This window comes from Dromiciops gliroides, chromosome 2, assembly GCF_019393635.1.
Source record: "Dromiciops gliroides isolate mDroGli1 chromosome 2, mDroGli1.pri, whole genome shotgun sequence".
Classification (NCBI taxonomy): Eukaryota; Metazoa; Chordata; class Mammalia; order Microbiotheria; family Microbiotheriidae; genus Dromiciops; species Dromiciops gliroides.
In genome coordinates, this window is record NC_057862.1 from 35,782,095 (window position 1) to 36,070,452 (window position 288,358).

Below are 288,358 nucleotides of genomic sequence, written 5' to 3' on the forward strand. Positions count from 1 at the left end.
AACAGGTCAGAGATCAGCAGCAAGGCTTCCAGCATCTGGAATTGAAGGAGGAGGGGGTCACTGAGTAGGGGGCTATTTATCTTCTAAATGACTTAAACCATGGAGCATACACAGAGTTATAACACACAGCTATTGCCTTTATAGAGTTCATAGCATATGTCATCAAGAGGACAAGGTATGTTCATGGGATCATAAGACTATAGCTCCTAGAATGTCACTGTGAACTGGGGTCCAACCATTGCGGAAAGCAATTTGGAAATGGGCTATGAAATGACTCGTGTCCACACTGTATCTTCAGCTCAGACATCCCACTCCCCGGCATCTATCCCAAGAAGGTCAAAACCAAAACGAGATCCCATCCACACCCAATTATTCCTAGCAGCACATCTGGTGATAGCACAGAAATGGATACAAAGTCGATTAACCAGGGAATGGATACGCAAGTTGCAGCTATTAATGTGATGGAACATTACCACTCCGTTAGAAACTATGAATACGAAGAATTCAGACAAAGAAAATGCCAGGTTCTTGTTTCCTGAGCAGCTGATGCTGTGATGAGACCCATAAATGGCTTATCAGGCTGTTATTTAAAAATAATAGCCCCCAAACAAAATGAACTGTGAAGCACAGAGCAAGGGGAGAGACAGCTGGTCTGGCACTCTCTAAATGCACTACCAATGTGCAAACCTGCTGTCTAGTGATCCTGGGACAAGGGGAACTTAGTTTGTGGCTTAGAGAAATTGTTTCTGACTCTCTGAGGACAAAAGTTTGGTTGTTATTTTAAGTTCCAGTGACAATTTGTCTGCTGCGTGTACACTTTTTACATTTTCTGGCCAAGCTTACGTTAACTTGCTTCGACCAGCCCTAATGACGACCCTCATGCCCAAATCACAGTTCAGACTTCTTATGTTCACTTTTCTATTCATCCTCGAAACACCTGACTCTTAGCTCTGGGCCAACAGCTACTTTTTTTGTACAGGTGGGAAAACTGAGACCCCCCCAGAGGAAATATAATTCACCCAGGTTCACACAATGGCTTAGCAGCTGAACTAGGTCTCCTGGCTTTCAGGATTGAGCTCTTTTGCTACTCAACATCTTTATTAGACACCTCCTATGAACAAATCCAAGGGCTGAGGGAAGATACAAAGTTTAAATAAGATTCCTGTCTTCATGGAGCTTATGGTCTAGTAAGGGGATAAAATATAGACACAAATCAGTGTGTAAGGGAAATTTATCAGGAATGTGCATGTATGGGTGGGGTGGCTTATCTGGGAAGTCCCTCTTCCACTGCCACCCCCTTACCACAGTAATGAATAAGATGATGGGATAAGTAAAGAATGGAGAATCATCTATGTGAGGTCCAAGGGAGAAGTTCATTACCCACTGAGAAGGTCAGGGAAGGCCTGAAGTCACATGACAGTAATTGAGTCATGAATGCCCACTGTACTCAGGTGGCAGTAACGTTAGTTTTCCTCATAGATCTACCCAAATTCCAGGGCTTTAGGACCATGAGGGTGTTGGTAGATACCACAACCAAGCTGGCTCACTTAACTTCTTCCCCTGTGCCAGGCCTTCTGTCATGACCAGGGCCACCTGCCTATTCCTGAGGGAAATCTTCTTATCTGTAAGAAAAGGGGGTAGCAGGGGCAGTTAGGTGGCACAGTGGATAGAGCACCGGCCCTGGATTCAGGAGGACCTGAGTTCAAATATGACCTCAGACACTTAACACTTACTAGCTCTGTGATCCTGGGCAAGTCACTTAACCCCAATTGCCTCACCAAAAATAAAACAAAAGAAAGAAAAGGGGGTAGCAAAAAGAGAAAAAGACCCATTTGCATGAAAATATTTATAGCAGCTCTTTTTGTGGTGGCAAGAAATGGAAATCAAAGGAATGCCCATCAGTTGGGGACTGGCTAAACAAACTGTGGTATATGATTGTGATAGAATATTATTGTGCTATAAGAAATCACAAGCAGGATGATTTCAGAAAGACCTGGAAAGACTTGTATGAACTGACATATAGTGAAGAGAACATTGTTCACAGACAGCAATATTGTTTGATGAAGAATTGTAAATGACTTAACTATTCTCAGCAATACAATGATCCAAGACAATCCCAAAGGACTAATGATGAAACATATTATCCACTTTCCTTTCCCCCCACAAATCAAACAATTTTATTATTACTTTGCAAAACTTTTTTATTGTCATTCAGTTATTTTTCAGTTGTGTCCAATTCTTAGTGACCCCGTTCACGGCAAACAGGGTTAAGTGACTTGCCTAGGGTCACATCACTAGTAAATGTGTGACACTAGATCTGAACTCAGGAAGATGAGTCTTCTCGACTCCAAACCTGGTACTCTATCTACTGTGCCACCTAGCTGCCTGAGAGAAGATGAACAGCTCTATTAATAAATAGGCACAGCTTATGGAAACGAATGTAATCAGGGGGATGGAGTGTCAAGTTCAGAGATTAGCTAGTGGTGCAGTTTGTCTGGGATGCAGTGTGAGGGGTACATTCACAGAACAACCTTTCTCACGAGACTTGTAGTTAAAAGAACATTTCTTTTTTGAAAAATTTAAAATTTTTTTCTTTCTCCCTTTCCTCCCCCCTCCACAAGACATCAACCAGGTTATATGTGTACAATCCACAAGTGCTATTTTTATCAGTTCTTTCTATGGGGGTGGATCATACTATCCACCTGCAAAGAAAGAACTGATATTGTTTGAATGTAGACTGAAGCATGCTATTTGTCATTTTCTTTCATTTTTTCCTTTTATTCGAGTTTTCTTATAGAAAATAACTAATATGGAAATGTTATACATAATTGCACATGCATAGCTTATATCTGTTGCTTATGGCTTGAGGGCGGGGAAAAGAGGGAGGGAGGGAGAGAGGGATAGAATTTGGAATTCAAAACATTAAATTAAAATGTTAAAAAAATTTAAATCTTAAGGGAAGAACTCAAGAGAGAGAGAGAGAGAGAACGGTGGGAGAAAAGAAGAAAGGAAGGAAGGAAGAGAAAGAAAAGAAGGGAAGGAAGAAGCATCGATGAAATTTTTTAAAAATACACAGAAGGGAATTCTTGATACTATTATTTTAAATTCAATAGGTACTTTAAAATATGTCACAGAGATGAGTAGTTTCGAATACAATCAATCTTTTCTGAGCTTTGTATATTAACATATTCATGTTTGTTGATGTTAAAGGTCATAATAAAATACAAGATAATGGAGTTGGAGTAAATGACCTCTAAGGTAGCTCTAAATATGTGATCCTATGATGTAGGTGGTTCCCTCCTGTGGAAGCAGCAGGCCACAGTGGGAGGCAGTATGGTATAACAAGCAGAGTTAAGAAGCCCTGAGTTCAAATCCAGTTCTGCTCCTTACCACCTTGATTAAGATGAGGCACTTCAGGGCAGCTAGGTGGCGCAGTGGATAAAGTACCGGCCTTGGATTCAGGAGGACCTGAGTTCAAATACGGCCTCAGACACTTGACACTTACTAGCTGTGTGACCCTGGGCAAGTCACTTAACCCCCATTGCCCTGTTTAAAAAAAAAAAAAAGATATGGCATTTCTTTGAACTTCAGTTTCTTGTAAGTAAAATGGGGCTAAGAAAATGATCTCCGTTACAGGCTCATTGTAAGCAATGTGCTTTGCAAATTTTTAACATGAGTTCTTACTGTGATTTCTTTCTGCACTTACTATTCTGCTGCTGTTTTCACTGCCAAGGAGGAGAAAGGGTGAGGGGTGCAGGTTGCTCTGGCTGACTTGCTGCGAATGTACCTGATGAACAGCCAAAGCCGTACACAATGGGACAGATGGCCTTTGCATCCGCAGGGCTCCCTGGAGCACAGGGGACCAAGCCCGGATGTCCCCTTCAATCCCTGTACCTTCAGACTATTTTTTGGAAGCAAAAAGGGCTGTAGGCTTCTTGAATCAGTCAATCCATACGCATCTATTAAGTGCCTGCCTCTGTGGAGGCATTGGAGGTACAAACACAAAATGAAACAGTTCCTGTCCCCAAGAAATGCATATTCCATCAGAGGAGATGAGGTGTGAGTCAGTATATCAATCTCCACAGAATAAATACAAAATCAGCAGAGGCAGTTTGGAGAGGGGAAGCACTTGTCGCTGAGGAAACCAGGAGAGGTTTCTTGTCAAAGGTGGTGCTTGGGGGCAGCTGCATGGCGCAGTGGATAGAACACCGGCCCTGGAGTCAGGAGTACCTGAGTTCAAATCCAGCCTCAGACACTTGACACTTACTAGCTGTGTGACCCTGGGCAAGTCACTTGACCCTCATTGCCCCACAAAAAAAAATAATGCATCCAGCATCCCCTCCCATTTTTATCATGACAGTTTCACCTCAGTTCCCAACCTAAACCCTCAAGGTCCTCACCTGCCACTGTTAATGATGGATGGAGAAGAAGGATTGATTGTTCAAGATATCCTCAATTCACAGAGGTGAGAGAATCAGCTCCAATCAACTGACTGGCATTGTCAGTCAACAAGCTTTTATTCAACGAGGAGGCCAGCAGGCAATGTGCAGGACTCCAAACTGAAAGAGGTCACTCCACCAAGAAATGGCTTTGGTGTCTCAGGAGGTATTGGGGAGTGGATGTGGCCCAAGGAGGGATGGTTTACCAGCCTACAGCCGGTATCCTCTCCATTAATGGTACCGCTGATGACATCTGTGTAGCACTTTATTGCTTGCAAAAGACAAGAATTTATTAAGCACTGACTATTGCAAGTCAAGGCAGCTTGTGTGATCCTGGGCAAATCACTTAACCCTGTTTGCCTCAGTTTCATCATCTATAAAATGAACTGGAGAAGGAAATAGGAAATGATTCCAGTATCTTTGTCAAGAAAATCCTGGGGCAGCTAGGTGGTACAGTGGATAATGCGCCGGCCCTGGATTCAAGAGGACCTGAGTTCAAATCCAGCCTCAGACACTTGACACTAACTAGCCATGTGACCCTGGGCAAGTCACTTAACCCCAATTGCCTCACCCAAAATAAATAAATAAACAAACAAAAAAGAAAGAAAACCGCAATGGGGTTATAGAGAGTCAGACATGACTGAAATGACTCAACAACTATAGCCACAACATGTGCAGGGCACTATGCAAAATGCTAGAATTACCCAACACTTGACATACATTATCTCGTGTGGTCCTTGCAACAACCCCATGAATTCAGTGCTCTATGGATAATTATTCCCATTTAAGAAAACCAAGGCAGAGAGGTTCGGTGACCTGCCAGGAGTCGCACGGCCATGACTGTGTCGATGTGTCAGAGGGTAGATCTGTATTCAAGTTTCTCTGGGCTCCAAGTCCAGAGCTCTTTCCATAATACTGTGCTCTCAACAAGAGGTGAACTGTTTCTTGGGATGTTTTCGCGCCGAATCACTGATTTAGAGCCGAAAGGAAACTCAGAGACCATCGAGTGCAATTGCCTCGTTTGGCAGATGAGGAAATTTAATCCCAAGGAGGTGGTGACTTGGCCAAGGTCACGCAGACAGTATATGGCATAGCCAGGTGCCTTGAATACGAATCCAGTTTTCTACATAAAAATTCGTCTGACTCCAAAGCCAGCAATTTTTCTTTAAAAAAAAATCAGAATGCGGGCAGCTAGATGGCGCAGTGGATGGCGCACTGGCCTTGGAGTCGGGGGTACCTGAGTTCAAATCCGGCCTCATACACTTAACACTTACTAGCTGTGTGACCCTGGGCAGGTCACTTAACCCCAATTGCCTCACTAAAAAAAAAAAAATCAGAATGCACGGGAAGGTAGGCTAGCTGTTCCAAATCTGAAGTTTTACTATAAAACGGCAGTCATCAAAATTATTTGGTACTAGCTAAGAAATAGAGTGGAGGATCAACGGAAGAGGTTAGGCACAGGAGACACAGTAGTAAATGACTTTAGTAATGTACTGTTGTATATACCCAGATTCCAGCTTCTGGTATAGGAACTCAGTATTTGACAAAAACTGCTGAGAAAACTGGAAGATAGTATGGCAGAAACTAGGCATAGACCAACATCTTACACCTTATACTAACATAAGGTCAAAATGGGTACATGATTTATACATAAAAGGTGATACCATAGGTAAATTAGGAGAGGAAGGAATAGTTTACCTCTCAGATTTATGGAAAGGAGAACAGTTTATGACCAAACAAGAGATAGAGAATATGATGAAATGCAAAATGGATGATTTTGATTACATCAAATTAAAAAAGGGTTCATACAAATAGAAGCAATGCATCCAAAATTAGAAGGTAGGCAGAAATCTGGGGAACAATTTTTATAGCCAGTATTTCTTTCTTTCTTTCTTTCTTTCTTTCTTTCTTTCTTTCTTTCTTTCTTTCTTTCTTTCTTTCTTTCTTTCTTTCTTTCTTTCTTTCTTTCTTTCTTTCCTTCCTTCCTTCCTTCCTTCCTTCCTTCCTTCCTTCCTTCCTTCCTTCCTTCCTTCCTTCCTTCCTTCCTCCCTCCCTCCCTCCTTCCTTCCTTCCTTCCTTCCTTCCTTCCTTCCTTCCTTCCTTCCTTCCTTCCTTCTTTCTTTCTTTCTTTCTTTCTTTCTTTCTTTCTTTCTTTCTTTCTTTCTTTCTTTCTTTCTGTAAGGCAATTGGGGTTAAGTGACTCGCCCAACGTCACACAGCTAGTAAGTGTCAAGTGTCTGAGGCTAGATTTGAACTAGGGTCCTCCTGACTCCAGGGCTGGTGCTTTATCCACTGTGCCACTGTAAGAATTTATTGTGATTTGGGGACCCCCACCTTTGGCTAAAATTACAAAACCTTGGGAGCACGCCCCGCCCCCACCCCCATGCAAGCCTCAGGCGTCAAGCCCCGGGCCCTCTGCCCAGTGGGGATAAGTATGGAAAACCTGGGCATACCCTGGGGTCCCTCCATCCATTCAGAGCATGCCCTGCACGGAAGCTCTGTGCCCCAGCCAGCCTTGAGCGTCATCTTTGGGTGCAGCCAACAAATTGGCTTGGGGTACGTGGGCGGTCAGGCCTGGAATACCTGAGAGAGAAGGGTTTTTTAAGAGCAAGAAGGTAGTAGTGAGGGGGTTGGTAGGAGACCACAAGGGGGAACGACAAGATGTAGAGCAGAGGAGGGGACAGGACCGAGTGAGGGGGACATAGAGATTGAGAGAACGACCGAGAAAGGAGACAGCTAGAATGAAGGAGATGCAAGGAGATGCAGGAGAGCTAGAGTGAAGGGCAGGCAAGAGACAAGCAGGGAGATAGGAAGTGGCAGAGTCCATGTACCGAAGTTCACAGGTCGTATTTCTTGCTTTTATAAGTTTATTCCACATCAACAAACCCTGTTTTTTTGTTTATTTGAAAGGAGGCTCTTTAATCTTGTTTCTTGTTGGTCTGGAAGAAGCAGTTGGGTAGGGGGCAGGCCCTTAGAGATTTGGTCTGGTATGGGGCTTAATTAACCTAGGGGATCTTTTAAAGCTTCCCTTACAGATTGGAAGCTCCAGCCATCCAGGAGCTTTCAGATAGGGAGGCAGTAATAGTTTACAAACTGTCGAGGCAGCTAAAAGCTTTCAGATGCAGAGCCAGCCAGATAATTTTTTTTTTCCCCAGGGGAGCCAGATAAAATTTTACACCACCTAGCTGCCCCTATAGCCAGTATTTCTGATAAAGGCCTCATTTCTAAAATATATCAGGAACTAAATCAAATTTATAAGAATCCAAGTCATTCCCCAATTGAGAAATGGTCAAAGGATATGAACAGGCAGCTTTCTGATGAAAAAATCAAAGCTATCTATTGCCATATGACAAAATGCTCTAAATCACTATTGATTAGAGAGATGCAAATTAAAACAACTCTGAGGTACCACCTGACACCTATCAGATTGGCTAATATGACAAAAAAGTAAAATAATAAATGTTGGAGAAGCTGTGGAAAAATTGGAACACTAATGCATTGTTGGTGGAGCTGTGATCTGATCCAACCATTCTGGAGAGCAATTTGGAATTATGTCCAAAGGGCTATAAAGTTGTGCATATACCCTTTGACCCAGCAATACCACTTTTGGGTCTTTTTCCCAAAGAGGTCATAAAAACGGGAAAAGAACCCACATGTACAAAAATATTTATAGCTGCTCTTTTTGTGGTAGCAAGGAATTGGAAATTGAGGGGCTGCCCATCAACTGGGGAATGGCTAAACAAGTTGTGGTATATGAATGTAATGGAATACTATTGTACTATAAGAAATGATAAGCAGGCAGATTTCAGAGAAATCTGGAAGGACTTGCATGAACTGATGGTGAGTGAGATGAGCAGAACCAGGAAAACATTGTACACAGTATCAACAACGTGTGTTGATCAACTGTGATAGACTTGACTCTTCTTAGCAATACAATGTTCCAAGATAGTTCCAAAGGACTCATGATGGAAAATGCTCTCCAATTCCAAAAAAATAAAAAAATAAAAGAACTGTTGAATCTGGATGCAGATCGAACCATACTATTTCTATTGTTTTTGTTGTTTTTCTTTTTTGAGGTTTTTCCTTTTTGCTCTGTTTCTTCTCTCATTACATGACTAATGCAGAAATAATTTTAATGTGATTGTACATACATAACCTATATCAGATTACTTGCTGTCTTGGGGAGGGGGGATGGAGGGGAGGGAGGGAGAAAAATTTGAAACAAGAAATCTTATAAAAACAAATGTTGAAAACTATCTCTACATGTAACTGGAAAATAATAAAATACTTTTATGATTAAATTAAATTAAATTAATAAAACAACCCCCCCAAGCACTTACTATGTGCCCAAAACTGTGCTAGGTGCTAGGGATACAAGTAAAAATAAATACATGATCATTAATTAAAAAAATTAGAAAGCAAGAGCTGGCACATTTGACAACAGCTAGAATGATGTCATGGGAATATATATACACATATATAATGTGAATATAGATATACAGATCTATATCTAGCTATATACATATATATATATATATATGTGTGTGTGTATGTGTGCGCGTGTGACTGTAAAGTGCAGAGGATGGAGCTGTTCCTCATTATAAGCAGCCGGTTCTATCCAAGGACATATGTCCTAACCCAGGGTGCCCTGGACATCAGGGAATTTGGCCCAGGGAAGAAGCGTGTATTTGCTAATATCACAACAGCTCCAAACCTTTCTTTTGGGCCCCAAATTTGATCAATTCGATTGAATTTATTTCAATAAGTATTGAGTGCCCACTGCGTTCAGGCTCCTGTTATGGACACCAGGGATACCACAGGTATGCAATAGAGCCCGCCCTCCAGGAGCTTACAATCTAATAGAAGTATAAGATGTACGAGTATAAGAATAGGAAGTACAGGTACCAGAATGGCCTCAAAGAAACACTCCAAAGTAGAAAGAAGTTCCATGCCAAAGAAGGAGCAATGAGATATTGGGAGGGAGGGGAGCAGAGATCCTTTTCCCTGGGGAATGGGCTCTGGGGAAGGCTTTGTGGAGGAAGTGCCGCTGGAATTGGGCCTGGAAACAAGATGTTGGGGTTGGGTAAGTTCCAATAGCCAGGCAGATGCCTAGGGATGGGAGACACAACCGGAGTACCTCGTGGGGCAGGGAGAGGACACTGCTGCTAAAGCTCTAGTCTGTTACCCACTCCATGGACATCCATGTCCTCAATCTATTAAACTGTTATAAGCACACATGCTGGCTGTGCGAGGGAGGAGGAGAGAAGAAGGAGAGACTGCTCTGTGGAAGAGGAGTACAGCTGTGGGCAGACTGACTATTTGGCCGACTTTTTCCGTGTGTGCGCGCATGTGTGTGCGTGTGCGTGTGTGTGTGTGTGTGTGTTCTTCTGTGTTGTATGTGCCTCCAGAGAGAAATTTGTGAATTGGGTTGCACGCTTTGGTCATGAGCAAAAAGTCGGCCAGAGCCCTGGGTCAGTGTCAGCTGCATCATCAAGGACGCCCTCTGAGACTGCATCCTTCAGACTCTTCCCTATTCTCTTAGTGTGTGCCCAAGTAAGAAGCAAGGGGACCCTGGCTGTCAGGCAGTGGCAGGATCAGATTAAGGAAGAGGAGGAGCTCTGCTTGACTAAAGAGTAGTTAATATGAAGAGGGAAAGAGAAAGGGAGGAGGGAAGGGAGGCTGGAGCCAGTTGTGGCTCTGCCCTCGGGCTTTCTACACATGCCTCTTACATTTGACACCTGAGTTAGGGTGGAGCAGCCTGGGCTTGCTCTGCTAAGCACAAAGGAAGTGCCAGTGACTGGAGATGAGCTGAACCTCTGAGTCCCCTTTCAGTTCTAAATCTCTGATCCCATGATGAAGGATGGCTCCCACCTGTGGAGGAAGCAGGCTACGGTAGGAGGTAGTGAGTGGGTATATCAGGGAGTTAAGGTCCGCAGAGTTGTCTGTTTCACAGACAGGCACCCATCTGCCTCTCGCTCTCATTTTCCTGGAAATTAACCTCTCCCAAACAGCCACAGGATGATCAATGGCCACAAGTGGTTCGGGATGCTGGCCTTGTGTCTCATCAAAACACTGGCACTTCTCATGGCACAGTGCCCCCTGTCACCCTGAGGGGCACTGGCTCAGTCAGGAGCCAGGGATGAGTGCCACGGGCTGACTCACCCACACTTGCTCTGCAGAACCCAGGGGTTCTTGAAGGTCTCCCAACATGGTGCTGTCCCCATGTGACTCTGTCTACATCTGTTGAGAGCAAAGAAAGAGCCAAGGAGCTGCCCCATTTTAGTACAGGGTGAGATGGAAGGATGCTGGCTTAGCTGCTGGTAATTCTTTGAGAAAAGGAGACAAATAGAGAGAGAAGTCAAGTCCAAAGCCTTGACAGTTCACCTTTCATTATTTATAGAAGCTCAGAACTGGAAAGGAATGCTACAGGTCATCTCATCCCTTCTTCAATATCCCCAAACGGTGATAATCCAGCTGCCACTTGAAGGTCTCTGGTGAGCCACAGTTCAATACCCCCCAAGGCAGCTCATTTCACTTTTTGACAGTTCTGATTGTTAAGAAATATTTTTTTCTTATATTGAGTTGGAACCATCCTCTTTTCAGTCTCCACCCATGCAGCTTGTCCTTTCCAGGGCCAAGCAGGACATGTCTAATCCCTCTTCCATGTGACAGATCTTCAGGTACTTGAAGAAGTCTAACATGTCCCTCCTGAGTCTTTTCTTCTCCAGACTTAATACTCCAAGCTCATCGAATTGATTCTCATAAGGCATGATTTCCATTCCCCTCCTCAATCTGGTCACTCTCCACCTTGTCATGTCCTTCCCAAAGCTTGGCACCAGAACGGAGCATAATACTCTAGATGAATTCTGACCAGGGCCAAGGACAACAGGACTATCACCTCTCTTATGCTGTAAACACTTTCTCCTTAGAATAGGCCTTAGAATAGTAAGAGATTAAGTTAGTATCAAAGCAAATGAATTCGGTAGCCTAGTGTTTGACAGACTCAAAGACCTCAGCGACTTGGGGTAAGTTCTCAAAAAATTGCTGACAAAATTGGACAGCATCATGGTAGAAATGAGGGTTAGATCAATAAATACCTCATGCCATTTACCAAGGTAATCTCCAAATGGATAGAGACCTAGACATAAAATCATATCACAAACAAATGAGAGAAACAAGGAAGAAATTACCTTTCATATGTATAGAAAAAGGAAGAGATAATGACCAAACCAGGGAGAGAATCACATGACATAAAACAGGCAATTTTGATTACATAAAATTTAAAAGTTCTTGCACAAACAAATCCAATGAAGCTCAGATTAGAAGGGAAATAGTTAACTGGGGGAAAAAAAAATCTTTGCAGCAAAATTTTCTGATAACAGCCTCATTTCCAACATACATGAGGAACTCATTCAAATTCATAAGAGCAGGAGCCATTTTCCAATTGATAGATGGTCAAAGATATGAACAGGCAGTTCTTAAGGCAAGCTATAAATAGCTCCATGAAAAATAGGCTCCAAATCACTAATAATTAGAGAAATACAAATTAAAACAACTCTGAGTCTCTACCTCATACCACTATGATTGGTAAAGTTGACCAAAAAAGGAAAATGACAAATATTGTAGAAGCTACAGGAAAACAGGAACATTAATGTACTGATGGTGGACCTTTGAATTAATGCATCCATTCTGGAAAGAAATTTGGAACTAGCTTCAAAAAATTACTAAATAGTTTATACATTGGACCCAACAGTCCAACTAGTAGATGCTTATTTATGTCAAGGAGATCAGAGGAAGAGGGAAAAGGTCCTCTAGGTACAGTACAACAATTCTTATATCTTCTCTTTTTGTGGTAACAACAAGACAATAAAAGAATGCCTATCAATTAGCAAACAGTTGAAAAACTTATGGTATATATAGACATATACGTATATTTACATTTCTATACAATATCCCTATAGATACATATGTTTGTATATACAATATCCTTATATATACATGTTTCTGTATACATATATTATATATTCATATTTGTATATGTAAACCTATTTATGTGTGCATTGTATAAAATAAAATACTATTGTGCTGTAAGACAGTTGTATCAAGCTCGAATAGAACTGAGGGGCCACTCATCTGCACATAGGAATCCCTGACAGTAAAGAGGCCAGCAGTTCAACTTAGCAGTGGTTCTTCTACCCCTCCAACTTAGATACCTTGCCCATCATTGAATTTTGTGAGGGCTGAGTCTAAAAAAGAGAAAATACATCAAAGCTTATGATTCCAGAGTTATGAGTTGTCCTATACACATATGTATGTTTCTTATGGTACTTTAAGCTTGTGTACACTCTCCCCCACAGATACTATTTGCCTTGGTGGGGGAGCCTGCCCCAGATTTATTAATGTAATATCATATGTGTATGTGTATGTGTATGTGTTTGTATAGGTATAGGTATAGGTGTAGGTATGGGTATGGGTATGGGTATAAGTTTAGTCATAGGTATAGGTATAGGTATAGGTATAGACACAGACATATGGATGTGTGTGTGTGTGTGTGTGTGTGTACGCATACACACATATATATGCCTTTTGAATAAATTCATTTGTCCAGAGTTAACTTAGTCATCTGATGGATTTCCTAAAGTGAAGCACATGAGTGACAGTAGTAAGAATGTAACCCTTCTGTTCCTAAGAGTTATTTCTAGGACACTGGGAGTAGTCGTAGTAGCCAAAAACTCCAAACTTCCAGTAAGAGTGGAGGTCAGGGGTAAAAGTTCATAATGAGAGGGGCAGTGCCAAGGTGGGGATGGTAGGGCAGGGCACCTACTCTACTAAGATTGGGTTTCTGTTCTCAGAGGTCTTATAATCAAGGATGAGGCAGGGAGAGGGGAGGGGGACCTACAACCGTTCTTAACTGCCTGATGTGACAAGGTAATATCATAATGTGGTACTGTATTTTCTACTTAAATGTATTAGTGACAAAAAGAAGAAATGGAGGCTTTGAGATCATCTACTCCAATAATAATAATGATGATGGTCTGAACTTGCGATTTCATCACTGCAGGAAACTTTCAGAGAGAATACCATCGATGCGGCACTCAATCAATCACCCAACAAGTATTTACAAAGGACCTGTCCTATGCCAGGCACAGAGTCCTAGTGGCTGGGGACAGAGATACAAGAAATGAAATGATCCCCACTTTTGAGGAACCGACAATCTTTTAGGGGAAATATGCACATATATAGACAAGAAAACACTGACTGAACACACCCCAAATAAATGCAAGGTAGGTAGGGGGAGTAGCAATTTATAATCTTAGGGAGTTGCCTGTGGCACCAAGCTCAGGGTCACACAGTCAGTATGTGTCAGAGGCAGGAGTTGAACTTGGGTCTTCCTAACAATGAGGCCTTTCTGAAAATGTCTATAGTACTTTAATGTCTATGAAGTGTTTTCCAAACCTTATCTCATTCGATCCTCACAACAACCCCGAGAGATTATCTTGATTTTACAGATGAGGAAACTGAAGGTGAGAGAAATTAAGCGATTTGCCCAGGGTCAGATAGCTAGTGTGTATCTGAAGTGGGCTTCCAAGTCTTCATTTGATTGGAACTTGGATTAAAAAAACCAACTCATAAAAACAACATGGGCAAGGCATGGCTGGACAGCAGCCCATCTGGAAAAAAGAAATGAGGTCTCAGTGGACTACAAGCTCCATATGGAATAGCTGTGCTATGGCACAGTCTAGGCAGGTGAGAGGACCACTGTCCTCGACTGTGGTCAGAGCACATTTGGAGTGAGGATCCGGTTCCACTTGGGGCACCACAATTTAGGAAATGCATTGATAAGCTGGAGAGCATCTAAAGGGGAGGCCAGCTATAAAGGTGAAGGGCTTCAGTTGGTGGCATTTGAGGAAAGACAGGAGGAATGGGTGGTGTTTCACCCAGAGAAGAGAAGAGATGGTGGGGGAAGTGGGAAGGGCAGCTCGATTCCCTTCAGGGATCTGAAGGGCTGTCATATGGAAGAAGGATCAGACTGGTTCTGCTTGGCCCCAGAGGCCAAAATGAGGAGAAATGGGTGGAATTTGCAGGGAGGCACATCAAGGCTAGATGTAAGGAGAAAACCAGCTAACAATTAGAACTGCCCTCCGATAAAATATCCTGCCTCGAGAAATCCAAACTTCTCCCTTCCCGAAGGAGACCAGCGGGAGTCCAGGGGACACTTGTAGTGTTTGGTTAGAGGTGTAGGTTAGACTGCCTAGGTCCCTTCTGCCTCTGGGACTCTGAGGTCCTGGGACTTGCCAGTCAGAGGGCAGAGAATCCTGGGGAGGCAGGGTTCCAAAAGTGTGGTGAGCTCAGAGAAGGTCACACCTACGAAAATGCTTTGTTCACTATAAAGTCATGTATAAACACATGGGAAGGGGTAGGGGTTTGTTTGTTTGTTTGTTTGTTTTTTTAATAAATGAACATGAGTCGACCTTTCTGTAACACCTCGATGGTGAAGATATCCCAGTGGCTCACGCTCATCAGACTCCAGCATCTTGTTGTAAGCTGAGCCCAAGAGACAGACAAGTTCACGCTCATCCTGCAATTGAGAAGTTAGCCTTGACTTTGTCACCAAACCCAAAGGGTGTCCCTGAGGAGGTCAGATGCTGTTGGCAGCACTCCTAAAGATGAATGTGCAAGGTCATCTCTGTTCCAAAGAAATGATACCGAGGAGCACTTAGTCAGCAACTTTTCTTTCCTCAGAGGCTAGGATTACATTTTTCCACTTAGAGGAAAGTGTGTCCTACAGTGGGCAGACTCATGGGATATACTGAGGATCTCTTAGGAGCAGCCCAGATTGGCAGATCATTCCTGAGATCTGTCCCTGGTTGAAGAATAATAGCATTTCCATATCTTTGGACTTTACAGAGGACTTTCAAGTACAACATCTCATTTATTTTGACAGCCACTCTATGAAGGAAGGAAGGTGGTTCTGACTGAACCCATTTTACAGATTGAGGGACTGAGGCATAGGGAAGTCCAGGGGCTTGCCCAAGGTCACATTCAGCAAAGTCAGCTCAACAAACATTTATTAAATACCTCCTGTGTGCAGAGCAAAGTGCTTGAAGATGGGGAATGGGGGTGGAAATGCAAGATTGGACAATAACAGGGAATATTTACATAATGCTTTAAAGTTTGCAAAGCACTTTCCCTAAATGATCTCATTTGAGCCTCCGAGCAACTGAGAATTGTTGCATATTGCCTTCATTTTACAGAAGAGGAAACTGAAACAAAACCAGAAGAAATTATCTGCTTTAAGGTCACATAACTAATAAGTAATAAGTAGAATTTGAATCCAGGGTTTCCTAACTTCAAGTCCAGCTCTCTGTGCTGGAGGCATCTAGGCGGTAGGGGTGAGGGTAGGGGGATAGTGTAGTGCTATACCTGGAGTCAAGAAGACCTGAGTTCAAATCTCGAGTCAGATCTTGGGCAAGTCTCTTAACTCATATGTATCAGTTTCCTCATCTGTAAAATGGGGATAATAATATCACCTATCTCCCAGGATTGCTATGAAGATAAAATGAGATCTTTGTTAAGCACTTTGCAAACCAGTATACTTTTCTGCTGCTGCTGCTCCACCCCCCCCCCCCACTATACCACACTAATTAGATAAGACATAATTCTTCCTAATGGTACTACCATTCCAACAGCGGGATATGATTTAGATATAGATACCTAGAATACGAAATAACACAGGGTTGGAGAAGGGTAAAAAAAAAACAAACGTAAATAATATCCAGGGTAGGTGTGAATCATGTGGAGAGAAAGTCAATATTCTGGAAGTATCAGAGTTCATTGAGGATATGGCATCTGAGCTAGACTAAGAAATGGGGGAAAACTCAACAAAGAGGGAGAAGAGAGGCATTCCAGGCACAAGTTACAGAGTAAGCAAACATAGAGAGACAGGAAAGCCCATATCACCAACTGAAGCTGGCAAGTAGCACAGTTTGGCTGGAACATTGACTATACAGGGTGTCCCAAAAGTCTTGGTGCCCTTGTAAGCTCTTAGAGCTAAGCACTAAGACTTTTCTGAGACCCTGAAAAGTGCTGGAGAGTACAAAGTGGGGCCAGAAAGATACACAGACAAGTTTCCTAGCAGCATCAAGTTACCCCCAAGTGAAAAGGGGCTGCCCCGGAAGCTTTGGGATTCCCCATCACTGAAGGGCTTCAGAGAGAGGCTGAATGATCACTTGTCAGGAATTGCTCCCTGTGTGACCTCAGGCAGATCACAAAACCTCTCTGAGATGTTAAAGGGGATTGGACCCACTTGCTTCCAGCTCTGAGATTCCACAATGGTCATTTCAAAGGGGAGAACAAGGACTTTCTTGATTCTCATTTATTTATTTATTTATCTAATTATTTATTTATTTATCCATTTATATCATCCATTTATTTATTTGTTCATTCCTTTCTTCATTCATTCATCTATCTATCTATCTATCTATCTATCTATCTATCTATCTATCTATCTATCTATCTATCTATCTATCTACCTACCTACCTATCTATCTATCTTTGCTGGCAATGAGGGTTAAGTGACTTGCCCAGGGTCACACAGCTAGTAAGTGTCAAGTGTCTGAGGCTGGATTTGAACTCAGGTCCTCCTGAATGCAGGGCCGGTGCTTGATCCACTGTGCCACCTAGCTGCCCCCAAGAGACAAAAATTCTAATGTCCTTCTTTGGTAGCCTGCAAACTCTCTATGTTTTCCTAGGCTTAGCTATTCTTTTCTGACTGATTTCCCCATAGCTCTCCACTCTAGTTGTTAATATTCTTTCCCTTTTGAAATTATTTTGAATTACTTTGTATGTGGCACTACCTTGGGGATACTCCCTTAACTGACACTCATATTTGTAAGTTAGGGCTCAGAGGACCCAGCAGTTCCCACAGTTTCTAGGGACAACGGTCTGGGATACTAACATTAGAGTCCATGAGCCCCCACTAGTGTGCTCCTTATTACCAATCAGGCAGCAGACATAGTTAACTCTTAGCAAAGGCATTTACTGAGATGGCACAGTAAAAACAGTAACAATGAAACATTCTTCCTATAAACGTGGAGTACACAAATATGCACGGCATCCATGGAAATAGTGGGCACCAACTTAAAGCACAATGGTGATGGGGCAAACATGCAGGGAACATATGAAAAGTTTACAATCATGGAAGAACTGGGCCTTTCTTTCTTAGTGGAGTCCTCAAAAAGTGGCTCTTGCTGAGTAGGTTGCTCAGCTGGGCTTTCAGGTTTTGCTCCTCACAGGTCCAGCTCTTTTGAGGCCACAGCTAGTTCTCATCTCTACTGCTAGGGATCATGTTTCTTGAAGCTACTTCCAGATGGGAGCAACTACTTCTCTACATCCATGTCTCTCTGGACTGTGTGTCTCTGATCCCTCAATTATGGCTAAAACTATCCAATTACTGTATGAGATTTCTCATACAGTGAATGAGTCATAGTCAAAGAGAGTCAAGGAGAGAAAATGCCCCCTTCCCTTTCCCCCAAGAGGTGGACCTAGATTTTTCCTGACTTCGAATTTTCTATTCAACTCATGAATTTTCAAATTGCCTCTACTGTTTCTCAATATTGAAGGGCCTGACTGTTCAACCTACTAACTTTTAGTCCCACCCAGTAATATACTCATCTTCTGCCAGCCAATGGGAAGCTGCCCTTGTAATTCAACCAAAGGTTTCACATTTTCTAAAGTGTTAACATTATGTTAACACATTAACACCTCATTATCTTAAGATTTCATTCTGGATATTAACCTCATTATCTTGTTATTATATTCACTGGTTGGAAATGCAAATCGAGTGGTCAAAGACCACTCTTTCCTTCTACACATGAAAGATAGATATTGAGCAATGATTACTTACTATGTTTCAGGCACTATGCTCAATGCTTGACATACAAAAATACGAGTAAACAAAATAGTCTCCACCCTCAAGAAGCTTATATTCTTTTTTTAAAACAAATTTTGACATCAATTTTTTATTACTATTATTATTATTATTTTGGTGAGACAATTGGGGTTAAGTGACTTGCCCAGGGTCATACAGCTAGTAGGTGTCAAGTGTCTGAGGCAAGAAGCTTATATTCTAATGAGGGAAAAAAAAACACAAAGGGGGAATGGAATGAATTACACACACACACATACATATACACACATACATATATGTGTGTGTATTATATACACATATATGTATACCTTTTATTTACTTCTTTGTGTACATGTTGTATCCCCTGTGAGGAATGTAGGCTTGTTGAGGACAAGGATAATTCTGTTTTTGTCTGCTTAGAACCCAGCCAGTATCTTGCATGTAGCAAATTCCTCGATAAATATCAAAGAATTGAATTCCAATGTGACATGCTAGCTCATCTCTAGTCATGACTCAATATTTCAAGGAAGGGTTGCTTGAGCATCTTAATAAACAGTGTTCATAGGTTGCAGTGATAAAAAAGAATCCCACCACACACACAAAACCATCCCCTAGTGGCTGGCCTACTTAAGTGACAAGCTTCTCTGAACCTCTTAGCATTTGGGCTCTGCTAGCAAAATGCTTGAGATGCTAGTATAACTAAAGCTGCAGGGAGACTTTAGTGGAGACTGGACACTTAGGGGGCTTTAAGAAATAGAATGGCATGGTGGAGAGAGCACTGAATTTTTTTTTTTTTTTTGGTAAGGCAATTGGGGTTAAGTGACTTGCCCAGGGTCACACAGCTAGTAAGTGTTAAGTGTCTGAGGCCGGATCTGAACTCAGGCACTCCTGCATCCAGGGCCAGTGCTTTATCCACTGTGCCACCTAGCTGCCCCGAGAGCACTGAATTTTAAGTTAAGAAGATTTAGATGAAAATTCTACTTCAGACACTTAGTAGCTGTGTGCCCCTGGGAAAGTGACTTAGCCTCTCTGTGCCTTGATATTCTCACCTGTAAAATGGCAAAAATAGCAACCATCTTGTAGGATTACTTTAAGGCTTAAATGAAATAGCATGTTAGAAACCTTAAATTATTATTAATAATAATAATTAATGGCATTTATATAGTTTGAATTTCAATGTGCTTTACAGATATTATATTATTTTAGATTTACAAGAACTCTGTGAGGTCAGTGTTTTTAATTATTCTCATTTTACAAATGAGGAAACGGAGGCAGACATAAGTAAAGTGACTTGCTTAGGGTCACATAGCTAGGAAGTATCTGAGGATGGATTTGACCTTGGTCTTCCTAACTCCAGGTCTACTGTTCTTTCTACCTCACCCCTTCACTCCTCTAATGTATGGTGGTAGTAGTAGTAGCAGCAGTAGCAACAATAACAATAATAAAAGAGTAGTGTCTGAACCAACGAAGATGGTAATCTTGATGCCCTCTGCACTGGTCAGCCCACAGTTGGAGTGCTGTGTCCAGTTTTGGGCCCCACATTATGAGAGTGAGGTTGATGACTAGAGCTTACCAAGAGGAGGATTGTGAAAGACTGAGGAACCATGTCTTGTGACAAATGAGTGAATATGTTTAACCTGGGAAAGACAAAATCTAGAGGGCACATGATTAGGTGTTGCCAACTATCCAAAGGTTTGTCATATGAAATAAGGATTAGGGTTATTTTTCTTGAACCCACAGGAAAACCAGAATCAATCGATGGAAGGTGCAGGGAGGCAGCTTTGAGCTCGACAAAAGGAAGAATACTGTAACCATTGAAGTTTTTTGAAAATGGGCTGCCTTAAATATAACAAAAAGTGATATATTGGACATTGGAGGGGATGTGGGAAAACTGGGATGCTAATCCACTGTTGGTGAAGTTGTGGAAAGATCCAACCATTCTGGAGAGCAATTTGAACTATACCCAAAGGGCAATAGAACTGTGCATACCCTTCGAATCCCACAGTACCGCTGCTAGGTTTATATACCAAAGACATCCCCCCAAAAAAGAAGAAGACCTATTTGTATAAAAATATTTATAGCAGCTCTTTTTGTGGTGGCTAAGAATTGGAAATCAAAGGAATGCCCATCCATTGGGGAATGGCTAAACAAGCTGTGGTATATGTTTGTGATGGAATATTATTGTGCTATAAGAAATGACAAGCAGGGGGGCAGCTAGGTGATGCAGTGGATAAAGCACCAACCCTGGATTCAGGAGGACCTAAGTTCAAATCTGGCCTCAGACACTAGCTGTGTGAGCCTGGGCAAGTCACTTAACCCTCATTGCCCCGCAAAAAACCTCCCCAAAATCCACAAAAAACAAAAACAAAAAATAACAAGCAGGATGATTTCAGAAAGGCCTGGAAAGACTTGTATGAACTGATGTATAGTGAAGTGAGCAGAACCAAGAGAATGTTGTCCACAGCGACAGCAATATTATCTGATGAAGAACTGTTAATGACTTAACTATTCTCAGCAATACAATGATCGAAGACAGTCCCAAAGGACTAATGGTGAAGCATACTATCCACCTCCAAAGAAAGAACTGATATTGATTGAATGCAGACTAAAGCCTGCTATTTTTCACTTTTTAAATTTTTTCTTTTATTCAAGTTTCCTTGTACAAAATAACTAATATTGTAATGTTTTAGAGACTTACACATGTATAATCCATATCTGATTGCTTACCGCCTCAGGGAGGGGTAAGGGGAAGGAGAGAAGGAGGGATAAAATTTGGAACTTGAAACTATTAATTAAAATGTTTATTATTTTTTTAAAAAGAAAAAAAATCAGCTTCCCTGTGGGTATTGAATTCCCTGTCACTGGAAGTATTCACACAGAGCTTGGATCTCCATTTTACACTGGGAAGGAGATTGGCATAGAATTCCTCTACTCTATTTTCCAGTTCTAAGATTCTGTGGTGCTCAGTATTTACTATGAACCTGTGAGAGAACTGTTAAATGCTAGAGACATCTATTTTGACTTTCCAGAAAGACTGTAAGCTGTTTGAGGGCACACATGGTGTTATGTACTCTCTTGACTTCCCTCATCTCCCTACCCACAGTGCCTGGCACTGGTTAAGCCCTGGGTAAACATCTACTGAAAATCTATGCAAAGTTACTTATAATGATAGACATTTAAATCTTTGGCATCAAAAACTGTGATTTTAGAGATATGAGCATTCCATCCACTAATGCAAATTGCAACCCTTCTGTGGTTCAATAGATGGCATCATGAGCGGCTCTGGATGAAAATAAGACATCACTCAGTGGCCATGTCACTCCCTTATTCAACAACCTCAAATGGCTTCCCATTATTTTTATAATCAGACACAAACTCTTCTGTTTGGCAGATGCAAAATCCTTCATAAAGGGCTTCACACCTGGACTCGGCCTACTTTTTTAGTCTATTTATAGATTACCCTCTTTCTATGATCCACCCATAGTATGCTTGCTGTTTCTCACACATTGAATTCCATCTTTCATCTCTGGGCCTATTCTCTATGCCTGGAATTACCCCCTATTTCCCCTTTTAGAAGATCCAGTCCCACTTCCTCCATTAGACCTTTCTTGATCTACCCAACTGCTAGTGCTCCTCCCACTTAAATTACCATGTATTTTAAAATAGATTTATATATATATATATATGTGTGTGTGTGTGTGTGTGTGTGTGTGCATATGTGAGAAAATACTCAAAGGCTCACCTGGAGATTAATCTAAACTGATTGAATTAAGTGAGAGTGATTGTCTGCTGATTAGCCTACTTCAAGTTAATTAGATTGTAGCCACACCTGGCTGGCCCTTAAGAAGGTGTTGTTCTCAGTAGCTAAAGACTTTGAACTCAACTGGACACCATCTTTACGTCCAGTGAACCAATGGATTTGGATGACACCAACCAATCAGCTTGAAGCAGTGTGTAAGGCCCGCCTCTGCTCCAGACCTATAAAAAGCTTCCACACTCAGTTTGAGGGGAAGTTTGTGATTGAAGCAGGCTCGTGGCAGAAGACTTGAAAAAGGACCAGACCCGGTTGGAACTCTAGGCTAGATAGGCCTTTTCTTAACTCCATGTGTTCTCTTTTTTCAAATACCTGGTATGCTTTAATAAATGCTTAATGCCCAGGTGCTAAAGCTTCTAATTTAAGGCGATCACACATATATATGTATATATACATAGTGTATACTTACATGTGTAATAGAATGTAAGCTCACTGAGGGCATGGAATGCATCAAGTTCTTTGTCTTCTGTCTTTGGAGCCTATCACAGTGCACCTGGACTCGGTAGGTGCTTAAGAATGCTCATTGGTCGATTGATTGATTGATTAGGTGATGAGCCCCTGTGTACTCAGCTAGATTGAGCTCTGTGCTGCAGACACATTTGCCACCTTTCTGGGCAGGTGAGGGCTGACAGGACTTGTGCTCCTCTCTCACACCTCCTAGATCTACACAGGCTATATTGGGGGTCACCTCATCAGGGAAGACACAGGGATCAGACAGGGCTAGGAAAGGCTTCCTGCAGAAGATGGCCTTTTAGCTGAGGTCTGAAAGGAGCCATTCTTCCAGCTAGAGCTGAATAGCTGATTCTCCAAAGAGAAATCCAGGTATGAAGGTAACAGAACCTCCCCCTCCCCCATGCCTTCTGTTCCATTTGACCTTTCATTGGGAGCCAGAGGCTGGTTCTGTACAAGTACAAATAAAGGAAGGCAGTCTTTAAAAAAACCCCAACAACTGAGAGGCAGAAATGAGGAGGGAGAGCACTCCAGACAAGGGGACAGTCAGTGAAAAATTGGCAGCTGGGAGATGGAGGCCAGTGTCAATGGATTACAGAAGAATCCCAGAGAGGGAAGAGGCTTGGGGGGGGTATTAAGTGTAAGAAGACTGTACAGGTAGAAAGGGGGCAAGTTATGAAGGGCTGTAAGAGCCAAACAGAAGATTTTTAGATTTGATCCTGGAAGCGATACGGACTCACTGAACAAGGGGGTGATACAGTCAAGCCTGTGATTTTTTTTTTTTGTGGGGCAATGAAGGTTAAGTGACTTGCCCAGGGTCACACACCTACTAAGAAGCCTGTGATTTAGAAAGATCACTTTAATAGCTCAGAGAGACTTGAGGCAGGGAGGTCAACCAGTAGGCTACTTCAATAATCCAGGGATGAAGAGATGAAGATTTGTACTATGGTGGTGGCAGTGTCTGAGGAAAGAACTGGGGCATATATGAGACAGATTGTAAATTTAATAGATTGGAAATGGGGAGGAAGAGTGAGGAGTTTGGAATCACACCAAGGTGCAAAGCTGAAAGGCTGGGACCATGATGGTGCCCTTAACAAAAATGGCAAAGTTAGGATGAGGAAAGGGCTTGGCAGTTGGAGATTCAAGACAGGAGGTCAAGAGAGAGGTTAAGGCTGGATAAATAGATCTGAGAGAATCATTTGCATAGAGATGATAATTGAATCCATGGGAGCTGATGAGATCACCAAGGGGAACAATACAGAGGGAAAAGAGAAGAGGGACCAGGCCAGAGCTTTGAGGGACACCCAAGGTTAGTAGGTTTGATATCAATGAAGACCCTGCAAAGGAGACAGAAGGAGAGGTCAGGCAGGTAGGAGGGGGACCAGGATAAAGTGGTGTCACACAAAAAAATAGAGGGAAGAGTATGTTTTTTTTGGTTTTTTTTTGCGGGGCAATGAGGGTTAAGTGACTTGCCCAGGGTCACACAGCTAGTAAGTGTCAAGTGTCTGAGGCAGGATTTGAACTCAGGTCCTCCTGAATCTGGGACCAGTGCTTTACTCACTGTGCCACCTAGCTGCCCCCAAGGGAAGAGTATTAAGAGGGAGAGGGTGATTGAGAGTGTCAAAGGCTGCAGGGCGGTTGAAAAGGATAAGGCTTGAGCAAAGGACATTGGATGACAAAGCCTGCATTACCTACCTCTCAGATTGTTGGGAGGATAAAACAAAATGATACATGCAAAGCACTTCTTTTTTTGGTGAGGCCAATTGGGGTTAAGTGACTTGCCCAGGGTCACACAGCTAGTAAGTGTTAAGTGTCTGAGGCTGGATCTGAACTGAGGTCCTCCGGACTCCAGGGTTGGTGCTCTATCCACTGCGCCACCTAGCTGCCCCCAAAGCACTTTTCAAACATCCTGCTGGGAAACCCTGCCCTGCCATTGTTGTCAACACCAATGGATCAGCTGATTGAAGGCAGCTTCCCGTAGAAGAAAGAAGGTCCCGCTAAGGATCAGGGAGATTGGATTCAGGGTTTGAGCGCCATCGGACCCTTCCTAGCTGTCTTGTGGTAAGCAAGTCTCCATTCCCACATCTGTAAAATGGGGATGATTGTACCAACCTAAACAGTTTCATGAAGCCATTTTAAGGACCAGTGGGGACAACATAGAGAAAGCATTTTGTAAAGCAGAAATACCAGCTGCTATGTTTCTGCTGAAGCTTGTTGGATCCCATTGGACAGAATCATTCTCTTTCCAGGTTGGGGAATGTGGTCTGTTACCATCCCCATGCTTGGAGCTGTTCCTGGGTCTGTGTGTTCCATCCTGAGAGAGCTGGGCTCTGCAGGGGGACGTGCTGCCTCCTAGGCTGGAGTCCAGGGACTGGGGAATTACCTCTTTGGCATATGGACCTTTCTGCTCCACCCCAGGGTTCTTCCACCCTCCCCTGTGGGGTTGGGCAGGTTTTACTCGGGATTAGCGAGGGACAGAGAATGGGGAGCTGATGTAATGACTCCAAAGGAAGCTTGTGCATAATTGCAGACACAGCAGGTGGGGAGGAGGCTAGATTAGGGAATAACAACTCACATTTATGTAATAGGTTTGGAGGTTTCCAAAGAACTCTCCCCCAAGAGTCCTGTGAGGTACCTAATACACATACCATCATGCCTATTTAGAGATGAATAAATCGAGGCCCAAGGAGATCAAGGGATTTGCCGCAAGGTCACTCAGGAAGGAAGCATCAGAGCCAGGATATGAATCTTGGACCTTTTCCTCCATAGTCGGCAGTCATTCTATCATCTAAGTCAGTGGAAGAGCTGGAAAGAGAACCCTGGTCTCTTGACTTCAAGTCTTTCCCAAAGCCCAAGCCCTCTTCTGCAAGCCAGGTGCCCATCCCTCAGAAAGTAGATGGAGAAGCAGCTTGGAAGAGAGGTCAATGGCAAGGTCCTGCCCAGCTCTGAAGAAATGATTTTTCCAGCTCTACTGTTCTGTGTTCTAAGCTCCCTGCTGGCTCTGACATTCTATGCTCCATGTTCTATGTTCTAAGGTTTCTGCTACTTCTGAGGCTCTATGTTCTAAGGTAGCTGCTGGCTGTGGCATTCTCTGTTCTAAGGTCCCTATTGACTCTTATAGTCAATGTTCTAAGGTCTCTGCTGGCTCTGAAGTTCTATGTTCTATGTTCTAAGCTCTTTGCTGGCTCTGAGGTTCTGTGTTCCATGTTCTAAACTCCTTACTAGTTCTGGGGTTCTGTGTTCCATGTTCTAAGGTCCCTGATAGCTAGTTTCCAGACATTATACAGAGGTGCACACACACACGCGCGCGCGCACACACACACACACACACACACACACTCTACAATTGAGAGTTGCTGTTATTTGTACAAACATCTGGAAATCCACCACACCTGACTCTGCTTCACCCCAAACAAATCCATCAAAACCCAGCACTGTCCCCATCTTCCCAGGCCAACAAGAAAAGGCTCTATCTAAATTGGAGCGATGCCCCCAGCCCCTGTCACAGATGCAGACACTACCTGTGTGGCATGCAGACAAGTCACTCACTCACCAGACGACCGTGCCTTTGGAAGCATCTTTCATGTTTGTCGGCTGTGTCATTTGATAGTGTGGCGCCTTTTGACACCGAGAGAGCTGCCTACAGGGTCTAATTAAGGGTTTCAGATGTACAAGGTTTTCCTCCTGCCAAATGCTGCTCATCCCGGCTTCACTCTTCCAAGGAACCTGCCTTTAGTATGATTTGTAAATCAAAGCCTGTTTAGCACGGGAATTATTTGGGTCCCTGCTGTTTTAAGGAAGCTAGGAAATATATTCCTGTCGACTTAAAGTGGAATGAACTCTTGGGACTTTGGCATTGTAAGGACCCTCACTGATGGTCTTTTCTACCTCCACCAGAGTGCAAGCAGAGGAGAAAGGGCTGCCTTTGGTGTTGAGAAGATCGGGGTTCAAATACCGCTTACTGTTACGTTAGAAGCTTTGTGATCACAGACAGATCACTTGACTTTTCTGAGTTTTGATTTCCTCGTCTTTAAAAGGGTGGAGAATACATTTAGGACCTACCTTAGAGGCTTGCAGTAAGACTAAAATGAGATCAATGAGGAATGTGTTTCAACACTTAAAAGTTATACAAAGGTCATTTATTAGCATTCCCTGTGACACAGGGAAACTGAGGCTCAGAAATGAAATAATTTGCCCAAGGTCATATAAGGAGTTAGTGGCAGAGTCCAGATTAGAACCTGGGTTGCCTGTCTCCCAGGTCAGTGTTCTTTTTACAATGCCACCTTGAATTCTGGTCCAGTGCTTACTCCAGAAGGTTACCTTGAGGGCAGGGGTCCTCAACCCTCTCCCAAGGAAGAGATGGATCATATTTCCCTGAAGCCTTGAAATCCGGAATCCAGGGTTGTCGATGATGTCCCCAGGCCAGGAGATGAAGGGCATGGGCACTGCAAAAGGTACTGCATACATGTAGGTCCCTCCACTGGAAATGTCAGCAGGCTGTAGCCACAGACTTGCAGGTTACTCCAGCCCAGCCCAGCCCCTAACTGTACAAGCAAGAAACCATATCTCTCTGCGACTCAGTTTCTTCCATCTATAAAATGATGATAGTGGCATAAAAGATCTCTGGGGCAGCTAGATGGCACAGTGGATAAAGCACCCGGCCCTGGATTCAGGAGGACCTGAGTTCAAATCTGGTCCTCAGACACTTAATACTTACTAAGCCGTGTGACCCTGGGCAAGTCACTTAACCCCAATTGCCTCATCAAAAAAAAAAAAAAAGATCTCTAAAGCCCTTTTGAGCTCAGAACTTTCTAAGAGTTTGAGGCTCTGTTCTAGACTATAAGCTCACGCTGAAGACAAAGGCCACAACTTTTGTATCCACACAGCACTGAGAAATGGGTGCTCTGCAATGGTGGTGTGGCAAAATGGATATAGAGTGCTGGGTGTGAATCCTACATCTGACATCTACCAGCTGTGTGACTCAGAGCAAGTTAATAAATCTCTCTGAGCCTCTGTTTCCTCATATGTAAACTGGGCTAAAAATTGCACATGCCAGGGCAGCTAGGTGGTGCAGTGAATAGAGCACTGGCCCTGGATTCAGGAGGACCTGAGTTCGAATCTGTCATCAGACCCTTGACACTTACTAGTTGTTTGACCCTGGGCCAAGTCACTTAACCCCAGTTGCCTCACAAAAAAACCAAACAAACAAAAATAGCACATGCCTCTCAGGGTTGTTGTGAAGAACCAAAAAGATAAGGTATGTAAAGACCTTACAACCCTAAAGCAATTCCCAAATGTGAACTACTATGATTATCTCTGGGGGCAACCAGTGGTGTAGTGGACCGAGCAGTAGGTCTGGAGTCCGGAAGACCTAAGATCAAATCCAGCCTCAGACACTTAGCTGATGTGACCCTGGGCAAGTCACTCACTGAGGACATTTAAATGAGTCAAATAAGGTGTGTCACTAAAGCTGGTCCTCTCCCAGGGGAAGGCAGGCAGCGTGTATCCCTGCCACTTTTAGCTGCTCTGGGCCTGTCTGCTTTCTCTACTTTGACTGCTGTAAGGGACAGGTGACCATTTGCGGCAGGGAGGCCTATAGGCATCGAGCATCTTCTGGCTTAGGTTTCAAGGCAGCTCCTATCCCCCTCTAATGCGGGTGAGGCAACAAATGCTCCTAAAGGTTAAATGATTAGTCTAAGTCACTGACCTGGCAAGTTCCAGGACTTGGCTGCTGTTTGAGGAAGGTCACTCTGGCATCGAGGTGCAGGAGGGACTAGAAATGGGGAAAGCAGCTGAGAGAATGGGGCAATAATTTGGGGGTGATGAATGCCTGGCCTGGAGCCCCTAGATAGGGCCTCTCATGCACCATATGTCTTAGGTAAGAAACCTAAACTCTCGGCAACTCAGTTTCCATAATCTCTCAAATGAGGAGAGGATGAGATTTTCAAAGAAGAGGGAAGAGAAGAGCAAAGAGAAGAAGACAAGGACTGAACCTTGGAAACAAGGAGGGGGGACCAGAAAGAAGAATCCATGAAAGGCAAAAAGAGACAGCCAGGGAGGCAGGAGGACAACCAGGATACCAGGCACAAACACCAAGGGAGAGCATTGTTTGAAGAAAGAAGGATGACCTAGCATCAAATATTGAAGGGAGACAAGAGGAAACGAAAGTGGGAAAAGACCATTGAATAAATTGGTATACTGAACAATTTGCTCATGGGGAGGTCATGGGGTGACACTTTGAGGTACAATTTCAGTTGTGTGGAGGGAGGGAGGTGAAGCTAGATTGTAGGAATAAAGAGAATAGAAATAGAAGCCCAGATATCGACCACTCCTTTGAGTAAGCTGGGAAGAAAAGAAAGGAGAGAGATTTTCCTGCTCTCCCTCCTCTCTGTCTCCTCTGTCTCTGAAGTCTCTCTCTATATTTATATATGTATGTGTAATATATATACATGCGCATACATAATGTATATTATAGATCAATCATACAAAATTAAGAAAAAAATTTTGGTGAGGCAATTGGGTTAAGTGACTTGCCTAGGGTCACACAGCTAGTAAGTGTTAAGTGTCTGAGGCAGGATTTGAACTCAGGTCCTCCTGAGTCCAGGGCCGGCGCTCTATCCACTACACCACATAGCTGCCCACAAAACATTTTTTAAAAGGGGATGGGTGTCAGTTTTATCAGAACCGATGAGTAATCAAATGAGTTTTAGTGATCACCAAAGAAATTGCTCAGTGTTTAAACACACCCCAAATTAAGGCATGGTGAGGTTAAAAGATCTCTATTTCCACGAAAAAGAAATGTGAAGGAGAAGGGTAACTAACATTCATTTTATCTGTTGATTATAGATGGAACCTGGGGCCAAAAACAAAGATCGTGTATTTGGGGAAACTATTCAAAACGTTTATTTATTATGTGCCTAATATGTGGAAAGGGGCACCAAAGTGGCTCAGTGGAGAGAGCACTGGGCTTGAAGTCAGGAAGTCAAATCTAGCCTCAGGAACTTCCTAGCTATGTGACCTTGGGCAAGTCACTTAACCCTGTTTGCCTCAGTTCCCTCATCTGTAAAATGAGTTAGAGAAGAAAATGCCAAAACCACTCCAGTGTCTTTGCTAAGGAAAACCCCGAATGGGGTCAGGAAGAATCAGACACAACTGAAAATCTGAGAACAACAATATGTTGAAAGCCCCTGTACCTTTCCAAAATGCTCTTCTTCCTCTCCCCTCTTGAGCCCCTAATACCTTTGCAGGCTCAAGGACCTCTAGGTCCTACAAAAGGCTTTTCCTGATCACCCCAAGTGACAATACATCCCACTTCCAAAATTGTCTTATATTTTATATTTATTTTTTTTATCTGTACATGGTATTTCCTTTCAAAGAGGAATCACAGATTTTTGTAGCTATATAGTCCAACCCCTTCATTTTATAGTTAAAGAAACTGAGGCCCAGACAGGCTTAGGGACTCAGGTCACATAGAAACAAGTAACAAAGGGTTTGAACCCCACCCCCATAACTCTAGAGCCAAGTCAAGTCAATGCCCCTAATATGTGCCAGGCATTGGGATAAGTTCTAGGACACTTTCCACTATATCAAACTGAAGCCAATCTTTTTTCTTTTTTCTTTGGTGGGGCACTGAGGGTTAAGTGCTTGCCCAGGGTCACACAGTTTAGTAAGTGTCAAGTGTCTGAAGCCGGATTTGAAACTCAGGTCCTCCTGAATCCAGGGCTAGTGCTTTATCCACTGCGCCACCTCAGCTGCCCCATGACCTACCTTCAAGGGATTTGCGATATAATAGGGGAGAGAAGATTGAGGTGCACAAGAGACCCCCTGACAAAGTGTTAAGAAACTCTAAAGGAATAGGTTTCTGAGAATGAAAGGGAAAACTTCTTGGTGTCACTGAAGCTAGTCCTGAAGGGGCAGGTAAGATATGACAAGGTAGACAAACACAAGGTGTATTTGAGAACGAATGAGTGAACCCCTTTGGCTGGAGCATCAAGCATTATGGAGAGGGGTATTGGAGTTGAGCCACAGAAATCTTTGAATATCAGGCTAAAGAGTTTAGACTTCATTCAGGAGGCAAGGGCATCCCCTGGAGGGGTTTGAACAAGATGGTGATTTGATCAGAGATTGACTTTAAGAAGATTAATACTGACATGTGCATGGATGGGCTGGAGGCACAGGAGAGACTGGTTAAGAGGCCATGGAAGAAGTAGAGAGGTATTCAGAAGCAGGAATTGAAGGAGAGATCACCCAGGTATGTCACTACCAGGCATCTACTCCAAAGAGTTTAAAGACAGAGGAAAGGACCCTTTTGTACAAAAATATTTACAGCAGCACAGAAGCAAAGAACAGGAATTGGGGGATGACTGAATAAATTATGGTATACCAAGGTCTTCATTAATACCAATGCCTTCCCTTTATGATTATCTCCAATTTATCATGTTTATATCAGTTGTTTGCTATTGTCTCCTCATTAGAGGCAGCTAGGTGGCGCAGTAGATATAGCGCTGGGCCTGGAGTCAGGAAGACCTGAGTTCAAATCCAGCTGCAGACACTTACTGGCTATGTGACCCTGGGCAAGTTATTTAACCTCGGTTTGCCTCCATTTCCTTAATTGCAAAATGGGAATAACAATAGTAGCTATCTCAATTTCATAGGGTTGTTTTAAGAATTAAATGAAATACTTGTAAAGTGCTTAGCATAGTGCCTGACACATAGTAGGTGCTCTCTCTCAATATGTATATGTATATATATGTATGTATATGAGTATGTGTATGTGTATATGTATATGCACATGTACATATATACAGGCATACATATGTTTGGACTATGTGTGTGTGTGTATGTGTGTATATATATATATATATATATATATAGAGAGAGAGAGAGAGAGAGAGAGAGAGAGAGATTTATTCCCATTAAACTGTGGGCTCCTTGAAGATGGAAACTGTCTTTTGCCTTTCTTTGTATCCCTTGCACTTAATATAATTCAGTCATTTCAGTCTAGACTGACTCTTTGTAACCCTACCTGATACATAGGAGGTGCATAATAAATGCTTGTTACTTGTTTTAACTTATTTCTTTTTAATAAATATTTTTATTTAAAGTTTGAGTTCCAAATTTTATCCCTCCTTCCCTCCCTCCCCTCCCCACTCCTTGAAGCAGTAAGCAATCAGATATAGGGTATACATGTGCAATTATGGAAAACATCACCATATCAGTCATTTTGTATAAGAAAACTTGAATAAAAGAAAAAAAAGAAAAGAAAGTGAAAAATAGCACACTCCAGTCTGTATTCAGTCAATATCAGTTCTGTCTTTGTAGGTCGATAGAGTGCTTCATTTGTCTTTTGGGATTGTCTTGGATCATTGTATTGCTGAGAATACTTAAGTCTTCATCAGACAACAAAACAAACAAAAAAAAACTCTGTGCACAGTGTTCTCTTGGTTCTGCTCACTTCACAATATATCAGTTCATACAAGTCTTTCCAGGCCTTTCTGAAATCATCCTGCTTGTCATTTCTTATAGCACAATAATATTCCATCACAATCATATACTACAGCTTGTTTAGCCATTCCCCCATGGATGGGCATCCCTTTGATTTACAATTCTTAGCCATCACAAAAAGAGCTGCTATAAATATTTTGTACAAATAGGTCTTTTACTCTTTGGGATATGAACCTAGCAGTGGTATTGCTGGATCAAAGGGTATACATAGTTCTATAGCCCTTTGGACAGAATTCCAAATTGCTCTCCAGAATGCTTGGATCTGTTCACAACTCTAGGAAAGCAGAGCCACCTAGTATAGATGGCTTTGTGTGTGTGTGTGAGTGTGTGTGTGTGTGTGTGTCTGTTTTGTTGGGTTTTTTTACAGGGCAATGAGGGTTAAGTTGACTTGCCCAGGGTCACGCAGCTAGGTAAGTGTCAAGTGTCTGATGCCGGAGATTTGAACCTCAGGTCCTCTGAATGCGGGCCGGGCTGTTTCACAACTCTACCAACAGTGGATGTGTTCCAGTTTTCCCACATCCCACCCAATATCCAATATTTCCTTTTTTGGTTATATTTGCCACTCTGATAGGTGTGAGGCAATACCTCAGAGTTGTTTTAATTTGTATTTCTCTGATCAGTAGTGGTCTAGAGAATTTTTATATGGACTACTTAGCTTTTTTTGGTGAGGCAATTGGGGTTAAGTGACTTGCCTAGATTCACACAGCTAGTAAGTGTTAAGTGTCTGAGGCCGGATTTGAACTCAGGTCCTCCTGATTCCAGGGCCAGTGCTTTATCTACTGTGCCAGCTATCTGCCCCCACATAGCTTTTTTTTATTTAATTTTTTTTTTATTTTAGTGAGGCAATTGGGGTTAAGTGACTTGCCCAAGGTCACACAGCTAGTAAGTGTTAAGTGTCTGAGGCTGGATTTGAACTCAGGTCCTCCTGATTCCAGGGCCGGTGCTCTATCCACTGCGCCACCTAGCTACATAGCTTTTTACAACTTGTTTCACAGTAAGAAATGATGAAAAAGATGGCTTCAGAAAAATTCAGCAAGAGTTATATGAATTTATGCAGAATGAGGTGAGCAGAACAAAGAGAACAATTTATGACTACCATATTGTAAAGGGCAGCTAGGTAGTATAGTGGATAGTGCACTGGGATGGGAATTGGAAAGACTCAGCTGGTTGAGTTCAAATCCAGCCTCAGAGCTGGATATGGCTGAATGACTGAACAACAAGACCACATTGTAAAGAAAAACAACTTTGAGAGACTAAAGAATTCTGATCAACACAATGTCCAGCCATGATTCCAAAAATTAATGATAAATCCTGCTGCACAACTGCTAACAGAGATGGGATTGATCCAGGTCCAGAATGATAATATGGTTTTAGACATATCCAATGTGGAAAATGTTTTTTTTTTTCTTGACTATGCTCATCTGTTAGAAAGGAGGCTTTTTACATGTGGGTAGTAATTTATTGTTTCATCGTTTTCATTCATGTCTAACTCTTCATGACTCCTTTCAAAGTTTTCTTGGCAAAGATCCTGGAGTAGTTGGCCATTTCCTTCTTCAGCTCATTTTACAGATGAATAAACTGAGGCAAACAGTTAATTGACTTGCCCAGCATCACACAGCTAGTAAGTGTCTATTGCTGGATTTGAATTCAGGTCTTCTTGATTTTAGACCTGTCACTCTATCCATTTAGCCACCTACATGTCCCCTTGGGCAGTAATAGTGATGCAAAAAAGAAAAGATAAAAAAGAGCACCAATGAAATATATTTTAAAGTAGGCAGAAGAGAGAAGAATGAAGTTCAGAAAGAACTTATTCCTCAACTTATTTAACTCTCGTATTAAGTTCAGTATCTACTATTAAAATACTATTTTCTACATAATAGAGATTTGTGGTTTCACCTACAATCATCTTTTTCTGTATTTTGTATATGGAAATGCTGACATGTTAATTTTTGATAAATTTATAATAAAACCAGAAAGTTGAAAGAGAGATAGAGATAGAGAGACACACATATATGTATGTATGTATGTATGTGTGTGTATATATGTTTATACACACACACACACATATATATAGATAGATAGAGAGAAAGAGAGAGAGAGAGAGAGAGAGAGAGAGAGAGAGAGAGAGAGAGAGAGAGAAGAAAGGAGGGCAGAGAGGTGAGAGTTCTTGTGCAAGTTAGGGCACCTGCAGGAGGCTTGTGTTAGGGCTGGACTTGGAGATTGAAAATACACATATGAGCTGTCAGATCTCAGAACTCAGACTTATGCCAGAAGGGAGAGAGGCTATTCCAAGACCAAAAATAGTCCTGGAAGTGCTTTGCTTTAATGAGATCTGGGGGCTGGGGTTTGCCCCAGTTCTTTCCCCACTTTTTGCTCAATTTCCAATAAAAATCAAAGACGGTTTTAGAAAGGGGTCATTCCCCTTCTGAAAAGCAACAGACAAGTTAATAAAGAGAGATAAATATGTCATGATGGCTAAGAGCTGGCCTTGCAGTCAGGAAGAACTGGGTTCACGGTCTGCCTTGGATACATACTGGCCATATCTCTTAGTACGCTGGGGTTAAGAATCATCAGAATCACCCTACTCCCTACCCCTAGTTTGACCTTGATGCAAAACTACTTCCTGAAATCAACGGATGAATGGAATGTGTTCGGGAGTCTGGGGCCATTTTGATTGAAAGAGCTCACTTCAGTCACCCCAGGCCTGTACCTCTGCCTGTGAATATTTAACATTGACCACTTCTTGACCATTAATATAAAGCATGATTAGCTTCTATGGAAGCTACTTTGTAAGCATACTTGGCATTCAGTTGAATTCCGATGCCAGCTATCAAGAAATGAAGACATCAACATTGAATTGTTCCCATCTAAAAGGTGCAGCACATTGGGACTGGTGGTGTGGAGCTGGGACAGACTGCCAGACACTACTGAGAACTTCCAGAGGTGTTCTCTTATTTTCCTTCCTGGTGAGATAATGGCTGGAGTTGTTGACTTCTCCTATGGAGGCTTTTGGGAACACTATCAACGACCTGTTTGAGATGAGTTGGATAGAATTCTGCCTGAGATAATGGCTAACATTTACATGTGTCAGGTACCATGCTAAGCACTTTACAATTATCTTGTAAAAAGCATCAATCCTCACAACAACCCTGGGAGGAGATGCTATTTTTAATCCCCATTTTACAGATGAGGAAAGAGAGTCAAACAGAAACTTGTCCAGGGTCACATAGCTAGTGAAGCTGGATTCAAACTCATATCTTTCTGGCTTCAGGACTGACACTCCCTCTACTGCAGAAAGAGGGGGCAAAGATAGGACAATCTTTCCGATTTGATCCAAGGCCATGATTTTTTCCAATTAAAGAAGGTGGCTGTGCTGCTACAAATCTCCACCCACTCTCTGAAAATAAAGGAAGAAAGAGCCTCTCTGCTTCAAATGAATAAATCAACAATTTTTTTTTTTTGGTTTTGGTTTTTAAAAACATTGTGTGTAGAGCTCTGGACTAGGAGAGCTACAAAGTTTAAATATTATATAGTCCTTGCTTTCCCCGAGCCTACAGTCTAGGAGGGGAATAAGACTTAAACTTCAGTGCTTCAATGATTTTGCTCTGATTTTGTTGGTGTAGACACTCCTAGTAACTGTAAGGGCTTTACGATTCAGTAGGTTCTCAAGAATGAGCTGGGATAAAAAAATTCATTATCTTGTTGCCATCCTGCATATGGCTAGTGCAGCACAAAGAATACAGGTTCTAGGGGGCAGTTAGGTGGCGCAGTGGATAAAGCACCGGCCCTGGATTCAGGAGGACCTGAGTTCAAATCCGGCTTCAGACACTTGACACTTACTAGCTGTGTGACCCTGGGAAAGTCACTTAACCCTCATTGCCCCACCAAAAAAAAAAAAAAAAGAATACAGGTTCTAGAATCAAGGACCTGGGTTCAAATCCCACCTCTGACACTAGTACTTCCAAGTCACTTCCCCATCTTGGGCCTCTGTTTCCTCATCTGTAAAATGGATGGGTTGGGGGGCAGCTAGGTGGTGCAGTGGATAGAGTACTGGCCCTGGATTCAGGAGGACCTGAGTTCAAATCTGGACTCAGACACTTAACACTTACTAGCTGTGTGACCCTAGGCAAGTCACTTAACCCCAATTGCCTCACCAAAAAAAAAAAAAAAAAATGGGTGGGTTGGATCCCATGGCTTCTGAGGTCCTTCCAGCTGACCTGATGGCCCTCTCCAAATTTGGCCAGACTGGTCTCTGTTTGACCGACTGAGTCCGTGCAGCTTCTGCTTCTGAGGGATGGCATAGAATGGAGAAGAACAGGACAGAGACACAATCACTACAGCACAAAATCATGCCCAGGAATTTCCTGAGAAAGACACCAGCAGAGAGCATGGCCAGGTCTGAAGATGGCGGGTGAGGGAGGGCTTCATGGAGGAGGGGGTGTTTGAGTCGTGTTCTAAAGGACAGACAGATAGAAAAGTGGTGGGAATAGGGCATCCCAAGCACCAGGAGTGGCTTAAACAAAGGTGTGGAGGTAGGAGGCATGTCAAATGTGACTAGATCAAAGAGTCCATGGAGGGAGCATATGGTCCCTTGGAAAAAGCCTTGGCTCCAGACCCAGAGGTCTTGGGTTTGAATTCTATCTCTGATACATTATGCTCGTGTGACTCTGGGCCAGTCCCTTTACCCTCAGCCTCTTTTTTCTTGTCAGTAAAATGATGGCTTTGACCTGGATGGTCATTAAGGTCTCAGGGCTCCCTTCCAGGCTGTATCTATAACCCTAGGGGAGGCAGAGGGCACCAGACTGAGGAAGGTCCTAAAGGATGGGGAGGGGTTTGACCTTTGGTTAGCTGGCCATGGAGAGGCACTGAACAGTGTGGGGCAGGGGAGTGATGGGAGCAACCTGTGCCTAAGGAAAACCGGTCTGCCAGAGATGTGGAGGGCAGGTAAGAGATGGAAGATGAAGGGGGACCAGCAGTGGGAAGGCATTTGGGGAGCCTGTTGTAATAGCTCAGGATGGTGGCAATGAAGATTCAGACTAGCAGTGGGAATGAAGAGGAAGGGACTGGAGAGAGAGGGAGACAGAGAGACAGAGACAGAGAGAGGGAGACAGAGGAGGAAGAGATGGAGGGAGAAAGAGGGGGGAGGGAGAGAGAAAAAGAGATGGAGTGACTGACAGAGACAGAGAGGGAGGCAGAGAGAGGGGAAGAGAGGGAAGTAGGGAGGGAGAAAGAAGAGAGAAGGATAGGGAGAGGGGTGAGAGGGGGAGAGACAGACAAAAACAAAGAGACAGGGACAGAAACAAAGAGGGAGAGAGAAAGAGATAGAGGGGGTGAGGAAGAAAAAGAAAAAAGAACAAGAACAGGAAGAAGAGAGAGGGAAGAGGAAAGTGAGGAAGGGAAGAAAGAGAGGTATAAGATAATAATACTATAGTTTTAATCATGAGAGGAAGGTGAATGGCATTGCCACTGACAGAGTGACATTGGAAGGAGAAGGTTTTAGGGGAGAGAGAATAAACTTCCTTTTGGGTTGCTGTGCTGGTGGAGCATCCACATGGAGATGCCCTAGAGGTATCTGGGAATTGAAGCAGCATGGTGTATTGGGGGGGGGGTGCTATCCTTGGACTCAGGAGAGACATGAGTTCAAACCCTGCCTCTAACAGTCATTGAGTGACCATGTGCAAGTTACTTAAACTGTTTCCTAAACTGCAAAGTCAGGATGAGGAAGAGGGAGAGGATGAGGATTACCTGCAGTGCCCCGCTACCAGGGTCACTGTCAGGATAAAATAAAATAAGGGCTGCAGAGCCAGCCTTAGAGTATGACATCACCGTCAGTTATCGTCATCATCGTTATTATCGGTGTCTCACGTCAGGAGCTTGTGAGAGAGGTCAAAAGAGAAACTATAAATCTGGGAGTTCTTTTTGTGGAGGTGATAGTAACAGCACAAGACTGAATACTAGTGCCAAGGACAGAGTGTCAGTCAGTCAATCTGCCAACAAGCATTTATTTATCACTTACTGTGTGCCAAACTCTGTGCTAAATGACAAAACGTGGTCGAATGGGGCTCACAGTCTGATGAGGGCAACACCATGCAAATAACATGAACACACAAGAGATATGTAGTGTAGAAGGGTGATAGCATCAGAGGGAGGGCACTAGCCATGGAGGCCACTGAGAAAGGTCTCTTGAGGAAGGTGGGATTTGAGCTAAACTTTGAAAGAAGCCAGGGAAGCCCGTAGTTGGAGTGGGTGGGAAAAGCATTTCAGGCATGGGGGGGCACTGCCAGTGAAAATATAGGGAGTGGGGACATGGTGTGCTCTGCACCAGGAACAGAAAGGCCAGCACTGTTGGACTATAGAGCTGTGGGGTCAAACTCAAATCGAAACAGGGCATTAAACTGCACAGGAGGATCCTTTGAGTGCATATTGGCTTAGAAAACCACAAATTAACATTATCTATGTTTTATTTTTTTTGTTAAATACTTCCCAATTACATTTTTGTTTTTGTTTTTATGGGGCAATGAGGGTTAAGTGACTTGCCCAGGGTCACACAGCTAGTAAGTGTCAAGTATCTGAGGCTATATTTGAACTCAGGTCCTCCTGAATCCAGGGCTGGTGCTTTATCCACTGTGCCACCTAGCTGCCCCCCAATTAGATTTTTGTTTTGTTTTGTTTTGTTTTGCAGGGCAATGAGGGTTAAGTGACTTGCCCAGGGTCACACAGCTAGTAAGTGTTGTGTCTGAAGCCGGATTTGAACTCAGGTCCTCCTGAATCCAGGGCCGGTACTCTATCCACTGTGCCACCTAGCTGCTCCCCCTCCCCCAATTAAATTTTTTTTTTACGGGGCAATGGGGTTAAGTGACTTGCCCAGGGTCACACAGCTAATAAGTCTTAAGTGTCTGAGGCCGGATTTGAACTCAGGAACTCCTGAATCTAGGGCCGGTGCTTTATCCACTGCGCCACCTAGCCGCCCCCCCCCCAATTACATTTTAATCCTGTTTGGGCTACACTTCGGAAGGGGGCTGGCCTCTGGCTCTGTCTTAGAGGATGTGGAGGGGAGTCAAGTGTAAGAAGCCCAGGAAGGTTGAAAGGGGAGGTTGTGAAGGATTTAAAGTGGGAAACAGGATTTTATATTTATCCTGAAGGCAATAGGGAGCCACAAGAGTTCAATGAGTAGGAGGAGAGGGTGTATGTGACATGATCATATGTGCATTTTGGGGAAATCATTTTGGCAACTGAATGGAGGATGAATTGGAGCCACTTGGTGATATGAGATGAACTCAGGAGAGAGGTTAGGGTTGGATATATAGATTTGGAAATCATTTGCATTGAGCTTATGAGATTACCAAGTGAGGTCATATAAAGGGAGAAGAGAAAAATACTACCCATGACAGATCTTTGGGATACACTCATAGTTATTGGGCATGACCTGGATGAAGATCCAGCAAAAGAGAGTGTGGAGGGCTAGCTAGGTGATGCAGTGGATAAAGCACCAGCCCTGTATTCAGGAGGACCTGAGTTCAAATACAGCCTCAGACACTTGACACTTACTAGCTGTGTGACCCTGGGCAAGTCACTTAATCCTCATTGCCCTGCAAAAAAAGAAAAGAAAAGAGAGTGTGGAGCAGTCAGAGAGGAGAAGAACCAGGACAGCAGGGATAGGAATGGAACCTTGAGGAACACCTATCTTAAGGGACTGAGAAGGATCACATAAGAGTATTGTTTCTGATTTAGAAAGAAATACCGGTCAAGAAAGGAGAGGAGGAGACAGAGAAGACATCATGCAAAAAGGCAGAAGGAAAACCAAGATCATGTGGTTTGTAGCAAGTCGTGGAAGGCTTGGATACAAAAGGAGATCAACCATACTCATCACTGCAGAGAAACCAAGGAAAATATAAGTAAGGGAGGGGGGAAATCTTTTGGATATGGTAATGAGGGTGCCATTAGTGATCTTGGAAAACACAGTGTGTCCCTCTAAGGTAATGTATGTTCCTTGAGGGTTAAGACCACTTCATTTTTTGCCTGTATCCCTACACCTAGCATAGTGCCGAATACAGAGAGTGCTTGATCAATGCTTGTTGATTGGCTAATTGAAGGAAGCAGTTTCAGGGGAGTGTTGAAGTAGAAGACAGGATGGAAAAAAAACCAGTGAGAAAGTGTAGACAAATTTTCAAGGAGTCTGGTTGGGAAAGGGAAGAGTCAGGGGGAGACTGTGACTGGGCGGAGCGGGAGGGTGGGGGGAGGTCTTTTTAGGACTAAGGGTGCTTCTTCAACTATTCCCAATGGCATAAATTTTCTAACTAGAGTTTAGCTGACAACAGAATGAGGGGAAAAAGCCACAGAGGAGAAAAGAATTCATCTCAGCCTGTCCAGACTGGTTAGGGAATGTACTCTTTCCAGACATCCCGGGATTGGTTTAAGTGACTTAAAATTGCCCTACAAATAGCTTTTCTGTCTACGAGACCAGCCAGGACAGCACCAGAAAGTGATGCCTAATATTCCAAAGCTGCAAAGTCTCCCTTGGACTATTACAATAGTCTCCTAATTGGGGTCCCTGTTTCAAGTCTCTACCTACTCCCTCCCATCTAAAAGTCATGAATTTTACTATGTGACTCTCTCCCCTTCTTAATAAACTGCAATATCTCCCTATGATCTCTAGAACAAAAACCAAACTTCTCTCTTTGGCATTTAAAGCCCTTCATGATCTGCCTTCTCCATACCTTCTGACTTTTTTGGGGGGGGGAGCAGGGAAATGAGGGTTAAGTGACTTTCCCAGGGTCACACAGCTAGTAAGTGTCAAGTGTCTGAGGCTGTATTTGAACTCAGGTCCTTCTGAATCCAGGGCTGGTGCACCACCTAGCTGCCCCCTTCCCCATCCCTTCTTAACCTCATTATATATTCCTTCCCCTTAGGCACACTACTATGGTCCTTCCAACTCAATCTTTCTGATCCTTTCTGATCCAGGACATTACTGTCTTCCATCTCTGTAGCTTAGCAATCATTGTCCTCCTGTGCCTAGTGTGCTCTCCTTTGCACATCCTCCTCCTAGAACCTCTAGCCCCCTTAGGGCTCACCTCGAGCACTATGTTCTACATATTTCCAGATTCCTGTTCCCTGCATGGTATAATAACGGGAACACTAGGTCAGGAGTCGCTGTTTCCAAGCAGAGATAGACTGTAGCAACATACCTGCTGGATAAAGTGTGACCTGGGTGATAGCAAGCTTAGATGGATTTGGAACTCGTTTGAATGACCAGACTCAGGGAATGGTCATTCATGCATCAGTATCAACTTGCAGGTAGTTTTCTACTGGAGTGGCCTTAGGCCTATTCTGTTCCCCATTTTTATCACTGACTTGGATTAAGGCACCCATCAAATGTGTGGATAAGGCACAGCTAACATCCTGAATGACCGAGTCATGATCCAGAAAGATACTAACATGCTAGAATGAGATGAATCTCATAAGATGAAATTCAATTGGGGCAGCTAGGTGGCGCAGTGGATGGAGCACCAGCCCTGAATTCAGGAGAAATTGAATTCAAATATGGCCTCAGACACTTGACACTTACTAGCTGTGTGACACTGGGCAAGTCACTTAACCCCAATTGCCTCACAAAAAAAAAGATGAAATTAAATTGAAGTATAGCATTTCCTCTGGGACCACTCCCCAAAGTCAAATTTGTACTTGTGGTTTGGAAACCCCGGACTTGCTTGACTATTCCTGATTCTAGATTCTAGGTGTAACCCTGAGGGGCTGTGTTTTTAATTCTAGCACTCCTGAGTCCCCACTGGTGCACTTCCCATTAACAATCAGCCAATTAACTATCAGCAATGTTAAGTATAAAGATGGCATAGTAAGGACGATTGGCACAAAATATTTCCCTTAAAAAAGCTTGGGGCACATTCTCCCACTCGCCTATAAATGTATATGTGTCCATGAGAAGGGAGGGCTCAGACTTAAAGTATTTTGATAAGGCACATATATATGTATATATGTATACATTTATAATGCACACACACATATGTATGTATATGTAATGTATAAATACACACCCACACATATATACATACATACATATATACATCTATCTATCTATCATTTATGGATTGAGAAACACATGTAGCAAAGGGGTAACTCTCAACCTGTAAATCCCTTGAGTCCATAACTGGCGTTTTCTCTGGTGTGGATAGAGGTCATACTCCTTGAAGCTGCCTCCCTTTTCAGAAGACTTTCATTTCACATATGTTTGTCCTTACTGTGTCACAGCCAGTCCAGTTTCTGTGATCCCAGCTGGATGCGTTGTCTGCTGCCAGTCTAATCTCTCTAACAACAATGGTCAAGATAGTATAGGGAGTAGGGGCAGAGGGAAGAAGAAATGAGAGAGAATCTTCCTCCTTCCCCTAAGAGTGCTTCCTTCTTAGGACTCTGACTCTAAAATCCTAGACTCCAGAACTTGGAATCCTCTCCTAAAGACTGGTCTACCCTTGCATAGGTCCAGAGGTATGATTAATTCTTTCAAACAACAACTGCAACAAGAATTAGCATTCATACAATGCTTTAAAGTTTGTAAATCACTTCACAGGTGTTATGACATTTTATGTTTCCTGTGTGTTATCATCTCTCCTCATCCAATGTCCAAAACCTTTCTATTCTCTCAAGTTAATTAATGACTGATTCACACATCATGATAGGCATATAAGAAAATCTCTTGTCTTTTTTTTTTAACTATTGATTAATTGAATACATTGAAATGCCTGGTACTTTTGTGATTAACATTAATTAAGGTAAAGGTAGAAATCCCAACCCTCACCTTGATTAAATGTAAAATCCCACACTTGGATTCAAAGAATCAACTGCACAAGTTTAAGACAGAAGAGACATGGCTAGGTAATAGTTAATGTGAAAAAGACCTGGGGTTTTAAGTACACTCCAAGCTCAAAATGAGTGAATAGTGTGATGTAAAGGTCAATGCAATCTTAGACTACATAAATAGAAGTATGGTGCCCAGAATAAGGAGGGCTGACAGTACCAATCCAATTCAACAAGCACTTATGAAGCACCTGCTATCTGCATAGCATTGTGCTAAGTGTTGATAATAGAAAAACAAAACAGAAAACAGTTCCAGTCCTCAAGGAGTTTACATTCTACTAGGGGATACAACAAGTAAACAGATAAGTATTCCACCATCGTCAGGTCTTTCAGTCAGTCAATCACTAAGTATTTCTTAAGCAGCAAGCTCTGAATCAAGCACTGGACCACAGCCATAGTATTTTGGCCACATGAAAATCAAGGGATTAGAACTATGAACCTAGAGAAGGGAAAACTAAGAGGGGAGGTGAAGACAGCAATGGGGGTGGGGTAGGATTAGAGTTGTTTTGATTTGCCCGGTAGTACTGAGCTGTGAACAGGGGATGAAGGTGGTAGAGAGGCAGATTTTAACACTTTTATTGGGAAAATCTTCCTGAGCAGAGTTGTCCAGCCACCTCCTCCCTGCCCCCACCTCCCAGCTTTCCCAATCTCTTTTGTGTGTTGTTTTCTTCTGTAAGAGGAAACTCCTCAAGTGCAGGATCTCTTTTTCTGTATCCCCAGCATTTAGCCCAATGCCTGGCACACAGCAAGGGCTTAATAAAAGTTGGTTGACTTGACAAGTGGGCGGCTTTAGAAAGCAGCGAGCTTGCCACCCCTGAATGTGTTTGAGTAGAGCAATGAGAATGAATTATCCACTGTGTGCTGTACACATTATTAGGCACTGGGGATACAAAGACAAAAGTGAGATAGTCCCCGCCCTCAAGAAGCTCACATTCTATCAAGGAAAACATGCACAAATATAATTAAATAAAAAATACAGTTTTAAAAATAAACGTAACTTTGGGACAGCTAGGTGGTGCAGTGGATAGAGCGCCAGCCCTGGAGTCAGGAGGACCTGAGTTCAAATCTGACCTCAGACACTTGACACTTACTAGCTGTGTGACCTTGGGCAAGTCACTTAACCCCAATTGCCTTACCAAAATAAAATAACAAAGAAAACAAAACAAAAAAATAAACGTAACTTTGAGGTGGGGATTAAGGGGGTATGTGTGCTTGTGACTGGGAATATCTGGAAAGACTTCAGGGCAAAGGTAATACCTGACTGAGCCTTCCAGAAAACCAGGGGTTCTAAGGCAGAGGTGAGAAGGCATGTATTCCAGGTATAGGGGATAACCAGTCCAAAGGCAAGGAGATGGGAGGTGGGATAAGGAACAGTAAAAAGACCAGTTGGATAATAACGTATAATTAGCTGGAAAGATAGATTAGGGTTGGGTTATGAAGGGGGATAAGGGAAAGGAAAAAGCATTTGTATAGTACCTACTAGATTCCAGGCACTGTGCTAAGCACCTTACAAATTTTCTCATCTGATGCTCTTATTTTCTCAATTTTACAACTGAGGAAACTGAAGCAAACAGAGATGAAGTGACTTGCCCAGGGTCACAGAGCTAATGAGGATCTGAGGCTGGATTTGAACTCAGGTCTTCTAGTTCTCTGTGCACTTCGGCATCACACAGTTTCCCTAGGGCTTTAAATACTGAGTAACCATTTTGACAGGGAATTCCTGTTCTGGGATACGTTCAAGTCAATGACCTCTTGGGTCCCTTCCCTCTCTGGTTCTGTGATTCTCTGAAGAAAAGATTATAGGAGTATAAGAGCACAATGGAATATGGAATATAGGAGCACAACTCAACACCTAAATTACAAGTCGTCTGGGAAAAGATAGAAACGTCTCCCTCTCTTAGCTGAATATGTCAAGTATAAAGGTTGCACATGAATGACTTGCTATGCCCCATGACAAACTGCATTATGGTTAAAGGCTACGATATGGGTTGGGTTTTATTTTCCTCCTTTGATAATGCCTTCAGCACAGAGCAGTTCATGAGAGGCAGCCCTGCACTTATGTGCACCTCCGAGGACCCGGAAGGGAGAGAAGTGGTCTGGGAAGACTGAGGGGCTCTTAAAGGAAAGGAGTGGATGATTCATTTGGTGCCATCTCTCTCGATTTCTTACCTGATATCTGGGACGCTTAACTGGGGACAGGGGGAATCAAATTACTTCTGAAACAGGCAGACTTAATTACTTGTTGGAGGAAGTTCAGTTGAAGCATAGCTTATGCCCCATTTTGGGAAAACACAGAGGGGTAACACAGATCCCATGCTCGCCCATTTTCACTTGCCGGAAATCAGTGGCGTGGGTGTTTCAGGCTTTCTGACACTTAGTCTATGTGTCTTGGGGCAAGGCCCGTGGTCTCTTGGGTGCTAAGTTTTTCTATCTGGAAAGTGGGGGTTGCGGTAGAAATACCTGTGGCAAGTTGTGAAGCTAACTGAAAATTTAAAGAATGAGGCAATCGAATACTAGCCTAGGAATTAAAGGACTTGACATGAACAGTTTTGTATAACCTCAGGCAAGTCACTTAATTCCCCCAGCCTCAGTTTTCATTTGTAAAATGAGGGAGCTGGATTGGCCTCTTCTAGTTCTAGACCTAGGATACTCTGTCTCAGCCCCACCACTTTGTAGTTGTGCAACCATAGGCAGGTCACTTCTTACTAATTCTCAGTTTCTTCATCCATGAAATGGGGACCTGAAAGATCTGAATATGTCAGTGTGATCATTCTATTTACCAAGGCAGATTGCAAACCCTGCTCACCTTAGTTAAGATTCTTCATGAAGGGTTTACCAAATAGTGAAATAAAGTCTTTTGAGAAGGAAGTCACTAGCATTTGAGGGAGGGGGGATGACAGAAAATAGTACATGAAGAAGGTTCCCAAGTTGTGTCCAGAAGGAAGAAAGGGGAATTCTATGAGGCAGAGAGGTGAGGAGGGAGGGCATTACAGGCATGTGAGACAGTAAGTGCAAAGGCATAGAGATGAGAGATGAGTATTGTGTGTGAGAAACAGAGAAAAGACCCGCTTGGCTGGATCATGTCCAGTGAGATTGAAAAGATAGGTTGGGGCAATCTTGTGCAGGGCTTTATATTTTCCCCTGGAGGCAATAGATAAGCCATAGGAATTGATTAAGCAGGGAAATGACATAGTCAGATTTTCATCTAAAGAAAAGTATTTTGGTAGCAGTGTGCTGGATGGTCTAGAATACGGGAGGCTTGAGGTAGGCAAACCAATTAGGAGAATGTTGTAATAATCCAAATGAGAGGTGATAAGGGCCGGAACTAAGATGGTAGCTGTGAGTGGAGAGGAGGTGGGTGCTAAAAATGTTGTGATGGTAGAAAGGATAAAATTTGGCAACTGATTAAATATGTTGGGTAAGGGAGAGGGAGGGGCTGAGGACAATGCCGGGGCCACAAAACCAGGAGACTAGAAGGATGGTGGTCTGTTTGATAAGAATAGCAAGTTTGGGAGAGTCGGAAGAAAGAATTTTTTCCATTTTGGACATGTTGATTTTAAGATGTCTCTGGCCATCCAAATTGAAATGTCCAATAGGCATTTGGTGATGTGAGTTTAAGGCTTGGAGAGAGACTGGAGCTTATTGTATAGATCTGGTAGTCATCTGCATAGAGCTGATAGTTAAATCCATGGGAGGATACCAGGAAAGAGTGTGAAGAGAGAAGAACAGAGGGCTGAGCACCAACCAAACCCTTCTGAGACGGTTAGGGGCCTTGGTCAGGACAATGAGCTAAGAAAGGGAACTCAAAAAAGAGAGCATTTGGCCAGGCAGGAGGCAAAGCATGAAAGAACAGCACCATGAAAACTCAGAGATGAAAGAGTATCCAGGAGAGGGGTAGATAACGTCCCATGGATCAGCTAGGTAGGAAAAGATGAAGACCGAGAAGCAACCAGCAGATCTGGCCATTGTGCTACCATTGCTAACTTTGGAGAGAACTCTGTCCATAACTTTGGAAGCCAAACTGCAAGGGGTTGGGAAGTAAGAGAGGAAGTGGAGGCAGTGAGTGTAGACAGCCTTTACAAGGTGTTTGGCTGAGAAAGGGAAGAGAGATAAAGGAAGCTCCCTCGATGCGATGGTAGGGTCTAGTGAAGGATTTTTTGTTTGTTTTGATTTTTTTTTTTTTTAGGGATGGAGAGACTTGGATATGTTTGAAGTCAGCAGGGAAGGCAGCCACGGATGGGTTTGAATGTCCCCATTTTCCTTGCCCAGATCCTCATGGGGCATGCTAGTCACCCCTCAGAATGCTCCCTGGCTGCCAATTGATGAGAACGTACACATCTCGGTGGGACCTGCCAGATTTCACTTCTCTGGTACAGCCTCTGAGATTACAGGCTCCCCTCTACAATATGGAGAGTGGGAAAGGCAGCATAAGATCAGAGATTTCGAAGCTAGAAGTGACTTTGGAGGCCGTGTAGTCCAACCTCCTTATCTGACAGACAAGAAACAGCAGCCTAGAGAAATTAAGTGCTTTGCCCAAGGTCAGAAAGGGAGTGAGAGCAGCAGAATTTGAACCCAAGGTCTCCGACTCCAGCCTCACCTTGGCCCTGCTTTTTTGCCATTCAATGACAGTTCTATGAGCTATGCTCTGAAAATCTTATAAGAAAATGGTATAAAAATCCACAGGGGCATGCTCTGAGAGTTTCCAATTAGCATTCCAGGCTATTTCCCTTACCATCATTTGCAACCACGAAACTATGGAAAAGAGAGAGAACTGTGTTGTTGTTTTTAAAGGATAAGCAGTTGCTGACATTCCTCTCCTCCTCCCAAACCTTCCAAACTGTTGCTTGTATGTAGCATCAGGAAAATGAGGAAGCCAGGGCCTTATAAAGAAGACTATAGGGCTGTTCAATGTGACATCATTGATATACTGGGATCCAGTGCAAGGAGAACTTCAATGCCATTATCCCAGAGGATCCCCAACCAGATGGATTTCATTCAAGAGAACGCTGCCCAGCCCTGCTACCGGGGCAGGTCCCGGGAATCCCCTCAGTCTCTCTAAGGTGGGCAGGGATGAGCTGGATTACAGAATCTGGGGTTGGATTTCCAACAGGTGGAATCTTAGTCATCGCCAGGATGCAAAACCCTCTAATGAGTTTCTGAGTATTTATTTCCCCACAGAAAGTCTCAATGATTTTGTTCAAGGCCTCTCCTAAGCCAAAATGGAAAACAATTTTTCTAGGTCGAAGGTTCCTTGACATACCCGAGATTGGGGAGAAACATTTGTCTTTGCCTACACCTGGAAACTGAATTGGACTCGGGCCTGACTGGGGGGAAGCCCTCCATCCTTCACTCCCACACACATATCGCAATAGCGGGTCATAGTATTTCTGTCGCTTTCCCATTTCTCAAACAAAAAGGGGAAGTGGTCATCACAGACCCGATCTCAGAACCAAACCAAACCGCAGATCCCAAGTACAGGGGATTTCAACTTCACCACCACATTTGAGGATAGAAAACACGAGCCCATCTGCTGCTGGGGCTGCTGCTACTGTTGGGAGGATGCACCGCAATGGGATTTCCCAAAGCCCCCCTCCTCCTCTCCCCCACTCTACTTTGCATGTTTTATTAATAAATGCAAGATGGCACAGGGTGGCAAATAATGGAAGGGAAGGCATCTGCAGCTGGACCCCGAGCACAACCGATGCAAAGAAAGAAAGATGCAGGCGAGAAAGAGCAGGTGCCCAGCCGGCCGGCTGGCCGCCCGAGTGGATGCCCTGAGCGCTGCCTCAACCCCCCACCCCCAGCTCCCCACCCGGCCCCGCAGAGATGAAGGTCAGCGCTAAGAGCCCACCACTGCCCTGCACGCTCCTTGCCCACCCTCACCGCCCCCTGGCCAAGGGGCCCGGGCCGGGCGGGCAGGGAAGCCCGGGACGCCCAGGGCTTGCGGCCGGGTTTAAAGGGACAGACATACCTGCTGCTGATAGAGATGCTGAGGCAATTGAGGATGCTGGGGGATGCTGAAGCTGGGGATGCTGGCCAGGGTGCTGGTTCTCCAGCCCGGGTCTGCAGCGATGACAACGACAGCCAGCCAGCAGCGGCTCGGGCTCGGGCTCCCGGGGCTCCCCTCTCCCCCGCCCCCCTCCCCCCGGGGGCACTCGTCCCTCCGCCCACTTCGCGCGTGGCACAGGCACGCTCGCAAGCTCGCTCCTCCACGGGGCCGCGCCGGGAGGGCTCGGGGGCGCGCGCGCGGGGGGAGGGGCTCGGGTGGGCGCGGGCACAGCGGTGGCGGGGGAGGGGGCGCCCGGGCCCGGCTGGACAGTGGAGCGTGGGCGGGGGGAGGGCACATCACGTGCTGGGGAGGCCTCTGACGTGTAACGACGATGAGAATCACATTAATAAGAAGAGCAGCAGGGACCCAAGGCAGGCCCCCTGCCTATTTCACAGATGAGAACACTGAGGTTCGGAGGGGGTAAGTGTGACTTCATAACGACTCGCTTTTTCTATAGCTCGTTAAGCGTTCCAGAGCGCTTCCTTCCAAACCCCCTGTGAGACAGAGAGTATAAATAGTATGATCCGTTTTTAACAAATAAAGAAACTGAGGCTCAGAGAGGAGAATTGACCTAACAACGACTTACAATTCTATAGCTCTCGGGGGTTTCCTCGGAACCAATCCTCTATAGCCGCCAAGGTTGTCCGGTGGCCGTACACCTCCTATAGCCAATGGAGATTTAAGCTTCCATTTTGATGCTCTAGGGAAGCCTATGTGCCCAGCAGAGTAGAAATACGTAGACGGAAACCCTAGGCCAGTCTGTGAAGTGGGCGTTTGGTGTTTTCTCACCCTCCCTTTCTGCATCTTTCCCTTCGTGACCTAATCAGAGGTTGGGAACTGCCCCTACCCCACGGTCGTCTCTCTGAACAGAATCTGGGCTCTGTTCCTCTTTATGAAGTTCCAGTCTTTTTCTTGTCTTGTCTTGTCTTTCTTTTCTTTTCTTTTCTTTTTTGGAGGTTGGGGGTGGGGAAAGGAAGGCTGGAAAGTCCTAGTGTGAAAATTCCTTCCTCTGATGTAGATCAGCAGCTCCTGACTAAGATCCTTAGAGATCAGCCAGCTGGTATATATCACAAGGCGGCACTTGTACTCCAGTCTAACTAATATGCCAGGCTTCCTCCCTGTTTTGTTGTTGTTCAGTTGGGTCCCACTCTTTGGGATCCCATTTGGGGTTTTCTTGGCAAAGATATTGGAATGGTTTGCCATTTCCTTCTCTGGCTTATTTTACAGATGAGGAAACTGAGGCAAACAGGGTTAAGTGACTTGCCCAGAGTCACACAGCTAGTAAGTGTTTGAACTCAGGAAGATGAGTCTTCCTGACTCCAGGCCTGGTGGTCGCTCTATCCAGTGCATCACTTTGCTGCCCCAGGGTTTCTCACTTAGCAGTCATAAGACTGAACAGGCATTTATTAAGCACTTCTTTTTTGTTTCCAATCTTTAAAGTATTTTATTTTTTTTCCAGTTGCATGTAAAGATAGTTTTCAATATTTGTTTTTATAACATTTTGAGTTCCAAATTTTTCTCCCTCCCTTGCTTCTCCCCTCCCCAAGACAGAAAGAAATCTGACATAGGTTATGTATGTACAACCTCATTAAACATGTTTCTGCATTAGTCATGTCGTTAAAGAAGAATCAGAACAAAAGTGAAAAACCTCAAAAAAGAAGAAAAAAAAAGTAGAAATGGTTCAATCTGTATTCAGATTCCACAGTTCTTTTTTCTGGACGTGGAGAGCACTTTCAATCACGAGTTCTTTGGAGTTGTCTTGGATCATTGTATTGCTGAGAAGAGCTAAGTCTATCATAGTTGATCATTGCACAATGTTGCTGTTACTGTGTACAGTGTCCTCCTGATGCTGCTCACGTCACTCAGCATCAGTCCACTTAAGTCTTTCCAAGTTTTCTGAAATCTGCCTGCTCATTTCTTATAGCACAATAGTATTCCATTACATTCATATACCACAACTTGTTCAGCCATTCCCCAATTGATGGTCATCTCCTTAATTTCCAATTCTTTGTCACCACAAAGAGAGCTGCTATAAATATTTTTGTACATGTAGGTCCTTTTCCCTTTTTTACGATCACTTTGGGATACAGACCTAGTAGTGGTATTACTGGGTCAGAGGTTAAGCACTTCTTAATGCCAAGAATTTAGGCTTTGGAGATTCAAAGAGAAAATTCCCTTGCCCTCCAGGAGTTTACAATCTACACTCTTACAGATTGGGAATACCTAATATATACAGAGTAATTGAGTTCAGGGAGTGGGTAGGAGAACTATCAATTAACAAGGGAATCAGGAAAGACTTCTTGTAGGATGTTGGATTTGAGCTGATGTTTGAAGGGAGTTAGGCACTAAAAGACCCATAGTTGAACAAGTTATGAGTCTCTGATGGTTGAATTTAAGCATCAATTTCAAGATGTAGGGATGTCCAATGCACAAAGGAACACTTATAACAAGTAATAATGAGCAACATTTTCGTAGTGCTATGAGTACCACAGGTGTCGTCCCCGCTTTTTCAGAAAAAGAAAAAGATGGGAGCAGCTAGGTGGTGCAGTGGATAAAGCACCTGCCCTAGATTCAGAAGGACCTGAGTTCAAATCCAGCCTCAAACACTTGACACTCACTAGCTGTGTGACCCTGGGCAAGCCTCTTAACACTCATTGCACTGCAAAAAAAGAAAAAGAAAAAAGAAAAGAAAAAGGAACCAGATACTGAGAGAGGTGGGGGACTTGTTCAGGGACACACAGCTAGTAAGTGTTAAAAGAAGGAATGGAATTTAATTTCTAACTTTTTTACTTCAAGTCCAGTGGGCTCCCCCCTACCCCACACTGCCTCTCACTTTATTACATGTACCAATTTTGAATCAATGAGTGGTAATCATTTATTTATTTACGTATTTATTTTTGTTTTGTTTTGTTTTTGGTTTGGGCAATAAAGGTTAAGTGACTTGCCCAGGGTCACACAGCTAGTAAGGTGTCAAGTTTCTGAGGCCATATTTGAACTCAGGTACTTCTGAATCCAGGACCAGTGTTTTATCCACTGCACCACCTAGAGCCCCAGTAATCATTTATTAAAAGCTTACTATGTACAAAACAGTGTGATAAATTCTAGGGATACAAACAGAAAAACAAGACAATTCCTAATTTCAAGGTGCTCACATTTAAAAATAGGTTTTTTCCTGCAAGTCAGATGGAAAGGCCCAAAGCAGATGATAATGTACCTTTAAATGTGTTGTTTCCGTTGAAAAAACCCACCAGTTTCTGATGTTCAGCAACAACATTTATTAAATGCCTCCAGTGTGCCAGGCATTGTATTGTGGTCTATACCAGCGGTCCTCGGTCTGTGTGGGGGATGGTGTGTGCAGGGAGCTAGAATACTGCTCTATGAATAGTTTGATTAAAACAAACTCCCCATATCTTCCTGTTGGCACGAGAAGCAGCGTAAGATAGACGAATGCTTAAGGGCTCTGGGATCAGAGGACCTGGGTTCAAATCCCAGCTTTTTGAAGTGGAGCAAATTCCTTCTCCTCCCTGGGCCTTAGTTTCTTCTCTCTAAAATAAGAGGGCTGGATTCGGTGACCTCTAGGTTTCCTGCAGTTCCGAATCTCTGATCCTAGTTGGAGGCTAACCTGAGTGGGGTAAGGATGTCCTGGAATCTGCCGAGGGAGGGGGATTGGTATCACATCCATTCACTTTGATATCGCTGTAGTCCTCTGTTTGGACTGAAGGGAAATCCCGTTTTTCCCAGGAACCACCTTGCAAAGATGAAATTGAAAATTGCAAAAATGCGGGGAATACAGTTCGTGTGGATTGCAGTCAGGACAGTTCATCCAATCAGAGGATTGGTTTCTTTCGCCTGCCTTTTAAAGGATGGTACTTTTTAATATCATGGAGATTTTAGGTACAACGATTACATAGAGGGGGCTTAAAGACTCAACAGGATGAAGACAGAGCATTTATTAAGCGCTCGTTGTATACTGGACACTGTCCTTGGGTGAAAGTCCTCAGAGGTGTATAATGTGTGGAGTATGGAGCAGCTGGTGGTATCAGACTCCACAGCACACATTGCCACCCCACCCTCCCCATCTCCCATTAAAATCCTCCCCACCCCCACCACTTTCCTAAAGGTGTGGAATGCTATCCAAGAGCCCCCACACTGGGGGAGAGGGGGATGAGCATCAACAGTGAAGAGTCTCACTCTCAGATACCCCAGTCCCCTCAATCCAGAAGCAACGCAGACCCCAAATACACACAACAACAACCACCACCACCACCATCATCACTTTGCAGCCAGACTCCAAATTTAGCCTTGGAAGCAATGCAGCTGGTCCAGAGGAGCAAAAATCACCTCTTTAGCCCTGGTGTAGGGCTATAAATAGTCCAGGTGCTGCCTCAACAGGCAGCAGGTGACTGATTCCAAAGCGTCCTAGTGGGTGAATGAGATAAAGCCACAGGGTAATGTAAATTAAAAAAAAAAAAAAGGAACGCAATAATGCCTGGATTCAGGCTTTAGGTTCTCTGCTCTTCTTCCACTGGTCAGGATCCTAGTGTGGCTGCTCCGGGTCTAGTCTCCCAAACGGAAAAGTCCTTTGTTGGTGAGGTTGTTTTCTTCTTAAATTGTTATGAGCACTGACTTTTCCCATGCTTATTTAATAAGAGAATCCATGCATGTGTGCTAGCTGCAAGATTAGGGGACGGCAGATGAGAGATTATGTTTGTCTGCATCCTGTCTTGAAAAGATTACACCATCAAAGCTAAAGAATACCCATTTTCTAGGGGGTAAACTCTTGGTGTAAATAGAATAAATGAATCTGGTGAAACCTGACGGGTGAAAGCTAAAATAACATTTAAAACCTGCATGAAACTGATTGAAATAAGCTATTTTTAACTCTTTTCATGATGTGCTTATATTGCTGGGGGCTCTCCAAACAGTAAATTATGAGGGTTGGTGAATTGTAGTGAATACGGAGCTGGCCTGGCAGCTGGGAGGACCTGAGTTCAAGTCCTACCAATAACAATAAGATTAGTTCAAGTGAAAGCACTGTGATAAATGCTTTATAATTATTCTCTCATTTGTTTCTCACAACCACACTTGGAGCTTGGTGCGGTTATACAGGTACCATTTTACAGATAGGAAAATGGAGGCAGACAGTCACTTCCACAGATGGTGTCTGAGGTCATATTTGAACTCATGACTTGAGGGGCAGCTAGGTGCCACAGTGAATACAGTGTAGGTCCTGGAGTCAGGAAGAATACTCTTCCTCAGATACTTACTAGCTGTGTAACCCTGGGCAAGTCATTTAACTTTGTCTGCCTCAGTTTCCTTATCTGTAAAATGATCTAGAAAAGGAAAGGCAAACCACTCTAGTATCTTCACCAACAAAACCCAAATGAGATCATGGAGAGTCCGCCGTGACTGAATACCAACGCCTTTCTGACTCTACACCACTTAATCTCTTAGTACTCTGGGCAATTCTCAAAGATTATAAAAGGGCAGACAAGGGGCATGATCTGCCTTAGTAGGTAGAGCAGGCTTCCTCCCCAGTGAGTTCCATCTGCCGGTGAAATCAGCTCCAACTCTTATCCTTACCCCTCTGAACAGGGAATTAGCATGAAATTTCATTGTTCGACGCCAGTCTGAGTTAAGGAAAAATTTGAAACCGAGACAATTAAAAAAAAAAAATGCCATTTTCTTAGGCGAGGTTATACACGTCTTTGCAATAATTGTATCGATTCAAATGTTCCTAAGGAGCAGTTTTATCGAACTTGCCTTAATGAATTTGTAATTAGAAGAAATCATTTTCATACAATAGCTGAGACACAAATGGAACTCAGGGAGCCCAGTTCCTTAGTCTCAATAAATATTTGTGGATTTGTTGGGCTAAAGTCCTTAAGAACAATTTATCTTCCTAAGTGGGTGAAAGTACTTCCTGCTCTCTTGTTTACACTCTAGTGGCAAATCCTTCAGCATTCATACAACAAACTCTTTTCTTTCTTTCTTTTTTGCAGGGCAGTGAGGGTTAAGTGACTTGCCCAGGGTCACACAGCTAGTAAGTGTCATGTGTCTGAGGACGGATTTGAACTCAGGTCCTCCTGAATCCAGGGCTGGTTCTCTATCCACTGTGCCACCTAGCTGCCCCCATATAACAAACTCTTATAGAGGGCCACTAGGCCCTAAGGGGAGGACATACAAAGGTGGAGATTTTTTCTTCCACTTGGGTCAAATTATCACAAATTCTGAATGATTTCCATAGGACTTTCCCTGCAGAGCCCCAGTGGATTCTCACTTCAGCCCTTTTAGGGAGGTGGTTATTGTGGTGATAGTTGTGGTGGTTGTGGTTGTTGATCCATTGTTTTCAAAGAGGACCAATGACATCACTGGTGATGTATTGAGTTGCATGTGAATTGAATTTAAGTGAGGGAGAGGGGTTTTTGTTTGTTTGTTTGTTTGTTTTTTAGTGAGGCAATTGGGGTTAAGTGACTTGCCCAGGGTCACACAGCTAGTAAGTGTTAAGTGTCTGAGGCTGGATTTGAACTCAGGTACTCCTGAATCCAGGGCCGTGCTTTATCCACTGCGCCACCTAGCTGCCCCAGGGAGAGTTTTACAGAGTCCTCATCCTCACTCTTTCCTCCAGAGTCATCTAAGTAAACTGGTGAGAGCAAAGACCACTGGAGATAGCCCAGGATGCACTGGATTGCCTTGGCGTCTTCCATGCCTGACCAAGTTCTCATGCAGTTGAGGAAAGGAAGACCCATGATTTGTACCTGGCCACACTACTGGTGTCAGAGGAAGGATACAAACCCAGCCCTTTCCTAAGGCAGAGTCCAACACTCTTTCCATCCCACCAGGCTTGCACTCATGTTCATCAAGAAAAGTAGGAGAAATCATGCTTCGAATGAAATCATCAGTGTGATTTCAGAATCTCAACTGTCACTAGACTATCTTCCAACCTAAAACAAACTTCTCCAGGAGGTTAGTAAAATACTAGTTTTACTCAGGCATATCTTTGGGAATATATTCATTAAAGAAAAAGAAAGCATGATTCCCGCCCCCCCCCTTTAAACAAACTAAAGAATGTTTAGGCATGAAGTGGATGGAAGATTGATACCTTTGAATATGCTGTCATTTCAAAATGAGGGAGAAGTAAATATTACCTACTTATGGCTTTGCTGTTGTTCAGGTCATTTTTTCAGTTTTGTCTAAGCTCTACCCCCATTTTGTGTTTTCTTTCTTTCTTTTTTTTGACAAAGATACTGGAGTGGTTTATCATTTCCTTCTCTAGCTCATTTTACAGATGAGGAAACTGAGGCTCACTTGGTTAAGTGACTTGCTCAGGGTCACACAGCTAGAAGTTCTGAGCCAGATTGAACGCAGGAAGTAGTCTTCCCGACTCCAGGTCCAGTACCCTATTGCAGGGGGGGGGGGGGGGGGGGGCATTGTGCCAATATGAACTATGAAAAGGCATAGAATTTTTGAGAAATCAATTCCTTTAGTAAAATAGTCAGGTAGATAGAAATATGCACAACAACAGCTTTTCAATGGGCAGTACTTTTTATATGGGGCATCGTGTAGTATAAAAGCTTTCAGCTTATTTTTTTTAATTTATCCGGCACGTAGAGACTTTTGGGACACCTCTTATACCAGAAGACTCCTGAGCTATTGTCTGGATCTTCTTTATCGGGCTTATCACCTTTTATAATCTGTTTAATTTCCTTCTCAAACCTTTTAACCAAGGGTTTACATATTTTAAAGAATCTCAGTTCAATTAAATTCAGCAATCATTTATTAAGCATTTACAATGTGTGTGTGTGTGTGTAAGGTATATTAGGGCTATAAAAGAAAAAATAACCAACCCTGCCCTCAAGGATCTTACATCCTACTGGGGAGGAGGGGAGGCAGTATAGCATTGCACACATGAAAAAATATATAAGATGCACATGCCTTATTACAAAAGTGTATCAAGGGGTAGTTAGGTGGCACAGTGGATAGAGCACCGGCCCTGGAGTCAGGAGGACCTGAGTTCAAATGTGACCTTAGACACTTAACACTTACTAGCTGTGTGACCCTGGGCAAGTCACTTAACCCCAATTGCCTCACCCCCCAAAAAATTAGAAAAATAAAATAAACAAAAGCATATCAAAAGGGAGAGGTCCCTTGGGGCAGGGGGCACATGAGCTGTCCTTGGAAGCAGCTGGGTGACTAGGGGAATAGAGCACCCCAACCTGGAGTCAGGAAGACCTGAATTCAAACCCAGCTTTAGACACTTCCTGGTAGTGTGACCCTGGGCAAGTCATGTAAACCTAACTTGCCTCAGTTTCCTCATCTGTAAAAGAGAGATAACAGTATCAACCTCCCAACGTTGTTTCGAGGATCAAATGAGATAACATCTGTAAAGCACTTAACCCAGTACCCAGCACATAGTACAGGCTTTATAAACGCTTATTTCCTCCCCCCTGCCTCAGAAGATTCTAAGGGTTAGAGGGGAAGAGCAAGTATATTCCAAACATTAGTGGTCTGCCTCTGCAAAGACACGGAAGTAGGAAGATGGAATATCAAATATAGCCAATCACTTGTAGACTAGGTTGATGGGAACCAATAAGGTGTGAAAGGGATTGTGGTGTGAAATAAGAAGGGAATGGTGGGAACCAGTTTGGAGTGGGCTTTAAATGCTGGGATGAGGATTTATTTTATTCTAGAGTTAATGGTTGGCTGCGGCTCAGTGTATGTGAGATGAGAGATGAGAATCTTCTGTTCCCTCATAGTTAATCTCCATTTCTCCAGTAACCCTTAGAGCGTGAACATCAGCTAGGGCTGGTTTTGATCCTAGGCTCCCCTCTTCATCATATCCATAAACGATTCATTCTGCTTGGGCTGATCCAACTAGCTGGACCACACTCTTCCCTTTGACATCCTTGGATCTTCTCTTGCTTCCTGGCCAAGAAATGGTTATAAGGTGGTATTATCAAACCCTCTAATATAATCATATTCTGTATGAAGCCCTTTCAAAAGTCGTTCTCCCTTAATTATTGTGGTGTGGGTTTTTTTTTTTCCACCAGTGAGTTGTTTTTACCTATTTTTGTTTTCTACTGAGGTGGATGTCCTGGTTCTTGCCTCTTTACTGATCCAATAGCTAAGCTAAGAGTAATGAAAAATAATTTGCATTCATTGTTTCCAGTAACAGACCATCTTAGATACATCTTCTTTCTGACAGTAGTCCTGCCTTCTTGTAAAGCTACCCTATGTGCCTTTCCGGATATAACTGTTTTAAAGAAACTGTCCTAATCTTATGGTGATTTAAAGAATTTTCTAGGGTAGAGTTTTTGTCTCTATGCAATTGTTTATCTTCCTTTTCCACTGTTTTTATAACCTAACCCCTGGGTAGGGAGTGAGACGTGACTTGATTCTCATTTGTAATCTGTAGAGGGGCGAGATGGTGTAGCCTCCCCTAAAAGGCTTGTTCGTACTTAGCCCAGCATGTTTGGGTGGCATCCTGTTACTTCTAAACTGAATGGGCTGGGCCTTATAGTTATAGGTGTGAGCCAAATAGAGTCGTTCTAAGCTTAACAGGAAAAGCAGCACCAGGTTTTTAAGAAGGGAAGGAAAATAAGCTCAGTAATACAACTTAAGCTTCTGGATTTAAAAAAAAAATCCCCCCAGGAATTCTTCTCAATTATAAATTCTTAATCCATTGGGTAAAATAAACATTCGTTTGGAATTTATGAACAGGTATCATTGGAAACATTTACATTCTTCCTCATTCTGGATCACAAAAATCGCTACACAAAATATTTTCTATTAAGTTTCCCTTTATGGGAGCAGTGCTTGCCATTAAAGTTTTTTAAAAATTGTGAGAAACACAAAGAGCTTTACTCTCTGCAGAAGAACTCTCACCTGCCAAAATATAATTTAAGTCGGTAAGTATTCTTTGCTTTTGCCTTTATAATTTGGGGAGACATAGGAGTAGCCCTATTTGGCATTAATCTTAGTCTAGTGTAACAAAGGATCTATAACCAGGAGGGTCTTCATTTTCCTCAGCCCTAGGGCTTAATTCTAATGTCATCAAATAATATAAACAATGAATGAATGAAAAGGCATTTGAAAACACATTCCCTCTGACATTTGCAGAGGAGTGGTAGCCAGGGAAGGGAGTTTTTGACTGAGAAGTCATAGGTATGATGAATGGAACCAAAGGGAACTTGATTTTTCTCTCAGCTCCAGGCATTTTCGCTGGCTGTCCCCCATGCCTTCCTCTGCTCTGACTACTGACCTCCCTGGCTTCCTTTTAGTTCAAACTAAATACCACATTCCACTGGAAGCCTTCTCTAACCGCTCTTGATTCCAGTACCTTCTCTCTTTTAATTATTTCTTATTTATCCCATATATGGCTTCCTTTGTATATATTTGTTTGCGTGTTTCAACCATTAGAATATAAGCTCCTTGAGGGAAGGTTCTGGGCTTTTTTTCCCCTCTCTTTGTATCCTCAGCACTTAGCACAGTGCCTAGTACATAGCAGGTGTTTCATGCATGTTTATGGATCCATTGAAGTACTGGATATGTTTGTTTGATTGTTGTTCTCAGAGCAAGAGATGGAAAGAGGAGATGGTGCAGATGTCGAGATGTCTAAGATGTTTGGGGAACTGGTAAAGTCACAGAACCTGAGCAAGCTGGATATAGTACATTAGATGAGTTTGCTCCTCAGTTTGTTTGCTCATCACTCACTCTTCAGTTGAGCTCAGCCTCAGGGCGGATTTCCAATGCTGAGTGATTGGGTTAACTCACCTGGAGAGGGAAGATGCTGTTCCAGGTTGAGATGGGGTGGTGCCAGGGTTCTGGAGTAGGCCAATGCCAAGTCAAATGACACGAAGTCCTAATACATCAGGGTGGATGGATGACTACACAATGACTACAATAAGTGGGAAGAATGGCAACAAAAATAGAAACTTGAATGCTGTGTAGTTATGAGGACCTCACTTGGCACAGAAGAAGAGCTATAAGAATGCACCCCATCCTTTCTTTGCAGGGGTAGGGGTTACAGGTCTAAAACCATGTATGATTGGCTTCCTCATCTGCCTTTTTCCTCCTTCGTCCTAAGGGATGTTTCTCTGGATGTGACAGAGGACAGAAGCATATTTGGAAATGAAGAAGACATAAAAACAAAAGATTATCAACAATTAAAAAAATTTGAATGTTGTTCTTGAGGTCGTGCTAGTGGTACTATTCCATATTATAACAACAGCAACAACAAAAAAGGCAGATATTTCTATGACATGCGAGAACCACAAAGTGCACTACTTAACACTGCAGAAAACGAGCCAGTTCTACAAGAAGGTAATGTCTAACTTTGGGTTTTGCCAAACCAAGCAACATGGAAATTTGGGAAGAATTTAGAAGAGGACTTCTTGTTGTTGGTCCTTCATTCTCAAAGAGGACCACAACAGTGGGTGATGTCATGACTTGCACAGAATTGGATTTAAGTGAGGGAGGGCTGTGTAAAGTCACCAACCTCACTCTCTCCTCCAGAGCCATCTGGGTTTAGTGGTATATATATTTACACACACACGCACATATATACATACATACATCAGGATGACTGGAGATGACCCCGGATGCTTTAAGGCAATCAGGATTAAGTGACTTGCCCAGGGTCACACAGCTGGTAAGTGTCTGAGGTGAGATTTGAACTCAGGTTCTCCCAACTTCAGGGCTCTATCCACTTTGCCCCTAGAAAAGGACTAACAAAGGCAGGAATAATCAATAGGACCTGGGATGAAATATTAAGGAACTGAGATTATCTGGTTTAGAAAAAAGAAGGCTGAAAGGCTATAGTAATGGCTTTCAAGTAGTTCAGTTGTACTTATACTGAAACTGGTCAACACCTCTGTTCCCACATTCAGAAGGGGAACTGAAGAAGAAGAAATGTATTTATATCACTTTTTTTTTTTTTTGCAGGGCAGTGGGGGTTAAGTGACTTGCCCAGGGTCACACAGCTAGTAAGTGTCAAGTGTCTGAAGCCAGATTTGAACTCAGGTACTCCTGAATCCAGGGCCTGTGCTTTATCCACTGCGCCACCTAGCCGCCCCCAGAAGAAATGTATTTAAATGGTAACCTGAGAGATTTCTATCAGAAAGATAGTATCAGTGTAAGTGATTTTCTTTGTAATTCTGAGTATTTTCTTTTAAGCATTTCTCATCCTGAGAAGGGATCTCTAGGCTTCACAAACGAACTGACCTAGGGGCCATGACATTTAAAAAAAAAGTGAAGAGCCTCTGTTCTAAAAGGTTCTCAAATTCTCTTGGCATCTCAAATATTCCAGTGGAATACTACAGCTACCCACTTGTCATCCCTTGCCCATCCCCTGTTACTGCCACCCCATCTTCTTTTTCTATCTTTTATTCCTGTACTTCTTAGAAGTTCCCCATTTCCTATATGTTACAGCTGGAGAATTGAAAGTTTAATCAGTCCATATTTATGGTCTCCTTATGAATGTGTTGCTGTGTAAGATACAGAAATATTAAAACATAATTCCTCTTCTCCAATTTACAATATAGTTGGGGATGGAGAAGCAAGTAGTGCAGAGTATTTGTATATAATTGGATGTTTAATGATGATTGCCTAAAGTATGGTATAAAGGTAGATGGGCAGTCCATGGAGTTCATTGTCGGGCATGTGCTAGGAGCAGACGAGAGCAGATAATGTACAATACACAGGTTTTGAATAAGGGGAGAGGGTTGGGCTGGCTCACATTTAGAAAGCTACACAGAACTTTTGATTGCTGCTTCAAACCCTGGTGCCAGAAGGTAGAAGGATTGCTATGTGAATCAGAATTTGTTAATAATAGAACAAGAATTCCATCAAAGGAAAAGGGATGATCCAAGGAATATCAAGAATGGGACAGATGAGGCAGTCATTGGGAGGAGATTGTGGGGAGAATAGCAGAAGAAAGACATTTTCACTTAGGCAGGTATTAGGCTTTCCCAAAAGAGTTGTTGTTGTTCAGTTGTGTCTGACTCTTTGTGACCCCATTTGCGGTATTCTCAGCGGAGATACTGGAGTGGTTTGCCATTTCCTTCTGGAACTCATTTTTCATTTGAGGAACTGAGGCAAACAGGATTAGGTGACTAGCCCAGGGTTATACAGCTAGTAAGTGTCTGAGGCCAGGTTTGAACTTATGAACATGAATCTTCCTGATTCCAAGTCTAGTGTTCTGTCCACTGTGCCACCAGGCTGCCTTTCTAAAAGAGAATTTAGCCATAAAATCTCAACATTTATTAATAAAGTATGCAAAAACCAATGTTAAAAGTACCATTTTACTCACTAGGATTTTCTAATTTCATCCCCAAAGAAAATGCCTTACCTCTGGTTTTCCTAACTATGAACCTAAGTATATGGATACTAGCTAGCTAGCTGCTTTCTGAGTATGTGTTCCTAAATCAACAAGAATGGTTCGATACAATGGGGTCTAAATGGAAAAAGCTGAGGTCTAGAAGGCAGGAGATCTTGACTCTCACTTTGTTCTGACATTCTCTAATTTTGTGACCTTGGATAAGTCATTTAATCTTGTCTCATCTATAAAATAAGAATACTTCATATCCTATCCACCTTATAGGCTCACTGCAAAGATGGGACTTTGATACTTAGGGGAATCTAATTGAGTCTATTTGGGTGCTCTTCCCATGCCTTCTCCTGCTGTACCATTCTTATTTATGTTTTCCTATAAATCCTACACCTGAGATCGGCCAATGCTGGACAAGTCCTTTTTCTTGTGTTTTCAGCGTCTCAGGAGGATCAGTTTATCACTTGAGCTGTCTGTCTTCTTGTAGTTACATATTCTTGGCACATTACCAACCTGTCTCCTCCAATCATCTACCTCCTTGCATCAAAGTTTTACTTACCTTGTACCTTTGCGTCCCCCTTTGGATCACTCGTAATTTAATTCTTCCAAGTTCATGGTGTTCTATGATTCACAGTCATTTAACATCACAGGGGGAATGTTGGTGTTTAAGAGATGAGCTTTCTCAGCACTGAACTGGGCAGGATTGTTAGAAGCTTTATGCAGTTTTGCCAAGGCAGGCCAGCCAGATCTCCTCCTACAGTATTCTATTTTTTTGGTCTAGAGCCTTTAGGGGCAAAATCAGCCCAACCTAGGGTAAGTTGGTGTTCCTAAGGTTCCTACTTTCCTATACAAGAATATGCTCATAAATGTTTTAAGACCCGAGTTCCCCCACCCTCAATATATACCTGTTTAATCTGCATACATTTAACTTGCATTACGAACACTTTCCCTATCACTTTCTTGAGTCTACACAATCAACAAGACAATAAATCAATCCCTGATTTTTAGCGTTTGCCAATTTTTGAGGTATAAATGCTCATAGTAAACATTTAACAATCAGCTCTTGTGAACTAGAACAAATCGGCTCCAGCACACTGGTTGCTCTATGGAGAATGTTTCTGCCCTTGTGTTGCCATCCTGGCAAATGTGGAGATGGAGTAGAGAATCACACAGTAAATTGTATTTTTAAAAACATTGTAAGTAATTTATTTTTATGACTCCCAAGTGTCCATTTACTTCCAATCTTGATTTTGAATCACTACAATGACCTAAGCTATGCCTGGCTCAGAATAAAAATGAACTTATTTAGTATGATTGGGATATGCACAAATAAGAGGTCAAAAACAGGAAGGAAAGGACGTGTGGTGAGGTGATCTCATGATCCTCTTATCTGAACAGACAAAAGATTATTGAACCCCACCCCCACAATTACCCCCCTCCCCAACACATACACAGAATTTGTTGTAAAAAGGCATAAAACACCAAAGAAAGAAGTAGGAACAGGGAAAAGAAAGAAAGGGATTTAAGAAGGAGGGCAGATTTGAAGAGTGAATAATCACAAGTAGAACAAATGTCAGCTTCAGAGAGCCAATTGTAAAATGGACACAAAAGCCTAGTAGTATCAGAGTTCTAACTATATTACAAGGCAGTAATCATCAAAACATTTGGTTTAAAAAATAGAAAATTTGATCGGTAGAACAGATTAAGAACACAAAAGCAATTGAACACATTAGCATTGTGTTTGATAAACTTAATGGCTTCAGCTACTGTGGTAAGGACTCACTATTAGACAAAAACTGTGGAGAGAATTAGAAAGCAGTCTGGCAGAAATTGGGTTCAGACCAACATGTCACACCATATGCATACTTGTAATGATAGAAAAAGAAGAACTGTTTTTTAAAAAGAGAATTAACAAAACATTTTTAAAACACACAGAAGAAAACAGAAGGGAGTTCAGGAGACAAAAACAAGCAGGGCAGTATTGGAAATACTATGTTAAAATTTACATATACTTAAAGTAACAATTAGCTAGCATAATAGCCTTTCATAGGATAGTATACAAAACTCTTTTTCTGTCCTTTTTAGGGGGAAATATTCATTTTGTAGGTGTTTGTCAGGTTCAGAATAATACAAAAGAAAATTTAAATTAAGACAAAAATAACAGAAATCTGTCATTTCTACTTTGAACCTTTATTGCTTAAAGGAACAATATAAATTTCAAAGGATGAGGAACAAAAGAAACATCTTTCCTTTGGAGAATTTAGAATGAATAATGAAGTAGCTTTTTCTCCACCGAAGTCCTTCTTTCACAATCCATTGTGACCCTGAAAATCGGACGTCTCTGCCAGAGAGTCTGAGGAATTTCATTCTGTATCAGTGCAGGGAATAATCACACCTGGGGTGGTTGCTCCAGTGAGGGTGGGGAGGGAATTGGGATGGAGGAGACAACCTTTCTAAGAACATAACTAGTAAGCTGAAGGTGATGAACAAGTTGGGGGAAGTGGGAGAAAGATCCCTGCCCAAGTGCCACACTCCCAAATTACATTAAGGGCTAGAGAAGAAAATGCCAGTGGACTGAGAATAGAAGTAGAATTCAATAGCAAGACAAAGAAGAAGACAGTTACATAGATATTAGGGAGTGCACATGAATACCCTGGTCATCAAGTACCAGGATTCATTGGAAGAAGCTCTTTAACTTGTATCACCTCTTGCCTAGATGATTGCAACATCCTCCCAGGGTGTCGTTATGCATGTTGAAGATGCTCGGGGGCTGCTTCTGGAAGCCTAGAGGACGGGGCATGCATGGACATTCTGTGTTGGCTTCCCAGGTGGTTGGAGGAAGCCATTTCCATTGGCTGGGCAGCTAGAACTGTCAGCATCTTAAAAGGCTCTGAGTTGGCATCGTTGTTTAGGGCTGCAAGGTGGCTTCTTCATGAAGAGCCTGTGAACACATAAAGTGCAGGAAGTGGAATCTCCAACCCTGGGAGTTTCAAAGGCCAAGGAGTACAGGCTACAGCTAGCCCAGGTGTTGTAGCCAGCCCAGCACTGAGGCCTTAAATAACAAGGGGTCATCTGGAGTTACCTTTAGAACTCCCACCCAGCAGAAGCTGGCAGCAAATGCTGCTTTTATGTGAACTTGCTGGGACAGGTGCTATGTAGGAACTGAGCTAAATTATGGGTCAAATCTCTCTCTCTTCCCCACTGAGGTAACATAGGGGGAATTATGCCCTCAAGATAGTGTAGGAAATGTTTACACATTTGTCCCTGATATATTTTTGAAGTATGTATTTCTTTGTAAAAGCTATCCAAGTATTAAGCTATATACGTTAGGGGTTAAATGAGATTGGGTGCTAGTCGCTGGGCTCCTAAAATGTGGGAAACATAGCTGGTGGGGGTCAGAACCTATGACAGAGGAAAAAAAAGTCATCCCAAACTGAATGCTGGGATGGGGGAGTGGTGGTGATGTAACAGATCTGGCCCTAATAGAGGGGAACCGGGAGTTGCTCCTACCATTTAAAAGATAGCACTTGACCTTGAAAGAAGGAAGACCTGAGTTCAAATCTCTCCTCAAATTTATTAGTTGTATTAGCTTTGGCAAGTTCCCTCTTTTAATCTCAGGTTTCTTTTCATTAGAATGAGAATGATACTAGCACCTACCTCTTAAGGTTGTTTTAAGTGTAACCTTTGGTTCAAAGGGCCAATTTTAGGGGACTCTCCTCATTAATGAGATTTATGACTCAGTGCCTCATGGGGGACTGGCAAAATTGGTGAGAGTTGGAGAGAAGACAAATCCTGGCTCTTCTGGCTTCCAGATTCAGGGGAGAAGATTCATCATTCTTGCCTCTCTTCAAGCCCCTGAAGGGAATGAAAGACACTGGGAAGAAGCCAAAATAGAGTGTGGCAATCTTTATCATATCTCCATCCCCAGCTTGCTCCACTACAGACTTTTGGGAATCTGGGACTCTGTTAGTGGAGCTTAATTGTCTCATTTGATCTGAATTGTGTGGTCTATATTGTCTTCTGGATACTTTCTCTGATTCCTCTTTTGCTATCAACTTGGATAAATGAGTTTATTTGCTATATACGTTCATTGTGGCATCTGGTGGGAAGTGAGTCAAGCTTTCTTTGGATATAGAGCTTCCCTCACTAACCTTTCCTATTAAGGAGCAGTGATAAGGAGTTCAGCTTGAACCTAAAAGTGACTTCTCCTAGACTAATAACATCTAAGGTGGCAGATGTCAGATAAGATTCTATCCTGGTACCCTTGTCTCTGAGGAGAGAACAGCCAGCCTCTGGCCCCCAACCTCCTGCTTTTTCTCCTGGCAGGAATCGGTCTCCCTTGGAGAAGTGTGAGGGAGGAGGTGCTAGAGATTGGCTCCCTGCAAACCACATCTGGGCGTACATAATCTACATGAGCAAAAGCAACAACATGGTGCCCACCACACCCTTACACAAGAATCAAAGGAGATATTTAAAGCATTTTCAAGTATTACCTAAATGCTACTGTGAGGAGGCAAAATTTCATTCTTTTACTTGTTTGCTGAGCTGCTTTATATATACCTATCGATTGATTAACTTTTGTGAGGAGATGTGACTCCAGTCTTGCCTTGACTTTTGTTAACCTTTTTAATCTATTGACTATAAATAGCTTAATTCTTTTCTGGATCTGTCATTGTGGGACTTGGGTTCAAATCCTGCTTCTGCTGCTTAGTAGCTGTGTGACCTTGGCCAAGTCACATCTCTTCCCTGGTCCTATTTTCCTTATCTGTAAAATGAGACTGTTGGAGTAGATGCCCTCTGAGCTCTGACTTTCCAGCTCTGAGACTTTGATCCTACTATCCTCCTTTTGAGCAAATCTCTTTTAAATCACCCAAGAGGTTTGAGAATAATTATTTGATTAGTTGGGAAGAGAGGAGATAAGTGGGCAATCCCCCTTGCAAGAAATCTGGAACTTAGGAAATTCCAATTGGGGGGAGCAGTTGCAGCCAGGAACCTGAAGGGGGCACCAATGACCTGACACCTGAATTTTCAAAGGGAAAGGGGGTGGGGGGGATGGTATCCTTATGAGATATAGATCATATTCCATGTTACCACAACTCCTTTGCATCATTACTTCAGGGAAGACACTAAGTCTTTTTTTGGGGGGGGGGGGTGAGGCAATTGGGGTTAAGTGATTTGCCCAGGGTCACACAGCTAGTAAGTGTCAAGTGTCTGAGGCCGGATTTGAACTCAGGTCCTCCTGACTCCAGGGCCAGTGCTCTATCCACTGAGCCACCTAGCTGCCCGACACTAAGTTTTAGAGATTGTCTTTAACCTTCTTGGCCCCTAGCCCAGTGTTCTGTTTCTAGCTGTTCAGTAAATGCTTGATAAATTAGATTGTGAGGTCCTTGAGGGCAGGGGCTCTCGTTTGCCTCTTTTTGCATCCCCAGTACTCAGCACAGTGCCTGGCATATAGTAGGAGCTTAACAAATGTTTATTGATTGATTGGAAGGCACGAATGAATGTGTGGGTGAAGAAATAAAAGTAGCAAAAATATATTCTTTGTTATTTTATTAGAGAGTCAGGATGACATCAGGGATAGAGACAGAAAGACCTGGGTTCAAATCCTGCTTCTGCTGCTTACTAGCTGTGTGACCTTGGCCAAGTCACATCTCTTCCCTGGTCCTATTCCTTATCTGTAAAATGAGACTGTTGGAGTAGATGCCCTCTGAGCTCTGACTTTCCAGCTCTGAGACTTTGATCCTACTATCTTCCTTTTGAGCAAATCTCCTTTAAATCACCCAAGAGGTTTGAGAATAATTATTTGATTATTTGGGAAGAGAGGAGATAAGTGGGCAATCCCCCTTGCAAGAAATCTGGAACTTAGGAAATTCCAATTGGGGAGAGCAGTTGTTCTGACCACTTCGTACACTACTCATGTGATCTTTGGAAGGTCACTAAACCCAGGGTCACACAGCTAGTAAGTGTCAAGTGTCCTAGGCCGGATTTGAACTCAGGTACTCCTGAATCCAGGGCCGGTGCTTTATCCACTGCGCCACCTAGCTGCCCCCAGACTTAATGCTTTTTGAGGCTTTAATTTTGAGATCATATGAACTCTATAAGTCACAGAACCAAGCTGACCTGTATAGGTAGAAATATTCCCTACACCAGTGAAATCACATTTTTGGTGTATCCTTCCTAAGCTCTCCTCTTTATTGTTTTACATGATCATCTTCCTCAGTAATAACAATGTTCCAGTATTTATAGTATTTAGACAATTCTGCTGGTGTCTTGCTTTCTGTATAGTATTAGCCCTGTTGCTTAGTAATGCTTATTGATCACTCCTTCACCAAGGCAGATCACAGCCCCCTAGTTAACTCAGCGTTTGATCTGATTGCCACTATGACTGAAAACTCATCAGACTTCAGCCAACCGGCTATGAACCTCTTTACAGGTGCCACATATGAAGGTAAATCTATTTATCTTGGCACCATGATCTTAAAAACCTTTAAGTAAGGGGCAGCTAGGTGGCGCAGTGGATAAAGCACCAGCCCTGGATTCAGGAGTACCTGAGTTCAAATGCGGCCTCAGACACTTGACACTTATTAGCTGTGCGACCCTGGGCAAGTCACTTAACCCCCATAGCCCTGAAAAAAACAAACAAAAATAATTAAAAAAAAAAACAACCTTTAAGTAAGAACTTTTATGTGGCTGAACATGAGTTCATGCTTGACTGTATCTTCTAGAAGCCTTGAGTTGGAAACAATGTCCACAGCCAAATCTGTTCAAGTAAATCTGTCAATATAAATGAAGCACTAAAGAGTGGAAAGCCATGATTGACTTTAGTGAAAAGATAGGCCTACCTTTGTCTTGTGGCATGTAGACAGGGGTCGAAAGGGGGCCTGTGTGGTTTCCTGTGTTTCAAAGAGTTGAGTGAATTTTTGCTCCCCTTAGTAAAAGAGGAAGATGATTAAGTAATTGTCAAGGCTGAACTACCAAAAAATTATCAAATATGTAGACTTAAAATGTTAAGAATATAGTGTTTACAGTCTCATCAACATTGAGTGTTGATCTACTGTGATGGACTATATTCTTCTCACCAATGCAATGGTACAGAAGAGTTCCAGGGAACTCATGATAGAAGAGGATCTCCAAATCCGAGAAAAAAAAAAAAGAACTGTGGAATATAGATGCTGAATGAACCATACTATTTCTTTTGTTTTTGGTGCTGTTGTTTTTTCTATTTTGAAGTTTTTCATCATTGCTCTGATTTTTCTCTTATAACATGACTAATGCAGAAATGTGATTAATGTTATTATGTACACACACACACACACACACACACACACATATATATATATATATATATATATATATATATATAAAACCTATATCAGATTACCTGCTGCCTAGGGGAGGGGGGAGGGAAGGGAGGGAGGGAGAAAAATCTGAAATTGGAAAGCTTGTATAAACAAAAGTTGAGAACTATCTTTACATGTAACGGGAAAAAATTAAAATACTTTATTAATAAAAAAAAGAATATAATGTTTAAATGAAAGTCAGCCAAAGAATAGGGATGTGCAGGTAAATGTTTAATAACCAGCTCTTCATGGGGTGTGGGGGAATATACACAGGACCTTTAAGCTTTCCCTGCATTATTACCATTTTTGCTATTACTTTTTTTGGGGGGGGCAGGGCAATGCGGGTTAAGTGACTTGCCCAAGGTCACACAGCTAGTAGGTGTCAAGTGTCTGAGGCTGGATTTGAACTCAGATTCTCCTGAATCGAGGGCTGGTGCTTTATCCACTGTGCCACCTAGCTGCCCCCTGCTATCACTTTCTTAAGTCTAGATAATCAACAAAACAATAAATAAAACCCGGATTTGCTACTTTTAGAGATGTAAATGCTCACTCTGGGAATTTTAACAATCAGCTTTTCTGAGCTGCTAGGAGATAACTCCAGCTCACCACTGCCAAGGAGGGACTACTGAATCTAGAAATTTCTAAGACAGTAGAAGAAAGAGAAGGAAGTATTCAGTGAAAGTTAAAAAGGTCAGGAATGACACTCTAACCTCCAGGAAGAGGATTTTCTAGAGGAGCAAAAGAAGTAAAATACATTTTTTGACTCATTTTCATTGCCTGTTGTTGCTGCTCACGTATGCAATAGGAATAATTGTAGAATTTATTACCTTCCCTCTGTTGTTTATCTTCAATTTATCCTATGTATGTCTCATTTGTTCATAGTTGTTTGCACGTTATCTCTCCCATTAGATTGTGCACTTCTTGAGGGCAGAAAATATCTTTGCCTTTTTTCTGTATGCAGTGACTGGCAAACCACAGCTGCTTAATAAATGCTTGTTGGTTTAACTATTTTGCTGACTTAAGTTCTGATTTTTAATAGCTCTTGGTACAATGAGAATTGGGAAAATTTTATTTTAAAAATCTTTGTTATGAAGGATGGTTTACTGACTAGGGAAGAGGGGAGGGATATGTTTGGATATGAAGATGATGTAAGCCCAGAAGATATCAATCGAAGGTTTAAAAGGTGGCTGGAAAAAAAAAAAAGAATCTGTTGTAGTTGTTGTTTGTCCTTAGTTCTTGAAGAGAACCATGATATGTGGAGATGATGTCATGATTTACAATGAATTGAACTTAAGTAAGGAAGGATTGTGCAAACTCACCAGCCTCACTCTTTCCTGCAGAGCCATCTCGGTCCAGTGGCAAGATACTCATCAGGACAACTGGGGTTGGCCCCAGGTGGAGTGGGAAAGGCCTTTCACAGGTCTCAGTCTGTCCAAGGCAATACCCATTCAGTGGTTAATGGGACTACTATTTTACAAATACTGCTCTAAGCTCCCCGGTGCCTAGCCTAAGTAGGTTACGAAGTAGGCTTTTCATAAATGTTTGTTGAGGGGCACAGTGGATAAAGCACTGGCCTTAGATTCAGGAGGACCTGAGTTCGAATCCGGCCTCAGACACTTGACACTTACTAGCTGTGTGACCTTGGGCAAGTCACTTAACGCTCATTGCCCCACCAAAAAAAAAATGTTTGTTGAGTAGAAGGATGAATGATAGTGACAAAGGTAACATTATACCATGGATCCTATAAACTGTCCTTATGAAGTGGCTTTTGTGGTAGTTACCTGAAAGGCAAATTCATTTGTTGCCTCACTGAATATTCCTGGGTGTTTGGGGTAAAATTATTGGTTTCAGAGCTTCCTCCATTATTTTGTCACTAATGCTCCTCCCACCTTCTTTACTGTGCTTCTGACTTTCCAGGCTTCAACCCCATGAGTCAGCTGCCTCTCACCCTGTTACTGCCGTTTGTGCCCAGGACTTGCCGCTGGAGCATCCCTCCACGATAACAACGCCCTTCTCCCCTTGGTGAGTCCCTTGGGGAAGGGAGGGGGCTTGATTTGGGGAATGGGCCCAGACCAGATGTGCCTCTTCACCGGCTGGCCCCCATGCCTCTCCCCTTACCTCTGTTTCTTGGCTTCCTCAGCTTGCTTCAGATCTCTGCAGGAAGTCCTTCTTGGTCTCCCTATCAGCTAGAGCTTCCCTCTGAGATGACCTCCCGTTTACACCACAAATATCTTGTCTACATAGCTGTTTGCATGTTGTCCCTCCCATTAGATTTTTAGCTCCATGGGGGAATGAGGGGCTGTGGTTTTGCCTTTTTTTTTATTCCTAGTACCTTGCACATAGAAAGCACTTAAAATGCTTTTTGATTAACTGCCTCCCTGTCTTATTACAAAAAGCAGGAATAACGCTGGGAAGCTATTTGGGGTAAACACTCAGAGACTAGGCAGACCTAGTTATATCCTCTGTCCCCTAAATACCCCACCTCTCATTGCCTGAATGCCTACCCCCTTTATTCTTGTGATTATTTGGAAATTCCACCAATTAGAGCTTGCTTTGGACAGCTAAGCTTTTTCCTCTAAAATTTAGTACTTTAAGCTATTTACATAGTAGTATAAATTAATTCCTAATATCTACCAGAAAACATCTGTGCTAAGAGAATGGCAAGTTTTATGGAGGAGGGGATGAAAGGTAATTTTGGAGCATGGAATATTTTCAGAGGTATGATATGGGTGGGGGGGTAGGTTTGTCCGGTAAAGGACTAAGTAGACTTGAACACCTGGGGTTCTAAGGAAAGGAAGGCAGGGCAGAGAAGAGGTTATAGGAGGAAGATAAAGACAAATATCCTATTTAATAATTTTGCCCCGGCTGGGCCCTTTAACTAGGAAAGGAGGAAGAAATTCACAGCTTTCCCTTTTTTTAATCTTCTGAACAGTTTGATCTGAGATTTGTACCATTGATATGGTCATTCAGCTTCAAGAAAGGTCAAAAAGACTTTAGTGGGCCAGCCTATGACATCAAGCATCATTGTTTCGAGTTCCAAAAACCTGATTTGCCAACAAACTTTTGGAATAACCTGTTCATAAGTTGGAGATTGCCTATACATGTTTTCTTGCCCATGAGGTTGTTTGGCAGCTATGAGAGTTGTTTGCGTGTTGTCTTTCCCATTAGACTTTTAGCTTCATGGGGTGGGGGTGGGGGAATAGGGGACTGTATTTTTGCCTTTCTTTGTATACTTAGTATCTTGCCTATAGAAAGCACTTAATAAATGCTTTTTGACTAACTGCCCACCTGTCTTACCATGAAAAGCAGGAATGGCTTTGGGAAGCCACCAGATCTAATCCATGGCCTGCTCTAAACTAAGCAATAGACATCCAGCCTCATTTGCAGACTTCCAATTAAGTGTGGTTGCCATCTTAATGCTTTACTCCCCAGCTTATCGATGTCTTTCTTAAACTGGGGTAGTGAGAGCTGAAGATGCTAATCTAGATGTTGTTTGATTAGGTCCAAGGGAAGAACTACTCTTGACTCATGGTGTCAGTCCGCCAAAAACAACCCAGTTCCTTTTCACAGAAACTGCTGCCTCCCCCATCTTGTACTCATAAAGCTGATTTGGGAACCCAAGTGTAAGACTTTTAAAAATTCCTGTTGAATTTAGATTCTTCCTAATGCTCTATAGTCGAGATGCTTTTGGATACTGATTCTATCATCTGTGATTCTATCTTCCTTCCCAGCTCTGTGTCATTCTCAGTTTTGGTGAATAGGCCATCACTTTCTTTAATTAAGTCATTGACAAGAACGTTCTCTTAAACAGCTCAGGGCCAACCGCAGATTCTTGGGGCACTCTCCTGGAGATCTCCTGCCATGTTCGTACCAAATCATTGATGATTACTCTTTGATTCTGGCTGTTCAACAAGTTTTGAATCTATTTCATTGCATTAGTGTCTGGTTCACATCTCTCAATCTTTTCTATCAATTAATCATTTGTTAAGCACCCACTTTGTGCCAGGCAAATAGTCAACAAGAAGAGTATGAAACACTTTTTCAAATGTTTTTTTAAAATCTAAGTTAATGTGATAGACTTAACTCTTCTCAGCAATACAATGATCCAAGACAATATCAAAAGTCTTATGGTGGAAAATGCTCTCCACATTCAGAAAAAGAACTGAATGCAGATTGAAGCATACCATTTTCACTTTTGTTGTTGCTTTGTTTTTTTTTCTTGCATTTTTTTCTTTGATTCTTCTCTTACTAATGTGGAAATATGTTTAAAAAAATAAAATCTAAGTTAGTTACATCCATAGCATTCATATTCCAGTTTTAATAAGCATGTCAAAAAAGAAGATAAAGCTAACCTTGCATGTCCTGTCCTGGATGGAGCCCCCCTCCTTTAAAAAAAAAGTAATAAACATTTTCATTTATAGTTTTGGGTTCCGGTTTTTATCCCTCCTTCCCTCTCTGAGGTGGTAAACGATCAGATATGTGTTATACATGTACAATTATGTAAAACATTACTATATTAGTCATTTTGTACAAGAAAACTTGAATAAAAGAAGAAAATGAAAGAAAGTGAAAAATAGCATGCTTCAGTCTGTGTTCCATCAATATCAGTTCTGATAGATAGTATGTTTCATCAATAGTCCTTTGGAATTGTCTTAGATCATTGTATTGTTGAGAATAGCTGTCATTCACAATTCTTCATCAGACAATATTGCTGTCTCTGGGGGCCAGCTAGGTGGCACAGTGGATAAAGCACTCACTGGTACTTGATTCAGGAGAACCTAAGCTCAAGTCTGGCCTCAGACACTTGACACTTACTAAGCTGTGTGACTCTGGGCAAGTCACTTAACCCTCATTGCCTCGCCCCCCAAAACTATTGTTGCCTCCGCACAAAGTTCTCTTGGTTCTGCTCACTTCACTATACACAAGTTCATACAAGTCTTTTTAAAATTTCATTTAATTTTTTTAGTTCATACAAGTCTTGATCTAGCCCCTTTTAAATCAATACTGTCTTTGTTAGTTTACTGCTCATCTCTTTAGTGATCTGTCATAGAATTTTCCTATAAATCAAAGTCAAGCTCGTTGGACTATAATTTTAAGACTCTATTCTCTTCCATTAAAAAAATTAGGACACTTGCCTTCTCTGGTCCTGGTATAGTATATTCCTATACCATAATTTGTTCAGCCACGTTCTTTCAAATATCATTGGTAGCTTGGTGACTCAACAATCATGTACTTCAATTTTCTCAGTACTTGAGGTTGTAGTTAGTCTAGGCTTTAATTAATCAAGGCAAAGTAGGTGCTTTTCTCCCCCTATGACCCTCTTTAAGTTTGGTATTAATCTCTCAGTCATTTTTTTATTCTACCATTTCCAATGCCATGGTCATTCTCTTTGGCAGAGAAAACAGAAAAAAAAATGTGAAGTTTGCATCTCTGACCCTTCTCTTTTGTTAGGTATCGTCATCTCTTCCATCCCAAGCATCATCCATTTTTTGAACGTCTTCTTTCCAAAAAAAATTTCTTTAAAAATTAAGCCTTTTGTTGTCCTCAGTTTCCCTTTTCCAGTCTCAGCTCATTCTGAACAGTAGAATTTGACACTGTTTTGACAAGACCCTAACATATGTCTATATTCATTCTCTGTTACTTCCTCTTGCTACAATGAATCCTTTTATATCTCTTTAAAATCTAAGTTGGTTAGAGAGTTCCCTATGCACCCACATTGGACTCTTTAGGCAATTTTCATTTTCCCACCTTACAAATGGAATTCTTTCTTGGAGCTGATTTCCCCTGTAGAATTTTAGCCCATTGTATCTTGTCTTTCCTCTGAATCCTTTTGAAACCTGCCTTCCTAAAATGTAGACTTTATATCAGATTCTGCCTGGCTTTCTTCTTCTCGGTTACAAACTATAGGAGGTTATGGGTCATTCTCCCCCAAAGTTCACATCATTTCTACTCCAGTGACAACGTCCTACCTGTCAGTGAAAATCCAGTGTAGAATCTCCCCTTAATGATTCCTCTACTATCCAGGGATGAAATTAAAACAAGTCTAGAGAGTTTAGCTGCTCTGATTATGGCCAAAAAGCACACCAACAAATATCTGGATAACTGAAGTCCTCTATCAGTATTATATCATGTCTCTGTGCCGGGCATTTCATTTATTTCTCAAACTCCTCACTTGTTTCCTGTTTCTGTCCAGGGTTCTCCCCTTCCCTTTCCTTTTATCCTTAGTGCATAGCACAATGCCTGGCACATGGCAGGAACTTAATATATGCTTGACTTAATAAATGATTGTCAACTTGGTCTGCAATATAATATTGACAGATTGCTTCTTTTTCTCTCTTCATTAATCTTCATCCAAATTTAAAGATGAAGAAACTGAGGCAAACACAGTGAAGTGACTTGCCCAGGGTCTCACAGCTATAGGTGTCTGAGTCTAGATTTGAACTCAGGAAGATGAGTCTTCCTGACTGCAGGCCTGGTGCTCTGTGCACTATGGTGCTCCCCTAGCTGCATCTCCTTCCTAGATTTCCTCAAACAAGCATGCCTTTTTCCTATGTATTGCTACTTCATCCCCCTCTTTACTAGAGAGCCTGCTTATTTATTTGTTTTTAGTTTGGAAGAATATCTGGCGGGGGTGGGGGAGTAACTGTGGTCTAGCCCTCGAATGACTACTTTGTGGAAGACTTGTTTCACTTGATCCCAGAAGGCAGAACTAGGATCAGTGGGTGTAAGTGTCAAAGAGGCTTCATGTCAGTAAAATTTTTGAAATAGTCTGGACTAGCCACAAGGATGAGGGATGGGGTGCCTGGGAGAGAACAGAGCTCCTCTCCATGGGGGTCTTCAAACAGAGGCTGAACACCTTTGGGGCAGGTCTGTTGTCACGGAGGGCATTTCTTGAGTGTGGATTAGATGATGTGGCAATTGAAGTCGCTTCACACCCTCAAATTCTGCCATAATTCCTGTAGTAGCTACCCCTTAGGGTTGTTGTAAGTAGGGACATACTGGTGAATGGGGAACAACCATCTATCCAGAAAGAAAAAAAGAAAGAAAAGACATAGAATACACTTTGGAGTTTAAGTTGCATTATTCACATTCTCTCCATGCCTTTCTCCGGTCTAGATCATTGACAAAACAATAAACCGAGCTCTTTGCCAGCTTCGAGGTATAAATGCTCACATTAAAAATTTAACAATGAATTCTTGGAGTCCGGGTTCTTGCAAGGTTCATGCATGCCATCAAATATGTAAAGTGCTTGGCAAAGAAAGTGTGACCTAAATGTCAGCTTGGATTCTCTTGATAAACATTAGCTCAGGTTCTCTAAACTTTCCTCAAAGCCACACACCATTCTTTGGATCAAGAACCCACCTTGATGCGCGCTTATAGTCTGTGTGGTCCCACTAAGTGATGGTGCATAGCTGTGGAGATACTACCTGATTCTGGCACAGCTGCTGCCTCCCCTGGGTATTTTCAAGCTTGGAAAATTGGCTTTATTTTGTGAGGACTCTCACTGTTGCTGTCACTTCTGTGGACGGCTTAGGCAAGCTTTCAAAAAGTTTATGATTTTGGAATCTTGGCCATGGAATCAAAACTTTGGATCCTTCATAGAGGAGGCTCCTCAGTAAAAACTATTGTGAGGGGCAGGTAGATGGTACAGTGGATAGAGCACTGGCCCCAGGGTCAGGAGGATCTGAGTTAAAATCTAGCCTCAGATACTTACTAGCTGTGTGACCCTGGGCAAATCACTTAACCCTCACTGCCAAAAAAAAAAAAAGTAATGACTATTGAGTGTAGTGTTTGTTTACTGTGACTCAGAAGTCCCTCTGGGAACATCAGAATCTGGCTCCTGTTGGTTCTCACCTGGTGGGATTCAGTTTTCTTTGGGTAGGGAACCAGGGCCATCAAGGTTTGTGAACTTCATGTAAAGCCTGCATGGAATGAGGAAGGGAATGGCTAGAGTTAGTCCCCTTCTCGCTGGCTCCCTTTGCCCCAGAGAGAGCCGCCTTTATCTTGGCTCCTGACCATTTGCCGCCAACCTGGTCATCCCCTCTTTTTCAGCTCCTGGTCTGCGACAGGCACTCCTGGGCCCTTGTTTTCCATCTCCTTTATCCGGCATGCCTACGATTCTGTCCATCCACTTGGCCTATTACCCAGTTGTCTGTGCTCAGCCCTTTGGGGCATGTACTCTCAAAAAGCATCATGGTGACAGTAGTGAGAGGTACAGTGGATAAGTAGTCAGTAAGCCCCGACTTCAAATTCCATCTCTGACAATTGATCCTGGCCTGGTCACTTAAGCTGAGGCCCAGTTTCTTCATCTGTAAAATGGGAAAGATAATACCTGTAGCTTCTGTGTCATCGGGGTGTTGTGAGATTCCACTGGATACCAGAAAATGCTTTGTAACCATTAAAAACAATGCAAATGTCAGTTATCTTCATCACCACCACCACCATCATCATCATGGGAAAGTGGGCTAGCTTGGCTCTTCTTCTGGCCGGTATAGTCAGAGAGGGAGAAGCTGGCCTGAACTTATATCCTTTGTGAAATCATGCACTACAGTTCTAATAATCAAAATGAATGCATCGACTAGCATTTATTAAGTGCCGACTGCATGTCAGCTCCTGTGCTGGAATAAAATAAATTTCATTTGATTTGATTTAGAAAGCAAGTACAGACTCTGATGGGGCAACTAGGAGGTGCAGTGGATAGAGTGCTGGGTTTGGAGTAAGGAAGACCTGAGTTCAAATCCTTCCTCAGATAATTACTAGGGGTATGACCCAGGAAAGTCACTTAGCCTCTGTCTTCTGAAGTCTGTAATAATGGCAGTGGTATTACCTCCCAATGTTGTTGTGAAGATGAAATGAGACAATCCTTATAAAGTGCTTTGCAAACCCTAAAGTGCTTCATAAATGCTGGCTGTTATGATTACAGTGTGTTTGCATCTCATTGTAATCTTGCAGTGTTAGGGACGCTTTTCTTCAGTATCAGGTGAAAATGTATCTAGCAGCTGGCACATAACGCTTGTGTCCGATGAAGAAAAGAAAGAGAGAGACAGAGACAGAGACAGAGAGAGACAGAGAGAGAAAGAAAGAAAATATAAAAAAGAATATGAGAGAAAATGAGAGACAGAGAATAAGAATGAAAAATAACAAGAGAGAATAAGAAAGAGAGAGAATGAGAGAGAAAATATAAAAGAAAGAATATGAGAGAAAATGATAGAATAGACAATGAAAAAGAACAAGAGAGAGAATGTAAGAGAGAATAAGAATGAGAGAGAGACAGAGAGAGACACTGAAAGATACAGCCCTGTCCTTGACAGGCTTCCTGTTGGCTGGCATTTCCTCAGGACCTGGCCCAGTTCACTCTTTGGCACAGATCATCAGCATGGCTCAGTATTGCATTTCTAATATAATCACCCAACACCTTCTAAAATGGGTTTCCCATGCTCTGCTTTACAGAAGGCAATATTCAGACTTGTTGCCACCAAATAAAAAGGGCTTCAGCTCAAATCTGCTGACTCCAGTGGAATTGGTTCAATACTCAGTCTCTGAGTTGGTACAGAACAATCTTTTAGCTCAGCCTTCTTGAGAGAGAGTAGGTTCGTATTAGCCTCAGAGTTATGGTTCACTCTCGGTGTGCCGAGTGCTGCCTTCTCCCAACCATGTTGCTTTGTCCTCTAGTTGTCATTCTAAATGCTTTTGTTCCTTTCATCAAACATCCTTTATCCCATGTTATTGGTTAAAAACTGAGAGAAAATCATTTCTTTGCTTCCTGGAAATCTGCATGTGGCAGTAGTGATGGCCTGCAGACCCAGCAATTTATACCATCCAGAAATTCTTGATTACCACCTAAGGACAGGTATGGAGTTATAAAATGTCAATATATTTCTCTGGATCAATTTTGGAGAAAATTGTACTTAATGTTTTTTAAGGTGACCTTTTTATACATTCATGCCTTGCACACAAGCTCCCTTTCTTTCTTGGTCTCTTATACTCCATGTTCATTCTAATTAAAACCTGACTTTCTTTCTCATGGAGACACATCTCTTGGCTCCTTCTCTGGAGCTTCCCACTCCCCTCATGTCTCTACACATAAAACCTGGAAGAGGATTCACCCGACTTCTTACTGACTTGATACTTTCAGACCCTCTCTTTGTCACCACCTCCCAACCACAGCTCTTCCTTGGAGGTTCATGCTATCTGACCAGACCTCCTTGTCCAGATTCTGGCTGCTTTTGTTTACTGACTTCCAGGCATTTTTCCCTTCTTCCTCGATAACTTTGACCAATCTGTCTTCTCCAATCCCTGTCACCATCTTTGCTGATTTGCTTGTTCATGGTAATGACCTGGGCTTTCCAAAGCATCAACTGTGTCCAATGCCATGACCTCCTGCAGCCAACTTGGGGATGGTTCTCTACAGACTTATGGTTTGGCAGAACTAGGAGCAGGCGGTTGAGATTGCAGAAAGGCAGATTTGAGCTTCATATTGGGAAATATGAAGAGAGAGTAGGTTCGTATTAGCCTCAGAGTTATGGTTCACTCTCAGTGAACCCAGCAGTTAAAGCTTCCCAGCAGTTAAAGCTATCCACAAGTGAAGTAGATGAACCCAGTTCCCCTTTATTGGAGATTGTCAAGCAGAGGGAAGGATAACTGGGGGATTTTCAGTGATATTGCAGTAGTATGACTTGTCTGTGGAAACTGGACTAAATAGTCACTTGGCTTCCTTCTCATTCGGAGACTTCATGAAAAGTGATCACCATAAAAAAAATCAAAACTGAACAATGCAATTATTTTGATGAAGGTTGGCTCCAAAGAATAGATATGAGAAGAAACACACCCTTTGAAGAGGCTGGGGACAATGTGTGTAGAACACTCCAGATGTCAGACTTTTTTGATGTGTAGGTTGGTTTTGCTGGACTTTTAAAAAATTCTTTGTTATAGGAAATGGGAAAAGGGGCAGGTAGGTGAAGTATGAAAAAGATACCAAAAGAAATTTATTAAATCTTTTAAAAAGATGAGCACTGTAGATCCACTGTAGTCTATGACAGGGATAAATTAAGGTAATAGTGAGAATGAATTCCTCTCAAAAAAAACCTTTTATTTTAAAAAATTTAGTCCAAACCATTTTGGGGGGATGGATTGATATCAAAATATTACACTATTGTCCGTGAACTCCATAGAAGATCTATCCAAAGAGACAGAGCCCATCCCTCCCTCCCTTTAGATCATTTTCCACTGCCTGGGTACTAGTACACCCCATTGGTCATAGCCAGTCCATTCATTAGTTATCCATACGGTGTTATCATCCAATAGTCCTTTCTTCCTTGGGCATGATGGACTCACTATTAAATTCAACAAACTTTGGATTTATTCTTAGGACATTGTAGAATATTTGACTTTATTATAGAATGTTATAATGGCTTCTTCATTGTGTATAATGGACTTAGAATTAATTGTTGTCATGGCCATGGTCACGAATCCTTTAGATTCTATGAGCCTCAGTTTCCCCTTCTGTAAGATGAAAGTTTTGGATTAGATGATTCCTGAAGTCTCTTCCAACTCCAACATTCTATGATTACATGGATCAACTCAACACTAATGTTGAGTTACTCTTCATTTATGTGCTGCCATAGCAAATCACTTACTATGAAATTTTAAATTGTAGACTTTTGTTTGACTTTTCAAATTCCTAATATTTAGCTATATAGTGTACATAATTGCCCACCCAAAGTGGCATAAAAATTATCATCCAGGAAGTGTATGATTGGACAACGAAGCAGGCTGAGCACATGGGGGAATGAGGGATAAGAAATGGGCTAGCCATGGTACTCATGAAATGTTAAACAACCTTGAGGGATCTTTTGGCACTTTGGGTATATCCTCTATAAAAGACAGAGTGTTGGGTCTGGAGTCAGGAAGCCCTGGCTTTGTATTTAGTGACTTCGGATGTATTTATATTTATTCTACAAATACTTATCAATGCCCTTATTATCTCCCCAGTTAGGATGTAAACCCCTTGTAGGTAGGGGCTATTCATTCATTGTATCCCCAGAACCCAGCTTAGTACCCACTGCAAGCATTTCACAAGTACCCTTTTTTTTTTTTTTGGCAGGGCAATGAGGGTTAAGTGACTTGCCCGGGGTCACACAGCTAGTAAGTGTCAAGTGTCTGAGGTCGGATTTGAACTCAGGTCCTCCTGAATCCAAGGCTGGTGCTTTAGCCACTGCACCACCCAGCTGCCCCCACACAAGTACTCTTGATGGGTCAGTGAAAGAAGACTCTTCTCCTTCTCCCAGACCACCTTGCCACCCTAGAGAAGCTTTCACCCTAGGGCTCATGCTGTCTTGATTGGGGCCTGTCTCTCCCAGAGGAACAGCTCCAGCCATGTGTCTTCCTGGATAGACTTTTCTCCACTTCTTTTCCTGCAGTTCCAGACATGATAAGTTAAGTCTGCCTTTGTACTTGAGTGTAGGGGAGTCCCTGCTCACTATTTCCCACTGATGAAATCATAGGTTCTTTAAGGAATGTTTTGAAATGCTGATTTTCAGGTATAAATTAAAAATATCAATAAAACAAAATAAAAATAATAATGTTCTGAAGTCCAGAGTCTATTAGATGCTTTTAAAGGGTGTCCATTAATTTGTGTCTCCTCCATCACCCCTAAATCTCATCCCAGGGTTCTAGATCACAAACAATACCCATCAAAGAAAGCATTCCACAGCCTCAAAATTAGAAGTGAACATCAGTCAGGGGTGATGCTCTGTTAAAGTAACAGCCCTCCATTTGATCTGGTATTTTTTTTTTTAATAGAACTCTATCAGCTAGTTTGTCCTTTGTCCCTTCGGAGCAGCCAGAAATAATGAGAAGAAATTTGTTTCTCCAAATCCTAAAAACTGAACTCGTTTTGAATGTGTTCAAATAGAAAATGAATAGAATCACGTGTGAAAATTCTTTACATTCTAGAAAATTATAGATTATATGATTATAGATTAAATGATCGGTCATGATTACCACCATTCTAACATTATGTAGAATAGTTTAGTAAAATTAAAATTATCAAGCAGACATGGTGGGTGTAATATTGAAAGGAAAAATACCATCCATATTACCTGTTTCTAGGGGGAAAAATAAGGTAGGAAACATCACTCTGCTGTGTTCATGAGACAAATTTTAAGAGCTGCTAAAATTAGCACACTCCTGTTTCAGATAATATTCTCACACAAATAGCAAGCCGTATGAATTACCTGAGGATTCTCTCTGCCTCACTCACATTTTGCAATTTCAATATTGCTGCATATCATCAATCAATGAATCAAAGACGTTTATTAAGCACCTACTATGTTCTAGGCATTAGGCTAAATAAATGTGGGCCCTTCTGTTATGCCGAAGCATCACTTTAAGGAATTTTAGGCTGTCTCCTGGGGGACCACCTTGTAAATTATACTTGGGTCTTTTGAATGAGATCCAAGATAGAATCACGTGATACCAAATTTTGCTTCATAGTAAATAAAGTGATAGTGAGGTCATGGTTATTGAGAACTGTGTTTTCAGAAAGATGATCTCAGATTGAAGTATTAAACAGGAAGATGGGTATTCACTTAAGGTGTTTGCCACTGCCTTGGAGCGATGAGAGCTTACTGCCTTTCCTCTGCCGTCTTGGTCCCCTGTTGCTGCTTCTGTCATCAGCACTTCTTGCATTGGCTTGGAGAGAAGCCTCTGTAAAGTGGAAACAAATGAAGAACCACCTTTGTCCCCTCCTGGTTTTGCTTCTTACCCTTTGGACTTTGCCTCTGTGCCTCCGTTGCCATCTTAGCTTAGAACATCCCTGCACATACTAGCCTTCCATTTTCACTGGTGAATTCCTCCCAGGCCAGGTTGGCGATCCTTCACTCCCCCCTCAGCTCTGTTTCAGACTTTTTGGACTTCTAGACCATGCCTCAATGTTGATTCTGTCCAGAGGTGAGGGTCTGAGTTGTGCTAGAGACAGCTTGTCCTGGCTAGAGAAAGCCAATTGTTAAATTTCCAGTATGATTCTTTACATCTTTGAAATCTGGAAACACTACACATAGGTACTCAATTTATTTTTTGTTATTGTTGTTGATTGTTAAGACACAAGAAAGCAAGGGAGAAAAATGTTAATTCCGAAAATTAAACTTAAGTGAGTTGTACATGTATCCCCTCACAAAAAGCTGGTTGTTAAATATTTACCAGAACACTTCAGATACCTCCCTTCCCCTCCTTCTTTCAGTTCCCTCTTCTATGTTGTCTTTCCTCATTAGAATGTGAGTTCTTTGTGGACAGAGACTGTCTTTTTTTGGGGGGGAGCTTGTATTTGTATCCCCAGCATTTAACACAACACCTGGGACATAGTAAACCCTTAATAAATGCTTTTTGTCTTGTTAGATTGCCTAGTGATGGAGAGGTTCTCTAAAAACTCTTATTCCCAGGTAATATACTGCCAATTTCATCACACCTTAGGAACCTATAAAGCTCTGACAGTGCAGATGATGTGCAGTGATTGTTCTAACTAGACACACTCCATCAGCATCTACATCTTTGACAGATACTTCAGTGCTCTGTACAAAGCAGCTGCTTGGTAAATGTTTGTTTAATGTTGTTATTGATTAATTAAGGGACAGTTATCTGGACAATCACAGATCTACAGTGCCAAAAGATCTCATAGCACCTTGTACTTCTAGGTTTTTATATTCTGATTTGTTATTTATCATTCTGTCTGCCTGTCTGTCCATCTATCTGTGTCTGTCTATCCATCCATAAATCTATCTGTTCATCCATCCATAGATCTATCCATCTGTCTGCCTATCTATCTATCCATCCCATGCCTCTCCACTAGAGTATAAGCTCTCTGAAAACAATAACTCTATCTCATTTATCCTTATATTTCCCTAGTGTTTAGTGCAGTCTGTGGCACATAGTCTTGAAGAGGACCATTACCTCGGGAGATGATGTCATGACTTGCAGTGAATTGGATTTAAGTGAGGGAAGGCTATGCAAAGTCACCAGGCTCACTCTTCCAGAGCCATTTAGATCCAGTGGCAATGTGTGTGTGTGTGTGTGTGTGTGTGTGTAAATACACACACATATAGTTTGAGCCAATTGGGTTAAGTGACTTGCCCAGGGTCACATAGCATTTAAGTGTCTGAGATGAGATTTGAACTCAGGTCTTCCCAACTTCAGGGCCAGTGCTCTATGCACTGTGCTATCTAGATGCCCCCAAGTGTCTAATGAATATTTATAGGATTGAATTGTATAATTGGAAAATGTGTCTTCAGTATTGTCATCATCATATTGTGACATATACACAGAGCTAAGGGAAAAGAGAGGAGGACTTTTTTTTTTTTTTGCGGGGCAATGGGGCTTAAGTGACTTGCCCAAGGTCACACAGCTAGTAAGTGTCAAGTGTCTGAGGCCAGATTTGAACTCAGGAACTCCTGAATCCAGGACCAGTGCTTTATCCACTGCGCCACCTAGCCGCCCCAAGAGGAGGACTTCTTAAAAATGGAACTTCAAGATGGAGGACATCAAGAAGACAATCTCTGTGCTTTGGTGGAGAATGTTTTGTTTTGTTTTTAATCTCTTCTTGGGCCTGCCTTTGATTCATTCATTGAATAAGTGCTTACTATATTCCCAGCACTGTGCTAAATGCCAGGGGGCATGAATACATCCCAGAACTCTGAGAATTGTAGACAGAATGAAGGGACACTGAAGGACCACCATGGAGGCCCAGAAGGACCTCAATCTTCCCAGGATTGAAATGGGTGGGAATTCTCACTGATCTTCTTAGCCAGTCTCTCCTAGATTTGAATTGAGTTTTCCCAAAGTCTTTCTTACCGACATTTATCTCTATTGAATATGGGAAGAGGCAAGGGTATAGCTCTCCCTTGCAATATGAGGCTCCAGAAAGGTTTCTCTTGCTGAACTTTACCCTTTTGACATAAGATATAAGATTGGTAGCAGCCAGCACGAACCAGAAGAACCTGCGATACCTGTACAAGGGAGGCTGAGAGGAGTGTCAGTGACCGACATTTTCTCCTGTGGGTTCTTCCTGTTCATTCTATACAAGATTTTTAAACATTTGTATGAGGCATGAAACCATCCTTTTAATTTAGCAGATGCTTAGGAAAGCTTGTGCTAAATTAAAAAAAATACCTTATTGGGATTTTTTAAAGGGTCACTTATACTTAGGGAGCTGTGTGGTGATGATCCTTACACTTTGCCCTTGATTAATTCACAAATGAAATGAAAATGTATGGAAATAGGGGCAATTCTTTTTTTTTTTAAAGCAAAATGTCCTTGACAGTCATGCAAGGGCTCCTGCTTATAATGAAACAGAAATGGACATACCCAACAGGTTCAGGCATTGATCAGCCAGTATTGGAAACAGAAACTGGATTCGGAGGCAACTGACATGGATCTGGGTCCATGCTCTGATTCTCTGCAGCTGCCCCAGGGGCAAGTCTCTGGTCTTAGGCTACCAGCTGCCTAAGAGGGATGGCAGTTTTCCCCACTTCCCACCTCTCAGGACTGTTGTAAAGAAAATGGTTTGCAAACCTTAAAGTCCTATATAAGAATGGGTTATGATTGTCCTTACTGAGCACCTACTCTGTGCTTGAGGTTGGCAGGTAGAAGGAGTATAAGACGTTCTCTGGAGCTTATGCTCAAGAATCCTTGAGATATGGACCTGAGGAAGAGCCATGGAAATGACTAACCTTGGGACTGGCAAGGTATGGAGGTCTGCAAACTGTGATGCTGTTTATGGCAGCCCATGCCTTCCCCCTCTCAGGCTGCCTCATGATTATAGATCTATCATCCCTCAATATATGGACGAGGAAAAAGAGTCAGAGAGATAGGTGGAGAATGTCAGAGGTGGGATTGGACCAGGTTCCCTAGCTCCAGAGGCAAATGTTTTCCCCACTGTACCATGTTGTTTCTTTTGGTGGTATTGGGATATGCAGACAGGTTATATCTCATCCTTGCTTAGTATTAAAGGAATGGAAATGCAGAGGGAGAGGGAGAGGGAAGGAGGAAGAGGGAGACAATTCTTTAGGAATTTAAGGCATCCCCTACCCAGAAAGAGCTGAGATTTGGAATGCAGTTGTCAAGTCAGAAGAAGAAATGAAAATGCCTGATCATCAGACTATAATTATGCCACATTAGTTTTCTCTGCTACATTGGTTCATCTGCATGAACCACTGGGGCAACTTTGTGCAAGTGTGACGTCTAGACACTATACAAGTCATAGCTGCCTATTTGGTTTTGAAATCATTTAGGTTAATTGAGTTGACAATACATATGGAAGACCAAGGAGAACAATTAGATTGGAGCATAAGTGTTCAGCATCATAAAAAATGAATGTTGGGGCAGCTAGGTGGGGCAGTGGATAAAGCACCGACCCTGGATTCAGGAGGACCTGAGGTCAAATATGACCTCAGACACTTGACACTTACTAGCTGTGTGACCCTGGGCAAGTCACTTAACCCCAATTGCCTCACTAAAAAAACAAACAAACAAAAAAATAAAAACCAAAAAAAAAAGAATGTCTTCACTTATCTGATGGTGGTTCCCTTCCCTCATGTCCAGCTTCCTTCCTTCTTTCCTTCATTCGTTCCCTTCCTCCCCTCCCTCTCTTTCTTTCTCTCACACACATTCTTTCTCTACTTTCAATCTGTCTCTTACTTTCTCAATATCTTTCTCCATCTCTATTACTTTCTTTATCAATCTTTTACTTTCTCCCTCAATCTCCTTTTCTCTTTCCCAATCTGTTACTCTCATTCTCTCATTTTCTCAATCTCTTAATTTCTCTTTCTCAATCTCTTACTTTCCCTCTTTCTCTTAAACTCTCTTACTTTCTATTACCCCCAATCTCTCTTATTTTCTCTCTGTGTTTCTCTCAATCTCTCTAAATTTCTCAATTTCTTATTTTACTGTCTCCATCTCTCTCAATATCTCTTACTTTCTCTTCATTTCTCTTACTTTCTCTCAATCTCTCTGTGTCTGTCTGTCTCTCTCAGAGGTACTTAGCTAGATGATTAAAATTTAACATTTTTTATCTTAGATAATTAAGCTCACATTTCAGTGGCACTTTACAGTTTCCAAAGCAATTCCCTCACCACCACCCTGTAAGGTAGGTTATGAAAGTATTACTAACCCTGATTTTATAGAGGAAGGAACTGAGGTTGAGGGACGAAATGTGATCATTTGACTGTTCTTGTGTGTTGAAACAGCCTGACTGCGTCAGTTATATGCTCACTGCATCAGCAATTGGAATGATAGGTCATTTCATCTCTCATTCTGAGCCAACGAACATGCCAGCAAGTAATATTCACTTGCTCTTGGATCCAGTTGACTTTTTATTGGGCAACCTTAACATCTAGGAACACTGTGCTACTTATGTTAACAGCAGTGCTGCAGGCTTCCAGCCCTAGAACAATTGACAATTCCAGAGAATAGCCCAAGACAGATTAAGCATTGTGAATATCAAGGCACATTAGGGTGATCCCAGTGGGAGAATAGAGTGTTGAAAAAAAAGAGAGGGGGTTTATGTAAAAATAAACAGGATCTGAAGAGGTTGAGGGGAGTCACTGACTTGTGGAGCGTGGAAGAACATGATCCAAAATAGAAAGGGAAAAGGATGCCTCCCTGAGCACTTGGACCTAGATAACAATTATGAGGTCCTTTCTGGAGAGGAGAGAGCTGGACCCTCCAAGAAAGAAGCAGGTGCAGTTGTACTGAGGAGTAATGATAGGAAGTGAGCTTCTCAACATTAGAGATTGTTCGGCTATTTTTGTCTTTGTGTCTCCTTAGCTTAGCACAATGCCTGGCACACACAAGATGTTTAATAAGTTGTTTGTTGGTCATCAATAGCTGCCATCAGGTACATTCAGTAAGAAGAGATGCATTGGGGACAGCTAGGTGGCGCAGTGGATAAAGCACTGGCTCTGGATTCAGGAGGACCTGAGTTCAAATCCGACCTCAGACACTTGACACTAGCTGTGTGACCCTGGGCAAGTCACTTAACCCTCATTGTCTCACGAAAAAAACGAACAAACCAACAAAACCCAAGAAGAGATGCATTGTGGGCCTTGGTGACTTCTGACTGAGGGGTAGTGAGGAAGCTTTTTGTCAAGCTGATAATAATAGAGAGGTATGCTTGCTGTCTTCCCAAGGAATGTGGCTGGAACCAGACAGAGAATCTCAAAAGACTTGTCAGAATGGTTGGTGATAAACATGGGCATCAATAATATGACCAGAAGGAATCTAGAAAGCATTGCTTAGACCAGAAAACCGAAGACCTTAATTGCATAGGGAGTGCTTCTTTTAACACTAACACTGACAGAAGCCAAGGCCTTCAGAAGGGACAGGCAGGTTTGGGAAGTGAGCAGCTAATTAGGAAGATGGTATCTGAGAACAAAATTTTGATTTCTGGACTATGATCTAAAATATAGAAACAATAAGTTTCTGGCCAGGGATGGATTGTACCCAGCAAGATTTGTTAAGGCTTTCCCAACCTCTCTTAATTGTACTGGCTTCTCATTGTTAATGATTTCCTATTTATCCTGTCTATAGCTAATTTGTATGCATGTGTATGCCTGTGGTCTTTCCCATTTGATTGGGAATTCCCTGAGGGCAGGAACTGTCTTTTTCCTATTTTTGTATCCCAAGCACTTAGCACATGGCTAGGCACATAATAGGTGTTTAATAAATGTTTATCAAGTGATTGGTAAGATGGATTGCCAGAACTAGAAACAAGTAGTTTTCCATTAACTAGGGAACAGCTAAATACATTGTGATCTATAAATGCATGAAACATTTCTGTGCCCTAAGGAATAATGGAGAATTAAGAGAAGTATAGAGAACACATACCAATTGATGCAGAGTAAACAAGGAAGAACCAAGGAAATAATACATAAAATGACAACAACAATGGAAATAGAAAGTACAAAAAAGTGAAACTTAAAGCTGTATGATTGTAATAACCTCACTTAGCCCCCCAAATGCCCCCCAAATGCATCTTCCTCCCCTTCCACCCCCAAGAGGTGAAGAAACATGGGTGTGAAACATTGCAGGTCTAAAGCATTGGTTCGTTTTGCAGAAAAGCTTCCCCCCTATTTTTTTATTCATTATTTTAAGGGATGGTTCACTGACTTAGAAAGAAGAGGGAAAGATATATTTGGAAATGAAGGTGATGTAAAAACCAAATATGTCAGTAAGAACTTTTAATGGATTTGCCTGGAATCTTGCAGATCTAATTAAATGGGTAAAAGAACACAATCGAGAAGGGGGAAAAACTGCCTGCTGTGTGCATATTCTCCAAGTCAGATACCATGGAGAGTAGCTAAAATGTAAGAAGAATAACTCTGGAGAGCTATCCATCCAGAAATGTAAAAGAGACAGAATCTGAGAAAGGAGCTAACAATAAAGCTCATGGCCTAAGATGTCTGTGTATAAATAGGTAGCAGGAAAGAATAAACTAGAGTTTGTAACAGCATCACTTAGACTTGGTAGGGTAAGACCCAGTATTGGAATATGGATCTGGGATGACCTAATTCAAAGGAACAAGATAAGTGAAGATAGTGTGGCAGAGTAGTATTATGTACATGTAAAAAAAAAAAAAAGATATACAAGTGTGAAGGGATTCAGGAACCAGAGTGGGAAGGTATGCTGAAGGGCATTTGAATGAAGAGTATCAGAAGAAGACCATGTAGCCTGGAGATTATGTATACAAAGAACAAAACAACAGTGTCATCAGCTTATGCTACAGTCAACCTGGTCCAAAAAGAGGAACTAGCCTGTCAAGTGAAAGACAACAATAAAGATATTTTGTTGTTGGGCTTTGTGGGTTTTTTTAAGCTATGTTGGAAAAAAGGAGGAGGATCAAAGAAAGGGATGGGACCAAATCTCAGGGTAGATGGGACGCCCATTACAAGAACCACAGGGAAATACATCTGCTTTATTGTTGATAACCAATGTAAGTACAGAATTCACAAGAGAGCACTTAGCTGCCCTTGATGAGTCTAAGTGACTAGGTCTACATAAACTATAAAGATCCTAAAGACCTGAAAGAATTGGTGAGCCCTTGTTGGTGATCTTCAAAGATCTTAGACAATAGGAGAGGTACTGTGAGACCGGAGAAGGACAAATGTCTTTTTTTTCCAGGGCAACGAGGATTAAGTGACTTGCCCAGGATCACACAGCTAGTAAGTGTCAAGTGTTTGAGGCTAGATTTGAACTCAGGTTCTCCTGAATCCACTGCAGCACCACCTAGCTACCCCTGACAAATGTCTTATTTTCAAGAAAAAGAAGAGAATTTGTTGCCTTTTCTCTGTCCTCATCCTTATTATCCCCTCGGCAGCATTTGAAACTCCTAACCACCCCTCCTAGTGGTTTCCTTCTCCTTCTGGAGTTCTCCTTTTACCTGTCTGTTATCTCTTAATTGGAATCTTGGCTGGATCATCATGATTTCCTGGATCTTCTTCTTTACACCTTCTCTCTCTGGGCGAACTCATCAGAGTCTGTAGATGACTCCCTAACCTACATCCCTAACTTTACTATCTCGCCTGAGCTCCCATCCTTTATTTTATTATTTTTTTTGGTGTGTGTGTTTTTTTTTTTTTTGCAGGCAATAGGGGTTAAGTGACTTGCCCAGGGTCACACAGCTAGTAAGTGTCAAGTGTCTGAGGCCAGATTTGAACTCAGGTACTCCTGAATCCAGGGCTGGTGCTTTAACCACTGCGCCATCTAGCTGCCCCAAGCTCCCATCCTTTATTAAAACTGCCAGACAGATATCTTCAGTGAGACGTCCTGCAGGCATCATAAACATGATCTGTCCAGAACAGAACTCATAATCTTTCCTCCACAACTCTGTCAAGGACACCACCATGTTTCTAGTTATGCAGGTGCTCACCCTTCCTGTCATCTTCATCTCTTCATTTTCCTTAACCTCACCCATCTGCATCTTGTAGTTTCTACCTGCATGACATCTCTCAAAGCAGATCCATTCTGCCTCCTCATATACCCACTACCTTCATTCTGGTTCTGATCATCTCTTGCTTGAACTACTGCAAACCTCCCCAGTGGTCTCCCTTCTTCAATCCATCCACCAGACAAATGCTGCCATGATCTTTCTACAGTCCAGGTCCAGGCCATTTCCTTCTCAGTAAATCCCAGTGGTTTCTTTAGCACCAATGCTCAAATACAAATTCCTTTGTTTGGCATCTAAAGTCCTTATAACCTGGCTCCAACCTACCTTTGCAGCCTTATTATACAACCCCCCCCCCTTGCCCAGCCCCCACCATACTAGTACAGGATCCCATCACCTTTTAAATATATTCATATTTTCCTCCTCTTCCTCGATGCTTACTTTTCCATTGAAATCACTTATTGTTAAAGTAATGTATGTTGACTTAATTTAGAGGATCTTATTGGGTCCTTATAGAATTTTTCTACCTCCTCACTTTTTGCAACAGATTTTGGTACAGGAGCTGCAATTATCTCCATGGTAATCTTTTTTCAAGTGCTTATCATGAACACAACAGAATGAGAAAACCACGTGGTCTGTGTAATTATGTTTCTTATTGCCTTTGAACACATGATAAATCGTATTCATTCAACATGCATTTATTATTAGAGGCAGCTAGGTCATCGTAGTGGATTGGACATGGAGTGAGGAAGACCTGAGTTCCAATCCTGCCTCAGACATTTATTAACTGTGTACTCTTGGGCAAGTCGCTTAATGATTTTAGCTTCAATTTCCTCTTCTCTAAACTGGGGGGTGATGATGGTCCCTCCCCTACAGGGTAGTTGTGAGATAACATCTGTAAAGCCCTTTGCAGAATATTATGTAAATGTCAGCTACCACCACCACCATCATCGCTATTATTATTATAATTATTTTTCTGTAAGGTACCTTTACCTAGCAGCCAAAGTTAATTGCCTAGAGGAAAAAAATAAGCATATGACTATAATGGTTCTTTTATTAAATCTTGAACATCAATAAATTAAATATAACAACCCATCCAGGTAGGCTTGGCCAGTTCACTGAGGTAGTGTGCTAGGAGATGTGACTTCAGCCTGGTGGAGTGATTTGGGAAAAAGAGAATCCGAGTTCAAGGAGACTGGCATGAGGGGAAAGTTGGTACCCCGGGATAAACCTCTATTCCCAGCACCCCCCAGAGACTTCTGAGAGAGGACTTCTCAGGTGAGATTATTCTCTCCTTGGTTGAGTTGAGATTCCATCTTGTTCCTGAGTCACAGAGTTCCCCAACTCTTGTGTATTTTGTTGTCTGATGTAAACTGCGTAACTTTCTCAATTTCCATTGATAAATGTTTGTTTGTTCTCCATGACTATCTTTTGTGGAATAGATCTGGTGAGAAAGACACTAAGATGACCCAGAGTAAGGGAACTGTTATCCTTCCAATCTTGGGTGGGGCTATTTTCCTCCCAGAGGATGAAGTAAAGCAGATTTTATTCTGACCTTCACAAAAAGAGGATCATACTGCAAGACTGCAAGGATCTGGTATGTAGTGGATAGATATTATTTTGGCTCAATTACCCTCTCATAGATAAAGAGAGTGAAGGAGAGAGAACCCTCCCTGGGTTTCCTCTTGCTCCCCATGAAGGTGGAAGCTGCAGTCTCCCTGAGAGACAGGGTGGGCTGATCCTAGATCATATCTATCCAAATCTGGAGTTATCAAACTTCATTCTCAGGACCCCTTTATATCTCTATCTCTATCTCTTTCTATATATTTTTTGCAGGGCAATGGGGGTTAAGTGACTTGCCCAGGGTCACACAGGTAGTAAGTGTCTAGTGTCTGAGGCCGGATTTGAACTCAGGTCCTCCTGAATCCAGGGCCGGTGCTCTATCCATAGAGGGAGGCAGCTAGGTGGCACAGTGGATAGAGCACCGGCCCTGGATTCAGGAGGACCTGAGTTCAAATCCGGCCTCAGACACTAGACACTTACTACCTGTGTGACCCTGGGCAAGTCACTTAACCCCAATTGCCTCACCAAAAAAAAAAAAAAGATTGAGGATGACCCAAAAGCTTTTGTTTAAATGGGATGTGTGTGTATATATGTGTATGTATACACAAACATATGTATGTGTATACTTATCATATTAGAAATTAAGACATCCAAGTATTATTATGAAAACAGTTTTGACTTCATAGACCCCTAGAAATGGTCTCAGGGACCCTCAGGCATCTGCAGACCATACTTTGAGAACTACTGATCTACATACTTGCCACATTCAGGTCTTCTAAGTTAGAGAGAAAACAATTTCCACATGTTTCTTACTTTCTCTTACATCACTTGAAGTGGTTGCTATAGAGGAGAGGCTGCCTGGAGTCAGTAAAAGGGAATTTGAGTTCAGAAGACCTGGACTTGTATCCCAGGTGACACTTAGTAGCTATGTGACCTTGAGAATATTGCTTCACTTCTCTTGAGTGTCCTTATCCTCATTTGTAAAACGAGACCAGTTATATTGCAGGACACACATCACAGAATTATTGTGAGAAAAATGTCGCTAACCCTTATTACCTATAGAAATATAAGCTACTATTATGTAAACTGTGCACATGCATCTTCATTAATTTCCTTTACAGGATTGTTATCTTTATCCTGCCCATTTGTGGGTATGCCCAAAGGCTCTCTCCTAGGTCCTCTTCTAGATTTTCTTCATTCATTCATTCTCTTTTTTCTTACTCTCTCCTCTCCTCTCCCCCCTCTCTCTTTTCTCTTTCCCTCGCTTCTCTCTCCCTTTTCTGTTTCTCTCTCCTCTCCTCTCTCCTCTTCCCTTTTTTCCTCCCTCTCTCCTTCCTTTTTCTTCCTCTCTCTATTTCTTTGTTTTCCACCCCCACCTCACTCTCTCATTTCATTAACCACAATGAGTTCAACTATACGGACTCAATCTATCTATTGACTTATCTCCAAGCCCACATCACCAACAGCTACTTGATATAGTTCTCCCTGGATCTCTTACAGGCATCTTAACTGCTACATGCCCAGACAGATTTCATCCCCTCTTCTTAACTTCTCTCTTGTTGAAGGCACCATCATATTCGCAATCACTTAGGTTCAAACTCATTCATCTTTTACTCATTCCTTTTCCTCCCCCATCATCCCTAATCAGTTACCAAGTCTTATCTTGGTTCTCCCACCATTTCTCACATCTGTCTATTCTCTCCATTCCCATGGCTATCACCCCAGTTGTGACTCTCTTTCTTCCTGCCCTATTGGAGTAGCCTCCCATCAAAGGTCTCCCTAGGGGGATCCAGTCTCCCTCCCCTCCAATGACTCTTCTACACACCTACCAAATTCACCTTCTTAAAGTACAAATCTGATCCCAATGACTTCCATTTGCCTCTAGGTTGACAGGCAGATTCTTGTTTGGCCTTTGAAGTCCTTTACAACCTGGCTGCAGCTAGCCTGTTCAGGCTTATTACCCACCACCCTCCGTCATGTACTCTATGTTCTGGCCAAACTGGCCCACATTCTCTTCCGGGTACATGGTGTTTCATGTGATACTGCTGTTCCTTTGTCTCCCCTTCTTGGAATGCGCTCCCTCAGCACCTTCCCCTCTTGTAATCCCCAGCTTTCTTTAAAGCTCAACTCAAGTGCCCTCTCCTCTGGGAAGCTCCTCCAAACCCCTACCCCAATTTCTGATACCCTCACCTAGGAAATAATGTTTTAATATATGTTGTATTTAATTTTCTATGTAAATGTCACCACTACCACTTGCCACCACTCGCTTGACTCTGCCATCACCACCACCACCACCACCACCACCTCCTCACCTCCCAGTAGAATGTCTTCTTCTTGAGAACAGGGACCTTTTCCTTTTTACTTTGTTGTCTTTATATGCTCAATCCCTAGAGCATAACCAGCACATAGTAGGTACTTAATAAATGACTGTATAATTGGATTAAATAGCAGGCATTTATGTAGCACTTTCAAGTTTGCAAAGCTCTCCATTATCACTTTGTTTTGTTTTGTTTTGGTGAGGCAATTGGGGTTAAGTGACTTGCCCAGGGTCTCACAGCTAGTAAGTGTCAAGTGTCTGGGGCCGGATTTGAACTCAGGTCCTCCTGACTCCAGGGTTGGTGCTCTATCTACTGTGCCACCTAGCTGCCTCCATGATCACTTTTGATCCATAGAACAACCCTGTGAGATAAGTACAATGCCTGGCACACAGTAGGTGCTTAATAAATGTTTATTGATTGATTGATAAATTTGCTTCCAGTTTACAGATGATGAATGGAATCCTATCATGGAACTAGTTCTGGAAAGGATTTAGAAGCTATGTAGTCCAATCCCTTCATTTTATAGAGGAAGATCTAAAGTTCAGAGGTCAGGTGACTTGCCTAAGGTCACACTGGTAGCAAATAGCAGAGTGAGGATTTGAACTCAAGTCTCTCCTGGCATCAAGTCCAGCACTTTTTCCTCCATTCAGTTATGCATGTGGATAATTAAACATACAACTACATAATGTGTCCCCAAAGTCTTGCTGTCACTTTAAGCTTTACTACTGATGCTTCAATAAGTACCAACATGAATAATTCAGTAAGTTTTAATCACTTAAAGCTGCACCAAGATTTTTGGGACACCCAGTCTTATTGTAAGATGCCCTGTGTGGAGTTCTCTGATCTGCTCTATATGACCTCATTAAAATAACACCACCAACACCCAAGCTGTTATCGTTAATGCACAGATTGGAAGGCTTTACAAGACAAAGAGCATCCTTTGTTGTCTTGCAAAGTCTTGGAATTTTTGGAAGCCAGGCTGCTAAGCAGGGTCCAAATGAGCTTCTCTGCAGGTATGTGGTAGCCTTGGTTTTACAGCAGTCAGTTGTGCTGGTTTTAGAAGAGATAGCCATCAGGATGCTTTGCATACCTGACCTGATTATGGGAGGGAAAACCCCTCTGTCTCCCTATTGCCAGACCAGCCAGAGTTCAAGTGGAATGTTCAGGATTCCTTCCAAATGCCTCCTTTCATGCACAGGCTGCAACAATCTGACACATCAGAGCATTGTCCACAGGTAAGGCAGAGCCATCCACTTTAGCAGAGTTCAGTGGACTCAAACATGAAGTGTTTGTTGTTCAGTTGTTTCCGTCGTATCTGACTCTTTATGACCCCATTTGAGGTTTTCTTGGCAGAGATACAGGAGCGGTTTGCCATTTCCTTCTGCAGCTCATTTTACAGATGGGGAAACTGAGGCAAACAGGGTGAAGTGACTCACCCCGGGCACACAGCTTGTAAGTGTCAGAGGCCAAATTTGAACTCCGATCTTCCTGACTCCAGTCCTGGTGCTCTATGCACTGTGTTATCTAGCTTCCTAGCATGAAAGAAGTTGTGCAAATATTTGTCGTTGTCTACCTTTTCCCTAGTTTCATTCATTCTTTTAATTTACGATTGCATAATTAACACTCTGCACAAATAGAAAAGGCAAGTGAGTAAAGTGCTTATCTCAGCTTCCTCTCACACTGATAAGTTGGGCTCCCACCCCCACTCCAGAGCAAGGCTGGATGTAGGTATTTTTCAGGGGTGTCCCCAAGGGGTTGGGCTGCGGTGTCTTCCTAATGCTATCAAGCTGGAATCCTTATTTCAGTGTGTTCTTCATGTAGTTATAGTTAGTTACTCCTCTATTTCACTGTTTAACCAATGAATATCAATTAGCTTTTGAAAAAGAGATATTTACTGAGAAAATATAGCAAGAACAGAAATACAAACATGCCCCCTTAGCTCCAACCCCACTCTCTTCTACAGTACCTTAGTCCTGGGAGGGTAGGGGAAAACTTCCTTGATTTTTTTTTAAAGGGCATTTGGGGTTAAGTGACTTGCCCAGGGTCTCACAGTTAGTGTCTGAGGTAGGATTGGAACTCAAGTTCTCCTGATTTCAGGGCTAGTGCTCTAGCCACTGTGCCACCTAGTTGCCCCAGGTGGACTCAAACTTAAAATGAGTTTCTACACAGCATTCTTTTCCTCTTCACCAAGGTGACATCTGAATATGGCATAGTTGATGGGCAAAGTTTCCCCCTTGTTTGTAGAAACAAATAGATTCATTGGAGCATTGGTCCGAGCTATAGCGGCAGAAAACTAGGGTATGGACTTGTTGTAGCCCAGCTGATTTTGTCCTCAATACAGCCCCCTCTCTCCCGCCTAGAGATTGACAAAAGTCCCTTCCTCAATCACCGTCAGGGAACATATACACACTCAGCCCAAGCGCATGGGACCCAGAGAAGTCACTCAGGCGAAAAGTATTTATGAGAACTTTATCATGTGATGACCTCACTGTGATGGACACTAGGAATAGAGAGAAGGACAAAAACCCAGTCCCTGACCTCAAGGAACTCAATTCTAATGGGGGAGACAATACACAAACTATTTTGTACACCCAAGATATAGATGCAGTGTGAATGCGAAGCAGTCTCAGAGGGAAGGGCTGAACAGCGAGGGCAACTGGGACGACGCTCTTGCAGAAGGAGACTTTAGCTGACTCCTAGAATAGCTGTATATGTTCCACAGGCATTGTATATACCGCCAAAGAGGATCACCAAGTAACCATGCTCTCTCAGGAATGGGCCCTCATTAGCCAGGCTCCTGTTGGACAAATAAACAAATAAGCCAATAAAATCTAGAATGGGTTTCCAAATAAAATTAAAATAATAAAAATTCTGTAAAGATTCAAAATAAAGTATAAAATTTAAAATTCTATCAAATTCCATTTGCTTTCTGATTAGAATTGCCAAATGATATCAATTTTAACACTATGATAACTGTAATTATTGATTTTTTTCCTTCCAAATCCATCAGGGTTCTTTCAAAATGTCGTTGCCTTTTTCAATATTTTTATTATTTTCCTTTGAATGCTGTTCTTGCCACATGTGTTGTTTTTTCGAGGCATGCATCACTGCAAGACTTTTGATATCCCTTTGTATTTCTGTCTCTGACCCTAAGCACAGTCTATCCCCCACTCCCTAGACGTCTCCAGTCACCCCTGCCTGCTCTAATGCCCGGCTTCTTTCAAAGCTCCACCTTTTCTTGGCTGCCCCTCCCCCAAGCTCCAAGTACCTCTTTCCAAAATGACCCTGTATTTATTTTCCTTATATCTTATGTATAATAAGTGCTGGTGATGTTTCCCCTTATAGAAAGTAAGCCCCTTGAAGACAGGGACTATTTATTTGTATCACAGTGTCCTAGCACAATGTTAGACACATAAAAGGTACTTAAGGAATGCTTGCTTAATTCCCATTTGTCCATTTTAAGGACACAGTAGCCTCTGATACACTGTAGTTTATGAGGTCATTCCTCCTTAGGTTGGCCACTTAACCTTCCTGAGCCTCAGCTGTAAAATTTGTAAAAAAAATAAATTGTAAAGCTAAGAGACATGGTAGATATAGTCGCTTGTTGCCGTCCCCCCATTAAAATGTGGGGTTCTTTAGAACAGGGACTGTCTTTTGCTTTATTTTTTGTTTCCCGGGCACCTACTGCAGTGCCTGGCACATAGTAGGCAGTTAATAAATGTTTACTAACTGACTGTTGGACTTGGTGTTGGGAAGACCTGGCTCTAATCCTGCCTCAAACACTTTACTAGCTGTGTGACCCTGGGCAAGTCACCTCTGGGGGCCTCAGTTTCCTCATCTGTAAAATAAGGGGGTTGGACTTAATGGCTTCGAAGGTCCCTTTCAGCACTAAAACTGTGATCTGGCCTCTGACCCCATCCAGATCGATGATCCTGTAACTGATGTTCTGTTTTTCTCCCCACACTTTTTTTTTTCTGTTAGAAACAAACAACCATGTCTCATTTAATCATCTTCTTCATTTCATTTAGGGGCCACATCTGTAATTTGTATAGATCTGCCTTTTTTTTTAAGAACCTGTGGAAATGAGCAGCATCTGGCCCTTAGTCCTTTTGCATTTCTCTGCAACCCCACCCCATGCCCGTATTACCCAGACAGAGACTCCCAGAAATGCAAGGTCACTGGCGGCCAGCGATCATGCAAACATTGACCAGCAGCCTCTGGGGGAGTCCCGGGAAGCGAACATTCTTTCCAGAAGATGACTCTGGTCCTTTGGCAATACTGACCACGTGGACAGAAAATGGGGGCGTTTCCTTCCCGGCCTGTGGCCGACCTCTGCGCACACCTCCACCTTCAGCTTTTCAGCCTCGCCCACACCGAACTGTGCAACCATGAGAGTCAGCTCTTCGACATCAGTTACAAAATGCAAGCCACGGCTGTCCGAGTCTCCAGTCTTTGGAAACCTCTGAACCCTTGCCTCCTGCAGCAAGTTTCTTTTGTGCCTGAGGTAAGCTGTTTGAGCCAAAACCTCTCCTGGACTGTCAGCAGTTTACTCTCTGGAATGGTTTTATGTTCAGAGCGTGCCTGTTTGGGACAGGAAGCCTGCCTTTGGGTGGAGACCTTGGAAATCCACCTGTGTCAGGACTGGGGCTGTTGACTCAGAGTTTCTTAAGCCCTAGCAAGGAACACGGAGACGGGAACCCCCCACCCTTTACTAAGTAGAACTGACCGCTAATATTTCTACTGTGTAAGTACTAACCGTCATTTCAAATGTGCTTCTCAGTGACCCGGTTTGTGTGCAAGCCTGTCCTGCCTGGGCTTTCTCCTTAGGAACTTTGCTTTGTTAGACACCAGAAAAGTTTTAAAAGAAAGCATGTGTGTGGGCTGGTGAAATATACCCTGCTGCCTGCCTTAGTTTTGATGGGGATTTTCATAGTACTTTATTGGAATCATAAGACCCGAGTCTTAAGTGGGCTGTGAAAAGTTTACTTTGCAGTAAAGTAGAAAAGTTGAGAAACATATTTTAAAAATAAAAAATGGACCATTTTAGCAGAATATAGAAAGTCCATAAGAAAGCAAAGAGCCTCTCAACCCTTGGATTTTAGCAATGAAAGCACACCGTTGGTATAATTCCATATGGTTTTGCTGTTCAAGTGCTAAATACTTTCTGGGTTCTCTTCAAAGAGGAATTCTCAATGCCTTTAGATAAGTAAGGGTTAAACTCATCAAGTCAGTAGAATTAGTCCATAAATGTACATTTCTGTTAGTTTTCCTTTTGTTTCCCTATTCAGATGAGCTGCTTTGCTTCGTACTTAATATATGCTATTCAATCCACCTAATTATTTATGACATTATGGATACAAATGGGCTAGTTATTTGCATGAATTAGCTTTTAAGGAGTGATTTTAATGCACTGTCCATCCTTTCAACTCAAGGAAAGAAGGTGCTGAAATTTAAACATTTTTCAGGTGCTGTTTTTCAACCCTAACCTTCTGACCAGGAATGATACCACTTTCAAAATAAGATGCCAACAGGTAATTTCTTGTAAGTTTCTGTTTTTTAAATCAAATGTGTAAAATGTTTCTATAAGCATTTGCTATGTTTATAAGACTAAAATGTTTTCTTGAAACAAAAATCTGCAATAATTGGAAGTCGGTTTGAATAGCTGGAATGTATAAGGTTTACAAAATAATCATAGGCATAATAGGAATATATGAAACTTAGGTGTTTTATTGAGTTTACTCATAAAAGTAACTTCTAATTTATTCTATCTCTGATACCAGCTTTCTAATCAACAGACTAATGAAATTAGAACAAAAATAGATTCAGAGATAGTGATTCAGGTTAGATCAGTTTTCTTTGTCGGGAAAATATTCGGTGTTCAGACATGTCTGCTTGTGATCTAGGAAAAACAAGGACAAAGATTTTGGCTGAGAAGTTATATATAGTTATGCTCCACCCTCAGTGAAATACTTGAAGGACTTGGCTCCTAGAATTCTAAATTAATGTTACCTCTACTATGCAATTTTTCAGTTTCCTATTTGGATTATTAAAAACATTCAATTGAGAATTTGTTTAAGAGAATATGATATCTTTGTTTCAAAGTAAACTCGCTCATTTATCTTCTATCTTCTGGCTCTTAAATTTTTTTGGTAACTTTGACCAGGCAACACATACATTGTTTGTGGAATTGCTTAATTGATTTCTATTTTCTCCTTATATTTTTATCCCCTTTGCATTCATAATATAATACACCAGATTCTCCTCAGTGTCCAAGTCTAGGACTTTTTTTTTTTAATTCGATTTTTAATTAAATGTTCCACCAGAATGTCATCTACTTTTCAAAACCTGGAATAATAATTATAATTTCCCCTGAATAATAATTATAATGTACTCATCAATAAGTAGTTATTCAGTACTATTATTCACCGGGTGCTGGGTTAGGCACTGAAGATACAAACCCCAAAGTGAAAGGAGCTTCCATGGTATCAGGAGAGACAATAGATACACCAATAAGTACCTACAAAATAAACTCAAGGTGATTTCAGGGGGAGATGGGAAAAAGCCTCATGTAGGAAGAAGAAAGTGTTGTTTGAGCTGAGCTTTGAAAGAAGCTACAGATTCTTAAGAGGCAAAGCCATGCATTCTATGCACGGGCATAAGGATGGGGGATGGAGTGTCAAATGGAAAGAACAGAAAGACCAGCTGGACTATAGAAGATATAACATATGGGATGTTCTCAAAGCCTTAGAGCAGTTTTATTAGTAAAGTTTAAAGATTCACTAAGACTTTGGGGACACCTAATATGATAAGCCTGCAAAAAATATGTTGTAACCATATCATAAAGGGCTTTAAACGGCAAAGAAATTGGTATGTTATCCCAGAGGTAATAGGAAGTCACTGGTATTTATCAAGTAGGGAAGTGATATGGTAAAAATGTACTTTAGGGATATAACTTTGGTATCTGTGTGAACAATGGATTGGGAAGGGAGAGACTTGAGGCAGGGACAAAGATTAGGTAGTAAGGCTATTGCAACAGTCTCTGTGAGAGGTAATAGGGTTTGAATTAGGATAGCAGTCTTAAGGGAAGAGAAGGCAATGGATGGGAGATATGTTGTCAGCGTAAACCTGACAAGGCTTAGCAACAGATTGGATATATGTGGTGAGGGGGAGTGAGATTTCCAAGATTACAAACCTGGGAAACTAGAAGGATCGTGGTGCCTTGAGAAATAGGGAAATTCAGATTGGGGTTGGTTTGTGGGGGCTAGGGAGAGTTAATGAATTCTGTTTCCTATTTCAGTCATGTTGAGTTTGAAATGCCTACAGGACATCCGATTCAAAATGTCCATTAGGCAATTGGTGATATGGGATGGAGCTACAGGGAGAGAGGAATGCTGGAAATATAGATCTGGGAGTCATCGGTGTAGAGGTAATTGACTGGGGAGCTGATAAGGTCCCTAAGACAGAAACTGTAGAGAGAAAAGAGAAGGGGGCCCAGGGCAGAACCCACAGTTTAGGGAGTGCAGTATGGAGAATAAACTAGGAGGTAGGAGAACCAAGAGAGAAATGTTATGACATTCTAGAGAAAAGAGGATATCCAGGCATAAAGAGGAGTTCACAGAAACAGATGCTGCAGAGAGGTTAAGAAATGTAGGAGAGAGACCATCAGATTTGGAAACTGAGAGATCAGGGGCAACTTGAGAGAGAAACATTTCAGTTGAGTGCTGAGGCTAGAAGTCAGTTTACACAGCGTTGAGAGGTAAGCATGAGGAGAAGAAATGAAACAAGCTATGACCCAATGTTCCTCCTTCCTTTTCTAGACAACTCCTAGAAGCCATGTACAGATAGCTTCTCCTCTCACTCACTCCTCAGTCTGGCTTCCTACCTCATTGGCCAACTGAAACTGTTCTCTCCAAAATTGCCACTGATCCCAGTCACCAAATCTTGTGGCCTTCTTGTCCTCTGTTGGTTATGACACTGTTAATCTCACCTTCTGAATGCTCCCTCCTATCTGGGTTTTCATGACACTACTCTCTCTTGGCTCTCCTCCTACCTGCATGACCACTCCTCTCAGTTTCCTTTGCTGGGTCATCATCCATTTCATAGACGCTATTTTCTCTTCTCTTTAGGCTTCTTTCTTAGTCACCTTATTAACTTCCATAGGTTCTGTAATCATCTTTATGCAGATGACTCTTAAATCTATATGCCCCTTGTCAGTTTCCTGGGCTACAGTCCCATATCACCTGCATCCTATTGGACATCTTCAACTGGATGTCCCATGGACATCTCATATATGACATATTCAAAACAAAGCTCATTTCCCCTCAAACAGTTCCCTTTTCCTTATTTCTCTTAAGCATACCCTCAAATTCACAACCCTGTACCTCTCCCCAACTCCTTATTCTCCTTCACTGTAGAAATTTGATCGGTTGTCAATTGTACTTCCACAACATGCCTCACATCTGTCCCTTTCTCTCAGCTCACTCTTTCTCCTGACAGAATGTAAGCTTCTTGAAGGCAAGGACTGGCTCATTTTTGTCTTGGTATACCCCAGTGCCTAGCACAATACCTGATGCATAGCAGGCTCTTAATAAATGCTTGTTGATAAGTTAAATGCTTAAATCTAAGAAATGGGTTGCTTTTTTTTTTACCATTGTGTTAAGAAAAAAATAATTCTCTTTCTATCTATCCAAAATGTATTAATTGCCTCTCTGTATTCTGTATATGTTTCTTTCCTAGATCATGAAGAGCCCTGTGGCCCCAGTCACAGGTCATTTTGCCTGAATGGGGGGATTTGTTATGTGATACCCACAGTTCCCAGCCCATTTTGTAGGTGAGTGAAAGGTATTTTTGGAGTGCATTTTGTAACACTTTTTTAAAAGCAACTTGAACAGTTGGAAATGTGACTAGGAATAATAATGGGCATTTAGATACTAATTGAAAGTTTGCACCCTAAACATTATCTTATTTGATCCTCACAACAATCCTGTGGGGGTAGATGTTATTATAACCATTTGAAAGATGAGGTGACTGAACCACAGGGTTAAGTGACTGCCCAGGATCATATAGTTAGTGAGTATCTTGGGGAGGACTTGAAACCAGGTCTTTTTGACTTAAGTTCAGTGTTCTGCTATGCCAAATGTGCCAAAGAGAAAGAGCTTTGGATTTGAAATCAGGGGGCCTGAGTTCAAATCCAAAGCTCTTTCTCTTTGGCACATTTGGCATCAGGCATCAGGGGGCCTGAGTTCAAATCCCAGCTCTGATATTTACTAGCTTTTGCGACCTTGGCCAAGTTGTTTCACTCCTTTGAACCTTAGTTTCTTCATCTGTAAAACAGGGATAGCAATACTTTCAGTACTTGCCTAAAAGGGTTATGATAAGAAAACTTTCAGCAAATCATGAAGCACCATGAACATGGGAACTCTCATTTCTAGTAACAAAACAAAGGCCAAGAAGGAAAAGTACAAGGGGTTACTTATGGTATTTCTTTAGAACAGAATGGGTTGGGGTTTTTTTTGGAGGGGGGAAATCACAATTATTTCCACTTTGTTATCACATGCTCTTTGAAAACTGGTGGTGGAAAATTACCAGTACTATCAAATTGTTTTATCATCAGTTACAGTGAAATCTCTGTAGATTTTGGCAGTTTCCAAAAGCCACACTATTTTGGGCATTCATGATTTTCCCATGAGAGAATTCAGCAGTGCAGACAAGCCCAGAGTGAGTAATTTTCCCATATGTTTAGTATTCATCAGTGCAAGTGCCCTCTGGTGGTCACTATTTATCAATACAGAAAGAAAGTCTTTCAGAAAGAAAATGAATTGAGGGGAAAAGTAACTGCATCTCTGATTGTCAGCAATGTGGAAAGCAGGCTGGTGCCTCAAAAACTAATGTGTTTTTAAACAATAGACTTTTCTTTGGGAATTTACTTTTTCAAGGAATGGAGGGAGGCACAAACTACAAAATATGGAAGGGCTTTCTGCAAATGTTGTAGAAACAGGTTTAAGACTTATTGTTGACTAGATAATATGATTCAGCGATGTAACACTGTTGTTTAAAAAAAGGCGAATGAAATACAGCAGAGTATAAATAAGATGATAGCAGCAGAGCACCCCCAGGTTTGTTATATTGGCGGCAGACAAGTGCTTACTCGCAAATATTCTGTTTAGGTTTACGTTCCTCTACTCAGGGGAGCTCTAGAGGCTTTGGTGTGGGTCCAGAAGATTATAATAAAAACTTTTTTTTAAAAAGTAAAACATGAATAGTTAAAGAAAGTGGCATTATTTAGACTAGAGGGGGGGGGAAGCAGAGAAATCATCTCATCATTATCTCAATAATAGTTTAGGGTCTATCCTATGGATAATAGTGTCCTGTATTTCTTTTTTAAAAAGATAGAACTACAAAGAATTTTAATTGCATCTCCTTAGGTTTGATATTAAAAAGTACTTAAGGGGGTTGTTAAGTGAAATCTCATGGAGGAAGTTGTCTAACCTCCTTCTTTGAAGGCTTTATTAAAAATAGGAGAGAAGCGCATCTGCCCAGAACGGTTTAATTACTCTACAAAGGCAGAGTGACTTCCTAAGATTTCTCCCAGCCCTTTGATTCTCTCAATTTAAGTGTCTCTTTATTCTTAACTACTCTCATTCTAGTAAGTGTTTCGGTTTATTTTTAGCAGCTACTTTAATTGAGGCTTCTTGGAGAGGTAGAGAAATATTGATGAAAACCATTTGGCCAATCCCCTCAAGAAAGATTCAGAATTAGAATAATGTAGTCATTACCACAATCAGGGAGGCAGATGAGATCAGCATGAGGGTGGGAAGGCAACAGCTGCTGCCGCCAATGACCTCAGTGAGGGCATCGGCCTCTCCCACTCTCTGGCTGCCCGTAGACAGTAGGAAAAAAGCAGAGAGAGGTTCGGCTTCTTGGCTGGTATTCCTTAAACTGGCCCTTTATAGGTACACCGTGACTATAGAGATAATGATGGTGGAAGAAAGGAGATAAAGAGGACTGGGTAAGATCTTGGGGCAAAACACCGCAGCTCGGTAGAATCTGGCTACAGGGGTGGCGTTCCCTTCATGTTCATATGTCTGCTCCCTGGTGATATATGTGTCTGTACAGAAAGTGCTGTGCATTGGACACTACACATTGCTATATCTGCTATATCAGGTCAGCCACCACTGCATCCTTGACAATACCATACGACCCCTTTCCTATTCATCTTCTTCACTTTTTTTTTTCCGGGGCAGTGAGGGTTAAGTGACTTGCCCAGGGTCACACAGCTAGAATGTGTCAAGTGTCTGAGACCAGATTTGAACTCAGGTCCTTCTAAATCAAGGGCCAGTGTTTTATCCACTGCACCACCTAGCTGCCCCCTTTTTATAATATCTTTGAAGTAAATATTGCCTGGTAAAAGCTAATTGGTGCTAATTGGTGACTATCACCTACCATTGGTAGGAACACAGCTGGGATAGGGTCTCAAACCAATGGCAGTAGGGAAAAGATACTTAGACCCCTAAGGGTTACTCCTAGATCCGTAAAGGGGGGGTGTAACTGACCTGACTTGGGAGAGCAAGCCTAAAGAGCCTGCTCACAACATAAAGCTCTGATGAGTCATAACTTCTTTGTGATTCCTGTCTGTTTGTTGATTGCATGAAGACAGGCTGGGATGGAGGAAGCCAGACAACAGATTGTGATACTGACATAAGAGGACAGAGACAATAAACATTCTCATCTGGCTATCAGGATCTTTTCCATCCCGTAAGCTCTGCCCAGTGGGGGCCGAGCCAATTGAGAGAGAAGTCACCAGTGCTGCTATATATTAGTGAGATGTGGGGACAGCTTCTGAAGAGTTAAAATGAGCATCTCACAGAAGGCAGTGGAGAGGTGCATGGTGGGTATGAGCAGGTTGCAGCATGTAACCATTGGATAACTGTGAAGAACAGGGGTGATAGATTCCATCACTGCATTACATGACAGGAAGGAAAGATAGAGCACTGGGCTGATTGGGGTCAAGAAGACTCATCTTTGTGAATTCAAATCTGACCTCAGACATTTACTAGCCGTGTGTCCCTGGGCAAGTCACTTAACCTTGTGTGCTTCTATTTTTTCCCACATATCTCATTTGATCCTATGGTGATCATGGGAAGCTAGTGCTAGAATGACCCCCATTTTACAGTTGAGGAAACTAAGGCAGAGGTTAAGTGACTTGCCTAAGCTCATACAACTAGAAAGCATCTGAGGCTAGAGGTCTATGAGTGCTCTATCCATGGTACCACCTAGCTGCTTCGTCTGAATAGAATGGTGGATAGAGTACTAGACTTATATTCCAGAAGACCCAGGTTCTAATATTGCCTCTGATAATTATAAGCTGTGAGGTATTTGCCACGTCATTTAACTTATCTAAGTTTCTGGCTATCGTGAGCTAATGATGTTTTGTTTGTTGAATCTTCAAGGATGTTTGGGGTTTGTATTTGTAGTATTTAGATGTGGCACCTACTGGTTTATAAAGGACAGTAAAGAGGGGCAGCTAGGTGGCGCAGTGGATAAAGCACTGGCCTTGGATTCAGAAGGACCTGAGTTCAAATCCAGCCTCAGACACTTGACACTTAACTAGCTGTGAGACCCTGGGCAAGTCACTTAACCCTCATTGCCCTGCAAAAAAATAAATAAAGTAAGTAAGTTTAGAGTGGATAATTCCAGCCACCTGATGGTGTCTTCCAAGGTATCTAGTAGGCACTAAATTTCTGCAACATGTAGTAGTATGTTCTACCACGTCATTCCCCGATGTACAATAATCAATGAGGCTGGGTGCCTTTGGGGATGACTCTTTTCTGTAATTTCTGGTGGCAATGACCTGCCCCTGAAAAGAAATCATACACTCCTCTATTTCTACAAATAAATCCCCATGACTCAGCCATTTGTCTGATGTTCTTTTGTAAATGTATTGTTGGTTCTGTTAATGATGACATCACCTGCAAAGTGTCTTTTCTGCTTGGCTTTTAGCTAGCTATTGCATAGGCTCTATCTAGAAAGAAGCAATTTGGGGCCTTGTTCAACCAACCCACTGCTGTAGAGCTGTTGTCAGCCTTTACCGTGGCTTTTGAAATGAGGTCTATCTATCCCAAATGTATTTCTCCACATTTTCAACCTATTTATCACACACTATGGGAACATCTATTAATCTTCTTTTTGATGAACGTGTTATTTCTACAGAAGCTGCCTTGTGGGGATGAGCCTTGTGTTTTCATGAGCTCTGAACAGGTTGGAAGGAGGCCTTATGAAGAAGGGCACAAGTGGCCAGAGAGATGGGGAAAGGTCTCCTCCCAGAGATGGGGCTTGAGCTGGGTTTTAAAGGAAGCCAGAGGGGCAGCTAGGTGGCACAGTGGATAAAGCACCGGCCCTGGATTCAGGAGGACCTGAGTTCAAATCCAGATTCAGATACGTGACGTATACTAGCTGTGTGACCTTGGGCAAGTCACTTAACTCTCACTGCCCTGCAAAATAAAATAAAATAAAAGGAAGCCAGGGGTTCTAAACATCAAAGGTTGGGAAAGACAGCATTCCAGGCATGAGGAAGAGCCAGAAGCACAGAGATGGGATGTCACAGTAATTAGACCAGTGTGGCTGACAATAAAATGCATAGAGGGGAGGAATTTGTTAAGACTGGAAAGATGGAAAGGAGCAGCTTGGGAAGAGCTTTAATCGCCCGTCAGGAGTTTATACTTGATCAGACATAACATGGAGGCAATGTCGTTGTACGAGGCAACATGGTCAGATCTAGCCTTTGGAAAATCACCTCAGCAGCTCTGTTGAGGAATGAGAGACTTGAGGCAGGGGGACAAATTAGAACTTGAGGCAGGGGGACAAATTAGAAGGCTATTTTACTAGTCCAGGTGACAAGTAATAAGACCATGAACTACAGAGGTGGCTGTGTGAGTGGAGAGAATGGGACATGTGTGAGAAATGCTGCAGAGAAAGAAATGACCAGATTTGGCAACTGCTGGGTAACATGGAGTGAGTAAGAGTGAGGAGCCAGGGATGATGCCAAGGCTGCAAAGCTGGGTCACTGGAAAGATAATGGTACCCTCAATAGTAATAGGGAAGTTATTATTATCATTGTATTCTTTGCAGGGCAATGAGGGTTAAGTGACTTGCCCAGGGTCACACAGCTAGTGTCAAGTGTCTGAGGCCAGATTTGAACTCAGGTCCTCCTGACTACAGGGCCGGTGCTCTATCCACTGCTTCATCTAGCTGCCCCCTATCATTATTTTCTTAATAGAGAGTATTTAGAATCCTAGAATCATACAAACATTAAGTGTCAGTGGTATAAAACTCGAATTCTATCTTCCTTTTCAAGTGGTTTGTGTGTTCTATCCAAGGGTTAAGTTATTCTCCTGCATAACTGAGTCAGAACTTTTGACCTTCATTAAGAATCATTCGGTGTATTCTGCCCAAATTGGTCTAAAATAACCAGATATGATGTAGATAAATACTCCCCACACATTCCTGGAGTCCTCAAAAGAATGTTTGAAATTAATAAGCTGGGTAAGCCAGTTAACAATTATCCTTTGAGTACAATTATTCTAAAGAATACTTTCTATAATGATACAATACACCAAACATTAAATAGTGATATACGTTAAACTATGAATAGATGTATGTATACAAATACTGTGTATTTATATATGTGTGTAGATATATGTGTATACACACACATTCACTTCCTTCTTTTTTTAAGTACAGCTTTTTATTTAATGTTTCAAAAAATATATTTAGTCAAACAGACCAAAGCCCATGTCATCATCAGACTTCTTGGACTCTTCTTTTTTTGCTTCCTCTTTCTTCTTCTCCTCAGCTGGGGCAGCTGTGCTAGCAGGAGCAGCACCACCAGCTGCTGGGGCAGGTCCACCAACTCCCACATTGCAGATGAGACTTGCAATGTTTATATTGTTCAGGGCCTTTGCAAATAATCCAGGCCAGAACGGTTCAACATTTACACCTGCTGCTTTAATGAGGGCATTCATTTTATCCTCCGTGACTGTAACCTCATCGTCGTGAAGGATGAGAGCAGAGTAGATGCAAACAAGCTCTGAGATGGCCATTTCAGGAGATGGATGAGGAGAGACTTCGCCAGCTGAAGTCAGGATTCACCCCAATGCAGCCTTAGCTTCCGAAAAAGAACCGAGCACCTTACAGACAACTGAAGAGAAAGTTCACTTCCTTCTTTGCTGACCAACAGGTTTTGTCCTCCTGCCCCACTCCTTGATGCCTTGGAATTTGCTATAGGAGATGGAGCCGTGGTTTTTACATGGTTGGGTGGATCACATTGGGTTCTCAATAATCAATATCAGCGACTCTTCAAGAAATGTCAGAATTGATTTCACTAATTTTCATCTTTGAATAAGCCATCTCCTATGTCTCCAAGTAATGTCCCATAGCGCTAATATACTCATAATGAATAGAAAATTATTTAGGAAAATCTTAGATTTAAAATGGTAGAAATAGGAATTTTCCTAATTCAAACTGAGTTCAGACAGATCCTGTATATGTTATTGGATCAGTCAAAGCCATCATGTGAGAGCCTGGATCATACCCCGAGGACTTTGTATAAAAGGGAAAAGCTGTCTCAGAATCAGGAAAGAAGAACTCCCGAGCATCTTGATTCATGAGGTTGGAACAAAGAGAAGACTGAGCTGTGGCTCAGAAGAAGGTAGATATCAAGGAGAGTCCTTGGCACCCCCCCGGGCCTCACAGACAAGAGAATCCAGCCCCAAGGAAGGGAAGGCCTCTTTCTCCAACCTCTCTCTTGTTGCCTGGACATTCGCAGACCCTGTAATATTATCTGCTGTTTTGTTACCCAAATGTTTCAAGTAAACTGAATTTTGCCTCAACCACCAAGAGACCAGGGGTTAACTTGAGACAGACATAAATGTAAAGAGAACTCGACAATTTTTCCTAACTGGAGGCTCAAAGTGATTGTGAATGAACTCAGAACTTTTCATCTAAAATAAAATTCCTTCAAGCTGAAGAGAAGGAAAGCTTAGGGGACATTTATTGTCCCCTTGGCTTAAAACGAGCTAGTTATTAGAACAGGGTGTTGCTGTGTTATATGTGGCATTTTAGAGAAAGCCCAGAAGAGGAATGAAGACATGGTTGGCTTGGGTGTCCACCCTAAAATTGAGGGTCCAGGAGGAGTCAGTCAGAGGGAGAGGCCAGGAGGGCAGAGGGTACCTTCAATGAGTGAAGTTCAGGGCAGGATCCAAAGTCCAGACTGACTTGTGTCAGGGAGAATCAGGAATGCAGGTGGGAGAGGAACAAAGTCTCTTCAGGTTGGTTTGAAGGTTGTTCATAAAACTTGCAACAGATCTAGGAGTATAAGTGTCAGCCTTTCAGCTTGTGTTCACGTTGATTATGAGTGCCAAGAGATAAGAAACTCCTCAAACTTGTCTTTGTTTTATGGATGGTGGTGACCAAAGAATTTGTCTCATGGCCAACCTGCTGGCAAATGAGCTGCCTCTACTAATGTCTTATTAATCAGGCCAGTCTGTTACACAGTGCTGTGTGTCTTTTTTCTTTCCAGAATTTAAAGCGTAAGATTATCAGATGGTCTGCTGTAGTTATCTGTGTTTGGGTCTTTTTCCCTTGCTAGATTCCAAGTAGCTTTTTTTATTATAAAAGACTTTATTTTCCAGTTACATGTAGAGTTTTCAACATTTGTTTCTATAAGATTTCTAATTTCAAATTTTTCTCTTTCCCTCCCCAAGACAGCAGGTAATCTGATATAGGTTCTATATGTACAATAACATTAAACATATTTCTGCATTAGTCATGTTATAAGAGAAGAAATCAGAGAAAAAAGGAAAAACCTCAAAAAAGAAAAACAACAGCAGCAAAAAAAAGAAATAATATGGTTCAGTCTGCATCCATATTCCACAGTTCTTTTTTTTCTGGATTTGGAAAGCCTTTTCCATCATGAGTCCTTTGGAACTTTCTAGTACCGTTGTATTGATGAGAAGAATCAAGTCTATCACAGTTGATCAACACATAATGTTGATGATACTGTGTACAATGTTCTTCTGGTTCTGCTTATCTCACTCATCATCAGTTCATGCAAGTCCTTCCAGGTTTCTCTGAACTCCTCCTGCTCATCGTTTCTTACAGCACAATAGAATTCCATCACATTCATATACCACAACTTGTTCAGCCATTCCCCAATTGATGGGCAGCCCCTCAATTTCCAATTCCCTGCCACCACAAAAAGAGCAGCTATAAATATTTTTGTACATGTGGGTTCTTTTCCCTTTTTTATGATCTCTTTGGGAAAAAGACCCAAAAGTGGTATTTCTGGGTCAAAGGGTATATGCACAGCTTTATAGCCCTTTGGGCATAATTCCAAATTGCTCTCCAGAATGGTTAGATCAGTTCACAGCTCCACCAACAATGCATTAGTATTCCAATTTTTCCACAGCTTCTCCAATATTTATTATTTTCCTTTTTTGTCATATTAGCCAATCTGATAGGTGTCAGGTGGTACCTCAGAGTTGTTTTAATTTGCATTTCTCTAATCAATAGTGATTTAGAGCATTTTTTTCATATGGCAATAGATAGCTTTGATTTCTTCATCAGAAAACTGCCTGTTCATATCCTTTGACCACTTCTCAATTGTGGAATGACTTGGATTCTTATAAATTTGATTTAGTTCCTGATACATTTTAGAAATGAGGCCTTTATCAGAATTACTGGCCATAAAAATTGTTCCCCAGCTTTCTGCCTCCCTTCTAATTTTGGATGCATTGCTTCTGTTTGTACAAAACTTTTTAATTTAATATAACCAAAATCATCCATTTTGCATTTCATAACATTATCTCTTGTCTGGTCATAATCTGTTCTCCTTTCCAAAGATCTGAAAGGTAAACTATTCCTTCCTCTCCTAATTTACCTATGGTATCACCTTTTAGGTCTAAATCATATACCCATTTTGACCTTATTTTAGTATAAGGTATAAGATGTTGGTCTATGCCTAATTTCTGCCATACTATCTTCCAGTTTTCCCAGCAGTTTTTGTCAAATACTGAGTTCCTATCCCAGAAACTGGAGTCTTTGGGTTTATCAAACAGTACATTACTAAAGTAATTTACTACTGAGTCTTCTGTGCCTAGCTTATTCCATTGATCCTTCACTCTATTTCTTAGCCAGTACCAAATAGTTTTGATGACTGCCGCTTTATAGTAAAGCTTCAGATTTGGTACATCTAACCCACCTTCCTGTGCATTTTTTTCATTATTTCCCTTGATATTCTTGACCTTTTGTTTTTCCATATGAATTTTGTTATTATTTTTTCTAGCTCTATAAAATAATTTTTAGGTAGTCTGATTGGTATGGCACTGAATAAGTAAATTAATTTAGGTAGAATTGTCATTTTTATTATATTAGCTTGGCCTATCCATGAGCAATTGATATTTTTCCAATTATTTACATCTGATTTTATTTGTGTGAAAAGTTTTTTGTAATTGTGTTCATAGAGTTCCTGGTTTTGTCTTGGAAAAGACTCCCAAGTATTTTATATTGTCTACCATTACTTTAAATGGAATTTCTCTTTCTATCTCTTGCTGGCTGAGGTGGTTTTTGAACTCTTTGTTTTCTTAGACTGACATGTATCTGTTAAACTTCTTTAGTAAATGTTAATAGTGATGTCGATTCTGTTCTTTTACCCATTTTCCATTTTCAAATAGGCCAGGTTGGATTTTCCTCAATTATATGCTATCTCTCAAATTTTCTTCTTTCTTTTACACATACAAGGATTTATTACTCATTTTTCATTTGACAAAAAATGGCCACATCTACTTAGTGTAAATTGGGGCATATGTAAAATATGAAAAGGGCCCCACTTCCAAGATTTTATAATCTAGAATTAAACAAACAGTAAACCAGTAAATAGTAGAGCAAATTGTGATCATTACTCTTTGTCTGTTAGCAGAAATTTCTATTAACCTCACAAAGAAATAGGCTTAAACAGTCACTGGAAGGAGAGAGAAACACACACACACACACACACACACACACACACACACACACACAGAGCTTTCCCCCAAAATTGAGAGGATGATAAAAAGCATGGCAGAGACACGTGTGGAACTGGACTGAAAAACTATTACAAAATTTGGCCTGATTACAAGAGAACAATCACTTTACCCCCAACTTTATATTAGGGATCTAAGATTTTATGTAATCACAGAGATGTGTTTCATAATAGTCTAGCTGTAAAGGCCCAGTGGGATTTTCTCTGAATTTCATTGGCTGACGTGCTGGTTCAATATCTGATTAGCAACTAGCTCTTTTTAAATTCAAGCAAAAACCTGGCCCTGATTAAATACAGTAATGTGATTTGAAAAAAATTCCATAATGCTTAATTACAAGTTAACCCAGATGTATACTTGAAAAGCATTAAGCCATTAGAAAACTTCTTAAAGGGTGCAAGTTAAGCCGTTGAGCATAAAACCAAGATTTCCTGGTGATTTTGCTGGTGTTGCAGCAGGCCTGGCCTGGTTATATTACAGGAATGATAAGGACCAATCCTAAGCCAAATTGTGAAGTGGGCCAAGCTTGTCTTTCACACTCTTTCATCATTCTGTTCAGGGCCTTTTGCCACCCTGATGTATTTTAGCCAGGAGGGTGCTAGGAAATGCTTAAAAAGCAGCTCCCGGGAGGAAAAAAAAATGCACACCTGGCACACCTTTAAGGTTAATCTGCTTTATTAACTTTTTCCCATCACTTTCTTAAGCAGGCATCCACAGAACAATCAATCAGACCCTGATTTGTAGCATTTGCTGATTTTCAAGGAGGAAAATACTCAAACTGAACATTTAACGATTGATTCTCAGAGAGATGCTGGATGGAGCTGGCTCTAGCACATCCAGCCCTGATCCTAGCACAGCCTCGTACTCTTTATTGCATTATTGTTCACACTGAAAATTTAATGGTTGGCTTTGGGGAGTGAATCTGAGCTGGCTCCAGTATAGATAGTCAACTCATAGTGTTGGTCTATCACCATCTCTCTTTCCTTCTCTCTGTCTCTGTCTCTTTCCCCCTCCCTCCCTTCTTCCATCTCATACAAAATTGTTTTATTAATTCTTCCTTCATAGTAAAATTTGATATATGTTACTCATAGACTTCTTTCCCACTTTGGTTTTTTTCTTTCTTAATCTATTCATCTATCTATACATCTATCCCTGTCTATATCTATCTCTATCGATCTCTGTCCCTGTCTTTGGCTATCTATCTAATTTATCTATGGAACTATATATGGGAAATGAGTTGAATCCAGAATTGAACAGGAGAAAAAAAGTAAGCTGGATTGTGTTTGAAATTACAGAGCTCTTTCAACAATCCCCAAACCTTCTCCCCCAAACAAAGGCCCATCTTTTTAAACAGTATTCTTACAGTGATACTTCATGGACCCAAGTCACAAAATCCTACAGTCTCCAGAGAACTGAAGTGTAGGGTCACCCAAAGTCAAGGGTATATGGCAGCCTGAGTAGGCTGAAATACATGATCAGTGAAGAGGTGCACAAAAGCAGCATCATGTTTTTAGAGACGTTTGACCAGTAAAAGAAGGCAAATTCGTCATGTGATACCACATATAGTAGAAATCCCAGATGTTGGCTCCACTGAGCCTCCTGTTCATTCCTTAGGGTGCCAAGATGCTGGATAGTGTGTGGCCACAATGCTCTGGCTAGCACTCTCCCCAAGGATGGCAAGGCATGGTTCTGGACTCAGTAATCCCTGCCAAGACCCTCACCTCCTTGAGGAGGGGTATGCTCTTAAAACCTTGATCTTGGCCAGAGTGGGCCTTGTCAGAGAAGCCACTCAGAGAAAGACTTTTTTCCATGACCTTAGAAACAAAGGAAACTCTCTGGCTCCAGCCTGGTTAGACCTGTGTATACTGGATGAAATAACGTGTCCCCACCAGGATGTTGGTCTTGTTCTTATCTCCTTTCAGAGCTAAAAGCCTGTTAGTGCCTAATCTCTTCAGATAAGCAATGTGAGTCAGTAGTACTTTCTTTGAACCCATTGGGCACAAGTCTTCCATTTCCTACAGATGTCCATTGCCATTTTGAGAGAGTAAAAAGGTATGACCAGTTCTGCAGAGCTCTCTTGGCCAAAGCGTCTGATTTATCATGTACTTCTTTCATGAATATGCCTTGCCCAGTACCAGTTGCTTCCTTATACCTTAGTATGGTCTGATAGAGTACCCTGCCACATGTCTTTAGCTTTTCTCACTTTCTCACCAGTGATAGATGTCCTCTCAGGAGCAAAGCTTGAGTTCTCTGAAGTCACATTCATTCCTTGACCTTTGTTAGTTTTCATAGACTTGCTGCATGAAGTTGTTCCTGCTGCCAGTCATTGAAAGACAAGCAGGTTAGGGAGGAGTGGCCTGAAGCTCCAGAATTTAAGGTCACGGATGGCACACCCTGAAGGAGAAACATCAACTTTCTGCTACAGGTTCATGCAGCTCAGTGACCATGTCACACTCTTCCCTTCTAGAGTTGTCACCTTGGCTTCAGCCAAAAAGCACCTAGAGGAGAGGATATCCTTCCATGCTTAACTTCCTTGAGATGCAATAAATAATGGACTCATGGCTGTCTGCTGCTGCTATCCATCTCAAGAAAACACTGACCAAGGCTTGTCACAATATGTTGATAGAGTGTCAATCCAAATTTGAAGTCACATATATAAATAATCTAGGAGCTCATCTGGGATGGCCCATTTCAAACCAAAGTGGAATCACAAGTCTCGATGACAGTAGCTTTCTGGTGGCTTAAAACTCCAGCTGCAGAGAAAACATCATCCAGAGAATGTTGGTGTTAAAATGTCTATGGGAAAGGGAATAGGATGGAAGGGAAACAGTTAACAATAATAATCATGAAAAAGAGAAAAGGGGGAAAATTGTACAAAAAATATTTATAGCAACCCTTGGTGGAGGCTAAGAATTGAGAATCAAGGGAATGTCCATCAATTGAGGAATGATGGAAAAATCTGTGCTATATGATTGTGGTGGAATGATCTTGTGCTATAGGAAATGACAAACAGGATGATCCCAGGAAAACCTGGAAAGACTAATGAACATTGATGTATAGTGAAGTGAGCAGAGCTGAGAGGACATTGTGCATAGTGACAGCAGTATTGTTCAATAAGCAATTGTGAATGACTTAACTACTCTCAGCAATGCAATGATCCAAGACAATCCCAAGGAACTAATGAGGAAGCTTACTATGCACCCCTATAGAAAGAACTGATAAAAAGAGCACTTGTGGATTGTACATATATAACCTGATTGCGATCTTGTGGAGGTGGGAGGAAAGGGAGGGAGGGAGAAAAAATTGGAACTCTAAATCTTATGAAAATGAATGTTGAAAACTACCCTTACATGTAACTGGAAAAAAATAAAATAAATGTTTGTTCCTAAAAAAAAATAGAAAAATAGAAAAAGAAAAAGAAAAAACAAGAGAAAAAAATGTCATAGTGGGGTTCTTTTGTGGAAGCAGCCAAAGGGCCGTGCAATTTATTTTTTCTTTTTTTTTTTTTTTTAGGCTTTTAAGCATTTATTAAGGAGAATAAGAATTTGGTCCGTGCAATTTCTAAAGTAGAAGGCAGGTGGATCCTCTCATCTTCTTCCTTACATTCAATTCTGGACTTGGTCAATTGAATCAAAGATCTGTGTGGTTTAGTGAGTAGAGAGAGAGCCCTGGACTTGAAATCAAGAAAACCTTGTTCTAGATTCCACTTCGGACACTGGCTGTGGGAACTTAGGCAAGTCTTTCTAACTCTCACTTTCCCCATCTGTAAAATGAGGGGGTTGGACTTGATGGGCTCTAAGACCCCTTCCAGATCTCATCCTATCATGCTATGATCATTGTCCACCTGGAGCACTTGTATATGGATGGTAGATGGATGTGTTGCTAGGCTAGGGCCATGGGCTCCTGTTCAGCTATGTGTTGTAATCTGGACCACAGATGTTTGTGGAGTGAGGTTAATAGCCAGCCTGAGTTTTGTAGTGGTACCTATAAAATATTAAAAGAATCAGAGGAGGGCCTCCAGTGATTGTCTATGGAAGATTTATGGAAACACAGAGATACTACTATTCCTGAATGAGAAGATACCATTAGTTGTGAATTGTACCAGTCAGGGAAGTACCCTTACTGGTTAGAACATGGATCCTTCCAATTATTTGAGATCATTTCCCCCAAAATGACTGTACTAACCTGCTTTGAGTTAAACCATGCTGTTATAATTAAAGAGGATGTATCCTCTTTTGAAGTTAATTCTGGGTATTAGCATGATTAAAACCTGGAGAATTCAATGGTAAAGAATTCATTTTGCACTCAACAGCTTGATCCAGCGTTTGAGTGTGATTCTTGTTTCGCTCTAGTTCAGTTTTGTTCTTTAACTGGATTTGGCAGATACTTTGGGAAACCCTCAATATATGTCTTTTTAAACTTGCTTCCAAAAGGAGTAGCTGCCAGGTTCCCTTGGAGGATGTTTTCCTTCCTTGCTGAGAATCACAGCACTGTCTCTCTTGGGGGTTGCAGGATGAGAGGGACAGGAAGCCATCTTGACTCCCCCTTCTTTGCCAGTTAAGTTATAGGTTCGTGACTTTAAATGGAGACCAGATACTGAGGTTGAAGGGAAAGTCCAAAGTTCAGAATCTTGGCATGAGGTCAAGTAGGTTGAAGGATGTCACTTGATGTACTTGGAATTTTGGATTCTGTTGTATGGGCTTTGTTTCTTTGGCATGATCTGTAGTGATTCTGAGGATGAAAACAGCAGAACTCAAACAGATCTTTACTTTTTCCTTGTCATAAAAATGTTTCAGTCTTGAAGGCTGTGATAGTTTCAATGACACACCTCGCAAGCTAACTCTCCATTTAGCTGTGAGGTGTGATAGCACATATCCTCTCTTCTCAGGTTATGCTTAATTAGAACAAGCCTCGGTGAAGATGGAACTTGAAGAAGGTTTTGTATTTTGCCCATATCGACATTCTATTCCCCAACTATGTTGTAATAATAGCCTGATATTGTGAAGAACAATGAAGACCAAACACTGGCTGCTCATCCATCCACCGAGTCTCAGGCTTATGGGTTTGACTGGTGTGTCTTAGAGTTCTGGGGGTAAATCTGGAGCCACTGGTCTCTATGTTCAAGTAATAGAGTAGGATCAGAAAGAACCACACTTCAGGGGATCCATCTTCTTTCTCTGCCTGCAAACCAAGAGGCTTAATCAGCATCTGCTTTTGCATCTGGCGATTGGCTTCCAATTTAGACAGTCACTAACCAACCTCAGGGCTACACTGCTCCACTCTGGTCTTTGAAAGGGGAGGGCAGAATCTTCCACGGTCTCACACTTAATGCTTGTTTCCACTACAGGAAAAGCGTGCAGTGAGAACTGTGACTTGTCCAGCTCTAATGCTTAAACTTCTTTTGTCAGGAAGTGAACTGATGCTGGCTTCTCTTTGTCTTATTCCAAGCTGGGGCATGAGGTTTTCCCTGCATTAGAAGGTTGTTGAGACGTGAAGCCTGGGAAGGTAAGATGCCAGCCTCAATGTTCTCTCCAATTGGGTATCTGTGCGGTGACTTGTTGACAAGCTTAAATCGCTGTTCACAGATGAGCAGTCTTGGTCAGCCCTTTGGGCTTTACTAAAGAGTGGAAAGGGGACACACCTGTATTTGGATGATTCAGAAAATATCATTTTATATTTATTAAAAATCTGGGAATGGAAATTATAACTAAAAAGGAAAGATGAAACAACAGGGGGCCCCTTTTCCCCTCACTTGCAGCAACCTTTTGCTACCTCTCTCTAGCCTTTCATTCTTGTCAAATTCAAAAGAGCTATCTGAATTCATAAGTCTTGGTCATTTACCCCCCTAAAAAAATGGCTGCTTTGACTCTGCAAATTGCAGCAGATTCTATAATGTCTTTACCAAGAACATTATATGGAGTCATGGTGTTGGAAGAGACATAAGTGTTACCCTTGGACAACTTTTGTAGGAAGTATTAATCACCTTGAGAGCATCCCAGAAAAGTGACCATCCAGCCTTTCCTCAAATACAGCCTGTGATAGCGACCCACTGTCTGCAAAGCAATGTAATGATGCAGTGCAAAGGCAATGATCTCTATGCTGGGATAACTTTGATTGTTAGAAAGCTTTCTCACATGTTGGGATGAAAGCCATCTTCCTGGAAACTTTGCCCCCTCTTCTCTGTTCTCCCTTATGGAGACAAGAAGAATAAAGAGTCCCTAATTTTAAAAAAATAGGATTGAGAAATAGATTAGACCCAGGTCATCAAAGGTTTTCATCTCCTGTTTCAAGTTTTACATTACATACTTTTACAAATGCTTAGGATATAACATATAATTTGCTTGATTAGAGGAAGATAGGAGATTTTTTTTTAAATGTGAGTTGGATTTTTAGAAAGTCGATTTCAAAGAGTTCAGACAAAGGCAAGATAGAATCTCATAAAGTAATATTCTCCAGGGAAGCTGAGGAAGAAAGAAAAGCTGTCAAGAATGAAATTTGGGGGACAGCTAGGTGGTGCAGTGGATAGAGCACCAGCCCTCGATTCAGGAGGAACTAAGTTCAAATCCGGCCTCAGACATTTGACACTTACTAGCTGTGTAAACCTGGGCAAGTCACTTAACCCCAATTGCCTCATCAAAAAACCAACCAAACAAACAAGAAAGAAATTTGGATGAAATAAGAACAACAGTAATAATAATAATAATAATAATAATAACAGTAACAGTAGCTGGCACGTGTGTGATGCTTTATAGGTTTGCAGAGCACCTTACTTGTATTATCTCGTTTGATCTTCATAACTACCCTGGGGAAGTAGGAACTGTTACTATCTCCTGCTAAGTCTCCTTCTAAGCCAAGACTGATGATGAATATTAAGAGGAATAAAAAGTGGTTTTTAGCCATACATACAGGTGCTATCATTGTTCCCACTTTATAGATGCAGAAACTGAGGCAGACAGAGGTTAAGGGTCCCACAGCTAGTAAGCACCAGAGGCCACATTTGAATTCAGGGCTCCCTGACTCCAAACCCAGGGCTCTGTGCACGATGTCACCACCTTGCAGCCTCTGACACAAGAAGCCTCGTAGCCCAGTTTCCCTCGACGAGTTCAATTCACCAGACCCAGATGTGCTACAGGCTGGGATACTGAGGGAATCAACAGATGTGATTGGCGAGAACCTTCCAGGGATCTTTGGAAAACTGCAGACAATGTGGGAAAGGCTGCAAAAAAGGACCGAAGTTGTCCTGATTTTTAAAAAGGGAAGAAAATGGAGTCTGCAAACTACAGTTCAGTGAACTTGACGCTGATTCTACCAGGCATAGTTTTGAATGATTATTAAAGGTCAGTGAACATCTAGAAGAGAAATCAGTGACCTCCCAGAGCCAGCCAGCACTGCTTTATCAAGAACACGCCGAGTTAACTTCGTTTCCCTTTTTGACAAAGCTGCTCTTTCCCTACTACTACCTTGCCAGACTGACAAGTCTGGGGAACGTTGTGTGTATCTAGCAAAGATTTTCATGCTATTCTAGAAAATATGGAAAGCTATTGTAGGCTCACAAGTACTACTGATAGGAGACTTTAGAATGTTAAACAACTGGATCCTAAAAAGAGTCAATAATGGTTCACCAACTCACACCTCTTTAGTAATATTTTGTCCTGGTTTTCAAAAAAAAAGGGAAGCAAACAGAGCCTGAAGCCTATAGGCCAGTGAGCTTTGACTTTGCTTTGGGGAATTCTAGACCAGGTCATTAGAGCAACGGTTGGTGTACATCTGGAAATGGAAGCAAGGATTACAGACAGCCCCCCTCCAGGCTTCAGCAAGAGCCGGTGATGCCAGAAGGACCCCATTTCCTTCTTTGACTGCATTACTCAAATGATAGATGAGGGGGATGGTGTGACTATTGTATGTCTAGGTTTTAGCAAGACCTTTGTTACAGCATTCCATCCTTTTCTTGTGAAGAATTAGAAGAGGGTTCAATTAGATCAGTTGAAAACTAGTTGAGACTCATTTTAGAAAGTAAAATCTATAGGTAATTAACCAGTGTCAAGCTTTCCTGGCATAATGGTTTAACAGGGACAGCTAGGTTGTGCAGTAGATAAAGCATCAGCCTAGGATTTAGGAGGACCTGAGTTCAAATCCGGCCTCAGACACTTGACACTTACTAGCTTGTGTGACCCTGGGCAAGTCACTTAATCCTCATTGCCCTGCAGACAAAACAAAACAAAAAACCCATAATATTTAACAAACTGTAGCTTTTAAAGAGCCTGACCCCAACTGCTGCTAGGGCTATTCAGCTCTTAAAGTCACCATGCCTTCTTGTCCGTCGGTACCACACATGGGACATCTCCTTATGGACTCCAAAGAGTGACTTAATTTTGCTCTCAGGCTCAAAGGTTGTGATGGTCCCACATTGCTCTCAGCATCAAGAACAGGAGGCTAGTGTCTTTGAGCTCCAAAGCCCAGGATACCAATCAATTCTCAAATTCCTGTACTATAGAAAGGGTACCCACTATATACCATCAGGGAGGATGGTAGGGGATGGTTGGAGCTAAGGAGATCAAGAGGACCTTAGTGGAGGAGGAGGCAGCACTTGAGTTGGGTTTTAGATGATAGATAGGGTTTCTACAAGTAGAGTTTTAAAGACGTAGGAAAAGGAAATACCGGACACAGGGAACAGACCGAGCAGAGATGTGTACACAGGGAGAAAACTGGACGTTTCCAGTTTGAGTGGAGGGAGCATTTATATGAAGGGGAAAATCATCAATAAGAAAGCTGCAAAATTAAGTGCCTTGATCCATGGAAATCAAAACAACCAACACATAATCTTGTCTTCGTCGGCAACCCTGCTAATACAAGCAGTGGCTTTTGTGTGTCTCTTTACATCCTTTGATGGGAAGGGCTTTCACTTAATAAAGGTCTTGTTTACACTTGTCTCACCAACTTTCACAAATGGCTTGTCAGCCTTCCTACAGTTCTCCAGTATTATCTATTGGCAATATAAAGGATGCTAATATTTTCAAACTTCGACTAATATATTTACATTTTGAAGCACTACATAAGCATAGCTTACATGTTCACAGTTTCATATGAACACATAATCAAGGAATAAGATCTTATTTATGCTAACAAATGATTCTCCTTCACAATAGAACTACCAAAGAATCCTAATTAATGAATGTCATGCTTATCCTGTCTTGTTATTACATTCTTTAATGTGTTTATGTACATGTTAAAAGTCCAAACTTCCAACTAAGTCAATATTTGGAGGACGTACGCAAGTCTTAAGAAAGCAAACCTGGATTTCTGCTCATTGGCTGTGTGGGTAATACCTTGTTAATAATTTCTGGGATTTAATGGTACTAATTTAGGAATTTGTATTGGTTTAAATCTTCCCTCCAGTGGCACATGCCTTAATAAATGGTTTCCTTACTTTCTATGGTGAGAACATTCATTTCTAAGCCAAACTTCTGGTGATGAACCTCTATGAAGTTAGCTAGCTTTGTATTTGGATGCCTTTCCAGCTCAATGGGGCTTGACAGGGCCTACATTCCATTAACATAGCCTTCAAGAATGCAGGATCACACCTGTATCGTGAAGAGGCATCAGACCAAAAGAAAAACTTACCCCAAAAGATGACAGGGTGGGACTTTAGTGGGAGACTTCAATAATGCTCTTAAGATTTAACATTAACCATACTTCTAAGGTTACTGTTAACACTATCTGATTAATGCTAATCTTTTTTTGGGGGGGGCAGCAGTGAAGGTTAAGTGACTTGCCCAGGGTCACACAGCTAGTAAGTGTCAATATCTGAGGCTGCATTTGAACTCAGGTCCTCCTGATTCCAGGAAGAGTGCTTTATTCACTGCGCCACCTTGCTGCCCCATCTCAGTCTTATAGGTAGGACTTGAGCAGATTAGCACAGCAACAGCAGCAAGTTGACAAATTAACTAATTGATAAGCATTTATCAAGCCCTTACTATGCACTAGGACCTGTGTTCAAAACTGAGGATACAAAGAAAAACAGAATCCATTTCTTACCTTCAAAGAGTTTACGTTCTAATGAAGAAAGCAAATAGGTACATGCAAGATACATGCAGAGTGGATACAAAGGAATTGTAGAGGAGAAGGCATGAGCTGGGGGTGGGGAGGGAGAGATGGGAAAGTCACTCTTTTCTCCCTTGAATTCTAGGAGAATATAAATTAGGAAGAGTGACTTATCACATGGGATCTAGGCTGCATGGACAGTATCTTGTACTATGACCTTGGAAGAATTCTGCATCTCTGTGGCTTGAGTAGTACAAGAAAAGGAGCTAGCCAAACATGGTGGTACTTCACACACTCCTGTCAGTTGGGGAATCAGAAACAAAACAACGATTATTTACGTGGCCATCTTCAAATTTATAGAGGGCAGTCCAGAATGCCGTTATCAGAGCTCCTTCTGTAATTTAAATATTAGTTCAGGCCTTTGAAAGGGAAATCATTGCTAGATGCCATCAATATGTATAGCCCTTTTTTGAGTTAGAAATTGAACTTGGATATGTAGTCATATAAATCAAACGTTAAAAAAGGATTATTTACAAATAACTGTGACAGTTATTTGTAAATAATCCTTTTTTTAACGAATGATTTTCCATCACATCCGCTACTGCATGTTTCATATCATCTTTGTTCTCTTAAAACCACCCAGGGGGGCAGCTAGGTGGCGCAGTGGATAGAGCACTGGCCCTGGAGTCAGGAGGACCTGAGTTCAAATCTGGCCTCAGACACTTAACACTTACTAGCTGTGTGACCCTGGGCAAGTCACTTAACCCCAATTGCCTCACTAAATTAAAAAAACAAAAACAAAAACAAAAAACCACCTAGGGCACCACCACCCCTCTTCCCATCAGTTGAGGACCTCGCCTCAGTTTTGATGGAGAAGAGTGGGTGCTCTCCAATTCTATACTTCAAATCCCCCCTTGCTTCAGTTTCAGATGACAAGATGGCCCTTTTCCTTGCCACTATTAACCTCTAAACTTGTGCCCTTGATTCTACTTCCTCCTACTTTTTCCAGAAGCTTGCTGCCTGGACCATTCCCCCCTCCCCATCTCCCTAATCTCTAGTCTCTCTTTATCCATTGGCTCCTTCTCTGTTGCTTCTAAACACCCAGATATTCCCATCCTTAAAAAAAAAAAAAACTTTCGCTTGACCCTGAGAACTACTTACAGCCTTTTTCCTTTACACCCATTGTCTCCACTTTCTTCCCTCCCACTCATCCCCCCCCCCTCCTCTTGCGGGCTGACATCCGGCTCTTCCACTCCAGTTAATCTGCTCTCTCCCAGGTTACCACCAATCCCTTCATTGCTGTATCTCATGGCTTTCTTTCTTGTCTTCTCTGTAGTACATGGCACTGTTGAGCATCCCAATCTCTGAATAGTCTCCTTCCTTGGTTTCCATGACACTGTTCTCTGCTGGTTTTCCTCCTATGATTCTGAACACTCCTCAGTGTCTTTTGATCAATAATTATCCCCTGCCCTATGTGTGGGTATACTTCTTCTCCTTTCTATATTCTCTCAATGTTATTAGCAGATCTTAAGAGTTCAGCTATCATCTCTATGCAGATGACTCCCAAATCTAAATAACCAGCCTTCATCTTTCTCCTGAGCTCCTGTCTCATATCACCAAACCCCTGTTACACATGTCCCCTGAGATATCCCACAAACTAAACATGTCCCAAATCTAATTATATTCCCCCTTGAACCTAACTTCCCTATTTTCTGTTGAGGTCACCCAGGTCAGGAGAATCTAAAAGGATCAGGAGGCTCAAGTAGGATTAGGGAATAGAACCTCAAGAGATACTCAAAAAGAGAAGAAGGTAGTTGGTAAAAACAAGGCAAGGTTAGAAAAGGTAAGTGGAATAATCAGAGGAGAAAAGAACTTCACAGACTGGATTGGTGGGTGGGCCAAACTGGTGAAACAGAAGTTGGCTCAAAGTGAGGGAGGTATAGCTTTGGAAGTGTTGAGACTAAGAAAGGGAAGTTGATTTGGGTGGTTATGGTTTGATAATTCATTCTAAAAGGATTAATTAGGTATTTATAGAGGTACAAGCACCCACAAATAGTTAGAAAAATATGGCTGGAAAGATCAACCCTTATGGTAAAAAGGAAAACATGTTCAGTGACTTGAAAGTAAGTGACAAGTTTTTTTCTCATAGAAGGGACTATTATATATGTTCCATGTGTATGTAGGCTGAATTCCTTCCAGCTCATTCAGGACAATGAAAGGTTCCTGAAGGAAATGAAAGTAAGATGTCAATGGGGACAGAGAGATTGGAAGTGGGAAAAGGAAGATTTGGTCTTTGGTCGGAGGCTGCAGAGTAGAAGATGGTTGTGCACTGAGGAGGAAGTGAAGGGAACGGGAAGAAATATAACTGGAGCTCAAAGACACATTTGGGGCCCTTCCTGAGGAAAAGGGAGGTCTTCCAAAAAATGATGAGCAGAGCCATGTATACTCTATCAGGGGAGAGGAAAGGAAGAAGGGTAATAGTAGTTGGTGGTTCCCTTCCCTGGGGTACTGAGGCCAGTGTATATTGATCTGATAACAATAATAGAAGTCCATTAGCTTCCACTAGTATTGAAGACATAACAAAGACTCCCAAACTTTATTAAAGTGGATGACAACTACCCACTCCTTGTGATTCACAGGGAGCAGAGAAGATGGTAGAAGGAACCTAAAAAGCCTTGTCAATGATCATGGAGTCTTGAGCAAGAAAAAAGACCATAGAGAACTGGGTTGTGTTTTCCTCCCTGTTGTTTATTGAAGGCAGGGAATGCAAAAGAGAAAAATGAATTTGGGAAATGACAAGGTAGATAAGAAGGGTGTTTGGATTTCTGGACCATGGCTTAAAATAGGAGTTTGACAGATCCCTGGCCAGAGATGGAGTACACCTAACTAAGGTTAATAAGAATGTACTTTCCTGGGTATTTGCAAATTTAATCAAAAGGGCTGTGTGGGGGAAAGAGAAAATTGCCTACCCACATCCCCAAAGTCAGATACCATTTAGAGTAGCTACATAGAGGGCAGCTGAGACATCTGCAAGTTCATAGGAAACAAATCCAAGAGAAGCCAAAAATAAAACCCATGGCCTCAAATGTCTATATATAAATATCTAAAGCTCAGGCAACAAACAAGAGGAACCAAAAGATTTAACGTAAAGGAGCAACTGTGACCTTAAAAGTATGTATCCCTGAGACTTGGTGGGATGAAACCTATGGCTGTACTCTGATTCTGGGTAAGTATACCTTATTCAAAAAAACTGAAAAGGCAAGGTGGGTAGAAAGGAGGAGAAGAATAGCACCGTATTGTAAAGAAGCTCTTTACATGTGAGGAAATCCAGCAACCAGGGGAGGGAAATATTTGGGTGAAAGAAAATATTTGGGTTAAAGTCAACAGAAGGAGAAACAGAAGAATTTTTGTCATTAGAGTACACTACAGACCACTCGGGCAGAAAAAGGAAATAAATGAGGAATTTTAGGAACAGATCATAAACCTAGCACAGAGGCATGGTTGTAGTGAGAAGGAACTTCAATTATGCAATTTCTGCTGGGGCTCACTCTCTGATAACTTTTTGGATTGCTTTAGTGATAATTTCATCCCTCAAAAGGTAGAGAAACCAAGAAGGAGAAATTCTATTTTGGATCTGGTTCTCACTAACAAGGAGGAATTTGTTTCTGGGGTGGAAACTATGGGAACCCTTGGTGGGGGAAAATGACTACTCCCTCTAAAGTTTTTGATAGAGGAAAAGAAACCTGGGCATAGACTGGTGTACCCTAGACTTTGGGGTGCGGGGGAGAAAGATGTTCAAAGGAAAGACAGGTAGAATTTCATGGAAAAAAATATTAAAGGGAAGTCAGCCCAGGAGGTATGGGAGATGTTCAAAATAAAATTCTGATGAGACAAATGAAAATAATTACAATGAGGAGGAAAAAGCGAGTTTTGTCTGCAGTAATGTGGATGCACAGGCAATTCACCAACCAACATAGATGATAAAAAGGCATGAACAAAAGATGAAATAGATAATGAGTATGAGTGTGATGCAGTCCTATAAAAATAGCATCAGGAATGCTAAAACTAAGAATGAGCAGAGGCTGGCAAGGGAAACTAAGGACAACACAGAGGCTTATTTAGCTATATTGGGAGAAAAAGAGTATCTGAGTTGGGATAGGACCTTGCTTGGGATGTCTGAAGCAATTACTTACAAGAGAGAGAAGGTGTTGTTCCTTCATTTTTATGGTGTTTCTGTTTTCTCTGGGGAGGTTTCTGGTGACAGAACAAAAATGTCTAACAGAGAGTTGATGCCTGAGGTAAGTAAGGAGATTAGCAAGAAAGCACCCAGCTGCCCTGCATGAATTCAAACCACTTGATCCAAATGAACTACACCCTTAGGTTCTGAAAGAATTGGCTGCTGTGATTTTTTTAAAGATACTCTTAGTGGTATCTGAAGGATCAGGAGAAACAAGAGAGGTACCACAAGATTAGAAAAGAGCAAATGACCCAATTTTCAAAAAAGGGAAAGAGAACAGAGTCTGCAGACTGCTGGCCAATGAGCTTGATGTCAATCCTTGAGGAAATTCTAGAACAGATCATTAAAGAGATGGCAGGCAAACATCTAGAAAGGGAGGTGGTTATTGCAAAGAGCCAGCATGGCTTTCTCAAGAAGAGGTCATGCCACACTAACCCCATTTCCTTTTTTGCACAGGACTACTAAACTGGTAGATGAGGAAAAGGCTATGGATGCAATTTACCTAGATTTTTGTTGCAGTATCTCAAAATATTTTTATGGAAGAGATGGAGACATATGGACTAAACAAAAATTCAGTTAAATAGATTCAGAATTAATTAGATGGCCAGACTAAAAGAGATGCTTAAAATGGTTCCCTGTTAGTGGTGCAGGAAGTCTACATTAGAGTATTACAGGATGACATAGTGGGGAGGGTTCCATAGAGGCTTAAAAATATACAGAGCTCTGTGTATGTTAGATGTTTATACGACACCTTGTCTTTCAGTGCCTGACCCCACCTAGCATTATCAGGCTTAACCAGCACTTAACTCTCTCTGATTTCCAAAATGTAGTAAATTAACTGTGAGCTGTCTCAAGTTTTGTATTTCTGTGGCAGCTGAACTCACAGTCTGTGAACCGGGGTTAGAAAAGCTGAATGCATGGTTAATATCCTCAATTAACCATGTTTACTTATTACTTTGATACCTTATCTGAGGTCTGCACCACTGACATGGAACCATTTCAAGCTTCTCTTTGAGTCTGGCCATCTAACCAATTCTGAATCTATCTAACTGCATTTTTGTTTAATCCATATGTCTCCATCTGCTCAACAAGAATATTTTGAGATACCTTAATAAAAGTTTTACTAAAATCTGGATAAAACGCATGTTTCATTTTGATTATTAATCATATCTCTGGGCCAGCAGGTATTGGATATTTTGGAATCTGTGGTTTCTTTTCTTTGTGTCTTGGTGGAGTTGACTAAAACAGCAGGGACTGCTTTTTTCATATCTTGACTTTTGCTTATTTTAACTTTTCTTAGTTGGCTTCCTTCTTCTGGACAAAGAGCAGACATAACATTTCTATTTGCTTTTGCACCATCTGAAATGAGAGAACACCCTATTCCTCATTGGTTCTCTTTATGTGCCTTTGAATATTTGATCAATTCTTGTTCTGACTACATGGTTTATTTGCCTTCCATTCCCTTGATTCCTTCTAGTGTTTTTCTTCTTTGTTGAACATTACTTACCAATAATTGCATCAGCTAGTTAGAGTTTGGTTGTTGTTGGGGTTTTTTTGTTTGTTTGTTTGTTTGGCATGAGGTCATGTGTCTGCAGTTCCTTCAGATCTTTCCTAGACTTGATCAGATATAAGAATTCAATGTCATACATTTCCTTGTATATGTTGTAAGTCTCTTTCTCCATTGGAGCCTTACTTAAGCTGTTTTTAAGAACTTTCTCATTATTAAGAACAACAAAAGTAACAACAATATTGGTTCCTCAATATTGATAATCATGTTATCTTAGTTGCCTTTTCAGTTTTGAAAATCAGTCTTTCATTTTAATCTTCATTTTAAAACTCTTAAATTTTTAATCTGAAGTAGGATTTTGTTTCAGTGGTTAACATATTTCTTTTAAAAGCCCTTGGAAGTATAAATAAATTATAACATTTATATCTTACTTGCCCAAGGCTGCTGTTTCTCCAATAATTGTGGGAAGTTGGAGGGATTACTTCTCAATTTTTGTTTTTTAGAGATAAACTTAGGAGTTTGTTCTTTGACTAAGTTGAAAACCCATTTCCTTCTTATTTGTTTTGTGGTGATAATAAGTGGCCTTTGAGGTCCCTTGAAACTCTGTGATTCTGTGCCAGATATTCATTTTGTGACTATCTCCATGTTGACTGATGGAATCTTTAATTTTTGTCTTTCCCCCCTGGGATGTTTGACTCACTTAAGCTGGTTTGTTTGTTTTTTAAACAAATTTCTCATTCACATATTCTTGTTTAACTCACCCAAACTTATGCATCTCTCAGTAAGTTACAGTAGATGCTTTTATTTTTAGAATTTATTTCTAGATGTGAATGAATGGAAAAAGCATTTATTGAGTGTTTATGATGTGCAAAGCACTGTGTTGGGGATGGTTCTCAGCAGCATTCTAAAGGAGACAATATGTATGGAAGGTTTCGTTTGTAAGTCAGGTTGAAAAGTCCCATGGTCTTTTTGGGTGCAGCAGCAGCAAAGCAGATGGTCACGGCTTTTTTTTTTTTTTTTTTTTTTTTTTGGTGAGGCAATTGGGGTTAAGTGACTTGCCCAGGGTCACACAGCTAGTAAGTGTCAAGTGTCTGAGGCCGGATTTGAAGTCAGGTCTTCCTGAATCCAGGGTGCTTTAGCTACTGCGCCACCTAGCTGCTCCCGCCCCCAATTGCTTCTACTAGTAGACTTCATCTCCAGTTATGGGGTTTGTATTTGCACCAGATTGTCTAGCTTGCTCCAGCCCACTGCTTAGCAATGCCTATTTATTCCTTCCCTTTCATTAACCTCATTTGCCAGCTTTACCAAGGTCACTGTCACTCTAGGAAAGTGTTTCATGTGAAAATAGGATTAGCCATAGAGAGCTGGGAGTCCAGCTTTTCCCCCACCCCTTCCACAGATGAGGAGACTGAGGCTGGGTGACTTGCCTGTTAATATAAAATCTGATCCACCACAGGGCATGTCACAGACCCTTGTGAAGCCCAGTTCAACTCTGCTACAAGATCCCTAAAGGTGATGGATGATACCCTGCAGGGTCAGTTCTTAGCCTAGATCACAGTTGGAGTGATTTCTGGGACTCTGCTACTGAATGTAGGAATGCAGGGTGCCTGGTGTTGCCTCCCCAAAGCCATGTACATACACCAAGGCAAGTGGTAGATGGTTGGAGATGATTTTATTTTCCCAGCTCCCTTGGCTATCCATTGGTCTTCTGTCTCCCTCAGGATTGGGTGTATGCATCCTTCTGCATTGCTGCCCCTTTAGTCCTGAGGTGAAGTCCATTGGGTCCCCCAAACTACCAGATAGAAGTACCTCCACCAGAGTCTCCCTGAAGGCATGAGGCACCCCTTGTTCAGTGGCTGAGTCTTCTTCCCATCTGTGGGTTCCCTCTTTCCAGATGCCAGTCCATGCCATGGGGGCATTCTCTCTGGTCATGAATGACCTTGGCTGGGTGGGACCCCATGTAACCTGTCTGTATTGAGCTTTCATCCTCAAAATGCCAGATTTTAATCAGTTCATCCCCATGTTTTCTTTATCACAGGCAACTTCACAAGGATTTATTCAGGGAGGCCCAATGAAATGCCTCAGGAGGTAGAGGGGGGACTTCCTCGGGGTGTTTAGTGGTGGCAGCACAGGACAAGGGCATAGCCTGCACAACATTGCTCATGAAACCAATGCACTGCACAATTGTCACCCACTCTTTTTTTTTTTTAATGAGGCAATGAGGGTTAAGTGACTTGCCCAAGGTCACACAGCTAGTAAGTGTTAAGTGTCTGAGGCCGGATTTGAACTCAGGTCTTCCTGAATCCAGGGCTGGTGCTCTATCCACTGAACCACCTAGCTGCCCCCTGTCACCCACTCTTAATGTCCTCAGACCCTCATTGTTCATCCAGTGAATATCTCAGATTGAAATGAGGTGCTTGGTGACAATCAGAGGTGATCACATCCCATTCATTCCTTCATTCCACAAACATTTTATTTGGCATCCACTATGTAAAGTAACATCATGTAGTGGCTAGAGAGCGAATCTCAAAGTCAAGAAGATCTGGGTTCAGATTCTGCCTCTGACACATACTGGCTGTGTGACCTTGGGAAAGGTCACTCTGGGTAACTATAAGACTTTTAATTGAGCAGAAAGTGCCAACCTGCACCAGGAGGAAGAGTTTCCTCACCTGGAAGTTCCTTATATAAATGAAATCAAAGGCCCATTCCTTCTCTCCGTTGACTGACTGCGAGCAGGATGCTACACTATTCACTGTCCAAGGAACCAATAAATGACAGGCGGGGGAATGACTTGTTCCATGTCAAAGGCCTTGCTATGAATTAATGATTAATGAGATCAATTCTACAAGCAAAACAATAGAGCCCTTTCTTATTAAGTCAGAACTCATTCTTTCAGAGGTGGACACTTCCTCCACAGAATCATGGGAGCTGAATGGGACCTTCGAGGTCGAACTCCCCTTATTTACAGATGGGGAAACTGAAAGCCAGAGATGTTTAGTGATTTGTCCAAACTTATACAGGTAGTATCATAGCAGAGCAGGATTTGAACCTGGGTCCTCTGAGTCCAAATCCAGTGCTTTGTCTATATCACTTTATTTTCTTAGATTGTTTCATGATTCCCCAGGCTTCAGTCTTTGGGTGATCAGCCTCTTTGACTGGGCTGGTTTTCAGTTGCCCCCCACCCCCCTGCTATTTTTTTTTGGTCTAGACTTGTGATCTCATTTGTATGGGGAGCTGAATAAAGCAGTAGAGGCCCCCCCAGTCTGAGGGAGCTTCCTGGGGCCCTCTGAGGTCCCTTCGGACTCAACTTCCATGATCCTGAATCAGAGAGGGTCCCACAGCCAGTATGTATGTGTCAAAGACAGGATTTGAACCCAGGTCATCCAAACTCCGAGGCTAAACCTCTCTCCACAATCCTGCCTCTTCCTGGCCTTAAAAAAGTAAAACCCCTTGCCTCGGACACCCCTCCCTCTCCTGGGAAGCTGAAGATCTGCGGGTGTGAGGGAGAGGTGCCTCCTGTCTCCGGCAGCTCAGAACATGCGCCTTCTCTTGCGCTCCAGGGGAGCGGCCCTTTGCTCTCCTTGGAGCTGCTGGACCAGGAGAGGTAATGAGTCTGTCCCGCTTCATTTCACAGATGTGTTGAGAATTACACCGGAGCCCGGTGCGAAGAGGTTTTCCTCCCTAGTACCAAGACCCAGAGTGAGAATGAACTGTTCGCCGCTTTCTTGACGGTAGCTCTGCTCCTGGGAGTGCTGACCCTCGGGGCCGTCTACTTCCTTTGCAGGTAAACCTCGCTTCTGCTTCCCGGGGAGGACAGCAGGAGCCCAGGCTGAGCCCAGATGGCCAAACTGCTCTGCCCTTTGTGCCAGGGAAGGGAGTGACGAGATGCGCTGGCCATGCCCCAAGCGCCTTCCTCCTCCTGTCCCAGCTATCTCTGTCGTTCTTTGTAAAGTTTCTGTTATTTCCATTGGTGACGAGGGATGTGGGATGCTGTGTTACCCTTTGTCCTTTCTGCAGTTGGGGAATCCCGTGTCATTCATTCAGCTACCAAGACAGTTTGGGCCCAGGGCGGACTATCCAGACTGAGTGGATTCACTTCCCCAGAGTGTGTGTGTGTGTGTGTGTGTGTGTGTGTGTGTGTGTGTGTGTGTGTGTGTGTGTGTGTGTGTGTGTGTGTAAGACAGAGACAGGGAGAGACAGGGAGAGAAAGGGGGAGAGAGAAAGAGAGACACAGAGGAGGGAGACAGAGACAAAGAGACAGACAGATGGAGAAAGAAGAAGAAAGAGGGAGTAGGAAAGAGACACAGAAGAGGGAGCAAAGGGAAGAGAGAGAGAGAGAGAGAGAGAGAGAGAGAGAGAGAGAGAGAGGAGTAAGAGAATGAAAACAAAGCTCTGTTCATCCCCACTCATCTCACTAGCCCCAGACCACACTGCTCATGGCATCCACCAGGAATTGGGGACTTACCCAGTGCCTCTGTGCTGCTGCTTCTCTCCACCAGGAACCCAAACCCTCCAAGATCAGTCTCCAGGCTTTCCTGGTGAAGAACTAGGGGTGGGGGTGGGAGGACCACAGCTGCTACTTCAGATAACATCGAGATATGAAGGTCAAATGTACTTGGTGCCCTTGAAACATCCTTTTTTTTCTATTGGGTTTTCTCCCCCACACCTGTGATTTCATTCGTATGAGGACCTCCCTATGAAGAAACACTTTAGGGGCAGCTAGGTGGCACAGTGGATGAAGCACCAACCCTGGATTCAGGAGGACCTGACTTCAAATCCAGCCTCAGACAATTGACACTTACTATCTGTGTGACCCTGGGCAAGTCACTTAACCACCATTGCCCGCCAAAAAAAAAAAAGAAGAAGAAGAAAAGAAAAGAAAAAGAAAGAAACAACTTAGAGGCTTGTTGAGAGCCCAGAGAAGTGAGGCAATTTGTCTAGGGTCACGCAGCTAGGATGTCAGAGGTGAAACTTGAACCCAGGTCTTCCCAACCCTAAGGCTGGTTCTGTGCTCATTATTCTACCATGCTGCCTTCCTCATCTTTGAAGTTACCACATGTTCATGTTATAGCAGAGCTCAGGCTAATAGAATGTTTGTTTTTTTTTTTTTTTTTTTTTGCAGGGCAATGGAGGTCAAGTGACTTGCCCAGGGTCACACAGCCAGCAAGTGTCAAGTGTCTGAGGCCGGATTTGAACTCAGGGAGTCCTGAATCCAGGGCCGGTGCCTTATCCACTGTGCCACCTAGCCGTCCAGGCTAATAGAATGTTACAGTCAGGAAACACCATAGGGTGGAAGGCCCTCATTTAGTTCAAGGTTCTCTTTTTTTTTTTTTTTTTTTTAGTGAGGCAGTTGGGGTTAAGCGACTTGCCCAAGGTCGCACAGCTAGTAAGTGTTAAGTGTCTGAGGTCGGATTTGAACTCAAGCCCTCCTGAATCCAGGGCCGGTGCTCTATCCAATGCGCCACCTAGCTGCCCCTCAAGGTTCTCTTTTGACAGAGGACAACCTGAGGGTCTGAGAGGTTCAGGGACTTGACATGAAGTCATGTAGTTAGTAAGGCAGAAAGCCAGAAACAGGACCTGAGAGGCGGGCCACTGCCATGCTGCACAGTCTCCCACCAAAGACGTTGAGCTGAATGTAAATATTTAAGAAGGCTGACAAGTTACGTTATGTTTTAAAAATTGAAGCATGAACTGGCCATATCCATGCTCAAAATAATTCTAAGAATATACCCCAAGATTAAAGTTATTTACATATATTAAAACTATGCACAAAAATTATAATCAGTCTTCCCTTTTTAGTATTTTTTTTTAAATAGTCATCACTAGGGGCAGCTAGATGGCGCAGTGGATAAAGCACTGGCCCTGGAGTCAGGAGTACCTGAGTTCAAATCCAACCTCATACACTTGACACTTACTAGTTGTATGACCCTGGGTAAGTCACTTAACCCCAATTGCCTCACCAAAAAAAAAAAAAAAGTCACCACTAGTATTTGTATAGTGCTTTAAGGTGTGCAAACTGCTTTACAGATATTATCTCATTTGACCCTCACAACAACCCTCGGAGTCAGGTGTTATTATCATTCCCATTTTGCAGATGAGGAAATTGAGACCGTCAGAGGTTAAGTGACTTGTCCAGGGTCACACATCTGGGAAGTGTCAGAGGCAGCATTTGAACCCAGGTTTTCAGATCCAGCACTCTATCTACCGTACACCTACATAGTATAAAATATTTGAATATGGAAAAGCAGATTTTTTTTACAAGTCATGAGTATTGGCAATCTAATGTAATAAAAACCTTTGGACTTGGACTTAGCCTGGGGTTCAAGTCCCAACCAAATCCATTGCTTATTAGCTTTGGGACCCCTGGAAAATTCACCTCACCCACCCAAACCTCAGTTTCCTAATCTGTAAAATGAGACTAATACTTGTGTGATCTTCATCACTGCATTGGTGGGTGAGAATCAAATAAGAAAATGTTATATGAGAATATTTAGCAGTGTACCCCATCATTCGAATGAGGGAAGAGTATGTGCTTAGCTTATCTTGGCATCTCTAGCAGCACACAGCTCAGTGAAGAGCCTCAGGTCCTTAATAAAATGTGTCTAGTGAACGCATCACCATCACCTAAAAGGTATTCTATGTTCTCGTTCACCCTGTGATAAGCACCTAAGAAAAAACTCAATCAAGAAAGAGTTTCAGCTTTGAGTTTATATTCTGAGGAAGAGGATACCTGCATCCTGTAAAAAAAAAAAATAACAGGAGAGTTAGCTAGCAAGAGCGAGTGGCCTTTAGACCACAAGGAAGACACAGGTCGCTGCTGACAGCTTTTTTTTTTTTTTTTTTTTTTTTTTTTTGGTGAGGCAATTGGGGTTAAGTGACTTGCCCAGGGTCACACAGCTAGTAAGTGTTAAGTGTCTGAGGCAGGATTTGAACTCAGGTACTCCTGGGTCCAGGGCTGGTGCTTTATCCACTGCGCCATCTAGCTGCCCCTGCTGATGGCTTTTTAAAATACGTGGCTACAGAAATGTCTTCATCAAATATTTAAGCCAGTATGTTGTGTCGGTCATGATTTTTCTCATCTTCTGGAGTTCTGAGAGAATGTTTTTGCAGTAGGATGTTTTAAGAATTCAATTTACTCCTGACTTGAAATATTATAAAAGAAGATACTATACCTTACCTACCATTATTCTTTGTTCTTTGTCTAAAGGAAAGAATGGAGGGAGGTGGACTTGGATGCATAAGGAGTTAGTTGAATCAGTGGACCTGCTGGTGCTGGTTAATGAAATGATGTCAACTTGGAAGGAGTCTCTAGTGGAAAAAGGGTCTGGACCTTGGTCCTCTTCTGTCCAGGTTTTTGTCAGTGAATTTAAGGAGAATGCAGGATAGCATCCTTCCAAGTTTTGGGTGATGAGCTTGGAGAGAGATCTAACACAATGGATGAGAGAATTGGGTTGCAAAGAGATCTGAACGCTCTAGAACCATAGGCCAAATATCATAAGAAAAACAATACAGATAGAAGTAAAACTGTGCATTCAAAAATCAAATTGGGGGGCAGCTAGGTGGTGCAGTGGATAGAGCACTGGCCCTGGAGTCAGGAGTACTTGAGTTCAAATCCAGCCTCAGACACTTAACACTTACTAGCTATGTGACCCTGGGCAAGTCACTTAACCCCAATTGCCTCACTAAAAATAAATAAATAAATAAATCAAATTGGGGGGCCAGCTAGATGGTGCAGTGGATAGAGCACTGATCCTGGATTCAGGAGTACCTGAGTTCAAATCCTGCCTCAGACACTTGATACTTACTAGCTGTGTGACCCTGGGCAAGTCATTTAACCCCAATTGCCTCACTAAAAAAAAATCAGGGGCGGCTAGGTGGCGCAGTGGATAGAGCACCGGCCCTGGATTCAGGAGTGCCTGAGTTCAAATCCTGCCTCAGACACTTAACACTTACTAGCTATGTGACCCTGGGCAAGTCACTTAACCCCAATTGCCTCACTAAAAATAAATAAATAAATAAATAAATAAATAAATAAATAAATAAATAAATAAATAAATAAATAAATAAATAAATAAATGAATGAATGAATGAATAAATAAATAAATAAATAAAATGGGGGGGGCAGCTAGGTGGTGCAGTGGATAGAGCACTGGTCCTGGATTCAGGAGGACCTGAGTTCAAATCCTGCCTCAGACACTTGATACTTACTAGCTGTGTGACCCTGGGCAAGTCACTTAACCCCCATTGCCTGCCCCCCCCAAAAAAAATCAAATTAAGTCTAATAAGCCCATGGATCACAGATTCAGACCTTAACGATTTTCCAGTCCAACCCCCTCATCTCACAGATAAAGGGAGGTGAAGTCACAGGGTGAGATTTGAACCCAGGTCCTCTGATTTAAAAGCCAGTGCTTTTTTTCACAGTATCATGAGCCATGGCTAGATGACAAGCTGTGTGTCAGGGTGACCTGAGAAGCTAATGTCATTATAAACAGCAGCTGCATTGATAAAAGCTTCATGACCAGAAAAAAGGAAAGGACAGAGCTATTGTCCTTGGCCCTGGTTGGCCCACACCATGCATGAGTGCCAACCTATAGGGAAGAGAAGGCCACACGTAATGAAGCCAAAATTCTGTTAAAGGATCTGGAGCTCTTCAGCCTGGAGGAGAAAGGACTTTGGGGGTCACAGACTGATGGATCTAGAGGTGGAAGGGGCTGCATCCAATGCCCTCATCTTTTTTTTTTTTTTTTTGCGGGGCAATGGGGGTTAAGTGACTTGCCCAGGGTCACACAACTATAAAGTGTCAAGTGTCTGAGGCTGGCTTTGAACTCAGGTACTCCTGAATCCAGGGCCAGTGCTTTATCCACTGCACCACCTAGCTCTCCCCCAATGCCCTCATCTTACAAATGGGGAAACTGAGGCCTAGAGAGGTTAAGGGACTTCCAAGGTCATGCAGGAAGTACATGTTGGAGGCATGGGTCCTGTTCTGCGTAGCCCCAGACAGGCTAATGTACCTGCAGGTTCTGGGCTTAGCCTAAAACAAAAACACAAATAAAAAAGCTTCTTCCTGACTCTTATTACCAAATGGGATGGGCGGCCTTGGGCAGATGGACAGGGCTCCGGTCACTGGGACTGTTTAAGTGGACGCTGGGTGACCTTTTGTCAGGAGTGGCTTCTGAGTTCCCTTATAGTTTCTGAGGTCCTGTGATCCCAAAGTCCTGTGTGCTAATTAACCAAATATCTAAGTTCCTCCTGAATGTCCCAGTTTATTTATCGAGAAGACAACAACAGTGCCCCTTGCAGGTGTTTGCTAGTAAACATTCCAGCTGTTATCACAGGGATTTTAAGGTAACCCAATATTTACACATCCAGATAATGATTAGAATGTTTAAATTCTTGGCGCTTGGGTGTTACTCTTTCTTCTTTGATTTGGAACCTTTCCCACCCCATTCTTCAGGGCCAGGAGGCTTGTGCTTTTTGTTATCTAGGTGGTTATGCACCATTGGTGCCTTTGGGAAACGTCTTTGTCTTCCCCTCACTAGGTCTCCATTACTCATCTCTAGAATGAGGGTGTTGAACCTTCAGTGTGGAATCTTTCATCCTTTTTGTCCTGGATCAAAGCACCAATGTCGGGAGTAGGAAGGAGGGTGTCTGACCAGGATTTATTTGAGAGTCTCTAAGTCACTCCAAGGAGGTGTAGGGTAGTTAGAATAAAAATGAGAGATGGTGGTGGTAGGGAATGTAGAAAGAAGGGCTGAGGAGGGGGCAGCTAGGTGGCGCAGTGGATAAAGCATTGGCCCTAGATTCGGGAGGACCTGAGTTCAAATCTGGCCTCAGACACTTGACACTTACTAGCTGTGTGACCTTGGGCAAGTCACTTAACCCTCATTGCCTCAGAAAAAAGAAAAAAAAAAGAAAAAGGGCTGAGGGAAGAGGAAACACATGAGAAAGTAGAGTTGAAACCCTGTGCTGGCAGGCCTCTCTAGAGCTGGGACACTCGCCCTGTTTCTGCCCCTCTCCAGGTGCAGCCTCCCTGACTCTAGAATCAGAGAACACCAGCCTGGATGGAGCCTCAGAAGCCACCTGGGACACGGCTCCCCAACACCTGATCTCTGTGGGAAGAGCTCCATGAGGGGAGCTCACTCTACCCCAGGCAGCCCTGACTGTTCATGATCTTTGTTGTTGTTCAGTCACTTTTCAGTCGTCTCTGACTCTCTGTGACCCCATTTGGGGTTTGCTCGGCAGAGATACAGGAATGGCTTGCCATTTCCTTCTCCAGCTCATTTTACAGAGGAGGAAACTGAGGCAAACAGGGTAAAGTGACCAGCTCAGGATCACACAGCTAGTGAGTGTCTGAGGGTGGATTTGAACCCAGGAAGATAAGCCTTCCTGAGGCCAGACCTGGCACCTCTGTGCAGTGCAGTGCCACCTAGCTGCCCCAAATCTTTCTTTGCCTTAAGCCTAAATCTGCCTTTCTGTAACTTCTCCCCATTGTTCTTGGTCCTGCCTTTTAACCCCTCTTTCACGCCACAGCCCTTTGAATGCTTAAAAACAGCTCTGTGTCCCACCACCCTCTCCCCCTGACAAGTTGTTTCCCAACTGCTTTCCCCAGTTCTTTAAACCGGTCCCGTGAGGATTGCATTCTTTTGGGACCGTCACACCGCATCCCTCCTAGACCATAGTATCTAGAACCAAGCACACTAGAGGCAGTGGGGAAAATAAGGAAATACCCTAGACACAGAACTCGTTTTCCAATGCTCTGCTGAAACCTGCGACTTCCATGATATTCCATGATTTACATGATGCTACCCTAAGACAGGCTCAGAAATAGCAGTATGACCAGATCCCAAAGGAGGCACAAGTGGGATGGTGTCCACTTGGACACAAGTCCCCAGCGAAGTGCTCCCAGGGTCTGTGCACATGAATGTCCCAGAGGGACACAGGGCACAGTACAGATGTGCCCTGAGGGTAGGGGATTTTTATTTTGTCCTTGTATCTGTAGGACCGAAAACAGTGCCTTGTAGTAGGTATTTGATGAGTAATTATTGAATGAATGAATGAATGTGAGGAATTGAGGAAGATGTCATGGTTATGAGCCTGGGACGATGGTGGTGCTTTCAACTAGGAAGGTTAGGAGGAACCTAAGTTTGGGGAGGATGAGACTTGGTTTTCCTACTTGGGGCATGTTAAATTTGATTTGCCAATTGTTAGAAACAGATAAACTGAGGCACAACTCCCGGTCTGGTGCAAAGAGGGAAGGCCATTTTATTACAATCTTGCAAGAAAGGGCATGCACTCTAGAAGAATGGTGTGCTTTGCCACAGCAAACTTCCCTTTTTTATCCTAGATCTAATGCAAAGTCCCTCCCCTGTCCGGATTCACATTCTTCGAACTTCTAAACATGTAGGACCCCCACCCCCCACCGTGGGACAACCAGACCCTGAGATAACTCAGCAGGAAAAGGATTTGGGGAGGGGGAGATAAGCCCCCTGGACTTGAATAATGTATGTAATCTGCTTTTATCTGAGGGGAGCATCCTCTCCTGGTTAACTGTTAACAGCAAGAAAAGGAAGGAATGGTGGGGGAAGAGGAAGAAACCCCTTTGAACTATGCAGAGAACACCCCGGATTCTCTCCCAATGGAACATGAAAGTGAGGATGGCCATCAAGCACTGGTGATGTGGGACTGCAGCTCAAGAGGGAGATCCAGGACCTAGGCATGATTGTTGAATGCACAGGAACCGATTATGATCACCAATAGAAAAGACAGAGGTTATCTTCATATCTCCTCATTACCTCATTAAAGTTCGATGTACTTATTAACATTTACTCATTCAATAGAACTTATCAAAGGTGATATATATATATTGAGGAAACTAATGAGTCAGGGTAAAAAAAAAGGGGGCTATTTAAAATAGCAACACACCCCCCCCCCCCCGCCGCCCACCATGGCATCATTCCATTGGTCCGTCTTTTGCCAGTTGAGAAATGAGACCTGTGGCTAGAAACCATTTGGAGATTCTTACTACAGGTGAACAATAAAAATGTCTGAGGAATGTTTTGTCATGCGTAGGGCAAGCAGGACAGATAGCAGATCTGTAAGGGCATTTCTCTGGATAGAGAGGATCAACAGTGTGTTTCTGCAAGGATCAGTGTTGGACACTTACAAGTTAGCAGGAAGAGGGTAGACAGACTCAGAATGAGGGGACTGAGGGGTAGTGAACTTCACTGTGCTGAGTACAGGAGGAGACACCCAGCAGGCCCCGGGCACCTTCCCCATTGCTCTTCCTCTACTCAGAAGTTCTAGGTCCTGGCTTTCTGGTGCCCTCTCCTGTTTCCTAGCTGTCACTACCTGTCCTTTCCCTACCCCAACATCCATCCTCATAACAAAGAACACAGATCGACCTGGTGACTCTGAAGCAGGCCCGGGAAGGGCTGATCTACACTGGTTGATGGAGTTTCTTCAGTGAGAGTTCCTTATGTCAAGGAAATGACAGGTCCACCACAAAAGAAAAGAGGGGGGACAGGTGCTGAGTGCTACAGAGAAACATAGTGAGTGTAACAAACCAAAGAGAAAGGTTTATGGAGATGATTTCAGTCTTCCTCTTACATGCTCATTTACAAGGATGTCTGTCTTGTCAAACTGGCCTCTATCCTTTGAGGTCTCATCCTTGTATTCCAAGGAAAAGACCTAGAAAAAGAATTAGAGAAGGAGCACTATATTTGGACCCAGGTTCAAATCCTGTTTTTGGTACTTATGAGCTGTGTGACCATGGACACATCACTTTTCTTGAATTTCCCCATCTCTAAAGTGGGCATAAGGACATCTACAGAATCCCTCGTACGGGTTGTAGTGAAGATCAAATGAGATAACTTACATAAAGTGCTTTGCAAAATAAAAGCCCAGCTGCTGTTACTATCAGCAGCTTGTTCTCAGATTGAGCCAACCCAATCATATCTAGACTAGACAGGAGATTAGTTCTTGGTTTCCATCTATCAGATTCTGTTAAGCAAAGACACAGTTGTCTTAGTCAATGGGCTTCTCCATCCCTCAGCTCAAACAGAGGAGCCTGAGGGCTTTGAGAAAATCACTTAACCCTCCCTGTGCTTCAGTCTCCTCCGTAAAAGGAGGAGTTGGAATTTCATTGCCCTTAAGATCCATTTCAGACCTAAATGTATGAGGAATTTTCAAAATAATGTCATTCACTCAACAATAACCACATTTGATGACTGAGTCTTTTGTGTGTGTATATTGTTTTTGTTTGTTTAGAGGTAATCAGGGTTAAGTGACTTGCCCAGGGTCTCACACAGCTAGCAAATGTCTGAGGCTGGATTTGAATTCAGGTCCTCCTGACTCCAGGGCCGGTGCTTTATCCACTGTTCCACCCAGCTGCCCCACTATAACCATTTCTTAAATGCCTGATGGACACAGCACTGTGCTAGGTGATGAGACATACCAAGATAATGACAATGTGGTTCATTTATCAAGGGCTAGATGGAAGGCATTTGTCATGCTACGGGGCAAAAAAGAGAAGAGAGGCATGGAGCCTCTGCCTTCCCAGCGGTTGCAGTCCAGTAACGGTATCTTCCAGTAGGGACGCTTTCCTGGGATCTGTTATTGTTAACTCTTCGCAGTTGAGGAGGGATGTCCCAAAGAAGTTGTTCTAAGCTTTTTCCTCTTGTCTCCTTCCCTTTTTCCTTCTTTTTCTGGTCAGGAAAGGCCAGCTCCAGAGAGCTAGTTCTGCGCAGTATGACGTGGGCCTGGTTGAGACCAGCAGCATCGACATCTACAACAGTGAGTAATTTAAAGTTTGTTTAGTGTCCATCTGGATTTGGATCTGTGCCTGTGTGGTACCCACCAGAGTGTTTGAGTTGTGTAGTAAGCAGTGAAATCACTCCTCTTACGTGCATCAACATTAAGGCCTCAGACAGGAGTCCCTTCCACACCTTCAGAGTCTGACATTTAATCTGAGGGGAGACTTAGAGATGGAGGAGAGGTTTTAAAGGCACCCCGTACACCCTATCACACTCTTCCTCCTTCCTCATTAGAATATAATATCCTTTCAAGTAGGATTTGTTTCATTTTTTTCATATCTGTCTCTCCAGTGCCTAGCAAAGTGCCTGGTACATAGTAAATGTTTAATGATACTAAATAATTGTTGTTGATAATTGGTTAGTTGGTATTTTTAAAGTTTTTTTTAAAGTAAGCTTAATAATAAAAAATAAATAAAATATTTTTTAAAAAGCAAGCTTAAGGGGCAGCTAGGTGGCACAATGGATAGAGCACCGGCCCTGGATTCAGGAGTACCTGAGTTCAAATCCAGCCTCAGACACTTAACACTTACTAGCTGTGTGACCCTGGGCAAGTCACTTAACCCCAATTGCCCCGCAAAAAAAAAAAAAGGAAAAAAAAAAAAGAATATGAGCTCCTTGAGAGGCAGGGGGGACCCTGGGGTTTTGGGGTTTTTTGCCTTTTTTGGGGGGGTACTTTTATTTTTGTTCTCTTCAGGGTTTACTGCCACACAGTAAGCACTTAATAAATGCCTGTTGACTGACTGACTCTGTGATATACAGTACTACTCTCAACAGCAAATCATCCCTCATGTTGCACATTGTGTCCAAAGACCCAAGGGCCTGTTTTCTAGAACATCTGTCTCTTACACCAGTGACCAATGTCAGAACTCTTCCATGGGCTTCTAATGTTGCAGGGCTCCTGACAAAGCCTCTCTTTGTACCCCTGGTGGGGGGGTCATTCAATGCTCTGGAGGTGATAAGTCCTTTCTGCCAAGCACACAGTCCTTACTTCTTCCGTCTATCACAAAATAGAGAGAGAAAAGAGTAAGGAGCCATTTCTAAAGCAAAGCCTCAGTTGTCTCTAAACAGCTGGAAGACTGTGTAGTAAGGAGAGACTCATTGAATGTAAAAAGCCCTCAGGTGAAATAGAGACACACACTCTCCACCCTAGAGGCGTAAATGCCTTAATTGATTATGAAGAGGCCATCCAGACAATGAACCAGCCTCCGAGGCACCAGTTTCCTCCCCACAGACGTTCTCAGATGCTCATCAATGGAAGATTCCCAAAGGAGTATGGAAGGTTAAACTACACTGATCGCCCTAAGGGAACAAAGAGCTGTTAGGAAGGAAAAAAACTGACAAAAGGGGAAAACTGTCCCTGGAGATAACCAGCAGTTCCTGATGGGAGGGCTTTGGGGTCAGCTCTCTTGCCCAAACTCTGTTCCCCATCCTAAGCAGTGGCTGAAGATGGAAACTTGCTCTCTCAGAAGGCTAAGTCCCCTCTGGGACAGGTAGCTCCTGCACTTCACTCCTGTGGTACTTTAGATTTCTGCCCATCCTTTTCATCTTTTTCTGGAGAACTATGCCCCTGGTGTCAGGGAAAATGATTTATAATTCTTGTTTTTGCTGAGAAAGGTGTGGTGATATCACCACTCCTGGCACAGGGCTTTGTAATTAGCTAATGACAATGATCTGGTGATGAATGAGCCTATCTCGAATTAGTGAAGATAGGACCTGCCCCCTCCCCGCCCCCAAGCCCAACAAACAATTCTATCAGAAGACTCCCAGCTTGAAGTTTTGCTTACCTGGTATTGTCTGCTGACATGGCCTTTGAGACTGTCAAATATAAAAATATAGGGGCAGCTAGGTGGCGCAGTGGATAGAGCGCCGGCCCTGGATTCAGGAGGACCTGAGTTCAAATCCGGCCTCAGACACTTAACACTTACTAGCTGTGTGACCCTAGGCCAGTCACTTAACCCTAATTGCCTCACCAAAATATATATATATATATATAAAAATATAGTTTTTGTATCTGCCTGTCTCCTACAAACAGATCGGAGAAATAATCTTTAATTTCTCCTACAAAATTAATAAACAGATCAGAAAAATCATGTTTTATAATATCTCCTACTAACTAGAAAGGACATGATATCCGTACCTGTCCTCCGAACAGATCAGAGACAGACAGAAAAAACATCATATCAATTTAATATTTTGTCCCAAGAAGAAAGATAAGACAACATGACCATGCGGAGACTCCCTCCTAAGAGAGAAGCTCGGGGACCCCCCATTTCTGAGGGTATATAAGGTTTTAGTCCACTGATTACTGGGCATAGTGAGTTTCAATAGGAAGATACAGAAATCAACCCAGAAGCAAAAAGTAGTTTAACAATTTCAGTTATAACAAGTATGGAGGGAATATAGAATCCTGTTGATAAGACAACAGGATTCCAAAAAAGGGTTTGGCAAGGATGAGGACACCCAGATGTTACCATAAGATAGGGACTTACTATCCTGAGGGAAAAGAAGTCACTAGGTAGGGTCTTTTATCTGCTAGCTATCTGGGTTAAGTTTGAAGTTCAGTTGAAGGACGTTTTGCTTCTATTAACTCAGGGTTTCATAAAAAATACTTTTGGATAATAAGGTACCTCCATCAAATCCAGGTGATGCACATATTCAGTTTCTTCACCTACCATGCAGAGTTGTTGTAAGGACCAAATGAGATAGTATTTGGAAGGCACTTAACAGAGTGCCCGGCCTCCTAGGATTTTTGTGAGGATAAGATGAGGTCAAACAATAGTGACCCGATCCCTGTACACACATGGCAAGAATATGAACTCACTCTCCCAAAGCAAGGCTGGAGAAATCTCCCAGCTTAAGATTCCAGGGTATCTTTCTCTAAGGCCATCAAGTCTCCCCCACTTCAGTTCCGATGCTCTCTGCCTCCTGGGCCTAAGTAGAAGGCTACAGGTAAAAGAAGGGGGGGGGGGGTGGAATAAAGAAAGATTTGACAGGCAAAGAAAACGCCTCTGATGAACAAAATGTTACTTTTCCCTAGAACATGGTGAAAACTGAAGAAGCACCAGCCAAGTGAACCAAGATATCATGTCCAGGCTGCAGGGGAAATAAACAAAGCAACAGAAGGTACAGGAAAAATAAATAAATGAATGAACACACACACACACACACACACACACACACACATAAATGCTTTGTGAACCCTTTCCTCTTCCTTTATTAAAGGAACATCTTGCACCATGTCGCCTGATAGGAATAATATACACAACTGGCTTCTCTATCTTTCTTGCTCTGTTCAGGCATCAGAAGTCAGGGGAGAGGAAGGAGGCTATTTTTAAATTCTTAAATCTCCTGTTAACTCCTTAAAATTACACTGAGATGCCACTGATGGAGAACTTTATTTGAGTACCTTCCTCAAGTATACCTCCAGCCCTCAGTGTAGGGGGTCATGATGAGTTTTTGCAGCCATCCTCATCCTCCTGAGACCAAGCCGGGACTTAGATAGTGGGCACCCAGGCATCCCGAGACCTGGACTCGGGGCCTTTTAGAACCCAGGGCCCCCTTTATTCTCACTGAATCATCAGGACAGGACAGGAGCAGGACACAGACATGGGTTAGGAAGAAGGAAAGGAGAGGTGTCTTGTTTGATAGGCGTCTGGAATGAAGGTCAGTCTTTTTGACGAAAGGTTTGGGATCCTTAATGACTTGAGTTTTTCTGTCAAAAGCATTGCTGCTGATAAAAGTCTTGCCTTCCTAATAATCTCATCCTTCCAAAAGTGGAGGAAGCGACAAGGAAAACTGTGGTCCTGAACATGATTCTGACCAATGAGGAGGAACTGGCTGCTGGGTTAGAAACAATGGAAACCTCTGTAGGGAAAGTAGAGGAGGAGAGTCAGGGTTTATTTGACGTGGACCACAGATCTAAGGAGAGCAGATTTCAAGGAGTCCAGTGAAAGGATTCCATGGACTAAAATTCTATGGGGAAAGTCAGCCCAGGAATGATGGAATGCAATTCCAGAGAAACAATTCCATTGGGGAGGAAAGAGATCTAAAGGGATGCACATGAAGGCGAATGTCCAATTTACATTTTTAAATAACATGTACAGAAAAGCATGGGGACACTTAGATGAACATCTGAAGCAAAATAAATAGAACCAGGGAAAATATACATATATATAACATATATATAATATAATATAAATAAAAATTGACTACAACAATGTGAATGGAAAGAGCAAAACAATCAAAACTAAGTGCTGAAAAATAATAATGAATAATAAAATATGGCCCCATAGAAGAGATATGAGAAGGTACCTTGCCCTACTTCTTTGCAAAAGTGGGGAGCTATGGATGCAGAATATTGTATATAATGTCAGACTTTTTCAACATTGATTAGTTTTGCTAAACTGCTTTTTTCCATCTTTTTTTATTCTTTGTCATAAATAATTATAACAAAGTGGGGGACAGGGACAGAAAAGGGATGCAATGGGAAGTGTAAATGATGTAAAAACAAAAGATAGCAGTAAAAATTTATTAAAAAAAAAAAGGCATGTAGAAAAGATCCTGCACGAGGATCATTTTCTGATGCCTTGTCATGACATGGAAGTGACTCTGGGTTCCCAAAGGCTGAGCCAGTGAAGTAGAACATCTAGGAGGTTCTGTCATGCTTGAGAGATTTAGGGTATAGACCCAGCAAGAGACTCTCTTCATTCCAAGGACCAGCCAAGCCAAGTATGTCGAGGTTCAAGAACTAGCCAAGCTAAGTATGTAAAGGTTAATCACCAGTACATGAGCTACTAGCCGCTAGCAAATTCCTTGTCCATAGCAACCCACGAAATAAAATGTTGCTCAGACCTGTAGCCTTCTGCTTCTTCATTGGTGGTAACAGAGTGGTATACATGGGAGAAGAGAATCCTAAGAATTACACTATCCTTAGACCACCTTATAAATGTTAACTTGACTACTTGTATTCTAAATATGAGATCCAATGACCAGTGAGCAGGCATAATCCTCGAGGAGCTGAAGCGTGTCAATATTGACATTCTTGCTGTAAATGGAACCAGACAGTAGAAATGCAGACAAATGAAGGATGACTCACAGGTTCTGCTTGGAGAGGCAAAGAAAGGAGTTGGTTTTTACCATGCCCCCAAAGGTAACAGAAACTATCTCATGGTCTGCACCATGAGAGCTATAGCTTGTGCAGAGGTCGAGGGGTAGAGACGTCCTACAAGTAGCTCGTTAAAAACATCCAAATTCAATCAGTGTATGGCTTTAATATTCCGTGGCTTCCATGGAAAGGTGGTATAGGGAAAGGACCTTGGCCAATCTGACGATAAACCTCTTTGATTCTGACTAGGCTCATTCTTAGATGAGAGATATTCTAATCACGGGACTGTCAACTAATACAATATGAAATTCAGGTTTGGGCTTTTGGACGTTCATTTTCCATGTGTCATTACCCCCGCTTCGCATTGGAATTTAGCCAAAAGATTTGGACAAGGAAGAAAGAGAAACCGGTGCAAGTAGAGTATCTTCTTAGAGTTTTCAGAACAGACCTGAGGGCAAACTCCCCCGCAGTGCCTTTGATCCTGACCCGGGCTGGGTGGGAGGTGGGAGGAGGGAGAGGACAGGGAGCTGAGGTAAGAGAGGCCAGACCAAGCCTAGCTGGAGGAGAAAGAAGATAGTGGGATGAAGCTATGAGAGATCAACTGCAGCTGAGGTGGAGCCCTGAGGCAGGGCACTACAGAAGATGGATGCATGAACCATGTCTGGGGCAGGGTCTGGACTGATGTTCTAGCCTGGGCTGGAGACAGTGACCAGTACGGCCTTCTCCTTCCTTTTTTTTTGTTTTTTTGCAGGGCAATGGGGGTTAAGTGACTTGCCCAGGGTCACACAGCCAGTAAGTGTCAAGTGTCTGAGGCCGGATTTGAACTCAGGAACTCCTGAATCCAGGCCCAGTGCTTTATCCACTGCGCCACCTAGCCACCCCCCTCCTTCCTTTTTCTAGAAGCCAATGGAGCAAACTTGGAATAATCTTACTCTTGCTTTCAAACCCCCCAGAGGGCCATTTGAAGAATGTAGGGGGATTTAAAAGAAGCCTGAGAACTTGGAGAGAAGTGAACCAAACGACCTTCCTCCATGAAAGAAGGAGGGAGACAGTTTGCCTTCCAACACCTAAACATCTTGACCCTTCAGCCCACCATGCTGTCTGCTGCCACTCGCTTATACGTGCATCTTCTATCCTCACAGCCCCTGCCTCTGTGCTTGAGGAGGGGCACATGCTTTGTTACCAATTATCTAAAACCACTGGCTTTTCAATTGGTGAAACTTTTTGGTCCTGAATCTCCATTTTTTATTCATTAAAACAACCCAAGTAATGTCACTAGAGATTCTAGGAATGGTTAGAATAGTATAGCTCTTAGATGAGGACTTCTTAACTGAGGGTTCACAGATTCCCCAAGGGATCAATAGATAGATTTCAGGAGGTAAACTTGCTTGGGAAAAAAATACATCTTTATTTTCACAAACATTTGTTTTCCTATGTAACCATGAGTGTGTTATGTTATGCATTAAAAATCATCATCTGAGAAAGGGTCCATAGACCTCTATCAACTCTCCAGACCTCTATCAACTCTCCCCTCCCCTCCCCTCCTCTCCTCTCCTCTCCCCCTTCTTCCCTTCCTTTCTGCCTTTCTGTCTCTCTTTCTCTCTCTCTCTCTCTCTCTCTCTCTCTCTCTCTCTCTCTCTCTCTCTCTCTCTCTCTCTCTCTCTCTCTCTCTCACACACACACACACACACACACACATCTTGGTGTACCATATATAAAAGTTGTTCATCAAGTTGTTATATGAATGTAATGGAATCCTGTTGTGCTGTAAGAAACGATGAGCAGGAGGGTTTCAGAGAAACCTGGAAGGACTTGTATGAACTGATGATGAGTGAGATGAGCAGAACCAGGAGAACACTGTACACAGTATCATCAACATTATGTGTTGATCAACTCTGATAGACTTGACTCTTCTCAGCAATACAATGGTCCAAAATAGTTCCAAAGGACTCATGATGGAAAAGGTTCTCCAAATCCAGAAAAAACAACTGTGAAATATGGATGCAGAGTGAACCATACTATTTCTTTTGGTTTTGGTGCTGTTGTTTTTCTTTTTTGAGGTTTTTCCTTTTTGCTCTGATTCTTCTCTTATAACATGACTAATGCAGAAATATGTTTAATGTTATTGTACATATATAATCTATATCAGATTACTTGCTGTCTCGGGGAGGCGGGAGGGAGGGGAGGGGAGGGAAAAATATTTGAAACTAGAAATCTTATAAAAACAAATGTTGAAAACTATCTCTATATGTAACTGGAAAATAATAAAATACTTTCATAATTTAAAAAAAGTTGTTTATTCACCAAGCATTACACTGAAAAATGATCTGTGATCTAACCTAGCAATAGTCTATACTTAAAACAAATCTTCTTATAGATCTCATAAGGTCACAGAATCACAAATTCAGGTTGGTAATATCAGGTCCCTAAAAAGCATCTCAATTTACAGCCCAGAGTTACATGCTCAGGCAAACTGCTGTGTTTGTCAGGATAGGGATTTTCAAGGGACCTCACTTTTCTACAGGCCCGAAATTCTACAAACTCTAATTTTCAAATCAGAATTGACAAGAGAGACCCAAGATATGATAGGCTATGCTCAGGAAAAAAAAAAATACTGGTTAGAAACATGTTATTTTATTGTGGTATCGGAAGACATGGGTTTGAATTATGATCACCTGTGTGACCTTGGGCAAGATCTAGGGTCACTCCAGGCCTCAGTTTACCTGGACACAAAATGAAGCTCCTGGGCTCAATGACCTCTAAGTTCTCTTCCAGCCCTGTGCTCAGAAGCACTTTATAAATATCGAGTGGAGAGAAGATACTCATGCCCAATACATATTAAATTTACTTGAAAAAATGTTTTGGGGCTTCCTCCCACCCAGATAAAAACCTGTTCACTTTTAATGTGTCTGTATATAACAAGGAAATGTTTTAACTGACAAATAAGATGTATGAGAATTTCTTATTGTATTTTTAATTCTTTTTAGGGGTTTTGTCGAAGCAGGTCCTGAGCCAATCAGCAGGGCTTTAAAAGTAGAGCTGACTGCATCTAGACTCCTGCTCCTCAAGTGTTTGTGGTCACATGCATCCATCTGTAAAAATGAGGCGGACCGCAAGGTTTATTTTGGCCAAGGACGTCTGGTGGACACCAAAACCCACAGACTCACTTTGATTCTTCTGGAAGTTTTCTGCAGCTTTCATGCCTCCTTGCGCTCAGCATTGGCCACAGCTTTCTGTGCTGGATTTGTTTCGTTATGCATACTGGCCTCAATCCAGCTTTCCAACTTCACTGCATGTTCAAGCTGAAACTCAAGTGGGTTTAGGGGGTAGGAGGACTCCTACCTGTCAGTGACCTGGGTCCCAGCGGGCTTGGTCTTTTGGGGAGTGGAGTGGGGTTCCGTTTGTCTAGTAACAACTCACACTTCTTTAGCTCATTAAGGTTGCCAAATCACTTTACTGCAGCCCTTGGAAACAGGATGTGCACATAGCCCCATTCAACAGAGAGACTTATCCAAGGTCATCCCACGGTACATGGCAAAACCAGGACTCTTAAGAGTTCAGGGCTCTGCTTGCTACCTGACAGTGCTTTGGGTGCTGGCATCATGGGGGTCCTGTCAATGAGGCTATGGTGTAAACAAGTAATGAAAAAGATCAACCAAGCAGCCTCTGGGAAGAAAACCCACACAGATCAGTCTTGAAGTAGCGAACAGGCCAACGGTAAGTAGTCCTGCAGAAGAAACTTTACTCCTGCAAGTGTTATTCGGCTGTGTCCTCACTGGGCTTTCTTCACGTTCTCTAGCAAGGGTAAGGATTCCATTTTGGCTTCTGACTTGGAAAGCAGCCTCGGCTTGGGCTAAGCTCAGGCCGAGGTCTCTGGAAGGGACCTTGGAGACCTTCCAAATCCACCTCATTGGACAGCTGCGGCCAACGACGACAGTTCATTCATTCGCCATCATGGCCAGGTTCAAGATGAGGCAGAGTGAAGGTGACCGGTCTGAGGTCACACAAAGCTGATCCTTGGCCCGACTCCAAGGCTCTTGCCACCATGTCTTAACATGTAGACAATCGTGATAAGTGGTGTCTATTTTTCGGCTGAGGAAGGACTGGTTATCCCTTTATTGGTCTTTCTTATCTCCGCTGAGGGTGTTTTAGCATTGCAGCCAGCCAGCCCAGCAATGTTATGTAACCTCTCGGGATCAGGTGGACAAGTGTTCTCCAGAACACTCATTTTCTTTTCAGCTGTTTCCTCCCGTCTTTGACAATCCTTTCTACCTTGGGACAAGGTTGTAAATAGACACAATGTGATCCCCTGAAGAGCCTGTTGGAAAGTAGCTGTAACAGCAGAATTTATGTCCCTTTGGGAGATACCCCTAAACCTTTCATATACATTGATTTGTATAAATAAAATGATTGATTGAATTCTTGGCCTTACTCCTTGTACAGAATTTCCTGGGTAATAGAATCTGCTGGGGTAAGGGTTTGGATTTTGTATAAGTGTACTCATCTTATAGGTCGAGGATGGTATGTGTGGTGATAGTGGGGTGCTTGGTCCTGGGCAGAACAGATTCGGTAGAGCCCCCCTCATAAAAGGAGTGTAGAAGATTAACAAGGATATCAGGAAAAAAGTTAGCTGGCCTAGTTAGTTACTGCAGAGGCTGGAGATGGTCAACTCCAAACCCACTCGGCAGAATCTGAGCTACAAGGGCAATGAGAAGTCACCTAGCAGGACCCTCATCTTAAAAGGAATCCTCTGACCAGTGGTCAGTCTCCAATCAAATGTCTTCTGTGACACAACTCACTCCTTGACATGACAGTCCATTACCCTTGTGAATAGCTTGTGTGGTCAAGTTTCCTCTCTCAGGTTTAATTTGAAACCAGCTCCCCCAATCACCCCCTGCCCCTGCTGCTGCTAGTTCTGCCTTTTGGATCCAAGCAGAATGATGCCGGCCCTTGCATGTGACAGCCCTGTCCAAATCTGCCAATGGTCAGGACGTTTTCCTGGAGTCTCTTCTCCAAGTTAAATACCCCCATCCCTTCAGCTCATCCTCAGAAGCGATGGTCCCGCGTACTGAACTCCTCCATCAGTATCCTTTAATATGTACCTAAAAAACTGCATGTGATAATTAAGATGACATGAGCAGTGGTCTTGGTTCTTCCAGAAATAGAGCTCCTCAGGTCTGATATGCCACTGAAAATGAAGCCCTGTCCTAGGCCTATTTTAATCAAGGGGGCTCGAGTGCTGAAGGAAATAAAGTAACAGCACAAATGGAGAACCAATAATAATCCTTTCTGCAGAGTTCATTAGGATCCAGAAGTGGAAGGGCCCTTGTCAACTGTGCATGATATCATTTTGTAAATGAGCCAGCAGTCACAGAGCTGAACTGAAGATCACACAGGCTGGTAAGACTAGGTGGCCTGGGAAACCAGCTCTTTCCACCATTCGGTGGGACCATCCATACCATGGCTTTGCTGTTGCTCAGAGTTTACTGTGTAAGGTGTGGCTAATTTCCTTTCTCCCTAATGGCTTATACCATCTAGCTGCAAAGCAGTCATGTCCAAGAACAAAAATGAGATTGGTGAACTTATTCTCAGGTGCCTGCCATTCAGCTACAAAAAGAAGGGGAACAAAAGAATTACTTGCGTTTTCTTTATTGACAAATGGAAAGGAGTACCTTCAATGTATAAAGTAATACTGTTGATTAGTCTTGCAAATTTGTTCTTCAGGCTGAATAATTTCAGTGCACCAACTACCACCACAAAATATTTTATTTTAACTTTTATGCAATGAGTAAAAATAATGTAATAACTTTATTAAAGTGTCTGAAAAACAGATGCAGTTGAGAAAAGGTCTCCCTTGAGGAGACAACAGACCAATGTTGTGTATGTTTTTGAAGAAAACAAAAAACTTCATGATTATGGCCCCAAGATGATCATCCTTCTGACAAGAATCACTCACACAGGTCTGTAGCACTTCCAGATTTACAAAGTGCTTTACACACATTCATTTTAGCCTCACAACAAGCCTGTGAGTTAGGGAGGGCAAGTGTTCTCTCCATTATACAGATGAGGAAACTGAGGCTCCGAAAGGGGCTGCACTAAGTGGCAGTGGGGGTGGGAGTCCTGGGCTCCAGGTCAGTGCTCTCTCCCTCACTGTGGCTAAGGAGGCAGTCACTGTCACCCCAGGCACTGGCCCTCCATCTCCCCTGAGCTCTCTGAGCTGACCCAGGGATGACCGCCACACAGTATTATCTTACACACAAGTTCCCCTTCACTTGACACTGTTAGACCTATTCCAACATTACCTCGAGAGCATTAAACAAAGTTATAAAACAGATACTTCTAAAGGTACTTTCATCTGAAATATGTACATGCCCCCAGGTTTCAGGGTGGGCTACAGGCGCGGCTGAAGCGCAAGCGCCTCACTTGGTTGGCCCAAGGTGGATGAGAATCATGACAGTGGTGTAGCTATGGAGTAAGATATCCTCTACCTCATTACACTCCCTCAGGATGAAGTTCCCTGTCACTATTCGATCACACCCTATCTCTCCATTTCCAAAGAAGCCAAACAAGGGAACGTTCGGGAAGAACTTGCGGAAGGCGTCTGCCTCTACATTCCGGCGGGTTCGGTAGTACTGGAAGCCTCTGCCCACACACGCAAACATGAAGCCAAACGTGTTGTACTCGGGGATGTTGGCGGCTTTGAGGCGCTGCATGGCGGCCTCAGCAGTCTTCTCATCATTCACATCCTGGTTCAGCAGAACAGACGCGCTCTGGATCTGGGGTCCACTGAAGGAGAGGCCGACCACGCCACAGGCCTCATTGGTGGGGGGGTTACTGAAAAGTAACAGACAGGTCAGCACAGGCTCCCTCTAGGCCGCTGGGGCAGGTGGCTCTGCTGAACCACCCGGCCCTCCCACACCCAACCCCCTGCCCCAGGTAGTACTAAACAGATTTGCAAGTTAATTTCCAAACCTGCCACTGAGCTACACAGGTGAGGGACCCTCCTGAGCCACTACCTCAGGGACATTCTCAGGTGAGGAGCCTCTGCCGGCAAGTGTGGCTAGGCCCGATTCTGAGTCAGAAAAGCTCCATGAACACAGCTTGTTAAGCTTTAACAGGGTCTATAAGTCACTTCTGGGTGGGGGTGGGGGGGAAGAGGAGTTTAGGAAGTATAAAAGACCCTCACTGATGTTCTTTTCCTGATGTATTCAGAAATATTGAAGAGGCAAAAAAGGGTGAGCACTAGAAATCCAGCTGGGCCCCTCGGGTCATATTTCCACAATGCCAGTCAACCTGTCTATTCCTAAGTACCTCTACAAATCATCATAGGGAATGAGAAAGGATATTTTGTACCATTTCTTACTGCTAACCACTACTTCCCAAGATCATTCTACACAGGTTCACAAGGAAAACAAATCATTTCAACTACAACATCAATCATGTCAAGCTCCTTGAGGGGAACATATTGACTTAGAAAACCACAATTTAACATTATCTATGTTGTACTGTTATCTTTATTTTGTCAAACCTTTCCTAATTACATTTTAATCTGGTTCTACTGACACTTTTCCCACAGGGCATTTGACACTTCTGTTCTAAATGGCATTTCTGCTAGAGAAACTTCAGTCTATAGTCTGGGACATCATCTAACAAAAGGGTCCCCATCTTCCTTTTTTTTTTTTTTAGTGAGGCAATTGGGGTTAAGTGAGTTGCCCAGGGTCACACAGCTAGTAAGTATCAAGTGTCTAAGGCCAGATTTAAACTCAGGTCCTCCTGAATCCAGGGCCGGTGCTCTATCCACTGTGCCACCTAGCTGCCCTGCCCCCCTCTTCCTTTTTAATGATACGCGACACTAGTATGAACACATGACATCTGACAAGTTTCACTCTAGGTTTTTCACAATATGTATATAGAGTAAATCATGACTTGGCATCAGAGGTAAGCAAGATTGGCAGAAATTACCTGAATTTCTGAAGAGGAAGCAATAATCACATTTTGACAATAGTAACAAAAAAAGCAGATCCACTGGGGTAAAGCAAAGATAGCTACAGGGAAAATGGAAGAAGACCAGCAGCAGATGTGCTGGGGCAACAGGTATAGTTAATAATGCTTTATTCTGAATACGTGTCTGCTCCAACCTTCTAAATCCAAACTCTGCCTGTCCAGTGTCAAAGAATGGGGCTTTTGATATTCTATTATATAGAATTCATTACTCCAGGCTTTCTTCTTCCTTCCTGTCCACTTCCTTGTGAGGTACTGGCTATAATCCTTCATTTAAAACTGCTTTTCCGTCACTGTTCAAACCACAGGGGTCAACAGGGACATCACTTGGGTACAAAGGGAAGAGAATATAATAACTCAGTCAATACAATCTTTTCTTTTTCTTTTTTTTGAATACAATCTTTTACCAAAAAAAAAGGGAAAAAATTCAAGATCCACATGTACAAAACATTTACAATCACTTTTTGTAGAAGCAAAGGACTAGGGGCAGCTAGGTGGCACAGTGGATAAAGCACCGGCCCTGGATTCAGGAGGACCTGAGTTCAAATCTGACCTCAGACACTAGACACTTAATAGCTGTGTGACCCTAGGCAAGTCACTTAACCCTCATCGCCCCACAAAACAAACAAAAAACCCACAGAATCATACAGGTGTACAATTTCATGTACAATACTTTTCCCTCTATTTACATGCAAATGCCAATTATATTCAGAACAAAGCTTAATGAAAAAAAAACCCTATCTCTGCATAGATGTTGTGCTGAAATAAAAAGTTTGATTTTTTTTTTGGACCTTCAACTGCTTTGAGAGTGTGTGCATAGTTTATTTAGAGGACTGAATCCCAATGTAATGACTGCACTGAGTTCAGAGGTTGTTCTAGCACAACAGGAAACGTAGTGAACATCTAACACCAAGGAACAATTTTGCAAGGAATACTACACACTTTCTACCTACTGCATTATAACAAAAGAAAACAGGTACTTAAGAACATTCCCAAAAGAGAGAAGCAAATGCTGACATCTCTGAAGACAAATAAAAGCTTGTAATAATAAAATGTTCTTGATTGGAACCAAATGAAGATGAGCCCCTAGGGCAGAAAACCTTTCAGAACCACCATGTTCTAGTTTTTAAAAACTTGTTATCTTTTCCCCCAAGCCCATTCCTCTTCTGAATTTTTCTACCCCCGAGGAAGGCACCACTTCTGCCAATGGCCCAGACCAGCCACCTTGCCATGACCTTCAAAGCCCTCCCTGTATCCAACCGTGTCATTTTGAGCTGTACAACATCTCAAACAGCTTCCACCCTAGTCCAGGTGCTCACCACCTCCCACCCTAGACTGAAAGAGTTGCCCATTTGGTCTCCCCACTCCCTTCAGCCAACAAAGTTGTTTTCCTAAAGCTTCATCTGGCCATGTTGTCTCTCTTCTCCATAAACCCCAATTGTTTCCCACTGTCTAAGAGCAAATGCTGGGTGTGGGGTTGAGCTATGAAAGCTTTGCAAGCTGCCTTTCTCTACTTCTCCTGGGCATGTCCTCCCATAGCACGCCCCTCCATGCTCTCTGGGGTGTGGCCATCCTGGTGTACTCTCTATTCTGTCTCCAGGATCCTCCATCTCCCCAGGGAAGGACCCCATGGGCTAGCCCCTTCCTTGGAATCCCTACGCTGCGCTCCTTCCAGGCTCGGCTCAAGCACCGCCTCTTTCTACATGAAGCAGTCCCCAATCCCACAAGCTCCAGCTAGTCACCTCACCCCAGCAGGGGCTTATTGAGAGGGGGACGTGAGGGGCACGGGAATGCTACTGAAAGACCTTCCCTTTGGCAGCTGAGGGGAGAGGAGCATTAGACTGGAGAGAAGTTTGAAGCAGGGAGACCACGCAGAGGGCGGGTGATAAAGGGCTTGCACCAGAGTCAGGGCTGTGTGAGCAGGGAGGTGACATAAGCAAGACATGTTGTGAAAGCAGAAACGACAAGACGTGAAAACAGATTAGAAATTAGTGGGAGAAGTCAAGGAGTCTACTAAGTGAGCGTAACATGGAAGGACATGCAGGAAAAGAAAGAATGAGTGCTGCATGACTTGATGTGGGATTCTAGCTCAGGAGAAAGATGAGGAGACCTGAGGCCATCTGCACAGAAAGGGAGAGAGGGTAGGGGCAGGACGCCCACAGTCAGTGGGCGAGAGCTGGAAGAGTTGGTAAGAGAGATCAAGGAGGAGCACTCGCAGTGTGCCACAAAACTGAGGCTGCTGAAAGGTCACAAAGTCAGATGGGGACTAAGGAAAAGCCATCACGAGTCCGGGGAGCACTGGGGTCTCTGCAGGGAGCAGTTTCAGGGGACTGAGGTGGTCGGAATTCAGACTGCGGAGAGTTATGACGCAGGAAGGAGAGGAATGGGAAGCACCGTGTGAAGGTGGTCTTCTCTTTCTTTGTATCCTGAACACTTAACACAGGGCCTGGCACACAGTGAGTGCTTAATAAATGCTTACTGACCACTGACTGACTGTCTTACTGCTGCGTCAGAGGCCCTGCTCTTCCTTTAGAACACCGTGCAAGCACAAAGCCTTTCCTGATCTCCCCCAACTGCAAGTCTGGGGGTCTCTCTGAAATGTCTGACTTTTACCAAAGATGTCTGTTTTATGTAGTTCATGTGCCCCCAGAGAGTAGCAACTGTTTCCCTCCTATACTCATCCCCCAGTGTTCAGCACAAAGCCTGGATGGTCAGCACCCAACACTGGCTGACTAAGAAGGGGAGGAGTGATACAGACGACAGCTGGCAGGGACGACTGATCAAGTGATGGTTCTTCTAAGGCAGGGGAGACATGTTTGGGATGATGGGATGGATCACCTGTGCGTGTTAAGGGCTCTGCCTTGTCAGGGAGGAGCTTCTTGAACTGAAGGCTAAGAATAAGATCCTCCACCTATTCACAACTGCCCAAGGGGGAGGGGCCCGGTCCACCACTCACCTCTGCTCTGCTAAGTGACCCATCCCAGAACTAGAGGAGGCAGGCAGCCACAACTCTCAAGGTCCTGGTTTCCTTATTGGTGAAATAAGAGGGTAGTACCAGATGACATTCTGAAGGCTCTTTCAGCTCTTAAGAGTTCCCTCCTTTAATAGATGGGTAAAAGGAGGACTCTCCTGGCTTTAGGAACTGGGAGGTAGAACCAGGTCTTTGTATGTAAATTGAGTGTTCTTAGGCAGGTAGGTGAAGCCCTCCATTCAAATCCTGCCTCAGAGACTTACTAGCTGTGTGACCCTAGACAAGTCATAACCTTTCTTACATTCGGTTTCTGCATCAATAAAATGGGGATAACAACAGTACCCACCTTATAGGGTGGCGTGAGGATGCAAATGGTAAATACTATATAAATACCAGCCATTTCTGTTATTCTCTTCAGTATACCACCCTCCCTGAATATGACAAAACCAGATCAACTATGCCAGCAAGTTGGGAGGTGGGAAGATGACACTGATCCCAACCCCCCCCCCAAGAGTGCCAAGATTCCAGTATTCCTCAACCCCGACTCCCACCCAGGGCAGGGCAGAACAAGCACAAACCTCTCAGATGTCAGTGAGGTCAAGCGGTCTACCTGGCCACCAGCCAGCATGACACTCTTTTCATTGAGAATGTTGACTACTTTTTGAAGAAATCCAGCAGCTCCTATCTTCCAAGAATTGTAGCCAAATATAAGGACCACCCTAAGTTCAGGATTGTTTTTAAGACCTGGAATGGGACAAAAAGAAAAACAACTGTCAGTCATAGGCCTGGAAGGAAGCTTAGAGATTACTTAGTCTTACCTTCTCTTCTCCTTTTACAGGAGGCCCAGCGAGCAGAAATTATTTTCCCAAAGTCAAACCACAAGTTTGTGCAGAACCAAGGCAAGAGCCCCCAAGGCATCATGTCTTCTCATGCAGTGCTCTTCTCACTGAAAATGGTACCTCCCCCAGTACAGGGGCCTCTGTTCCCGTGGACACCTACATGGCTGCTGGGGCCGAACGGGCCTCTGAGATTCAAAACAAAAAGATGTAGCAAAGACTGGAGACTGTCTTAAAGCTAAGATCACACAGCCTAAATGCACAAACATTCCTTATAGGAGCAACAAGAGAAAATGCAGTGCACTAAGTAGGTATCTGACAACCTTGAGCAGCAAAGGAAAACGGGACCAACTGCCTTCTGTCTGAGACAAAATGACTGCCTTTTTTTGGCTTTATGTACAGGCTAGCTTTCCATAAAGCGGGAAAACTTCAGGATTCACTGTTAAAAAAGAAAAGCACTGCATGCTAAGACCCTGTGTAGACTCGGGACAGCCAAACGGAAAAGCATTCTAGTGACAGCCAGGCCTAAAGTGAAAGCAAAGAGTTAACTACACCTGGGAGAATTTATATTCTTTTTAAAGAAACAATTCTGAAGTTAACTGCTTAAGGACTCCTTTTGAAGTTATTTAACCCAAGCATATGGAAAAGCATGCTTCACAGAAGCATTTTGCTAAATAATTTCATCATGGTAAACACCCTAGCACTTAGTGCTTAATAAATGGTCTAGTGAATTAGCCCATCATCATGGAAATGTACACTTTCTACTGGAGGGATTTTATCCTCACCTCCAAAAACATCCCGAGTTGGATGCTGAGTTCTGCTTCAATTGAGCCCTTAAACAAGAGAACAGTCATCAAGTAATGAGCATTTATTAAGCCCTACTGTGTCTGGGCCTGGGGACCCAAATCAAAAGGGGAGATAACCCCTCCCCCTCAAGGAGTTCCTGTTCCACAGCTACCTGAAGCCCTGCCTCCGAGTCCGTCACTTCCTTTGAGAGGTTTACCCAAACACCGATGCCCCCAAGCACTGCGTCTTTAGTTATTTCCTATTGTATGTGGGTGTATGTGTGTATGTATGTATGTGTGTGTGTATGTATGTATGTGTGTAAGGGAGATAAGAGTATGCGTGGGCGCGCGCACACACACACACACACACACTCTCTCTCTCTCTCTCGAGCTGCCTCTCCTAATAGAATAGAAACTTCTTGTGGGGAGGGATCCCCCCCCCCAATTATCTTCAGCAGTTTGGCACAGTGCCTGGCACACCGCAGGAAGTAAGTCGATGCTTCTGGATTTAGAGCAGATCCTCAACTTCAGACTATTTCGGGACAGGGACTTGCCCAGGCCAACACATCCAGAAAAGGACAAGGCCTGAGCCTGCCAGCCCACTTGGGGAGACCCCTTGGAGAGTACGGGCTTCGCTACTCGCCCGCCACTTGGAAATCCCCATCTCCTTTGGTTTGTCCCTTTCCATACAGAAATAATCATCACAGTCTGGTCTCGGACACTTTATAGTTGGATGACCTGAGTAAGTCACTTAACTGCTCTTTGCCTCAGTTCCCTCATCAATAAAATGGAGCTGATAATAGCACCCAACTTCCCGGGTTGTGAGGAAGACGAAAGGCGATATCTAGAATGCTTGGTGTAGAGCCTGGCACTTATTAGTTGTTCTTGTTGCTGTTGGTGAGAAAATGATTTCCAATACCCACATCCCATTCTCGCGCTCATCTTCCTCAACCCAACCCTCCTCATGCCCCACTCTAACCCCTGACACCCCCTCCACTGTGCCCTCTGGAATGCCCATTCTAGAATGAAAGACTTCCCTTCATCCTGGATCTTTCTCTCATAATGCTATCTTCTCTCTCTCTTATTGAAATCTGGCTCCCCTCAAGGACAAAGCATCCCCAAATATTCTCTCCAGGACTGGCTGTATCTTATCTTATAAAGGAGTAGGGAAGAGATGGGAATGAAGGGAGACACTAACACTGGAGAAGAGTCTAAATACTCCTTTTGCTTCTCAATGCCCATTACTCAATCTCTCCTCTCCGAAGTAGACTTGAATCTAAAGCACAGTGGCTGTTGTATACTGTCTCCCAGGTTGAAGGGGACTTTCTTTCTCAAAGACTTAAGCATCTAGATAGTCATCCTTCTTTCCTCCACAATTCCTGCCCGGCTGTGTGTACTTCCACATCCACAACAATCCTCTCTAATCTTCCAATTCCTCAGGCTCCTTCAATTTTATCCCCTACTCCTTTATGATATACAGAGATGGCCACATACCATGTCATCATTACCCACAAGTGTTCCATTTCCTTAATTAAAAAGTCTGACTTGACTCTGTATGACCATAGCTCCCTTTCATCTCATTTCTCCCTCTGCCTTAGCCCTTTTAAACCCAGTCTTCCCCTTCAGCGAGCCCTACAGACCCTCCACACACTCATAACTTTCACGATCAGCCCTGCTTTGGTTTCCCTTTCTGATGCTGGCCCTTATATTTCCCAGCCTTCCTCACCCCTAACTGTCCTATCACAGTTCACCATTCACCATCTCATTGCTCTGCTACTCCTCCCACACTGCTGGATGGCAGTGTGTGGAACAGGTAAGTTAGCCCACTTCAGCTGGGCCCAGCTGCAGCACAGCATTCCTTTCCTTCCTCCCTAACCGGTTCCCTCTCACTTTCCATAGAAGTTACTTCAAGTCACTTGCTCCCCTAGCCTCCAGTTTCTTTCTCTGTTACGGGAGTTGGACTAGAGAATGGTCCTTTCCAATTCTGACATCCTACAAGTCCACTCACCATCGGCATGATAGAATCAAGGCCCAATATGAATCCCCTACAGACTACAAACTTAACAAAGACAAGGCTAATGGCCTTCTGTTAGACAAGTCACTCTTCTTTTCAGGGTCCTAGGTCAGACATCCTCTAGTTCCTTCTGGCTTTGATATATCATAGCTGATGACCTGAATCTGAACTTCAACCTTCACAAACAGAACAGGAACTTAGAAAGTCACCTCTTCTCAAAACTTAACATTATAGACCAAAAAGTTGATGCTCTAACCAGGAAGACCCTCTTAGATGTCCTACACTGTGCTGGAAGAATACAGAAAAAGGAAGTGCTAACATATTCTACATTAACAAATCCTAAGATCAAGAAATATCAAGGACCTGGATAACATAAATCTAGATCATTTATAGCTGAATAACGGAGAACTGGGTGGACCTGTGACTTGGTCTAGTCATTCTGGAAAGCAATTTGAAACTATCTATACTACACTAATTTGTACATACTATTTAACCAGCAATATCAATAACTAGACCTATATCCCAAGAGGATCAAAGAAAAAAGGAAAAGGCTCATGTGTATAAAAAATATTTCTAGCAGCTCTTTTTGTAGTAGCAAAGAACAGAAAACTAAGGCGGTGCTCATCAATTCGGAAATGACTAAACAAATTCTGGTTTTAAAATTTAATGAAATGATACTGCTCCATAACAGATTTTGAAAAGAAAAGCAACATTTGTATAAACTGATATAAAGACGTAAGGAGAACCAGGAGTATAATTCATGGTACAACACTGCAAAGAAAAAACGTTTTGAAGGACTTGAGAACTCTGATCAAGGCAATGACTGATAATTCAGAATGATGATGAAACATGCCACCACCTTGTGAAAGAGGTGACAGACTCAGGCAGGATAAGACATGCAAATGTGTGGATTGTTTGTTGTAGGGTTTGTGTTTTTCTCTTTCCAAGTGTGTGTGTGTGTGTGTGTGTGGGGGGGGGATTTAGGAAGGGAGAGAGAAGCTAGCAATTAATGTTGTAAAAGGGAAACAGAAAGTAAAAGAGGAATATTAAAGCATTTTAAAAAATACACAGAAGAGAATGGAAAGAAGTGCAGAAAGAAATACGTATAAGCAGGATGGCTTCAAAAGTAACAGGTCATATATTTTATTATATATACCCTTAAAAAAAAGCAAACTGTGTGGAATAAAAAAATTGCAGTAGTATATATAATCTTTCTATTTCATAAAAGGAAGTATCCAAGGGGAAGAGTTTAACTTCAGAATAAAAAAAAAATTTAAACCTTAGGGAGGAAAAAACCCCTGAGAAATGGCTATGCTATTCCACTACTGGTTATCATCCAAAAGCTATTCAATTAACATTTAAAAAATACATGTTCCGTCAAACCTACCTACAAAATAAAGATCCTGTCAAAGGCCCCTAATCAAACTGGACATAAAATAAACATACATGATTATAAAATGGCTAACAGAGAAGTGAAACCCAAGATATGTGGAAAGACAATCTCCTTGTTGAGATCATGTCTTCAGGACCACACAAACTAAGGTACTGACAGAACTGAAAACTCTAACTTTGAAGTCACCATCAGTGGCTTTTGAAAGGCTGGAGAATGGAGTATCCCTGTGCATCATGGGTATTCTCAGGAAGGCAGGGCTGTGTGCCCTCAGACTATAAGCCTGTTCTGGTCTTGGTGACCCTGCTGTCCATATCCTTTCCATGCTGCCTTTTTTCCCCCTTGGCTTGGGGGGGGGGGGGGGGCGCGCGGCGGCAGCAGTGGCAATGAGGGTTAAGTGACTTGCCCAGGGTCACACAGCTAGTAAGTGTCAAGTGTCTGAGGCCAGATTTGAACTCAGGTCCTCCTGAATCTAGGGCTGGTGCTTTATCTGCTGCACCACCTAGCTGCCCCCTCCACGCTGCTTTTTGGGGTCTGTGTGTAGTTTAGCTTTTACGCCCACTGCTAGGAAATAAGTGCATTCCTTTTCTTTCTAGTCTATAAAGCAATTTACTACCAAAAACACTGTTCGTTTTACTCTGTGCCACTCTTAAGGTTACCAGAAGGCTGACTGTCCTCTGGATAACAAAGGCATCATTGCAGCTTGCTGGATGGGAGCCCTCAATTATTTAATGACTTGCCTGAGTACACGTTGAGATTTTACCAAATGTGGAAACACTGATATAAACACTAACAGCATCATACCTGCTTCAATTAATTTGCTTTCATGGATACATTTTCTCAGATCCTTCAGAAAATGAAAAGTCTCAATTTTTACTCCATCGATTTTGGGGAACAATATTGCAAAGCCAGCTTCTCCATCTTCTATTTCTTGAGGCCGATTGCTACCTGATCCCATTGGAGTTACTGGAAAACAAATCACAATGCAAAGTGTCATCTCATACTTGGTTTTATTTTAACCCTCAACTCCAAATCCCACCTTCTGCAGAAGGTCTTTCCTAGGTCAGATTGCTAAGCAATCTAGACTACATTAAAATAGAAAAGTTATTTATACATAGGACTTTTCCTGACTCAAACTCGGTCAACAATCACTTATTAAAGATGTTGTCTTTATTCTTCCAAAAACTAGTTTCTTTTTGAACATTTAAAATGAAACCAAGAAAGAATGAAAGAAATTAAGTAGTTTACTTGAACGGATTAATAATTCCAAACTCACAAATTAATCCTTAACTGCCCTCCTAAAAAGGGGAAAGGTAGCAGGACAAAGGTGAATGGTTGTTTCAGAGATGTCCACTATATTTAAAAGGCATTTGAACACCTGGATTAAATATATCTCATTAAACTGGACTACTTAAATTGCCTTCTCTGAAAATATCTAGATAGTTGAAGTCAATTCTACCTACCTAAATCAAGTTGTTTCATTTTCTATGTGCAAAAGACCTTAAATCTGCTGTCTATTTAGAGTAATGTGCAACATTAGTCTAAAGAGCTAACAAAGGGTACCTATTTAATATAAATTTAAAAAAAACCTCCCCAAACACAAGAAAACCCTTATATTCAAAAGTGAACTTAGTAAGCTTTTCCTTCTGTTGAGATACAATCTGCCTCTCTGTAATTGCTCAAAGCTTCTGCAGTCTGGGCCCACTGGGGGTTATTTTCAAGTACAATTATGTAATCAACCAGAGAGTGAATATCCCATATGAGAGGGATTATAACAAGCTTCAGAAAACCTCATGAGAGGTCACTTAGGAACAGCAGTAAAAAATCAATGAGGCTAAGGCTAAGCTGCTTTTTTTGTTTTTGTTTTGTTTTGTTTTTTGATAAAGGAATAAGGAGAGGAAACGGAGGATGAGAATTGAAGAGAACACATCTATGTGATGTGACCAGATGTAGTCTGACTAGAGCAAAGCATCTCCCCTGTTCTTGTCACCACGTCTATATTAATGAAAAGTTAGGCTAATCACTGGTTAGCCTTTTTTTCTGCCATGGTACACTGCTGACTCATTCCAAGCTCAGTCAACTAAAACTACCAATCCACTAAAACCTGGGCTTTCTGTAACTGTCTTTAGCCCTGCATCACTCTGTATTTGTACAACTAATTAAAAACAAACAAACAGGGGCCTTTACATTTACTTGTATTAAATTTAGTACATTTTTGTCTGTCAAAGAATGTTTTTGGATCTCGACTCAATCAGTCAAGACATGAGCTTTCTTTCCAAGTTTTAGATCATCTCCAAATTTGATAAAGGCGGTTATCTATGCCTTGATCCAAGTCATTGATTACATATTTCAAGTAAGTATTTTAAGTTGCACTGAACATTTACCAGTCAGGCTAATTTTAGAAATAAACTAATTTTTAAATATTAGCCATAACTTTGGAGATACTATTTAGGTCAAGCAGAATAGCATGACAAATGTGACTATCATTTTTAGAACAAAAAAATTACGTTTTTTCAAAATCTATACATCTCCCCAGTTCAGCAGTGGTGAATACACAGCACAGCTCCATCAGAAATGACTACCAAGAATAGAGAAGGGAAGATACAAAGTGAAATAAGCAGAATCAGAAAAACAATAAACCCATTAACCACAACAATAGACTTCCCCCTCCAAAAAAATAAAAGCTTCATGCTATGTAATTAGAATGACCAAATTAAGCCCCAAAGAAATTTTAAAATGTGCCTCTTCTGCAAAGGTGGAAGTTAGGTGCCCAATACTGCAAACCTTGGCTAATGAGTTTCTCTGGCTGAACTGCTTCTCTTTTCTGTGATTCTGTGTCACAGGGCAGTGCTTCCCAAGAATGAGGGAGGGGAGGGATGTGTTTAGAAATGAAGGAATTATAGTAAAACAAAAGCTATCAATCATATTTTTTCTTTAGGAAAAAAAAAATCAGCCATGTTTGTCCCACTTCAGTGGGCTCTCTCACCTATGACTCCAGGAGTTATAACCCCGAGGACATGGCAGCGTTTTGGAAACAGCTTCTCAATGGCACGAGCAATTTCCTGGGGGTTTCTCTTTCGTGCTGTAACAAAATAAAGAAATTGAGATATGAAGCAATCTTTTGAAGTTTTCATTTAATGCAGTTTGGTTTTTAAGAGCGTATATTTTAAAGATTACTCTATAACAATAGCAATGTCTTACCTCCACCCCCCGAACTAACATTTTCAGATTTTAAGTTCTGAAAATTTTTATGAGACATGTCCCCAACAAATAAGGAAGCCACAAATGAACTTCAAAGCAAACCCCACTCCTTCCCCCTCTATTTGGCTGATATCACAGCAGGACTACTTTTGGGGTTATATAATCATTTTTGAACATTGCTCTATTTCAGAAGTAAAACTCTACTTTGATATATGCGTCATTCAACACAGAAAAGCAATCACAGCATGAGAGACGTCACGCCTTAGCCCACCAAAAAGGTTTGATTAGTAACTTCTACCAGGAAAAGAGAATCAGTAATTCAACCACTAATGGTTCTTTTGGCCAGCATGCATTCAGCCTGGTGACTACTAGTTTCATCTATGCTAAGTTACATATAAGCTATTTCAGAAGAAAAAAATCCCTTCCAACAAGTGGGATGAGTTGTATTACTGGGCTTTAAGTTATCTGGAATAAAGTGTCACAGACATAAGGACTTCTCCATGCATTAGATGAAATGCCCATGGGGCTGAAATGCTGTCAGCAACCCTCAGGGTTGGTGCAATACCGAAGAACCATTTAGGAAATGCTTCCCTTCTGTTCTGATAGTCACCTTTCTTGTGTCCATGGCCGTCCTCATCTCCAACGAAAGTGTCCTCATCAGCCATGTAGAGAACAGTCTGTGGTAGTGCGTGAACCTTCTGCAGAAAAGCAATGGGAGAGCTAGAGCTGCTTAGCAGTACTGTTTGAGTTTTCTGGCCTATCTTCCTGATAACTATGTTCCTTCAATTCATCCTTGGCCTTCCACAGTGACCCTCTCTTATATTTCTTTTAGAACACAGATTTCCCTGCTAAAAAAAAGCTCTACCACCCAAGGCTATCACTTGTTATAGCTCAGTCATTATCAAATAAATCAGGAACGCAACGGAACCTGAACATGATCTCTGCATATGAATTAAGTGCTTATGTGTACATGGTACTGTACCGAGCACTGGGGATACAAATACAAAAGTGAGACAGGTCCTGACTCAAAAAGCCTACATGCTACCATAAATTCAAATACGTATATCAAAAAAAGGGAAATGCCTCGTTTCAGTTTGTCATTTTAAGAGATTTTTCCATTAGTAGGAAATAAAGCACATGTCAAATGAACACATGGTTACCATTAGTTAAAATTTTTAAATGAGAAGTAATCCATTTAAAATAGTTTACATTTGTTCCTATGAATAATTTCATTTTACAGTAAACGTGGGGAATTAGCTTTTCCTTAGTTTCTTATCCTATTAGCCAGTTTCCAAGTTTGAATAAATGAGTACAAAACTACAAAAGGGGTGGGTTTTTAGACTAAGATACATTAGCTTGTTTTTTAAAATATTTTGATAACCATTCATCAACATAATTGCTTTCCTGCATAATGCTAAGCATTTTATTTCATGAATTAGGATCCCCGACACAAAAAAGTTTTAAGATGCCCTGCTCTGGAAAATCTATCAATAAACTGCCTTTATTTTTTGATTAAAAACTATAATTTTGGACATGCAGTATTTTTATACTTTTTACACAGATACACAAAGACAGAGAAAGAGATAGAAAGAGAATGCTCAGGGGGGCATCTTCACAAACTCACATTTCATGGCACCAAATCTGAAAAATGGAAAGTTATCAATGTATTTCCCATCTTAATATTCACAATAGGCAATGTTTAGACCTAACATTCCTTTGTACATAATGCTCAAAGTACCATTTTAAGGAACTAGAAGCTGAGATTTTTCTATTACCAAAAAGACTAAGTATTTTATGCAACCGTAACAGATCTTAAAATATTTCTAATAACATTTAATTTTGTTCTAACATACCAAGAAAGCAATGAATAAATGTTGACTTTAGGCTCCTACAGGTATATGCAGTCAATATTTGAGATTGCTCCCCTCCACCTGATTTGGAACTAGGTTGATCCACTATTTTACAAAACTGATTTAGGACTTTATTTTAAAAAAAGATTTCATTTTACATCATGCATCATAGCAATACAAAGATTTAAAAATACAAATGGCATTCAAAACCCTTAACTTTATGCATTTTTTTCAGTAACTTCTCGTTCATTTCTATTATCAGTAATATCAATTCTACTCCATTAAGGCAGGGCTCTAACATTTGTTTTCAGTAGCCACTAGCTTTTCATCATTTCTTTGACATTGTGGTTCAGTGCCTGAATTTCAATTCAGAGCAACAACAATGTATAACTGAATGTATTAAATCAACACATTCAATAAAATGTATTAAATGTAGTGTCACAATATAAACATTCTTTAAAAAAAATTAATCTGCCCCTCTCCCCAAGTCCTTAATATATCACTACATGCTTTGGCAAAAACAAACTCTCACACTGGCCATGTCTCCCTCATCAGGAGAGTAGATTCTTCATCTTCAGTCACTTGGATACTGCTATGACCAAATTCTGAAGTCTTTCTCTACAACACTGTTGCACACACAACTGTCTATATATCTGTGTGTAAATATCTATATATGGTTCACTTTGCATCAGTTCATACAAATCCTCACAGGTTCCTCTAAATGATCCTTTTCACCATTTTTTAAGCTACAATGATGCTCCATTAAATTGATATTCTGTAATTCCTTTAGCCACCACCTCCCGACACACACACCTTTCAGGTTCCAGTTTTTTGCCACTAAAAAAAAAAAATCTCCTATAGGCCTAGTAGTGGTATCTCTGGGTCAAAAGACATGCAGTTTAATTGTGTTCTAAATCAAGTCCTAAAGTCTTTCTAAGTTCTTTTCCTCAATCCTAGTATTGTACAAATTGTTCTCCTTGTTCTGTTCACTTTCCTCTGAGACTGTCCGTTACATCAATTCTTGTTAATTCACATTCCTCAATTTGTTTCAACTGTTAACCCAATAGGAGGACACAACCCTACCTTCCAATTTTGGGCTACTTAGCTTCTATGACTTTTTTGTAGAGGCCTTTCTCCATATTCTTCAGGATACAGGCCTAGAAGCAGTATAAATGGGTTCAACAGTATGCACAAGGAAATACATTTTGAAGCAGCTCCATCAACAATTAATACACCAGTGTACCTGATTTAACTGTCTTCCTCCCTTCTCCCTTTTCTTTTGGAAACTACTTGTTCATAACCTTTGACCATCTCTGGGAAATGATTTTTAATCGTGAATATGTTATCTTACAAAATTTCATTTTATAACTTTATAAGGTTTTTATCAGAGAAATCTGTTTCAAAGATTGTTTCCCCAGGTACCGGTTTCCCTTCTAATTTTTATGATTTGTGCAAAAAATTTAATTTTAAATAAAATTTTTGTTTTATCTTGTATAATTCTATCATTTGCTTACTGATGAACTCTTCCCCTTTCCAGAGATTTGAAAGTTCATTTATTTGTTCCTCTAATGTCTAAGGCATATACCAATTAGGAGTTTATCTTAGTTTATCAACATGAGCTGTTGACCTATTTCTAGTTTCTTTCAGACTGATCTTCAGTTTTCCCCAGTTGTCATCAAATACTGGGTACTTTCCCCAGTAACTGGAGTCTTTGGGTTTAGGCTTATCAAACATTATGCTATTTGTTTATACATGTTGTGTGCCTTTTCTGCTCCATTAATCCCTTTTTTCCCCCCTTATGAGTACCAAACCACTAATTACTGTGTTGTGGCACACATTGAGATTTGGTACTGATAGACTTCCCTTTTTTTCCCCATCATTATCCTTGAAATTCTTCATCTTTTCTTCTGCCATCTTAATTTCATTATTTTTTTTAGTTCTCTAAAATTTTCCTTTATTTAGGTATAGCCATTTTTATAATATAGGCTTGTCCTACACATGTGTCTGATTATTTAGGTCAGTATTTCTGCAAAATGTTATTGAGCTGGATTCCTATAGTCTCTGTATCAATCATGGCAGACATATTCCCTAATATTTCACAGCCTCTCTAATTATTTTGAATAAAATTTCTTTTTTAAGCTTTCCCTGATGACTTCTATTAATTACATATAGGAATACTGATCTATATAGATATATCATATATCCTTATATCTTGCAGTTGTACTTGTCATTTCAGTTAATTTTGGTTGACTCTCTAGGATTCAAGTACGCCATCATATCATCTGCAAAAAGCATTTTGTTCCCTCTTTTCCTATGTAATGCCATAAATCTCTTTTTCTTGTCTTACGCTCTGAGTTAGATTCATTTTATTATACTAAGATCCATTCTATGATTTCTGGATTTTTAAATGGAAACAAATTTTGGATTGTCAAAAAACTTTTTTAGCATTGACATAATTATATATGATTTTTTTGTTTTACTATTTATAATATTAATTAATGTGATTTATGTTTATAATCATCCTTATATTAAACCAAGCCTGCATTCTTTTTTTTTTTTTTATTAGTGAGGCAATTGGGGTTAAGTGACTTGCCCAGGGTCACACAGCTAGTAAGTATTAAGTGTCTGAGGCTGGATTTGAACTCAGGTACTCCCGACTCCAAGGCCAGTGCTCTATCCACTGCGCCACCTAGCTGCCCCCAAGCCTGCATTCTTATAAACCCAACCTGGTCATGTGTAATATTTCATGTTATAGCCTACCTGTTAATATTTAAAATGTTTGTGTTGATATTCATTAGAGATTATAGTCTGATTTTCGCCGCTTAAAATTTTTACATTGATTCATTGATTTTTGTCTCTCCCGCATTTAGGTATTGAAACCATACTTGTATCATAAAACGGAATGTCTTATAATTATTGCGAACGATTTTGGAACTACTAATCATTCTTTGAATGTTTGAATTCATGTGCAAAGCCATATGATCCTGGAGGTGTCTCCCCCTCTACCCCCTGCCCTTGGGTGTTCATTATTACTGCTCATTCAGGTTCTTTTTCTGATACTGGATTAGTAAGAGTCTATTTTTTCATTAACCTGTATTTTAAAAAAATAAGTATTCATCTACTTCCATTATCACTTTTCTTAGCATATAATTGAACAAAATAGTTTTTGGTATTTCCTTCATTTCTTCTCTGATTACTTTTAAGTTCTTTTTTATTTCTGATGCAAATATTTTTTTTCTTTCCATTTAAAGAAACAAGATTAGTTTTTTAAAGCCACTTCTAGTTTATCAACTCAATGGTCTTTTTGCTTCCAACTTTTATCTTTTTGTTTTTTAGAACTTCTACTTTGTAGCTGAGGATTTTTGATTTGCTGTTCAAGTTTGATTTTTCTTTTATTGATGAAAGCTTTTAGATAGAAATTTCCCCCTCAAAACTGATTTAATTATGTTCCTTGAGTTTCAGTACATTTAATTTTGTCGATTTCTTTGGTGAAATTGTCTTGCTTTGACCTAGTAGTTATTTAGTCTCATTTTTAAAAATTCATTAACGGTTTTACTTAATTTTTATCACATTATGATCAATAAATGTGTTTACTATTTATTTGTCTATTTTTGTTTTTTATGCCCCCAATCCATAGCCAAATTTTAAGGTGCCTTGTACTGCTGAAAAGTATGTAAATTTCATTTTAACCCCATTCACTACTCACAGGAGATCTATCTTCTCTAATTTTCCCCAGGTTCTATTTGGATCCATACCTTTTCCTGTTTATCTTTTGGTTAGATTTGTCGGTCTTCCCCACTATTGCTGTTTATACAAACACTCATCAGTCACTAACATCAATGCATTATCTAGGACATCTTTAAGAAAAGTTAATATACGCTGGTTTGTCTTTTTTACCATGAGAATATTTTCCTGTAGCCTTACCCGAAATTATGCTGCTTTAAATTCAGCTACAGCATGAGATTTTGCTCCAGCCCTTCTTTTTAACCCTACGTGAATCCTAGTGTTTCAGATGTGTTTCCTATAAACATAGTTACATACTGCTTTCTAAATCACTGTGCTAGCCTCTTGTGCTTTACTTGAGTGTAGTTCATTCAGTTAGGACTGTTAGGTGTGTATTTCCTTCCAAACTGCCCTCTTGTACTTTTCCCTCCTTAAAACGTGGTGGACCCAGCCTCAGACACTTGACACTAGCTGTGTGACCTTGGGCAAGTCACTTAACCCTCAATGCCTCACCAAAAAAAAAAAAAAAAGTTGTGGAGAGAAATCTTACACTTGTCATCTTATATGCGAAACAGCCTCTATAATGCAGCTCTTCTCTTGGTTTTACTTCAGTCCTGAAATCAAGTGTTTACTTTCTTCCCTTTCTTTTAATCTGCCGCCTCCAATTTTCCAGTTTGTTTTGCTTATGACTGCTCCTTTGCCTAGCCTGCCCTCCCTCTTAGACTCTTTTCTTTCCCTTCCCTTGGCATATTTCTGTATCAAAATCTGTTTACGTGTACATCTGCTATGTTCTAAATTCCTTTATCATGTTCAGATCAAAGTGAGACTGATAGGATACCCATGTCCCTCATACCTGCCTCCCTGACAATTCAATCTTACACATCTTTATTTTTTCCCCTTTGGTGAGGCAATTGGGGTTAAGTGACTTGCCCAGGGTCACACAGCTAGTAACTGTTAAGTGTCTAAAGCCAGATTTGAACTCAAGTCCTCCTGACTCCAGGGCTGGTGCTCTATCCACTGCACCTAGCTGCCCCTCGTGCATCTCTTTTATGCAGGTAACCTCCCCCCTCCAACACCTTCTTTCTTCTCCAGTAGAGTTCTCTATCCCCTCCCGTTTTTGTCTTCTAAGACCTTTAGCACAGAAGAAAACCACTCGTGGACTCTCATCACTTTAACCTTTCTTTATAACCCTTAAAAATTTTAGGGTTCTGGGAATCCATTTGTTTCTCGTCCCCACCTTTATTTCTCTTGGACCCTGCCTTCACGTTTTAAAATATCTACATACTCAGTCCTTTTTCATCATGAAAGATCTATTCACCAACCCCTTCTTCTATAGGATTATATGTATGGTTTTGCCAGAAAGGTTATCCTTCATTATAAACCTTTTATCTCTTTACTTTCATGACACTGTACTCCAAATTCTCCTCTCCTTATGAGCCTTGTGGGAATCTTATTCTGGTCCCATGGCACTCTAGCTTCTTCTTGGTTGCTTTGACGGAAGCTCTGAATTGTGGCCACATTCTTGGGGTTTTTCATTTTGAGGTTTCTTTCCAGAGGTGACTATATTGTTTCCATCTGGTCCTAAGAGTTCTGGGTTGGTTTGTTGGTTTTTGTTGTTACTGTTTTTAATGTTATCCAACACTTTTCTAAAAAATCCTGGTTTTCAGACATGATAATTCTTAGGCAGCTTCTTCTCCTATTTTCTAAACCAGTTATTTTTCCTAGTATATTTCTTACATTTTCTTCTATTTTTTTCAGTCTGTAGGTTTGGGTCTTCCTAATTCTTCTCTTAATGAGCCCCTGTTTTCTGTCTGGCTCATTCTATTTTTCAGGACATCTAGTTCTTCAGTAGGGTTTCCCATCACCTCTATGTCAATTTTCCTTACCATTCTTTCCTCCCCCCCTTTCCCATTTTATTTCTACTTCCTGGTACTGCTGTAGTCCCTGTGGCTAAGACACAATTCTCTAAGCTTTACCTTATAGTCACTGAGGAGCTATTTTCTTTGGGCTTTACATGTGTCTCTCCCAAGTCAAGGTACTTCCCTCATGGCATATGTAGTTTTAATCTTGATTTGCTCATCTCATCTAGTTCAGTACTTAGGCTGGGGGGGGGGGTGAGGGAAAGGGAGCCACACTTGGGTTAAGCTCCACAAATAAATAGTATGGTGGTTAGGTTTCCCCCCCTTGAGGGACTTTAGAGCTGCTCTAATGATGGGCTGGGGTGGAGTGGGGGCCTCTTGTAACAGGGTTCTGGAACCTCACGGCCATAGACTCTGACTAGGGTCTTTCCCCTTGCTGCTGGGCTCCTTCCACAGGCTTCAGGGACTGCTCAGGCTGGATTCTGCCTAGGGTCTTTCTCACAGTTGGGCTCCAGAATGCCCTGAGGCTGCTCCTACAGTCACTGACTTTGGGGAAAGGCTGGGAGTAATGAACTACCCTAAAGTCTCTAGGGGTTACCTGTGCTCCAGATTGTCTATCCCTCTGTCTTTTCACAAAAGTTCGGGTCCCTCTACAGATTACAGGGTGGGACAGGATAAAGTGTAGAGGTGCTTCTTTTCATTTCCTTCCAAAGTGGTACACCTGAGTCCCACTGGAGTGTTTCTGATAGATCTGTGTTCCTCTTCATCTTAGTATGCCCCCATCTTCCCATGCTTTCAGACTTTAAAAAGTCAATTTTCTTACTTTTTTTTTTTGCCCAATTCCCACAGAAACTATTTCCAAGTCATCACTGTGTCATTTTAAATGTATGTTCAGATCAATAAAACCTAACGGGAAATGTATCACTAAGAACTCTATGAAAGAGTTTCTACTTTAATGATCTGTATTTAAGTATTTTAAGTATAGCTAGTGAAAGGTGTTCCATAAAGGTTAATGATGTAATTAATAGTAACCATGTCACAAATAAACACATCAAGAATAAATGAGACAAAGTTTAAGCACAATCACCCAAGATAGACGCCATCATCTTAGGAGAATTAATGCTCGGTCTGTAAAGACTGACTCTAGGAAATGCAGTGCTTCTTGACCGGCTGACCATCACTTGCCTCAAGCTCCTTGGCTAACACTCGGACCAGCGAGTGCATCTCTGGGGGCCCGGGCTCCATTGTGGAGATCCAGGCCACGCTCTGCTGGGTCCTCAAGGTTCGGCGCACACATTCCTTCCATAACCGGGACACACTGGAAAAAGAAAATCATGACAGGTTCTAAACTGATCTCAACACCACATTTTCATCTGCCTGCTGGAAATTTCCATCTCCCTGGTAGCCAGTTAGTACTTCTAACCCTGAAGTCCAAAAGTGAACTCATCCAACATGGAACAGGAATAACTACTACTATTTCCCAGGGCTGTTGTATTACATCAGGTAACTGTAAAGCACTGACCAGTGTCTAGCACAGAGTAAGCACTATATATATATGGTGGTTCTTCTTCTTAATCTTTTACCAAAACCTGTTTCTCTACCTAACTTCTCTTTTTGTATGGATGAGCACACCAAGCACTCTCCCAATCACCAGGTCTTGAAACCTTAGAATCAGAACTGACTCTTCCCTTCCCCCCTACATTCAAATGCCAAGGCTTCACACTCTATCATCACAGCTTCCCTGGTCCTGTCTCTCCACAAGCACTACTAACATCTCCTTAAGGTTTCCTTAGCATTCACTTAAATACAACTGCAACAGCCTCTTATTTTTGTTGCCTCCAGGATCTCTTCCCTCAGAAAATTAAATCTACATCCACTACTGATGACCCTAATACACAGCATTTCTCCTCAACAATCTCCAACAGGCCCCTATTATCTGCCAAATTAAGTATAAATGACTGATCCTGATATATTCAAGGTTCTCCACTATCTGGGTACAATTTATTTTCCAGCTTTATCTCGTGTTACTCTTCATTCTGTAATGTACATTCTAACCAGCTGGAACCATCTGTTCCCTACACTCAAACCTGTTCTCCCTTATCCTGCCTCTTGTTTCTTTGCTACCTTGGCCTGGTTCTGCCCTGCTCGGCACCCCCATCCCCCACACTACCTTCTTTTCTTCCCTCCCCTCAACTCCAATTGAGGGGCCATCTCCTCCAAGAAGAGGCTTTCCCAAGTGAAAGCAACCAACCCCTTTCTCAAACTTCTCCTAAAACTAGTTGGACCCTCCTCTCTTCTTTACCCATCAGCGTCCTCCTTTGCACCAGTGTAGTCACCTCCTCTCCCCCTAAGCTCCTCGAAGACTTGTATTTGTATCCCTGCCACCCGCCGGGCTGTGATTCCACAGCGATGGACGCTCCCAGCCTTCAAAGTCCCTGCCCCTTGTGCGAGAGGACGCAGCCTCGCTGCAAGGACACCCGAGGTGGAGGCCAGGGTCCCCTGGGCGGGATTCTTCCCCACCCCCACCCCCGGGCGCCTGCCTCGATTTCCTCATCTGTAAACTGGGGAGGGGGAGGTGCGTGTAAAGCGCTTTAAGCGCGAGGAAACTCTCGCTGTTATTGCTATTCATTATTAGAATGGGCCGAGCGGCCTCGAGGCCTCCAAAGCCGACCCCGGGGCAGAAGAGAGGGCGGACGCCACGGCGCTCGAGGAACCTCGGGGCCCCAAGGCCCCGGAGCGCGAGCGCGAGCGCCACGCGCGGCAGCAGGCCGCGGGTCACGTGGGGGGGGCAGGCCGCTCCTTCTCCTCCGCCCCCCTCCCTCCGGGTCCCTCCCGCGCTGGGCTCCAGCCCGGCCTAGGGCCGGGAGCGGGTGGGGGAGGGGAGCCGGCGGTTGAGCCCGGTGCGCACGCGCGGTGGCTCGGGTGGGGGGCGGGGCAGGAGCAGCCCGGCGGGGGCTGCGCGCCCGCCAGAGAGAAGGCGGCGGCGGCGGCGGCAACCGGGCCGGGGCCCTGAGGACCCGCAGGAGAGGAGGGGCGGCCAGGCGGGCGGAGGCCGCCGCCGCCGCCGCGCGCGGGCCCGGCCCTCCCCGCGCCCCCCGGGGCTCCTCACCCGGCCACCCGCAGCAGCGCCTTGGTGGGCAGGAAGGCGAGGACGCGCTCCACCACCTCGGCCAGGTTACTCAGCACGAAGGCGGCCTGAGAGTCCACGGAGGAGGAGCCACCGCTCCCCGCCGGCTCCATCGCTGCCTCCCCGCTGCCGGCCTTCGGTCGGTCCCGCCGAGACGACGGCAGCTGCGAGCGCTCCAACGCACCGCTTTGAACGCCCAGCGCCGATGCACGCCACTTCCGCTAGCGCCCGCGGGGGGCGGGGCCTGGCGGGGACGCGCACGGAGGCCCCGCCCCCAGCCGACCTAATTTCCGGTGTGAAGTCTGCGGGCTGCCACGTGTCCCTCCCTCCCTCCCGTTGGAGGCCGTCCGGCCGGGGGGCGGCTCATCTGCAGTGAGGAGGGTCGGCTTCTCCGAGGTCCTCGGAGGGCAGTAGCCCCTGCAGGCCCCGCCGCCCCCCAGGACGTGCTTCCCTGGCTGCTTTTTGGCCCGGAATCAGGGATACCCATCCGGCCTCAGAGCCTCCCCGGGTGACCGCGCCCCGCCGCAGGGAGGCGGCCTCCCTTCCTTCCCTGACGTTTGATTTTTAAGCACGAGGCTTTTTCCTTCAGTCCCGCACCAGGGGAAGCCTTGGATGCCGAGGATTGGGTCCAGACTCTGGCTAGTGGGTGCGCAGCATGGTGCCGAGGGCGGAGCCCGGGACTCGGGGACAGGAAGACTCGAGTTCAGATCCCACCAAAGCCATCCCTGCGAGCCCACACGAGCCCCCTCAGAGATGATACGCGGAGAGCTCTGGGCCCGCCCTAGGGGGCTGTCGTTAGGGAGCTAGGGATGGGCGGGGGTTGGAGGGGGGCAACCTTTTCTGTCTGCCCGTGCCGCGGTATTATTCTTTAATGTTAGAACCCAAGGTTCCAGAGTGAAAGAAAAGGGGAACGAGAATGTTAGCAGACACCGAGGCTGGCGAGGCCAGGACAGGCCCCGAGAGGGGCTGCGGACACACAGCAGCCCGGGCACCCCACCCAGAGGGGGACTCTCCCCAGGACACAGCCGTCCACAATAGAAGGCACCAGCCCAGAAGGGCACGTGTGGTTTGTGATCTGCAGGCCTGCCCCAGAGAACCCATTACGGCTATAGACGGAAAGAATGCACGGAAGCACTCTTGTCGTTTTTTCTTGTGGTTCCCCCTTTTGTTCCGATTCTTCTCTCACGATGTGACTAATGTGGAAATAAGCTGAACATGATTGTACTGTATAACATCAGAGGAGGGGCAGCGAAGGGAGAGAGAGGGAGATAGAAAAACTTGGAACTCAGAATCTTACAAAAACGAATCTTGAAAACTATCTTTACATGTAATTGGAAAAAAATAAAATGCTATTTATATGTGTATGGAACGTATACACATATATACATACACACATGAGATAAATTGTAGGCAATCAACAGAGGGAAGGCATTTACATTGAGAGGGATTGAGAAGTAAGTGCTTCTTGTGGAAGATGGGATTTTAGCAGGCTTGAAGGAAGCCCGGATAGCCAACATGGACAGGCCGAGAGGGAGGAGAGGGAGAGGGAAAGAGGGGGAGAGAGAGAGATTGAGAGATTGAGATTGATTCAGATTCCAAGCATGGGGAACAGGCTGTGAAAATGCCCAGTGTGAAACTGCAGCCAGGAGGTCACAGAGTACATGGGGTGGGGGTAGGAAGATTTAAGGTACGAAAAGCCAAACAGGCTTTTATATTTGATCCAGGAGGCAATAGGGAACCATTGTAGTTTATGGAATGGGAATAGGGGGTTGACATTGTCAAACTTGCTGTTTTGGATCTCAGTTTGAGAGCTGAGTGGAGAATGGACTTCAGTGGGGAGAGATTTGAGGACCGGAGACCAGCTGTGAGGCTATTGCGATAGTCCAGGCATGAGCTGATGAGAGCTCGCACCAGAGAGGTGGCAGTGTCAGAGATGAGAAGGGGGTATATAGGAAGCATGCAGCAAAAATACAAACTGCAGGATTTGGGTATGGAGGGGACTCTTAGGTTGTTATCCTGGGTAACTGGGGAAGTGTCCTCCACAATCATAGGGAAGTTATGAAGAGGGGAGAGTTTGAGGAAATAGATTTGAGTTCAGTCTTGACTATATTGAGTCTACATGTCATTCATCTTGAAATATTTCAATAGGCAGTTGGGGATGAGAGGCTAGAGATGGAGAGATGGTGATGGAGTTAGAGATGAAGAGATTAGGAGAGAGTTTAGGGCTGGATCAATAAATCTGAGAATCATTTTCATAGAGATGATGTCATTAAGTGAAATAGTATAGAGGGAGAAGAGGGCCCAGGACAGAACTTGGAGAGGACACCAAAGGTTAATGGGTGTGGCCTGGATGAAGACCCAGCAAAGTAGACTGAGGAGCAGTCAGACAGGTAGGTAGAAGTGGTGTCTCAAAAACCTAGAGAAAGGAGAGGATCAAGGAGTATCAACCATGTCAGAGGCTGCAAAAGTTAAAAAAAAGGAAGATTGATTAGAATTGGCAATTAATAGATCACTGGTAACTTTGGAAATAGAAGTTTCACTTGATCATGAGTTCAGAAGCAGACCGCAGAGAGGTAATAAGGGGTAAGAGGAAAGGCGGTGGAGGCCTCAGTGTAGAGGGATTTATCGAGGACTTTAGCCAGAAAAGGGAGAAGAGATATAGGATCACAGCAGAGATGGATGGATCAAGTGTGTGGTGGTACAGAGTGATTCTCAGGATTGCCCCTGGCACTGGTAATGCAACCACTTCCTACTGATCTTACTGATGGCCCTAACCCATGAGATTGGTGACTATATGAGAAAGGTCATACATAATCTGTACTGTTTCTGGTGCTGCTTTTGCTCATCACCACTCTTACATCACTACCTTCAAGATGTCCAAAAGGCAGCGGTTTACGAGGGATTATAGCTCAGAAGATAGAGCAGGGTTAGATACAGAGATGCAGGAATCAATGGTAAGTTCCAACACAAGGAGGTGATCATCCTGCCTCAGCAGTGGCAGCAGTAGGCCAACAGAGGAGAGAGCTCAGGCCCTATCAATGGCAGCATGAGTTGCAAAGAGTTAGCATCCTGGTCAAGATCCTCTGCTTGGTGCTTCTGAAGTGGAGAGGTAAATAGAGTCTGAGGTTTCTGCTCTTTTCTCTCCTCCTCATTGTCACTCTAGCATGAGACTATTGCACTGCTTGTTTACTTGCTGTATGTTGTTTGCTGCTTTGTAGTTTGTTTTGATTTTTCTTTTTCTTCTTCCTTGAGGTCAAGCTTATTCAAACTGTCCTAAAGCAAAGCTTCTTAAACTGTGGGTCTCAACCCCACATGGGATCAAGTAACTTGAATGTGGGGGTTCATGAAAAATTTGGCAACAATAAAAGTTTAAGTATGCTTATTTTATATACCTATATACCTGGGGTCATGTAAAATTTTCTCTGGTGAAAAGGGGTCACGAGTGGAAAAAGTTTAAGAAACTCTGTCCTAAAGATAGATTTTCCTTAAGAAGTATTGAAATTGGGGCAGCTAGGTGGTGCAGTGGATAGAGCACCTACAGTCAGGAGTACCTGAGTTCAAATGCGGCCTCAAACACTTAACACTTACTAGCTGTGTGACCCTGGGCAAGTCACTTAACCCCAAATGCCTCACTAAAAAGAAAAAAAAAAGTATTGAAATTGCTTTAACTGGTTCAGGGGATTAAGGCTCAGACCACTGATATAATAGCTTCCTTGTGTTTTAGGTACAAAAGTCAGGGCATCAGGAGTCCAGAGTTTCTCCCTCTAGCATTGGTCTCTGGGCATGGACAACACAGAGGTAGGGAAGCCATGCCCAACTGAACCAATGCTGCATCCTCATTAAATATCCTCTCTTTACTAAGGCGAAACAAGCCTTCTTTTGTTAAGTATTAGATGGACCACAAGCAGTGGTGTGCTGGAGCCAGTTGTTAAGTTTTCAGGATTTCTGTGAGCCATTTGTTAAATATTAGCCATTAATATTTATTAAACATTTAATAGCCATTATTTAAAATCTTTTAAATTTATCATGAAGCAAATTCTATTAAAAATAAAGGCAACAAACACCTAAAACTCATCACTTCCTAACAGTTTTATGAGATTTTACTATTTATGTTCTTGAGGTGATTTATGTCTGCTTAGGTGGAAATACTAGATGATGATGCGTTACTTTACACTCAGTGACGCTATGCTGGTAGGTTGGAATCCACCATTCTGAGAATATTTACACCATGGAAATCAGCAAATACTACAAATCAAGTCTTGGTTTATTGTCTAGGGTTAGACCAAGGGTTGACAAACTGATGTCTGGTCCAGTCCCCTCCCTGTTTTATGTAGCCTGGGGAACTAACACATCTTTCTACAGTTAAAAATACAATAAAACTTTACTTAAAGATGTAAAAAATAACTACTCTTGGCTTGCTGACCATACAGAAACAGGCAGCAGGCTGCATTTGGCCAGTGAGCTGTAGTTTGCTGACCCCTGGTCTGGCCTTAAGAAATGGAGGAAATGTTAATAATGCAGATTAAACATAAAAGTGGGTCGTAGCTGTAGCTCTTACATTGTGGAAATGTTCCGATATTCCAAAGCTATTATCAATTTCAGCAAAGACATTTGCTCATGGGAGTCACTGACCAATGAATGATGGTCCTTCAAAGGGCAGTATTGTTTCACTTTTATCTTAGTGGTTAAGACCAGTTCTCATCTAGGAACTACACTCCTTCATCTATGACGTTAAGTGGCTTCTCTGCTGAATTGGATAGTAACCAAACATTTGTTTTGTCTGATTTTATCACACTATGAGGGTGATAGAATATAAAAACTGATAGTAGATTTTGCAAGGAATTCCAAGTCACACTAAAATTATAGGTATGAACTGAAAAAATTAGGCATTCTAGGTTAAAATTTGTTATTTCTAAAGTTATATAAAAAAATCAAATTGTTACAGTTAACCCTCAAGTGTTAACTGTTGTACTAATGTAGTGGGAAATTATTTTTTTCAGATTGCAATGCCTAAAATTGGCATTTTCGAGAACACAATCTATTAGGTTTTTTTAAATGTGAAGAAAAGTGAAAACAGGCACAGAAAATAACAAACAAACAAAAAAAACCCAACAACTGTGGAGCACCCAAACCAACAGAACCACATTTTGAAGCTGTCGAAAGATCAATCACTGAAGAAAACCCATCATATTTTTCAGAGGAAGAAATAATCTTTCTTGCATTTCTGGATTATTGGAATGAAAAACAAACTTCTTTTTACAGAACAGTACAGGGTGTAAGGATTGTTGGACAGGTCAGCATTTAGGAGTTAACAGCAGAAAAACATATTTGTGTGTCCCAGGAATGGAAGACAGGTTTATTAATCCTGAGTGGCAGGAATAAAACTAGTAGGCAAACTTCTGGAGGGAAAAAAATCAGAGAACCATGATATTTCTTAAACCAATACTAAATTTCAAGATTTGTTAAAAAAAATTGGCTAATGACAATTTCCAGTTAAGTGAATAAACTAAATCATAAAAATATTGATCCTACAAAGGTTTCAATAGTCCACAGTTTAGCAAAACATAATAGGCCTTTATCTGATATTGATGGGGCAACAGAACTACAAAAAAAAATAAGCAATTGCTTACATATATGATACAATGCGATGTGAATAGCAAGACCATACCACAAGATATTAATATAAAGATATTTAAGAATATCATAGAAGAGAATCTGAACATTGGTATCATAACTGATGAGGCATCTACAATGTTGAAGCAAAGCATCCTAATGATTTCTCTCCACTGCAGTTTAGCCAGCTCCTGTATCACAAGTATTTATGTTGCTTTAAAAGAATTGTTGTCAACCAGAGCAGAGGGTATTTTAATATATCACTGTCTACTTTAAGTGAGTATGGCTTTAATAATATTTGAAAGCAAACTCTCATTGTGCTAATACAATGTTGGGAAGAAAGGTCTGGCAGAGCTACAAAGTTGTTAGAAAGTTTTGCTACAATCACTTTGGCACTGTGAAAACCATTAAAATTATCACTGGCTGATTCAGTATTCAGGATATTGTCTTCATTCTCTATCTGGCTGTGTTCCTTTGGATTTTTCCATCATGACTCCTGGAACCTCATCATCTTGCAGGACCACATCAGCCCTCATACTCACAAGTCATCTGGACCCGGGGCCCTGGGGCCCCTCGGATGGGAGGGCTCAGTGGAGAGCTCCTTCCCAAACCTCCATTTAAGGAAGGTGTCCAGGCCAGCTTTCTCTTCATTTCCCACTGCTTTGTGCTTTTCCATCTTACTGGATACTTTCTCTTTACAGCCCACCCTCAGCTTCCTTTTGTGTGTTGTCTTCCCCCATTAGATTGTAAGCTCCTTGATAGGGGCTGTGTTCTTTTTCATACTGCACCCCCAGAATTTAGTACACTGCCTAGCACATAGCAGAAGCTTAATAAATATTTATTGACTGACATTTGAAGTAAAAAAAGTTAATTAAAAAATATTTCTGGATAAAATTATTCTCTTTATCACCAAAGTACTAAAAGTAAAACAATTAAAAGTAGTTAAAAGATTTTAAAATTATTAAAATTTGTCAAATTCTTGGATCCAGCAGTATGCTACTATATGGTGTGCAAAGCCCATATTATGTATGTATTTTTCTCTTTCTTATTCTGGTTTGGTAAGGAGATTAGCTAACGTTAATTTCTTGTAAAAGACCTTGTTTTAATGATTGACATGCCTGAAGAATTTTCATTATTTTCCACCACACTGCAGAAAAGATCAGCTCATTCAGAAAGCATAAAAATTTATCAACTGTACCATAAAGGCTTTGGAAAATTTAGACTGATACTGGAACGCATGAAGCTCTAGATGGAGATTGGAGTCAGATGAGTTTAAAAACATTCCATTTAATGAAAAAGAACTAATTTTATGCTCTTCCCAGGAATAAGTTACTTGAAAATCTAATTCAACACAATAACATATATCTTTTATTGGACAAAAAAAGCGACAGCATTTTAAATTATTTTGATTAGAACCACTGACTTGGGCCTTAGGATCTCTCTGTCTCTAAATACAGATATCATTTAGGTGGGATTTCAAAATGTCACATTGATTTGCATGATTGGGGGATTTTGTAGAGGGTAATATAGAATCAAGGTGTCAATCTCTACCAACTATACAAAGTGCTAAAAAGGTAATTAGCATTATTGCTACCAATAGTGCTAAAGCCCAAAGAGGTATGAGCTTAATAAATATAATTTTAAGAAGGTAAAGAATAGTTTAGCAGGAGATCATATATCAGATTTAATGACAATAAATTTGTTGAGGAAAGAGTTGGCAGATTGGGATGCGACTCCATTTATCAAATCATACTTGAGGGGCAGCTAGATGGCACAGTGGATAGAGTACCAGCCCTGGATTCAGGAGGACTTGAGTTCAAATTTGGCCTCAGACCCTTGACACTTACTAGCTGTGTGACCCTGGGCAAGTCACTTAACCTCAAATGCCTCACCAAAAAAAAAAAATCATACTTGAACTGCAACTGTAGGCTGGCTTTGGATACAATTTTGGCAAAAATCAACAAAAGTATTCTATGAGAATCAATTGGCTATTTGGAATTTACAACAAAGAGTACTGTATATTTTATTATTTGTGTGCTACACAACTTTTATGTCAGATTTACTTATGTGTGTGTACATATACACATCCATATACATACATTTCCTCCCAGATAACCACACACCATGGATTATAAGTGTCTCCTTTCCCTCTGATCTTGAACCTTAACTACCAGACTGGCCTGAGTCAAATCTGGCCTCCTACATTTCCTGGCCTCAAGTCCAGTCCTCATTCCATTCTAACAAGCTGCCTTTTCAAATATTTCTAAAGCAAGAAAGATGAAATATAATGCATTATAAAAATACTTAACGTTACCTGCACATATTAGGCATTCTATAAATGCCCCACTCCTTCCTTGCTAAATGAAACTACAGGGGAGGGTTAAATCTGTCACCTTGTTTAAAATAAGGCCTGTAGTGCTGACCAAAAGCCACTTTTTCTTATTTTCAAGATGCTTGACTATCAACTAGTCACCCCAGGCATTTCAGAATGAATGATTACTGTTTTAGGGCCCAGAGCCTACACAACAGGTCTGGGCTCCTTGCTCCTTCTCTGGTGCCTGATCCTGCTTGATGCAGGTAAGAAGCCTTTAAAAACCGGGCAGATTTAGCTGGTTCCAGACTGCCCAATTGTACCCCCTTCCCCACCTACACCCCACCCCAGCTGCCCTCTTCTCATCCTCCCTGACTGCCCCTCTTTATAGAAAAGATGGTTGGGTTTCCTTTCTCTGCAGTCCTGAACCTCACTCACTGAGACTGCATTGAAACAGGAATGAATCAGCAGGGTGCTATGGCAACCAAAGCCTTTAACTGTATTATGAGAGGCCTATCATCTAGGCCAAGGGAATTAAGCCCATTGTCCTCAGTGGCTGTCAGCCCACACCTGCAGTATGTGCTCAGGCTGCCTGCCACGTTTTAGGCAGCACACATTGATAAGGTCAATGTTTCCCAGAAAAGGGCAATGAGGATGATGAAGGGGCTCAAGACATGTGAGTGTTTGGGAGAAGGAAAAAGACTGTTTAGCCTGATGGAGATTTAAGAAGCATCCGATTGCTGGTTTATCCTTCTGGAAGGGAATGTCCAAGGCAAGAGGGATTAGGCTTGTTTTCCCTGTCTCTGCTCACTGAATGTAGACCTAGGAGCACTGAATGCAAATTTGCAGGAGTGAATGTAGAGATGATCTAAGAAAACAACTTTCTAGCAGTTGTCCAAAAGGAATGGAATGACTCAGGAGGAGACAGGTTTTCCTTCAGCAGCTATCTTCAAGCAAAGCTTGTTTGGTTTGTTAGATATGTTTCACAGAGTCTTCTCGGGGGTATGAATTGGGCAACCCCTGAATTCGAGTCTGGTTTCTACTTATTACTTGCTCTGTGATCTTAGTCAACTCCCTTCACTTCTCTGTGAATCATTTTCCTCATCTATAAAATGAGAATGGGTTAGCTCAGATATCATAAAGGTTCTGGCTTGCTTTTACATCCTGTCAGTCTGTAGAATGTGGCAAAAGCTGTAGATGTGAATTGAGAATGGCACAGGGTTTGAGGAGCAGATGGAAGCTAAGTAACACATTGTTATGTTTTCACCAGTAAGAATCTAGTAAGGCATTAATCATAGAGTGATTGCTGGCACATGTCACTTCAAGTAAAGCTATTATTCACATTTTTGGCTTTAACAAAAAGACACACGGAATGATTCACTTTGCAGAACCTTCACAACAGATTTCTTCAAATGTGTTATGTCTGCATCCACAGAGATGAGCACATAGTGGGTCCTTCATAAATGCCTTCTGAAAGTGTGTTGAACTGAAAGCAGTGCCATTAGTTGTTTGTCCTTTGTCCTCAAAGAGGAAGGATATGTCCCAACTTGAAAGTGAAATGTACGTGTGAGGCAGGGCTGTGCCGAGTCACCAGTATTGCCACTTACTTGTGATATGGAAAACCTGTATCAGAATCGCTGCAAAGTTACTTCCAGTCTACTGTTCACATCAAGTGTTATCAGTCACGTTGGAGATGACAAGTGCAAGATGAAGACCACATATCTTGCTGGGCCTGGTTGCTCTTTTGGTAGGTTACTTAGACTACTATAACAAAGAAAAAGCTATCCGGGTGGAAGGAGATCTTCATCAGGGTATGACCAGTGTAAAAAAATAAAGTTATTGATTACACTCCTTAAAATTCTATCCATTATAACTAGACAGGTAATTCTCTGCAGGACAACAGACTAGAAATCGTAGGGGGTTATAGCCAGTTGATTTTTGGTCTCCAGTTGGATATTTTCGAAGTAGATTTCTTTTATGTATGCTGCTATAAAGATGCCTGACTGGTCAGTTTATCGTGCCTTCCAGTCACTGTTCTCTTGGTACATGTAGACGAGAGAGCTTCATAGGCTCATCATACCATTAGCACCATGGACAGGAATGAGTAAAAATACCAACAGTGCAGTGGGCCAACAACTTGGCAAACGCTTTGCCATCCTAGGAATGGGGAAGCATGAAGTGCTAGTGACCACCCTAAAGTTTGACCATAGCACTCCCTGGCTCTGGGATCAAATACTGATTCCTCTGTGTGGCTTTTAAAATTCTTCACAATGGGGCAGGTAGGTGGTGCAGTGGATAGAGCACCAGCCCTGAATTCAGAAGGACCTGAGTTCAAACAGATTTGACACTTGACACTAGCTGTGTGACCCTGGGCAAGTCACTTAACCCCAATTGCCTCACCAAAAGGAAAAAAAAAAAAAGAGTTCTTCACAATGTGGCCCCAACACACCTTTCCAGAATCATAATACACTGTTTATTCATATGCAATCTTTAGCCAAACTGGCCTGCCTTGATTATGATGGTGCATCTACTGCCCAGGTACCCTTACCCAGGTCATCATCCCATCATCCCCCTGGTCCAGGGGTGACCTTTCCTCCCCTCCAGCCCTTAGCATCTCCCATGTGCTTTAGAACACTACCTGCAGCATTCGACCCGCTGTTAGTGCTCTCTCCTCCCCAATTAACTTGTGTATAATTATGTTGTTGCTGTTGGTCCATCATTCTCCAAGAGGGCCATGACACTGGGAGGTAGTATCATAACTTGCAGTGAATTGAATTTAGGTGAGAGAGGGGTATGCAAGGTTACCAACCTCTCTCCTCCTGAGCCAACTGGGTTCCATGGCAAGATATGCATCAGACAACTGGAGATGGCTCCGGATGTTTAAGGCAATTGAGGTTAAGTGACTTGCCCAGGGTCACACAGCCAGTAAGTGTCTGAGGTGACATTTGAACTCAGGTCCTCTCAACTTCAGGGCCAATCCTCTATCCACTGTGCCACCCAGCTGCCCTATATATTTAGCATATGCTCATGTGTATGAGCTGTCTCCCCTCCAGGCTAAGGCCTACTTCACCTGTCTTTATTTTCCTAGTGCCTCCCATAGTGCTTGGCACTTAGCAGGCGGTCAACAAATGCTGGATGGATGTTTGGGGTGGTTTTGTTGTGGGCACAGATTCGGGAAAGCTCCCAGCTTGCGGAAGGGCATGGCAGTTTTGCTCTTCTGAGATTTTCCCTGACAGGCATGCTTCTCCATCTCTCTCTTGGTCAATCAGCCCTCAAATGGGTGGCCATGTGTCTGTCCCCCGCCCCCCAAGCTTGGCACAGGAGCTCCCCACTGCCCTGGGGAAAAGGGACATGACCCTGCCACAAGGACTCTCGAAGGCAGTGTAAGCTGCAACTGGATGACATTATTCTTCTATCTTGGCTCAATTTGAAAGGTAGGCAGCACTAGGGTTAATGGTCTTGAAAGGTCATTTCTGTAGATTGACTTAAATTTACCTGCATCATGGATTCAACCTTGGATAAGGCAGCGTATCTTCAGAGGTATAATGCAGACACTTGATCATTTTTAAAATGGTTCTTTATTCATAAACTTGATGCAAGTTTACAAATTGACTTTACATTGCCAAATAATTCTGCAATGAAAAATGAAATCCAAAACTAAGCATGCCAAATGCACAGCTGTCAACCTGTTATCCATCTGAGTATTAAAGAATTCAATAATGTATTCAATATTTTAGCCTCAGGTTAAGGAACTTTAAAATGCTTTAAAAGAGCTCAGCCTTAAGACTTAAGGCTGTTATCTGAGCAACAAGCTATCAGGACTTTATACAAATAGAACCAAATAAGCAAGGAGGCTAGGACATCATCATCTACCTTTAATTTAAAATGAAGAACAAACAAACAACAAACAACCTAAAAGGTAATTAAAAACAAGATAGCAGAAGTAGTGCCAAGTCTTTCTGATGTGATTTTCAAAGCTAAAAACTGGATCTTAAAGCAAATGCCTGATAAGAAAAAAACCCTTTCATGTTTTAACTGACAGGTATGGAATAGGAAGATGTGCTGCTCCTGGGTTTCTTTTAAAAAGTGCTTAATACTTAAATGATACCTTGAGTTTAAACCTGGGGTACAAAAGGTCTGTTAGTAACCAAATAGAACTGGTTCAAGTAAGGCAATAAAATGAAGACATTACACCAATTCATACCATCTTCTAAGAAAGAGAAAAAGCGTTCACATCGTGTGTATATTCCCACCAGTCACCATCAAACCCACGGCTGTGACTCCGGCAACATTATTTTAAAATTCTTCAGAAGTGATGTCTTTTTGTTCTCTGATGGATAAGAGAATTTGCTCAAGGACTGAATTTTCTTGGGCCAATCACTTGAGAAGTTCATTAGTTTACAAATGATTGCAACACCCCGTTAATAAATGGAACGCCTCCAACGGCTTCTACTATTTTAAATAACTTCAAGCTTTACACTGTGGCTCCTCTTTGTAAGGTAAATTGAACCAAGAAGTAGCAGGTGCAACCCAGCAAGACTGAGGCCCCAGTGGAAATGCCAAGTTCCAAGTTTTTAACTGGCACAGCCTTGCTCTGCTCAAATACAACATAATCCAGTCACAAGTATCTTTTTGAGAAACGGTTCATATCTTCATGTAGCCATTTTTTAAAAGTGTAATGACAACATATATGTGGGTTTTCCTATGTCATTAATTTGGCAATACTATAAATGTTTTCATTTTAGACCAGAAAAAAAAACCCAAACCTGTGATTTTACAAGACCTGAAATCTCTAAAACAGTATTAAACAATGATTGAAATTTTACTGGCTTTAAATGAAACCATATGTTGCAAGTCTGTGTAGCCCGTTATCCTACGAAAGGTAAGACTCTCCAACCCCATCGCGATTCATCAAATCTGTGTGTGTGTATCTCTGTGTGTGTGCGTGTGCGCGTGGTGTGTGTGTGTGTGTGTGTGTGTGTGTGCACATGTGTAACTTGATGTGGACTCGCCGGCTTTAGAGGTTTCACTTCCAATGAAAGGGAGATTGGGGAGAAACGGACCAATAAAGGCCCCAGACTGCTCAGCCGCAGATACCTGTGATGAGCAGCATGGAAAGGCTGTGGCCTACACTGGATGTCAAATAACATTTTCTCCACTAACAAATTTAATAGCTAGAGTCTTCAGTACGGCTGTTTATGGGGCACTTGTAGCTTATTGTCTGCTGGCAGGAATTTCATTATAGTGACATCGGTCCAGGCAAAGAATGGTTCACCCACTTAACCATCTTCCTTTGGAGGTGTGTACCAGCCTGAGAAAGGGAAGAACAAAGATGGTTTGATAAGCTAGTGCCTTGAAGGACTCAAGGCTTCTGCTCAGCCTTTCAGAAAAGAAACCTTAATGGCTGTTTTTACCTTTTACTTTAGTGTTTAAATTTGCTATAAAACTTGGAGAAACCTTCGCCTGTATTGATAACAAAAGCAATGCAAAGTCCACATAACGTAAGATAGTTATTAGCAAATGATTTTAAGTTATAATGGAAAACAAAGTCTTGACAGTATTTGAGTTCCCAGCATCCAGGACCCCTGACTCCCAGCCCAGTGGTCTCTCCATTGTCATCTCTCTGCTACTGAATTTTACATACCCCCACACACATCCTATGAGCTTTCAAATGCCCAGGGCATAAGCAATGCTTTAGTGTGCTTTCTAGAACTCATATTTATTGCTGTTAACTCCAACCCCACCAAAAAAAGGTAAGGATACCCACTGTGCCAGATAATTAACACTGGATCACAAGTGTAGCAAAATGCGAGATTTCTGAAGTATCCAAAGAGTCACTGGGGCTGGGATGCTTGGGGCCTAAGAGGTGGATGGGGGGAGAACAGCCATTTTTGTGTGTTTGTGTGTTAGCTGTTAGATGGTAATGGCTGGTAGCCAAGGCTCCTTCCTAGCCTAAAAAGTTCAAACTATTTCTTCAACTACAGAATAATTACTATCTATTTTGTAGTCTTATTTTTTTTCTAGAATGACTATTCTATACAATCACTATGTAGAGAAAAGTCACAATAGGTTAACGTTTGTGACAGAGGGGAGGCCATCACTTCTCACCCAAGTCATTTACTATGCTCAAGAAGGCATTGGTTTTTTTGTACAGGAGTTGTTAAAAACCAGTTATATGTGAAAACAAAATGGTTTACTTTGTAAATGCTAAACAATCCTCACTTAGACTAAGGTCGATATAAATCATTGCAGAACAACTCAAGCATCCCAGAAGCTTTTAAATCAATTTGTTCACTTCAATCAGAGGCTCTAGACTGAAGGGGATCTGAGAAGGCAAGTTGCTTGTTCAATCTCAAAGAGGGGAAGGAGTTTGGCACAAGTTAAACAAAGGCATTAAGTGGCAGAGCTAGGATCTATTGATAATACTTGCCACCCTCCATGTATGTGGTGCTTTGCTAATCTTACTTATCTTCATTTTAAAGAAGACAAGAGTTTTTAAGTGGCAGCGTCAGGATTTGAACTCAGGTCTCCTGGCTCCAAATCTGGCGCTCCCTCCTTCAGTCTCAATCCTCCTCTGAAAATGACACTTGTGACCTCCAGGAGCAGAGAAATTCTCTGTAGGCACTGATGGCTTCTCCCTCATCTTTGTATCCCTACCTGGGTACTTGATGGTTATTTTACTTTTATCATTAACAAGCCTCACAAATGGTTCTTTTGGCTGTAAAGGCAAATGATGGTTCAACAGTCATCCCAATTACCACCAATACAAAACGGCCACAGTCTGAATGAAGAGTTTTGCTGAAATTGCTGGGAACCATTTAAAAAATCCGCACGATGAAATAATTTACGACCACATAGCTCCAAAATGACAATTTCACGTACCATTCTTCTCATGTATCTGTACTAGGGATTTATAGGACTGTTGTGCTCTTGCTAGATTGTACTGATTCTGAAAGGAAGAGTTTTAAACATAGTTTAGACCAAGAAGTTATTATTGGGGAGTCACTTATATAACAATAGTCAATGACATATAACCAACTGTGCCGACATCACCAAAGAACAGCTAGTCCTGAGAATGCCGAAAAGTTTACCAACATCTTCTCTGATTTTCTGGACAGAGGGCTGATCAGGCACTTCCCATCTCATGAGCTACATCATTGCCTCCCTCCCATCCCTTCAGAACGAGGGCATCGCAGGACCTCCCTCACAAGGACTTAGCTCTGTCTCATTGGCCCGTTTTTACAAAGGGCTTTCTGTTCAACAGCCCTGGAAAGGACATCATGGAACGACTACTATCATCCGCATTTTAGGGATGGGAAAACTTAGACCCAAGAGTTGATGCGACTTGCCTGAGTTCACACAGCTGGGATTTGAACCCAGGTTTTGAGACTTCCAGTCCACCACAATGTCTTGCCTCTGCCACTCAACCATCATGCCCTGGTGTCCTTGCTCCAGAGGCCTAAGTCAGGGCAGGGGAAGAGTCCAGGGGCAGACACAAACTCTCATGTTGGAAAGACTCCAAGTCCTGGCCCAGGGATGGCCTGAGCATCTCTTGTGCCAGGACCAGCCTCACCAACATGTGAAAAGCAGCTGGTCCCCAGGAGGCTGATCCCCTTTAAGGTGACAACCTTGGAGTCATGATGACATAAGAGATTAGGAGGGGTTGCTATCTTTATGGAGAAGGTACCCACACATAAAATCATGGACTCAACAAAACTTTTCATTTAAAACATTTTTTCTTCAATTTTAAGTTGTTGCCAAAAAAACCCAAACTGAAAGAAATTAGGAACATATGAAAAGGCGACTGCATTTTATTTCTCCTGAAATGCTTATTATTTATGACCTTTTCCTTATCTTTTGCCTCTAAACAAACCCTTTGTGCAAGCCCACTTCCCATGTGCTATCCAAATACCACAACCATGAAGGCCTCTTCCCCAATAACCCCCTTATATCATAATTTGATTAACGTATAGATGAATGTAAGGGCAGCTGGGTGGTACAGTAAATTAAATGCCAGATCAGGACGCAGCAGGAAGACCTGAGTTCAAATCTGGCCTCAGACACTTACTAGCTGTGTGATCCTGGGCAAAGTCACTTAACCCTGTTGGCCTCAGTTTCCTCATTTATAAAATGAGGTGGAGAAGGAAATGGCAAACCATTCCAGTATCTTTGTTGAGAAAACCCCAAATGGGGTCGCACAGTCAGACATAACTAAAAATGACTGCACAACCATATCAAGATGGATGTAGGAAGACAGTGTGGGTCAGCAGATAGAAAGCAAAACTTGGAGTCAGGAAAACTCAGCTTCAAGTTCTGCTTCAGACACCTATTACTATCTGATGCTGGGCAAGGCCCTTAACTGATCTGGGCCCCAGAAGTGCTTTAAGAGTCTCTGGGCAACACAGAGCAGGGGCACACTACACCGAGGGCATCATAGGTCTGGTCCAAAATTGTTCATGTTAGAGTAATGGCTCCCTGGACTGATGTTTGTAGGAAATCCAAATAAAGGCAAGTTTCATATAAGCCCTCTTTTTCAAAAAAACAATATATAGAAATCCACACTTAAATGAGAGGGGTGACTAATTGATTCATACTCTTCTCTTTAAAGAAGTCCTTACTGAAAAGTTATTTTAAATAGGCACTCCCTCTCCATCCCACCCCCCATTCCCAGTGAATTGTTTATTTGTGGCTTAGTGGGGAGAGCACTGAACTTAGAGTCCAGAAGATCTGGGTTCAAATCCTGCCTCACACTTAATACTGCAAAATTCTGGGTAAGTCTCTCTCCCTTTCTGGGTCTCAATGTCTTCATCTGCACTAAGATCTACCTCACCGGGCTGTTGGGAAGATCAAATGATAGGAAGACTTTCCTCACAGGGTTGTTTTGTGGACAAAATGAGATAATCAATGAAAACCACTTAGAAAAATCAAGCAATATAGAAATGAGAGTTATTATAATTGTACTTAATTACTTGACAGATTTCAGTAGAGAAGAAAGACAAAGCACACTGGTCTAGGTCAATTGAAAACCAATCTCAAACAGAATTTCTCTGATGTGAAGAAAGTAAAAAAGAAAATGATTTGACAATTTTATCTACGTGTAGCTTCTGAGAACCCCATCTGTTGTTTATCATGAAATGGCTCATTTTGTATTCTGCACGTTAGTGGTGGTGGGGAGAGGGGAGAGGAGGCAGAGAGGTTGAGGCAAGTCTGGACGAATTACCTTATTGGCTCCGAACTGTACTCTGGCTTTTCCTTTGACTAACGTGGCATTGATCTGCATGATGACCGACTCTATGGAATAGGCACTACTCCAGCCCTATAGGAAGAAGAAGAGGTGGAGGCTCACTTTGGCACATCTAATTGGACAGGCTGATTGCTGTAAATCCCTTTTGCTATTAACCAGGAGAAGAGGCACAAATGAAGTTTGTCAGTTTAATAGCTACTTAACACATGGAGTTTGTAATGAAAAGGAAACAGCCAAGGTGAAAATGTTTCCAGACCCACCCATGAGACAAGAAACCACATCACAGTTAGGTGACCTTTATAAATAACTGAAAACAAAACCTAGCCTTTATAGCAAACTTTTCACATTTATTCAGTTCCCATCGTCCTTCATGAAGGTTCTTCTCAGAGGCCTCCCTCTGCTCCCACACGAGGGAGCACAAAGCCTTCCAGGGCAGGCCGGGTTAGAAGTCCTGGAGGTTTGGCCAAAATACGTGCAGAGGAGCCTCCTCCCTGGAGGGCTAAATGAGAGGTCTTCACTATTCTTCACTACCAGGTTGCCAGGGCAGAAGGGTCAAAGGTCAGGCCTCACTGACATAACCATGGGCCCCTCAGGAGGATGTCTTCGTGTTCTCACCAGGGTGTCACACATTGGGACTTATCTGGGGCTATTTCATTTAAGACTAACTCAAACCTGATACTGCACACGACAATGAAATATAACATGAAAAATATACTTACCTGTTTCGTGAGAAGTTCCATGCATAACGCACCGCCACCCAACACATACCTTGAAGAGAGACTAAGAGTCAGACCTGATTCTCCACTTGTCAATATTTCCTTCTGCTTCTATTAAAAAATGTACTAAAATCTCTTTTCACTAAGGCCTATATTAAGTCACAGCCTAAGAATTATTCCCAGTCAGAGCTTGAGGAATGGCTACTGAAAACATTTTACATAAGGTCTCCTTAGATAAGGCTAAATCTTGGCATTGTCCAATTAAGTCTCGGATTTCCCTTTTCACTATAAAAATTTGTCCTGTCCTTATAGCACATTTTCTTTATACAATGTCACTCTCTGCTAGTTACTTTTCTTTTCTTTTTTTTTCCTGGTTTGTTTTTTTCGTGAGGCAATTGGGGTTAAGTGACTTGCCCAAGGTCACACAGTTAGTAAGTGTTAAGTGTCTGAGGCTTGATTTGAACTTAGGTCCTCCTGAATCCAGGGCTGTTGCTCTATCCACTGCACCACCTGGCTGCCCCTCTGCTGGTTACTTTTCACATTACTCTGTCTAGGATTGGTTACTTACGTCCTTTGTGATTTGTCCTTCCCAAACCCTTAGCCCTATTCAAGTCTCTCTCTAGGAATCCAGCCAGCCCTAGCACCCCTTTAGGAAGAAGCCTAGCATCATGAATAGGGCACTAGACTGGGAATCAGGAAGATCTGGGTGGCAACTCTCTGTCAGACATTTACTACTTGTGTAATCCTGGGCAAATCACTACATTCTTTTTGCCTCAGTTTCCTCATCTGAAAAATTAAGGAGTTGACCTTAATGATCAATGAAGGTCCCTTGCAGCTCTAAGATCTATGATCCATGTTCTATTGCCATAGTCTAACTAGTCTCCCTGCCATCAAGTTCCCCGCACAAATCCATTTTGTGCATTATCGACAGATCTTCCTAAAATGACACTTTCACCATGCATGTCACTCTTTGTGTGAAAAACCTGAAATGGCTCTCCACTGCCTAATGATCAAGTCTAGCCTCCTCGAGCAGGCATTCATGTGCTACCTACCTCACTTAGGAGCAGAATGACCAGTATCCCTCTGCTCCCCCATCCCTCTCCCCACACCCTGGAATGTCCTTGGGACCTCTTGGGATCTCTCTTGGACTCCATTATATAAGTCACAGCTTCTTCAACTGTGAGTGTGAATGTGGGTGTCACAGACATTTGGCAAAGTCCAAAGTGATGCATACCTATTTTATATACCTATCTACCCAGGGTCACGAGTGGAAAAAGCCAAGGAAGCCCTGCCCAAAGTCGCCCTGAAGTCCAGCTCTTCCATGGGGCCTCCAGATAGGACACCCTTTTTCCCTCTGAACACACCATGGAAGCAGGAAGGTTGTCTGGTAGAGCAATATGATCTGATTAGACGCCTCTGAATTCTTCCTGGGGCCTAGCCCGTGGCCTAGAACACAAGACAGGACCCCTATTTGTGGAGTTCATTATCCATAAATGTCACAAACCTCAACACATGATGATATTTAAATTGAAGGAAGGGAGGTGTGAATTTTTTGAACAATACTGAGCAAATCAATATGTAGCCTATGACTAACTTAGGTCAGGGGAGTTTCCTATATATATGGAAAAAACCAAAACAGGTCTCTTCCAATCATCCCTCACTCCTCACTCCTCACTCCCCAATAAAAACAGAAAATACAAATACACAAAACCAAACCTGAAGCATATTTTGAGGGTTATCGACAAAACTGGAAAAGCTCTGAGTTTTGTGAAAATGGATGTGCTAATCAAAGACTGTCACTACAGCACTGGTGAATGATTACCAGGAAGCTGCCCTTCGTCTCTTGTCTTTCTCCTCTTCTCTCTATCCACCCTTCTCCAACACCACCCCACCCCACCCCACCCCCAGAATTCACAAGGTGTCAGTGAGATGTAAGGCGGAAGTCTCCCTGGACAGGAAATGGCACTCAGAGAGATTAGGAAGAAAGATAAGCAAATACTTCTCCACAAAAGGGAGGTCTGGGTTTGGATGCTGCCTCTACTGCTTGGTATCCGTGTAACCATTGAGTGCTTTCTACTCGGTGGTCTCCGTTTCCTTTTTTTGTAAAGTAAGGGGGCTGAGACAAGTGGTTGCTAACATCTCACCCTAACATTTTAAGCGCTTCTTCCATACACGTGCAGAAGCCCCCAAAGGTCTGAGCTCCAGCGTTGCCACTTTCTAGCCATGTGACTCTCAACAAGTTTCCCTCCCTCTCTTGGCCTTAGTTTTTCCATGTGTAAAATGGGGAGTGGGGGCAAGAAAGCCTATGGTTCTCCCTGTGACCTCCATCTCAGGTAGCTCATGTCTCTTCTCGCCTCCAAACAAAGAGTTAAGAATGCCAGATGAGTCACGAAGAATGCAAGGATGGCAGGAGAGGAGAGAAAGTCCCAGAGTCCCCTCTGTGGTGTAACGATTGGAATGACGCCACCTGCTGGATACTTACTGTAGAAGAGTTCTACCCATGAAGCGAAGGTCTTTGAGGGCAAGACCAGGAGTCTTTTCTTTGGCGGGAGGAAGTGACGCGGACTAGTGGGAGGAGGAAGGAAGAGACTGGCGCTGACTCTGGGGCTCTTTTCCTCTGGACTCTGGTGGAGAAGGGAGCTGGAAATGTGCTCTCCCTTTAATAGATAGGAATCTAGGCCTTTCTCTCTCTCTTTACCAAATTCTTATTCTCCTTAATAAATGCTTAAAACTCTAACTCTTGCTAAAGCTTGTAATTGATTGGCGACCACTCATTAGATATTTTAGACAGTTTAGCTAGAATTTTAGCCCTTAACAGATGGCTGACCACGAAGAGGAAAGCTAAACCTCAGTCTTCTGATCTTCTGGTTGGGTAAGAAATTTCCCCTCCCTCTCCCTTTAAACTGCTAAGTACTGGCGCACTGGCTGTGTTTTCCCTTTAAATTTTTTCGAATGGACCTTTTAAACTCCCTAATTACCCTATTTTTGATTTTAGTCTGTTTAACCAGACAAATGGGAGATAAGATCATGTTAATGCTTTGTTTTTGTGGATTTTCTATTTTTCTTTTTATTTTTGTTAAAAGAGCCAGTAACTTACTCACACAAGGAAATATCTCTCCCTCTCCCAACCATGCTTTTTCAGAGAAACCTGAAGAGATTCCTGCTGCTTTTCCCAGTTCCAACACTAATTGTTGCTCTAATTTTGCATGCCTGGAGGCAATGACCCACCCTCTAGAAGCTTTTAATCCCCTAGCACCTGGAGGCAAAGTGGGGGAAGAGGAATCCAGGCCTGAGTTCAAAATCAAGTCGGATTCAAATTGCGCTGGTCCCTCCCCTCCTCCCCAGACCCCACCCTCTACTCCTCCTATGGCCAAGCCCATAGCTTCCCCTGCCTGGGAAGTCCAGAGATCTGATGCGCATGCTCAACTTTTTCTACCTGCATTTGCAGCTTCAGGCTCAGCCCTTCCCCGGCCTGGCTGTGCTTTTGAGACAATCTTAGAAAACTCTTTAAATTCCAGATATGCTTGTTTTGTTCATAATTTTGCTAACCTGCTTTTGTCTTTAATTAGTAATCTTATAAAGCATTTGTATGGTGAAAAGACTGACAGACAATATAGAGGGGTTAAAGAAGAAAAACTTAAGCTGAATAAGAATGACAATCATCAACATAGTTCAAGACTCTGCTTCTTTTGCCATGGAAGGATATATATTTTACAGAAATGTAGAAGTAAGCAGCAAGGTATTGATATGAGTATTGGGGATTTTAGATATCGGAATCAAAAGTGTTCTGAATTCACTCAGAGTAATAGTATCAGTTCAGAGGTTACATAGGACTTCTATGCTATTATATATACATTTTGAAATTAATGGTATGGGTTTATTTTCATAGAGATTTTCATGCATTTGAGATTGTGTTTTATACTTAGTTTCTAAAACAAGGAGAATATTTGTAAAAGCTTTTTATAGTCATGTGATCAAGTTTATATTTTATAATACTCTTATTGATATTAAGTTCATATTCATTTAGATTTCCCTAGTTTGAATTTCATTGTCTTTTATTATTCCATGTGTATTTTCTTCTATTCATTCATCTATCTAATTTTGAAACATGGTTTTGATTTCATAATACAATGTTAATTCTAGGAGTATTGTGCTCCCATATTCTGAGTTATTTGTTTTTGTTATTTTTCTCAACTGATTATTTGATCAAACTCTTTAAAGCATTTCCCTAGCAAATTGTTTGCCATGGCAAGTGTAAATTGATTCTAGAAGTATTATTTTTGATAAGCATATTCAAAAAAAAAAAAAGAGGGGAACATTTGTAAAAGTTGTCTTTGAGATTGTGTTGTGCTTTAACTTGTATTTAAATATGTTCAGATTTTTCAAAAAAGTAATTGTATACTAAGTTAAAAAAAGGGGTATCATTTGAAATTGTTGCATAATTATATATTGTGTTCTGAGTCAAGATGTATTCACATTTTTTGCAATCATTTATTATCCTCAATTTTTAAATCCATATGAGACTTGGATTATGGGAACTTATCATTTAAGACATTAATTGCCTTTATTCTGAGTTATCAGATGCCAGTTGGCCAAGATGCCATCCAATCACAAGAGGAATACATGCAAGAGCAGACACTGAACTGTCACATGAGGGGAGACATGCATGAAGTCAAGGTATGGCCGAGGGAACAGCTTTTGACAAATGTTGAGGTTGGATTCTCTTGGTTTAATATTTTATTCTCTTTTTCCCCACAATATTGTACAGATGGCTGGAAGTATTCATCCCACCCATCTCACTTCTACACCTGGCTTCTATGCTCCCTCCTATATGCCTGATGCCATGGACATCTCAATCCCATGCATCTGATTAAGTCTGACTCAGTTTCTTCCAATATGTTCGGTGGCATGGACATATATTCCATCCACCTATTTTAAGCCTGGCATACTGTATGGGCAGTACATATTGCTCAAGTGTGGGAATGCTCATATCCCATCATTTCTCTGTTCTTTTATGGTAACCCCCATAATTATCTCAGGTGTCATGATAAATACAGTGTTGAATTTGGCCTTGACACCTGTTACCAATTATATTAGATTTTTTAATTTCTCATAGTGGCATGAGGATAATTAGGCAGATGATGCAAAAAGTGATGAAACAAAGATAAAAAATTATTTTTAATAATTAATATCGTAGCAATTGTCTTCTCAATTACCCTCCATAAGGGGGGACTATAGTAATATTATAATTTTAAAGAATGGTTCAATTTTTGTTTTATTATATGTTTCATGTGTAACAACTAAGATTCTGAATTCCCTTAGACATGTTTTTGAGAACTTTCATTGTTTGATTTGATTATTGACAAAGCTATTTTAAAGTTGTGTTAAGTTCAATTTTGTAGGAAATTTTCCTGGCTGATTACCAGCATCCACACATCAACCCCTGAAAAGACTTCCATTCCACGACTACACCTAGAGGACATCTGAGAAAAGACTTTCAGAGACTTTAAATGAACAGTTTTGATTTGTTGTTTTTGTTGGTTTTTTTTCTCTTTCTGTTATAATATACACCATCTGTAACATGTATTCTCTGCAGAGGCCCTCCCTTTGCAAGACTAATGTCAAAGCGTCGGTTCATGAGGACAAAAAAAAAATCGCCCCTCTGGACAAAACTTTCCTCTCTTCCTTTTCTATATTGTTGTTCACATATTATTAGTTAGCAATAGTTATTATATTGTTTTTACTGTTCCGTCAAGGAAACATTTTGTTTCTTGAGGAACAACAGGGGGGACTGTAACGATTGGAATGACGCCACCTGCTGGATACTTACTGTAGAAGAGTTCTGCCCATGAAGCGAAGGTCTTTGAGGGCAAGACCAGGAGTCTTTTCTTTGGCGGGAGGAAGTGACGCGGACTAGTGGGAGGAGGAAGGAAGAGACTGGCGCTGACTCTGGGGCTCTTTTCCTCTGGACTCTGGTGGAGAAGGGAGCTGGAAATGTGCTCTCCCTTTAATAGATAGGAATCTAGGCCTTTCTCTCTCTCTTTACCAAATTCTTATTCTCCTTAATAAATGCTTAAAACTCTAACTCTTGCTAAAGCTTGTAATTGATTGGCGACCACTCATTAGATATTTTAGACAGTTTAGCTAGAATTTTAGCCCTTAACAGTGGGACAGCACCAACATCTTGTCAACCACAAGCACACGGCTCCACCCCCCCCAAGTATAAAAGCAGCATCTCCAAGAAGACTAAACTCACTTATGGCGGTTTGGATATTCCATGTAAGAGACAATTGTATCCCTGGGCAATTCTTGGGGAAAGGAGGAGCCGGCCAGCCTGGCTCCTCAACCAGAGGATAAAAATGCCTTGGTTTAGAGGAGTGAATAATGGAACCCTTGAATCAGTGCTGCAGTCTCACAGTGTGATTTAAGTGAGAATAATAATGGGATTCGAGTCAACGATGCAGAAGAGGGGTACAATGGGCTGTACGCCTTCTGCGCCATCCAGTGAGCCTAGCATGTCCCTGCTCAGAGGGCTAGAAGGACCCTGGGGTCAGAGACATGGCCATGTTCACTGCAACACTGCCTCCCAAAGAGGAAGCAAAGAGCAGGTCACTGGACAAGCCCAAGAGCAGGTCACTGAGGATCATTTCCTAAACTTCTGATCACTCGGAAGGTGACCACAACGCAATAATGACAGCAACAACCTTTGAGTGGTGAACAAAGGTCAGCTAAGTGTCCTCCATGCTTTATCTCATTTCAGTGGTGAGCTAAGACCTCTTAGCTTCATTTTTCAGATGAGCAAAGTAAGGCTTAGAGAGACAGAGATTTGTCTAGATACCCCAGCTGGGGCATCTGAGGCATAAGTCACAGCTAGGCCAGGTCTGCCTCATTTCTCATCCAGATTCCACTCTACCCCACTGTGTCTCCCAAGTGAGGCACTTTTCCGCTGAATGGTGCCATACTTCATGGCAACCTCACAATATATTCCAATGAGCTACATAAGGAGGAGTTGATATTCCCCAACCATCCAACAGTCTTCTAGGTCCAAGATTATTGATATGCGGTCCAAGGCAGGCCATGTTCTTGGGTCAGTAGCAAAAACAACCCTGGTCAGTCGGCAGAGCTTTTGTTGAAGATCTGGCTTTAAATGGACATTTTGAAAGATGGGACAGTTGTGCATTAGTATATAGAGAAAGGAAGAGTGGCTGACTTAAAGCTGAGGAAAACATGAGGCATGATAAAATGATGTGTTCCACAGCTGTCAAAAGGCCTATGGGACAGAGCCAGGACTGCCCAGCTCAGAAACTATCAATAATTCTCTCATGGCTATATATAAAAGGGGGTGGGGTGGGGCAAATCCCGAGCCTGGTCACTGAGGCAGGGAGCACACCTTTCTCCTTGTCTGTGACATGCTCCTACATGCATCTCTACTCCAACCTGGCCTCAAGTCTTCTGCAGGGCACATTTTGCCCCTTCCTGACTTCAGGTTTTTGATTACAGTTTCTTCTCCCCTTCACTGGGGGAATGATGGTTCAGACTCAGACAGGACCTTCTGGTTTACAAAGTCTTTAATACTCCCATCTTACCCATTCAGTATGTTCAATTAGCATTCATTACAGACCTAGTAATGCCATGTGCTGGGGAGATAAAGCCATAAGATGACAGTCTGTGACTATAAGGAGCTTCTAACTTAGCAGGAGAATAAGACAAAGACACACATAAACGTGAGACAAGTTAGAAAATGATGCCAAGGGGAGGAGAGGTCAAGCAGGGTGACTTGCCAGACTCGGGGCATGATGGGTGTTCTGGCTGCAGAGCTGAGAAGGAGGGGCCCGAGCTAAGCCCCTGCTGAAGGACAGAGCTGGGCAGTGAGTGCAGAGACACCAAGGAAGAAGGCAGGATCCAATACAAGGTCACCCAGGAAATCAGTTTAGCTGCAGTGTGAGCATGGTAGGAGAGTAGAGTGAAAAATGGTAGAAACAGTGCCTGAGACAGATTGTCGAGTTCCTTGAAAGACAGACTCACAGCTCGTGAGGTGAGTTTCAGGAGAGTGACTGAAAGGAAATCGCCCAAATATGCTGTTGCTTTAAGGAGCTCACTTTGCCATTCCCCAGAGGACAGCAAAGTGGTTGAAGCTCAGATGGTTCTCCAAAGAGGAATGGTAAACCATGAAAAATTGGAGAAATTGACCCAAATTATGAATAATGAAAAAATGCAAATCAAAGCAACTCTGAGGTTTCAAATCACCTCCAGAAAATTGGCAAAGATGACAAAAGATGGAACCAGGAAATCTGTAAGGGCCTCTGCAAAGGCAGGGACATTAGAAGGTTACTAGTGGAACAATCCTCTTTGACCCACTGTGAGGAATTGAGCCCCAAGATGCTCAATTCTAGAAGGCCAATATACCAAAATATCTGTAGAAACGCTTTTTTAAAGTAACAAAGGACTAAGGAACGGCTATGCAAATTGTGGGACACAAATGTAATGGAGTGTTATGCTACTGCAAAAAGTTGGTAACTATGAATATAGGGAGAATATAGAAGACTTATATGAATTTAAGGGGAAACAAACAGAAAAAAACAACACAAACGGAAACCGAATGTTCTATAATTATGAATGCTTGGCCCCACAGAAGAGTCCTAAGGACACCTCTCCTTCCTTCCCTTCTTTGTAGGATGGAGCATGTACTGGTGAACTTGATGACCACATTGGCAACCACCTTTTCCTCTTGATCTTTGTCACTGTTATTCTTTATTGTAAGATGTTATTTCTAGATGGAGGAGGGATGGGGAGATACTGAGTAATAAAGGTGACTAAAAAAAGATTGCTTCAGGAAAAGCAAAAAGGATTAGATAGAAGGAGAGTCTAGAATGACAAACAGTTGGGAAGCTCTTAAAATACTCTAAGCAAGAGATGTTAAAGGCAAAAAAGCTGGTGGTGGTGATCTCAGTGAAAAGGAGCAGACTGGTGCTGAGGACACTACAGAGGCCACATGACTTGGCATTGGTTGGACACTAGGGTCATTCACCCCAGCAGACGTGTAGGCTGATTAGTCAGCAAGCCCATTTATGAAGTCCTGACTATGTGCCAGGCACCGCGCTAGGCACTGGGGAAACAAGGAAAGGCCCAAGCCCCCAATAGTCCCTGCTCTTCAGGGAGAAAGGCATGCAGATGTTAAGGTGCAGAAGAGATCTGTACAAAGCCAGTGATATTAATCTCACAGGGAAGGCTTTAGCAGTTGGGGAAGCCAGGGACAGACACCGTGAGGTGGGAGCAAGGGGCCAAAGAGCCTCAGACGGCCCAAGCAGAGGCCCAGCAGGCCTGGACACATGACATAGAGAACGGAGTCCAAGGACCTTTAAGGAAGTCAGTGCAGCTGGATCATAGAGTGTGTGAAGGGAAAGAGAGGAGGAGGCAAGTTATGAACAGCTTTAAATGCCAGGGACCTTTATATTGATCTTAAGTGATAGGGAGCCATTGGAGCCCGTGAAACAGAAGAGTGATGTGGCAACTGAGCAGAAGACAGACTGGGGGGGGGGGCGGGAGATGTGAGGAGGGCCCTACTAGGGTGGTAGTGACATGAATGGAGAGAAGAGGACATACACTAAAGATTCTGTGACGGCACAAACGACAATATTTGGCAACAGCTTGGGTATATGTAGGCAGCGAGGTGGTGTCCTAGTGCTTCAGTTCCTCAACGGTAAAGTTGGAGAAAGACATGGCAAACCATTCCAGTGTCTTTGCCAAGAAAACCCCAAATGGGGCCATGAAGAGTTAGACATGACTGAAACAAGTGAACAACAATGGGTATGTGGAATGAGAGTGAGTAGATGCTACCAAAGCTGGGGGTCTCTGTGAATGGAAGATGGTAGGGCCCTCAAGAGTGACAGGGAAATTTCAGAAGGGGGAAACTTCATGAGTTCTGCTTTGGATTCAATGTGAGGTGTCCAAGCAGCAGCTGCAGATGCATGGCTAGCCCAGCAGAGACACTGAGGACTAGTATATAAATTCGGGGATCATTTACCCAGGGACAATCATTGTATCCATGGGAGCCGATGAGATTTCCAAGTAAGAGATGGTCAAGTAAAAAGGGAAGGGTGCCGAGGGCAGATGCTTGGGAAGCACTCACAGCTCTGAATCTGTCCAACTCTATCACAGCCGGTCCACATCACTTCATCTTTCCCAAGGGAGAATGAAATACGTGACTGAATATTTTGTTAAAATCCAGAAAAAGTTGTAGCTACAGCATTCTCCTCATCTACCAAAGAGATCCTATCAAAAAAGGAACAAGACAAGTCTGGTGTGAGCTGTTGCTGATGAAGTAATCATGTTGGCTTTTTGTAGTCACCGCTTGCCTTTCTAAAGGCTCAACAGCCATCTTCGGAATGAATCTTTCCAAAAATCAAAGTCAAGCTCACTGGCTTAGAGTTTGCAGACTATGTCTTTTTAAAAAATTGGTACCTTTGCCTTCCTTTCTCCAGCTTTGTGGTACCGCTCTCCTTTTCTGTGACCTTTGCAACAGTGCAGACAGTCACTGCACAGACCAGGTCTTTCAGTACTGGAGGATGTCGTTCCTCTGGTTTTTTGAATTCTGTTTTGAAGGATGGAGAGTTCTAAGTCCCAACTCTTCAGTGAAACCCTCCTGGATTACCTGCTACCCCTGACCATCAACTCAGTGATTATTTAATTTCCCTAACATACATTTGATAATTAACCATCCTATTGTTCTTGAATAACTTAATACTTACAAGCTCTTTGAGAGTTGGAATTTTGGGGTTTTTTTTACATCTCTGTATGCCCTAAAGTGGCTAACAGCGCATCTCTCACATAACCGGAGTTCAATAAGTATATGTGGATTGGAAAAATTCAATTTCAAAGGACAAATTTTAGAGAACAAGTCACTATTACATTTAATCCTAGTCCTCACTGGAAAGCTAGTGGATAGACAATGCTGAAAAACACTTCCATTATTCCTCTCATTCATTTCCCTCCTCCTAAGATACCTTTATACATATGTCCTATCTTTCTACTAAAAAGCAATTTACCTGAGGGCAAAGACCTACAAAATGAGGGGGTAGGTGTCTATGACTTCCGATGTGTCTTCCAGCTAGGAACCAGGACTCTTTGAGTGTGACTTACTCAGCCACAGTATCTCCCCCAGCACTCAATGCAATGATTTGTGCTTAGTACAAGTTTACTCAAATGCTGAAGTGAATTTTCAGGGAAATGTTGTAGTGAGGCCACTTGGAATGAATCCCTCTTGGCCCTCCTAAGAATGCTGATTGGAAAGCACAGAAGCTTAGGAGGTTCAAGTTTTCTGGAAAAGCAGGGCAGTAGGAGAGCCTAACTCGCCAAAGATTCTGATGGAAGACAGTTTTTCATTCTACTCCGAAGGATGGAAATTTAATGGTCTGGTGATGGGGAAATTGCCTAAAAGAACAAATTGACAGCTTTTTGAAAGTGTCCTGATTAAAACTGTTTTCATTTGTGTTTTTTGTTTGTTTTTGGTTTTTTGGTGGGGCAAACGGGGTTAAGTGACTTGCCCAGGGTCACACAGCTAGTAAGTGTCAAGTGTCTGAGGCCAGATTTGAACTCAGGTACTCCTGACTCCAAGGCCAGTGCTCTATCCACTGCGCCACCTAGCTGCCCTAAAACTGTTTTTAAAAAGTGGCCGGAGGGCTCAGTGCTACCAGCCTGGGCAAGAACGGGCTTTGGTCCAAGGATGCACACCCTGACTTTAAACTTAAAAACCAAACCAGGAGGCTCTGTGCCCTCAAAACGAACAATCGCAGGACTGCAAAACACAGGGAAACATTCTACAGTAAACCTAGTGGTCACTTAAATGAAATATTCTTATGCTATTCCAAGAGTATACAGCACTTTGAATAATCTACATGACATCAGATGGTTGCTTCTTTCATTCCTGCGATGTGTTTGGATGCCTAGATTATACTGTCAAAGAAAGACTGATTGTTTTTGTTTCTTGCGGCTCTCCTGTCTGCCCTATGCAAGAAATATCTCAAACTGGGATCCCATTAGAGCATTGAGGCAGACTGCAGCTATCAGCTATCTAGATTTTAAAAAGCCACACTGCATCTTCTTGCATTAATTATTAAAAGCAGAGGCAGTATTGAAGGGGCTCTTGCACAACCATGTAAAGGTACATTTAGAAAGTCCCCCACACCTCTTAGCTGAGCCTGAGAGTAGATGGCATGCTCAGGTAAGCCCAATGTCCCATTTCCAGACAGTCCAGGCCTCGTCTGACCCCAAAACCAAACTCTACAACACAGTGGGCTCTCCTAGAACCCAGAGATGGGCAAAGGATAGGGAATGTGCCAAACGCCTCTGCAGAAGCGGGTGTAGAAGCGGTTACATGAGGCAGTGAGGAACACACTTAGGAGAGAGTGGCAGGACTCTAGGTACTGGGTGGCCACAGAAGCATCAGGCAGTCTCTACGAGACTTAGTTTCTTTAACTGTGAAATGCTTTCGGAGGCCTGGTAACCTCACATTTGCACACTCCAAATATAAATTGTTAATGCAGTCCTTCAGAAGTCAAGAGCACCACCCCCATAATAGTTTACATTTACACAGTGTTGTTTTCCTTATGGGAACACTGTGAGGTGATGGGCTGCAATTATTATCCCCATTTTATAGTTGGGAAAATTGAGGCTAAAAGAGGTCAACCCAGCTAGGAAACAAGAGAGCAAAGACGAGCATAAACCTTTCAATCCTAAATCCTCTGGTCATTCCACTAATCCACGTTCAAATATTTGTTGAGATTCCTTAAGAATTACATACAGGATTCACAATTCAAATCAAATTTAGTAGATGGAAACAATTCTCCAAAGCCCAATGACTAGCCCTCTAGGTTTCTGAAAACCCTTCCAAAGCATCAACTTAGTCACTAACAGAAGCACCGACTCTAATGAACTTCATGGAACTTCTATCTGCAACCCAGAAAAGCCAAAAACTCTGACCAAACTGCAAAGGCTACATTTATGAATTGATTCAACAACCAGTTCTTGAGATTCATTAAGGTTTGCTTCATCATACCCCAAAGTATTCATCAGGATGAGAAGACTGAGGGAGCCATTCATTCACTTTCAACTTACTCCCCAACTTTTCTACCATGTCACAAAGGAGTGAAAATGTGAAGCCCATTAAGTACACACCTCTCTCTCTCTCTCTCTCTCTCTCTCTCTCTCTCTCTCTCTCTCTCTCTCTCTCTCTCTCCCTCCCTCCCTCCCTCCCTCTGTCTGTCTGTCTGTATGTCTCTCTCACTTACCCTCCTGAGAGGACCGGAGCCACCACTCGAACAAAAGGAGGGTCAAAAGGGAAGTTATCCTAAAAAGGAAATACAAGCAACTTGATTTGGTCTCCATTAGAACACTTAGATTACAATACAGTTTGAAGAAACAGCCACTAAGGGGCTTGAAAAAAAATTAAAAGTTTCAACAAACAACCTTAAAGCTTTGTTAGATTTGCTATTTTCTGGTAAGTAAAGGTCAAACAAAACAATGAATGAATAAAAAATTGAGGCAGACGCTAAACCAGTGAACTCTGAGATGCTAGCACACAAAATGTATCAAGAAGGGAAAATGAGTTTTTTCTCCTCAAATCGATCACTGTTATAAACTACTATTTGTCATCTCTCTCCACCCAAAACCAAAACATTTTGCATTGATTATCTAGGGGTCCTTCTAACTTCAAAGTATATGATTTTAACTCCCAGGTATATGATACAGAACAAAAGAGAAAGGTAGAAAAGCACTGACCAGACATGATGAGTTTGCTTTTAGGTTCACAGAATGCAAGTAGGTAGCCCCTCCCCTCTGGTCAAGGCCATGTTTCATTTTTATAAACTATCCCCAGGAAATTCTCTCTGCAAGGATTTATTAACCTCCCTCCTCCTGATTTTCACTTTACTATACAGAGGTTTCCTTGTGCACTTTTCCCTTCATCTCAGTCTCTTGACACTGGCTGGGGAAATTGAATGGAAAAATTCTAACATAAAATACAACTAATTAACACAAAAAAAGCCAATGGTTAATACAAAGTTTTAAAATAGCCATAATCTTGCTAACAGTTTGAGTAGAGGAGAAAAATCACAAAATGCTGTTTACAAAACAAGCCCCTAATGATGTAATTGTATAAATAATTTGGGTTGGAAAGAGCCAAAGTCCTCATGACTCTGAGAACCATCTGTGGGCTCTGGCCACGTCTGTCAGTTAATAAAGCTCAAGTGAACATACACTGAAAACAAATGACTAACATAGGATCAAGGGCAAAACATCAGTGCCTCTGAAGCTCCAAATGCACGTGGCAGCAGGAGCATGTAAAGACCTATGTCTGAATTCTCTTGCCAATCACTAGCTGCATGTATGATCTTGGTCAAATCAATAACTTTCCTGTGCTTCTTAACTGATAAAACAGGGATAATATGGGAATTCTCAGCTTAACCAGGTCGTTCCGTACTGGAAACAATAAAGTGCTATATAAATGTCAGCTCTTCTGAGTTGGTGAGTAGACTGAATTTAAACAACAGATTAAACTACTAAAAGTCTAATCTTACTGAACAGAAGATAAAGATACATCAGCTGGCAAACCTTTATATCTATACAATAACAACCAAAAGCCTGCATTCCCATAGTGCTTTCCACACAAGCCCTCTATGAGGGTGTGGGGGGTATAAGCATCATTCGCACTTTATGGATGAGGAAACTGAAGCTCAGAACATGGTCTTGTAGCAAAATATCATTATCTCTATTTTGTATCAGAGTGCTGACATCTGATTTGGATTTCAATGAGATTCCCTTACCTTAAAAGAAAAGTTAAGCAAAATGTATTCTACACCTTCTTTTTCTTTTAAGACCTGAAGATCATGATGTAATGCACTGTCAGGATCAACCCTATGGCAAAAAGACAGGAGAGTTCAGGTAAGAGGCAATCAGAGACAGGCAGCTGCCCATCTGATCTGGCTTCCTAAATGATAGTTGTGTGGGCCTCTCTCAGACAAGCAGCCACTGCATAGCCGGGAAGCTCAAGGGCTGCTCTCTGTGATGCTGAGGCAGCTGGGGCCATCAGATCAGCCTCACTGACCATAAAAGGCCAAAGGGCAGTATTTTTCCTGCTTCCATCTGAGTCTTGTCAATCCCTTTGTCTGTATCAGCAACTGGGCTACTGATTACTGGGAGGTTCTCCAATGACGATGAGCCCCATCAAGAATTCAAATGTCTGGGGGCAGCGAGGTGGTACAGTGGATAGAGCACTGGCCCTGGATTCAGGAGGACTTGAGTTCAAATCCAGCCTCAGACACTTGACACTTACTAGCTGTGTGACCCTAGGCAAGCCACTTAACCCCAATTGCCTCACCAGAAAACAAACAAACAAAACAAAAACAAAGAATTCAAATGTCCTTTGTTCCATAAATTTTCTGTACCGAATTTTTACTGTGGCAAAGTAATAGTATTATTAATTCATTGGCTTCCCCTGCCCCAAACGAAGACTCAAACTGAAATAAACAAGCTGAGGATGACTATAATTATAAGGCCAAATTAATTCCATAAAATAACTTGAAACATTTAGCATTTCCTACTAACATTTATCTGGTACTGCCCAAAAGTACATTCAACAGCCAAACATTTTTGAGAAGGGTTGTGCTTCAGCCACAGAAGGGGCCATGACCACAGAGGAAGGTCAATGCTTTGTGTAATCTAAATTTGCATTAAGAGAAGGCAATCCCTACAGCAGTGAAATCCTAGATCTAGCCTCCATCCCCAGAAGTGACTATAACTGCTCCCTGGGGGCTCCAGCTCCTGACTGCACTTTCTTACAGCCTGTATGTTGGCGATCCTACTTAATCTTATTAGAAAGCAGGTGATCCCACCTCTTGGTTTCTTGACTTTGCCCCACCCCCCATCTACTTCCTCAAATGTGAATCTCATCAGGATAGCCCCTTCTCTTTTCCTTCATTTCACACTTTGCTGGGTTAATTCTGAAAAACAAATTATTTTTTGTATTGTAGGAGTCCCAAGTTCCGTATACAGCAGAGTTTTGCTTTTTAGGAGAGGTGCTATAGGGTTATGATGCCTTAAAATGAAATCTGGAAAGCTACAGTGCATAGCATTATCATTTAGTATTCAATTACATGAACACTTAATACACAGCTACTGTGTCCAAAGAGCAGTGAGCCAGACACTGTGAATTATATAAAGCAAGATAAAAACAGTCTACTGCCTTCAGGGAGATTATTGTCCAATAGGAGAATAAGAGCCCTCTAAGTTTTCTGATTTTCACACACAGCACTCCATCTCCTATTCCCAAGTTACCCAGGCCTGGTGTACTCCCTTCTTGCCTTTGCCTCAAAAAATCCCCTCTCCTTCAAGACAAAAATCCAAACACCACCCCTCCACCTTGTATTTATTTTGTATAGATGGATGGATAGACAGATGGAGAGACAGAGAAGACAGACACAGACACAGATTGTATCTCCTCATCGATTGTAAACTTCTTGAGAGTAGATGTTGTTTCGTTTCTTGCATCTGCATCTCTAGCACTCAGGACAATGCCTAGGCACAGGGTGAACATTTTAGTAAATACTTGTTTGGTTACTGGAATGATTAAAAATAAGACATCACAAAGTGACTGGTGAGGTATAAGTGCTTTGTGAAGTCTATGGCAGAGAGAAAGGTTACCATAGACCAGGTATATAAAATCAAACAAAAACACTTACTTGAGAAGTTTAACATGCCACTCATATAAGCTGTCATTTACGAGTTCCACTGAATAAATTCCTGTAGATATATTAAAATAAATTCATTATTCTTCATATGATGAACTATTTCACTTGACAGAAGTTAATATTGTAAAAACATTCATCGACATCTCAAAGACTGCAATTCAAACATGGGTCAGTTACATCTTGCATATTATATCAATTCCAAAATAAAACAGATGATTAGGCAATCTGATTAAGAATAAAAGCATTCTCTAAACCTTAACTTTAAATACTATCAAATGAATAGCAAGTAAATGGAGAAGCAGGATGAGAAAGCATATGAATAAATGGTCATGCTTATTCCTTTATCAGTTTTCTGGCTTTTGGTTTTCAAAACAGATAAAACGATAGTGTTACAGTAAGAAGACACCAAGTACAATTTGATGCCATATTAATTTGTAAACATTTTTATTCCTTATAAAATAGTAATAGAATCGTCTGAGGTATAGGTTCTAAGATCACATCAGTACATTGCAAATCAAGGACACTTAAATATTGATGTCAGGTTTTTTCGAGAATTGGCCTCAAGACCCTAAAATTACAGTTTAAATTCCAAGTTCTTTATAATCAGAAATGGTCCTAACACATGTTATGGTAACAGAAGATCTAGAGTGTCAATGTTAACTGACAGGGAGGATACATGCTTGCTGAGCCACCGTCAGTGATCTCTGAAGGACTACGGGGGAGGTACTGAAGAACTGAAGATGGAAAACGGAGCCCTGATTTTTTTAAAAGGGAAAGAGTATGGAGTCAGGAAATTATAAGGTTAGTAAACATCAATTCCTGGCAAAATCCTAGAGAATATTATTAAAGGGAGATAGTCCCAAAAGATGACTTTCATACTATTGATAATTAGATGAAAAGTAGTTCCAAACTACTAATAAGAAAAACACAAATCTGAGGTCTCACCCATACCCAGAAGATTGTCAAAAATGACAAAAGCTGGAAAGAATTTAAATATGGGGTATCAGAGGAAGGTAGGCATACTAATAAAACTCTTGGTGTACCTACAAATTAGGTCAGCCATTTGGGGAAGTAATTGGGAACTGAACTAAAAAGGGACTAAAATATTATATGCTGTGATCCAGGGACTACACAGTCAGGCATGTACCAAAGAAGATTAAAGACAGAAAGGTCCCATATACACTAAAATATTTACAGCAGCATTTGAATAAGAAACACAATGAAGAACTCAGAGAAACATACAAAGACTTCTATGAACTAATGCAGAATGAGGTAATCATTACCAGGAAAAAAAATAGACGTGACAACAATGTAAATGGAAAAGAACACAAAACTGAAAGTGAGCATAGTAATTAAATTGACCAAGTTTGGCTCTAGCCGAGAGTTGAGAAAAACCTCTCTTCACTGCATAAGTAGAGGACTCTGCTGTAGAATTCTGCAATGTCAGACGCAGGCAAATGGGTTGGTTGGCTTTGCTAAAAGCCAACATTAAAAGGGAACATTTACTGGGTAGGAGATGGATATAGTCAGAAATAAATCTGATGTAATAATAAAAAGCATCCATTTTTAAAAAAAAGAACTACCGTGGCTTTGATCAAACACAGGTCTTGCCAAACTAACTTAATTGTTCCTTTTGACAAGGTTTTTAATTTGGTAGAACATGGAAATTCTGTAGATCAAGTTTACTTATAAATAAGCAAAGTATTTGATAAAGTCTCTTGCGCCACATTTGTGAAAAAGCTGGGGAAATGCGGGCTAGAAGATAGTATGATCAGAGGCATTCAAGACAAGAACCAAAAGAAGAGCCTTTAATGGTTTTATCAGGCCTCCTTCAAGGGAGGTCTCCATTGGAGTGCCACAGGGATCTCTATTTAGCTTTGAGCTATTTAACATTCTTGTCAATCAATATCCAGGACAGAGGCAGAAATGGCCACCTTAAACAAGGCTGAGAGGGGCAGGTATATAGGTGATGAAAGAGGATTTAGAAAAATGTCGAACATTTACATCACACAATGTTGGGTAAAGTTCAAAAGGGATACATGTTAAGTCTTTCAAGAGGATTCAAAAAATTAACTTCACCAGCCCCAAGATGTTGGAGGGCAGAATGAAGCAACAGATAGGCATTAGAAATAGGAAAACTTAACATGAATGGAAGGAAAAACTTCATGATAATTAAAGCAATTCCAAAATAGATGATGCCTCCAGGGTGGTGAGCTCCCTCTCCCTCCCTGGAGGTCTCTCAGGCACAGGTGAAATGACCATTTGTGAGCTATAGAGCAGGGGGGATTCTTCAGGAAGGACTTGGACTACATGATCACTGAAGTCTTGTTCACCTCTGAAATTCAGGGAAAAATAATTCAATTACACAAATGATACTTAAGCTATAAAACACTCGTCTTTGACAGAGCAGTAGGTAAATGCATTTTCTCATGTGAAAAACTAGAACTTCATCTAAATTCTTTATTTAAAAAGTTGCTCAAAAATTTCAAGCCAGATATTTCTCAGTGGTACAGTTTTCTGGACAAGTATTTGTCCAGAAAGTGGGAGGGATAATAAGAAGGATGAAAGGTCTTGTACTTTTCCAAGACAATTTCCATTCTTTGTAAGTAAATCTTTATTAATTTGAAAAACACAAATGGAAGATAATTCAGATGCAAATGCATTTTAAGGTCTCTATAAAACCTCCTGCAGAAAAAGTGATCAGTGAATTTGAAATGCTAACCCCAGAGAGGTGATGGAAAGCTGATCTGATCCTTTGTTGAGCAGGCTTTTTTTTTTTAACAAAAAAGTCACATGATTTACATTTACATTTAGTCACATGGAACTTTATGAATGACATGTTTCAATCATATTTTCACATAACTACAAATTACAGTTGTCTTCTGCTTTCTGATATTTAGTGTTTTTCAGATTTGCTGTCTCTACATTAGAAGCAAAAAATGTCAGAACAGAGTTTCTGATATAGATTCCTAAAAACCTTCATTGGGTAATGTAAAAAAAATGGAAGAATTGTTTTGTAATTGATGACAAGCAGAGAAAAAATGCTAAATTTTCCTAAATGATTGAGTAATATACCAAGATACTCTTCTAAATGATGCGGAAAAGATAAATAAAAACCTGAGATGTCAACTTATTTAGACAAGCACATAAAACAGGAACATGAAGTTAATGAAGTTTAATTGCTTTACTTGCTAGATAATGGGATGATCATTCTTTATACAATAATTTCTCATTCCCCCAAAGAGACAGAGAACAAACTATTTAATCCATGTTAGGATTCATATAGGCCATGGACTGCCAGACCACTGAAACAATATCCATGACAATAAGAGAAGGGTTTAGCCCATACTGCTCAATTACCTTTATTTGCTGGTAAAATATTTAAACTTGGGTCTCAGCCTTAAACACAAATTAATGAAATTGTCTAATCTGTCACACTTGGTTATGACAAATAGCACAGAAGGGCAGTGGGTAAGGAGAAGTGTGGAGAGGCCCAGAAAGGGCATGAGAAGCTCTTTACCTGTTTTATAACTCTGTGATCGATAGATATCCCTGAGCTCTTTCATGAGTCTATCTGAAGCCTGCACTGATCCAGACACTGCACCCTGAAACAGAAAAAGAAAATCAACCTTTTACTGGCACTAGTAATTCTCACTTTAAGGCTGTTAACAAGAATGCAACATAAACATACGTGAAGGTGGAATACATCAGTACTAACAAAGAAGTCAGACATTAAAGCAAATGTCAATAGGCAGATGTCCTTGGGAACAAGGTTAAGTCATTCAATGATTCTGATATCAAGAAAGCAGCCAATATTTGCTGACACGTGATCTACAATTGCCTAGAATTTCACATAGCACAGGTCTGTCCTATATCCTGTCCAAAGGGTTTCACGTGCAGAATTACTGAAAGGGCCTTATTAACACATTCTGAAGCCCAAGGACGGTGTTCAAATGACATTCTAGTGGGGAAAAAACCCCAACCCAAGGCCAGCTGTTTTGTACCAATTCCTCATACTCTGCTTTGTGGCCATCGTAATCCATCCATCATGGCTAGTTCACATATAGGTGGTTAATGTTCTTCTTGGCCATATTTCACCCATGTGGGTACATCCTCCATAAAGACTCCTTGGCTTAGAAGGCCATTGCAGGTCGCTGGGGCCACAGAAAATAAAATCGGAACACAAAATATACACACAAACCCCACTGAGCATGTGCCTGGTGGCCAATCCCCTGCTGACTGGCCGCAAGGCAACCTAGCTGAGATAGCCTTTGCAAGGCCAACCTAGAGTCCATCACAAGGCCCATACTTGAAGATTTACAAATACGAGCAGAGGCTGCCAGAGGATTCTCACACAACGCCCTGGGACAGTCCTGGTCACCTCCATGCCCAGTGAGCCTTGGCAAAAGAATGCTGGGGGAGGACAGCTATGCTCATTATCACCCAAACTCAAATACTACCAGAACACATAGGAGTTGCTCACTTTATTTTCTGATCAAAGAGGTTCTTTCCACTTGAAAAAGATATACACTACATGCTACCACCTTGGCAGAAAGAAAAGATACAAATTACAACCCATCTTAGATCTGAATCTGAACCAGGGAAACTTCAGTGATTCTTATAATCAGCCAGGGACAGTGAAAAAAGGGTTTGCTGAATACACTAACATTCTGAATGAAAGACTCAAGAGGATATATCCAACTTTAAAAAGTCAACTATTTCCAAGTGCCCAACACCCAAACACACACATACACACACACACACACAATGTAGTAAGTATTCATAATCCTTTGGAACACATCTGTCCAGTTTTCTGTTGGGCCAACCACTACTTTGCTTAACTATATCTACATCCGTGTGTATGTGTAGATGTATGCATATGCACATTTTTAGAAAAACACTCATTTCTCCTAAGGGATATTTAAAATTCAGACTTTTCATAATTTGAACTCTTTTCTCCCAAATAAGTGAGCTTTCCCCTGCATTAAAATATGCTTACTGTTGGTGCAATCTGTTGTCCAAAAAATATCTAAGGCGAGTAACAATTTGGAGGTTACCTGATCTGATGCCCTCATTTTGTAACATCAGGACGATCTAACCAAGAGAACATACGTGGGGGCAGCTAGGTGGTGCAGTGGATAAAGTACAAGCCTTGGATTCAGGAGGACCTGAGTTCAAATCCGGCTACAGACACTTGATGCTTATGAGATGTGTGACCCTGGACAAGTCACTTAACCCGCACTGCCCCGCAAAAAAAATAAAATAAAATAAGAAGAAGATGGCAGAGGAAAGACAGTGAGCTCTCCAACTCATGAAATGATTGCTCCAAAAAACCATCCAAATAATGCCATAGGAAAATGCCTGGAGCAGCAAAACCCACAGAAGAATGTGCTGAAATTATCTTCCAACTGAGAATGGCTTGGAAGGTCAGACGGAGGGAGCTGCTGTGCTGATACAGGAGTCGAGCCCAACCCCACAGTCACCCTGACAGAGATACAGTCTCAGGAAGTCCTCACCAGAGAAGGAGACCCCCAGAGCCCCTGAATCAGCTGAAGCACCAGTGTCGTCTGGAACTAAGCTCACAGTCTGGTGAGTGGGCAGCCCTGGGCAGGGGGGAAACTACAGGGGTCTCTGCTGGTGCTGAGGCAGAACTTGGGTTTTTCACCCCTGCAGGGAACCAGGAGGTAGGCTTGAGTAGCAGCGGCCCAGGTAGGGGAGGGGCACAGGCTCGTCAGAGCTGACAACCACAACACACAAAGCTGTCTGATTAGCAAGTTGGTCTGGGGTCATCTACAGACCAGGGAACAGGCCAGGCAAGTGAAGAACCTGATCCTCCTTAAATCATAACACCTGGGACTTCTGAAGCTTGGGATACTGCGGCCTCGAAAATGTGCCCCACTTTAAAGAGCTAAAAGTCAAGTCAAAGAAAGGCAAGATGAGCCGACAGAGAAAGGTGAGGACCATAGAAAGTTTCTTCAGTAACAAGGAAGATCAAGGTGCACCCTCAGAGGAAGATGTCAACATCAGGGCCCCTATATCTAAAGCTTCCAAGAAAAATATGAATTGGTCTCAGGCCATAGAGGTGCTCAAAAAGGACTTTGAAGATAAAGTTAGAGAGGTAGAGGAAAAAATGGAAAGAGAAATGAGGGTGATGCAGGAAAGACATGAGAAAAAAGTCAACAGCTTGAAAAGCCAAATGGAAAAGCTCTCCGATGAAAATAATTGCCTAAGAATTAGGATTGAACAAATGGAAGCCAGTGACTTTATGAGAAACCAAGGCACAATAAAGCAAATCCAAATGAATAAAAAAAATAGAGGGCAATGTGAAATATCTCCTTGGAAAAACTGCTAACCTGGAAAATAGGTCCAGGAGAGATAATTTGAAAATTATTGGTCCACCTGAAAATCATGATCAAGGAAAGAGCTTAGACATCATTTTCTAAGATATTCTCAGGGAAAACTGCCCTGAAATTCTAGAAGAAGCAGCTAAAATAGAAATTGGAAGAATCCACCGATCACCTCCAGAAAGAGATACCAAAAGGAAAACTCCTAGGAATATTATAGCCAAATTCCAGAGCTCTCAGGTCAAGGAAAAATTTTGCAAGCTGCCAAAAAGAAAGAATTCAAGTACTGTGGAGCCCCAGTCAGGATAGCACAAGATGTAGCAGCTTCTACATTAAAGGACTGGAGGGCATGGAATATGATATTCCAGAGGGCAAAGGAATTGGGATTACAACCAAGAATCACCTACCCAGGAAAACTGACCATAATCTTTCAGAGGAAAAAATGGGACTTTAATGAAGAAAGAGCACTTTCAGGTATTCATGATGAAAAGACCCGAACTGAATGGCAAATTTGACTTTCAAATACAAGACCCTAGAGAACCATAAAAAATTGGAGTTGGGGGACATACCTGGGGTCATGCAGTGGGTGACTGTCTTGTGTCTGAGGCCAGGTTTTGGCTGGGATCCCCCTGGGTCCAAGGTGGATGCTTTGTCCACTGTGTCACCTAGCTACCCCATGATGACATATTTAGGGCTAAATTGAGGGGTGAGGGGAATGCACTGGGGGAGGGGGAAGGGCAGAGGTGAAATCCTACATGAAAGAAAAAGGAAAAGGCTTATGGAGTGGGGGAAGAGATGGGTGAGGAGCAGGGCAGTAAATGAAAGGGAGGGAGATTGAAGCATACTATTTTTACTTTTGTTGTTGCTTTTTTGTTATTGTTCTTGTTTATTCCTTCTTGAGTTTTTTCTTTGCTTTTGTTCTGATTAATGTGAAAATATGTTTAACAAGACTGCAATGTATAACCTATATTAAGTTGCTTACTGGCTTCAGGAGCAGGAAGGGAAGGGAGGATGGGAGAAAAATGTGGAACTCAAAAAATATCATTGCCTGTAATTGAGAAAAATTGAAATAAAAAAAGTCCAAATCCATCTCCCACACTCACCCAACCTTTTTATGCATCTGCTTCTTTATCTATAAAATGGGACTACCTGCGGTACCTGCTTCACCAAGCTGGGAGGGTCAAACAAGACACTGCAGAGAATGCATTAAAATGTGTTCTCTACAGACTCCAGCACTATAAAAATGTAGGCTATTCTACTCTTCTAAGTCAAATCCTCCTCTTACTCTCTCTAGCAAAAAGCACTGAGATCCTTCTTCCTCTGCAATTGCCCTGGCTCTACTTACACTGTGCAAAGAAGTCAAACAATGCTCCCAGTCTGTCCTTTACAAGCTTCCTTTCTTTTCTCAGCAACAATCACTGTGTCTTCATCACTTCAAACTGGTTTCATCCCATCCTATGCTCTATGCAATGCTTTATGGAAAGGGATACATTGATTAACCTGGCTTCTGGCTACCTGACAGTCAAATTCAGTCATTTGAAACATGGCCATGGCCATGAAGTATCTCTTTGGGTAAGTGTTGCCCAAAGCCAAGGAATCAATTTCTAGTGAAAAGATACTAAGTGCAAGGTTTCTCTCAACTCCCTCCCCATGTTGGTCAAAACAATTTTGTGAATTCAACTGAGAGCAAATCAGAGAAGCTGATCCTCTACCTGACTGAAGTCTTCTTCTTGAGCTTAAACAAAACTTTTCAGTGATTTCTTAACAGCCTTTAATTAAGTTAGTAAATGACACCTGTAAAAAGTGAACTGTATCTGTTTCTATCCTAGTCTATGATAGTTAAGCAAATGAACCCCTTGTGCTTATGGAAGGTTAGATGGTAATTTTTCAAGGAAAAGGTGAACATAATTCGCTATTGGAAATGGATATTCGAAGTGCTTTTCCTAAGCCATCCCAGTCACTACATCTCAAATACCAGTCTCTACATGCAGCCTGTTCATTTAGAGCGCTGGCTTCCAAGTCAATATGATTTTAGTGTCAAATTCCTAGGCATGGATGCAAATCAAGAAATTTCAGACATTTCCATTCCCATAAATTAATTTTTCTTATTTCCTTAGAAATCAATTTATACAATAAGTAAATTTACACATATATCAATTATATATTTTCAGTGAAAGAAAAAAGTAAGAGAGTCTAGTTTGTGTGTTGTTTCAACTGAACAAAGAAGGAATTTATCCGGTCAATTCTTTTAAAGCAAATTTGTTTTTAAAAAAAGGCTGAAACCTTCCTGAAAATGAAGTTGGCATGGTACCTCACATCAGAAATCATTGCAAAACTGCTTTTCTCCTGTCTTCCCAAACACTGTTTGGATCACTTATCGGCTCTTCTAGAGCCAAGGTATTTATATGCAAAGGAAAAAACTGATCAATAGTTAAGGTAAACTCTGTCTTTGTTAATCAAGAAAGAAGCAGTTAAGAATTCTAAAACTGGAGATTGGGGTTCCAGGACGCTACAATTCCACTGCTTTTTGGCATGAGCGCAAGCCTTGGTGCTCAGAGCCCCGGCTAGTGGCTAGACTCTCCCTCTCCTTTACTCAGTGGTCTTTTCTGTACCCAGTTTCCTTATCTATAAAACAAGATTGCTGGACCAGTCCTCTGAGGGAACACTTGAGCTCTGTTGCTGCACACAAATGGTTGCCTAGAGATCTGATTGTTGTATTTTAGGGAAAACCTATAAAGAGTTGGAGCCTGTCCAAAGGAAGGTAAACAGGATGGTGATAGGACTGAAGACCAAGTAATATAAGAGATGAAGTAGGAACGGCAGAGGCCTCTTTCCACACTGAAGAAGTATTTGAGGGACAATGGGATTTAAAGGTGAAGGGGAGCTTATGGCCCCTCAGTCTAGCCCCTTCACTTTACAAATGAGGAAACCAAGGCACAGAAGGTTTTCATGTGGAAGAGAGATCAGATTTATTTTGCGTGGGCCTTAGGAAGTAAGAGAAATGGACAGAAGCAACAGAGGCCTACTAGAAGGACAAGCACCTAAAGGTGTCCCAAAGTGGAATGGGATGAAGCTCACAGAGTAAAAGCTGAGATTTGGGGCTTTCCATCCATTCAGCAGTCTCTTCCTCTAATCACTGATGTGAATCCTTCACTCCAGCCAAACATGCTGTGCTCATGTCTAGACCCTTTCCTTCCTCCCCTCTATGTCACCAAATCCTAGTTCAGCTCAATTCAGCACTAACAAGAGACCTACCATACACAGGATAGTGGGAGGTGCTAGGAATAAAAGGGGGAAATGGATGATTCAGCAAATCTGAGGAGCAGGAAAGAAGAGGATGTCCATCCCAGGGGCAGAGAACTGCTAGAGCATCAGAGCCAAGACTGGCCCTAGATGTTTCTCAACAGGGGAGTGACACAGTCCGACATTATAACTGTCTGACATCAGGATAAAAGTGGGAATACAAAGGGAAGCGATGTGAGGCTGTTCTAATGGTACAGAAGAGAGATGAGGAGGGTGTCAGGAGGATGGGTACAGGGTATGCTGGCAGAGTGAACGAAGCCAGGGCCATCCACCTCCTCCAGGAGACCTCCCCAATCCCAACAGATCAGACCAATGGACCTGCTCACCACTATCTGGTACTCAAGAACTCGGTTTTCTGGTCCATCATTCCCTGGCCTGCTGACCTCTGTGCTCTGGCCCCAACTATGTTGCCACCTTGGCATCCTGCTCCTGGACTATCCAAGAATCCAAATCCTGCCCTGTCTTCAAAATGCTCCTCTTCTCAGGGACCCTTCCCTGGCTGGCTCTCCATACAGTCCTCTCTGCCTTCTCTCTACGCCTCAGTCACTGCCTGCATCCTTCACCAGCCCTCACGAGCTGCTCCTTCAATACTCCCTTCTCTATGGATGTCCTGCCTCCAAGTAGGCCCAAAGCCAGCTTCTCTATCTTTGTACCCTCCAGGGCAGCTTCCGTATTGTGGGCACTTAATAAATGTTGAATGAGAAGCACAAATTAAACAATTACCATAGGATCTTAGTTCTAGAGCCAAAAGGGACCCTAAGCCATCTAGACCAACTTCTTCATTTGGCAAGGTCACAAAACCAAGCTTTACACAATACAGGATAAAGAGAAAACTCAAGTTTTATTCTACTAAGCACATAATTTTTGTGTCATGAGAAGAACAACAACAGGTTAATAGAACTGTTACTACTTTTCTAGTAAAATTGTAGCTTTTACCATTCTTATACCTCAGGGAACAGCAAAACACACTGACTAAAACGTTAAACAGTGGTGGTGTGTGTGGTGTGTGTGTTGTGTATGTATGTGGAGTGTGTGTGTGATGTGTGTGATGTGTGTGTTGTGTGTTCGTGTGAAGTGGGTGTGGGTGTGGTACAGTGTGTATGTGTGGTGTGTGTGTGTGTGTGTGTGTGTGTGTGTTCAGAGATGCTGTGGCAGACATATCAACCCAGATCAGAAAAGGAAGTGAGCTGAACTGATCCTCTGAAAGAATGAGAAGTCAGCAGAGAGCCAAAAGGCAATGCTGGTCCATATAAAAAGGCCCATATGAAAACCTCCAGTGAGCTGGGGGACAAACAGTCTAAACAGGACAGTCCCGTGGGGCTGGGCTCCCATGGGCGGAGGCATACTCACACCCATAAATATCAAGTTAAGTGTAAAGAGAGGATAATGACCAACATTTTCCTATCTCCACTAAGACAAATGAAGATGAAATGAGGTTAAAGGAGGCCTTGAAGGTAATGAAAAAGGAGGAACATCTGGAAAGAAACAGGTGTTAGACAGAAGATGGGGGTCGCAGATGTCTTTGATACTACATGCAGAAAGGTGGCTGCTCCCTATCTTAGAACAGGTCCTTGTGGGAGGCAGATAAAACAAAGACCAAGTATGCAGAGGGCATCCTAGCTGTTATGACTCTGTGAAAGACAAAAAGAAGGGGCTACGTTCACATTTAAGAGTGAAGAGGTAAACATCTGTTCACTTAAAGAAGGAGTCTGGGGGGCAGCTAGGTGGCGCAGTGGATAAAGCACCGGTTCTGGATTCGGGAGGACCTGAGTTCAAATCCTGTCTCAGACACTTGACACTTACTAGCTGTGTGACCCTGGGCAAGTCACTTGACCCTCATTGCCTCACAAAAAAAAAAAATTAAAAAAAAAAAAAGGAGTCTGTATGCTACATAATTACAATGATACAAATTAAGGTCTTTGTGACTGTGGCCAAGTCATTTAGCTTAAGCCTCAGTTTCTCCATCTGTAAAACTGTTGATGCACCTGGCACTCCTGCCCTCCATGAGGATCAAATGGCCATGTATAAAGTACTTTCTAAATCATTATGATGTGACAAAGTTTAACATGTCTAAAACTGGATTCTTTTAGTGTTTAACATTGGCACTTCTTTTCCATTTCTCCCTGTGAAAAGAGGCCCCCTCTATTTTTACCCAGACTCTAGGTCAGAGCCTCTTTCTGGGTCATCATTTCCCTCTGTCCCCATCTTATACTCCGCCTTGCCCTGTGATCATCCTGGTCTACCTGCTAATGACCTCTGACCTGGATCACTGTGATAGGTCACCTACCTAACCCCCCTCATCGGACTTGCCAGTCCTTCAGTTCATCATCTGTGCTGTGGCCATCCCGAAGGACAGATCAAATCTTGTTCCTCAGCCTCCAGCAGAACTTCTTACTTCAACTTCTCAGAACCCTTTCCTCAATCTCTCCCTTCTCCTTTTGCTCATGGCTAGACTGTATACCCAGAATGCCCTTCTTGCCCAGTCATTGCCTGACAACACCTAACAGTCTTTTCAAGGCCCAATTAAGGTGCCATATTCTCTCCCCCTATCCCCATAGTCTACTATTTCCATAGTAGTTTCTCCCCTCTCTAACTTAATGACATCTAGGCCTTGGAAAATGCTCATATCAGATTTTAACTTAACTATATTTGATTATATATCACCATCATCCCAACAAGATTGTCTTTTTCCAAGGAAAAGGACTACGTATTATTTATGTTTGTATCTTTCCTTGAGCATGACATAACAGGTAGGCTCTGAACAAATGTCTGCTTGTTTTTTAAAAAATTTTTGATATCTTTGACTTTTATATTGCATAAGTCTCCCCAGTCATACCTCATGCAAACAAACACATGTGTACCATCCTTTCCCTCTGTTCTATTAGCAGTGATATTACAGTAGGCAAAGTGGCCGCCTCCCTCCCAGAACTCTTCCTGACAGTCCATGTGCCAGATGTCCAGTGTGGAGGTGTCTGTGCTCTCCCCTCCAGAGTTCCCTACATCATAGCAGATCTGAGCCCTGTCCTCATCCCTACTACAAAGAGCACCTTTGTAAGCACACCTCTCTCTAATATCTTGTTACCTTATCTCTTCCTCTCTCTCTCTCTTTTTCTTGATGTGTGTGCATGTGTGCATCTGTGTGAATGAAAGTTTTCAGTCTGCAAATACTCACATTGAGATGGTCTTGCCTCTGATTCTTCCTAATTTTCTCTAAAATTGCTAGATTTTCTTTTTCGATGCCTTCATCCTCAGACTTCTTCCCATCAGCAGGCTCTTCTTCCTTCATATCATAGTGATCTAAGTCTTCAATGTCCTTTAAGGAGATAGAAAATGTCACTTTACTCAAGGTGGCTTTTAGACTCATTCTACTCAAGAAGAGGAAAGACCAGAGGCCTCAATTTTATGGTTTTTTAAAAAGACAATCATCATTTCAGCTCAACTATTACCCTCTTTTACCCCTCTTTTTAAATAAAGATAAAAAAGGCTAGGAGCTTTGAAAAAAAGGGGGATAATGTAAATTAGGATTAAAAAATGCAATTTGGCAAAACAAAAAATACCAGCTCTTTCAAATCTAAGATTAAAAGGGACAAAAGGAAAATGATGTAGTGGGGAGAGAGCTGGCCTGGAAGCCATTTAGTCTTGGATTATAGCCCAGCCTCTGCCATCTCCTGGCCTCTGTGACCCTAGACAAGGCTCTAGGAAACTCTCCCAAAGCGGTGTGTTTCAGAGAAGGTGCCCGCCTGTTTTGGTGGAGGCAGCTTTGTCCCTTCTCTCCCTCAATAGTCCTCACATCAATGCAGACCTGAGTCCAGGGCTTCACCCTAGCATAGAGGGCATTTTGGTAATAAGCACACCTCTCTACATCATTTTCAACACATCATACCCTGGTTTAAGAATGTCCCCAATACCCAATCATACCAAGTTGAAATTCCTCAGCCAGCTATTTAAGGTCTTCTGTCAACTCAGTCAGTGCATAAGTATTTATAAAACATCTACTATGTGCCGAGCACTGTCCTAAGTGCTGGGGATACAAAAAAGGGTGGGGGGGAATAGAACTTGTCCTCAAGGAACTCACAGACTAATAGGGGAGACAAGAGCAAACGACTATGTCCAAACAAGATACACAAAAGATAAGTTGGGGACAGTCTCAGAGAAAAGCCACTAAGACTAACAAGGACTGAGAACTACTTCTGGCAAAAGGTGGGACCTCACCTGACTTGAAGGAAGCCACAAAGCAGAAATGAGGAGGGTCAGTACCTACTGTAAACAGCTCAGATAAGAAACACAAAGAGCAAGCCAGGAGGGATACAGCAAGAGGTAGGTGCTATGATTACCCTCATTTTACAGACAGGAAATCAAAGCAGGCAGTCACCCAGCTAATAAGTGAGGATGAGGCTGGATTTGCTCTCAGGCGGTCTATGCACTATGGCGCCACCTCGTGGCCAATTGGGGAGGAATGATTACTATTATTTGATCACAAGAGGTTACAGAAGTATTTCCATGTTTAAACAGTAAGTAGATATTTATTAATAAGATGATTAACAAAATTATGCTCTTTCTACATAAAATACATACTTCACCCATATCTTCTTCCTCCTCTTCTTCTGAAGTAACTTCATCTGTTGTCCCATTCTGAAGCACAGAAAGATATTTCAATAATTGCTGCTTACTTCCATCGCATTCCATATTTTTTTTTTTTGGTGAGGCAAGTGGGGTTTAGTGACTTGCCCAAGGTCTCACAGTCAGTAAGTGTCACGTGTCTGAGGCCACATTTGAACTCGGGTCCTCCTAAATGCAGGGCTGGTGCTTTATAATCGTATCCCATATTAAACTAAGCACCCACTGGGCATGAGGAAGTTTAGATGTTGCTTCAGTTACAGATTCTCAATAACGTTAAAATTTCATTAAATTAATTTTTAAAGCTCAGCTTTGATTATTAATATATATTAAATCAGTTTTAACAAAACACTATTTAAAAAAATAGTTTAAAAAACTATTATTTTCATCAAAATAATATTAGGCCCCTTGGGAATAAACAGTACAGAAAAATCAGTATTCAAATAAAAAAATACATCAGCTTCCAGAAAAACTCTAGTCTGCTGCCTTCTCCTTTTCATTGACTCTAGAAAGGTTCCACTGACATATATTTCTAATGGTTTTCTTTAGTTAAAGAACCAAAAATCACAAAAACTTCTCCAAACTACTCATTCTAATTTTTCTACTGTGTAAAGTCTCAGTCTTTTAAAATTACTTTCAAAGGGTGTCATTGTTAGTTTAATTTGGTTTTGGGTGAAGTCTTCCCAAAGCTAGTTCATTCCCATTTGAACCTTCTTCTATGGTATGCACTAAGTTTAGTTCACAGAGTTGTATCTCCTTAATTGCAAAGGCCCTAAGAGTTTTAGAGATGGGAAGATCCTTAATTGGGACTCTTATTATCTAGTCCTGTGTCATTTTACAGGAGAAGAAGCTTGAGCCCCAGAAGGGTTTTAACTGACTTGCCAAAGCTAGTCAATTCAAAGAATGAACATATTCAACAATGTTAAGACCAACACTCTCCTAACAAGAGATAACTATTCTCTAAAAATTCTTGCCACTTACAGAAGCCTGATTCAGACTGAAAGGATTTGGTGAGCAGGTGAAACTAAGCATTCCTTTAAGACACATTAGAAGCTGGATTCTAAAAGATTTAAACAAGATTGAGGAAAGAAAACACTCATTTGCCAATTACAAACAAGAGGATTTTTCCCTTGTCTGAAAAATTTGAGATTGCAAAAATGTGTAGATTCTGATCAAGGGCCAGGACATAAATAATAACTCCATCATTATGCTAGAAAAGGGTAATTCTTCAGCATCTATAAATAGCAATAACAAAACCCAGGAGGAAACAAGAGCAAGGGAAGTTCCATTCAAATAACAACAAAATGCATAAAATGTATGCAAGCCAACCTACTAAGGCACACTCAAGACTTACAAATATGCAAGCTTTACGAATATCAATGTGCTTTACTTTGGATTCTGAGCAATAAATGAATTAGGAATTTACCTGACCCGAAGGCAGTGGCTGATCAAGCATCTCAACATCAGGATGCTGAGGGAGGTTGTACAATCTGCAGAGGTCACATATTAACCGCTTCAGTTGCTGAAGAAGCTATGAAAACATTTTGACAAATCAGTGTTAAAATTTTGGGGGAAAAAATTCCTGGAAAAATTTAATCCTTTTCTGATAAAATAAAAGCCTAATACTACTTTAACAGAAATCTTTCTATTTCATCACTAACATGAGTGGCCTAACATTATTTAACTTCTTCCATTAGCTATGTAAAAGAAAATGATCTTTAATATTTTCCTAGGGCAGACAAGAGAAGGCTACAGCACATATACTAACTTTGTATTAAAAATGATAAATTATATGATACAGAACAAAAAGCGAAGAAGAAACTGAGAAAAAAGATCGGCCACCATAAGCAATGCTTTTAGTCGGGACATAGCTTCGCTGATTGCGTAATAAAGGACATGACTGTAAGGACTGAAACACACTGGATAGCAAAGCAAATGGACAAGGTTCTGACCCAAGTCTCAAGATAAGAAAAGGCCATTGGCCAATGCCCCCAAGGTGAACCAACCCCGCTTTAAGGCCATTGTAACTCAGCATGCAGAGAGCAGCACATACTGCTCATGAGGAATGGAGAAATTGCTAGGGTTGGGGTTCTCACCAAGGTGTTGCTCTTTTTAATGTCTTCAAGACGTTCCAAAACTGATGCCAAATTGGGGTCATCCGATTCCACAAACCATATTGGTGATGAAGACGGATAAGATTCCTATTAGAGAAAGACTTGCAGTTAATACATTTGGCTCTGTCCTGAGCATAGTATTCAGAGTCCAATACCATTAAATTACTCAAGGGCCCAAGGCCTGTGAGAAGGAGAGTGGGCCCCGAGCAGATGAGAACCTGCCAAGAAGAGCTCTTCACGACGGCCACGGTCTGCAGCTTCATGGACACCCCAGCTGCACCTGATTGATTAAGCTCTGGTCCTGAACAATCCACAAGAATACTAACAGCAAACCCCTGCCAGAGTGCTTCAGTGCGGGCAGAAACAACTCTTTTCCTTAACTAACACCCAATGGAACCTTTGGCCCCGGATCAGTCTTTTAATACAACCAGGAAGGGGCAGCCAGAGAAATGGTGTTTTACAGCAGCATCATTTTTGACATCAAAAGGCCTGTGAGCGACATGAGAGCACACAAGCTTGCCTCTCTCCTCTGCTGGGCAGAGGCAGCACATCCTGAAGCAGATAAACCAATACAGCCAAAGCTTCCATCCACAATAAAAACAGTCTCTCCAGCCCGGAAATACCTGACTAATGCTGGTGCTTTCACATCTACAGGGAATTCTAAAGAATCCCAAGGAAGAAGAGATGCCATGATAGGGTAACTTTTTAAAAAACAAAACTGAATCTGCAGCAGACTTACATTATTGTGCTGCTTTTAATTTTTTAGTTGAATATAGCAGAGTTGTAAAAAAAAAAGTTCAGTTTGAGAAAGGTCTATTTGAAATTCTTTTTTTAAAGTTGTGAGTATATTTTTGACATGTTTTAACCACCCTACCTGAGATGCAGGGATGTGGAATGCGATGATAACATCCTAATTACCTTTGTTTTCTCCCAATCCAATAATAATTTCCCCATTCTGCCTAAATTTTGAGGGGAAAGTGGTAGTTTTTTAAAAGTGGCACAAACGGGGGTGGCTAGGTGGCGCAGTGGATAAAGCACCGGCCCTGGAGTCAGGAGGACCTGAGTTCAAATCCGGCCTCAGACATTTGACACTTACTAGCTGTGTGACCAAGTCACTTAACCCCCACTGCCCTGCAAAAAAAAAAAAAAACCAAACAAACAAAAGTGGCACAAACTTTTAAAGCAAAATAAACATTAGCATAAGGACCTTTTGATAGTACTGTGGTTAAGAACTGGAAACGGCCTGTAAGTATCCCATCCTGAATATACCTATAAACAAATGTAAGGCGGGCTGAAGAAACCAATTAAAGGAGCATAACAGAAATGGTTTAAATTTGGTGTCAATGACTACAAAGTAAATGGAAAGACTTGGGGGGGGCGGGCGGAAAACCAAAGGCTATTCAAGTATAAAGACCAAGCTTAGTACTGAAAAAAAGAGGTATTCTCCACCTTCCTTTTTCCTAGAGGTGGGGTGGAAGGGATGTGGTATTTGGGTGTGTAGCTGCACACATGGTTAGACTCTGTTAATATGTTGGTTAGTTTTACTAAACAGCTTTCTGAGTCTCCTTCTCTCTGGAGTGTCAGGGAGGAGAGAGAGAAATTAGGAAAGAAAGGTTAATTGGTCAACAAGCACTGAAGTGTTTATTCTGTGCCAGGCACTGAGCTAAATGCTAAGGACAGAAGCAGAGACCAAAACCCCAGTCAAATCCAAAAGAGTCGGAGATCTCAAGGAGGGAAAGACTATATGCAAATTGATACTAACACAAAATATATACTGTACAAATGAAAGGTAATCTCAGAATGAAGGCAAGACTTTATATGTGCATATACACAAATACATATTTATTATTTTTTAAAATAGATGTTAAGAGGTAAAATTCACATCTGCCTCGGGGGATGACCATATTACAACTGGGTTGGCCCGTGTATAGTTATTCTTCTGGGAAGAGAATTTGAACTACAAGTTAGCTGACTTCCTACAAGAAGCTTTGTTACAACAGAGAGATAGTGTAACGAAACTTTTCTCTTACTTTTCTCTTTGTTTAATGTGACCAATGACATCTGACAATAAAGCCTACTTCATCTGGCATTGGAAGGAAGGTCAGAAATTTGTGGAATTTAAAGAAAAGAGGAATCATATGGCACCTGAATCTCATTAAGGAGGATACAGCCCATTTATCTTAAACAAAGATGGCCAGATAATGCATAGGATATTTATCAGCCTCATTTCCAAATCTTCAACCCTGACACTCCCACAATGACCCAAACCTTTTGACAGAACATAATAAAAATCAATGATGTCTTCTCTAGACTTATTTCCTCAGTTTGCAATGACAATGTTGATTACTGCAGTATTGTATTTTTTTAATTACATTAAGTCCATGAACCCAGGGTATAAAATTGGCAAACGTTAGACAGCTTCTGCATTGAGCAAAATTATGTCATGTTATTCTTCTGGACCAGAGGCGGTCCAATCCATATTAAAAGAATTCACAGCAAGGAGGTAAGATCAGATGCTCTCCAAGTGCATAACGCTGTGTATGTTAAGGTTCCATTTTAATCATTTTTATACCAAAGGATCTTGATGGTAATAGTAACAACTCACACTGATCACATTTTAAGGTTTGTAATGCTAAGGTGATCTTCACAACAACCCTGAGATAGGTGCTAATATTATCTCCATTTTATAGATAAGTAAAACTAAGGTTCTGAGAGCAGGAGCTCACTGCTAATGAGTGCCTGTTGGGGCAGTCAAACTCCACAATTACTGACACTGAATCCAGCCCATAGGAGTGGGGCCTAACGTTTTAATAAGGCTAGGGTACTTAGATGGTACTTTGATATTTGTAAGTTGGTTTACTGGTCACTACTGAAGAAGGTATTTAATTTCATTATGACACTAGCTCCCTAACAAAAGCTTACAAAGGCAAACTTAAACAACCCTTTTTGTGACCCCTTCCTAGGCATATATGCTGGGTCCTCAGCAGCGGCAGCCTGGCTGCTTGTCCAGCCATTTCACTGGGCTGCCTGAAGCCCCTTCCAGCTCTAAAGTGATACTAAGATATATTCAGCATCCCAAACTACAGGAATCTACTTTGCTTTTCCAACTCATGCTGACTCCCATATTCCATCTAAATCTTCAACTCCTTTCTCTTTGCTCACAAAGGGAAAAAGGGGATCTGGCCACACACCAAAAACTGGAAAGCAGTCTGGCAGAAATTAAATCTAGACCAGTTATCTTATACCACATACTCCAACAAGTTCCAAATGGATATACCCAGCTATAAAGAGTCATATCATAAACAAATTAGAGGAGCTGGGAAGAGGTATTTTTTTTCACAACTTTGAAAAGGAAAAGAGTTCTTGACCAAACAAGGATCAGAGGGAAACAGAGAAGAGAAAACAGATGATTCTGATTACATAAAATTGAAAATTGTTTTGCACAAAGAAAATCAATGCAGTTAAAATGAAAAGGGAAACAGCTGGGAAATCATAGAGACCTGATTCAAATACATAAAAGTCAATCCCTGTTGTCTTCCAGAGAAGAAAAGCAAGCTATCAACAATCATATGAAAAAAAATGTTCCAGATCACTCCTAAGAGACTTACAAATTAAAACAACTTTGAGATCCCACCTTATGCCCATCAGATTGGCAAAGATGACAAAAAATGAAAAGGGCAATTGCTAGAGAGGATGTGAGAGACGAGGCATACGAATGTTTTGTTGCAGCTTTAAACTGGTCGGGCCATTCTTCAAGGCAACTTGGAACTATGCTCCAAAAATCACTGAACGACACACCCTCAGACCCAACAATGCCACCATCATGCTAATATACCCCAAAGAGATCACTGAAAGAAGGGGAGAGGACCTTTATAAAAAAAATACTAATAGTGGTACTTTTTCTTGTAGCAAGATCTAGAAACCATGAGGTGTCCACCAACTGGGAAATGGATAAACAAATTATGACATCAGAATGTAATGGAAAAGTATCACAGGGTAAGAAATAAGAGAACAGATTTTTAAAAACCTGGGAATATTTACATGAATGAAATGAGTAGAGGTAGGAGAATAATTTAGTACAGTAAGGGAAAAATAACTTTTCAGGTCTTAAAAACTCTAATCACTGAAATGACCAACCATGACTCCAGAAGATTGATGACAAAGAATGTTTCCTACCTCTGAATGGTAATGGACTAGAGACACAGAGTGAGACATATATTTTCAGGCATGGCCAATGTGTGGATTTGTTTTGCTTGACTTTGCTTATTCATTAAAAGAGAAGGGTTATATTGGTGGGAATGGCGGAAAGAAAAGTATTCGTGACAGCAATGCCAAAAAAGAAAAAGAATCTGGAAATTTCAGGTCTAAAAAAATGCACAATAGGGAAAAAAAAGTTCTGAGGAAGACATAAACAGGTCAGCTTTGGAATTAATATGTTGATTTCCTCTCTAATTTTTAAAACCAAGCTTTCTGAAATAAGATTGAATGGTTTCATATACAATCCTTTTTTTTGTTTTCCTTTGTACATAGAAATGTTTGTGTTTGTTGATATCAAGTTCAGAATAATAAAAAATTAAAATCAAAATCCTGAAAAATTCTAAAGGATGCTTCCTTTCCCCATTGTTATTTGAAATTCTAGAGACAATAAAAGTGAGACAAAACTATCTCTATCAACATGACAGTTTACTTGGAAAACCCCAAAGAATCAGGAAAGAAACTGAGACAATCTTGGTAAAGTAGTAGGATAAAGATTAACTCCACAAAACTCATCAGTATTTCTAGAAAGCAAAACTAAAATCTAAGAGAAAAGAATAAAAAGAGAAATCGCACTCAAATTAACTATAAAATATATAAAATAATGTATCTGGGATTCAATTTACCAAAAACAACTTTAAGACAGATAAATAAAATTACAAAACACTTCACACAAATAGAAAATAACTTAATTGAAGGATATTCATTACTTTTGGTTGGGTTGTAATAAAAAATATACAACCCAAATTAATTAATAGATTTAGCACTATACTACCAAGGGAGATACTTTATAGGGCTAGCCAAAAATAATAACAAAATTAATTAGAACAAAAGGTCCCAAATCTCAAAGGAACATATGAACATCTATCTAGAAAAGCTAGAAGGGTCCTTCAACAAAGCCATCTAGTTCATCTTCCTTCACATTATAACTAGGAAAACTGGATTTCAGAAAGGTCACATGAGTAGTAAACATCATAGGCAAGAAGGACTTGTTTTTTCTTTTTTGTGGGGCAATGGGGGTTAAGTGACTTGCCCAGGGTCACACAGCTAGTAAGTATTAAGTGTCTGAGGCCGGATTTGAACTCAGGTACTCCTGACTCCAGGGCTGGTGCTCTATCCACTGCGCCATCTAGCTGCCCCTAAATTTAAGCTTAAAGACAGAAATAAACATACATCGGAGCAAGACTGGCTTTCTAAATTATCTACATACTGCTGAACTACAAAGCATTAAGTGCACTCTATGGTTAGTGATGGACATTTGCATTTAAAAATCTGGGCTTTCAGACCTCTTTATCTCCACTATACAGCTGACCATTCAAAGTCTCTGGTTTTGTGAAGCATAGGACCTTCTTAATATCTTGAACTCTATTAACAGAACAAAGGCCATTTCTTACAAGACGTGTTACATACATGGTAAGCACTAAAGCTAAGCTTAAGACTATTTCTTAACTAGTGAGCAGTCATTTTAAAGGTTAAAGACAACACTCTGGTTTTGTACATTTTTAATCACTGACCTAAAAGGACATTTCAAAAATTAATCCCCACTTTTCGAGAAGTAGGTGTCATCTCCATTTGACAGATATAAAAAACCATATGAACAGAAGTGAACTAAAGGTTTCATAAACTTGTGACATTCATCCCCCTTTCCCTTTCCCTAGGAAACTTGTCTGCATATCTTTCTGGCCCCACTTTGTACTCCTCAGCACTTTTCAGGGTGTCAGAAAAGTCTTAGTGCTAAGCTCTAAGAGCTTACAAGGACACTAAGACTTTTGGGACACCCTGTATAGTCTATTGTAAAGTTGCTAAAATCTTAGCTAGTCGGTCTAAAATATCTAATGAGTGGTCGCCAATAAATTAGATGCTTTAGCAAAAATATTTAAGTGTTTAAGTATTTATTAAAGAGCATTAGGATCTAATGATCAGAAAGAAAGGTAAAAATCTAACTATTTCTGAGACCCCATCATCAGACCTGCCAAGGTGAGGTCAGGAACAAAAAGGACCCAATGCTTCCTTCTTTCTCCCAGAAGCCTCCTGTGAAACTGGAAACATCCCCTCCACAGGCACACACAGATCCAAGCTAATTAGCTGGTAGCTTTGACAGACAGTACCCACAAGCAAACATCACTTCCTGACTCCAAGGAACTGACCACATGGCTTGTCCTCAGACACGGTCTCCTCATGGTGGAGCTTTCCTACAGTAACTCTCCAGCAGGTGGCGTCACTCCAATCCTTACACTATGTTGCAGCCAAACTGTGCTACTTCCCAGCCTTGGCTGGTGATCTGGGCTTTCCTGTCTCTCAGTTTGCTTACTCTGTGACCTGTGCCTGGAATGCCTCTCTTCCTCTTTGGTGAGTTTTCCCCCATTTCTTAGTCGAACTCCGATACTTCCAACATATTGACTTTCTCTCTGTGATTCACACCTACCCTGGATGTTACTTATGCTTTTTTTTACCCTTCTCCAACCCTGTGTTATTTCATATTCTAATTACCATGAGAAGGAATTATGTCTTATCTAATTAGTGTGGTATAGTGAGGAGGGGGTATAGTGTGGTATAAGAGGAGGGGCAGGGGGAGGAGGAGGGAGGGGGAGGACGGGGAGCTAAGAACCAAATCCTATCTTTACCCAGCCTCAGAGAAAAGGGGGGGGGGAGTTTGACCCTCCCACCATTCCCATAACTAAACCACAGCATCCTCTCTTTCCTCTCTCTTCAAAGTTTATCATATTTTATCAGTTACCAAGTTTTGCCAATGTTTCCATTTCTTTCTTATGTGCCATCGTTAGTATCTAATGACAGGTTGGGAAGATGGGAATGGAGCTGGAGGCCCCTCCTTTTGCAGAACAGCAGAGGCAGGATGCAAAACCAAGTTCTCTGACTTTATCCACTGCTTGCTCCATTTTATGACCTGCTGCCCAGGTCTTCAGGTCACCCCACCCACCTGCTATTTGCTTCAATGTGTCCTACCCACATCTTTCAAGGTCACCTACAAAAAGGCACCTCAAAACATGCAGGAAACACTGGTCTCCCCCCTCTCTAAATTCCTACAACTTGAGTAATTATTTAGCAAACATTTCCTAAGGATCTGCTTATGAGTTGTTCTTGGCTGGGCACTGGCACAGAGAGAGAAAGGTGGATGAGGGAGAAAGGCTGATCACTACAGGGTGTCCCAAAAGGCTTGGTGCCATCTTAAGCCACTAAAAGCTTTTAGATATTAAGGCAATTAAAGCTTAAAATTGCACTAAGACTTTGGGTACCCTGTATAATAAACAAAGATAAGTGATTAAATGACAAAGTAATTAAAAACTAAGTTCTGCAAGAAGTTTAATGGGGGACATCCAGAGTAACAAGGGATATAAGGGGAGCTTCAAGGCAGAGGTGAATCAGGCTTCCAAGGATGGGTGGGAATTCAACAAGTGAAAAGACAGTGAAGACAACACTGGCAACAGTGTAAAGAGATACAGAAGGCAGGGAAACAGGGCATGTCAGGGGGACAGATGATGATTCAATTTGGTTTAAATGTACAAAAAAGGACAAAGAAGTAATATGAGAAGGCTAGAAAGTAAGTTTAGACAACATTTTATAAATCTATCCATTACCTCATCTTCACCTCAAAACAAGCCTGTGAGAAAGAAGTTGCGAGAATGATTATCCCCATTTCACAGATAGGCAAACACTGCCACATAGCTTGCTCGTCCTGGCTTCAAGTCAGGATTTTAAATCCTTTTGGCAGTCTTTGGCTCCCAAAATTGAGTCAAACAGTGGTTTGGCACCTACTAGGAATACAGAGAAAAAAAATCCCCCACATTGTCACCACCCTTAAGGATTTAAACTGATATGGCCCCACAATCCCAAAGTTTGTTGCCATGCTTTTTGGTATGAAATCCTGTCCTGATTTTTGAAGTGGCCTGCCCATTCCTCGGGAAGAACCTGGGCGGAAGTACCAAGGTTCTCAGCTAGGAGTTCATCTTTCCCACTGAACTGCTCTCCTCCCCCCAGTGTCAACCGCTCTTGACCACTGCAGACAAGAAAGCCAATTGAGACTTATTAAAAACCCGATAGTCAAAGATTACTTTTTCCTGCCTCTCATCTCCCTGTTCTAGTCTATCTTACCTTCCCACTGCCAAATTAATCTAACCAACAGCACCACTGTCATCCTGTTCCTCTCTTACTTGCATTACCTAGAGAACATGTAAACAGTTTTTAGTTCATCTTTGCATCACTAGGGCCTGGCACAATGCTCTGCACACTATAAGTGTTTAATAAATGTTTGTTACATTACAATCTGGCTCTAAACTATTTTTCAACTAGATCTCCCACTACGGCCCTATAGGAAGCCTGTGCTCCAACAGAGCTGTCTGTCCCATGACACTCTCCCCAGTTTTCAATGTCCAGTTCTTTTTTCTCTGCCTATCTAAATACAACACATTCTTTCAAGGCCAACTTCAGGTCCAATCTCTTCCATGAAATCAACTGCTTAGGTTCAGTGAACTCTCTCTATTCTGAATTCATGACATTAATTGTCTATTGTTGCTGCTGTTCAGTCGTGTCAGACTCTTCGTGACCCCATTTAGGGTTTTCTTGGCAAAGATACTAGAGTGGTTTTCCATTTCCTTCTCCAGACCATTTTACAGTTGAAGAAACTGAGGCAATCATGGCTAAGTGACTAGCCCAGGGTGACACAGCTATTAAGTATCTGAGGCATGATTTGAACTCAGGAAGGAGTCTTCCTGATTCCAATGCTGGCACTCTATCCACTGGACCACCTAGCTGCCCCTTAATTGTCCATACAGGTCCTTTGACACCTTACCCTCTGCAGCCTTTATTACACTGTTACTGAGCTCTTGGATCACTGTCTTTTGTGTGTGTGTATACACGTGCACATCATACATACACATAAAATCACTGCATATAAATCACACTGGACTTGGAGTCAGGAAGACCTGAGTTTAAGTACTGCCTAGGACACTCACTAGCTATGTGATCCTGGGCAAGTCATTTATTCTTTTTTGTAAAATGAAATTAATAACAACACCTCCCCCACAGGGTTGCTATGAGGATCAAATGAGCTGACATTTACAGCTCTTAGCAAATCTCTAACACTAGAATCAAAGCAGAAAACTCTGTCTTAATTTCACTCTATCTGTAACAACAACTGGCCCACAGAAGAGACTCCAGTCAACCAAGCCCAACCTTCACTGCCTACTATATTAATTACATAGTGCTGGGCTCCAGGGACAACAAAATTAAGGGGCATGACCTCTGTCAACAAGAGGCCCGCACTGAGGAGGGATGCATGCCCCACTGCCATGCCCTTTTCCTCTGTCTCCTGCACAATGGTCCCTCTTCCTCCCACTGACATGGCCACCTAGCAACTGCCTCCTCCTCTGGGGCTTCTTGCATCAATGGTTATCTCCATTTCTACTTGTGCTCTCACAGGACGCTCAAGGACCACCAAGCAGTCCCCCTCTCATCAATTCAGGACGTTCAGCTTGTAACTGGCACGGATGGCAAGTCCTCATAACTAAAAATAATTTAGCCATAGCTGATCAAACCTGGGGCCAAGTCGAGTCCATGCTTTCAGGCAGCTGAAGAAATCTGATGGTTGAGAGTCATTCCCATGTTTTGTTCCATTTCAATAAACATTAAGTGTCTTGTGTGTGCAGAGCGCTATGTGAGCTACTGGAAGAGAGGTAAAGACATAAAGGACTACAACCTTTATGCAGTAGGCTAGTGGTAGGGCTATTCAGAAGCTGGGAGTCTGACAGTAAAGATCATTTCTAACTTGGGTGGGGAGGAAATGGGGATGGGGTGCTTGGAAATCTGCTAAGAAGGAGGTGGCATCTGAGTTCTGCTCAAATGAAAACACAAAATGCTCAAAGTTTCAAATTTGCGGAAAGGGGTATAAACTCTGAAAGAAATGACCACATATTGGGGCAGCGAGGTGGCGCAGTAGATAGAGCACTGGCCCTGGATTCAGGAGTACCTGAGTTCAAATCTGGCCTCAGACCGTTGACACTAGCTGTTTGACCCTGGGCAAGTCACTTAACCCCAATTGCTTCACCAAAAAAAAAAAAAAGAAAGAAATTACCACATATTAAGAAAAAAATCACATGAACTCTTCCTTTCTGTAACAAACTTACAAACCAATGAACCAAACCCTACTCACTAGTTGACAAACCAATCCTAAACTGTATTTACATCAGGAGCATATCTATGTTCCTGGGCATCTTTAGCAAACAAATGCCATTAAAAATAGGGCGTTACTAGTCCCAAGCGATGAGTCTGGAAAAGAAATCTATGCAGTCCTTTGTCCTTTTGTTCAGATGAATCCCTAATAGGATTAACAAGTCTTTGTTTGCGAAGAGAAACAAAGATTTAGATCATTATACTGCAAATAGATTCATGATATTAACTTTTTAAAAATATGCAATGAGTTCCAGACCACTGGCCTTACAACCCAGAGGGAATTTAGTGCTGAATAATAAAGCCTCAGCTGCAAATGTCTAGAAATTAGAGTTGCCCAAAGGAAAGCACCTACTTTATGGGAATACTCCAGGCAGATGAAAACAGGGATTTTTCAAAGTATCAAAAATAGCTTCTAGGAATTTTCAAAAACCTACCAAGGGCTATTTTTCTGCTTTTCTTTATTAAAATATAATCAGAACAAGCCAAGCAGCTCACTAATTGGAAACAGAATATATGGATTCTTATTTTCTTAAAGTAATTCCCCTCATCTAGCTTTTGATCTCTCTTCCAGGTCTTTAAATCTGCTTCATAATAATAAGCCTAAAATTCTACTTGTGTTTTTTAAAGTATTTTTTTTTCCTCAGGGAGGAAGGAAGAGTGAGTTGTTTGTCTGAATGAGAGATAAGCTTGGTCTCATGGGGTTTTAGATTGGGAGATGCAGCTGGGTGTGGTTTGGGTGCTTCAAGGTAACTGAGTTGGGGACCAGGAGAGGAGTTATAAGCCTGGCAGAGGGAGGCCAACATGGACAAGTTGGAGGGCAGAATGTAGACTAGGGAGTGGTGGGAAAAGAATGGCTGTTATTAACAAAAAACAAAATTGCCTGTCAAATTAACTAACAAGCATTAATTCTGAAAAGTCAGTTGTGAATAACAACATCTTCGGTGCCAGTTAGTGCCAAGAGATAGAAGCAGGCTAAAGGCAAAAAAGTAGCCTTCCACAGAAAACTCAAGGTTTCACATGCACAGCTTTTTACAAAGTTATTTTTCTTCTTGTGTATGCCCTCCCCAAATGATTTTTTTCCTAATCAGAAAACAGCTCATCTCTTCTGATTTTCTTAATACACATGGTAATAATAATAATTATAAAACTTCACCTTTTGTTTCATTTTCTAATGCATTTACAAAATGATTCAATTTCAATATTTTCTACTATCCTTTTTTTCAGGTCTATACGTAGGTCTCAGTTTTTTCATCTGTAAAACAAGGCTCTGACCTCAAAGCCTTCTAACATCCGTTTCGTTGCTAGATGTCCTAGGAGTCTACTGTCACAGTTACTGTCTAGGTCCCTCTCCTAGCTCTGAGAGCAACACTGCAGACTTCTCCACCTAACCTTGGAAGATGCCTCTTTAGTGTGCAATGCCTACCAACTCCCAAGCCAGTCATGTCCACTCCTCTCCCCTATTCACATGCTCTGCACTTTTCTATCTTGCCCCTTGAAAATCCCCCCCACCCCCAGCCCTTCAGCCCTTCAGCCCTTTAGAATATAGACTCATGGAGGGCAGAAATTGTCTTTATTTTTGCTTGTATTTGTATTCCAACGCCTGGTACATAGAAAGCACTTAATAAATGCTTGCTCTGTCTATAGTACAGGCCTTGGAGTCAACTGAGTTCAAATCTTGTCACTGACACTTATAAAATGTGTGACCCTGGGAAAGTCACTTCACCTATGTCTGCCTTACTTGCTGTGACCATCAAATGGGATAACATATGTAAGGTGCTGTTGGCTATTATTAATGATTATCATCATCCCAAGCACCCCAAGCAGGTAAAGGGGGTGTCGGGCAGTGAGAAAGGGTATCCCTTCTTAAAACTCCTCTTTTCCTTAGGATGGCTTTTAAAAACTCTTCTTGTGTCCTTAAGTTTCTTTGCTACACTCAGGGCATCCAGAGCTTTTGTGCCATATTCACATTTGGCTATAGTATGTGTTTTTTAAAAATTCCCACTGGGCCATGAACTCTAACTGTGTGTGCAGCTGGTCCTGTGCATTCCCCAACTTACTAGCTATGTGACACTGGGGAAGCCATTTAACATGGATTGCCCTCCCCCCCCCCCCCCCGCAAAAAAAATAGTGAGCCAACCCTTCTAAAATATAATTTTTTAAAAGTCATTTAGGAGGCAGCTAGGTGGCGCAGTAGATAAAGCACTGGCTCTGGATTGAGGAGGACCTGAGTTCAAATTCGACCTCAGATACTTAACACTTACTAGCTGTGTGACCCTGGGCAAGTCACTTAACCCTCATTGCTCCACCAAAACCAAAAAAAAAAAAGTAATTCAGCAAAATTAACTCCATGGACAGCATTTGATAGTAAATGCTTTGTTCTGTACCAACAGTCTCCCACCTCTGAAATGTTCTCTTATCTTCTCTAAGGACAATGATGGTGACTATAATCACATAGCAGTCAGTTTCAGTTTCTTATTCTTTCCATTTCCATTGCCATAGTCATTGTATAAATTATTTTCCTAGTTCTACTTAACTCCATTTCTATGTATTTTTCATATTCATCATTTCTTGTGGCATAGTAGTATTCCATTGCATATATACCAAAATTTATATGGTCATTTCCCAAATATGCAACTGTTTTGTTTCCAGATACATATATAAAATGGCCATTAAAATACCCCTTTATAAAAGCGAAGTGTTCCATACAGTTCTCAAAAGAATCACACACTGTTAACAACCGTATGGAAGAATGTTCATCACTAATTCTGGAACTACAAATCAAAACAATCCTGAGGTTTGACTTTATAGCCAGCAAACTGGCAAAGATGACAAAAGATGGGAATAGTCAATGACAGAAGGGCTGGGAAAAGGCAGGCACACAGTCCAACCACTCTGGAAGGCAATTTGGCTTATGCATCAAAGTGAAAACAATGCCCATACCCTCTGACCTACAGATTCCACTTCTAGGCCTAGATCTCTACGACAAAAAATAAAGACCTTATATATAGTAAAATACTTTTAGCTGCACTTTCTTGTGGTAGCAAAAAAAATAAAAACAAAGTAGATGCCCGTCGATTTCCAAATGGTTAAACAAATTCTGGTACATGAATATGGACTATTACTGGGTAAGAAACAAAGATGATGAATACCAAGGGGCATAGGAATACATGAGCTCATGCAAAGTAAAGTAAGCAGAACCAGGAGAGCAATATATACAATGACTACAATAATATAAATAAAGAATAACATAAAGCAGTCAAAGCTGAATATTGCAAAATCCTAATACCTAAGAACTTGACCCTGAGGGAGAGATATAAGAGGGTACCTCGCCCAACTCCTCTGCAGAGGGAATGGCCTGTAGATGTATAACAATACATGATATTAAACTTTTGTTGAAGGGTGGATTGTTTTTGCTAAATTTTTCATATTCTTAAAAACATTCTATTTAAGGAATGGTACTCTGGGAAGGAGGAGGGGAAGGGATACAGCAGGAAATGTAGGTGTTATAAAAACTAAAGATCAGTAAAAAGAAATAAGTAAAAATCTATTTTTTAAAAAAGAAATTATGCTAAAAGGAAAACTATATATCTTAAGAAGTGAATTTAAGTACACACACACACACACACACACACACATACACACACACACACACACATATATATATATATATATATATGGTATAAATGGTTCAAAACATGGAGATATAGGAACCTGAGGAACAGGGTGGTGTGAGAAAAGGAAAAGAAAGGGAATATGTTGTTTCTTTCCAAGCTCTTCTTGCTTTGGCCAATCCCCAAGTGGGGGGTTTAGGTACAATATTAGGACCAAATGAGACACTAATAATTTATTCCACAATGAACAAAAGGAGACTTACTTGGCCATAGAAGGGCAGGATATTCCATCATGATGCCTGTCAAGGACACTGCAAGGTGATTAAGCTGAGTAACGCTTCCCTGCCTGAGTTTCCCATCAAGGTTTGTCTACCAAACCTCAGAGCCAGGCTGAGGCCCACATAGATGTTTGAAATCAGGTAACCAGAAATAATGTCAACCACCAGAATTCTTAGTCCCCGAAAGCAATCAAATCCCAATGATGGTCTCAATACCTTTTAAGAAAAAACTAACCCAACCAGCATGGGAGTAGGGGACTTAAGATATTGCTCTCAACACACAAAAGCACTCAAAGATAATTATGGTATAACCTGAGCATTCAGAGAAAAGCTTTTGTAAAATTCCATCAGCAGATCTCTTCTTACTCTTTGGAGTCAATTTATACATTCCTAGTCTCATCTTCTCAAAAGACCAACTGAACAGGGAAAGGAATGAAAACTATTCATCTTAACACTGAAGGTTAATGAATCACATTGGATCATAATTGATTAGGTAACAATAAAGTAACTGCTTCCATTAACTAGAACTGATTTTCTTTGTTAAATGAGTGTTTTCTTTCTTCAAAAATGGATAAGTTCAGCTTTGGAAACAGGTCCAGCATCAGGTAACTATGAATATATTCATACCAAATGAGTAAGCTAACTGATTTCACTAGCCACATGAAAAAAATGAAACAAGGCTTAGAGAACCTTCATCGAGTGTTCTCTGCTGCGTTCTCTTCATATCCAAAGTACTATAAGAATGGCAGTGATACCATGAAAACCAACCTCTTCTGCCTGGGCACCGGATCTACAGCACTCTAAGCAACACAGACCAAGAGGTACCAGAAGTTGGAGTACAGAAAAAAGATACCCGAATGGAGGCTAGCCAGGGAAGAATGGTGGTTTCCTTCATTTCTTCTAGACAGCAAATGTCCACTAGTTCTAGTTAAACACAGACTATCTGAGAATAAGTTAGAAATATGGAGAGCAGTAGGGGCAGGAGAGCAAAATGCACCAGGAACCAGAGGACTGTCTCTGTGAGTTTAGGCATCACTGACTTTCTCATCTATAAAATGAAGGCATAGGACTCAGATGATGACCTTTACAATCCCTTCCAATTCTAAACCAATGGCTTCTGAATTCACAGGATTTTAGAGATAATCTACTCCAGTCCCCTCAAATTGCAGATGAAGAAGCTGATACAGAGAGCTAAAAGGATTTGCATGAATCCACAGTTAGATAGATACTGACTGAGACAGAACTCAAACCTGGCCCTCCCTTAGTCCCAATCTAGTGTTCTTTCCACTAGACTATTTCTTCCCTAAGAAACTATAAAAACTCATATTTATCAAGGAATATAGTTTCATCAGAACTGCATATAGGATAACAAACTAAAGCACAATTTAAAACCAAATAGAGGTATCAGGAAAGGAAGTAAGGTTCTTAAATTAAAAAAAAAAATTGGGGGGGGTGGGGCAATGAGGGTTAAGTGACTTGCCCAGGGTCACACAGCTAGTGTCAAGTGTCTGAGGCCGAATTTGAACTCAAGTCCTCTTGAATCCAAGGCCAGTGCTCTATCCACTGCACCACCTAGCTGCCCCCTACAAAGTAAGGTTCTAAACTGTTAAATTCAACAATTTAAGTGAATAAGCATTTATCACAGAACTTAGAAGGGACATCTAGTCCAGCTCATACCTGAAAGAAATCCTCGTTATAATATTCTTGGCAAGTGATCATACCACCTCCTTGTGAAGACCTCCAGTAAAGACGAATCGACCACTTCTCAAGGCCAAGTTATTTTTAGAAAGCGTTTTCCTGGCATCAAGACTAACTCTGCCTCTTTGATTTCTATCCCCATTGCTCCTGGCTCTGCTGCTCTGGGGCCAGAGTGAAGAAACCCAATCCATCCTCTACACGAAAGCCCCTCAAACACTTGGCTACAGATCTCATCTCCTGCCACCCCTCCCTTCCCCCAGTTGTCTCTTCTCATTAAACACTCTCTGCTCTTTCACCTGAGCCTTATATGACAGGTAAGTATGTAAGGGCTTTCCTAGCCTGGTCACCCTCCTCTGGACAATCTCCAGATTATCAACAGCCCTCTTAAACTGTGTTATGCTAAGACTGGGTTTGGCTCTGGGCAGATCGAAGAGGGACTTTCAACTCTTTCCTGGGAAACAATGCTTCTCTTAACATAGTCCGAGCTGACACTCACTCTTTTGTAGCCTCCACATCACAGTGGTGACTCATACTTCAGCCTGCAATCCACTAAAAGCCCCAGATTTGTCATATACAGTACCTAGGAGCATGGGGCTGCTCCAGGTAGTGAGGATGGAATCAGATGGGGCACAGGCCCCACTCAAAGGTTTCATAGTCTAATGGAGGAGGGGAGAGGAAGGGGAGAGGAGAATGACAGGTAGAGAATTACACAAATAAGTATGTGCTGTGATGCAAGGTAGATACAAAAGAAACCAAAGGAAGTGCAAAACCAGAATCTAGGCAAACTGCTATGAGTAATTTGAAACTAAGAGGGAGATCATTTGAGGGTGGGGGAGGATTCTGGGAAAGCTTCATGAAGGTGACTAACAGGCTATGGTCAACTGAATCAAAGAGCAGGCCAAGGGAAATTAAACAACAACCCAAATCTTAGCTACAAAACTAAGGCTCCTTTGGCTCATCTGAGACTATAAGTAGAGACCCTGACCCTACTTAACAGCTGCACAATAATTTAGTTAATACATTGTGATCCTCTCTGACCTCACACAACCTAGCAATATGATTGTACAGAGATAATAACTGCACCCTGTAACGTGAGTTTGCCTAGTCATGTTTTCTTCTAACAAATTAGCTGTGTTAAGCAGGGTCGACCTAGAGGCAGAAATCCTTTATATTATACTCTACTCTCACCAGGGGAAAGTTGATGCCTAAAAATACCATTTTGCAGAAGGATAAATAGGGATGGAAGGTCCATGTAAGCACCCATCTAGAAGGGGAGGAGTCTAGTTTGGCTACAGGGTGTAGTGTGAGGAGAGGCTTAATAGGAGAGAAAAGGAAGGTGGGCCCAGATTATGGAAGGCCAAGCAAAGGATCATGAATTTTATTTGGTAAACAATAAGGAACCCAACATTTTTAGCTGAGTAAATTGGTGTGTATTTATGTATAAGAATGTTTGTTATGACAGCAGAAAAAAAGATAGATCATCTGGGGATGAGGAGGAGAGAGAGGGGAGAGTAGTGTTAACACAAAACACTATGAGGGGGCTTCTACTTCTAATGAACACCAAATGGCGGAAGACACGGGTGCTGCAGGAAGAGCTGGAGGCCCCGGGCCGAGGTCAAGGCCTGGCCAAGGCCTCGGGCCTCAGAGGAAAGGCTGAAGACAAGGAGTGGGTTCCTGTCACCAAGCTGGGCCACCTCGTCAAGGACATGAAGATCAAGTCTTTGGAGGACATCTATCTTTTCTCCCTTCCTATTAAGGAATCTGAGATCATGGATTTCTTCCTGGGGTCTTCATTGAAGGATGAGGTTCTGAAGATCATGCCTGTTCAGACACAAACTAGAACTGGACAACGTACCAGGTTCAAGGCTTTTGTGGCCATTGGCGACTACAATGGCCATGTTGGCTTGGGTGTCAAGTGCTCCAAGGAAGTAGCCACAGCCATTCATGGTGCTATCATTGTGGCCAAGCCGTCCATCATTCCTGTGAGATGTGGCTACTGGGGGAACAAGATTGGCAAGCCTCACACAGTGCCCTGCAAGGTCACTGGGAGCTAAGGATCAGTTTTGGTGTTCCTGATCCCTGCCCCTCGAGGTACTGGCATTGTCTCAGCTCCTGTGCCTAAGAAGCTCCTGATGATGGCTGGAATTGATGACTGCTACACTTCTGCAAGGGGCTGTACTGCCACTCTGGGCAACTTTGCTAAAGCTACCTTCGATGCCATCTCCAAAACATACAGCTACCTAACCCCAGACCTGTGGAAGGAGAGTGGGTTTACTAAGTCTCCCTATCAGGAATTCACCAGCCATCTTGTGAAGACTCACACTCGGGTGTCTGTCCAGAGGACCCAGGCAGCTGCTGTGGCAACCACATAAGATGGTTTTTATAAACAATGAATAAACTGAACTATGCCTGCTAAAAAAACCCAAAACCCAAAAAAACACTATGAGGGGGTTACTACAAAGACAACCTAGGCTGATGGCAATGAAGACCTGGAGTAGATAGTAGATATGTATGTGTGTGTGTGGGGAAATCTATGGAAAGCTTCAGGGGTGGAATCAATGAGCTGTCCCCTAACTGGTATGAGAGAAGGAGGAGGCAGAGGCAACCTGGAGCCTCTGGTCATAGCTGAATCCGTTAAGGAGAAAGGTAAGCATGTGGTTTGGGGCTGATGTCAAGGCAATTACTGCAGTCTGGAGATCAAGAAGAGATGAACCCTATCAGTCAACAAAAATCAAATGAACATACAAAATAACCTCAGAAACCACTGAATCCCCTCATTTTTCAGAAATAGAAGTTGAGGCCCAGGGAAATGAGGTTATTTGCCCAGGGTTAAAGGGCCAATAACCTCAAAGGCAGGATATGAAGTCCCATCCTTGGCCTCCATAGCCAATGTCCTTTCTACTATGCCATGCCTGAAACCTTTAATAGGAAGAAGAACTAAGTGCATTAGCAGATAGCAAGCAGATAAAATGCTCTTGTTCTGGGCTGCTCCCTGCCACCCACGCGTGCCCCAAATTGTACCGCCTTTGGCCCATTTCCCTTTTTTAAAAGCTCTACCTGTAGTCCCTGCATTTATCATTTCAGTGACTTTCATCTGGATCCCTTTGTATGGGTTTTTCCTTATTTCCTCATATGCTTCATTTGGATCAATTCTTCGAGTTCCACAATTCATTACATAAATTTACCACAATTACTCAGGCATCCTCCAATTGCTGGGCATATATGTTACTTCCAATTTTTTGCTATTACAAATACAGCAATCACGAGTATTTTTTTATATATGGATTTTTTTTAAAGAATTTTTTTTTTTTTAAGATAGAGTCCTAGCATGAGAAGTGCTGGGTATTAACAGTTTTGTGACTTGCTGTATAACACTGTCCAAAATGTTTCTAACAGCCAGTCTGTGGTTCCATAAACAATGTATTTACAATGCCTGTTTCCTCATAGCCCTGAGATAAAAATCTTAAGAGTCATCTGAGGGGCGGCTAGGTGGCGCAGTGGATAAAGCACCGGCCCTGGAGTCAGGAGTACCTGAGTTCAAATCCGGCCTCAGACACTTAACACTTACTAGCTGTGTGACTCTGGGCAAGTCACTTAACCCCAATTGCCTCACTAAAAAAAAAAAAAAAAAAAAAAAAAAGAGTCATCTGAACTAAAGTGGTGAATAAAATTGCAAAGGGAAGGTGAGAGAAGAAAAAAAAGGTCAAAAGCCAGAACCATGGGAACCTCTAACTCAGGCCTCCTGAATCCCAAAGTTCCACTGTTTCTGGCCTTGTAGACCAGGCTGCCTGGCCCACAGCACAAAAATGTCTGAGGCTGTTTATAAGACTCCCAGTAGTAAAGGCTTAAAAAAAAAACAACAAAAAAAAACCAAAAAACAAAAAAAGAGGGTAAAACTCTCTGCACAATTTCTAGGATAATAACAACAAAAAGGAAAAATGAAGTAAGAAAATACCAAAGCAAAATCAGATGGCACCTTCCTAAGAGGTGGAGCAATGATGAATTAGCCTCTTTGAAAATGAACACTGACAACAATAATAGGGAGCAGCTTAACGGAGAAAAAGGCTGGGAGATGCAGGGCTCCCCAGTGCTCCAGGCAGCTCTGACAAAGATAAGGACAATGGGCATAGGTCCAAAGAGCTTCCTCACCCAAGATATCTCTAAGTTAATGAACTGACAGGTTCATTACCTATCCAGAATCCCTAAGTAAGTGGAAGCACTGCTCAAGGCTAATTGAGTAAATACTAGGATGTCTGACTGACTGCTCTAAACTTAAGGAGAGCAGGATTTACCTGGTTTGCAAACATCTATCTAGATTCGGGCATCTCTAGACTGCCACATACCAAATCCAATAATTCAGAACAAAGAAGGCATTGCTCTCATGGCAAAAACCAGCACAACTGCCAGGCACAAAGCTCAATTTCTGGCACCTTTTCAAATGGGTTGTGATGACTCCAGTTGTTACTTTTATTAACTCTTCAGTAATCAAAAAACAAAAAGCTAAAAATCAGTTTACAAATCCTTGTAGGTGACAATAAAGACAACTTTTTAAATTATGTTGCTCAAAAAAATGGGTGGGCAAATCACCAGGTGGTATAGGCGAACAGAAAAGAAAACATGAGAAGATTCACACTCGGATCCCTGACCTCATCCTCAGTTTGAGCAATTCTCTCCAGAATTCAGCTCATACTCTTCCATGTCCTTCCATCCTAGTCATGCCTTGCCAGGTCCACCTGATAAGCTGGAAGACTGGAAGGTCTTCCTCTCTTTCTCTTGACATCAGAAATACAACAGTGGAACACAGCTGCTGTCCAGAGGTTATTTCTCACTTTAGTCAGATGGACAACTTAAGTACAATTTAAAAATCTCCAAATGACCAATGGCTCATCCAATAAACTGTGATTAAGATACATAAAGTGGTACCTGATACAAGTAGTGCTTTGGGAATATCTGAAGGGATTTCATGTGGAAAAGGAATTAGCCTTATTTCTGTTTGGCCTCAAGAGCAAAACTAGCTCAGAGCAGATGTTGTAGAGAAGCAACTTAAGGACAAACTGCCTAATAAATGGCATTGTCCACAAGCAAAAAGGCCTGCCTTGTCAAGTAGCGAGTTTCCCCATCACTGGAGGTCTTCAATGGATGATGAACCACTTGCTAGGTATGTTACAGAGAGGGTTTTTGTTCAGGTAAAGGTAGACCAGGAGACCTCGGATGTTCTATTCTAGGTAAGCAAGAAACTCAACGTCTGCTATAGCTAGAGACCACAGATGCAGAGGTGATAAAGCATTTGGAAAACAGGTCAGTAATTTCCTATGCAAAATCTGAAGATAAGAAAATCATTTTTCAATCCTCAATATTCTGAAACAAGGATCACTTTTAATTTCATTGTTGTGCCTTGAATCATTATCTGTAGGAAGATGGAAATTGAGGAAAAAAGGACCCTAAGCAGCATCAAGGAAAAAGCGGTAAGGACACAACTGATGATGGAGACACGGCACAGCAAAAAAAAAAAAAATGATCAACTTCAGGCCTTTTGCAGTCTATCTCTTGGGAGACAAGCCTACAGGGACTGAGTGCATTATTTTAGGAACCACAAGCCATGGCCTCTGCTTACCCAGCGTTCAAGAAGCTTTTCACTGGCAGGTCTTATTTCCAAGTGACTTATTTGTTAATTACTAAAATGAAATCTATTTGGAGCTCTCCTTTTTCTAGGGTTTCTAGGCTAGTCGGCATTTCAGGACAAACTCACAACCGACCAAGGGTTACACTTTTCATAAGAGGAAAAGGTCTTTGCCATTTGTTCTTTTCAGAGAAATCTCCTCTTCCTTCCCCCCACCGTCAAGGAGAGTAACTAAGGAAGCTGTCTATATAGTAGAACCTCTCAATTGTTTAGAGTATCCAAAACAAATATCTCTTCTGGACTAAACCATAGCCATCTACGGAGTTCAGTAAAAGGGGGAGAAAGAAGAAAAACTGGGCTCCTAGTCCTGAGTCCAAACTCTTAGTTCCTTCTTAAGGCTCTAATTAAACTACTTACCCTCAGTTTAAAGACCAAGAAAACTAAAGAATGAAGACAGTGCAGTAAAGGAAAACAGCAAACCCCTGAAATATAGAGGAATTCCTCATCGAGGACCCCTCCTCTACCACTTCTTCCAACTCCTTTCTGAGAAGTGTTCTCCACTGCCTCCTGCAATGCCTAATAATAGTAAAGATGATAATGGATCAACACTTTCTATTTTTACAGAACTTTAAGGTCTTAAAAGGCTTTTCACATAAATTATCTCATTTGATCCTCCTGACAATCTTGTGAGGTAGACTAAGCAGGTAATATCGTTCCCATTTCACAGATGAGAAAACTAAAGCTCACAGATATTAACTGCTTTGCCTAAGGCAGGGGTTCTTAACTTGGTTTTAAAAATATATTTTGGGATTGTATTTCAACATGATGGATTTCCTTTGCAATCCTATCTATTTTATACATTTGAAAACAATGCTGGGGCAGCTAGGTGGTGCAGTGGAATAAAGCAGTGGATTCAGGAGGACCTGAGTTCAAATTTGACCTCAGACACTTGACACCTATGTGTGACCCTGGGCAAATCACTTAACCCACATTGCCCCGAAAAACCAAACAAACAAATAATTAAGCAGTAGAAAACAATACTAAGAAGGGGTCCATAGGCTTCAATAGACTGTTAAATGTGTACCAATGAACAGGACAAAACATAAGAAACCCTGGCCTAAGGCTGGAGTACTCTAGACCCAGATAATTCAGCCAACCCAATGAGCTAACATTTTCATAACACATAATTTTGAAACAAAAGAAAAAAGAGGAATAAAAAACTTAACTTTTTAAAAATTCCTCTAAAGGTAGAAAATAGTCTTTTACTTAGAAAAAGAATCTGTCCTGGGCAAATAATACAAAATGAAGATTAGCTTATCTTGTCATCCTGGTTGCAAGGTCTGATGATCAAATCTATTATGCACACCCTCTTCCCATCATCTCTACATTTTCAAAAGCACAGCAACCTACTGATACAATAGTGAAAGATTTCTACTTTCATAATCTCAGAGCTCAAGTCTAACCAAGTTTTAAGTGAACAGCAATGTCTTCTCTGCCATCTCCAACTCGTACTGGCTCATCCAGGCCATTAGATCTTTTGCCCTTTGCACTTTTGGACAGTTCCTTAAATTCAGCTGAAACACCCCCTTTCTCTAATCTATCCTTTGGAGCCAAGCAGAACAAACCTAATCTCTCTTCCACAGGACTGTCCTTGCAATATTTAAAAATGACCATCATCCCTCCTAAAGCTAAGTTCCCTTAACCCATAATCACATGCCCTGGTTTTATAGTTAACTCTCCATTGTGATTTCACTTCTCTGGATACACTCCAGCTTAATGTCTTTCTTTTTTATTAACCTATCCTGCTTACCTCCTGAGGTTAAGGATCAAATAAGATGACACTTGTCATAATTCTTTTGAAAACTGTAAAGGGCTACACAAGTTTAAGGTTTGCATTAATTCGGATTAGTAGCATTATTAGGGTATGTGCTCTAACTAGTGTAGAACACCATAGAACAATCATCTTCTGGGCACTATGGTTCTTGCCTGTGATTTCCCACCTCCACACCTTTGCTCACATCCTCCCTTAACTCCTGAAAACTTCCCAGTCTTTCTGGCAGGTTACTTAAACCCTTCAAGCCTGTTTCCTCACCTACCATACAAGGTCATTGTGAGAATGAATGAAGTTGTTTCTGGGCTGTTTTAGTCGCCTGGTTTTGGTGTTTTTTTTAAAAGAGTTAAGATTCCATAGAGAATGGCTATTCCCTTAGTACATTTACCTTGGACTGACATTCCAGACAGACAGCGGGGCCTAGAACTTACTGGGAGGCTGAGACAAGCCTGGGGCACATGTGAGAAACTGGACCTTGCTTTCAATAATCCCAAACTACTCTCCATCACAAAAGCCCATCTTTTGGAGCCCAATTATGCCCCAGTGATACTCTAGGCCTAAGAATCTTTGCACATCTTGATTTCAGAATATTCACCACAACAAGTAATAGGCCACAATGGATTACCAAGGATGGCTTGCATGGGGAAAATGGTATGGAGACACAGGGGAAAGAGCCCTGCCTCTGGAGCCAAGGACATGGGCAGTATGTGGCCTTCAGCACATCATTTCATCTCTCTGGGCCTCAGTTTCTTCATCTTTAAAATGGGGAGGGGGCTTAGGATAAAAAAGTTAAGACCAAGAAACAACCAAACCCAGTAACCAAATGTTCCCTAAACAAACAAAACCCCCTAAACCCCCAAAACAACTGGAGCATGATGACCTCTTGAGGGTTAAGATCAGACCCTCACACGATTTACAGCAATGAGATGGGCAACTGTTGCACAAACAAAACTAATGTAACTAGACTATAAAGAGAAACTGTCAGTTGGAGGGGAAAAAAATCTTCACAGTATCTAACAAGTCTGATGGCCAAGATATAATGTGACTGATACAAATTAAGAGCAAATCTCTAAGAGATAAGTGGTCAAAAGAGAGGAACAAACTTTTTTCAAAAGACATGAAAACTATCACTGAGTATTTAAAATCCCCTCCAAATAATATGAAAAAATGCAAATCTAATTTTTTAGGTTTCACTTCATTTATTTATTTATTTTTGGTGAGGCAATTGAGGTTAAGTGACTTGCCCAGGGTCACACAGCCAGTAAGTGTTAAGTGTCTGAGGCCAGATTTGAACTCAGGTACTCCTGACTCCAGGGCCAGTGCTCTATCCACTGCGCCACCTAGCTGCCCCTAGGTTTCACTTCATAATGAACAAATTGGCAATTACATGTAAAGATATTTTTTTGAGTTCCAAATTTTTCTCCCATCCTCCCTTCCCTCCTCGGTTCCGAGGCCAGCAAGCAGTTTGATATAGGTTATACATTAATATCACTTTAAACATATTTCCACATTAATCAGAACAAAAGGGTAAAAAATGCAAGAAGGAATAAATAAGAATAATAACAACAAAAGTGAAAACAGTATGCTTCAGTTTGCATTCAAACTCCATAGTTTGCATTCAAACTCCATAGTTCTTTTTCTGAGTGTGGAGAGCATTTTCCACCATACGTCTTTTGGCATTGTCTTGAATCATTGTATTGCTGAGAAGAGTTAAGTCTATCACAGTTGATCATCACACAATGTTGTTGATACTGTGTACAATGTTTTCTTGGTTCTGCTCATTTCACTCTGCATCAATTCATGTAGGTCTTTCCAGATTTTTCTGAAATCCATCTGCTTATCATTTCTTACAGCACAATAGTATTCCATTACATTCATATACCACAACTTGTTTAGCCATTTCCCAATTGATGGGCATCCCTTCAGTTTCCAATTCTTTGCTACCACAAAAAGAGCAGCTATGAATATTTTTGTACATGTGGGTCCTTTTCTCTGTTTTATGATCTCTTTGGGATATAGACCTACTAGTGGTATTGCTGGGTCTAAGGGTATGCACAGTTTTAAAGCCTTTTGGGTTCCTAAGTGTTTCAACCATTCTGGAAAACAATTTGCAAATGAGATAAAGATGTTTCTGCCCTTTGACCCAACAATTCCACTAATATAAAGCAAATCTTTGGTAGAAAGGTCTATACCAAATGCATCTTCTTAAAATACCATGTCACCCTTCTGATGCACTTAAGATTCTATAACTGCCTACCGAATTAAATTCAAATTACTCTGCCTATTATTTAATGCTCTCTGATCCACCCCCCACTTTCCTGACTATTCAATATTGTGAGAAAATAATTATTAAAATAGATTTCTAGGAGAAACCCAGACATTTAGTTTTAGCTACTCTCTCCCTCTCACACCAGAAACCTGCCTGAGCACCTTAACCAAAGGAATGCAGATTGATCCTTCTGATTAGCTAGGGGAAGAAGTGTTTGACAGTTGTTAACTAGAAGGAAACCTTAGCCAGATGGAAAGGAATTCCCATCCTCTCATTTTACAGATGAGGAAACTGAAGCACAGAATGGAAAAAAAAATTCATTTAAAGCAACATCAAGTAAATGTATAATGAACTGTGGAGGATACTAGATGACAAAAATGAGTCTCTGTCCTGAAGGTATTTATACTATAACAGCTAATAATGATAATACTGAGATAAGCGACATGGGATTAACTACAGAAGAGCTTGCTTCTTGGGAAGGAAGAGGGGAAAAAAAATCAAGGAAGGCTTTATAGAAGTAGTTAGCATCCGTGCTGGGATTTAAAGGAAGAAACAGACCATCGGGCAGAGGAGACCATTCTGCACGTGGAGAAGAGGCCTGAAGAAAGAAAATACATGAATGCAAAAGGTGGGAGCCTGAGATCAAGTTGTTTGAAGAACAAAAGCAGAGAAACTGGTGAGGTTTATTCTATGGGCAGGCTTGGGGCAGTAGAAACTGAACAAAGCTGAGGTGGAGGCTTCCAGGGTGAAATGCGCAATGAAGAGGAAAAGAGGTTGGATCCTAGGACTTGGCTGGCTAAGTAGGAGAATGGGGGAACCATCCACTGAAAGAGGCAGATTGAGGTGAGACAGTTTGGGCAAAAGGAAGAGAGGATGTGTTTACATTTCGGACAGGCTCAATGTGAGGTGCCAGCGAGAAGCCAGCCAAGGGGAGACAGCAGGGACCTAACTTGGAGGGAGACTCTAGGAGGCAGAAAAGTAACCACAGAAAGAGAAGGAGAATTCAATTCTATAAACATTTATTAAGCACTTTCTACATGCAAGGCAAGGTCAAAAGCAAAACAAAAACAAGATGACAGAGTACCCTTAAGAAGCTTACACAGACACAAAAATAAGTAAATATAAGATAATTTGAGGTAGTGAAAAAGCACAGATGGGGGAATTAGAAACTCAGAATCACTCAGTGTTCAGTATTTATTAAGCACCTACTGGAGACATACTAAGGCTAGTGGGTGGTAAAACAAGCAGAAGCAGCCTGTGTATATTAACTCTTCCTATGTGTCTGAGAGGGAAAGGAAAGGCATAAGATTATTTGAGAAGACAGTGGTGAGAAATCACTGTGGAAAAGGAACCCATTGTCCTTGCCACCACCAATACCGGTCTTTGACCAACTGTCAATGATGGCAGGGAAGCCCAAGAACCCTGGGAGCAGCAGCATCCCCTAGACTAGTATCCTGCTTCCAACAGCTCTCAAAGCCATTGCCTTTGGAAGCAGGTCCTGACAGCCTGGCAACTTCTTCTATGGGCTCTAAAGTCACAGTTACTGAAGTCCCAGGAAATGAAGTTCTCATCAAAGCCTCTCGCCTATGGAACAATTCAACACCAGATATGGATATGATTTTATCAGTGGACGTAACATTAAAAACGATGCCTTTTTGAACTGCTGATGAGTGAGATGAGCAGAACCAGGAGAACACTGTACACAGTATCAACAACATTGTGTGTTGATCAACTGTGATAGACTTGATTCTTCTCAGCAATACAATGGTCCAAGATAGTTCCAAAGGACTCATGATGGAAAATGCTCTCCAAATCCAGAAAAAAAAAGAACTGTTGAATCTGGATGCAGATCGAACCATATTATTTCTCTTGTTTTTGTTGTTGTTTTTCTTTTTTGAGGTTTTGCCTTTTTGCTCTGATTCTTCTCTCATAACATGACTAATGCAAAAATATGTTTAATGTGATTGCACATATATAACCTATATGAGATTACTTGCTGTCTTAGGGAGGGGGGAGGGAGGGAGAAAAATTTGACTCCCAGATGAAGCCTTCTATGTGTTGTCTCCCCCATTAGAGTATGAGCTTCTTGGGGCAAAGGATTTACTTTTCTATTTATGTCCCCAGGGCTTTGCACACAGTTAGCACTTAATAAATGCTTTTTCATTCATTCACTTATTTAACTGTAAAATGGAGACAGACAACTACTTCACAGGGTTGCTATGAGGATCAAATGGGATAATTATACCAAGAGCTTGCAATCTCAAAGCATTATCTAAATGTGAACTATTATGATTACTTAAGTGTATATATATATATAGGCAGAAGGAAAGTAATTAGAGGGAGAGACTGAATATGGGACAATTAGAAAAAGGCTGGATAAAGCAAGAGATTTGTGTTCCAGTCTCAAATAAGATAATGTATGTAAAGTATTTTTCAAACCTAAAAGCACCAAGTAAATGTCAGGTGGTGGTAGTAGTAGTGGGAGTGGAGTAGTGGTGGTGGAGTAGTAGTGGTGGTGACATTAGTCAAGTCATTAACCCTGTTAGATCTCAATTTTCTTATCTGTACAATGAAGGTGTGTCTTAGAAGATTGCTATGGTCTTCCTTTCCAGTTATTTTTTTTATTTAATAACAACATTTTTATTTAAATTTTTGAGTTCCAAATTCTATCCTTCCTTCCCTTTCTCTCCCCTCCCTGAGGCAGTAAGCAATCAGATATAGGTTATAGAGGTGCAATTATGTCATTTTGTATAAGAAAACTTGAATAAAAGAAAAAAATGAAAGTGAAAAATAACATGCTTAAGTCTATTCAGTCAATATCAGTTCTTTCTTCGGAGGTAGATAGTGCTTCATCATTAGACCTTTGGGATTGTCTTAGATCACTGTATTTCTGAGAATAGTTAAGTCATTCACAGTTCTTTACTGAACAATACTGCTGTCACTGTGCACAATGTTCTCCTGGTTCTGCTTTCCAGTTCTAATAATCTACAAATCTAAGATTAAAGGCAATGATGGTGTTAATTAAAAGTTGAAGAAGGACAGGATGAGATCAAGGGCATAGGTTTAGAGGTTAACTTTGGCAAGGAACAAGACCCAATTCATCATCTGAGATGAAAGAAAAAGGGAAAAAAAGCAGTTTGGGGGATCATAGTCTGATGACCTTGAATTTTTCAGTAAAGTAAGAGGTAAGGTCCTCTTCTAAAGGTTTAGGGAATGAGGGGTTGGGGTAGAATTGTGGATTAAGAGGAGATTTGGAATAGTTGCAATAGAAGTAGCATTGTGGGTAAAGATGAGTATAGTACAGATGTTGAAATGGATCAAGTTAGCAACGTTTGTGACTGACTGCTGAGCAACTCAGATACAGAATCCATAAATGTTAAAAGACGATCAAGGATTGAGGATTAAGAGGGTAAAATGTTGTTTTTGTTTTTTTGTTTTTTAAAAAACAATAAAAATTGGCAGATTAGGTCAAGAACGGGTAGAGACAAAAGCAAAACCAAAACAGGGGTAATGGGCTTGAGGAAGGGGAAAGAATCAAGACAAAAAAAGGTCATAACAAGGGCAAAAGGCAAATTTACAAGAATAAAGAGAGCAAGAGAAGGCAAAGGCAGAAGAAGCCTTTGGAGTCAATTTCTCAGAAGTAGGACAGCTGAAGAATGATGATGAGCTCCAATGCGTGACCACGGTGGGAGCTGAAGCAGTGGACAGAAGTCACAGAAGTTGAACAGGTCAAGGAAATGTGCCAAAAGGATGATCCAAATAGATACTACAGTCCCTGACATTCTTCCTATTCAATCTCATACCTTCCTCAAGGATAGCTTCCATGCCTAAGCAGGCATATAGGTAAAGAGCTACTGGCATTTTCATAGGATCCCCAGTCCCTTTCTTAAATAATAAGAGATCCATGATTTTTTACAAGGGTTTGGTATCCTCCCTCTCTGATCCCTCAACACTCTCAAACGTTACATATTCAGTCCAGTCCGCCTGGTCTTTCCATCTTTGTTTTCCTTGGTGTATTTCTGCTTCTTCATCCAACAGTCATTATGATGTTAGAATACAAATGCCATTGATATACTGTCACTGATAGAGGAAAAAGGGCCTTAAAGACATCTAGCAAGGCCTTTTTCATTTTTTTTTTCCTGATGAGTGTCCTTTCATTTTCATTTTCAAACTCTCATGGGATCATGAGTGGGTTTACTTGGGTGTCTCACCATCCATTACTGAAGCTTCTATCTGCCTCCACCCTTAGCTACTTTATGAGATGACACGTCACCATCTCCCCCAATCCTCTCTTGTAAGCTTTCCAAGGGAGTTTAGATGCTAAAGCATCCTTGCCCTTGGGTGCCATGTTTCTCTGGCACAGATCAAATGTTTGCTAGCTGAGGTGGTTGCAACGATTATTTTGTCTCCTCATTGTGACAACTGATTTATACTGGCTAAACTTCCTGAGGAAATGGTGGTAGTCTGTGCCAATGTCTATTTTTTACAATCTATTTCCCAGCTTGAAGAGCTTGCTAAAATAGGTCAGGTTGCTTGAATGGAGTTGCCTCAATTACACTCTCTGTCTTCTCATTTTAATTCTTTTTTCCCCCGCATTTGGAATTGATTCTAATATTTTCTCTAACAAGCTGATGAACTGACCACAGACAATGGTTTCAGAAGTGAATCTCACACTGATGTAACTATTCCTTTCCTGATTCTTAGAATATAATTTAATTTTTTTTCCAGTGTATTTGTTGCCTCCCAACCCTCTTCTTAAAGCACTCATGAGGCACATATATATGACTAGGCTTGCATGTCATATGAAACACCTGTCTAAGCCTTATAGATAGCCTCTCAGTCTTTGACTGCCCTCACTACTTCTTACTCCTGCAGAGGGCTCTCCAAATCTCCAGTACTGGAAGCCTGCTTCCTTCGTAGCCTTGGGCAAGTCACTAAGCTCCCTGGCTCCAGTGTCCTCCTCTGTAAAATGAGAGTTGGGTCAGATGGCTCCAGCTCTATGAGGATGATGACAGGGGGTGGAGTGGAATGTTGGCAGAGTGGTAAAGTCACTGAGGGAATCAGAAATACCCTGGAGGGTATTTATTATAGTATAGGATGACAATGACAGAGGGACTTCCAAGTTTGTTGAACTCAAATCTGAAACTAGTAACCCAGATCTCTCACCTTCCAGGATAGTGGATAGAGAGCTGGATTTAGGAGTCAGGAAGACCTGAGTTCAAATTCTGCCTCAGGCAATTACTAGCTGAGTAACCCAGGGCAAGCCTCTCTCAGCCTTCTCTCCTCATCTGTAAAATGGGGGTAATCATTGCACCCATACGTCAAGCATTTTTGCACATCTTAATTACTAGAGCACAACACAACCTATCTCACACCACACAGGATTTGTTTCTTCCCTATGCTGAAATGGACGTATGCGTTACACACCCTTACACACAAACATGATGCTATTAGAAAACCCTTTTCTCCCCACTAGCCATAAGGTCAAACGTCAGGCCTTCTGGTCCCTTGAAGGGGATGAAAAGACCTTTCAGCTCAAAGACCAAGATGTAACTATGACTCCCGTTAGGATGTGCCCCAAACAGCCTCATCCTGACCAGTGCTGTCAGGATTATTTAAAAATAAATATAAAGCCGGGTGCTGAGGGCCTTCCCCACGACCAAATCTCAAGCACTACAGGGGTTTTTAAGAAAAGAATCCTTAACATCTCTGCACAATCACGTCCAGGGAAGTCCTACACTGGGGCCGGCCCGTTCCGACTGCAGGGATCTCCCAGGGACGGCCCCCGGGGGAGGGAGCTGAGGGCCTGGGCCCGGCTGGGCCAGGCGGCCCCCGGCCCCCAGGCCCCGCCCCCGTGGAACGCTGACCCGGGGCTCCCGAAGCGGCCCCCGGGCACCCCCCCGCCCCCCCCAGGCTTCCCCGCCCAGCTCCCGGGCGGCCGCGGGGGACTTTAAAGGGCTAAATAAGGAGATGCTGGGCCCGGCGGGGGCTTGGGGGAAGGGGCCCGGCCTTCTCAAGGGGGTCGCCCCTTTCCCTAGCCGGACGCCCCTCCCCGCCCCAGGCGGCGGGATGTCAAGTGCGGAGACCCGGGGTCGGCCCGAAGCCTCCCTCCGGTCCGTGCCCCGCCCACCCCCGGCAGGTCGGCCGGGGTCAGCCCACGGTCACGGTCACGATCGAGGGGGGGGCGCCCCTCTCCGGCCTCCTCTTCCCTTCCCCCTTCCCCCCCCCGGAGCCCCCGCCCGGGCCACACCGAGGGGGTGGGGGCGGGGCGGCCGTTGGGGGGGCCGCGCGGCCCCGCCCCCCGCGGCGAGGGCAGGGCGGGGCGGGGGTCTGCGACCCCCTCCCCGGCTCACCGTGATGTTGCAGTGGATGGTGAGCGGCGGCGGGTGCGGGCTGCCGGGCGGCAGCAGCAGGAACTGGCAGTGCAGCTCGTCCAGCTTCCAGCTGACGATCCGGAACCGCTCGTGGTTCTTGTCGAAGATGGACTCCAGGAACTTCAGCTCGGCCTTGAGCCCTGACACCGACATCTTCGCCTCATCTCCGGGGCGCGGGCAGGGGGAGCCCCGCCGTCCCGCCCACCGCCGCCGCCGCCGCCGCGACCGCCCCGCGCCCCGGCCTCCGGCCCTGCCCGGCCGGCCGCCTTGAAGATGGCGGGGGCGCCCGAGCCTCGGCCCGCGGCAGCCGCTCGGGTGGAGAGGCCGACCGGCCTTGGTAACAGATCCCGCGGCGCGCGCCCCTGCCTGCCCCCGCTACCCGCCGCCCCCCGCCGGGAGAGCCACGGAGCGCCTCGGAGCGCGACCGACGAGCGCGACGACCAGTCCGGCCCTGCCCTCTCCGGACCGCCCGGCCCTGCCCTCCTCAGCCCGCCCCGCCCCCTCCGCTCCTCGCGCACCCGGCGCGGGCGGCACGCACGGACACCCCGCCGGGCCCCGCCCCCCAGCCCAAAGCCCCGCCCCCTAGCTGTCTCACCCTATCTAGCTACCCCCTCGGTTCAAGCCCCGCCTCCTCTCCGCTCATCCTATCTCTCCCCTCCTCCGCTCTTTGAGCCCCGCCTCCTCTTCGCCTCACTCCATCTCCCCGCCCCCACCTTCTGAGCTCCGTCTCACCCTACCTCCCAGCTCCACCCTCTCCACTTTCCAAGCCTAGCCTCCTTTCACCGTCTATCCTCATCTTCCTCCTCCCCTCTCCCCTAGTCCCGCCTCCTCTCCTGCTCACCCTATCTCCCTGTCCCCCTCCGTCCAAGCTCCGCCTCCGGCCCATCCCACCTCCCCGAGCCCCCTTCTTCCGAGCCCCGCCTCCTTTGCCTCCCACCTCCCACCCCGCCTCAGTCCATCTCTCCCCGCCCCCACCCTTCAAACCCCGCCTCTTCTCTACCTAACGCCCTTGCCCCTCCCCTCGCCCCCACCTTCCACCTTCCACCCTCTTCCAAACCCCTTCCCTTCCTTTATAGTTCACTCTAGGGCCTTTCTGTCTACCTTCTCCAGACCTTCCAGACTCCCTACCTTCTTGTAGGCCTCCTGCCTCCCCCCCACTAAGACCAGACCTTCATCAAGAATCTCCCCCTATCGCTTTCCAGGACCCCACTCTTACATTTATTTTTCATTTGGGGGGCCCACGACCCTACATCTCCCCTTCCAGAACCTGCTCCCCAAACCTTCCCCCACTTTAAAAAACCAAACCCCTTTCCCCCCATAACTTGCTCTAAATGCACCTCCTTTCCGCCTTTCCAGGGCCCTCCCCTTCCCACTTCCCACTTTCCTGGACCCATGTCCGCCCCCCACCTTTCAGAAGCAGACCCCTTCTTTCCGGGACACAACTGCCTGCCCTCCCTCTGCACACTCATTTTCTAAAAACCCTTAAAATGGGAGCTCTTTGAGGGCAGGGACCAACTCTCTCCTTTCACTGTCCTTCGCTTAGGGAAGTGTTTAAAAGCGCATAGTAAGCGCTTAATAAATGCTTGTCGACTTGCTTTGATCTCTCTTTTTTCCATCATCTGGTTCCTCTCTCCCCGCTTTCCAGAACCTCCTTATCTTCATCCACCATCCCTGAGACCACGCACACTTCCATGATTGCTCCCCACCCCCTTTTTCCCCTTGTCTCGTCATCCACCACCTTTCTCCTCTCCCCCACTTTCAGTCCTCCTCGTCTCCCACTCCTGCTTCCAATCGCCCTTTTCCATCAACAACAACAAGCATTTATTAAGCACTTACTATGTGCCGGTACCACATTGAACTCTGTTGATCACTAAGAAAGGCAAACACAGTTCCTGACTTCAGGGGTTCACGTTCTAAAGGGGGGAGACACCATGTGCATACAAGTGGTAGAGTGTAAAGGAAAGGTAAGCTGATTTCTGATCTCACCCAGGAGCAGATGTGCAAGATGGTTCTCACTAGCTGTCCTTTCTGGGCTTCGTTCTGCTCCCTAAAATGAGCAAGCTAATAGCAAAACCTGATAGCATATTACCTACGTCACCTCATCTGAGCCTCACAGACCGGTGAGGTAGGAACTAAGGGTGTCATCGTCTCCATTTTGCAAACGAGGAAAGTGAGAAGTAAATGAAAGACTTCCCACAACTAAGAAATAGGAGATGTAAAACTCAAGCTGTATGTGGTGTTCCCCTCCATTAGAATGGGAGCTACTGGGGCAGCTGGGCGGCACAGTGGACAGCGCACCAGCCCTGAAGTCAGGAGGATTTCGGTTCAAATGTGGCTGCAGACGCTGATTTAACTGTGACACTGGGCAAGTCCTCAAAGGTCATCTAATCCAGCCATTTCATTTTATCTGTGAACCCCATCACAGTCTTCCCGTACTTGAAAGGTTGTTATGTGGTAGAGGATGAGATGCATGAAAAGCCCAAGAGACAGAATTTCCCGGTAACTAATAATCGATTTATTAATTAGGCCAGCTGATGATCAATACATCGATGGTCAGTGGTTTCTCTCGGTAACCAAAGAAAAAACCATGGAGATCCCTGAATGCTTAAATACCTGTGGAAAAGGAGGTGCCACTGACAAGTGAAAATCAACCCTGATTGGTGAACAATTAATGAGGGGTTAGACATATTAATGAGGGACCGGGGCTAAAAGTCCTCAGTTCTTCCTGCTGAGAATGTGGCTTGATCATGAGACTCAGCTGCCTCCACCACTCTGGACAAAGAAATCCAAGTCTACCCATACTATGCTGGTTGGTTCTATCATTCACAAGCCGAGTTCCTCTAGACTCTAAAGGAGGGGTACAATGACAGGGGCTTATTTCCTAAGGACAAGAATTCACCTAGATTAAATTCTGTTTATAACATCTTGTGGTTGGGTGGGGTTCCACCCAAGGTCCCAGAGCATGTACCCCAAGGATGTGGGCAATCTCATCTATCAGCAATGTTCTTCAGAGACTGGGTGACGCCTACAGGGGCTGGCCCCTGAATGAGGAAATAGAAAGGCAAAACCTCAATCCTAATTTAATAATTGGTTCTTAATCTGATAGAAAAATAATCACTTCTGTCAAGGGCTTACACTTGCTTTGCTTGGCCCCACAAGACAGAACTAGAAGCAGTGGGTAGAAAGTGCAGAAAGGTAAATTTGGGCTTGGTGTAAGGGAAGAGTTTCTTACAATTAATGTTGTCCCAAAGTGAAATGAGCTCCTCATCATCTCCCACCAGGACCACTGCCACAGCCACAGGGTGGTCTCCCTGCCTCCTCCACTCAGCTGTTAAATTGGTCTTTAGAAAGCCCAGCTCTGACCTTGTCACCCCTCTGTGCAATAAGCTCCAGAGACTCTCTATATAAAAATATAAAATCCTCTGGCTTTTAAAGTTCATCAGCACCTGGTGGCCCCTTCCTACCTATCCATTCTTCTTACACTGTATTCCCTGCCATGTTCTCTGCACTCCAGAGATACCAGTCTCCTTGCTGGTCTTTGCACAAGACACTCCATCTCTTGATCTGACAATGCATTTTCAGTGGCTGTCCCTCATGTATGAAACTCTGCCTCCTGGCTTCCCTGAGATCATCTCCAATTATTCTCTCCCTTTCTCTCTCTGTCTCTATATGTGTGTGTGTATGTATATATATATATATATATATATATATATATATATATACACACACATATATATACATATATACACACATATATACATATACACACACGTATATGCATATATATATATCTATACATACACATAGACACAGAGATACACACACATATCTATCCTCAGGGCTTAATACATTGCCTGTCACACTGCAAATATATAATAAATGCTTGTTGACTTTCCTTGAGAAATAGTAGGTGCCTCCCTCACTAAAGCAAAATATTTTTTTTGCATCTAATTTCCTTTTTTATTTTAAGTTTTGAGTTCCAAATTCTATCCCTCATTCCCTCCCTCTCTACTCTCCCCCTCCCCAAGGTTGCAAGCTTTCAGTATAGGTTATACATGGGCAATTATGTAAAACATCATATTAGTCATTTTACATAAAAAGACTCAAATTTAAAAAAGAGAAAGTGCAAAATAGCATGCTTCAGTCTGTGTTTAGTCAATATCAGTTCTTTCTCTGGAGGTGGATAGTATGCTTCATCATTAGTCCTTTGGGATTGTCTTGGATCATTGCATTGCTGAGAGTAGTTAAGTCATTCACAATTGCTCATAGAGTGATAATGCTGTCACTTTGCACAATGTTCTCCTGCTTCTGCTCACTTCACTATACATCAGTTCATATGAGCCTTTCCAGGTTTTTCTGAAATCATCCTGCTTGTCATTTCTTATAACGCAATAATATTCCATTACAATAACATACCACAGCTTGTTCAGTCATTCCCCAATTGGTGGACATTCCTTCAATTTCTAATTCTTAGCTACCACAAAGAGTTGCTATAAATATTTTTGTACAATTTTTTTCCTTTTCTCTTTTTTACAGTTACTGTTAACTGTTTCCCTCCATCCTATTCCCTTCCCCATGATATTTACTCTATTTTCTATCTTTGCTCACCCTATCCCTTCTCAAAAGGGATTTGCTTCTGACTGCCCCCTCCCCCAATCTGCCCTCCCTTCTTTTACCCCTCTCTCCTTATCCCCTTCCCCTCTTACTTTCCTGCAGGGTTGGATAGATTACTCTACCCAATTAAGTGTGTATATTAATCCCTCCTTGAACCAACTTTGATGATATTAAGGTCTTTGAGCCTATTCTGACGAGTATAAGGTTCATTTACTGCCTTGCTCTTCCCCCATCTCTCCCCCCACTCAATAAGCCATTTGTAAAATGTTTCTTTCATGTGGGATTTTACTCCATTCTACCTCTTCCCCCTCCCCCAGTACATTCCTCTCACCCCTCAATTCTACCCTAAAGATGTCATCACGGGGCAGCTAGGTGACATAGTGGACAAAGCACCCACTGTGGACCCAGGAGGACACCAGCCCACATCTGGCCCCAGTTACAAGACACTCACCCACTGGGTATCCCCAGGCATGTCACCCAACTCCGACCACCCCACACAAAAAAAGATAAACAAAAAATAAATACTTTATAGATATCATCTCTTCATAATCAATTCCCTCCTGTGCCCTCTGTCTAAATTCATTTCTATCATCTGTCCTAATACTGTGAAAGTTCTTAGGAGTTAGACAAATCATCTTCCCATGTAGGAATGTAAACAGTTTAACCTTTTAACATCCCTCTTAATTTCTTTTTCCTGTTTACCTTTTGAAGTTTCTCTAGGGTCTTGTATTTGAAAGTCAAATTTTCTATTCAGTCCAGGTATTTAAATCACCAATACTTGAAAGTCCTCTTTTTCATTGAAGTCCCATTTTTCCCCCTGAAAGATTATACACAGTTTTGCTGGATAGGTGATTCTTGGTTGTAATCCCAATTTCTTTGCCCACTGGAATATCATATTCCATGCCCTCCAATCCTTTAATGTAGAAGCTGCTAGATCTTGTGCTATCCTGACTGTGGCTCCACAGTACTTGAATTGTTTCTTTTTGCCAGCTTGCAATATTTTTTCCTTGACCTGGGAGCTCTGGGATTTGGCTATAATATTCCTGAGAGTTTTCATTTTGGGATCTCTTTCAGGAGGTGATAGGTTGATTTATTTTTATTTTTTTTCCAGGCAATGAGGGTTAAGTGACTTGCCCAAGGTCACACAGCTAGTAAGTGTCAAGTGTCTAAAGCCAGACTTGAACTCAGGTCCTCCTGAATCCAAGGCTGGTGCTTTATCCACTGAAACACCTAGCTGCCCCCAGTGGATTTTTTCAATTTCTATTTTACCTTCTGCTTCTAGAATATCAGGGCAATTTTCCTGACAATTTCCTGGAAGGTGATATCTAAGCTCTTTCCTTGATCATCGTTTTCAGGTATTCTAATAATTTTCAAATTACCTATTCTGGATCTATTTTTCAGGTCAGCTGTTTTTCCAAGGAGATATTTCACATTGCCCTCTATTTTTGTATTAATTTGGGTTTGTTTTATTGTGTCTTTATTTGTCATAAAGTCATTAGCTTCTATTTGCTCAATCCTAATTTTTAAGCAATGGTTTTCTTCAGAGAGCTTTTGTACCTCCTTTTACATTTGGCTAATTTGGTTTTTCAAGCTGATGACTTTTTTTCATGACCCTCCTGCATCATTCTCATTTCTCTTTCCATGTTTTCCTCTACCTCGCTTACTTTATCTTCAAAGTCCTTTTTGAGCTCCTCTATGGCCTGAGACCAATTCATAGTTTTCTTGGAAGCTTTGGATGTAGGAGCCCTAATGTTGCTATCCTCTTCTGAGGGTGCACCTCTACCTTCCTTGTCACTAAAGAAACTTTCTATGATCCTCACACCTTTCTCTGCTCAACTTGCCTGTCTTTTACTTGACTTTTAGCTCCTTAAAGTGGGGCACTGTTTCCAGACTGCATGGCCATGTAGTGGAAAGAACATTTGGAATTTGAGGACCTGGGTTCAAATCCAGACTCTGCTCCTTGCTACCTTTGGGGAAATTGCTTAAGCTCTATATGCCTCAGTTGCCTCATCTATAAAATGCCTAGATGACTTGTGAGGTCTTAGCTCTAAATCTATGATTATATGAAATAATTATATTAATAAATATTAATTAATAGGTACTACTAAATAATAATGTATTATTTAAATAATAAAATAAAAACTATAGTTGTATCTGGATTTCAGTGGTTCATAAAACTGCAAGTGAATGGATTGAAAACAAAACCAAAAATACTTCCATTTGCTATATTTACAAGTGATTGACAATATTTGTTAATATTTAAATATTTGTTGTTGTTGTTCTGTCATTTAAGTCATGTCTGATTCTTTGTGACCCCAGTTGGGATTTTCTTGGCAGTCCTGTAGTGGTTTGCCATTTCTTTCTCCAACTCATTTTACAAATGGGGAAACTGAAGCAAAGAGGGTTAAATGACTTGTCCAGGGTCACACAGCTAGCACATGTCTGAGGCCAGATTTGAACTCATGAAGGAGAGTCTTCCTGACTCCAGGTCCAGCACTCTATTTACTCTGCCTATAGAGGCAGCTAAGTGCACAGTGGATAGAGCACTGGCCCTGGAGTCAAGAGGACCTGAGTTCAAATCTCACCTCAGACACTTACTATGGACAAGTCACTTAACCCCAATTGCCTTAAATATCCATGGCCATCTTGAGTTGTTCTGATATATATATCCAGTCCACTGGACCCATATGGCTCTGGAGGAGAGAGTGAGGTTGGTGACCCACAGCCCTCTCTCACTTAAATCCAGTTCACTGAAAGTCACATCACCTCGATGTCATGGTCCTCTTTGAGAATGAAGAACCAATAACAGCAACATAATAGTCTCCTGATCTCAAGGTGCCCAGAGTCAACTACTTTTGTAATCTTGGGCAAATCTCAGTTTTATCATCTATAAAATGAGAAATTTGGACTAAATGACCTCCAAGGTCCCTGAACACTCCACATCTATGAAAAATCAGAGAGTAAAGGCAAAGAAATGGAATCAGTGGAAACGTGCACCTGACAAATTGCTGGTTGGAGTCTCATCTCACCAGAAAAGTGCTTACTAGTTAAAGTTGCCAAAGTTGCCCACTCTTGCAGAAGGACCATCCGGCCGACTGAACAGGGAAAACACCCCAGTGGAAAGAATGCCAGCGTGTAGGGGAGCTCAATGCATTTGGAGTCACAGGACCTGGGTTCCAATTCTGCATGTACCACTTAATACCTGCAGGACACAGGGAAACCACTGCCTCTCACTAGGTGACAGTTCCTTCATCCATAAAACAAGGTAGTGTGGTAGAATGGATAAGGCACCAAGATTTGGAGTGCAAAAGACCCAGGTTTGAATCCTGCCTCAGAAACTTAGTAGCTAAATGATCCTGGGCAGTCTCTGCACCTCCTCTTCATCTAGAAAAAAAGAGACTTGGATTTGAAGACCTTTAAAGTCCCTTCCGTCTCTAATCTATCATCTCTTATAAATGCCAGTCCAATCAGAAGGAGACTCTAGTAATCTGGAGAATAAGCAGAGGTGTTCTGGGAAATGTAACAACCTGCTGTTTTTGAGGGGTGAATATATATGTGCATATGTATAATGTATAATGCAAATGGAACTTAAAAGTATTATAGATAGGGGCAGCTAGGTGGGGCAGTGGATAGAGCACTGGCCCTGGATTCAGGAGGACCTGAGTTCAAATCCAGCCTCAGACACTTGACACTTACTAACTGTGTGACCCTGGGCAAGTCACTTAACCCCAATTGCCTCACCCCCCAAAAAAGTGTTATAGATAACAATGTGTTAATATATAATTATAAATATGTATTATATAGCCCTATAAATATAATTATAATATATAACACTTTAAAGCTCCATTTACATTATATATTTTCTTTATCACTTTCTTAAGTCTAGACAATCAACAAGAAAATAAATCAGGCCCTGATTTGTAGAATCTGACCATTTCTGAGGTGTAAATGCAGTGCACACTGAGAACATACCATTAGCTCTCTGGAGCCCTTCAGCTGGCTCCAGCATGTCCCCTGTACTAAGCATCTCTACCTGGAACAGTGACCTTTTGGGCCAGGCAACCAGAAACAAAGTGTCCTGATTGGTGAATGAAAGCAAACTCACAAGACCCAGGAGGACTAGATGGCTCCAGAGCCCCTCCCACCGATGGGCTGGGCCTCAAAGGGCAACTATGACATCTCACCTTATGGTTCCAAGGGTGATCTGGAGGGCTTGGGAGGTATCTGCCTAGTGTTCTATAGTTCACAATCCTACACCCCTGGGTTTCCCTCCTGATTATCAGTTACTATCAATCAGACTTTAATCGACTTTTATTTAGGGGTATTTACTAAGGATCTGTCTGTGACATAGACTCCCACAAGGATAGGTAGAATCTAGAGAGGGCATGTTCCAAAGGGGTAACCCAGCTCTTGGAAAGATTCTGCTTGAGCCTTTACGGTGTTGCCCTTGGCTCTGGTCTAGCATTTCTCTTTTACTTTTGGTAGATCCTTGAGTCTGCCTCCTTTCCTCATCAACCACACCAATGCTGAGGCTAGGCCTGGGACCCTTCTCCCCCATTCCCAAGTTATATCTTCTCCCGTGCTGGAAGTCTTCAACCCCATGCTGCCACATAAGGACATCCAATTCAAAAGGAGCTCACTGCCAAATAGAATAGAACTCTTATTAAACTTAGTTGAAATACCAGGAGATGTCTAGGCTTCATTCAAACCTAGTGACTTTTTTTTTTTAGTGAGGCAATTGGGGTTGTGACTTGCCCAGGGTCACACAGCTAGTAAGTGTTAAGTGTCTGAGGCCGGATTTGAACTCAGGTCCTCCTGACTCCAGGGCCAGTGCTCTATCCACTGTGCCACCTAGCTGCCCCGATAATAATATTCCATTACAATCATATACCACATCTTGTTTAGACATTCCCCAGTTCATGGGCATCCCTTTGGTTTTCAATGCTTAGCTACTACAAAAAGAGCTGCTAGAAATATTTTTGCACAAATAGGTCTTTTTTCTCTTTTTTGGGGGCTGTCTTTGAGATATAGACCTAGCAGTGGTATTGCTGGACCAAAGGATATGCACAGTTTTATAGCCCAGAATGGTTGTATTAGTTCACAACTCCACCAACAGTGGATTAGCATCATAGTCAAACCTAGTTTTTAAACAATGGAAATGTGTTCTCACCAGATAAAGATCAAGACTAGGCATCCTATTACTTAAAGTAAGTGACAGAGTGGTAATTTGCCTGAATCCATTGATCCCCACGTTTATACTGGCTGGGCCCAGAGTCAGAAAGACCTGAATTCAGAAAGATCTGAATTAAATTACTTTCTCAGACCCTTCCTAGCTGTGTGACTCTGGGCAAATCACTTAACCTCTGTATGCCTCAGTTTCCTTATCTGTAAAATGGGGCTAATAATAGCACTTACCTCTCAGGGTTGTTGTGAGGATCCAATGAGATAATAATTATAAAGAGCTTAGTGCCTGGCATGTAGTAAGCCCCATATAAATGATAATGATATATTATAATATAGAATATAAATATATGTCTTTATATTATAGATAATTATATATAATAATACCTAATATTATATATCATTATATAAAAACATATAATATAAATACATTATAAATCATATAAATTAGCTATTATTACTGCCATGGACAGGCTCTGTCTGCCTGACCAGTGCTGGCCCATCCCATCCATTGGCAATTCATATCAATGCATAGTATCATAGATTTAAGACTGGAAGAGACCTTACTGGCTATCAAATTCCCCCCCCCCCCTTATTTTTCAGAGAAGGAACCTGAGACACAGAGACTTGGAGTCACTTTCCCAGTAAGTGATAAGAGATAGGATTCAAGCCCAAGTACCTTGACTCCAAATACAGGCCCTTTGAACCTTGTTGCTTCATTTGAATTCAACATTTATTATGTACCAAGAAGTTGGGATTTGGGGTTGTGTGGAGGAAGGTGAGAAGAAGGTCTGGGTTTGTGATTTCCTTGGTTTAGGGAACTCCTGGAGAAGAAACAGGAGCGGGGCAGCTGGGTGTCACAGTGGATAAAGAGCATGGCCCTAGATTCAAGAGGACCTGAGTTCAAATCCAGCCTCAAACTTGACACCCTGCACAAGTCACTTAACCCTCATTGTGAAGGAGAAGAAGAAAGAAGGAGGAGGAGGAGGAGGAGGAGGAGGAGAAGAAGAAGAAGAAGAAGAAGAAGAAGAAGAAGAAGAAGAAGAAGAAATACAAGTACAGAAAAAAATGAAATATGTCCCTGCTCTCAAGTAGCTTACAGTCTCCTTCAGGGAGATAGCATGTATACAGAGAAGTAAAGAAAAGCATCTACCAAGTAATTTCCAGCAGGATGAGGATGGGGGCACTAACAACTGTGCTCACTCGGAGAAGCCTCCTTTAGAAGGTATCACTAGGGTTTAGCCTTGATGGGAAATACTTGTTCTAACAATCAGGGAGAGGAGGACTTCCAGGCATAAGGAGGCAAAGGCCTGAAGGCAGAGAATGGAATGTGGAGAAGCAGAGAGCTGGCCAGTCAGACTGGAATCCAGAGTTCTTCACTTGGTCAGCATAACTGACCTGGGAAAACTGGTTGGACCCACATTATAAAGAGCTCAAAAGCCCAAACAGAGGAGTTTATGTTTCATCACAGCAGCTGTGAGGAGCTACTCAGACTGGTGTTTTAGGAGGGTCACTCACAATGGTCCAGTAGAGAAGGCATGGAAGCAAGATACAAGACATGTTGTGGAGACAGGATTGACATCAAGTCTGGGTAATTTATTGGATGTAGGCAATGAAGGGGCCAGAATGATGCTTGGGGTTCCAAACCTGGGTGACGGGAAGGATGGGGACATCCCAGAAGGAGCAGGGTGAGCAGGGGAGCAGGAGGAAGGGCTTATTCACTCCGTGGGGTTAGGATGTAAAGCATCCTCTAGACAGCCTCTCCACTCATAACAGCAGCTTCGTAGGAGCTGTGCCCTTCATGCTTTGTCCCTTCCCCTCAGAGCCACTGAGATGGGATTGAAGGTCTTATCCAGCCTTGCTGTGGAGGGTGAAAATGGATGTGGTTTGAAGATGGAGTTTGTGGCAGAGGAGATTTGACTCAAAACCTGGGGTCTGCCATAATCAATGAATCCATTATGGTATTTGGAATGTCCCAAGTTCCTGAGTTCTACAAGTCAATTTGGTCACAATTAGGCCTCATCTTGCAAGATATGAAAAATTAACCAGAGAGAAGCAGAGCTAATGGGCTGAGATCAGGAAAGACCCAGCACTTTGATGAGGATTTATTTTTAAGATTCGTAGAAGTGCACCTCCTGCAAAAAACAAAAACAAAAACAAAAAAAAATCCTCTCAGGTATCCAGAAGAACAGAGCATGCAGGGCAGCAGCTGGGATGTGCTGGAGGAGAGTAATCTCAGAGTCAGGAAACGGGTTTGAATCCCACCTCTGACACTAAGCAACAGATATGACCTTAGACAGGTCATTTTCCATCTCTGGGCCACCACCGTAAAATGAAGTGTGGTGATTTCTCTATTCCTTTTGACTTGAACATTCTATAAGCCTTGTATTTATAATCACCCAGACTGGTGTTCTGCTACCAAGTGATAACACTTCTTAGTTGAAAAGAAAAGGAAATCAAAGGAATGTATTTTATTTTTATTTTCTGGAGTTTGGGGTGCATTTTTATTATAAACCAGAAAGATCAACAGAAATGAACATTATCATAAGGCCAGGAAATGAATATTGCATATGAAACTGTGACTCCATTACATACAGCTTGCTATCTATATCTGTAGCTCTATATTGATACATATGTGTATATACAAATATACTTATGTATGTATGTATATGTTACATTTATCATGGCTATAACAAAACTGCCCTGTTCACCTTTGTCCTCTTATGAACTTCTATAAATTGCTTTCTTTTTTGTATTTTAAAAACATGTCACTAATCTTTTCTTTTCTTTTCTTGCATCATCACTAGCCCCTCCCCACTCTCTTCCCTAACCTCCCCCCCCCCCCATAGAATCCTTCCCTCGTGTTTTAGTGCCTGACACATAGTAGGCACTTAATAAATGCGTATTTCCTTTCTTCCCTTTTAACAAAAGCAAAGTCAAACAAAATGAATTTGTATTTTAATGGTCGGGTATTTAAATGCATATCTGGTTCTGTGCCTAAACTCCCTCACCTCTCAAGACGTGGGATGTCGAAAGTCATTATCAGTCTGCTGAATGGAGAGTTTGCATTGTCCTTGTCTGGAAGCAGCAGCAGCAGCAGCAGCAGCAGTAGTTGTAGTAGTAGTAATAGTACTGGTGCTGGTCGTCGTAGTAGTAGTAGTGGTAGTAGTGGTGGTGGTGGTAGTAACATAAAATAGCAATAGCATTTATTTATATAGTACCTCAGAGTTTGTGAAGTAATTTACAAATATTCTCATTTGGTCCTGGTCCTGGGACAATAACCTTGGAATGTAGGTACTGTTTTTGTCCCCAATTTATAGATCAATCCAACAATAGATATTTAATAATTGCCTACTGTGTGCCAGGTACTATGTTAAAAAAAAAAAAAGAGAGAGAGAGACAAAATAGACAAAAGGCAGTCCCTGCCATCGAGTAATTTACAATGCGGGAGACAACATGTAAACAAATACACACCAAGTAAACTATGTTTAGGATAACTAACAGAGGGAAGCCATTGGAATTAAGAGGGGTTTGGGAAGGCTTCCTGTAGGAGGTGGGATTTTACTTGAGACTTAAAGGAAGCCTGGGAGGTCAGTAAGTAGAATTGAGAAAGGAGAACATCCCAGACAGGGGCACAGCCAGAGAAAATGCTTGGAATCAAGACATGGAATGTCTGGTTTGTGAACCAGATAGGAGTATCAGTACTTTTTCCCCATTATATATTTTTTAAAAAATTGTTCTTTGTCAAACTGTGTGCCTACTTTACCTAGAGTGTATGTCAAATACATGAAAGGTGATGCAGAATAATGTAATTTTAATGAGAAGTATATTATTGTCTTCCCTCCTGGGAGGAAAGGACTTGAAGATTGCTTCCCCTAGTCATTACATGATAAACAGGTGATGTATTAAAGACTCCTGCTACCCAAAGACGGATGTCTACATTTTCATTAACCACCAGGGGATCTTGTTCAGAAGAGGAAATAAAACCCAACTTCTGCTAATGCTATTGGAAGAGTGCAAATCTATATTTTCCAAATAATTTAAAATTTGTCTCCTTTTGGAATAAATTATTTTTTAGCTTTCTATGAAAAACAAAACAAAACAAAAAACAAACAACCAAACTATCCCTGAATTCTGTGTCTTCTGTTGGAGATGGAAGTATTTTTATTCTTTCTCCCCCACCTCTTTTTTGCTAAATCATAATTTATATATGACTAATCTTGATGTAGCCAAACATTTGGTCAGTCTCCCTGAATTAAAGGAGGCAAAATATCATAGAAACAGAGTTAGGAGAAGCATTAGAGATTATCGAACCTAATTTCTTCTTTTTCACAGATATTAGACTACCATAGTAGAACTTTTACAAAGAGGAATATCTGGGGGCAGCTAGGTGGGGCAGTGGATAAAGCACTGGCCCTGGATTCAGGAGGACCTGAGTTCAAATGACCTCAGACACTTGACAGGTACTAGCTGTGTGACTCTGGGCAAGTCATTTAACCCTCATTGCCAGGAGGGAGGTGGATATCTACTTCCAAAGATAATCACAAATAGACAAACACATTCCCCCTAGTTGTGGGGGGTGTAACCCTTCTCCTTGCACCAGTTAGTCTCTGAGGAAGGGAAGAGAAGGGAATTAGGTTTATAGTTTCGCTGGGGTTCCATAGAACCCCCGTCCTAGGTCTCAATCCAAATCTCCCTCTGCATCCTGCTTCCAGGGAGGCTCGAGTCCCAGACCCTCTGGCTTCTCAGGGTTTCTCAGGGCTGCTAGACTCCTCTTGGCTCCAAAGTCATCATGGCTGGACCTCGTGGTCTGTGAGGATCACCTTCTGCACCTGAAATTAAAGACAAATTCTAAATAACCGGCAAACGGGAAATGAGGCTTGGTCCCCAGAAATAACAATCTGCCATGGCTAGGAACCACTCATTGGTTCTCACCTAGGTGAGTAGGAAGGCATTGTTCTAACTCAGGTCTCCTTAGAGGTAAGACTATCCATCACTGATACTAATGTAAGGGCGCTTTATATATAAATATATTGTGGTGAGGCAATTGGAGCTAAGTGACTTGCCCAGGGTCACACAGCTAATAAGTGTTAATTGTCTGAGGCTCAGACAATTGTTTGAACTCAGGTCCTCCTGACTCCAGGGCCCATACTCTATCTACTGCACCCCCTAGCTGCCCCATAAAGGCACTTTAAATGATCAGAGAGGCTTATGCTGGTGGGGGAAATGGGCGGTGCCATCCTCTATCATATCCGTGTGCATTAAGTGAGGCTAGACAGAGACCCCTCCCTAATTCTCCTAGAAGATAAAGGCAATTGGAAACTGACTTATTTTTTGGTTCTAAAGAGGCAATACAGCTTGGAGAGCTGGTGTGGAAGCCTCGAACACACGAGCTGGCTGAGTGACCCTGGGCAAGTCACTGAAACTCTCTCTGCTCCAGCAACTCTTTTAGATTGTCAGTTGTAGAAGGTGCTGACCTGTGTTGATAAAAGGGAATTTCCTTGTCCGGGAAAATACCTTGTATCAAAGAAATCTCAGGTCCAATCCAATTTCTATCCTTTTCTCGTGTCTTCTACTGCCCGGATGACATTCCATACCCTGCTCCCCCCCACTGGTTTGTTTTCCAGGGTCTTAACATTAAAACTCTTGGTCACCCAAAGTAACTAATACAGTGTTTGAATTCCCAAATAGATGTTTGAATTTCACACCTTTTATTTCCCAAGCGATTTATAAAGGCACTGGCAAAAGTTTGAAGCAGCTAGGTTCTGTAATTAAAGCAGTCAATCTTTTTTTTGGAGGGGGGGCAGGGCAGTGAGAGTTAAGTGACTTGCCCAAGGTCACACAGCTAGTAAGTGTCAATCAAGTGTCTCAGGCAGGATTTGAACTCAGGTCCTCCTGAATTCAGGGCCAGTGCTTTATCCACTGCATCACCTAGCTGCCCCCTAAGGCATTCAATCTTAATCACTTTGGGAAATTCTCACTGTCACAATTGTATAAATAGAACTCTGAGACAGAACATTACTGTTCTTGCTTGTTCCTTATGCTGCCTAGATTTGGTCTTCGTTATCTCAAGTGAGATAATGTATGTGCACAATCATTGTTATTATTAGTATTGCTCATAATAATAATAATGATAAAACACAGCTAGTCTTCTCCTCTCAGCTGTGGACCTTATTTCATGGAGGGAATTCCCTCCCCCCCGCATCTCCCTTCACTTAGATAGCACTGAGCGTGATTTCTGCCATCTCCCTGTTTCACCACCATAGCCCTTCTCCTTGCCAAGGTAAACCCCTCTACCTTGCACAAGTATCCAGATTCCATCCCATCTTCCTCAGCAGATGCCTCTTCTATCATGCCCATTCTTTCACTAATCTTCAGTTTCCTTATCTTCTGACTGATTTGCTGCCTCCTACAAACACGGTCTGTGTCTCCCCAGTTCATATTCCGTCTCTCTCTTTTCCTTCATGGCTAACCTCCTTGACTGGCCTTTTATTACTGGTGGCTCCATTTCCTCTCCCCCTACTTTCTTCTAAACCTGTCTGGCTCCATCCTTCCTAATTCAACCCAAACTACTCTCTCTAAAAATCCAGAACTCTTCATTGCCAAATCAAATGGCCTTTTTTCAATCCTCATCCTTCTTGACCTTTCTACAATTAGTTGGTTTTCTGTTTTGTTTTGTTTTGTTTTGGGTTTTGGTGGGGCAATGAGGGTTAAGTGACTTGCCCAAGGTCAAACAGCTAGTAAGTGTCAAGTGTCTGAGGCCAAATTTGAACTCAGGTCCTCCTGAATCCAGGGCTAGTGCTTTCTCCACTGTGCCACCTAGCTGCCCAACCTCTCTGTGATTAGAACTGGCAAACACCTCAAAGCTTATTTGGTTCAGCCCCCTCATTTTACAAATGAGGAAACCTGAAGGTCAAGGAGATTCCATGATCTACCCAAAGTCACAGACATAGCATCAGAGTGGGGATTGGAACTCAGGTTCTTTAACACCAGAATCATAAATAAAGCCTTTTATTATCAGCTCCTCAACTCAGATGATGAGGAGGAGGGAAATACAGATAAAGGCAGATGGAGTGACGGATGGACATCCATGAGTATAGGCACTTTGTCCACTTATGAGTGGATGGATGTTGCCCACTTTAAATAGAAATATCCAGTTCCCTTTGCTTATCTTGATATAAAATGCCAGATCTTCCTAATATCTGAGGTCCTTGAAGAACCAGTTGGTTGCCTGGGATCCAGCCATACATGAGTGTAACCTTACTTCCTCAGACCAGGTCAAAGTGGGCATCCAAGATGGCAGGGAGGTACACACACATTTTTTTTTCTTTTTGTACAAGCAAGTGTTCCATTAGTAGTTTATACTATCAATAATTAGATCACCTTCAAATGAAAGTTTATCTCTATTCCTTGAAATTCCCAAAGCTAACTACCATACTTCTTTACTTGTCATTTGAAATTCAAAATCTGCCCAGCTCAGAGGATCATTGGCTCCCCAAGATCACATAAGTAAGTAGCAGAACCAGTGTAAGGGCCTAAAATTCTAGCTAGTCTGTCTAAAATATCTAATATGTGGTCACCAATAAATTATAAGCTTTAGCAAGAGTTAGACTTTTAAGCATTTATTAAGGAGAATAAGAATTTGGTAAAGAGAGAGAGAAAGAGGCCTAGATTCAGCTATCTATCTCAGGGAGCTACAACTCTCCTGCTCTGCTCTCCACGAGAGTCCTGGTGAAAGAGAGCAAGAGAGCCAGCCTCGCCCCCTCTTCCTCCCACAAGCAAAAGTCACTTCCTGACGCCAAAGAAAAGCCATATGACTTGCCCTCAGATGCCTTCTCCTCATGGCGGAGCTTTCCTACAGTAAGTCTCCAGAAGGTGGCGTCATTCCAATCGTTACACCAGGATTCACAAAATCACAGTTTTAGTGCTAAAAGAAACCTTAGAAATCATATACTAGTCCTCTCATTTTGCCAATGGGAAAACTAAGGCTCAGAGCTCAGAAATTCTATTTTTATTCAATAATCAGTCAATAAATGAACATTCATTAAATGTGTACTGGAAGTCAGGCAGAACGCTAAGCACTGGGAATACCAAAAGAGTTAAAAGACAGTCTCTGGGGGCAGCTAGGTGGCAAAGTGGATAGAGCACCGGCCCTGGAGTCAGGAGGACCTGAGTTCAAATCCGGCCTCACTTGAGACTGTGTGACCTTGACCAAGTCACTTAACCCCAATTGCCTCACCAAAAAACAAAAACAAAAACAAACAAACAAACAAAAAAGACAGTCTCTGCCCTCAAGGAGTTTACAGTCTAATGGGGAAATTTACCCAAAGTGCAAAGGAGAGGCACAAGATGATGGTGAACAAGATCCAACATCACACACACACATACACACACAGGAGGAGTGGAGAAAAAGATGTCATTAAAGAAAAGTACTGCACATGTGCTGCGCAGCCTGGGTGAGATAGGGAGACCCAGGGAAGGAAGGGAGAGAGGAAGGGAGGGAAAGAGAAAGGGGAAAGGGGAGGAAAGAAGGGAGGGAGGGAGGAGGAAAGTCTGTGAACCCTCTGCCTATTTCTCTCATGGCTACTATGGTTTGGGAATACAGCAGGGGAGGGGGTGGTTAACTCCAACCTCCCCAGTTTCACCACCATCCAGGCCCATAGCAACCTAACAGGTGGGCTGAAGAGTCTTTATTAAGCTAAGGAACAATATTTAGCTGTTGGCTAGTTTCAATATTTGGCTTTGCAGCACAAATAGGGCTTAACTTGTATTTCAGCCTTGCTTCAGGATTTTCTCACTGTCTAGACAAGGACTGTCTGTTATATTAGCCTAGTAGCAAGGACAAGAATGGATAGGCTTTCACAGTACAAGAACAGAGAGGAATAGATGCCTGCTTGATTTGGATGAAATGGAGGACAGTTTCTAAGATGGAGTCACTCATGTCAAGAAAACCCACAGAGGGTTACATCATCCTCACCTCTCTTCCTATACAACTTTTTCCCTCTTTTATGTCTTTTATGCATAGTCTACAGTGATCCACAGAATGTACTGTGTTCAAGGATTACTGTTTAATATGAAAAATGTGGTACACCCCTTTGACCCAGCAATACCACTTTTAGGTCTTTTTCCCAAAGAAATCATGGAAAGGGGAAAGGGACCCACATGTACAAAAATATTTATAGCTGCTCTTCATGTGGTGGCAAGGAATTGGAAGTTGAGGGGATGCCCATCAATTGGGGAATGGCTGGACAAGTTGTGGTATATGAATACAATGGAATACTATTGTGCTGTAAGAAACGATGAGCAGGAGGAGTTCCGAGAAACCTGGAGGGTCTTGTGTGGGCTGATGATGAGTGAGATGAGCAGAACCAGAAGAACATTGTACACAGTATCATCAACATTGAATGTTGATCTACTGTGATGGACTATATTTTTCTCACCAATGCAATGGTACAGAAGAGTTCCAGGGAACTCATGATAGAAGAGGATCTCCAAATCCAGGGGGGAAAAAAAAAGAACTGTGGAATATAGATGCTGAATGAACCATACTATTTTTTTTTGTTTTTGGTGCTATTGTTTTTTTTTTCTATTTTGAGGTTTTTCATCATTGCTCTGATTTTTTCTCTTATAACAGGACTAATGCAGAAATAGGATTAATGTTATTATGTGTATATATATATATATATATATATATGTGTGTGTGTGTGTGTGTGTGTGTGTGTGTGTATAGATATATAGATATAACCTATATCAGATTACCTGCTGTCTAGGGGAGGGGGGAGGGAGGGGAGGGAGGGAGAAAAATCTGAAATTGTAAAGCTTGTATAAACAAAAGTTGAGAACTATCTTTACATGTAACGGAAAAAATAAAATACCTTATATGTAAAAAAAAAAAAATGTGGTACATCAATTCTTCATTGGATCCAAGATCTCATCGATGAGGGTATTCTCTCCAGTGGTGAAGATCACAATTTATTTATACCTTCACAGAGAAGCTATGGAAAGTGCCTGTAAATTTCTTCTAGGGTCATTGGTCATTCCATTGCCAGCCCCTCCCTCATCCCATCCAGCAAGCCCTTTGCTCCCCCAATGTATCCAGCCCTCCTTCTTTTCCAATCATATATTCCTAGATTATTTATTTTATATTACTGCTTTAAATTTTTTTGTTTATATATGTATATATTTTGCTTGTACACTACCAACATTTCCCACTATATTCCTTCTACCTTCTTCCAGAGCCATCTCTTCTAATTAAAATTTTAAGAGAAAGAAAAAATATTTCTTGCAAAACCAAGACATATTTTAAAAGTTCAACATTATATGTATTTCCACACCCACAGTCCACCAAGCAATCAATCAATAAACATTTATTAAGCACCTACTATGTGTTAGTCATTGTGTTAAGTACTGGAGATACAAAAAGAGGAAAAAGATAGTCTCTGACCTCAAAGAAGATTACAATCTAATGGGGGACAACATACAAACAAATATTTACAAACAAGCCATATAGGATAAATAGAAAATAATTAAGAGAGGGAAGGCACTAGAATTAAGCAAGGTTGGGAAAGTTTTCCTATAAAAGATGGGATTTTACTTGAGACTTAAAGAAAGCCAGAGAAGTCAGGAGGTGAAGTTGAGGAGGGAATGTTTTAGGCATGGGGAACAGCTAGAGAAAATGCTCAGAGCTGAAAGATGGAGTGTCTTGTTCATAGCCAAGAAGTGAATAGAGGGTGATGTATTCTGATATATCATCTCTGTGGCCAGCCTTGATCATTATAATTTCACAATATTCAGTTGTTTTGTTGTTGTTATTCAGTTTTCATTATTGCCATTTTATAAATTGCTTTCCTGGTTCTGTTGACTTTTAATCAGTTAATAGAAATTTTTTCCTGCTTCTCTATTCATAATTTTTCATTTTATATTACTTTTTGCAGGTAAATTATCATTAGTAATAAGAATGAGCTTACTTTTGCCTGACATTTTCCTTTCTGATGGAAAATGCAATACCACAATTATCTCTGGGATCTTTTTGTATTAGTCCATTTCTAGGTCTTGAAAATAGAAACATAGCCATACATTTATTAAATCTAACTCTATAGGATTCACTGATAAATAAATGAGCTCAAGTACCAACATTAACCCAGGCCTTTTCTGGGTCAACAGTTGTAAACAACTCTGCCCTCCCCCCAAATTCCTTTGTATATAATTTTACCTATTTGTTTCCCATTCCTCTCCCTTCCCAATATAATCAATCAACAAACATTTTTTCATTTATTTTTAAAATGCATTTAAAAGCTTTATTCTGAAAGTAGTCCCATAGGCTTCACCAGTCTGCTAAAGGGATCTCTGATACAAAAACAGTTAAGAATGTCCAAAGTCTAATCTAGTCCCTTCATTTTATATATAAAGAAACTGAGGCCCAGAGAGATCAAATGTCCATTACATCATTCTCTGTGATTGTCTCCCCATTTGTTCCTTGCGATTTATGACTGTTTTATCAGAATTCATGTTTTTGGGATTATTTAGTATTTATTTCCCCCCAATTACATGTAAAACAATTTTCACATCCTTTTTTTTTTTTTTTTTTTTTGGTGAGGCAATTGGGGTTAAGTGACTTGCCCAGGGTCACACAGCTAGTAAGTGGTAAGTGTCTGAGGCTGGATTTGAACTCAGGTACTCCTGAATCCAGGGCCGGTGCTTTATCCACTGCGCCATCTAGCTGCCCTTCACATCCTTTTAAAAAACTTTGTGAGGGGGCAGCTAGGTGGCGCAGTGGATAAAGCACCAGCCCTGGATTCAGGAGGACCTGAGTTCAAATCCAACCTCAGACACTTGATACGTACTAGCTGTATGACCCTGGGCGGTCAACCCTCATTGCCCTGCCAAAAAACCCCAAACCAAAATAAAACAAAACCAAAAACAAATAAAAACATTGTGTTCCAAATTCTCTTCCTCCCTCTCTCCCCTACTTTAAGATGACAAGCACTTAAATATGTTATACATGTGTAGTCAAGCAAAACATTTTCATATTAGGTTGTGAAAGAAAACACACAAAAAACCCTCAAGAAAAATAAAGTTTAAAAAAATATGCTTCAATCTATATTCAGACACCATCAGTTCTTTCTCCGGGGATGGATAGTATTTTTCATCATAAGTCTTTTAGAGTTGTCTTGTTAAGAATAACCAAGTCATTCACAGCTGCTGATCATCTTACAATATTGCTGTTACTTTGTACACAGTACATTTCATGTTGCATCAGCTCATGTATGTCTTCCAAGGTTTTTCTGAGAGCATCCTGATCATCATTTCTTATAGTACAATAGTATTCCATCATAATCACATGCCATAATTTGTTCAGCCATTCCCCAGTTGATAGGCATCCTCTCAATTTTGAAATCTTTGCCACCAGAAAAGAGCTGCTATAGAGTGGTATTGCTGGGTCAAAGAGTATGCATGGTTTTATAGCCCTTTGGCCATAGTTCCAAATTTCCCTATGGAATTGTTGAATCAGTTTACAATTCCACCAACAGTGCATTAATGTCTCATTTTCCCCATATCCCCTACAATATTTGTCATTTTCCTTTGTTGTCCTATTATCCAATCCAATAGGCATGAGGTAGTACCCCAGAATTGTTTTGACTTTCATCTTTCTAATCAATAGTGAGTTAGAGCATTTTTTAAAATATGGCTATAGATAGCTTTGATTATTTCATCTGAAAACTGTTCATATCTTTTGATAATTTATGAATTTGGGAATGGCTCTTGTTTTAATACATTTAACTCAGTTCTCTATATGTTTGAGAAATGAGACTTTTATCAAACTCTTCAAAAAAAATTGGGGGGGGGCGGGGCAATGAGGGTTAAGTGACTTGCCCAGGGTCACACAGCTAGTAAGTGTCAAGTGTCTGAGGCTGGATTTGAACTCAGGTCCTCCCGAATCCAAAGCCAGTGCTTTATTCAATATGCCACCTAGTTGCCCCCCCCAAATTTTTTTTCACAGCTACTATTGCTAACTGTATTTCCCTCCATCCTATTACCTCATAATACCATTTATTCTATTCTGTATCTCCTTTCACCTTGTCTGTCCTCAAAAGTGTTTTACTTTTAACTTCCTCCTCCACAATCTGCCTTCTCTTCTATCATCCCCCCCCTTATTCCCTTCCCATCCTACTTTCCTGCAGAATAAGATAAATTTCTCTACCCAATTGAGTGTGTATGTTTTTCCCTCTTTGAGCCAATTCTGATGAGAGTAAGGTTCACTCACTCCCCAGAACCCCCATCTTCTCCTCCAAAGTATAAGCTTTTTCTTGCTTCTTTTATGTGAGATGATTTACCCCATTCCACCTCTCCCTTTCCCTTTCTCCAAGTACATTCTTCTCTCACCCCTTCATTTTATTTTTTAAAGATATCATTCCTTCATATTCAATTCATACCTGTACCTTCTACTAATGAGAAAGTTCTTATGAATTACTAGTATCATCTTCCCATGTAAGAATATAAACAGTTTAACCCTTTAATATCCCTTATGATTTTTTCCTGTGTACCTTTTTATACTTCTCTTGAGTCTTATATTTGAAAATCAAATGTTCTATTCTGCTCAGGTCTTCTTATCAAGAATGCCTGAAAGTCCTCTCTTTCATTGAATGCCTATTTCTCGCCCTGAAGGATTATACTCAGTTTTGTTGGGGAGGTGATTCTTGGTTGTAATCCCAGTTCCTTTGCCCTCTGGAATATCATATTTCAAACCCTCCAATCCTTTAATGTAGAAGCTGCTAAATTTTGTGTTATCCTGACTGTGGTTCCATAATACTTGAATTATTTCTTTCTGGCTGCTTGCAATATTTTCTCCTTAACTTGGAAGCTGTGGAATTTGTCTATAGTATTCCTGGGAGTTTCCCTTTTGGGATCTTGAAAGAGATCAAGAGGTGATCAGTGGATTCTTTCAATTTATATTTTACCCTCTGGTTCTAGAACATCAGGGAAATTTCCCTTGACAATTTCTTAGAAGATGATGTCTAAGCTCCTTTTTTTTTTTTATCATGGCTTTCAGATAGTCCAATAATTTTCAAATTATCTCTCCTGGATCTATTTTCCAAGTCAGTTATTTTTCCAGTGACATATTTCATATTGCCTTATATTTTTTCATTCTTTTGGTTTTGTTTTATTGTTTCTTGATTTCTCATAAAGTCATTAGCTTCCATTTGCTCAATCCTAATTTTTAAGGAATTGTTTTCTTCAGTAAGCTTTTGTACCTCCTTTTACATTTGTCCAGTTTGGCTTTTGTCCTTTTTTCTTTTTCTTTTTTTTTTTTGTTTGTTTGTTTGCAGGGCAATGAGGGTTAAGTAACTTGGCCAGGGTCACACACCTAGTAAGTGTCAAGTGTCTGAGGCCGGATTTGAACTCAGGTCCTCCTGAATCCAGGGCCAGTACTTTATCCACTGCACCACCTAGCTGCCCCCCCCCCCCAGTTCAGCTTTTCAAGACATTCTTTCCCTCACTGGTTTTTTGTACCTCTTTTACCATTTGGTGTAGTCTGGTGGTGGTGGTGGTGGTGGTGGTGGTGGTGTGTGTGTGTGTGTGTGTGTGTGTGTGTGTGTGTGTTTTGTGGGGCAATGAGGATTAAGTCATTTGCCCAGGGTCACACAGCTGGTAAGTGTCAAGTGTCTGAAGCAGGATTTGAACTCAGGTACTTCTGAATCCAGGGCCCGTGTTTTAATCTACTGTGCCACCTAGCTGCTCCAGTCTATTTTTAAAAGGTGTTTCTTCAGTATTTTTTGCGTCTCCTTTACCAAGCTGTTGACTTTTTTTCCTGATTTTCTTGCATCAATCTCATTTCTTTTCCCATTTTTCCCTCTACATCTCTTACTTTACTTTCAAAGTTCTTTTTGAGCCATTCTATGGCCTGAGACCAATTCATATTTCTCTTGGAAGGTTTAGATGTAAGAACTTTGACTTTGTTATCTTCTTCTGAGGATGTATTTTGAGCTTTCTTGTCACCACAGTAATTTTATAAGGTCAGAAGTTTTTGCTGTTGTGTGTGCATTTCCCCAGCTTCTTTCTTGACTTTTAACTTAAAGTTAAAGTGGGGCTCTGCTTCAAGGGTGAAGGGTGTACTGTCCCAAGCTTCAGGAGGTTTGTGCAGCTGTTTTCAAAGATACTTTTAGGGATTTGTAAGTTTTAAGTTCTTCCAAGGTGGTATGATTTAAGGAGAGGTATGTTAACTACTCTTCTGACCTGTGCTCTGGTCTGCAAGTGACACAAGCCTGCTTTTCTTCCCTGGAACTATGAGGAGCTTCCAGCTCCATTGTGGCCACAAGCTCTCATGTATTAGTGCTCCATCTGGCCCTAGGATCTGGATATGAGTATGGGCAAAACAACAGAATCCTGCCTCAGTGCTAGCAAAAAGACCCCTGTAATCTCCTGGCCAGTTGTTTGACCCTCTTACCCTCTGTGGGCTGAATTCCAGAAACAATTGCTGCTGTTGCTGATTCATGAGCTCCCAAAGCCTGCTCTTGGTTTGTTGGGGCTGAGTCTGACCTGGCACAGCCTATACTGCACTGCACTCCACTATCACCCCAGTGTGACATACCTTTCCTGCTGACCTTCTAAGTTGTCTTTGACTGGAAAATTATCTCCCCCTGTCCTTTTGTGGGCTCTGCTTCTCCAGGAATTGTCTTATGGCATTATTTGAAGGAATTTGAGGGAAAGCTCAGGTGAGTCACTGCCTTTTCTCCACTATTTTGGCTCCACCCCCCACAACAAACATTTATTATCTGTTAGGCATAGTGGTAATGCCCAGGGATACAAATACAAAGAATGAATGAATTCTTCCTCTCAAAGTAAACTCTTTGGAGGCATTTTTTCCCTTTGTCTCTCCATCACCTAGTAATGCACCTGGTATATAGTAAGGCACTTAATAGGTTTTTGTTGGATTGAATTCCTGTCCAAACTTGGGTTGAACTAGATGGAGATTCCTTCTGGCTCTGAGAATCCATCAACCAGGAGGATGAACCCATGACTGGGTCTTAGCCCTTTCATTAACAACAACAACAACAACAACAACCTGGGGCTGCTGTTTGGGAACATCTGAAGTATACTCACCCTTGTGTTCCTGCTTCAGCCTCCTTGTCTTTCATCAAACTCTTCTGCAGTTTCTACCAATGAAGCTCTCTGGAAAAGGAAAAGGTGATGCTAGCAGGGAGAAGGGACTTGTGACCCTGTCTTCTGGTTGCTGAGCAGTCACATACAGGGTTACTTCTTTTTTTTGGGGGGGGGGCAATTAGGGTTAAGTGACTTGCCCAGGGTCACACAGCTAGTAAGTGTCAAGCGTCTGAGGCTGGATTTGAACTCAGGTACTCCTGACTCCAGGGCCAGTGCTCTATCCACTGCGCCACCTAG

At 42.1% G+C, this 288,358-nt stretch overlaps 3 protein-coding genes and 1 pseudogene across 5 annotated transcripts; 2 read left to right on the forward strand and 2 right to left on the reverse strand.

Moving 5' to 3' along the window:
• The first annotated feature begins 49,320 nt into the window (after positions 1–49,320).
• NRG4 (neuregulin 4) lies at positions 49,321–153,702 on the forward strand. Of its 3 annotated transcripts, XM_043984651.1 has the most exons (10): positions 49,321–49,451; positions 71,616–71,720; positions 99,539–100,014; positions 100,976–101,051; positions 102,808–102,936; positions 104,247–104,340; positions 134,003–134,152; positions 144,080–144,159; positions 147,217–147,302; positions 152,271–153,702. In XM_043984651.1, exons 3-9 carry the CDS (start codon positions 99,808–99,810, stop codon positions 147,231–147,233), a joined length of 753 nt encoding a protein of 250 aa, XP_043840586.1. In that variant the 5' UTR covers positions 49,321–49,451; positions 71,616–71,720; positions 99,539–99,807; the 3' UTR covers positions 147,234–147,302; positions 152,271–153,702. The 3 variants fall into 3 exon arrangements, with proteins under 3 accessions (XP_043840586.1, XP_043840588.1, XP_043840587.1); XM_043984653.1 differs by lacking the exon at positions 134,003–134,152; XM_043984652.1 differs by lacking the exon at positions 102,808–102,936.
• A 1,329-nt stretch (positions 153,703–155,031) lies between these two features.
• On the reverse strand, positions 155,032–179,265 carry FBXO22 (F-box protein 22). The gene is made up of 7 exons (XM_043982819.1): positions 179,023–179,265; positions 177,099–177,231; positions 169,092–169,179; positions 168,267–168,362; positions 166,085–166,246; positions 160,834–160,999; positions 155,032–156,117 (listed from the first exon to the last, which is right to left on the reverse strand). The coding sequence occupies exons 1-7, from the start codon at positions 179,151–179,153 to the stop codon at positions 155,703–155,705; spliced, it is 1,191 nt and encodes a 396-aa protein (XP_043838754.1). The 5' UTR covers positions 179,154–179,265; the 3' UTR covers positions 155,032–155,702.
• Positions 179,266–190,523: 11,258 nt separating this feature from the next.
• On the reverse strand, positions 190,524–262,636 carry UBE2Q2 (ubiquitin conjugating enzyme E2 Q2). Its single transcript, XM_043984009.1, has 13 exons — positions 262,145–262,636; positions 230,027–230,131; positions 229,357–229,461; positions 227,889–227,945; positions 226,486–226,626; positions 217,187–217,271; positions 213,658–213,718; positions 211,744–211,834; positions 210,211–210,269; positions 196,928–196,976; positions 196,185–196,280; positions 193,847–193,913; positions 190,524–192,275 (listed from the first exon to the last, which is right to left on the reverse strand). The coding sequence occupies exons 1-13, from the start codon at positions 262,316–262,318 to the stop codon at positions 192,244–192,246; spliced, it is 1,122 nt and encodes a 373-aa protein (XP_043839944.1). The 5' UTR covers positions 262,319–262,636; the 3' UTR covers positions 190,524–192,243.
• Positions 247,636–248,443, forward strand: LOC122741008 (annotated as a pseudogene).
• Positions 262,637–288,358: the final 25,722 nt, after the last annotated feature.

What these genes read in the sequence shown, in the direction of transcription:
- NRG4 (XM_043984651.1), top strand. Translation starts at nt 99,808, where the DNA reads ATGGGGGCGTTTCCTTCCCGGCCTGTGGCCGACCTCTGCGCACACCTC. An exon ending in ATGCCAACAGGTAATTTCTT is followed by an intron (nt 101,052 to 102,807) that starts GTAAGTTTCTGT and finishes TTCCTATTTCAG; the next exon opens with TCATGTTGAGTTTGAAATGC. An exon ending in GCCGTCTACTTCCTTTGCAG is followed by an intron (nt 134,153 to 144,079) that starts GTAAACCTCGCT and finishes TTTTCTGGTCAG; the next exon opens with GAAAGGCCAGCTCCAGAGAG.
- FBXO22 (XM_043982819.1), bottom strand. Translation starts at nt 179,153, where the DNA reads ATGGAGCCGGCGGGGAGCGGTGGCTCCTCCTCCGTGGACTCTCAGGCC. An exon ending in TGTTAGCCAAGGAGCTTGAG is followed by an intron (nt 169,180 to 177,098) that starts GCAAGTGATGGT and finishes GCTTTTCTGCAG; the next exon opens with AAGGTTCACGCACTACCACA. An exon ending in TATAACTCCTGGAGTCATAG is followed by an intron (nt 166,247 to 168,266) that starts GTGAGAGAGCCC and finishes TTTGTTTTCCAG; the next exon opens with TAACTCCAATGGGATCAGGT.
- UBE2Q2 (XM_043984009.1), bottom strand. Translation starts at nt 262,318, where the DNA reads ATGTCGGTGTCAGGGCTCAAGGCCGAGCTGAAGTTCCTGGAGTCCATC. An exon ending in TGGAACTTCTCACGAAACAG is followed by an intron (nt 196,281 to 196,927) that starts GTAAGTATATTT and finishes TTCTTCCTATAG; the next exon opens with GGCTGGAGTAGTGCCTATTC. An exon ending in ACAGATACATGAGAAGAATG is followed by an intron (nt 192,276 to 193,846) that starts GTACGTGAAATT and finishes TCCCTTTCTCAG; the next exon opens with GCTGGTACACACCTCCAAAG.